This window comes from Taudactylus pleione, unplaced genomic scaffold, assembly GCF_031769625.1.
Source record: "Taudactylus pleione unplaced genomic scaffold, aTauple2 ptg000005l, whole genome shotgun sequence".
Lineage (NCBI taxonomy): Eukaryota > Metazoa > Chordata > Amphibia > Anura > Myobatrachidae > Taudactylus > Taudactylus pleione.
Window position 1 is genome coordinate 19,075,951 of NW_028284408.1, and position 288,358 is coordinate 19,364,308.

Sequence of the window (288,358 nt, forward strand, 5' to 3'; positions counted from 1 at the left end):
GTACCTGTCGGGAGGAGATAAACCGGACCACTAGTACAGCCGCGCATAGACTCCAACAAAATGGCAGATGCAACATCACTAATGCAGACACATTTGGTAAAGGATACAACGGATGTGACGTTATTATAGAGCGGAAGCGGAGCGGATAAGGGCGGAAGTCCTTGTACGATCGGGAGCCCTGTGTCACTCAACAATAAACATGAACTGATGTAATACTTATGGACAGTCCACCAGGGATGATATATATTACATCCACATGTTTCCAATACGTTTCAATTGTTTTATAAAAAGAGCGCATTTCCGGATGTGACTGACCGCAAGTGACGTCAAAGCTGGCCCTAATGAGACAATTGGAGTCCTGTCTCACAAAGGATATAAAAAGTGGCAAACCCTGTTCACTAGCACCCCTTGATGAAGTCCCCAAGTGGATGAAACGTGTTGGGATAGCTGCCATTGCCTGAAATGAACTATTACAGATAAGCTTTGCATTTTCACTCTAACTTCCTAATTTTAAAGAACAAGTTTGGAACTTTTTAATGAGTTTTTTATACTTGTTTTATTTATTGATTCCTCTGTGATACTGGTTTTTTAAATATATAAATATATGAATTCTACTCGCTTTTTAAATCGTTTTTAAATGGGTGAATTGTGTGTAGTATTTTTAGAATATTTATAAGCACTTTTTGCACATTGTGGATAATTTATTTATCAGAACACTTCGTGCTTATTTAAGCAGTATCTATTTATATGTATGTTCTATGTGTTTATTTTATTATTAAATTGTGATTATATATTTTTTCATCTATAGACACCTTGTGTATTGTGTTTTGTTGGTTGAATTGCACACTTAATTATTGCATTAATATACATCAGTCGCTCATCACCTAAAACACTTACAACATTTCACTATTAAGGGCTACCCCACAAGCCCTTTCACATTGGGCTCAGCTGACACCCTATTATACTAAGGGAGTACATATATTTTTTACATATCCTGAGTAATCCTCTGAACTAACCCCAAGTTGGCGCCGACACTTCTTTGTGTACTAATATATATATATATATATATATATATATATATGTATATATTTATATATATAGAACATATTATAGCATTGCCTGAAACTTATTATTTCTCAAACAGAATTAATTATATTTCCACCAGCCAATAACAGTTACCAACCTGATCTCTCTATCACTGTTGATACCTCGACCATCCACCCCGCCCCACAAGCTCGCTGCCTTGGTGTCATCCTTTGTTCCCCAAATTCAATCTGTCTCAAAATCATGTTACATACATTTAAAAAACATATTCAAAATTCGACCATATCTCACACAAGACACTGCAAAAACTCTAATCCATGTACTTATTATTTCCCGTATTGACTATTGCAATAGCCTCCTTACTGGTTTTCCCAAAAACAGGCTATCACCATTACAATCCATTATGAATGCAGCTGCAAGGCTTATCTTCCTTGCGAAACGTTCTTCTTCTGCTGCCCCGCTCTGTCAGTCCCTCCATTGGTTGCTGGTTTTCTACCGTATTCAATACAAAATACTTTCACTTACACATAAGGCTATTAACCAAACCACACCAACATACATCTCTTCACTCATCTCAAAATATCTCCCAACCTGACCTCTTCGCTCAGCACAAGATCTGCATCTTTCATCCCCATGCATTACTTGCTCCCGTTCATGGTTACAGGACTTTCTTCGCGCTGCACCCACTCTATGGAATGAACTACCTCGCACAATAAGACTTTCCTCTAATCTCCAATCCTTCAAGCGTTCCCTGAAAACTCACCTCTTCAGGCAAACTTATCAGATTCCAGAACCTCCTACATAACCTTCATAGCTTCCACATCTAATTACATCCCCTTTTACAGTCCACACACAATCTCACACATCGTCTTTCTCTCACATCCTCATGACATTTGGTCGACATTCCTGTGTGACTGGATCATGCAGCCAACCAAGAAACTCTCCATTCTGGCTGAACCAAAATGAAATATATAGCACCTATCCTTGTGTATCAATGCCTATTTCCCTATAGATTGTAAGCTTGCGAGCAGGGCCTTCCTACCCATATATCTGTCTGTTATTACCCAGTTTTGTTCTATTAATGCTTACAATTGTAAAGCGCAACGGAATATGCTGCGCTATATAAGAAACTGTTAATAAATAAAATAAAAAAATAATAAATAATTATATTAGTTTAGTGCAGTCGGGATTTTCAGCCATGCGGCCGGCGGTAAATCATACCGAACCCTTGGGAGTGTTAGGTTTAGGCACTAAAAGGGAGGGTTAGGGTGCAGGGGGTTGAGGGTTAGGGGATGAAGGGGGTTAGTGTACTTACAAAGCCCCCGTCGGCATGCTGACGATCGGGATGCCGTTGTTGGTCTTTTGAACGGCGGCATCCTGACCGCTGGCATGCCGTATCACACCCATTTGGGACCATATGGTTGAATGTCATTTGCTCCCAGGGTCGGCACTTCCATTAGGCAGCCACCTAAGGGAGCACCGGGCCCTGATGGGTGGCCCACTGAGGCTGCCTTCTAGAGGGGGCATGGTCTTGCCTCTCCCAGAAGCCACTTGACACCTGGTGAAGGCTACTTTCCCCAGCGACGGGCACCCATTACACCCGCCCCCCCTCCCCCCATGCAGCTAGACCCGAGAGCCGCACAAGCCATAACTGTAGCACCTTAGTCCGGTGATGTTACCGGCCAACCTACACTGCTGCCGGCGGTGGAGGCTGGACTAGCAGAATCATTCCCTCCCCGGCCGGTGCGGTGTCTCTGGCAGTGGCACCCGACCTCTTCCCTTGCTTCCTTCCCCGGCGGTGATGATGACTCGGAGCTGCGCATGCACTACAGTCACTGGGATCATGACGGCTCATGTCCCAAGAAGGCAATGAGGAGCTGCAGAGCAGGATACTGGACTGGTGCAGCCGAACAGCTGGGAGGCTGGGACTTCGGGAGTACTGAGGTAAGTGAGGGGGTTCATTTAATATAAATGGCTGGGGGTGAGGGGGGATCATTAAATATATAATGGCTGGGGGTGAGGGGGGTCATTAAATATAAATGGCTGGGGGTAAAGGCCCAGGGGGTTTATTAAATATATAATGGCTGGGGGTGAGGGGGATCATTAAATATATAAGGGCTAGGGGTGAGGGGGGGGTCATTAAATATAAATGGATGGGGATGAGGGGGATCATTAAATATATAAGAGCTGGGGGTGAGGGGGGTCATTAAATATAAATGGCTGGGAGTGAAGGGGATCATTAAATATAAATGGCTGGGGGTAAGGGCCCAGGGGGTTCATTAAATATATAATGGTTGGGGGTGAGGGGGAATCATTTAATACATAGTTGATTGGGGTGAGAAGATCATTAAATATATTGTAACAGGAGTAGGCCATTAAATATGTTATATAACGGGTGAGGGGGAGATCCTTAAATATATTATATAAGGGTGGGATCTATTCTCCCTGTCTGCAGCGCTTGGGGGCTGCCCGGCGTGTCCGTAAGTGCCGGGCTCTCCCCCAAGAGTGACGAAAAGGGGATGCGTCTTATAGACACGCTCCCTCTTCGATGGCCATGCCCCCTTTTCGGACGCGCGCTCTTTAGCTCCGGCGCCCTGTCTGCCGCGGGAGCTAGAGTGAACACTATATATATATAGAAAGGTATTAGTCACAGCGCTTAACCAAACAGACTTTTCTTTAAGATTTGAGAAGGTTCAATATAATATTCTACTATGATCCTGATGTCAACAGTGGCAGCTCAAGTCTTTCCAAATCCTTGTTGTATGGTTCCCAGAGAATATGAAAAACAAAAGGTGAAAGACAAGCGCCTCATAGCGTGATATGTTTATCAAATAAGTCACACACCATGTACGCATATTGAATATACATGGTGTGTGCCTTATTTGATAAACATATCACGCTATGAGGCGCTTGTCTTTCACCTTTTGTTTTTATATATATATATATATATATATATATATATGTTTCTCCACAAGTGTATATTTCTCTACAAGTAATCTCTTTTTGTGTATGTCCTGAAGACGGTCCCAATGTGGACTGAGACGTCGACCTTTCCATGTTGTTTTAAGGATAAGAATTAAATATGTGATTTTAATCTTTTACTACAATACCTGGTGAGTGTCCTCTCTCCTTGTTCTTTCTCTATGTTTGGATACCTATTTGGATCCTTGAGGAGCACCACACTGTTGATTGCTTTTTGGCTTGGAGTGCGGACATTAGTATTTCTATATAAATAACTAAATAACTAATTAGCTAACTATATATATACAGTCAGGTGCAGTGGCGTAACTTCATCCCAGACGCCCAGGGGCAAGTTATAATTTGGTGCCCCTCTTGTCACAGCCTCTGACACTGTAATGTAGCAACTTGCATGCAGACTTTCTATAGATAGAAGGCAGCAGTCTGACATGGAGCTCCTAGTGTATGGTGGCTTCTCTCTGGGTACATAGTTACAGCCATAAGTGGGGTGAATATGTTGTGGATAATGGAAGAGGTGCCCCCCCAGAGCTGGAGCCCTGCGGCAGGTGCCTCCATTGTCTCCCATAGTTTTGCCCCTGGTCAGGTGCATAAATATTTGTCTCATCTGTCCATAGGATGTTGTTCCAGAACTGTAATGGCTTTTTTAGATGTTATTTGGCAAACTCTAATCTGGTCTTCCTGTTTTTGTGGCTCGCCAATGGTTTACATCTTGTGGTGAACCCTCTATATTCACTCTTGTGAAGTCTTCTCTTGATTGTTGACGTTGACACATATACACCTACCTCCTGAAGAGTGTTCTTGATTTGGCCAACTGTTGTGAAGGGGTTTTTCTTCACCAGGGAAATAATTCTTCTGTCATCCACCACAGTTGTTTTCCGTGGTCTTCCGGGTATTTTGGTGTTGCTGAGCTCTCTGGTGCATTCTTTCTTTTTAAGAATGTTCCAAACAGTTGATTTGGCCACACCTAATGTTTTTGCTATCTCTCTGATTGGTTTGTTTTGATTTTTCAGCCTAATGATGGCTTGCTTCACTGATAATGATAGCTCTTTGAATCTCATATTGAGAGTCGACAGCAAGTGATTCCAAATGCAAATGTCACACCTAGAATCAACTCCAGACCATTTACCTGCTTAATTGAAAATGAAATAACGAGGGAATAGCCCACACCTGTCCATGAAATAGCTTTTGAGTTGATAGTCCAATTACTTTTGTAATTCCTACACTGTTCACCTGATTTGGATGTAATTACCCTCAAATTAAATCTGAAAGTCTGCAGTTAAAGCACATCTTGTTTGTTTCATTTCAAAGTCATTGTGGTGGTGAATAGAGGCCAAAATATGAAAATTCAGTCAATGTTCCAATATTTATGCACCTGACTGTATATACAGCTTTACATTACATTACAGCTTAGGGCCTGATTCAGACCTGCTCGCAAGCATAGAGCGCTTGCAAGTGGGTCGATGGTGGCCCAATGCGTATGAGCGAGCCCCATAGTGAGTGAGAACTTCACTCGCTCCGGGGCTCGCAGCAAAATGTAGCAAAATGTTGATTGACAGCTCACCCCGTTTTGTAGGCGGGTAGGGGGGTGACTGAACAAACGGAGGCATTCCCGAAGGAACGCCTTCCGTTTGTGGCTGGCCCTACTGACATCACTCGTGATGTCAGTAGTGGACTTCCTGCTCTATTAGCGCAGGAAGTCCACTCGGGCTTGTGAGACCTGAGACCCTACCACAGGGTCTCCTTGCAGACACAGTTGTCAAGTTTGATTCTTTAATTTCATCAGACCTGTGAGTGCTGCCTTTCCCTTTCTACATATGTAAGTGGGTGTTCTATTGAACTTCCAGGAAGGCACCAAGGCAAGTCATTTATTTTGCATTTATGTGGAGTGCCAGCCATTTGATTATATATATATATATATATATATAATATGTGCCTTTAGTGCTGGTAGAACCGGCAGTGCTGCCTCTTGGAGGTGTGGGGGGAGGAGGCGTACATGCAGTGGGCACAGCCAGAGGAGGTGGTGCAGAAGGCCCTCTGTCTTAAGTGCCCCCAGCCCTGGAAAGGCTTAATCTGGCCCTGCCACCTTGATGCCGTACAGTTCACACTTTCAAGATGATATTGGCCGCACCATTGCGATCCTATGGTTACTCAGAATGTCCGATGGTATATGGCCACCATGTCATGACCAAGACTGTGTGTCACCAGAGATCGTGGACCTTACCTCTCCGGGCACTTTGACGGGATCCTTTCAGTGGGGGTGCTGGCTTCTGGATGTAGCACTGGTACAGGTGACCTGTTAGGGAGGTAGGCAGCATAGCTGGCTGGTGGTTTGACTGGCAGCGCTCCAGTGCTGCTGACTACTGGGCGCTGGATTTGGACATGTGACCTGGTTGAGCCAATCCAGTCACAGCATCTTCCTGGGAGTCCTAGCAACCAATCCTGCACCTTCCCATGGTACTTAAGGGCTGTCTGGAGGTCCTTTAGTTGCCAGTGCAACGTTATACACAGCACAAGTTGTGTGCTAGTTCCTGTGCTCCCTTTACCTCAGTGCTTTTCTGCAGTTCTATCCATAGTCTGCCTTCAACCCAGATCAGTCTCAGTTCCAGCCTTACCACCTCGGGTTCCAGTTACTATGTGCACCATACTCCTTGCTACCCAGCTGGAGGTCCTACCGTCCCCGGGGGTTCTTGTGTTCCCTTCGGTTCTCAGTTCCAGTGTTCGATATATCCCATGTTTTCTTCAATATATTACAGTCTGAATTTCCTCCATCGTACTTCTCATTCATGAATAACACTCCCCTAAGGCCGACTTTATTTCAGTACCAGCAAATCGTTCTATGGACATCACCTGTTCCACTCCGGATTGAAGTTCAAATCAAGTTGTGACACACCGGTGTCAGTGGAACCGTATCTTTTCGACGCCGCCCCTGACACCAACATGCCCACCGATGACAGTCACTTCCCCAGTCACCGCCCAGGAACGCCTATCGGAGTTGAATGGATCGCCATGCAATTCTGATCTGTGTTCCATGGTTTTAACCATCAGAACATATGCACAGTGCATGCGCAGAGGCCCAGTGTTTTAAATGCATCCACCTCTGAATTAGGCTCTATCTATCTATCTATCTATCTATCTATCTATCTATCTATATGTCAAGCATAATGTTTTTTTACATATTTTTTTGGAGGGTCTGTTTCTCTATTCAACAGTAGCGGCTTTGGAACATTTAATACACCACCTCCACACTTTCAACCTGAGGGGCTAAAATGTGTTTGTGTGTGGGGGGGAGTAGGCAGAAGTTTTGCCTAGGGTGCCGAGAAACCTTGCACCATCCTTGTTTGCTCCTATATAGTACTAGGTTTTCATTCCAGCCAGCCAGCTTGCACAGATGTCGGATTCTCGCGGGTTTTGGATTCTATAAAAGGTCCTGGTATCGCTGCCATTTTTTATTCCGACTGTGAATTAGGAGGGAGCTGGGAGCTCAGTGTCTTAGATGGACTGTTATAAAAATAAAAAATAATAAAGTACGGCTGGCTACTGTGAAGAGGGAGGGAGGGAGCTGTTGCTGACGCTGACCATAGGGGCTGACTGGCTACTGTTTTCCATATACAATACATAGGGGCTGGCTGGCTACTGTTGTCCTTGTCCATATAGGGGCTGGCTGTTGTCCTGTCCATAGGGGCTGGCTGACTGTACTGCGGTGTTGTCGAGGGGCTGCCCTGTCTGCTGTAGGCAGGGCCGCCATCAGGGGGGGACTGCCGAGACTGGTCTGTGTCCGCTCCTGCTCCTCCCACTGCTGTATATGCATAGCTCGCAGTGAGTGCACTACCCACTCCATCTATCCACGATCACAATGGGGGCGGAGCCAACATGACAAGCCCTGCCCCCATACACCCACAAATCGCGTCATTGTGGAGGGGCGGGCCTAATGATGCGAGGTGCCCGGGGCCAGCTGCTGTTGCATCAGAGGAAGTAAGTATGTATGTGTCTCTGTATGTGTTAGTGTGTATGTATTATTATTATAATGTATATATGTGTATGAATGTTAGGGTATATAAGTGTATGTGTTAGTGTGGATATATGTGTATGTATGTTAGTGTGTATTCACTGTATGTTTGTGTATACTGTATATGTGTTAGAGTCTGTATACTGTATATTTGTGTGAATATGTATATATGTGTATGTAAGTGTTAATGTGTATATACTGTATGTGTGGTATATATATAATATATATGTTTGCTATATACTGTATATATATATATATATATATATATACTGTATATGTGTGTATTTAACAAACACACAAATATGTGTATATGTATATATATATATATATATATATATATATATATACAGTGGGGCAAAAAAGTATTTGGACAGCCACCGATTGTGCAAGTTGTTGCACTTTAAAAGATGAGAGAGGTCTGTAATTTCCATCATAGGTACACTTTAACTGTGAGAGACAGAATCAGAACAAAAAATTCCGGAATTCACATTGTATGATTTTTAAACAATTTATTTGTATATTCTTGAGAAAAATAAATATTTGGACACCTACCAACCAGCTCGTTACCTGTATTAATGGCACCTGTTTGAACTAGTTAACTGTATAAAAGACACCTGTCCACACCCTCAAACAGTCAGACTGCAACCTCTCCACCATGGCCAAGACCAGAGAGCTGTCTAAGGACACCAGGGATAAAATTGTAGACCTGCACTTGTAAAAAATAATTTTTACAAATGCTGTTCTGTTTGGTGCAGGGCTACGCTGCCCAAAAATACAAATAATTTTTACAGGTGCTGTCCTGTGTGATGCAGGGCTACGCTGCCCAAAAATATAAAATACAAATAGTTTTTACTGGTGCTGTCCTGTGTGTTGTGGTGTAGGCTGCTGCCCTTCTTCAATTTTGACAGGTGCTATCCTGTGTGGTGCAGGGCTGCGCTGCCCAAAAATTCCCAAGGTGGGTGTTATAGCCAGACACTTTGAAGGCTGTAACTTTGAACTGCTTTATAGAAAACATGTGAATGAAACCTTTCCACACTGCAGAACATGATGGAGAAATCCTTTGAAGTTCAGCACCTAGAGCATCTTTTTTCATGTTCCCTGAGGCCTCTCCTGACTGTGAATAAAGATTCTCCACACTGTAGTCTTCCATTGTGACTTTTAATAGTGATTTCAATATAGTCCACTGGCTGAGATCCATCTCATCTGAGGGTTGGGTTTTCCCCATGCAAATGAGACAATTCACATCCAGAAGGTGACTCTTATGTTTAGCCATGGTGTCAGTCTCTGTTTTGGCAGAATTTGCACAATCTTGGGGCACCATAATGGATCAGACAGATCCTCCATGGTAAACATCTGTTCTGGTGTTGTATCTATTTTTATTAAACCTTTGTGTGTGAGTTTAGTCATCTGCTGCTTGTGGTGGAGCTCTTTTTCTGCTTTCTCAGTGATCTCCAACAGGTGTATTCATTACTCAGCATCACATTTGAAAGATCCACAGGTGGAGTTAATTATTTATTACAGTTGTGATTCTGTGAGTAGACCTGGAAAACATGCACTGTTGGTAGCTCTCGAGGACCAGGGTTGGCTACCCCTTCCTTAAATCATAGATTTTACACTTGTCCACATATCTGTGCTGGTTAAGGCACTTTGAGGCCACTAACTATGTTGTTGTACAGGTTGGGAAATGCCATTAGAAGGTTTGCAAAGGATTATTTAAGTCAATTGTTTATTTGTTTTTGGAAAGCACTCTTCCTGGTCCCCTTCTGGGATGAGAAAATCAACTCCCAGCAGCAGCAGTAGCCATGCTCAAGGATTCTTCTGTGGCAAGGCAGCTGCCTGAAAAATAAATATTTAAAAAATATATATTGTTTTTGTGTGCGTGTTAGCCACACCTGTCATGAAATCTTGCCTCTGTAGAGCCAGTTTGTGCAGGGACAGATTAATTGCCAGCTAGTTTTGTGGGGGCCCAAATGAACCAATCATTTCAGCCACAGTCGTATGGCAGACCCTGCCACTGAAATGATTGGTTTGTGAAAGTGTGCATGTCCTGTTTATACAACATAAGGGTGGTTGGGAGGCCCCAAGGACAATTCCATCTTGCACCTCTTTTATTTCTTTGCATCATTTACTCTTTGGGGTCTAGTTTTTCAAACTGCCATCCTGTCTGCCACTGCAGTGCCACTCCTAGATGGGCCACATGTTTGTGCCGCCCACTTGTGCCGCTTAGCATAGTTATCCAGCTACCTCGGTGCAACCTTTTGGCCTAAAAACAATATTGTGAGGTGTTCAGTGTTCATAATAGACTGAAAATTAGTAGAAATTAATGTTATTGAGGTTAATAATAGCGTAGGGCCAAAAAAAAAACAAATTCTGTGATTTTAGCTGTTTTTATGCTCTTTTCCAAAATAAATCCAGATCCAAAACACAAAACACGGAAGGGTGGTTTTGGCAAAACCAATCTAGATCCAAAACACGAAGAAAGATCCAGATCCAAAACACAAAACACGAAAAGTGGCCAGTGCACACTCCTAATTATCATATATATAGGGGATATATATATTGTTTTAACATTTACTCTAATATAAGTTATCTTATAGAGAAATTTATATATAGAGTGCCCCATCCAAGAGTCTACTTTTCCCTTATTATTGTATTGCATGTAGCCCAAATTCACTACACACCTGGGTTTATATTTGTCACTTTGCCAGAATTTTTCTTGGACTGTGGTAGAAAACAGGAGCAGCTGCAGGACTCACCGATAAAGACAGAGAGTAGAATACAAACTTACAGATATTGCACTGGTCGCATTAGACTCACAGATATTGGATGGTCAGAATCGCAATCTTCGGTTCCAACATTGTAGTCACCACTAAACCTCCTCTGGCCACCAATCCTATATGCCACAGGCAACGGCTGAGTGTTTTTGCTGCCTTTTTGTGAATTTTGGTTTGGCCAAATGCAAAATTGAAGTCAGTCTAGCAACATATTTTTCACGCTAAGACATGCACTGCAGAGCCAAATTATTAAAGCCAGTATCTATCTATAGTTCAACTTGACGGTGTCCATCAATATAGGAGTGAGAGTTCAACTAGAAGGTGTCCATCAATGTATGAGTAAGGATACTGTTGATTATTTAGTTAATTCCTTACCAAGTCAGGGGGACTCTTTTTTATAATGTGTCTGTTGCTAGGTATGTCTGGTTTCAAATGATATGACAGGGACACCATAACTTTTTCTTGTAGGACTCCTAACTGGAAGCGGATTGTGTGTCTGTTTGGGACCAGACGAGTTGCATTTCAGTTGGTTAGCCTCTATATAATTTCTGTGCCATATTCTATTTCCTCATCCCTGCTAACAACTAGGGACGGACTGAGGCTGTAAATCGGCCCTGTCATCCCACTCTGAGGGCGTGCACATAAAAAAGGGGTGTGATCACACCTTATGGGGCGTGTTCACATCTCATGTGCTGGCACACCTCATTGGGGTATGTTGTGAGTCACAGAGCTTGGCTGCACGGCATGTCTCTACCAGCCGAGTAGAGTGCCAAGAGGCAGCACTGATCATCCAGGCTTTGGGGCTGGAATGACCCATCGGTGCACTGGCATTTGCCAGAAGTTCCAGATGGCCAGTTTGGCCCTGCTAACAATACCAGGGGTTTCAGCTGCTTAGTCATTTATAGCCTTCTATACTAGGAGTTTCAATGTTGGCACTTTTGAGAGTATGCTGTGTCTGTTAGCTTTCTCAGGGGCGCTGAGAGGGGAGGGAGTGGGTACTCTTTGCCAGGGACTGTTGGAGGGTCCAGCCAGTGGCCCAAGTCCTGCAGCCCCCGACCCTGTAACAGGATGCAGCACTTTGGGCAGGGAGTGAGAAGAGACTGCTCTGTGTGATGTGCAAGGGATTTTTTTGTAAGGAGGGGTCTGGCCACACCCCCTGAGTTGGCTTCGCCCCTCCCTCTGAGCTTGCATGCTCTGTGTGAACAAGACCTTTTATAGGTGATGATGCCTGCAGATAGGCCTCAGGAGTTCACAATAGAAGTTTATGGAACAGTCTTTTTGTAATAAACAATTTTATTTCTTGTTGTGCAAAAGTAACATATTGTGGTGTATTAAGACTACTGTTTTCCAATCTGTAATTCTTTTTCCCTTCGTAAGAAAAAGCTTTTAAAAAGAGCTAGGTCTCCCTAAACATGGAGAGATTCCTGTTGATGCCCACTTGCTTAGAGATGAATTGACAATCTTTGATACTTGAAAGACTCTTGTTTGAGGATGTGCTTTTTCCATGGTAACCATAATATTGAGCTCTTTACTGGAAAGTGTACTTGAAGAAATAATCTTCAAAAGGCAAAAAAGACACACACACAGGGTCCAACGTCTAATTGAGCTGCCACTATACGTTCACACAAATATTCTTTGCTTCCTGGTTCATTCTGCTTATCCATCTTACTTTATCAGAATGTTAATGACAAAACCCATCAGTTCCAGCCACTACATCGTCATCTGCTCTTAGGAAAAAACTAAACATGCTATTTATTGTGCCTTACAAATCAGAACTCCTCACTGTATTATAGCTTCCTGCTGTTCCTTGTCATTATCAATAAATAGAGCCATAGAAAACTCAGAAAAATGAATTACTGTTCTTCATGTCCAAATATCTAAATCAGCACATTTGCAGAACAGTAAACAACAAAACTGTTTAGTACAAATTACTGCTCTCTACTCTCCAGATATTTTCTATTTAAATAGTTTGGGCCCTATTTACTACAATCCGCATCAAAATGCAGATTGCAGTGTGATATTACTGACTGAATTCGCATTGCGAATTCAAGCAATATCACAGGGATTTATTAAAAATCCCTTGCAGGGACAGAGCTTGCGATAAAGCTCTGTCCCTGCGAATCCCCTCCACAGCCTTATCACTGTATTTTTGCCAAAAATTCAGTGACGAGGTCCCATGCATGCGCCGACCAGCCGCCACTACACCCCCCCGCGCGATCACGACCCCGCGACCCCCTGTTAGAGCAGAGCAGGAGTTCGGTAATCGGGGGAGACCCTGGTTCCCCCGATATTTTTTAACAATTTATTTTTAGTAACTACCAAACAGATCACATTTCCCATTACAATTATGGGAAATGCAATCTGATTACTAAAAATATGTGATAATTAGGGTTTGGAGTAGAATTTTACGAATTCTACTCCAATTGCCCTTTAGTAAATTTAGGTGATACTAAAATAATGTGAAATGGGTGTGAAAACACCCTTTTTCACTTTATTTTAGTAAAAATAATGTTAATAAATAGAGCCATTTTTGATTTACTTATTGAATCATGGTGAGCTGTTTCTCGGTCAGCAAAATAAGGCAATTACAAATGAGTTTGTCTAATAATAATAATAATGTTATTTATAGCACTGGGACAGTTTGCAAACTCTGGAGAGTTTGGCCATTTTTTCCCACTCGCAAATTTACTAATGTTAAACTCGGGAGAAAATCTCCTTTGCTACGGGAAAATACTGGAGAGTTAGCAAACTCTCTTCAATTCACCATCGGCAAAACTCGAGAACCTTTTCTCTAGTGAAGATAGGATTCGGGAATTTACCAAGCAGAGAGTTTCTAAACTCTCATGAGAAGGGAGAACTCTCCTGTAAAAACTTCTGAAAAAAATTTACCTGCCTGTGATCTGCGAGTTTGGCAGAAACATACACAGATCACTGTGATCCATTCATGTTTCTACCTGTAAATAGAAAAAAAAGGTTAAAAGTTTTTTTTTTTGAATGACATAGGGCCCCCCCAAAGCCTAATCAGCCCCGGACTTGCCAGCCAGTCCTGGTTCTTAAAATTACAGGGAAGAAAATGTGTAGGGTTCCACTGTAATTTAAGAACCAGCAGCAGGGCCAAACCTGCTGTTAAATATAGGGTGAACATTTTTTCCATGAGGTTCCCCTATGTTTAAAACCAGCTCTGGATCCTTAGTGCCCCTCATGCTGGTACTTGTGGTTCTCCAAGTACCAGCATGCGGGGGAGGCTTACTGGAACCTGTAGTTCACTGTAAAGACAATGTTGATAATTCTAATTGTAACACTACATACACTATCAACCCGCCACCCACCACCCAGGGGTGGAGGGGATAGCCCCGGGCTATCAGCCTAGGACAGGGGTGCCCTGGAGAGGGGAACCCCTTTATTGGGGGGGTCCCCAACTCCCCAGGGATCCCTGCCCTGGGCTGACTAGTGGTCAGGGCTGATACTGTGGCTGGGGAGCCCGGTGAAAGGGCTCCCCTGGCTGTGGCATCAATCCTCCACTAGAAAGGGTCCGTAGCTGGTTTTAAATATAGGGGGAACATTATGCAAATTTCTTTCACCCTATATTTAAAACCAGGTCTGGCCCTGCTGCCTGGTGCTGGTTCTTAAATTACAATTTTTTCCCTGTAATTTTAAGAACCAGGTCTGGCTGACAAGTCCAGGGTTGATTAGGCTTTGGGGGGGGGGGGGCTATGTCATTTTTTTTTACTTTTAACCCATTTTTTGACAGGCTAGAACACAAGCATGCTTTATCAAGGAAAAAGGGAAAAGGGGGAATAGATACCTGCACTCTATCATATAATACAAAACCCCTATATGATCTTAATATAAAATATCTTATTCATAGTCATGGTGGTGCAGCCCTAATCAACCAAATTGAATCATTTATTGGAAAAAAAGAAAAAGGAGTTGATGGTAATGGGCGCACAAATCAAATATATTACAAGATAAAATTTAACTTTTAATGGTTATTACCTTAAAACGGATATCCCCAATAGGGAGAATATACAGTGAAAAATAAGGTTAAAACATTGATATCAAAACAAAACACACATGTAAATAATAGAACGGCAGGTCCACTGTTGTGTTGTTGTGCAGTATTGACTAATGTCCAAACATATATTGTGTCAGGGGGAATCCCTTCATACAATAGAAAACTATTGTCAATTGATACCTCACCACTCAGGAAGCTATGATAGATATACAACAAAACAAATTGTCATTAACTATGGACTATTGTTGTAATGATGTGAGGCCATAGCCCTTATTTTATAAGGTAAGTATATCATCTACTGTAATAAGTGTGCCACATAGAGGGATTGTTTGTATTAATATTGTCTAAGCACCACTTCAGATTTGTCGTGGTAATTACCGATTACATCTTCATGATTTTCTTCTGATCATATGGTTTGGGTGGTAAAGTCTGATGTGCCGTCTCATGTTCCAGGTCTTCAAGTATTTGCAGAACAGCTACATCTTCTGGATCAAATGTTGCTCCTAAGGGTTCTCGGTGGTGTTGTAATTCTTTAGAAGAGTTTTGATTAGAGAAGAACTTTTTCAAAAGTAATTTCCTTGTGAACAAATGAAGGTCCTTTTCTATCTCAAATCTATCTATGTTTTGAGCTGGGGAGAAGGAGAGTCCTTTACTGAGGATAAGTTGTTGATCCTCTGTCAGGATTCTATCTGTCAGATTGATAATTTTGAGACAATCCACTGGGGTGGACCCCCCATGTGGGTATACTAAAAATATTTTCTGTTCCTCCTTTCTCTCGGTTCCTCTTGCCAATCTAGGCTTTCTCTCTTTCTTCTGCCTCCCCTGCCCTCTTCTAATCTTCCACCACTTGGTCCTGGACCGTCCCTCATATTCCTTCGAGATTTGCCTAAAAAACCCCTTTTAAGAAATTTGTTGGAATCCAGATTATAAGCAATTTCACCATCTGAGGAGTCAATTTCAGTAGAGTAGTTGGAAGAGTATGTATTTCTTGTTTTGGGTGTGACAATGTTCCATTTAAATACCCTATTCTGGGAATAGTCTGTCCTGTCCCTTTGAAATTTGCGTCGTTTTCTTTCAATGATATATCGTTTTCATACTCTTCTATCTCTTTTTTGTATTTCTCATACCGTTGTTGAAATTGACTTGTAGATTCAAAGTTTTTAAGTCTATCACCCAATACCGTAATCTCTTTTGAGAGTTGTGTCAGTATTATTTCATCGTGTTTAATGAGTACTTTGATCAAATCTCTTGAGCACTGAGAGAGCACTGGTTCCCACTCTTTTTTCAGATCCTCATTAGCCAGTTCATATGCTGGAAACAACCTTGGTCTAAGACCTCTAGGAATAAGATTACTCCTGAGGTAATTATCGAATGTAGTTTTATTCCAAATGGTCTTACTTTGTTTCATTAAAGCTGTTTTTAATGCATATAAATCATCTGTCCAATTTGGCTGGATATTGTCATATTGTTCTAATTTATCATTAAAGAGTGATTCTATGTCATTCTTAAGTTTGTCTCTCCTATCCTCTAAATCTTTGGTGAGACTAAAATGTGACATAATGCCGAGTCTGTACTACACCAGGTTCACCAATTAGCAGAGTCAAATATGGATAAACTTTATTAGTTAAATTCCTATTTAGCTGGTGCTAGGTAAATGTGAATGCTGCAAATGCAGCTACAAATTCATGCTTTATCAAGGAAAAAGGGAAAAGGGGGAATAGATACCTGCACTCTATCATATAATACAAAACCCCTATATGATCTTAATATAATATCTTATTCATAGTCATGGGGGTGCAGCCCTAATCAACCAAATTGAATCATTTATTGGAAAAAAAGAAAAAGGAGTTGATGGTAATGGGCGCACAAATCAAATATATTACAAGATAAAATTATACTTTTAATGGTTATTACCTTAAAACGGATATCCCCAATAGGGAGAATATAAAGTGAAAAATAAGGTTAAAACATTGATATCAAAACAAAACACACATGTAAATAAAAGAACGGCAGATCCACTGTTGTGTTGTGCAGTATTGACTAATGTCCAAACATATATTGTGTCGGGGGGAATCCCTTCATACAATAGAAAACTATTGTCAATTGATACCTCACCACTCAGGAAGCTATGATAGATATACAACAAAACAAATTGTCATTAACTATGGACTATTGTTGTAATGATGTGAGGCCATAGCCCTTATTTTATAAGGTAAGTATATCATCCACTGTAATAAGTGTGCCACATAGAGGGATTGTTTGTATTAATATTGTCTAAGCACCACTTCAGATTTGTCGTGGTAATTACCGATTACACCTCTTGGTAAATACCAATATTTAAGGTATTGTATTTCGCATAATGAAGGTATCTCTTATCATACAATTACTATAATCCTTCAATTGAAATGATACCTATCTTTATGTATTAAAGTGTTTGTTTCCCAAACATCAGCAGCTCACTGCGGCATATTAATATACTGTCTTATTAACTATTGTTATGGGCTGGTTATAATCCAGTCCACAATGATATGAATCGTTTACTGGTATTAGTTGTGTTTAGATTAAGACATTCACAGCCCTAGATATCATATATTGATTTTAAATCCACATAAGTTCTCAATAAATTAATTGGTGTATTCTCACAGGTCAAGAGAAGGTAGTGGATTGTTTGGCAACATTCTAACAGAATATCCGTTTGTTAACTTGTAACATAATTCATACTATGCGTATACTTAAACCCTATATAAGTTTGGTAGGGCACACTGTACTCTCCACTGTGTTAATTTCACTTTAACAGTTCTGCTATACATAAACTAATTGAGTAATGACTAATATCAAATATATATAACAGAATTATTGGTCCACTAACATCCTGGAGCAGTTGGAGGTATTTATTAGGTATTTACACAAAATACGCTACTATGTAGCATCACACATAATTATAATAGAATCATATTCTTTGCACAACAACAGACAAACATGGAGCTGCCAGTAACGCCGACGCGCGCGTTTCACTGAAAACAGCTTTGTCAAGGCTGAACCCGAGTGTACCGATCAACCGGCTAATTATAGTCAGACAAATCCCCAATCAAATTGGTATCCTAAATCACATGTCATTTCCAGCCATTAGGAGATGGTTGCCTGCGGTATTCAAATGTGGTATTACGTAGTAAGTTACATCCTCTTATTCCCGATCATGTGATCGGAGTTCCATCCTATGGATGAGGGGGTGTGTTCATTTTTTTTGTTATGCAAACATCTGAACGTCTCTGTTGCGTAGTGAGTTCCATCCTCTTGTTACCGATCATGTGATCGGAATTCCATCCTATGGATGAGGGGGTGTGTTCGTTTATCTATTATGTAAACATCTGAACAACCCCGCCGCATAGTAAGTTCGTCCACTTATAAATAGGTGTACAGATATATTTAACTCTAGTAGAATATTCATCTAGAGTAATGGTAAGTAGTTTAATTTATTATGACAGGGGCTAACGATCGTATCCATCCTGTAAATGTCAATCAATGATCAGAATGTGAGGTATAATATTCGTAATTCTACTGAATGTATGTCACAATAAACGGGACACAGTGACATATATAGCCATCTTAAATCCAATGTATGTCAAATTTGGATACATATAGACAGCAAATGAAAAAAAACCTGTATATGAAAAATAAAATTATTCTGCCCCATCAATCCATGCCACCATCAAAAATAATAATTATAAGCTGTGCGGCCGCGGGTGTTTACCGTGAATTCCGGACCACGCAGCTTCAACCCATATGCCTTAAGGTACTCTGGGGACTTACTTTAATAGGAGAGGGTTCGCCTCCCTGTACCACTCGTGCATACCTCCCAACATTTGTTGGGAGGGAGTCGGGACTTGCGCGCGCCAAAGGCGTGCCTGCCCACAAAGGGGGCGTGGCCTAACCATAAAGGGGGCATGGTCTGATGACACGCCCCCATTTACATCACTAATGGGGCATGCCCAGTATCTCCGAGATGCTGGGCAGCCCCCGGGCTTCCCCCCGTACTCTGAATAGATGCTGTGCGCATGCGCACAGCATCTATTCTAGCTCTGCATACACGCTGCTCTGCATAGCAGAGCAGCATGTATGCTTCCCCCCCACCGTGGGACACTGCGGCCCACGGGCGGGACAGTCCCAGAAAAATGGGACTGTCCCGCTAAATGCGGGACAGTTGGGAGGTATGCTCATGTGTGTGAAGATGGCCTACTGAGCTCCGGGAGGGCGCTATCTTGCCTGGCTCTGCAGCATATTTCATAGGCAAGGCACTGCCAAACAGTGTGGGCTCCATCTAGTGATGCTTTTCGATTATTGCATGCCTCCTTCATGTGCACTGAATCCTATTCATATCTGTAGCTGCTGACTTAAAACTCCGGACTACCAATTTGACAACTGGCAAGGTAGGAAGAACACCTCACAGGTGAAGATTAATATAGTTCTCCCGCTCTCTACTAAGATGCAGTTCTCTACTTAGTCAAATACGCAGGAGAACCTTTTCCATATGAGATAATTTGATTAAAATTCTGTACTTGCGTCCACTACCAGTGTCTCTTTCCTCCAATTTGTTTATTTTTCTATGTTTTACTACTTTGTCCTGAGAAATCCGCTATGTCCCAATGACATAAAATATCAGCGACGGGAGAGTCGGCAGACTTCTTTCGACCCAAAGACAAAACAAAAACAAACTCAACACCTGCTCTCTTCCCACCATCTACGGGGCGACCTTGAGCCTCACGGAAGGGTCCCCTGTGATTTCTCTCTCCTCTGAAATAACTAAAATGATTCAGACTACGATTCAAACTGAGCTAAGCTCTCTGATTTCCTCCCTCAAAACAGAAATTGACTCCCTCGAGAGTAAAGTTGATGAGATTTGTCAGTATCAGGATGTCACAAGCCAAGAACTAACCAATATGCGCTCAGAAATTGATCTTCTCAAGGAGCAGATGAAGGATGCTGAGAATAGATCCAGACGTAACAACATTCAATTTAGAAATATCCTTGAATCTATTGACACTGACGCCCTGTCTGAATACCTGGAGGCTCTATTTCGCCAGTGCCTACCAGATGCTTCTACAGAGTCCTTGCAACTGGATCGGGCTCACAGAGCACTTCGCGCCAAGCCCACGTCTGATCAACCCCCCCGTGATGGTTTGCTCCGATTTCTTTATTATAAAACCAAAGAACAGTTCCTTTTATCAGTTCATTTTATCCCTACTGTTTCATTCCGAGGGCACAACCTTCAAGTTTATCAGGACCTGGCTTCTTCGACTCTGAGGAAGCGCAGAGACCTCATAAATGTTACAAAAGCTCTTCGCAATCACAAAATTAAATATAGATGGGGATTTCCATTCCATCTCCACGTGTCTCATGAGGGCCGTCCATACAGTATTACGACCCCAAAAGAGGGTTTAGCTCTGCTTCCGAAGATGGGTATTGACCTCTCTCCGCCCTCGCAGTCAATTGGTGATGAACCCCCTCTGCGGTCTACTCCAACCCTGGAATGGTCTACCGCCTGAATCTGGCACTTCTCGTGGACTCCAGGTGTAATTCTTCCTCTCTTATCTTTTTTACTGGATGTACAGTATCGTTCTCTACTGATTGATCCTGTTTTATTTTATCAATGTCTGCCTACTTTTTATACTGTGTAATTACCTTTATATATTTTACCTACAACGTAATTTGGCTTTATCTCTACACATCACTAGATTACTGTCTTTAAATAAGGGGCCTCTAGCTGTCTCTTAGCTATTTTTTATGTTGTTATAGTTGTGGGACTTGTCTCTGGTGTTTGCGAGCGGTGGGTCCTTGTCATTTTACTTAGGTATGATTTTTTGATGTCTTTGCTCATGGTGAGACTGCCCTCGCTCTCTCCAAGAGCCAATTCATGTTTATTGACTGGTTAGGATATATCTGTATTAGTCAAGTTCCTATTATTTAAATATTCACTTTTACAAATGCATTGTCACCTGGACCATGTTTTCCTCCCTCTTTGTCTATTTCTTGCTTGTTTTTTCTTTTCTTCTCAGCTGTTCCTCCTTTTTCTTTTCTCTTTCTTTTTATTTTCGCACTGGTGTGATTGGTCGTATTGGAGCCTTTTCCTCTTTCGACATTTAATATATTTGTTTCTAATGGTTCTCCTCGATTACTTTCTCTCTCTACTACTCATTCATTTCTTCCTATCTATCTATATAATATTGAAATATTGTACTGATATGTATTTTTTGCATTGTTTCTTGTCTGTTTACGCTCTCTGGGCTACCCCCCCGAGCCCCAAGTGCACAGGATGTGCTGTTTCTATGGTGCAACTACTACATCCTGTTGATCAGACGCAGTTCCCTTTCTACCCTCTATCCTTTACTAACAACCTTCCCTTTGTTCTTTTCATTCTACTGTTTCTCCCCAGTTGGCTATGGGTGTCTCCCGAGTTTGCAATCACAATTTATGAGCGCCATCTGATACTTTCCCAATGTCCCTGAAACAAATTTCCCTTAATGTAAATGGCCTGAATTCTCCCCATAAGCGTACTATGGCCCTTCAGTATCTGAAGCGTCGACGCATCCATATAGCACTGCTACAGGAGACTCACTTTTTGAAAACCCATCCACAGTTAACGAATAAAACTTTTCCTCACGCCTATTATGCGTCTACTGACCATAAAGCCAAAGGGGTTGCTATCCTCATTCATCAGTCCTCCTGGTTCATTGTAGAAACCTTGCACATTGACCCCCAGGGTCGTTATCTCTTCCTTTTAGGTTCTATTGGTAGCGTCCCAGTGACGATTGCAAATATTTTTGCTCCCAATGTCTCCCAGGGTGCCTTTCTCTCCATTGTCTTCTCTAAGCTGTTTAAATAATAACAGTTTAACTAATAATTGGTGGCGATTTTAACGCGATCCTCTCCTCATATGGATCGAACAGGTCCCATTGGATCCTCTCCTACTCAACTTAGGGAATCCAATAAATTAGCCACGCTCCCTTAATTATACAACATGTATGACTCTTGGAGGGTTCTGTATCCGTCAGCTCGCGAACACTCGCATTACTTCCACTCACATAAGGTTTTCTCTTGAATAGATCTCTTTTTGGTGGATCATACCACAACTCCCATTCTACAAGGCTCGGAGATCTCCCCGGTCTCCTGGTCCAATCACTCGGTGGTATTGCTGGATCTAGAGTTCCCCTCCATTTGCCCCCATCGGTTTAAGTGGAGACGACTTTCTTATCCTACGCTCAGATGTTCGTACCCAAATCTTTCAGGCAATCACTGATTTTAATCAACATAATGACCCTGACCATACTTCACATGCGATTAATTGGGAAGCACTAAAAGCTTCGCTCTGGGGCCATTTCCTTCAAATCTCTTCCACACGTAGGAAAGTGGAAAAGGAAATCTATAGCTTAGAAGCTAAGATCTCGGTCTGAGAAGATAAATTCTTCCGCCAACTTCGTTCTTGTAGAGCCCAAGTGAACCAACTTCTCTCATCAAAGGCATCCCGTACTCTCAAATGTCTACAACAAAGATTCTATGAGCATGGGGATAAGGCAGATAGGATCTTAGCTCGTAAGCTCCAAACTAAGTGCACCAAGAATAGGATCCTAAAAATTCTTGACCCTGCAGGTCGCCCTCATTCCATTGCTATTTTTAGGGATTTCTACTCTTCACCTTATTCTCTTCAAAATCGAGATCTCTCCCCCTCTTCTCTCTCTACAGCCACTAGTACCTATCTTGCTTCTTGTAAATTACCTTGTTTATCCTCATCACAGTTATCTGCCCTCTTCTGCTCCTGGTCCGGATGGGTTTCCTGCGGCTTTCTATAAGAAATTTGTACCCTCCCTCTCCCCTCTGTTGTTAAACCTTTATAATTCTCTACTAACAAGTTGGAAGTTTGATGGGGCCACCTCCAGGGCTGAAATAGTGGTTATCCATAAAGAAGGTAGAGAACCCGACTCGTGCGCTAGCTACAGACCTTCTGAATGTTGATCTGAAAATGTTTGCTAAGCTCTTGGCCTCTCATCTCGCTCTTGTTATTCCCTCCCTGGCCCACCGTGATCAAGTGGGATTTATTCCCAGCCGACAGACCTTTGATAATACCCAGAAGGTCATCAACCTCATTAATTTTGCCAATACTGAGTCAGTCTCTGCACTGGTGGTGGCCTTAGATGCTGAGAAGGCCTTTGACAGGGTTGATTGGACCTTGTTTAGATCCACTCTTTATGCATTTGGTTTCAGTGGCAAATTTATAAATGGTGTCGCCTCTCTATATTTTAATCCCTCTGCTTTGGTCCTGGCCAACGGCTTTGCTTCGTCTCCTTTCAGTATTTTAAATGGCACCCGCCAGAGCTGCCCTCTGTCGCCGCTACTCTTTGCTTTGATCAGGGAGCCCCTAGCAGCAAATATTCGCAACAATCCTGCAATCATGGACAAAAGTGGATTAGTATCAACATAAAGTGGCTCTCTATGTGGACGACGTCCTTCTCACCTTGACTCATCCCGTTTTTTCCTGCGGTCTTTGAAGAAATTCACTCTTACGGTCGCCTGTCAAATTTTTAAATAAATCAAGATAAAACGGAAGTGTTACCTATACTCTTGGACCCTATGACTGTCTCCTGTTTCTTTCGATAGTGTTCCCGATCTATTAAATATCTAGGTGTCCACCTCACCAACACTTATGATAAGTTATTTGCTGTCAACTTTCCTCCTCTTTTAGACAAGATTCGCCGAGATTTGAACACTTGGGGAGCTCATTTTATTTCATGGATTGGGCAGGTTAACGCCATCAAAATGAATGTGCTCCCGAGATTTTTATATCTGTTTCAGATGCTCCCAGTTAGAGTTCCCTCAGTTTTTCTAGCTACCTTGCAGCGGCCGTAAACCTAGAGTCCGTTTTTGTATTTTATGTTACTGTGATAAAGAGGGGGGTTTGGGTCTACCAAACTTTCACAAATACTATTTGGCTGTCCACCTAACTCATGCCATCCTGGCACATGCTGCATTTCGCACTAGGGGTTGGGTAGACCTAGAAGCTCAGCTACTTTCTTTCCACTCTATCTTCTGGATGGATAACAAGCTTAGGCTGCCCTCCCTTACTATTCCTCCAACTCTCCGCTTCTCTTTGTCTATCTGGAACTACTGCGATAGAACGTTTGCCTTGATTCAGAATCGTCCTGCTATGACTCCTTTATGGAAAAATAGGGACTTTGGGCCTGGACTGGATCCTAAATCTTTCACTCCTTGGACGGCCAATAATGTTACATTTTAGAAAGGTATTGCTCCTGTTTGCCCGTTTCCTGAGTTCTCCAATCTACAAGACAGATTAGGAATTCCAACAAGATACTTTTACCATTATTTTCAACTGCATTATCTTTTTACCATGGTAATTGGTTCAAGGTTACACCCTTCTTACTCTCTTTCGGATGTCCCTCTGCTTACTCCGCTCTGGCTCTAAAGGGCTTATCTCCACTTTCTAAAATCTACTCTTAGGTCATAATCAGTCCCTAAAGGAGCCACACGAACTGGCCTGGGAAAGAGACATGGGAGTGTCCTTGGATCCTAAAGAATGGATCAAGATCTGTGAGCTGACGGCGAAGTCTTCCATATGTGTCAGCATTAAGGAAAACACATACAAGCGAATATATAGGTGGCATCTGGTCCCTACACGAATTTGGGCTATTTTCCCTCAGTCTTCGGATAGGTGCTGGAGGGGCTGTGGAGGAGAGGGGACTCTGGCTCACATTTGGTGGCATTGCCCTAAAATTAAAGGCTATTGGGAGCGAGTGCATCGGTTGAGTTCTCCAATCTACAAGACAGATTAGGAATTCCAACAAGATACTTTTACCAATATTTTCAACTGCGTTATCTTTTTACCACGGTAATTGGTTCAAGGTTACACCCTTCTTACTCTCTTTCGGATGTCCCTCTGCTTACTCCGCTCTGGCTCTAAAGGGCTTATCTCCTCTTTCTAAAATCTACTCTTAGGTCATAATCAGTCCCTAAAGGAGCCACACGAACTGGCCTGGGAAAGAGACATGGGAGTGTCCTTGGATCCTAAAGAATGGATCAAGATCTGTGAGCTGACGGCGAAGTCTTCCATATGTGTCAGCATTAAGGAAAACACATACAAGCGAATATATAGGTGGTATCTGGTCCCTACACGAATTCGGGCTATTTTCCCTCAGTCTTCGGATAGGTGCTGGAGGGGCTGTGGAGGAGAGGGGACTCTGGCTCACATTTGGTGGCATTGCCCTAAAATTAAAGGCTATTGGGAGCGAGTGCATCGGTTGATTCTACAGGTCACGAATGTCTCCATTCCCCCGTGCCTATCCTTTTCCCTCCTCCCGTGACCTGTCGGTAGCTGTGACATACTCACCCAATCTCTTGTTAGGCACATTCTCAATGCCGCTAATTGTGCGATTGCATCATCTTAGAAAAAACTGGACCCTCCATCCATGGCTGCCCTGCAGGGCTCGATTGGCATACACATAACCTAGAATATATCACTAGTCAACTCCATGAAAATGTTTCTAAGTTTTCGGAGACTTGGGCTCCTTGGCTAGCCTATCAGGAGACTCATTCCTAGCCTAATATGACCTCTCGGAGGTGACACCCCCTGCCCCTTACCCCCCTTGTTGTTCCTCACTAACACTCCCTCACTTCCCCTCTTCTTTGTTCCCCATTGTCTTTCTTTTCTCCTTTTCTTTTCTGATAGTGATATTCCTTATCACCTATAAAATAAACGGGGATTGATTTGTTTTATAATTGCAATACCTATCTGTGTTTTTGTTATTTCTCATATGGCTAGGAATATTGTTTCTTTTTGTATCATTTGACTTTTCCATGCTAATGTATATGCAGATGTGCCTTATTTGCGATACCCTGAAAAATCCAATAAAATCATTTAAAAAAAAAAAAATTATTACAATAAACAAAGATGTTTATAACTTATTAATATCTTCTTAGTAGTATTATAAGAATTTTATATCGAATCTTAAGAGAGGCTCTGCTTCCCCTGGCTACCCTGACTGCATGTCCCTGGTGTGTATGTGATAGGGAATATACAGTAGATTGTAAGCTTCACTGGGGCAAATATTCTCTGTAGAGCGCTGCGGAATATGTGTGTGCAATATAATTAACTGGTAATAAATATTTTACCTCTCTGAAATATTTGATAATTATACCCAATAGCTGCTAAGGGGCCACATCCTTAGAAAGAGCCAACTCCACCTCAAAAAGTCAGAGATTTTAATTTTGGGATTGGAGGTAGCAATCCTGGGATTTTGGGATTAGTTAACTGAAAAAATGTCTTAGACCTGACAGAAGCCGCGGTGTCCTCCGCAACCAGTACTAACTACTTGCAATAAGCTTATAGGTAATGGCCCGGGCTCTTCTGGTTGCTCAGACGGGGCCCAGGCCATGACCTATAAATGGCAATGAGGCAGCATGATATCATAGGTTCCTGCTTCTCTGCAAGTTAAAGAGAAGTAAATGTAGTCTGCATGTTTTTTTACTGTGAGACAGTGAGAGTCAGGTCAGTCTTCAGTGAATGAGTTTTATTTTTTCCTGTGGGGGTAATGTATGTGTGTGGGTTTTTCCCTGTGGCAGTCAATGTGTATGTGTTTTCTTTCCTGTGGGGGAGAAAATGTATGTTTTGAAATCAATACCGGTAATTTTGGGATTGAGATTTTTTCAATCACGAATCCCAGGATTACTAAAATGGGATGTAGTCAAAAGGTCTACAGTCAAAAGGTCGACAACAAAAAGTTGACAGTCCAAAGGTCAACATAGTCAAAATGTTGACAGCCAAAAGACCGACATGGACATAAAATTGACAGGGACATATCTTAAACAGTCAAAAGGTAGACATGGTCAAAAGGAATGCGGTCAATATCCCGACAGTAGGGATTCTGCTGCAATCCCGACACCTGTCAGAATCCTGGCACCAGCATCATGACCGCCGTAATCCCAAAGGTAAGTAGCGGGGTTTGGGGGAGGGTTAGTGTTAGGCACTAGGGGGAGGGTTAGGCACTAAGGGGCGAGAGTTAGGTTTAGTGTGCGAGGATGTTGAGGTTAGGTTTAGGCACCAAGAAGGGAGGGTTAGGTTCAGGCACCTGGGAGGGAGGGTTAGGGTAGGGAGAGGGGGAGGCTAAGGATACCTACCGACAGGTGATGGTATCCTAACCCTGTCGGGATGCCGGCGTCGAGATTCTGATGCCGAGGGATCCTGAGCACCGGCATCCTGTACCCATCCTGGTCAAAATGTTGACATTGAAAAAAATGTAGTCAAACGGTCAACAGTCAAAATGCTGATATGGTCAAAATGTCAACATGTCACATAATACAAACATTACTAAACTTAGGGTAAAATGACCCCATCCAAAATATAGATATGTCATAATGTCAACAGATATATATCATTATGTTGACAATCCCACTACTAAACATTGATAGTCCACCATCGATCAATAAAACATTGATGGACAAAATCATTAATTATTCCAATGATGATCAATTTCGACTGCTTATCGAAAAACTTTCTTATGTGTTCAGCTCTGTGGTCATAACACTGATTATCAACAACAAAAAACTTTAAAAACGTATGTAGATGGAATTTGATCATTGATAGAAAAAAGGTACTGATTTTAAGCCCTAATGATTGATATAAACGATCATCGGGGAGCATCAGGCATGGGTGGCATTGATGATTGATGCCATTAATCATCTGCTACTGCTTCACCTTCGATTTTAGTTTCATACTGGCGTATAGGGTTATCTACACATCTCCGATTTTAATGAAAGTAAATATATGTATTTTTTTTTGTCTAGTGTAGTATACTATTTACCGCCTATAAAAGTTATGTTGCGGACATTTTTTTTGCCACCAAAAGAATTACATATACTATTGGACATGTGTAGATAATCCTATAGATCATCAATGCCTACCACGCCTGATGCTCAATGATGATCGTTGCTATCAATTATTAGGGCTTAAAATTAGTACAATTTTTCTATTGCTGATCGATTTCCATCTATCAGTATTTTTTTAAGACTTTAATAATCGATCAATGTTGTGAAACAAAGAGCTAAACACATAAGAAAGTTTTTTGATAATTGATCGAAATTGGCAATCGGTGGACTAATCTATTGATTTTGATCATCAATGTTTTAATGATCAATAGTGGAACTGCTAACATAATGATATTTATTTGTCAACATTATGACCTGTCTATATTTTAGATGTTGACATTTTAACATGTCTAAATTTTGTACTGTCTATATTATGAATGTCGACATTTTGACAAGTCGACATTGAAAACTGTCGAAATATTGATCGTCTAACTTTTGACCAAGTCTACGTCATGACCATATTGAAATTTTGACTGTCATCGTATTGAATGTCGACATATCAACCGTTTGATATTTTGATTGTCGATGCTTTGGTGTCCATGCTTTGACTATCGATTTTGTGAACTTGTGACTGTTGATGTTATGTACCCCAGAAGGGGACCACTATCCCGACTGTGTCACAATATATATATATATATATATATATATATTTATATATCTGTGGTAGACAGCGTCACTCTAGTGTGACATCTTGGAGATGCCAAGACATACATCAGTTGTACTCTGACATCTTGTGGGTCAGTCTGAACGCTGGCTAGGTGGATCATGGCATGGTGATGTGAATTATCGGAATTTAAACAGGGCATGGTGGTGGGTGCCCAACGGATGGGACATTCCATTTCCGAAGCTGTGCGGACATTCAACATTCATAAATGTAAGGTGTCATATGTGTACAGGGAATACCTCATGAAAGGTGTTGCCATGCACCGTGGACAGCGCAGTGGCCGACCACGTATACTTAATGATCATGACCAGCGGCGTACATGGCCAGAATTGTCTGTAGTAATAGACAAGCGACATGGCTCAAATCACACCCACATTCAATGCAGGAGGTACCAGATGCATATCCAGCAGGTCAGTGCAGAATTCTTTAGCAGAAGACCCACCAGAGTGCCACTGTTAACACTACCACACCAGACACAGTTGATCTTGTGACATTGTTGACTGGAGGACTGGCAACATGTGGCATGGTCCGATGAGTCACAGTTCCAGTTGGGTTGGGCTTATGGTAGGGTACAGATATGGCGGAGACCCCATGAGTCCATGGACCCCAGTTGTCAACAATTGCTCCATGCCATCTGGTGGTGGTTCTAAAATGTTGTGAGGTCTGTTCACAAGGCATTGGTTGGGTCCACTGGTCCGTTTGAACATGTCATTGACTGGAAACCGCTATGTCACATTGCTTGTTAACCATTTGCAGACCATTATCATGGTCACAATGATGCAATATTCCAGCAGGATAATGCACCTTGTCCCAAGTTGTCCAGAATTGGTTTGAGGAGCATCCTAGAGAGTTCCAACGAGTGTGCCACCACCACTTTCACCCGACATGAACTCAATCAATCATTTATAGGCTGTGGTGGAGAGGTGTATTCGCACCCATGCTGGAAGAAAAAGAGAATGCAGCATGCAGCTGGCACACACTTCAGCATTGTAAGAGAGGGTGCTTGTGTGATACCCCATAAGGATCTCATTTATGTGGACTTTTATGTTCTGCCCTGTGCTGGGGAATGTTCTGGATATGCAGTGAGGAGGGGGACTCTAGGACCCAGGAGCAACCAACTGTGAGCAGCACTACAAAGCCTGGGATTAAAAGTAAAAGCCAAGGAAGAGAGAGAGGAGCGTGTCAGGAGCCGTGGTGTGTGCTGGAGAGTGCTGTGACTGAGGGTACAGAGAGCAGGGATCAGCAGCTCATTGGGGTAATTGTGAGGAGACCCCTTCCATGTAAGGTAGCAGGATAAGAGAAGCTGATAGGACACAGATCTATTGAAGCTGCTGCAGCCCAAAGGAGAGGAGAGAGTGTGCATGCTACAAAGACAAGTGCTGGCATCTGGACAGGTACCCCAAGCATTACAGCACATGTCAAGTGAAAAGCCCCACAGTAAAGACTGAGATCAGCCAGCACATAGAGTTCTGTAATTTCAGGGCAGCCAGCATACTGCTGTTCAGTGACACAAGCCTGCAGCAAGTTATACAGTAGTAGTGTACAACACAGAACTGTGCAGTGACCCCACAGGCAGAGACAGTGATGCCATTTTGGATACCTGTAGTACAGTTCAGTAACATCTATAAAGTTTGTGCACCAACAAAAGGCTGTACAGTGAATTCTGAGTACTCCCAGGGACATTGTGCTTTCTATTGAATTAATAGTTGAACCATTAGAGATTCTGCCAACTATAACTGCAACTTGTAACACATAGAGGGAGCAGGTTGGCATTCATATGTTTAGCATGAGGTTTTATTAGAAGTATACAGTATGTATAGAGTGAACCTAAGCTTATTAATGTGATATCCTGTATGTGTACCTTTTGCATTGCGACAAATTTGCACAAAATGTAACACCCTCAATTTGGTGGGATGTCACTGAGTGGATCGTACCTGCTTTTCTTCTGGAACCTACTTGGTTGTGGATCAGTGCAGTTCCTCTTTCAGGCTCCTCCTATCACAGCAGAGAGACAGGAGACCCCCCCAGAACCCAGCGCAGAAACCAGACCAAAATAAAGAAGTGGGGGTTTATTACTCTGGATCACTTTTCTATTAGAACAATTCTAAATGAACATTAGAACATGCAATATTGTCGCAATGCATATCCATAGAGTGGGGTCCCTCTGCTATAGTTGAAATCAGGCTGAGCTTGGTCAATAAGGTGCTGAATTTCCTATGGCAGAGGATCACAAACTCTGCCATTACACTCCAGGCAGTTCTGGATTAAACCCTGTGGAGGCCCCTAGGTAGACGTAATCTTGGGGGCCCCTTGCAGATGATCTTCTAATACGTTTTTCATTTTACCAACCAACAAGTTTAATAAACAATACGTAGGTTGCACCAATTTTTTTTTACATTTTTTTTTTTACAAAAGATGAGCTTTTAAGAGACAAACTGTAATGTATATCTGATGTCTATGGTTTATGTACTTTAAGTTGTTAATGGGTACATTACATTAATACAGTATTTCTCTATAGAGTCTTTAATGTAAAGTTTTTGTTTCTTTGAGTTGATTCATTTTTTCTAACTTTTGGGAACAATTTAAGAAATCTTGATTGTAATTTTCTTTCAAGATCAAATCAATATTCTTTTGATCTGTTGTCGCGGGGCACCTACTGTAAAAGGCGCGGGGCCCATAGGCCAGTGCCTACTCTGCCTATTTCGTAATAAGGCACTGACTCCAGGTTTTAAGGATATCCATGCTTGAGCCCAGATGGTTAAATCAAATTGACTGAGGTATTAAGACACCTGTGCTCAAACATGGCTATCCTTAAAACCTGGACTATAATGGCGGAGTTTGGGAACCTCTGTCCTCGGGTAGTGCCCTGCAAAAATTAATTGAGGATTCTCTTTCCAAATGGCAACCAGTCTGCACTGATAGCAGTGGGGCTAATCTTAATCTCCCTGGCACATGTCATGCATGTTCTGAAATTACCACTGAACCATAGAAATCAATGTACTTAATGAGTGCTCACGTAGAAATCCTTTATGAGTTGTCATCTTTACAGGCAGTGTTGCAATTAACGGGAAGCGAACACGTGTCAGATAGTTTGGGTGCTTACAGGCCAATTTGCTTACATTATTTTTCTGAGCCCTGGTATCAAAGAGTCAGGCTTAGTTGATGAATAATGATGAAGGACATAATACTGTTTAAAGTGCCATTTTTGCTGCCAACTGAAATATATTGTGTCAATAATTTTTTTCCTATTAATTTATATTTCAAATTGTTTGACATGTGTTTGGCCTTTTGATATATATAGTGACCTGAAAACAAGACATATTATTAAAAATAACTGCATTGATTTAATTTATAATATTGATCAAAAATATACAATGCATTTTTTACATAAATGAAACATTTCTCAATTTGTTGTTAAAAATAAAAACACCAAGAGATAAATTACCAAATGGAAAACAAATTGCTGTATGCAGATTAATGGGTACAAGTGCCACAAGTACATTCAATGATCAATTTCAGGATAATTAACATACGCTAAAATGTACAGTAAAATCCACAGTCCAGTGACATTTTTGTATGGTATTTGAAAATTATGGTCATAAAATCTACCAAAATAGTAATTTAACCAGCCACTCTTTGCTATCCATATAAATGCCACAGTAAATGAATGTATGGTGTAAAAATTTGAGTTGTTCTATATTACCAAGTTTCACCTACAAAAATTATCTGAAATGTATGATAACTTTTTACTAGAGACACAGATATTTGTAAGCCAAGTGTACTGTTTAGTAGGGTGATGCTTGCCTCTGCAGATAGTTTGAGCTCATCTGGCCAAACTTTGCCCATTTACAGTAGGTATACCTTACATGTGTGTCCACTCACATTTAAACCAAACCAATTTACCTGTCACCAGCTCAAGGTGAATTGCATCCAACATTTAATAAAAAAATCCTGCCTCCATCATTGATTATGTCATCACTTAGAGGCAAAAGAGGGGCTATTGGGAGTTGAAAGCCAAGCTTTTCAAAAATGCTTTGATATGATATTAATTTTATCTAGAGATAGGGAATAGACATCTTGGGTTTAATGTATTGAACTGCAGGTTTTAAAAACACAGATTTTCTTTGATTTTGCTAGATGTTTTTAAAATGGCAATGCTTTTGAATTTAATAACATTGCCAGTACATTAAATAACCCACAAATTAAATTGTTGAATATTCATCCTAAAAGAGGTTCTTTCAGAGAACTACAGATCCTATTTACTATGTGCAAACGTTCTCCACTTTAAAAAACGAGAACTCTACTTTTATAAATTCTTTGTAAGAATTTTCCTGTAACAACAACTAATTGCTTCTTTAGTTACTTATTTTTCATTGATTAAAATGAATTGTTTTGATGCAACTACTGTACTTATAAATAAGTCTAAAACGTTACACCTCAATAGGCACAGTAGCTATTGAACTCTCCATAAATATAATTTCCCCCATGCTAGAACATAAACCCCTTTAAAGTGCTCATTCACAGTCAGATACAGGGAGGTATTTGAGGTACAATGAGACATTTGAGGCTTGCCTCATACAATAGCCTTTTGTTACAGGTAGCTTCATTCTGCGTGAATGTCTTTTGTCCATTGCTTGCATTTTATTTTAAATAAATATATATTTATATATTGAATATTTCCATATTGTTTTATAGAAAATATCACCCTGGATTCCATTAGAAAATAAAATAAGGATTTGTATTTTTAAAATGGTCTATTTCTTCCTCATATTTCTTTCAGAACCATCATAAAATCTCATAGCTCAATATTTAATACAGACAACAAATATACAAAAATGATGTTGCAACCAAGCCACATTCACAAACAACTGACATTTTCATTTAGTGAGCAGACTGCGCTCTTAGATGCTTTATCTAAAGGGGGTAATCCTATAGTAACCAAAGCATAGTCATTGGCTTTCATTTTAGCTTCTTTCTTGAGGCTCTTCATTTGTGCCAGCTGCAGTTGACTTGAATTGTAAGCCAGTGCCGGAATGGTGTTTACCAAAATTAATTGCAAGGGTTTCTTTTCCTCTCTGTACCGACACTGGATGTAGCGTGCAAATGCAGAGCGGTAGGTTTGGTTGAAGAGTGTGTAAACCAGTGGATTAACAGCAGAAGATAGGTAACCAATCCACACAAACACTTTCAGCAGTTCTCCTATAATATGCTCATTGCATGAGTCCTTGCAGAACACTGCCATTACATTAGTGATGAAAAATGGACACCACATCACCACAAAAAGGAAAAACACAATGCCCAGGACCTTGGAGGCCTTCTGCTCATTGCTGATCGCCTGCATAGTTTTCCTCCCATATGGAGCAAGTTCCTTCTGCAAGGAGCGCTGGAAGAGCTTCTCTGAAGAAAGAGATGTTTGCGGGAGGAAGCTAAACAAAGCAAGCTTGCTTTTTGCCCCCAGGTTGCTAATACATAGGTCAGCCTCCTTCTGTAGAGATTTTATAGTTAAAAAGTATGTGATCAACATTATGATCAGAGGGATAAAAAATGCAACAAAAGAACCAACAATGATAAAGTACTCATCAGACAAAGAACAATTTTCTTGGGTGAACACTTTGCTGTCATCTTGCAGTCCAAACACAGGCACCGGCATGGAAATACCTGGGAAAGGCAATTAAAACAATGTTAGTATTAGGATCAAGGGTGTTAGTGTTAGGATCTATTTGAATATACAGTTTATAGTGACTTTTTATTATAATTGTTACATTTTTTTTTTTTTTTTAGAAAACGCTAATACCCCTTTGCCATGACATTGTTAATGACTGCTTTAGCAATAAAACAATGGTCAATTCCACATAATCAAAAAAGTAATATTTAAATTGTCATTCAAATAGCACAGGTAGCATTTAGTAACCCAAAATGCTGTAAAACATTGTATAATCTCTAATATAGGAAATCCAGTATCCAGTTTGCAAGTATAATAAGAGGGGACATCTTTCTGACAATTCTAGAAAGGCTATTGATTGAAAATTGTGCTTAGAGTAGAGGAATCAAGGGCTACTATAGTGTAAAGGGGCACATCCACTAGACGATCTACTCTCTGTCCAATCTCTAAACGATTTTCCCTTTTTTCCGTTGAAATTTTATTTCAGTCTGAACAATTTGCAAACTATCTTTAATAGATCAAGTGAAATTGACCTGCATGTTCAGTCGACTGACGAGACGGTCAAACGACCAGCGGGAGCGCGCATCGTTGATCGTTAACGACCAAACACTGCACGATTTATAAACGATTTTGAAACGATTGAACGATAACGACATCGTTATCGTTCAATCGCCTGCTGAAATCGTGTAGTGGATGCCCCCCTTAAAAATACACAATTAAAAATTTTTTCTGGTCATCACTATACCTTTTGTGGTTTCTAAATACTGCCTGTTGCAGCAGTGAAATACTGTATGAATCAATCTTTGGTTTTATATATAAATACACACACATATATATATATATATACATATACACACAGTATATATACACAATAGTACTTGCCCGGCACTCCTTTAGAATAATACACCAACATCCCAGGTGCCCGTCCAGCTGCAATATATACCAAACACAGCAGATGGCACTCCGAATAAGAATTGAAATAATACAGTCCATACAGATATAAATGGTCAACATTTCAGACTTGTTACCTCTTTTATTAAGACATCAAGATGATTTATCCGGATATCAAGATGATGTCTTGATAAAAGAGGTAAGACGTCTGAAACGTTGACCATTTATAGCTGTGTGGGCTGCATTATTAAAATTCTTATCCGGAGTGCCATCCTCTGTGTTTGGTATATATATGACAAAGGCACCTCCTAGTGCAATAAACTGCAAATATCACCAGTGTGAGCTGAGTAAAATTTATAAGTGAACCCGTATCATATGGATAAAGTAAACAGGTTTATCTCAAAGTTTCACATAGGTCCACACAAAGTCATCCACAGTAAGGTTTTTCATACGTTTAATAGAACTCCAAAAACACATGCAAGATAAAAACAAACATACATAGTGCAAGATGGTTTTTCAAAATGAGACACAATTATGTACATAAATGCAATAGATAGAGAAAAAACAGATTACTTGAAGAAGTAGGTAGAGAAAAATACAGTTTATCTGAAGAAGATTGATCAGCAAGTTTAACCAACGCGTTTCGTCTGGATGGAACTATGGACCTTAATTAAAAAAAATACGCCCCCTTCTCATACGCATTGCACGTCATCTCCGGGCATATAAGGATTAATCGAGACCATCGGGAACCATTTTAACTGGTCGTAGAGCTTAAGGTTGACCATACCCTCTCTTAAGCTCTACGATCATGTCAGTGTAAAAACCTCCCATGTCACATGTGCCATGACGCTACTTAGTTAATTATACACTCCCATAAACCGTATGCATTCCCATAAAATGCCGTTCGCATAATTAGGCACGCCTGCGTTCGGATCTCCACTCCCCCGTTTTCAAGCACCTTCCTCTGTTACCACCCACAAAAGCCTCAATCTGTCACTCAAACTACCGACCTGGCTGTGTTCAAGGAGAGAGAAATTTCTGATCATAGTGGCTAGTTTGCGCACGCGCATTGCGAACTTTACGCATGCGCAGTATAGCGAACATCGGTGGCGTACGATCGTGCGGCCGCTTCGACCGACTCTGAATGAGGTCCTATGTCTCATCTCCTAGACTTCCTCAGGGGTAATGAATAACCTCTTCCACAACAGCAGGAATATATAAGACTCCTTACTAGCATAATTGGGTATTGGAAAAACAAAAATGGCCAAAACAGGATTTTCTGTTTATAAGTAAAATCTATGACCACCCATATCTCATCCTTATATACTGTATATATACTGTATGTATGTATGTGTATGTATATATATATATATAAATAATCTCAGTGGTTGCGCATATAAAATGCACTGTATAGTAAACAATAAGTCTCACTTGAATCCAGCTATAAAACTGATAATGTCTCTATTAGAATTTATTTTGAAAACATCAGGTCCTGATTCACTTATTTAAGGACTGCAGCTCTCCTTTAAGCAAGACCGGAATCCAGGTCCACACAATCTGTCAAAATAGAATAGAATGAGAGTGCTCCATGGTGCAGGTAAAACACCAGCCCTCTGACGAAGTTCATGACGAAACACGTTAGGGCGGGGCTTTGTGATGTCTTTGGAACAGACTCCTGGCTCTCCTTGCAGCGTGTCCAGGGCTGACGCGATCCGACCAGTGGCGGCCTGTTGCCAGTGTCCAGCGGCAGGGTGTGTGAATCCGACGGATTCCTGGGAAGGTGCCTGGAGCATAGTCCAGTGGAGTATTTACAAACATACCACGTGGTAACCAGCCCACACTGTTTTTTATATGAGTGGCACTATATTGCTGACGAGTGCTTTAAGCATATTTGTGTGATATTAAAAGTGTTTTACCTGCACAATGGAGCGCTTTCCTTCTATTCTATTTTGATATATATCAGACATCCTTCTCTTTTACACCAATTAAAAATCGGATGTTCCTACATCCGAAACAGTTCCTATGCATTATAAAAAAACTCCCAAAAATGGTACACATATAAAAACTGGAAATTCCGCGGTAAACCCGGGTACCGGAAGTCACCTGCACATACAGTGCACTTCACAACAGTGCCCTCATGCAACTGACTTCAAAATGGAATGCCCCCCCTGGCGGTGCTCTGTCCACTAGAGCACCAACGTGGCCGCTGCCACCGGAAGTGCCCGGCTGGGATCCGAAACCGGAAGGACCCGGTTAAGATAATAAAACATTATTTAAAACAATATTTCAGCACCCACTATTGGTGTATTAAGCCTGAGGGATACTATGGTCACGATAATATACAAAGAAACCTACATTGATTATATGCACATAATCACATAAGACAGAAGCCATTTTAACTCAGGGCATTATGCCCTATTGTGAATTGCACAGGTAAAACATGATCCCAAGCATGTCAGTGGTGACCATTTTAAATCAGGACATTATGCCCTATTGTGAATTACACAGGTAAAACATGATCCCAAGCATGTCAGTGGGGACACAAAGTCCATACATAGGGGTAAATTTACTAAGAATCGAGTCTGATCGAGATGACAATCTCTGGTGAGTTTAGGCATGTTTTTCATCTTGCAAATTTACTAAAGGCAAACTCTGGTGAGTTTGGAAGAGAGTTCTCTCTTCTCACTCGTAAAACTCAGCTGAGATAGCAAACTCGAATCTTATCACCATCGCGCAAACTCAGAAGTACTTTTTACCTAAAATATACAGCTCGCAAATTTAACAAGAATCAAGATGACAGCAAACTGTCTGCCAAATTGAAGTTTGAAGCGCTCACCTCCGGAGCTGCGAGTTTGCAAGAAACATACACAGATCAGTGTGATTTGTGTATGTTTCTGCCTGTAAATATTAAAAATAGTGTTTTTAAAAAAGAAAATATCTATGTAGCCCCCCAAAAGCCATAACCAGCCCCGGACTTGTCAGCCAGTCATGGTTCCGAAAATTATGGGGAACAAAACAAGTAGGGTTCCACTGTAATTTATGAACCAGCACCAGGCTTGAGGGCCAGTGCTGGTTTAAAATATAGGGGGAAAAAAATTGTGTAGGGGTCCCCCTATATTTAAAACCAGCACCAGACCCAAACCAACCAGGGTGTAATGCCACAGCCAGGAGACCCTATTACTGGGGCTCCAGAGCCAAAGCATTCTCACCCCAAGCTGGTCAGGCCAAGCCAAGGATCTCAGCGGAGGTGGGGACCCCCAAAAAAGGAGTCCCCCCTCTCCCGAAACCCCAGGCTTGGACTGAAGCCCGGGGCTCTTTCCCGCACCCCTGGAGCGGTGGGTACGGGGGTAACAAAGTGTTAAATAGTAGTGAACTATTGTATTTTACAGTGGAACTACAGGTGCTTTGGCACTTGTGGAACATGTTCCAGCAGGCGGCCTGCACCTGTAACTCCACTGTAAAATATATAGTTAAATAAAGACACAACAAACACACACAGTATACAGTAAAATTTTATTACATACATACTTATCCCATTCACACATTGGCTCCGGCTCCCATCGCAATTGCAAGTTCACGCACGCACACTGCGACGCATACGCATGCGCAGAGCATAAACATCAACCGATTGCATGCGTATTAGCACCTGCGTTCCTTGCTGAATCAGGCCCACAGTTTGAAAGAGGGGACAGCCCAACCCAACCAGAGCTCTGTGGACTGCTACATGTAGTTATTTTGTCCAGGGTTCCATCAGCGGAATCGGTATGTAATGCCGGCTGTCAGGATGCCTCCTGTCAGAATACCGACAGCGGCATCCCGATGTTTGATATCCCGACAGGGGTCGGGTAAGTATATTTACCCTTCCCCTCTCCCCCCTAACCCTAACCCTCACTTTTTGTAGCCTAACCCTAACCCTTCCCACCTCGCACCCTAACCCTTACCCTACCCGTTATTGCCTAAACCTAAGGCTCCCCCCTTCGTGCCTAAACCTAACCTTCCCCCCTTAGTGCCTAACCCTAAACCCCCCTCTGTGGTGCCTAACCCTAACCCACCCCCTAGGGGTGCCTAACATTCCTCCAAAACCAGTGCTCAAAGTGCGGCGGTATGCAACGGTATGGCATACCGGCACTTCCAGCACTGAAAATTTTTTTTTTTCAACTTGCAGGGACAGGGGGAGTGCCTGCACCCACTACTGTCAGTCAGCAACACACACTGCTCACAGGCTGTCTCAGGAGGACAGCCGCTAAAGCTGTGCTCCTTTGACAGCCTGTGAGCATTCACTGTGAGCATGCACCGCCCACACAGCCTTGCCTGTCCCCCCTCCGGTGCCCGTACCTTGCTCAGGTCCGTCTCTCATATGCGCCGTCCACGCTGCCATGGCCGGTAACAGCTGCCACTCTCCGGACCAATGCAGTGTAGCCGCCTGGACTGCCGGACCCGGCGGGGGGGGGCGGGTTTGAGCGGTGGAGATATGCACCGCAAGTCAGTAAGAAACTTCGCCGCCATTGGGATGTCAAATATGGCGCTGACTGCGAGTCAACCACAACTCGCGGAACAGCAGACAATCAGAAGAGGCCACTGGCTGCCAGTCCACGAGGTGTGGTTGGCTTGTGGTCGGCACAGTATTTGATATGCAGACAGGGCTGACTGCACCTCTCCCACCCGGGTCCCCGGCTCTCTCCAGGCCTTCAGAAGAAACAAGGAAGTCAGGTACTGCTCTGTGCCCCTCCACCTATTGCAGATAGCCTTCCTTGCCCCCCCCTTCCCCAGTCCAGCCAGCCTTTCCTGCCTCTGCCTCCCCCCTATTCAAGCTAGCCTTCCCAGCCTGGCCACTGACCCCCCCCAATCCAGCCTACCACTTCCCTGCCACACCCCCCCCCCCAGTCCAGCCAACTTTCCCTGTCCCCCATTAAGGGCCAGCCTTCCATGCCACCACCCCAGTCCAGCTTTTCTAGCCCTGTGCCCCCCATGTCCATCCTTCCCTGCACTCTGTACCCCCATTAAGGTCCGGGGACCACAATTTCTGATGGCAGCCTTGGTAGCCGCGGCCGGCAACAGCCACAACCCCCTGCCGCTGGCCAGCCTCCACCATGGACTCCCACAGCGTGCATTGTGGCTACTGGCTACCAGACGCCACCCCCATGGGCCACCATGGCTTGCACTGCTGCCGCAGCCCCCCCCCTCCCCATACGCAGCTCCACTCAGCTGGGTGATGTGTTGCTCCTCCCTCTCAGTACTGACTCCTGATAGAAGCAGCGGTAAGGTGGCACTTGCCGCAGCATAATATTATTTCACAATGAACTTGTAAAAGAACATACTTTAGTATATTGCTTTATACTAGTAGAGTATACAGTAGGCCTGATTCAGCATAGATCACAACAGCAACAGCGTAGACAGACAGCCGATTATTGCGTAATGCGCATGCACAGTAGTGCACAACAGCAGCTTTGTGATAATGCAGACTACAGAAAGCCATAGCAGAGTGAGTGACAGGTAGCTAGTGTTTGGGGGTGGTGATAGGGGGGTGGTCAGAGAAACGCAGGCGTGCCTGTCCTTTTAAACACAATTGCATGGGCTTGTATAAATTGCGACAGCATACACAGCTTGTGTTCTCACTGCGTGCGACGAGGTTAGCAATTTCTGAGTTATGTCAGACATGCTGTAATTGTGCGTGAGGGTCTGATGTTCCCGATGTATAGGCAGCACTGCAAGGTATTACGGATGTGAGATAGGGGTAGTGGGCGTCTCTATGCTGGCCATTACCATATTTTTGCAGCAGACTTGCGTGTGCATTCACATTAGCGATCCATAGTGAATCAGGCCAAGTGCAGGTGCAAACGGTGAGAAATGAAAAAATGGATGCATGACATGCCCTCGTTTTGAGTTGCCACACCCCTCATGACACAGCCACGCCCCTCATTATGCATTGCCATGCCCAATTTTATTGTGCATCCCCATACCTCCACTTCAAATTTCCCACTTCGACCACTGCCCAAAACCTAACCCTAACCCCACTATGCTCCCTAAACCTAACCCTTTCCCCCTCGTGGCTAATGCTAAGGGCGCCCCGGACTTACATAATTTGGGCTGGCATCCTTCGGCACTCCAGCGTCGGGATTAAGATAGGTGTCTGTATTTTGACGCCTATCTTAAAACCCTTGTCGGGATATCCCTGTCGTTATTGAGACTGGCGGCATCGCGGCAGCCAGTCTCATCACTACATCCCCCATCAACAACTCATTATTACACAGCACTTGGTGGTGAGAGGCAGAAGGCCAATCACAAGCTGCAGTGTCCTGATTGTGGTTTGTTATTTGCTGCCCGCACTCACCCCTAAGTTCCCCCAGTTAGTGCAGCTTTAATAACAATATCATCGCTAAATTTAGATAAGTAAAAAATGTTCACTATTAGATAATAGTTGAAGAACAATGTATTGGATATGTAAATCAGTTTACAATGTATTACAGAAAGTTATAAATTCTGTAATTAAATTATTAGAACTACCATTTACATCCTTTTTTAAAGCTGAAACATAACACAAGGTATTTCTTATCTATGGTATTATAGGTGCATATTTAAATAGATCTTTGAAAATACTATGGGGGAAATGTATCAAGCCTTCTAAACAATGGAGAAGTGGACGAGTGGCAATACAGTCTGTAGCACAGGCAGCCGAGAAATTGTAGGCATCGAGCCGCATACTTCCGTAGGTCCTGCGCAGACCACGTTAGCCAGTCACAGGGGTCACTTCATGTACTACTCTCCCTTAACCACCCACTCTGTAAAGAAGACCGAGAGACACCATTCCACATCAGGATACCAACTAACACACTGGTACTGGACACTGCGGGACGCCGCAATCCAGACATTTATAACATGTAACAGGACTTTGAGCACATCATTTGGATACAATAGTTTACAGACATTTGGAAACAATTAACTTTATCCTGCTACCAAGAACTAGATGCTACAATTCTATAATACTTTTCCACACCTATATAAGTAATCAGCATACATATGTTTCTGGATCCACATACAACAGAGTTGTGAGCCAATCAGCTCACCTCCTACTTGTTGACACAGATATTGTGTTTGTCATTTATTTGTATTTTACTTACATTTGATTTTCACATATCTTGTCCATATTGACGATACTTGTTGTACCATTTATTTATTTGTTTGTTATATTTTCATTACACTTGGATAGTAAAATATCTTGAACATAACCACAAGATTAGCTTCAGGTTAATTTGTTACAATTATTATTATTATAATTTATTTATATGGCGCCACAAATGTTCCGCAGCGCCTTACAAAGTACATAAACAAGTTGTAGACAAGCGACTTACAGTACAATACAATACAGGACCAGGACATGGATATTATATATTGCTACATTAGTGACCATAACACCCAAATAAGCAACAGAACATAAGCAACCAAGTGTTAGGTACCCTAGTGGTGAGTAAGAAGAAGATGAAACTAAAGTAGGGAGAAGCACAAGAGGTTAGAGGGCCCTGCTCATAAGAGCTTACATTCTAAAAGGGAGGGGAAGACAAACAGGTTTGACACAGATGGGGTAGATGGGGAGGAAGGAGCATGCAGCAGGGAGTTAGAATGATAGCTGGAAGGCTTTGATGAAATAGTGGGTCTTGAGAGCCCGTTTGAAGGTTTGCAAAGAGGTGGAGAGTCTGATGGGGAGAGGGAGAGAGTTTCAGAGGTGGGGAGCAGTGCGGGCAAAATCTTGGAAGCGGGAGTGGGAGGAAGTAATCAGCTGGCATGAAAGGCGGCGTACATTAGTTGAACTAAGAGAGAGCGGAGAGGAGAGTGAAGGGAGATGAGATCAGAGATGTATATGGGGGTAGATTGGGTGAGGGCTTTGTAAGCGAGCGTGAGAACCTAGTGAGAACCAATTGCAGTCAATAGTCATCATACTGTAGATGGGTTGAGCTCAATCTACCTTGATTACCTTTGGTATCTCTTCCTTTTTTTTGAATATATATAGAGAGGGACAAACCTCTGCGATTTGTAGCTCACTCGATCAGCACCTCAGTGCGCTAGTGTTATTGCTCAAAATATATGAGTGGAGAAGTTTCCCATAGCAACCAATCAGCTTCTACATATCATTTTGTAGGATGAATTTGATAAATGATAGCAAGTAGATGATTGGTTGCTATGGGCAACTTCATCACTTGTTCACTTTCCCAATCTTTAAAAGATTTAATGCATTTCCCCCTAGTTCAGTAATGTAAAAAACGAATGTCCTGCTATTACATTGGAGTTTAGTGAGCAGCGACTCTGTTGAATGTTGTAGTAGTCGTTAATGTATATAAACCTTGTCCTACATTGTACTGTACTGTAAGTCACTGGTTTCTTCTTCACTTATTTATGCACTGTGTAAGGAGCTGCAGAACATTTTGTGGCACCATATCAATAAAGCATAATAATAATAATAGTAAGAAGTAACAGGTTTCTTTCCATATATGATTACTGCAATTGCTTTTAGGCCATTGTATTATGACTAAGGGTTATGATAAAAAATGTATCTAAAAAGTTCTGATCCATATTTATCTGGAGTCTATTGTTTGTCCTTGCTTTGTGTCGGTATACTCTGCTCTGGGAAATGGCCTGGGGGCTGTGCCCATTTCCCCCAAGAGTATATGAATGACAATGAGGCATATTTTCCAACTATGGGCCTGAGTCATTACCATTCGCAACTGCGAATGCAATAGCAATTACACACGCAGTTCAACTGCGATAGTATGCTAATTCATTGCGATTGCTATGCCGCAGCAGCACTACACAGGGACGCCCACCTTACCTTACCTTACATCCGTAATGTTTAGCAAGACTGCAAAACCTTCGGTAACATCGCAGCCCACACACACTTGCACAAGCTCTGACCTTACTCAGAAATTGCTAACTTCATTGCACGCTATGAGTCCTCAGGCAGCGTAAGGCATCGCAGTGGATAATTTATGCACACCCTTGCAACAGCGTTCAAACGCACTGGCACGCCTGCATTTTGGCGACCACCACCCCATCACCACCCACAAACGGCACTTCCTGTCAATCACTCTGCGATGGCTCTGCGTAGTCAGTTTTTATCGCAGTGGACGGAACACGCACTGCAATGCATATGCATTTGCAGAACGTAACAATCGTCCGATTGCGTGCGTAATCGCAGTTGCAAACAGTAATGAATCAGGCCCAATGTCTTTACCATTATGAAAAAGTGGATCCAAATGTGTTTTAAATATGTTTTTAAACAAATGAGATACATTTTATTCTTTTATTACTTACATAACAATGTGTCAACCTCTGCATGAGCCCCATAGTGTGTATAATTTAGCTCATTTACAATTCCTGTGTAAATAACACACTATGTGAATTAAATATCATGTAGTCTAATATGATTTCTATCTACAGAGACAAGAACTGTTCTGTATTGAACTTTTTCTTTATACTTATGAATTTATATAACAAAAAATTGATAAACTGCGCTCTAATGTAAATGCAGGGACATATGGTACAACTATAAGGATGCAGAATAGTTTATTAATCTGTTATAGTTTATTGCTTAACGCCGCACCTTCCACGTGGAGACGGGGACAAGTCTCTGTCCCGAAGCCGCATTCTGCCGCGACTATTTGCCGAACACTGCTGCTCTCATTTGCCCATCAGCGTTAGTCACCTTGTCACTCCATACGGGGATAGGGATCAGTCTGCTGCCCCGGAGTTGCCATCAGTTACTGCATAGAACTGGACATACCACTACTTTCACCTACTGGCTGCCCAGGAACAGAAGCTGACCGTGAGTGTTACATTCTATACAACACTCTTAGATGCTCTTCTGTTATCCTTGGATTTATTGCCCATTTACAGATAGCAGCCTTTCTGACTTATTATTTTGCATTTATTGATAACGGTTTTCCACGTTTGATATGCAACTATGAAGGATATATATATTTACTAAACACTGGACTGCATTATTTTTTGCTGGAAGTGACATTGATTATTCAGTTCTATCTCTCCATGGGGTCTATTTACTAAGCAGTGTTAGGAGACAGAGTGAAAAGTGATAAGGTGCCAGCCAATCAGCTCCCAACTGTAATTTTTCAAACACAGCCTGTGAGATGACACTTGGGAGCTGATTGGCTGGCACCTTATCACTTTCTTATCACTTTTCACTCTGTATCCTAACACTGCTTAGTAAATAGACCCCCATATATCTACATTCATTATCGTGACAGGCTTTTCACTCATTATTACAGAGGTTATTGATTTTTAACAGTTTATAAATTATTTTACCCAGGAATCTCAATTAAAAATTGTTTTAATATTTGTAATAGTCTTGATACTCACAGCTGCATTTGCTACAATTGGTTCAGCTGTTGCCAATTGTATCTGGCTTTTTAGACACATTTAGGAGTCTGATAAACTCCACTTGTGCCTGATACTTCATGTTTTTGTATTTATCCTAATATTGTATTAAATTCACCTTAATGTCTCAGTGTTGATGTGATTTTACGTTACCTTCTACGCTATATGCTTTTTTATACAGATTAATAAACTATTCTGCATCCTTATAGTTGTACCATATGTCCCTGCATTTACATTAGAGCGCAGTTTATCAATTTTTTGTTGTTTATCAGAGAGGTTGACAATACCTCGTTTTTTACTGCTGCACTGGTGTCTGATGCCCCTGGTTCATTAGCGCTAGGTATATCTTGTCGTGCTATGAATTTATATAGTTGTATTTCTGTCAAATATTAGCTCCATAAGTTTCTTTTTCTTTTCACATTTGGGAATCAACATGTTAATTCACTTGTTTTATATCAATGGTTTACTGATAAATGAGTTGCTAATTAGATATCTGTTATATAAGTCTCTGATATCTAGATCCCTATTTAACATAAGTCTGAAGAAGTTATGAATTAGCAACAAAACGTGTTAGGCAATAAACTTGTATTGGAGAATCCTCTGAATGTTGATTTCAGTGTATAATTGTGGTTTATTTTTTTTACATAAACTTGTAAGCTTTGCACAATGTGAGAACCATCGGTGGGAACAGTCCAGGACAGAGTGCAGGCTAGGAGAGTAAAAATGAATTGCAATTACTGATAGTGTAAGCATTTTAATTACTTACCAACGGTTGGAATTAAGGGGGTCATTCAGACCCAGTCGTTAGCGCCGATGCGCTCGGACCGGGTCGATGGCCCCCCACAGAGCAAGCGCACGACGGCGCCGTCGCCATCGTGCGCATGCGTGAGACCCGCTATGACCGACAGCGCCGGTCGTAGCGGGTCTCGATCCAAAGGGGGTGAGCTGTCGATGTTGATTGACAGCTCGCCCCATTTGGAAGGCGGGCCGGGGGGGTGGCAGCCCAAACGGAGGCGTTCCCATGGGAACACCTACCGTTTGGGGGCGGCCCCACTGACATCACTAGTAATGTCAGTGGAGAGCTTCCGGCTCAGACAGAGCCGAAAGCTCTCCGGGGCTTATGACAAGGGAGACCCTACCCTAGGGTCTCGTCGTAAGCCCCGATGGTCGCGATGGTCTTTACCATCGCGACCATCACGTTAGGTGGTCGTAAGGCTGTGGGTGTTAACCCACAGCCTTACCACCGCAAAGGAGGACGTCTTGAAAATTCAAGAGGTCCTCCCCCCATACAGACCGACCGCACACTCTGTGCGACCGGCTCTGAATGAGGTCCTAAATGTCTAGTGAATATTGTATTGTTTATTTGAGAACTTCACTTTGAACTGATGTGACTGTTTATGTTCCTAATTATTTGTCTTCTATTGAAAAAATATGTTATAATATTTATAGCTACCATACAAACACTACATTTCCTAGGTTTTTGAGACTCTGGTTCTCTTCATATTGATCTAAATGCTCATTTAGCCTCAGTGTTAGGCCCTCTACTGATCTCTATACATACTATTTATCTTGGAAAACTAATAAGCGCTTTTGGATTTCAGTATCATCTCTATACGACTCCCACAGTAATCTGTCTTTTCCTCATCTCCCACCATCTGTTTTGGCCGGAATAACTGAATATCTCTTTGCTATTTTATTCTGAATGCCCTTTTGCCTCCCCAAACTCATTGTTTAAAAGCTAAATAATACTGCTCCTGTTAGTAAACCACAGCTGTATATCTGGTAACAATATTTGTCCACCACATAAAAAAAAATCCAACCCCTGAAGCTCCTTATCTGCGTTTGATCCTTGTCTGTCCTTTGTTCCCCACATCCAGTCTGTATCCAAATCAAGTTACATACATCTAAGAAACAAGTCCAGAATATACACATATCTTACATAAGACACTGCAAAAACTAATACAGCTACTTTGCTCAGACATCAAATTAGAACTGTTTTTCAATTACAATGTTTGTGTTGCTTTTCTTTCGATCGCAAATACAGTAATTGAGTATACATTGCTTTTACATGCTACAGGTTTCAAACATTAGCAGAATGTTTTTGCTTGCTACTTCAAAATGTTTGGCTCCTAAATAGATTGGCATTAGTGTCCTCAGCCTTATTTGTTCAGTTTACACAATTCACTGTTTCACAAACTTGGTCCTCAAAGCATCCTAACAGTCCCAGTTTTAAGAATGGCTTGAACACAGATTGTTAAAACAAACTGGTACTAATTAAGTCACCTTTGCTTAAGTTTGAATATTCTTAGAACCTAGACTGATAGGGTGCCTTGAGGTTCCAGTATGGGAAACAAGGCTCTAACTAATTTTGATCTTCAAATTCATTGCTGTGTCCGTATTCCTAATTGTCTCTGGGTCCTATTTATTAAGCCTCTCCGGTAATTACCACTTGCGAATGCGCCAAACATGTGCAGTAACTCAGCAGGGTCCTATCCCAAAAGTAAAGTAATCACATAAGTGATCACTTTACGTTTTAGACTTTGCAGGGATTTATTCCTATAGGTGCCTATGTCCCTGCATGAACATTTTAACAAATAGCCATAAAAAAAATCCTTATTGCTGCGATATATAGTGATAAAAAATGATAATTATGAATGCTAATATGCGGACCTTCGTTAAAAAATGTCTCTAAAGGGGAAATTTAGTAAATGCTAGTTTGTCATTTGTAACATGATTGTGGCGTTTACCGGGCAGGATTGCATCCCGCTGAGTTACTAAGCTCAGAAGAATGTAGAGAATCCACACTTTAGAATACAATTCGCCATCCTGATTTTCCCCTAGTAAAAGAATACAAATACCAGCTTTACTAAGCACAGGACAAACTTGCTAATAAGTCTAAAAAAATGATGTGCCTTTGAGAGACCCTTTGGGTAAAGTGCTGCATGGATCCTTAGGATCTGTGCAGGCTTGTTTTTTTTTTAGCAAAAATATGCAAAATATTGTTTTTATAAATAAAATGGTGTGGTTCCCTCAAATTGATAACCTAAAATATAAGGTGTGTGGGGTCCACCACTTTATTACTCTTCAGATCTCTTGGAAAAGGGTCTTCGTGTTTCATGCAGACTTTGTTCCATATAGGCATCCCATAAGCTTGCCAAAATAAAAAAATATGGATCTAATTCATTACGGATCAAATTGCAATCACAGCAGAGATTACACATGCAGTTCTGCTGCGAAAATATGCTAATGTTCCAATCGCAGAGCCAGCATAGAGACGCCCACTACCGCTATCTCACATCCGTAAGACCTCGCAGACCTGCGTATACATCGGTACCATCGAGTAACATCGGCCCCTCACGCACAATTATAGAAGCCCTGACCTGTCTCAGAAATTACAACTCTCGTCGCACGCAGTGAGTACTCAAGCTGCGTATGCTGTCGCAGTGGCTAATTTATGCATGCCCAAATAATGGCGTTCAAGTGGACTGGCACACCTGCGTTTCTCTGACCACTACCCTGTCACCACCCCCTAATGCTGACGTCCCGTTATTCACTCTGCAATGACTTTCCCTTTGCATGCGTGATCGCAGGGCGATCGCAATGCTAACTCACGCACGCGCACTGCGATGCATACGCATGCCCAGTATGCACCATCGACCGATCTGCGTACACTGTTGCAGTTGTGACCCGTAATGAATCAGGCCCTAGATTGGATGATGGAACTGCCTCTTGAGGGGCCCCAACGCTATTGGCAGGTCATTCACAGACACCGCCATAGAAATGAATGGAAGGAATCTGATTGGTCAGAGGGTGAACCATGGGAATAACCGAATGTTTCGATGCAGTAGGAGACTGACACACTATGACATGTCAGGGTGACAGAAAGGAAATGTTTCGATGCAATAGGAGACTGACACACTATGACATGTCAGGGTGACAGAAAGGAAATTATCTACACCTCAAATATTTGGGAGTAAGGGAGAGAGGTTTCAAGTCTTGGAAAGAAATAAAGTGGATAAAAGTTGCCAAAACAAGTTGCCCAAAACAAGCAATCAGCTTCTAACTGTGGGGCCTATTCATCAACACATAATTATCACATGTGATAATTATGGTTTGAACTCACTACGAATTCAAACACAGCATGATGAATGCCTCCTGCCCTAAACTCTCACTTCGGAGAAACTGCTGTTTCTACAAAGCAGTTTTTCAGAAGTGAGAAACTTTTCACTGCCAATCTTCAAGCTGAAGACTTCAATGCCCCCCGCGGGTGTACGATCTGGCCCCCCTCCCCCCCGCAGGTGTCCGGACACCCCTGACACCCCTGCCTCCACCCTCGGGTTAACAATCCAGCCTCCCCTCCCTCCCGCAGGTGTCTGACCTCCCCGCGGGTGTACAAGCCGCCCCCCTCCACTTACCCGGGGGTGTATAATTCGATCCCCCTCCCTGGTGTCTAACTTGCCTCCTTTGTGCTGCCGCATCTCCTTTGCCCGGCTCACCTGTCTTCTTTTGGTGAACCGGGCCACGTGTCTGCAGCTCCGCTCCGGGGCTCTACAGTGCAGACACAGCAAGGAGAGATCTGAATAAATCCCTGTGCTGTGTGGCTGCCTTGTAAATCACGGCAGCCTGTGAAGGTTATCAGGGGCTGAACGCCACCTGAAAGTGGCGCTCAGTAACACCATCAAGTTCCAGAAAAAAAATGCTTTTTTCGGAACTTGATGAATAACGCTGACACTTATTTTTCACAAAAGTATGTTGGTTTTGTGAAAAATAAGTGATGATGAATAGGCCCTTGTGACTTATCTAGCACATTCTTTAAAATGACAGTTAGAAACTGTTTGCTTTGGGCAATTATTCTATTTTATCTCTCTCCGAATCTTCATACATCCCTCCTAAGTGTAAGAGGATAGGAATGTCAGAGCAAGGTGAGGAAGGTGACACTGAGAGATAAGAATAAAAGGATAGAGTGAACATTAAAGTGATGTAATGTTATGGAAGTCTTTTGATATTGCCAATCTGTCTTTGCAGGATCCCAAATCATTGTCAGCTGTAAATGAAGGAAGCGAATGGTTGTGGTGAAGAAGGTGAGTCGTCATCATGGATTAGATGAGAATGTGTCTTTCAAATAAATTAAAGATGGCTGTATAGCAAGATAGATCATTGCTCTATAGTGTAAATTGTTTATAGTACATAAAACAGGCTTGCCCGATTTGGCCGGGAGCCTCCCGATTTTCGGGTGCCGCTCCCGGCCCCCGGAAAGGCAGGCAAGCCTCCCAGAAGCCTCCGACCCTCCCGTCCTCCCCCCTGAAAAGATTAGAAACCCCCACAGGGGGGGAGCCGGTGACGCGATTCGCGCTGAATCGCGTCATCGCGTCCCCGCCCCCTGCTTCACACTGCCGAAAATAACGGCATTGTGAAGAGGGGCGGAGCCACGGTGACGCAATCGTGCGGCTCCGCCCCCGGCTCCACCCCCAATGTACCACCAACTGGCTGGCCTGCCCCCAATGACCGCCCCCGCCCCCCCGCTGTTAGCCGACAATCAGCTCCCTCCCGGAAGGCTGGAGCTGATTGTCGGCAAGTATGACATAAAACCACATTTGGAGCTATACTGCCTTCAGCTCGTCTACACAGGCTGTAGCTAGGGTAGTGCGGCCGGTGCCATCGCACAGGGCACCACAGGGCAGCGGGCGCAATTTGGGCCTGTCAATTTTCTGTTAATTATCATTCTCACTTGTAGCTTCCTCTTATTTCATCCCCAGCATCTCCTGGCCTCCCCTATCTCTTCCCTGGCCCTTCCCCATGAGGCCATTCCCTCTTTTTTGGGTGCATTATGTCCCTTTGAGAAATGATGGGGGCTCCAATGCTCTTTCTGGCACAGGGCACCAAAAAGTCTAGTTACGGCTCTGCATCTACGCATCAGTTTATAGTGATTTCCTGTGTTGAATGAGTGGGCTAGGGCTGTGGTTTTACTTGATAGTGATAAGTAATATAGGTTGAGTCTCCCATATCCAAATATTCTGAAATGCGGAATATTCCGAAACACAGATTTTTGTTTAGCATGACTGAGATAGTGATACCTTTGCTTTTTGATGGATCAATGTAAACAACTTTGTTTAAGGCACAAAATGATTAAAAATATTGTATAAAAGTACCTTCAAGCTGTGTGTATAAGGTGTATTTGAAACATATATGAATTTCATGTATGTACACAAACTTTGGGCCTGATTCAGAAGCGCTCGCTAGATGCGATCAATCACTCCCAGCGTATGCAAATTCAGCGCACGCCCAACAAGGCAGGCGATCGCACGGCAAGGCATTAGCACGCCCACTATGTCTTGGCGAGCGATCAGTTTGTGTATGCAGACGCCCATCCACCATTCATAAGACACCCACTTGTGCACGTCATCTCCAGGAAGTGCATGAAAACATTGGTACATCGAGCGCCATCAGATGTGCTCGCAGCGCTCGAGGTTGACTATACCTGGCCGCAAGCACTGCGATCACTTCAGTGTGAAGTACAACCAGGTGACATGTACAATGACGCTGCCTGTTAATTAAGCACACCTATGAAACGGCGTTGAAACACACAGGCACGCCTATGTTCGTACCTCCACTCCCTTATTTCTTGTGGCCTGCCCCTGTTACCACGCACAAACGGCCTCTCCTGTCACTCATTCAATTAGGCTGTCTATGCTGGGCGAGCGAGCGCTTCCTGATCTGTAGCAGTGGTTCGCGCACGCGCAATGTGATGCATGCGCAGAATGCAAATATCGACCAGCAACGAGTGATCGCATCCTAGCAAGCAGGTCTGAATCAGGTCCTTTGTTTGAGCCACAAAATTATTAAACATATTGTATAAAATTACCTGCAGGCTGTGTGTATAAGGTATATATAACACATAAATGCATTCTGGGTGTATATTGGGGTCCCATTCCCAAGATATTTCATTATGATATGCAAATATTCCAACTACGGAAAATTCCGATATCCAAAATACCCCTGGTCCCAAGCATTTTGGATATGGGAGACTCAACCTGTAATGTCAAAAGATGATGTAATATCACTCATATCTCTGGGAGAAGAGATAATAGACTTAAAGGAAAGTTGGGGACGTAGCAAAGTGGATGACTGAGAACGGACAGAAGAGCAAATTGACCTACAGTAGTATAACACTTTCAAAATCTCCACCTGTGTGTGTGTGCATATACATACACACACATATGGGAATACTGTATGCTGATTTATTAAATGATCTACAAGCTGGATCAGAAACTCTAATAGTGGTGGTGGTGTGTGTTTGTGTTGGATTGTTGAAGCAAGAGTAACATGCTTGCCACTGTTTCAGCACGATGGGTATTCCTGAAGGATATATATATATATACATATATATATATATATATATATATATTAGGGGTGTGCACTGGCCACTTTTCGTGTTTTGTGTTTTGGTTTTGGATCTGGATCTTTCTTCGTGTTTTGGATCTGGATTCGTTTTGCCAAAACCACCCTTCCGTGTTTTGGGTTCTGGGTTTTGTGTTTTGGATCTGTATTTTTTTAAAAAAAAGCATAAAAACAGCTAAAATCACAGAATTTGTGGGTTTGTATGCTCCTATTCAATTATTAACCTCAATAACCTTCATTTCCACTCATTTCCAGTCTATTCTGAACACCTCACAATATTGTTTTTATGGCCAAAAGGTTGCACCGAGGTAGCTGGATGACTATGCTAAGCGACACGAGTGGGCGGCACAAACACATGGCCCATCTAGGAGTGACACTGCAGTGGCAGACAGGATGGCAGTTTGAAAAACTAGGCCCCAAACAGTACATACTGCAAAGAAAAAAAAGAGGTGCAAGATGGAATTGTCCTTGGGCCCTTCCACCCGCCCTTATGGTTGTATAAATAGGACATGCACACTTTAACAAACCAATAATTTCAGCGCCAGGGTCTGCCACATGACTGTGGCTGAAATGATTGGTTCGTTTGGGCCCCCACAAAACAAGCTAGCAATAAATGTGTCCCTGCACAAGCTGGCTATACGGAGGCAAGATGTCGTCCTCATCCTCGTCATCCACCGATTCCTTAGATAAAACAGGAAAAAGGGATTTAGGTGTCCCTGGACTGCTTACAGTCTTACCCAAAGTTTCTGAACTTGACAGTAACTTTTTATGAATGCGCTGCAGGTGACGTATAAGGGAAGATGTTCCTAGGTGGTTAACGTCCCTACCCCTACTTATTTCACCTTTACATATGGTACATATGGCAAGACAGTTGTTGTCCGGATTTGGATAGAAATATTGCCAGACCAAAGAGGTGGAATGTTTGGTCTTCTGCCCAGGCATGACCGTGATGGGCTTTTTCATCCCACGGACAACAACTGTCTCCCCCGGAGCCTGATTTAAACAAACCACATCACCATCAGAATCCTCCTCGCCAACTTCCTCCTCAGCGCCAGCTACACCAGTATCCTCATCCTGTTGTACTTCAACAGTGACATCTTCAATTTGCATATCAGCAAGTGAACTGTGGGTGCTCCTTTCAGCACTTGCAGGGAGCGTGCAAATGGTGGAAAGAGCCACCTCTTCCCGTCCAGTGCTGGGAAGGTCAGGCATCGCAACCGCCACCACACTTGGACTCTCCTTGGGGATTTGTGATATCTTCTTAGAACGCACAGTTCTTTGCTGTGCTTTTGCCAGCTTAACTCGTTTGATTTTTTTAGCGGGAGGAGGGCTTCCATCGTCATGTGAAGCTGAACCACTAGTCATGAACAGTGCCAGATTAAGGTCCACATGGGCCTGGAGCTGAAATTGATGGAAGGCCTATTGTGTCCCGCCACGGGGGATGTGACCAGCACAGCAGGGGAGGAGGTGGGATGGCTAGTGATGTAGGAGAATATACACACACATAAATATAAAATTATATATATATATATATATATATATATATATATACATACACACACACAAACTGCAGTCGGGCGCCAATTACAGCACAACATGGATTTCAATAGCCCGATGCCTTCCGAGAAAACCCCGCCATGCAGAATCCACCATATACACCACTGTCGGTGGCACTCAGGTAATAAAACAGCACTTGACACAGCGCCCGGGAGAGAGGGTGCGTGGCCAGGTGAGAGGTGTGCGGCCGGGTGGGGGGGCCGGACAGCTACTTGTAGGCTGCTGTAGAAGGGAGAAAATAAATCCTTTCTACAGCAGCACACATACATCAGCTGTCTGTGGGCCTGTTCTGATGGTGGGCCTGGAGCTGAAGCTCCATCAGCCCCATTGTTAATCCGGCCCTGGTCATGAACATACTAGTCATACTACTATGACACACACTAGTCATAGGGAAAGACCTTAGCCGTTCCTTGCCACTCCGTGTCATAAATGGCATATTGGCAAGTTTACGTTTCTCTTCAGATGATTTAAATGTTTTTTGTAAGGTCATTTTCCTGAACTTTGTCATTTGGGATTGTATGTGGCCTCTACTATGACATTGGGCATCGGCCTTGGCAGACGACGTTGATGGCATATTATCGTCTATGTCATGACTAGTGGCAGCAGCTTCAGCACTAGGAGGAAGTGGTTCTTGATCTTCCCCTATTTTATTTTTATCGGAGAAAGTTTGATCCTCCATTTATGTTATATCGATTTGATATATACGTGCGGCTAAGGCACACACAAACACAGAAAATATTTTTTTATTTTTGCTGGAGAGTAGTGCACTTTGTGGGTTACACCACCCTTTAAGAAATGAGCCAGCCGGCTCTTTACTTATGGGACACAGGCGCACGCTTGGCGCTGCTCCTTTGTTGATGCACGTGTGGCTACTGCGCACACAATTCACAAACAGAAAATATTTTTTTATTTTGTTTGGAGTGTACTTTGGGGGTTACAGCACCCTTTAACGGTCAAGCCAGCCCGCCCTTTACTTATGACACAGGCGCACGCTTGGCACTACTTTGTTGATGCACGTGCGGCTACTGCGCACACAATTCACAAACACAATTTATTTTTATTTTGCACTTGGGGGGAGCACCCCTGATGGACAGAGCACCCCCTGGACAACACTACAGCACCCCTTTAGGACTGGGACTCTGCACAGGACTTTGGAGTGGACACAGCCCCTATGGAGAACTGACTGCACAACACAGTCCAGCCAGCCCCTATGGACTTTGGAGGAGTGGACACAGCCCCTATGGACAACAGCAGCACAGCACAACACAGCCAGCCCCTATGGACTTTGGAGGAGTGGACACAGCCCCTATGGACAACAGCAGCACAGCACAACACAGCCAGCCCCTATGGACTTTGGAGGAGTGGACACAGCCCCTATGGACAACAGCAGCACAGCACAACACAGCCAGCCCCTATGGACTTTGGAGGAGTGGACACAGCCCCTATGGACAACAGCAGCACAGCACAACACAGCCAGCCCCTATGGACTTTGGAGGAGTGGACACAGCCCCTATGGACAACAGCAGCACAGCACAACACAGCCAGCCCCTATGGACTTTGGAGGAGTGGACACAGCCCCTATGGACAACAGCAGCACAGCACAACACAGCCAGCCCCAATGGACTTTGGAGGAGTGGACAACAGCAGCACAGCGCAGCACAGCACAGCACAACACTACACTGCACTACACTACACTACACAGCCCAGCTAGCCCTAACTCCCACCCTCCCTCTTCACTGTCCACAGGCGAGTGAGAAAATGGCGCCGACGCGGGTACCTTATATAGGATCCAAAACCCGCAAGACCCGGAAGGCGGGATGATGACGTTTTGCCTCGAATCCAGATCCGAGTCAGGCGGGAAAAGTCGAGCCTGACTCGGATCGGCCTCGGATCGGGGGGGCTCGGATTTCAGAAATCCGAACCCGCTCACCCCTAATATATATATATATATATATATATATTTATATATATGTGAGTGCTCTCATGCTCCCTTACTTACATACTGAGGGGGTCATTCAGACCCGCTCGCGAGCGCAGGACGCTTGCAAGCGGGTCGATGTTGCCCCACTGCGCATGCGCACGACGGAGGGAGCTCCGTCGTGCGCATGCGCGAGACCCGGATAGCGACGGGCTCTCCATCGCTCCGGGTCTCGCACCAAAGGGGGCGTGCTGTCGATGTTGATTGACAGCACGCCCCCTTTGGTGGGCGTGCCGGGGGCGTGGCTGCCAGACGGAGGCGTTCCCATGGGAACGCCTACCGTCTGAAGCCGGCCCCACTTTGATTTTGGCTCTGATAGAGCCAAAATCACTCCAGGGCTTGCGGCAGCGAGACCCTACCGCAGGGTCTCCGTCGCAAGCCCGATGGTCGCGATGGTCTTGACCATCTCGACCATCATCATGGACGCTCGCATAAGCTGTGGGTGGTCACCCACAGCTATGCGAGCGTCCAGGAGGACGCTCCATTTTCATGGAGGAGGGCCCTGATTCAGAGCGTTCGGCTCTGAATCAGGCCCAGAGAGCGATTGTGAGTTTGACCAGATCCTTCTAATTAGGGATTGCTTATTTGTGATGAATATAAATAAAACGAGCGCTAAATTTTGTTAAAAAGATATAGGACAATAAAGTATAAATGTTTATATCTCTTGATTGATATTAGTACTTAGTATTTATATTTATATGGGATATTTGGCCCTCATTCAGAGCCGTACGCTCTGAGCAGAGCACACGCTCTGAATGAGGGCCGCCCTCCATAAAAATGGAGCGTCCTCCTGGACGCTCGTATAGCTGTGGGTCACCACCCACAGCCTATACGAGCGTGCAGTTTGATGGCCGCGATGGTCGTGACCATCGCGACCATCGAAACTGCGAGCCGGAGCCTGCGGTTGAGGTTTTCAACCGCAAGCTCCGGAGTGATTTTGGCTCTATCAGAGCCAAAATCACTCCCACTGACATCACTAGTGATGTCAGTGGGCCGGCTTCTGACGGGAGGCGTTCCCGTGGGAACGCCCCCATCAGGGAGGCACGCCCCCGGCACGCCCACCAAAGGGGGCGTGCTGTCAATCAACATCGACAGCACGCCCCCTTTGATCAGACACAACGAGCGAAGGACTTTCCTTCGCTCTTCGCGTCTGGCGCATGCGCACGATGGAGCTCCCTCTGTCGTGCGCATGCTCAGTGCAGAACATCGACCCACTTGCGAGCGGGCAGCCGCTCGCGAGTGGGTCTGAATCAGGGCCTTTATCGGAGCTGCTTGACATACACACAAACGCAGCACGCTGTTACATTCTTTTTATTTGTGATGAAGCCTAAGGCACTTTCCTGGTAATCACAAATAATTACTATCATTCCATCCCTTGCCAGGCAGATGCCCCTCACATTAATGCCCTACTACATCTGAATCCTACAGAGGTGCATTATTAGCTATCACTGTGCTTATACACAGCAGCACACACTGCCATTGTCTGAGTGTATGGGCCAGGAGCTGGGCACTAGCATGAGTGGGGAGTCCATGTAGAAGAAAAGGATACCTTGGCAGAAAATAGCTTTGTTTTGTATACTAGTTACTGGGCTTTTATTGCCAATATTATGCAGTACAGTATTTATTTATTAACAGTTTCTTATATAGCGCAGCATATTCCGTTGCGCTTTACAATTGGAGACAAATAGAACACAACTGGGTAATAATAGACAGACATGTAGGTAGGAAGGCCCTGCTCGCAAGCTTACAATCTATAGGGAAATAGGCATTGATACACAATGATAGGTGCTATATATCGCACTTTGCTCCAGCCAGACTGCAGAGTTTCTTGGTGGGCTGCATGATCCAGTCACACAATTTCGGCCAAATGTCAGGAGTATGTGAAAGAAAGACAATGGGTCTCATTCAGACCCGGTCGCAAGTATCGATGTGCTCGCAACAGGGTTGATGGGTAGCCATGCGCATGCGCAGCGGCCGCAACTGCGCGTGCGCAAGCCCCGAAGCAAGAAAGAAACTCTCTCGCTCCGGAGCTCGCTACAAAAGAGGCGGCTGTCGATGTTGATCGACAGCTCGCCCCATTTTGTAGGTGGGCCGGGGGGGTGGTTTCCAAAATGGAGGCGTTCCTTAAGGAACGCCTACCGTTTTGTGGGTGGCCGCACTGACATCATCAGTGATGTCAGTGGGGAGCTTCCTGCTCCATCGGAGCAGAAAGCTCCCTGGGGCTTGTGGTTGCCGAGACCCAACCTTAGGGTCTCATCGCAAGCCCCGATGGTCGCGATGGTGATCACCATCGTGACCATCAACCTGGTCGGTCGTTAAGCCGTTGAAGGTAACCCACAGCTTAACTAACGACCAAAAATTAAGCGGCTGCCCTCATTCAGAACGAGCGCTCGCTTCTTGCGAGCGCCTCTGAATGAGGGCCAATGTGTGAGGTTATGTGTGGAGTTTGAAAGGGTATGTAATTAGATATGGGGATGTAATTAGATATGTAATTAGATATGGGGATGTAATTAGATATACAGTATGCTTTGTATGCTAGTTATCAGAAGGTTTTATTATAGGTCTGACAGAAAGGACTCTGTAATCTTACAACTACAGTAGTATGGTCTCATACAAATCACCAGGCTAGGCATTGGGAAATTCACAATGGAACAGCCTTCAACATTACCAATATTTAAAAATCATCTTATTATTCATTAATTGTAAATATGTATTAGAAATATAAGTGAGCAGCTCCTTAATTGATGGTAGAAGAACACATAAATACAGAATACCTCCATGCTTTTGTGTTCATTTCAGTTTATGAATCATACAAATTACAATTTTGTTGAGCCTGGCTTTGTAAACCCTTTTTTTCACAGATAATTCATAGTTTATTTTTCATAATATTTCCACTGTGCTGGACGGTACTACTGTATTATACTACAGGTATTTTTCCCAGCGCTGTTTTACTGCCGCATCACAAAACAATCCTCAAAGATATTTTCACCCTTATCTCTTTCAAATCCTTTTTCCCCTTTGCTATCTTTATCAGTTTTCTCTTTCATGCAGCAACACACTAAGGCGTGAGTCACGAAGCAAGGAAGGGGGGCTGCAGAAGGCAGAAGATTTAGGTCATCTAGAGGAAATGGCAATGTGAAATCCCTGTGCAATGTACAGCATTAGTGCTTTATGAGTCCTGCTCAGAATGTATAACATTTATTACATTTGTGCTTCTTCAAAATGACGTTGCCAAATTCACCAGGTAAAAAGTAGGTCGGCTTACGCTAGACTTCATATCTTCCATATAGTAATATTATTTAATTTGCACTATTCAGTTTGAATAAACAGTCACCCAGTGATCACTTACCTGCTCCCGACGGCAGTGGCATCTTTACCAATCCCCCCCCTTCAGCTTAATCCTAACCTCCCTTTAGTGCCTAACTCTCCAATCCTGCAGCCTAACCATCATGTTGGCATTCTGAGGATGTCAGGATTTCACTTGTCAGCAGTGCTTAAAGTAGTCCTAGAGAAGTGGTGGAACTCCCCCCTCCTCCCTCCCCCCCAGTGCTTTAAAAATAAAAAAAGGACAGCGTGTTCCATAGGTGCGCGCCAAAAAAGGGGCGTGGTCTCAAAAGAAAAGGGGTGTGATCACACAATTGTATTCCCAATTCAAATTACGCCACACAGTAGCACAATTTTGAATCACCCGATTCACATTACTCAACACAGTAGTGTCCCTTATTCATGTATGACACACATCAGTGCCCCTTATACACAATGCCCACAGTAGTAGTCCCCCTAATGCTCATAATGCCCACAGTAGTAATGCCCTTATACAATGCCCACAGCAGTAGTGCTCCTTACACATAATGCCCACAGCAGTAGTGCTTCTTATGCAATGCTCATTTAGTGATGCCCCTTATGCAGTTCCCCCAGTAGTGGTGCCCCTTATGCAGTGCCCCCAGTAGTGGTAGTGCCCCTTATGTAGTGCCCACATTGGTAGTGTCCCTTATGCAGTGACCACAGTGGTAGTGCCCCTTATGCAGTGCCCGCAGTGATAGTGCCCCTTATTCAGTACACACAATAGTGGTGCCCCTTATGCAGTGCCCCCAGTAGTGGTACCCCTTATGCGGTTCCTCCTGTAGTGGTAGTGCCCCTTATGCAGTGCCACACAGTGGCAGTGCCCCTTATGCAGTACCCCAGTTGTGATGCCCCTTATTCAGTGTCCCCAGTAGTGGTGCCCCTTATTAAGTGCCCCCTAGTAGTGGTGCCCCTTATGCAGAGCCCACAGTAGTGGTAGTGCCCCCAGGAGTGGTGCCCCTTATGCAGTGCCCCCAGTAGTGGTGCACCTTATGCAGTGCCCCAGTAGTGGTAATGTTCCTTATGCAGTGCTCCAGTAGTAGTGTCCCTTATTGAGTGACCCCAGTAGTGGTGCCCCTTATGCAGTGCCCCTTATGCAGTGCCCCCAGGAGTAGTGCCCCCTGTAGTAATGTCCCCTGTAGAAGTAATGCCCACAGTAGTAATGCCCCCTGTAGCAGTGACCCCAATAATAATGCCCCCTGTATTAGTGCCCCAATAGTATTGCCCCCTGTAGTAATGCCCCTATTAGTAGTGCCCTCAATAGTAATGCCCCCAGTAGTAGTGCCCCAAGATGTTATGCCCCGTATAGTGAAGCGGCTTACACAAAAAACAAAACAATACTTACTTTAAGCCCCTGCTCCTGCTTCTGCTGCCTCCGGTCCGCCTGGCTGCTCCTCTGAACTATGGGAGAGATGTCATGACGTCATGGGGTCTCTCCCATAGTGCACTGCACACTGTGGGAGCTGGAAGCCTGAGCTCAGGAGTGAGCTCCAGCCTCCGGATGCCGCTGGCACTGCGGGGAGGGAGCCGGGCGCCCACTAGTAACAAAATCACAGTGGGAGTCTGGCAAATGGAGCCTACCTGCGGCGCCGGGCTGGTTCCGTCTCTGAATAGAAGTGCATGTCAGCATTTCACTTTGTCATTGTGAACATATCAACATTCTGAGGATGTCGACATGTTGCATGTCAACATGTTATCATAACTGTCAACCTTATGGCATCCACATATAAGCAATGGTCAAAATAATATTTACTGGTGTAAGATGGTACTTTATGCTAAAAAAAAATCGATTTATGTACATTGTTATTTGATTTTTTTAATGATATTTGTTTTTAGTAAATTTATGAACTCACAATTTAATTCAGGGCTCAGGTATACAAGTAGTGCAGTTTTGCTTGCCAGATAGGGCTCTGCGCATGTCGTGTCATTACAGCTACATCAGATTAATAGATACTGTACATACTACTAAGGTGAGTAGACATAGCCAACTAGGCAAAATCCAGATCAAATCCCTCACATTGGGCTCTATTTACTACAATCCGCATATTGAATGCAGATTGTAGTGTGAAATAACCGACTGAATTTGCATTGCGAATTCAGCCAATATCACAGGGATTTACTAAAAAACCCTTGCAGAGACAGAGCTTGCGATAAAGCTCTGTCCCTGCGAATCCCCTCCGCACACTTATCATGGTATTTTCGCCCCGCCCCCGCGATCGCGACCCCCCCCTTCCCTTAATTGCACTTACCTCCGGTGATCGGTGCTTTGGTGATATCCTCCGTGACTCCAGTCAGCTGATCTCACATCCTGCACTGGGACCCGGTCAGCTAAATCTTTTTTATTTATTTATTTTTCGGCAAGGGGGCGTGGCCACGCCTCCCAAGATTAGGCCACGCCCCCTATTACCGGGGCCCGCCTTGGCTCTTGGCGGCCCTGCAGAGAGGTTGCTGCGTTACATCACACGGGGCATTTATTTACCCAGCATTCCTCAGGAGCATTAGCGTAACACACCAATTTCGCGCTGAATGAAACTGAACACCAGACTACATGAATGAAAATTGAAATGCGTTCAGATGCAAATGCTCCTGAAAATATGCATGGCGTGACGTGCAGGAAGCACACACTAGTATTGGATTCATGGTGTTGAACACCTATACAAGCTGATGGAATCAGGATTGGGCTGACTTCTCTTCTATTTTTTTGTTGGACTTAAAGTGGGACTATAAACATGACTATAGAAAAAACTTATTAATTCTCCTTTATTGTGTTTTCCCTGATAAAAAATCGTGATGTGTATATATCCTTGAGAGTTGAGCGCTTGGATCCATTTGTTCTATTTGTATACAACCCCTAAGGGATGGTTAGGGTTAGGGGGTAGAATTAGGTTAGACAATACTTACCTTGGACGATCAGGATTTCCTCCTCTGCCGGGATGCTGCTATCGGGATTCCAATCGCCTGGCATGGGTCCGGCGGTAAATCATACCGATTCCGCGGGAAGGTGTCTCACGCCACGCATGGAGCCACTCGTTGAGCGCGCATCGGTTGAAAAAATGCACGATTTCAACAAGACTGAACGTGTGATCATCTAGAAATCGCGTAGGTGTATGGGGGCCTTATGACAGTCATTCCCTTTACACCATACAACATACAGATAAATCAGGGGAGATGCTGTGTTCCATCTAATCAGAGAGCACACACAGCATTTCCTCTGATTGGTTCACATGTTGTTATGGATTGGTAAAGTTCACTGTGGTGCCAAAGTGATAAGAGGGAGGAAGAGCCAGCTGCTCACTGACTGATAACCATCAGCCTGGAATATCTTACAGCAGAGTCATGGATGGGGTGGAGAGAAAAAGGATGAGGGCTAAAAGTGGAAGATGAGAAAAGAAACTGTGTAAATATAGGGAAAAGTTATGGGGAGATTAATAACCTGGGAGAAGAAGGCAAGAAAAGAAAGAGGGGACAGAGTGTAAGAACTCTGTGGGATGTAGATATATAGGGGCCTATTCATTATACCTAAAATATTGAGGGAGGTAATTAGGTTTAGAACTTGCATGGAGTTGTACCTAATTACCGGAGGAATTCATCATTCCTCCTCCCTATAACTATCTATTCCGAAAAGCTGTCATTTTTGCGATGACAGCTTTTCGGGAAATAGATAGTTATCCGTCTCTATTCTAACTTACCGCAGCTGGAATCCGTGCTGCGCATGCGCTATTACATTCGTAAAGCCAGCGCATGCACAGCACTGCCTACAGCTGCGCTAATGTATGGGGAATGTGGAAATTAACGCAGGGGGACTTAGCAAGGAGATATCGGTGTTATCTCCTGTGCTAAGTGGCTTCATGAATACTAAAATAACGTTATTTAAGGAAAATATCCTTAAAAACATTATTTTAGTGTTGATGAATAGGCCCCATAGTTAGGTGAGGAACACATGTGAGGAAAAAAGAAAACATTAAGTGATCTACAAGAGAAAAGGAAGAACTTGTAAAGACAGCTATGATTAGAAAATTGACCTGCGGTAGAAAAGAAGGGGCTTTGAGGAAAAAAGAGAATGTTAGTATCAGAGCCATAACTAGACATTATTGAACCCTGTGCAAGAGATTACACTGGCATCCCATACCCCTACCCATTGTATTATTGTAGAAGGGATAGGTGTTGGAACGCGTGATCACGCGTGGGAGTGGAAGATGGCGGCTCGCTCTCCCAAACATCTGAAAGGCGCCAGTGGAGCGTCGGCCGTGGATGGTCAGGGGCTGTGGTTTATAGCAATAGGCCGCGCGTCGCCTCCACTTCACGGAATAGGTGTAATGTGCGATTTTGAAATTAAAAGACCGCAAATTACGCCTCCTCCTCCGTGCAGTGCAGGGGCCGTGCAGCTTATTGCTATAAAGCATAGCCCCTGACCGTCAGCCCCAGTCCCTGCCACCTGCTGCTCCGGTGCTTATGCCAGCAACAGGTAAGTTGGAGGGAGGAAGGGAGTGAGGGATTCGCATGGAGGTAAGGGGGGCTCCAAAATTAAGTTATATATCCCCCCACCGCATAAAATCGTTCCGATGCCTCTGGTAGAAGGTGTGGCCAGACTACTGTGAGACCTCTACACTACTCTCCAACCCTGTGCCACTCTCTCTCTCTTACCTGTTCTTGCTGTTTTGACTACTATATCTGGTGTGGCTGCTTGAGTATTAAGCTCAGTCGGTTCCAGGAACATTGATGCCCTGTTTGGAAAATAGAGAGGTTCTAAACACCTCCTGGAAAATACAGAAATGAGGCCTCGCTCCTCCTGACTAGCCTAACATGAAATCAGTAGCACCTACTTTTACTCCTACTTACACCTAACCAACAACATTAAAATGAATGACTAGTTATTGCAAAAAAGATCTAATAAGTTTTAAACTATGTATAATATGTGCCCCAGTTCACAATATTCCAAATTGCTCAAGTACGCAATATGTTACACAGTAACCCTGCCAGACAGTGCCAATGCAGTATACAATATGCCACACTGTGCCAAACCAGTACGCAATATGCTGCCTAGGGAACCCTCAGTACAGAATATGCCACACAACTCAGTACAGAATATGTCACAAAGTGCTCCAAGTACAGAATATGCCACACAGTGCCCCCAGTAGAGAATATGTTGTACAGTGACATCAGTACAGAATATTTCACACAGTGCCCCCCAGTAGAGAATATGTCACACAGTATAAACCCAGTACAAAAAATGCCACCCAGTTCCCCCACTATAGAATATGACACACAGTGCCCCCAGTACGGAATATGCCACACAGTGCCCCACTACAGAATATGACTCACAGTGCCCACTCAGGGCCTGATTCAGAGCCGGACGCTATTTGCGCTCGCTTGTTCAGAAAAAAGGGGACGGCTATTTAAATTGAGCGCTCGCTCTTTGCGGTCTGTTGACGCCTCTATGTCTGAGCGAGCGAACGAAATATGCGCTCACTATTTTGTAAAGACGCCCCCTGGCCGCTCGCATCATACGTCATCTCCGCTATTTATTTGATTAATCGAGTACATCGAAAGGCATCTGAACTGCTCGCAGTGCTTGTGGTTGGATTTTCCTACCGCAATCATGCGAACAGGCTAAGAAACAACCAAGTGACGTGGTCGATGACACTGCTTTGTTAATTATGAACACCCTTAAAACGCCCGTTTTGACCTTTTGGCACGCCTGCGTTCGGATCACCACTCCCCGTTTTCAAGCACCTTCCCCTGTTACCACCCACAAACGCCTCATTCTGTCACTCAAAATAGCAGACATTCGCTACTTTGCGAGCATACAATTTCGGACCGCAATGAATGGTTCGCGCATGCGTATTACAACCCATATGCATGCGCAGTTGTGCGAACATCGCTCGGAGCGAACGAGCGGCCGCTTACGAGCGGCTCTGAATCAGGCCCTCAGTACAGAATATGTCACAATGCCTCCCCAGTACAGAAAATGCCTCACAGGGCCCCAACAGCACACAGTGTACCCCCAGTACATAATATACTACACAGGCCACTCCCAGTACAGAATATGCCACACAGTGCACCAACAGCACACATATGCCATCCAGTGCCCCCCATTACAGAATATACTACACAGGCTTCTTCCAGTACATAATATGCTACAGTACATAATGCTCCCAGTACAGAATATGACACACAGTGCCCCCAGTAGAAAATATGTTACAGTGTTAACCTTGTACAAAAAAAATGCCACAGTGTCCCCCACTACAGAGTATGACAGTATCCCCCAGTACAGAATATGACACACAGTGTCCCCAAGGACAGAATGACACTCCCGAGTACAGAATATACCACACTGTCCTCCCTCTAGTACAGAATGTGCCACAGTACCCCATTACAGAATATGCTACACAGTGCCCTGTATAGAATATGTCATGGTGTTAACCTAGCACAAAAAATGCCACAGCGTCGCCAGTACAGAATATGGCACACAATGCCCCCAGTACAAAATATGATCCGCAGTGTCCCCAGTACAGAATATAACACAGTGCCCTCCCCTTAGTACAGAATATGCCACATAGTGCTCCCCAGTACAGTATATGCCATACAGTGCCCAAAGAACATAATATGCTACACAGTGCCCCAAGTACAGAAAAAGTCACACAGTGCCCCCTAGTAGAGAATATGTTACAGTGTTAAACTAATACACAAAATGCCACAGTGTCCCCCATTACAGAATATGCCACACAGTGCCCTTCCCAGTACAGAATATGCCACAGAGCCCTCTGATACAGATTATGCCACATTGTGCCCCAGTAAAAAAATTGTCACATAATACACAAAATGCCACTGTGTCCCCAGTACAGAATATGCCACACGGTGCCCACAGTACAGAATATGCCACAGTGCCACCAAGTAGCGAATGTCACAGTGTTAACCTAGTATAAAAAAGCCAGAGTGTCCCCAGTACAGAATATGCCACACAGTGCTCCCAAGTACACAATAAGCCACACAGTGCCCTTCCCCTAATAAAGGTTATGCCACAATGCCCCCCAGTACAGAATATGGCACACAGTGCCCCTCAGTATAAAATATGTCACAGTATTGTACAGAATATGAAACAGTGTCCCCCAGTACAGAATATGCCACATGGTACCCCAGTACAGAATAATATGACACACAGTGTCCACAGTACAGAAGAATATGCTGCACAGTGCCCCCCTGTACAGAACATTATGCCACACAGTGCCTCACAGCACAGAATATGCCACACAATGCCCTTCCCCTAGTACAGAATATGCCACAGTGCCCCCAGTACAGAATATGCCACACAGTACCCCCAGTACAGAATAATATGACACAGTGTCCCCAGTACAAAAGAATATGCCACACAGTGCCTCACAGTACAGAATATACCACACAGTGGCCCTGATTCAGAGCCGGACACTCTGACAGAGCAATCGCTCTGAATCAGGGCCGGCCTTCTTGTTTTTTAGAGCGGCCTCATGGCCGCTCGCATAGCTTTGAGTAACCACCCACAGCTATAGCGAGCAGCCAGGAAGATGGTCGCGATGGTCAAGACCATCGCAACCATCGGGCTTGCGATGAGACCCTTGTGGTAGGTTCTTGTTGCCGCAAGTCCCAGAGAGATTTCGGCTCTCTCAGAGCCGAAATCTCTCCCACTGACATCACTCGTGTCAGTGGGGCCGCCCCCAAACGGAGACGTTGACATGGGAACGCCTCAGTTTGGGCAGCCACTCCCCCGGCCCGCCCACCAAAGGGGGCGTGCTGTCACTCAACATCGACAGCACGCCCCCTTTGGTACGATACCCGGAGCGACGGTTTGCCCGTCGCTATCCGGGTCTCGCGCATGCGCACTACGGAGCTGGCTCCATCGTGCACATATGCACTGGGCCACCATCGACGCGCTTGCGAGCGCATAGCACACAGTGCCCCCCTAATAAAGAATACCAAAAGTGTTAACCTAGTACAAAAAATGCCACAATGTCCCCAGTAGAATATGACACAGTGTCACTCAGTACAGAAAAATATGCCATTCAGTGTCCCAGCACATAATATGACACACAGTGACAGCCAGTAAGGAATATGCCACGCAGTGTCCCCCCATTGCAAGATGTGACACACAGTGTGCCCAAGTACAGAATATGCCACAGTGCCCCTAGCACAAAATACGCAGCACAGTGCCCCCACTACAGAATAGGTGACACAGTGTCCCACCAGTACAGAATATGCAACAGTGCTCCAGACCTCATGATGCCTCATGCTGTGACGTAAGCATAGCATAGCAGCAACATAAGAACAGCGTTACAGAGCTCTCTGCCTCTCCCCATTACCTGTGTGCCGACAGCTGGGTGCAGGCAGTTTATCGGCATTCAGGCAGCACCTGTGCCCAGCTCTCATTATCCTGGTCACAATTACCATCAGGGAGGCAGCCATGCCACCCTGGGGGCTTTGCGCCTTATGCAACGACACAGGCTGCACCACTCTCATTACAGCCTGGCTAGTAGATAGTGTAAGCAACATTTTGGAGCCTATTTATTATCTTTAAAAGTGGGTGAAAATATTAGTTGTGAGAACAGGCACCATCCTCAGACTCTTTCCCCTGTTCATCTCCCTCTGCCGGACTTCGGATCTTAATGCGCATGCTTGAATCCAAGTTCACGCATGCGCACTAGCACTGGCGAGTCAGGCTCGGCAGTGCTAATTTTCACTGCTACGGAAAATCAGCAAATACAAAGATGGACTGACTGATCCCATAATAAGGAGTTTGTGTAGCAAGGTAAGGTAGTAGATAAGAGGTTTATTTCTAAAGCAAGGATCTGTAGAATTTATTGCATAAAATGTGAGCTCATTTTTCATAGAATTTTTTTGATGAATACAGATTTTTATAAAGCTAATTATATGCCCTTTAATCTATAAAAATATGCTCTTCACATATTAAATAGCATTACATATGTTATAAAATACAGTATATAGTAGAATATAATAGTATAGTATGAATTAAACTAGGGGTGAGCGGGTTCGGATTTCTGAAATCCGAACCCCCCCGAGCCCCCCCGATCCGAGTCCGATCCGAATCAGGCTCGACTTTTCCCGCCTGACTCGGATCTGAAATCGAGGCAAAACGTCATCATCCCGCCTTCCGAGTCTCGCGGGTTTTGGATCCTATATAAGGTACCCACGTCGGCGCCATTTTCTCACTCGGCTGTGGACAGTGAAGAGGGAGGGTGGGAGTTAGGGCTGTGTAGTGTAGTGTAGTGTAGTGCTGCTGTTGTCCACTACTTCAAAGTCCATAGGGGCTGGCTGTGTTGTGCTGCTGTTGTTAATAGGGGCTGTGTCCACTACTTCAAAGTCCATAGGGGCTGGCTGGACTGTGTTGTGCAGTCAGTTCTCCATAGGGGCTGTGTCCACTCCAAAGTCCTGTGCAGTGTCCCAGTCCTAAAGAGGTGCTGTAGTGTTGTCCAGGGGGTGCTCTGTCCATCAGGGGTGCTCCCCCCAAGTGCTAAAAAAATAATATATTTTCTGTGTTTGTGAATTGTGTGCGCAGTAGCCGCACGTGCATCAACAAAGTAGTGCCAAGCGTGCGCCTGTGTCATAAGTAAAGGGCCGGCTGGCTTGACCGTTAAGGGTGCTGTAACCCCCGAAAGTACACTCCAGTCCAAACCAAAAAAAAAATTATTTTCTGTGTTTGTGAATTGTGTGCGCAGTAGCCGCACGTGCATCAACAAAGTAGTGCCAAGCGTGCGCCTGTGTCATAAGTAAAGGGCCGGCTGGCTTGACCGTTAAGGGTGCTGTAACCCCCGAAAGTACACTCCAGTCCAAACCAAAAAAAAAATTATTTTCTGTGTTTGTGAATTGTGTGCGCAGTAGCCGCACGTGCATCAACAAAGTAGTGCCAAGCGTGCGCCTGTGTCATAAGTAAAGGGCCGGCTGGCTTGACCGTTAAGGGTGCTGTAACCCCCGAAAGTACACTCCAGTCCAAACCCAAAAAAAAATTATTTTCTGTGTTTGTGAATTGTGTGCACAGTAGCCGCACGTGCATCAACAAAGTAGTGCCAAGCGTGCGCCTGTGTCATAAGTAAAGGGCCGGCTGGCTTGACCGTTAAGGGTGCTGTAACCCCCGAAAGTACACTCCAGTCCAAACCAAAAAAAAAATTATTTTCTGTGTTTGTGAATTGTGTGCGCAGTAGCCGCACGTGCATCAACAAAGTAGTGCCAAGCGTGCGCCTGTGTCATAAGTAAAGGGCCGGCTGGCTTGACCGTTAAGGGTGCTGTAACCCCCGAAAGTACACTCCAGTCCAAACCAAAAAAAAAATTATTTTCTGTGTTTGTGAATTGTGTGCGCAGTAGCCGCACGTGCATCAACAAAGTAGTGCCAAGCGTGCGCCTGTGTCATAAGTAAAGGGCCGGCTGGCTTGACCGTTAAGGGTGCTGTAACCCCCGAAAGTACACTCCAGTCCAAACCAAAAAAAAAATTATTTTCTGTGTTTGTGAATTGTGTGCGCAGTAGCCGCACGTGCATCAACAAAGTAGTGCCAAGCGTGCGCCTGTGTCATAAGTAAAGGGCCGGCTGGCTTGACCGTTAAGGGTGCTGTAACCCCCGAAAGTACACTCCAGTCCAAACCAAAAAAAAAATAATTTTCTGTGTTTGTGAATTGTGTGCGCAGTAGCCGCACGTGCATCAACAAAGTAGTGCCAAGCGTGCGCCTGTGTCATAAGTAAAGGGCCGGCTGGCTTGACCGTTAAGGGTGCTGTAACCCCCGAAAGTACACTCCAGTCCAAACCAAAAAAAAAATTATTTTCTGTGTTTGTGAATTGTGTGCGCAGTAGCCGCACGTGCATCAACAAAGTAGTGCCAAGCGTGCGCCTGTGTCATAAGTAAAGGGCCGGCTGGCTTGACCGTTAAGGGTGCTGTAACCCCCGAAAGTACACTCCAGTCCAAACCAAAAATAAAATTATTTTCTGTGTTTGTGAATTGTGTGCGCAGTAGCCGCACGTGCATCAACAAAGTAGTGCCAAGCGTGCGCCTGTGTCATAAGTAAAGGGCCGGCTGGCTTGACCGTTAAGGGTGCTGTAACCCCCGAAAGTACACTCCAGTCCAAACCAAAAAAAAAATTATTTTCTGTGTTTGTGAATTGTGTGCACTGTGGCTGCACGTGCATCAACAAAGGAGCAGCGCCAAGCGTGCGCCTGTGTCCCATAAGTAAAGAGCCGGCTGGCTCATTTCTTAAAGGGTGGTGTAACCCACAAAGTGCACTACTCTCCAGCAAAAATAAAATAATATTTTCTGTGTTTGTGTGCGCTTTAGCCGCACGTATATATATCAATATAACATAAATGGAGGACCAAACTTTCTCCGATAAAAATAAAATAGGGAAAGATCAAGAACCACTTCCTCCTAGTGCTGTTGCTGCTGCTGGGAGTTGTTCATCATCCCAGAGAGGAAGTAGGAACATCACTACTTTTACTAAACAATTGACCCTCCAACAGTCCCTAGCGATGAGGATGAAGTACGACAGCAGTCATCCTGAAGCAAAACGTATAACTGAGGCCTTGACTGCTATGTTGGTGTTAGACGTGCGTCCGGTATCCGACATTAGTGCAGTGGGATTTAGACAATTGATGGAGGTAGTGTGTCCTCGGTTCCAAATCCCGTCTAGATTCCACCTGCATCCTCAAAGCAGCAGCGACAAGCGTGCGTCTGTCTGTTAAAGGGTGGTGACACCCTCAAAGTGTGCTACACAAACAATTAAAATATTGTTCTTTTTTTTTCTGTCTTTGTGAATTGTGTGGGCTGTAGCCGCACCTGCATCCTTAAAGCAGCAGCGACAAGCGTGCGTCTGTCTGTTAAAGGGTGGTGACACCCTCAAAGTGTGCTACACAAACAATTAAAATATTGTTCTTTTTTTTTCTGTCTTTGTGAATTGTGTGGGCTGTAGCCGCACCTGCATCCTTAAAGCAGCAGCGACAAGCGTGCGTCTGTCTGTTAAAGGGTGGTGACACCCTCAAAGTGTGCTACACAAACAATTAAAATATTGTTCTTTTTTTTTTGGTCTTTGTGAAATGTGTGGGCTGTAGCCGCACCTGCATCCTTAAAGCAGCAGCGACAAGCGTGCGTCTGTCTGTTAAAGGGTGGTGACACCCTCAAAGTGTGCTACACAAACAATTAAAATATTGTTCTTTTTTTTTCTGTCTTTGTGAATTGTGTGGGCTGTAGCCGCACCTGCATCCTTAAAGCAGCAGCGACAAGCGTGCGTCTGTCTGTTAAAGGGTGGTGTAACTCTCAAAGTGCTCCAAAAAATAAAAAACTATTTTTTTAATGTGTTTGTGACTTGTGTGCGATGTAGCCGCACCTGCATCCTTAAAGCAGCAGCGACAAGCGTGCGTCTGTCTGTTAAAGGGTGGTGACACCCTCAAAGTGTGCTACACAAACAATAAAAATATTCTTCTTTTTTCTGTCTATGTGAATTGTGTGGGCTGTAGCCGCACCTGCATCCTTAAAGCAGCAGCGACAAGCGTGCGTCTGTCTGTTAAAGGGTGGTGACACCCTCAAAGTGTTCTACACAAACAATTAAAATATTGTTCTTTTTTTTTCGGTCTTTGTGAAATGTGTGGGCTGTAGCCGCACCTGCATCCTTAAAGCAGCAGCGACAAGCGTGCGTCTGTCTGTTAAAGGGTGGTGTAACTCTCAAAATGTTCCAAAAAATAAAAAACTATTTTTTAATGTGTTTGTGACTTGTGTGCGATGTAGCCACACTTGCATCCTCAAAGCAGCAGCGACAAGCGTGCGTCTGTCTGTTAAAGGGTGGTGACACCCTCAAAGTGTGCTACACAAACAATTAAAATATTGTTCTTTTTTTTTCTGTCTATGTGAATTGTGTGGGCTGTAGCCGCACCTGCATCCTTAAAGCAGCAGCGACAAGCGTGCGTCTGTCTGTTAAAGGGTGGTGACACCTCAAAGTGTTCTACACAAACAATTAAAATATTCTTCTTCTTTTTTCTGTCTTTGTGAATTGTGTGGGCTGTAGCCGCACTTGCATCCTCAAAGCAGCAGCGACAAGCGTGCGTCTGTCTGTTAAAGGGTGGTGTAACCCTCAAAGTGTGCTCCACAAACAATAAAAATATTCTTTTTTTTTTCTGTCTTTGTGAATTGTGTGGGCTGTAGCCGCACTTGAATCCTCAAAGCAGCAGCGACAAGCGTGCGTCTGTCTGTTAAAGGATTACATCGGTGACAGCATCCAAGTAGGCATGTCAGACAGTCCGTACCTGTACTGGCAGGAAAAAGAAGCAATTTGGAGGTCCCTGTACAAACTGGCTCTATTTTACCTGAGTTGCCCCCCCTCCAGTGTGTACTCCGAAAGAGTGTTTAGTGCAGCCGGGAACCTTGTCAGCGAAAGGCGTAGGAGGTTGCTTCCACAAAATGTGGAGAAGATGATGTTCATAAAATGAATTATCAACTCTTCCAGGGAGACCAGCCTCCAGAACGTACAGAGGGACCTGTGGTTCCAGCAGGGACGAATTAATACTCTGTGAGGATGAGGATGTACACACTGAAGAGGGTGAGGAATCGGTGGATGAGGAGGATGAGGATGACATCTTGCCTCCGTAGAGCCAGTTTGTGCAGGGACAGATAAATTGCCAGCTTGTTTTGTGGGGGCCCAAACGAACCAATCATTTCAGCCACAGTTGTGTGGCAGACCCTGGCGCTGAAATGATTGGTTTGTTAAAGTGTGCATGTCCTGTTTATACAACATAAGGGTGGGTGGGAGGGCCCAAGGACAATTCCATCTTGCACCTCTTTTTTTTCTTTGCATTATGTACAGTTTGGGGCCTAGTTTTTCAATGCCATCCTGTCTGCCACTGCAGTTTCACGCCTAGATGGGTCACGTGTTTGTGCCGCCCACTTGTGTCGCTTAGCATAGTCATCCAGCTACCTCGGTGCAACCTTTTGGACATAAAAACACTATTGTGAGGTGTGAGGTATTCAGAATAGACTGGAAATGAGTGGAAATTAAGGTTATTGAGGTTAATAATAGCATAGGAGCAGAAAAACCTACAAATTCTGTGATTTTAGCTGTTTTTATGCTTTTTTTCAAAAAAATACAGATCCAAAACACAAAACCCAGAACCCAAAACACGCAAGGGTGGTTTTGGCAAAACCAATCCAGATCCAAAACACGAAGAAAGATCCAGATCCAAAACCAAAACACAAAACACGAAAAGTGGCCGGTGCACACCCCTAAATTAAATATATGTATACTTTCTATAATTTGTAAACAGAATTGCAAATATATCCTAAAGGTGCGTATCCACTACACGAGGCTAGAACGACTGTACGATTACAACATTGTAATCGTTCATCATACTGTGCAGTGGATAACGTGCCCACACTGAACGATATGTCATTCAGTGCAGGCACCCTCCCTCATACCCGTACATGCACAACCTGTCAATATCGGCAGGTTGGCCTGCATGTTCAGGCGATGTGAGATGCCGGCAACGAACAGCGGGAACGCGGATCGCTGGTCGTTGCCGGCATATTTACTGCACGATTAATGAACAATTGAATGATAATGATGTCGTAATTGTTAAATCATTAATTTTTATCGTGTAGTGGATATGCACCTTAATATATAAAGTCATTTATCAAATAGCAGCCTAATGTAAATATTTACCACTAAGTGATACAACAAGGTTTATGTTGTGGCAAAATGTTTTAGTATACAAGTATGTAATGTAATTCCTGCGTTACATAATAAAATATATACATGTTTTAACTCAATACATTTGCACATTTCAAAGACCATTTTCTAACATAAACAGCATTGTTTATGATGTCTTCCTTTTGAAGTGTTTATTGTATGGAAAAGCATTGATAGCGATGTACACATGGTTTGTTTTTATTATTGTGCTCTGTGTATAAAGTACTGGTAACATAAATGCTGTAGATATTAGGTTATGCACAGGGGGAAAATAAACATCTTGAAAGAATTATTGATCAAAGCATTTTGGTGCCATTAGTATCCATTAGTTTCTCTTTCATTCAAAATAAATAAACATATTTTACATTCTGTAAGTAACAATGAATTGATTCTAGATATTCTTTATGTTATGTGTCTTACAGAGCACTGGTTCATTTAGGACCTGATCCAGAGATGTACACTAATCATATAACCGCTGCTTCTTAGTACGCTACAGCTGTGTGATAATATGCTAATGCCTCAGGAGGCGTCTTGTGTAAATAAAGGTATCCTGCTGGCTTCTCTGATCCACTGCTGCATCTAAAGACACAGCATCGGATCATCTGCATGAACATCGGTTGTCCCTCAGGTTACTCAGGATGACTGGGGAACTCATGCTGCTGAAGCCAGTGAAGTTGCGTCCAAGGATGACACACTCCTGTTTTCTGCAGCGCTGCCTGTTGCCGCCCCCAAATGGCCACCACCTGTCATTCAGGCTTCAGTGTACAGTGCACTGTGAGCAATCTTGGAGAACGAGATCTGCACATGCAATAATAGCACACCATCAGAGATGTACGGAAACCATTGGGCTTGTGTACATTTCTGAATTAGGCCCTTAGTCATGGTGTTAGTTCTAAGTTTCATTGAACATTTGTCCTCAATATCTCTTATAAAGTAAATACTACATGATACATATTTTAAGTTCATCATTCCTGTTTCTTTCTGCATTAAGCCAGAGAGTATGGAGTACAAAGGTGGTACTCTTTACTGCATGAAAGGGAGACACCATTCTTGCCTACTTTCCTGGAAGGTTTGGGAGGCTCCTGATTTTTCGGGTACTCTCCCGCACCCCCGGAAGAGTGGCCAAATCTCCCGCATTCCAACCAGGTACGTCGGACTGATTTTATGTGAGGGGCAATATATAATTTAATTTTGGCGCCCCCCCTCTGCTTCCATTCCTACCCCACTCACCCCCTCCCTCCCCCCAACTTACCTGTTGCTGGCATAGGCACCGGAGGAGCAGGAGGCAGGGACTAAAGCGTCGTCCGAGGAAGGTCAAGGGCTGTGCTTTATAACAATAGGCTGCACGGCCCCTGCACTGCATGGAGGAGATGGAGGTGTAATGTGTGGTCTTTTAACTTAAAGACAGCACATTATACCTCCTCCTCCTTCTCCTGGCAGTGCAGGGGCCATGCAGTCTATTTCAATAAAGCACAGCCCCCGGCCGCCCGCAGCCACAGCTCCACTGGCGTCTTTCAAATGATTGGGAGGACGAGCCGTCCCCTAGCCCCCCCATTCTGACGCCTATGATGCCAAGCACTTCTTAGTGAAGTGGAAAGGATAAAGCGATAATACTGGTCCGTGAGGAGGGGTGGGGCTAAAATGCAGTGAACTGCGCACCTGTCACCACAGACCCGCGATTCGGGGCACTTTGCCATGACAAAGTGGGGCCTACTGACGTAACAATCTGGTCCTCCCCCTAAAGTGGCCAGCTGCCCCTCTTCTCTCTGCTTCTCCCAGAGAGGAGTCTTTCATAGTTGGCAAGCAGGGTTGTAGCTAGGGTAGGGCGGCCGGTGCCATCGCACAGGGCACCACAGGTCAGGGGGCGCTGTTTGGGCCTGTCAAATTTCTGTTTATTATCATTCTTGCTTGTAGCTTCCTCTTATTTCATCCCAAGCATCTCCTAGCCTCCCCTATCTCTTCCCTGGCCCTTCCCCATAAAGCCATGGCCCTTTTTTGGGTGCATTATGTCCCCAATGCTCTTTCTGGCACAGTGCACCAAAAAGTCTAGTTACGGCTTTGTTGGCAAGTATGGGAGACACTTTCACTTGGCTGCTTATCCACTGGCATTTGAAAGTTTTTTTTAAATATGTTAAAATTAGGGTTGTGCACCGGCCACTTTTGGTGTTTTGTGTTTTGGTTTTGGATCTGGATCTTTCTTCGTGTTTTGGATCTGGGTTTTGGGTTCTGGGTTTTGTGTTTTGGATCTGTATTTTTTTTAAAAAAAGCATAAAAACAGCTAAAATCACAGAATTTGTGGGTTTTTCTGCTCCTATGCAATTATTAACCTCAATAACCTTAATTTCCACTCATTTCCAGTCTATACTGAACACCTCACACCTCACAATAGTGTTTTTATGTCCAAAAGGTTGCACTGAGGTAGCTGGATGACTATGCTAAGCGATACGAGTGGGCGGCACAAACACGTGGCCCATCTAGGAGTGACACTGCAGTGGCAGACAGGATGGCAGTTTGAAAAACTAGGCCCCAAACAGTACATAATGCAAAGAAAAAAAAGAGGTGCAAGATGGAATTGTCCTTGGGCCCTCCCACCCACCCTTATGTTGTATAAACAGGACATGCACACTTTAACAAACCAATCATTTCAGCGCCAGGGTCTGCCACACGACTGTGGCTGAAATGATTGGTTCGTTTGGGCCCCCACAAAACAAGCTGGCAATTAATCTGTCCCTGCACAAACTGGCTCTACGGAGGCAAGATGTCGTCCTCATCCTCCTCATCCACCGATTCCTCATCCTCTTCAGTGTTGTGTACATCCTCATCCTCACAGAGTATTAATTCGTCCCCGCTGGAATCCACCACCACAGGTCGCTCTGTACGTTCTGGAGGCTGGTCTCCCTGGAAGAGTTGATAATTCATTTTGATGAACATCATCTTCTCCACATTTTGTGGAAGCAACCTCCTACGCCTTTTCGCTGACAAGGTTCCCGGCTGCACTAAACACTCTTTCGAAGTACACACTGGAGGGGGGGCAACTCAGGTAAAATAGAGCCAGTTTGTACAGGGGCCTCCAAATTGCCTCTTTTTCCTGCCATTACAGGTATGGACTGTCTGACATGCCTACTTGGATGCTGTCACCGATGTAATCCTCCACCATTCTGTCAATGGTGACAGTATCATATGCAGTGACAGTAGACATGTCAGAAATTGTTGCCAGGTCCTTCAGTCCGGACCAGATGTCCAAACTTGGTCCTGCCTGCCCTGCATCACCGCCAGCGGGTTGCTTAGGATACCTAAGTTTTTTCCTGGCAGCCCCAGTTGCTGGAGAAAATGAAGAAGGAGCTATTGACGTGTCACGTTCCGCTTCAGCTGACAGTGTTTTCACCAGCAGGTCTTTGCACCTCTGCAAGCTTGTGTCGGCCGGAAAGAGAGACACCACATAGGCTTTAAACCTAGGATCGAGCACGGTGGGCAAAATGTAGTGGTCTGATTTCAACAGATTGACCACCCTGGAATCCTGGCAAAGCGAATGAATGGCTTCATCCACAAGTCCCACATGGCGAGTGGAATCGCTCCATCTTAGCTCCACCTTCACTTTCTCCAGCTGCTTCTGCAAAAGCCTGATGAGGGGAATGACCTGACTCAAGCTGGCAGTGTCTGAACTGACTTCACGTGTGGCAAGTTCGAAGGGCTGGAGAACCTTGCACAACACGGAAATCATTCTCCAATACGCTTGAGTCAGGTGCATACCCCCTCCTTTGCCTATGTCATAGGTGGATGTATAGGCTTGAATGGCCTTTTGCTGCTCCTCCATCCTCTGAAGCATATAGAGGGTTGAGTTCCACCGCGTCACAACCTCTTGCTTCAGGTGATGGCGGGGCAGGTTCAGGAGTGTTTGCTGGTGCTCCAGTCTTCGGCACGCAGTCGCTGAATGGCGAAAGAGGCCAGAAATTTTTCCGGCCGCCCAAAGCGTCTCCTGCACGCCCCTGTCGCTTTTCAGAAAATTCTGCACCAGCAAGTTTATTGTTCGAGCAAAACATGGGACGTGCTAGAATTTGCCCAGATGTAATGCCCGCACAATATTGGTGGCGTTGTCAGATATCACAAATCCCCAGGAGAGTCTAAGTGAGGTAAGCCACTGGGCGATGATTTCCCTCAGTTTCTCTAAGAGGTTGTCGGCGGTGTGCCTCTTACTGAAACCGGTGATACACAGCGTAGCCTGCCTTGGAACAAGCTGGCGTTTCTGAGATGCTGCTACTGGTGACGCTGCTGTTGTTGCTGCGTAAGGTGATACATCTACCCAGTGGGCTGTCACAGTCATATAGTCCTTAGTCTACTCTGTTCCACTTTTCCACATGTCTGTGGTTAAGTGGACATTGGGTACAACCGCATTTTTCAGGACACTGAGGACACTTTTTCTGACATTTCTGTACAGTCTCGGTATCGCCTGCCAAGTGAAGTGGAATCTAGACGGGATTTGGAACCGGGGACACACTACCTCCATCAATTGTCTAAATTCCACTGCACTAATGGCGGACACCGGATGCACGTCTAACACCAACATAGCAGTCAAGGCCTCAGTTATACGTTTTGCTTCAGGATGACTGCTGTCGTACTTCATCCTCGCTAAGGACTGTTGGAGGGTGAATTGTTTAGTAAAAGTAGTGGTTTTCCTACTTCCTCTCTGGGATGATGAATGACTCCCAGCAGCAACAGCAGCAGTGGCAGCAGTAGGCGTAGCAATGCAGCATCCTCCGGAGGAATCCCGGATAGGAGAGTCAGTCATGCCAGTGACATGGCCTGCAGGACTACTTCCGATCCTGACTAAGGAGGAAATTGACGAGGAGGGAGTTGACGGTGTGGTTTGCAGGTGCTTGGATACAACAGGACAAAGGGATTTAAGTGTCCCTGGACTGCTTACGGTCTTAGCCAAAGTTTCTGAACTTGACAGTAACTTTTTATGAATGCGCTGCAGGTGACGTATAAGGGAGGATGTTCCTAGGTGGTTAACGTCCCTACCCCTACTTATTTCACCTTTACATATGGTACATATGGCAAGACAGTTGTTGTCCGGATTTGGATAGAAATATTGCCAGACCAAAGAGGTGGAATGTTTGGATTTCTGCCCAGGCATGATTGTGATGGGCTTTTTCATCCCACGGACAACAACTGTCTCCCCCGGAGCCTCATTTAAACAAACCACATCACCATCAGAATCCTCCTCGCCAACTTCCTCCTCAGCGTCAGCTACACAAGTATCCTCATCCTGTTGTACTTCAACAGTGACATCTTCAATTTGCATATCAGCACTTGCAGAGGGCGTGCAAATGGTGGAAAGAGCCACCTCTTCCCGTCCAGTGCTGGGAAGGTCAGGCATCGCAACCGCCACCACACTTGGACTCTCCTTGAGGATTTGTGATATCTTCTTAGAACGCACAGTTCTTCGCTGTGGTTTTGCCAGCTTAACTCATTTGATTTTTTTAGCGCGATGAGGGCTTCCATCGTCATGTGAAGCTAAACCACTAGTCATGAACATAGGGATAGACCTTAGCCGTTCCTTGCCACTCCGTGTCGTAAATGGCATATTGGCAAGTTTACGTTTCTCCTCAGATGATTTCAATGTTTTTTTTAAGGTCATTTTCCTGAACTTTGTCATTTGGGATTGTATATGCCCTCTACTATGACATTGGGCATCGGCCTTGGTAGACGACGTTGATGGCATGTTATCGTCTATGTCATGACTAGTGGCAGCAGCTTCAACACTAGGAGGAAGTGGTTCTTGATCTTTCCCTATTTTATTTTTATCGGAGAAAGTTTGGTCCTCCATTTATGTTATATTGATATATACGTACGGCTAAGGCCAGCCGGCTCTTTACTTATGGGACACAGGCGCACGCTTGGCGCTGCTCCTTTGTTGATGCACGTGCAGCTACAGTGCACACAATTAAGAAACACAGAAAATAATTTTTTATTTTGTTTGGAGTGCACTTTGGGGGTTACAGCACCCTTTAATGGTCAAGCCAGCCGGTCCTTTACTTGTGACACAGGCGCACGCTTGGCGCTACTTTGTTGATAACCGTGCGGCCACAGTGCACACAATTCACAAACACAGAAAATAATTATTATTTTTTTGGAGTGCACTTTGGGGGTTACAGCACCCTTTAGCGGTCAATCCAGCTGGCCCTTTATTTATGGGACACAGGCGCATGCTTGGCGCTACTTTGTTGATGCACGTGCGGCTACTGCGCACACAATTCACAAACACAAAAAAATATATATTTTTATTTTTTTTGGAGTGCACTTTGGGGGTATCAGCACCCTTTAACGGACAAGCCAGCCGGCCCTTTACTTATGGGACACAGGCGAACGCTTGGCACTGCTTTGTTGATGCACGTGCGGCTACTGTGCATACAATTCACAAACACAGAAAAAATATATATATATTATTTGGAGTGCACTTTGGGGGTTACAGCACCCTTTAACGGACGAGACAGCTGGCCCTTTACTTATTACACAGGCGCACGCTTGGCGCTTCTTTGTTGATGCACGTGCAGCTACTGTGCACACAATTCACAAACACAGAAAAAATATATATATTATTTGGAGTGCACTTTGGGGGTTACAGCACCCTTTAACGGACGAGACAGCTGGCCCTTTACTTATGACACAGGCGCATGCTTGGCGCTACTTTGTTGATGCATGTGCGGCTACTGCGCACACAGGGTCTCATTCAGACCCGCTCGCGAGCGCAGGACGCTTGCAAGCGGGTCGATGTTACCCCAATGCGCATGTGCATGACGGAGGGAGCTCCATCGTACTCATGCTCGAGACCTGGACAGCGACAGCGACAGGGGCGTGCTGTCGATGGTGACTGACAGCACGCCCCCTTTGGTGGGCATGCCAGGGGTGTGGCTGCCAGACGGAGGCGTTCCCATGGGATAGAGCCAAAATCACTCCAGGGCTTGCGGCCACGAGACCCTACCGCAGGGTCTCGTCGCAAGCCCGATGGTCGCGATGGTCTTGACCATCGTGACCATCATCATGGACGCTCGCATAAGCTGTGGGTGGTAACCCACAGCTATGCAAGCGTCCAAAAGGCCGCTCCACATTTAAATAGGACGGCCCTGATTCAGAGCGAGCGCTCTGGTCAGAGCGTCCGGCTCTGAATCAGGGCCACAATTCACAAACTCAGAAAAAATATATAATATATATATATATATATATATAAAAAAAAAAATATATATATATATATATATACCACTGATGGACAGAGCACCCCCTGGACAACACTACAGCACCCCTTTAGGACTGGGACACTGCACAGGATTTTGGAGTGGACACAGCCCCTATGGACAACTGACTGCACAACACAGTCCAGCCAGCCCCTATAGACCTTTGGAGGAGTGGACGCAGCCCCTATGGACAACAGCAGCACAGCACAACACAGCCAGCCCCTATGGACTTTGGAGGAGTGGACACAGCCCCTATGGACAACAGCAGCACAGCACAACACAGCCAGCCCCTATGGACTTTGGAGGAGTGGACACAGCCCCTATGGACAACAGCAGCACAGCACAACACAGCCAGCCCCTATGGATTTTGGAGGAGTGGACACAGGGCCTGATTCAGACCCGCTCGCGAGCGCTGAGCGCTCGCAAGCGTGTCGATGTTGCCCAAGTGCATATGCGCACGACGGAGGCGGCTCCATCTTGCGCATGTGCGAGACCCGAATAACGATGGCCAAGCCGTCGTTATGGGTCTCGCACCAAAAGGGGCGTGCTGTCAATGGTGATTGACAGCACGCCCCCTTTGGTGGGCGTGCCGGGGAGGTGACTGCCCAGACGGAGGCGTTACCATGGGAACGCCTACCGTCTGGGGCCGGCCCCACTGACATCACTAGTGATGTTAGTGGGAGTGCTTTTGGCTCTGATAGAGCCATAAGCACTCCAGGGCTTGCGGCAGCGAGACCCTACCGCAAGGGTCTCGTTGCAAGCCCGATGGTCGCGATGGTCTTGACCATCGCGACCATCATTTTGGCCGCTCGCTATAGCTGTGGGTGGTCACCCACAGCTATGCGAGCGGCCAGGAGGCCGCTCCAAAAAGTAGGAGGGACGGCCTTGATTCAGAGCGAGCGCTGTCAGAGCGTCCGGCGCTGAATTAGGGCCACAGCCCCTATGGACAACAGCAGCACAGCGCAGCAGAGCAAAGCACAACACTACACTGCACTACACTACACTACACAGCCCAGCCAGCCCTAACTCCCTCCCTCTTCACTGTCCACAGCCAAGTGAGAAAATGGTGCCGACGCGGGTACCTTATATAGAATCCAAAACCCGCGAGATCCGGAAGGCGGGATGATGACGTTTTGCCTCGATTTCAGATCTGAGTCATGCGGGAAAAGTCGAGCCTGACTCGGATCGGCCTCGGATCGGGGGGGTTCGCATTTCAGAAATCCGAACCCGCTCACCCCTAGTTAAAATACTATTAATAATACACATATGAATGTATTGCAAGTATTTATACTTTCATATATGCATTAATATTGGTTCCAAATGACTGTATAATTTCAACATCAGACAAACTGAAATGGAACAAAATCTGTTCAAAATAATCCACTGCAGCGCAACACAAGTAAAACGAAAATATGTGTGACCCCATTTAGTGTAATGATTTTTATCTTCAGATATATTTTACATGCACTTACCCTGTGAAAAAAACATGTTAAAGGCGTAGTATTAACACCAGTGGGTACGGAGGATTAGATCTTTTTGGGAAGTCTTTAAATTTTAAATATTAATATGTTGGATTTATTTGGATGAGTTTTGTAATGATCCTGATGTGTTCATCATGTCTAGGAATGCGAACACCCCCCTCCCTAAAAAAACCCAGAGAATTCTCTGTCTAGTGAAATACTTATAACATTTCTATTATAACCCTATTTCTTATGCACCAAATACACATATAGCACAGAATCATTTTTAGTTTTACACATCACAAATATATGTAAACATGTGTGTTGAGCGCAGGGAATATTGATGCTAACTAACCCAGCCAGACACCCCCTCTTACCCAGTACTGCATGTGATATATGTGCATTGACTGTATTGACACTGCTATATTTTAAAGTGTGGTGCTTAGTTTCTTAAATGCCACAAGGTGGGTTTTGAAGGTACTGCTAGATTCTTTATCCTGTTCCCTAAAAGACACCCAGATCATCAGGGCACCCAGTTCTCTGGATTTTGCAGCACTTGCAGCGGTCGGCCATGATCAGCTAGAAGTGATGTTCAGCTATTTTCAGCCAAAATCATGGGTTGATCCTGGGATGGGACAATGGGCCTGATTCAGACCCGTTTGCAAGGCTGCGTTCGCACGCAGCCCGCTGATGTTTGCAATCTGTGCATGCGTACAAGATGCAGTGCGCGTGCGCAAAGTAGTCAATGCGATCGGGAAGCGTTTGCACCCTGTACACTGACGCTCCGCAATCATGAGTGACAGGACGTGCCATTTGTGAGTGGTGACAGGGGATGGTCGATAGAAACGGGTGTGTGGTGGTGCAAACCCAGGTGTGTCTGCGCATCTGAATGCCGTTTCAGAGGTGCGCATAATTAAGACGCAGCGTCAGCGTACACGTCACATGGCTGAATTACAAACAGCAGCACTCGCAGTGCTTGCGGTAGGGTAGGGTCAGCCACAAGTGCTGCGTATGGGTCCTATGTTGCTCGATGTTACCGATTGTTTAATACACTTCCTGGAGATGATGTATGTTACTAAGGGAAAGTGGGCGTCTTGTGTCAGGCTGGTGGGCGTCTAAATACATACCTTAATACTTACGGGATGTTAGCGGTCGGGATTCTGGAGCTGGCATTCTGAATGCTGTCGGGATTCCGGCTCCGGTATTCTCGGCGTAGCATTGTGACCGCCGGGTTGGTGACTGCATCCCATATAGATATATCTATTTTTTATTTATTTATTTATTAACAGTTTCTTATATAGCACAGCATATTCCGATGTGCATTACAATTTGAAACAACATTAATAGAACAAAACTGGGTTATAAGAGACAGACATAAAGGTAAGAGGGCCCTGCTCGTAAGTTTACAATCTATAGGGCCCTCTTACCTTTATGTCTGGCTCTTACAACCCAGTTTTGTTTTATTAATGTTGTTGAGACATAGACGGGGCTGCGTGCTATCACGCAGGACCCGTTCTGCACATTCATAGAATGGGTTCTGCACATACGCAGATTCCCGGTAATCGGGAATCTGCGCTCAGCATTGCGTCCAATGCTGAATTAGGCCCATAGATTGTAAGCAGGGACTGATGTGAATGGGTAAATATTCTCTGTAAAGTGCTGCGGAATTTGTGTGTGCTATATAAATAGCTGGTAATAAATAAATAATAAAGTGGACCAGGCCATTTTAGGGTATTAGAGCATATAGTACTTGCCAACTCTCACTGATTGCCAGGGAGACTCACTGAAATAGTAGCAATCTTCCTGACTCCCTGAAGAGTCTTGCAATCTCCCTGATTGCACCTTAACCCCATTATGTAGCTGTTATGTATATAAAAAACAAAGATATATTAATTCAAATGAGATCATTAGTGTAATTTCCCTGCATTGGTTATAAAGCATAATGGTCAACAATCGGGAAATGGCTGCCTCAATACCGACAGCCGGCTTCCCGACTGTCATATGCCGGCGAGGGTGAAATGCCGGGCGTCTAGATGTAGACGCTGACATTTCCCCGACGCTGGGAGACTGGCGCCTGGCATCCCGATCGAAGGGATGCCGGGCGCCGCGAGCGTACAGCCGCGGGGGGGGGGGTTAGGTGTAGGGCACCCGTGGTGGACTTAGGGTTAGGCCCCTCCCCGGGGGACTTAGGTTTAGGCAGCGGGGAAGGGGTGGGTTAGTTAGGGTTAGGCACTTAGAGGGGGGATTAGGGTTAAGCACTTGGGGGGGAGGTTAGGGTTAGGCACCCCTAAGGAGGGTTAGGGGGTTAGGTTAGTTTATACTTACTTTAGCGATGATCGGGATTTCCAGCGCTGTCGGGTTCCGCTGCCGGGATCTCTGCTTTTGTCGGCTAGTCGCTGCTGGGAATCGAACCATGCGGCTGGCGGTATTTCATACCGATTCCAGCATAATGAGCCCTATGGCTACATACATTTTCTAAAAAGGTATCAGTGTGCAGGGACGCTGAGAGGGGGGGAGCGGGTACAGATTACCCGGGTCCGGGCTTCCTGAGGGGCCCGGCGCCGCCCCCCCCTCCCTCGCAGCAGCCCAGCACATGCGTGTGCTGAGCTGCAGTGGGAGCCTGCTCGTGGCTGCTGAGCAGCAGCCACAGCAATCTCCTATGCCTGTACGGGGGGAGCGATCACACTGATCGCGCCCCCTCCCGGTTTTGCACCAGGCTGAGGGGGCTCAGAGGGCCCCCCCACCCCAGTGCGCAATGCCGCTGCAAAACTTTTTTTCCCCGGGAAGGGGGCGTGGCCATGCCTCCCGCGATTAGGCCACGCCCCCTGTTACCCGGGCCCGCCGCGGCTCTTGGTGGGCCTGTCAGTGTGTTTTCATCAAGAAGTAGATCTTACTAACTGCATTGGGGCTCATTTACATTTGGATGTTAATCAATTTTATGACACACCTCTCGGATGTACCAGTACATGTCCACTTTACCGCCGCTCTCATAGGTGCTGCTCTCACAATCTCCCTGAAATGCTTTTTGAAAAGTAGGCAAGTATGTATTAGAGGGTTGCAACACTGTTTTTGCTAGTGCAGATTATGCTGTGTGCATGGGAAGCTGGTGGTCAGAGCTCTAAAAGATCTGGGCAAATTTAAAGCCAGCACATTTACTCATTCAGGTTAGGTCTAAAAAGAAAACAAGAACAGTAGGGTGTCAGGGTGATGAGTCAAAAAACAAACAATAAACCCTAATTACTGTAACTGGGAACATTGCTTTTTAAACTGTTGATGTATTGCTTTGATTTCATATTAGATTTCTTTTAAATTGCCTTCTAAAAAGGTCTCCAGTGGCTGAATGCATCATGCTGCTGCTCTGCCATTGCCTAAAACAGTTTCTATTACGTTATTGTACGTTATAGATATGTGCTGTAACTTGTAACTAGTTTTACACTTCAAGTAGGGCATGTCAGAGTCAGACGCTATGGAGCTTATCTTTGACAACAATGGCCTGATTCTGAGTTGGATGCACCGTTGATGTCAGACGTAGTTGAGCAATTGTTTTCTAATGTTGATGCATCTAAGTCACACTGCGCATGCGTCCAGCGTCCGTGCTAACAGAATTGCAGTTACGATAGAGATGCACAGTCTCAGAAATGTCTCGAACATTTATTGGATGTTCCTTAGCGATGAATGGGAGGAAATAACTATGCGCTTGCACTGAGATGGTCAATTTTATGGGAGTGTTATGGGAATGTCACTGAAGTGGTTGCAAACTCAGACGCATGATCTTTCACGTTAGAGGTCATACTCTGACGGACAGTCTGCACCTAGCATGGGTTTCGATGGTGCAAAAAAATGCACCAAGTGGTATTTGAGCCTCTGAAGACGTTCAAAGTCGGCGTCTCTTGCACGTTCACACACACAGCTGTATACCAAACTCTTGTAGCGGCATTTGCATAAAGTCGTAGGTGTGTGACCGGTAAAAGACACAGAACCGGGTGCCACTGCGTCAGACTGAGAACCAGGCCCCAATACTCATGCATTTGCTTCATTTTTTATTTTCAAGATTGATTATTGAAGGGGTATTGATTTAAGGGTCTTGTTGTCAACTGTTGCCTGTCACAACCTGGGCTTGTTACCCCGGCCGCTGGGTCACTTACCGCTCCTGTGGCCGGCCGGCTCGCTCCCTGAGCTCAGTTCGTGCGTCCACTGTCATCTCTGTGAGATGCAGGCTTCATTGTTTCTGGTCTGCTAGGCCGCAACTCACATCCAGCCAGCTCCGGAGTACTGTTGTCCCGATCACCTGATCAATCCAGCCAATCACTAGCCAGCCTGAGTCAGCCTGGAACATCTGACGCTGCTCATCCAATCCTGGCTAACCCCGGGGTATATATTTTAGCTTCTGGCTCTCAGTCATCGCCAGTGCAATGTCTAGCTCAGTCCTTACTGAGTGAAGCTCAACTGTGCTCCGGTTACAATCAATTGTTATCCTGCTGGTGGAGTTCTGTTTATTTATGCTGCACTAACTTTATTTGCCATTCTACTCCTGTGTAATCAGCATCTCACATTGCACAGGTAAATCCAGCCTGCTCCTGTTTACTGAATTTGTTCTACACCTGTGCAAAGCATACACCAGTCTGCTCAGGTAATATCAGCCGTTCCAGCTTCCCTGGTTCCATTTCTGATTATTCTACAGCTACCATCCATTCCGGTGTTCGGTCTGTGTCAAGTCCTGTCATCATTAGAGTGGTCCCAAACTACAGAGGACACACAGCCCAAGCCTGGTAAGTACAGTACTTCTGCCAAGATCTTCCACTCAAGTGTCCTGGACTACAGACCCAAATAAGAAGAATGCTTTTATCATTATCAAGTAACAACCCAGTTCAGCCTGGTTAATCTACTGCTACACTCTTCTATGCTACATACATTATACCATCATCAACACCGACGTCCCTGGTGGTCTAGTGGGTATGATCTGGCATCTCTCTGCTGAGACCCGAGTTCGATTCCCGGTCAGGGAACCATCTATTCACATGTCAAGAGGTCTCCTCAGGTCTGCCAGCTTTGCTTACATGCCACCCATTTCTCAAACAGACATCTACCTGACCTCGGTTCTACAAACAAACACAAGCATGAGTGTCATTAAAACTCATCCGCAAACTGTTGCTATAAGTATCGCCTACAGTATGTGGTCTGATAACTAGCAGTGACTGCATATTTGCAATAGGTGGGTGGAGTACATTATGCTGAAGCAGAGGAAAGATGCATTTGAGCCATCAAGAGGCAAGCTACATACTGTAGTACAGCGGTCCTGGGGCTTGTGGTGTCACAGCCAGTTCCTGGGTTCCAACACCAAGAAGAAATGCTCCGGTGCAAGCCATGCCTACCTTCTGGCTGATAAGCTGCAACCTAAATTAGATCATCTAGTTTCATCTAATTTGGTGAGTTAACTTCCTTTATTCTTACACACAAGCACCTATTTTATGTGATAGATTTTGATTTCATTAACTTACATAACAGCACTGCAATTATTCCATTTCTCTTTGCCCCTGATCTGCAGGGCCTCCCTCAGCTCTTCAGCCTAGGGGTCCCCACAGTCCTAAATCTGGCTCTGGAAACTGACCCATACCATCCCAACCTTTAAACGTTGCATGTAGCAGAGGTTGGTGTCCTCTTGCCAGCCTATCATATCCCAGCACCGCACTTCCAGTCCATTACCAACATGGAGGAGAAGCAGGTGGCAGCTTCATAAATAAGAAGCTACTGGCTACTGCCCCATTTGAAAGTCACGGAATTGGCATCTTTTAATATTGACATCCTCTTGTTGCTGGTGGGTCTTTGACACGTCCATGTGGTTTATTTCAAGAACTGCAAATATCTTGTGTTATATACTCTGCTGAATTGGAGTTCTGTAGCTGATCAAGAAGTAGAAGTTTGAAATGTCAACCTGTTACCTCCTGATGGGTAAGTGCATAATTGAATGACAGCCGCATCAGTCCAACTGTCATTTGGATCTGGTAGAAATACTAACCATAGGATTCACCATGAATATATGTTTGGACATGTAGGCATGAGGACCCAGCTTCATAGTACTATTGCCAGGATCTTGTGATCTTTCTTGCTGCTGTTCTTATGTTGTTCATTCTAGCAGGTAATGGATTTAGGTACTTTCAACACCTCTGCAGCTGGTCCTCTAATCAATGAACTAAGGCTGAAATTATCTGCCAGATCATTTTAACTTGTCTCCCTGGAATATGCATAATCTTTGTTTTTCCCTGGCCCAGATCCTGTAATGTCCTGTCCTTCTGGTGGATTCTCTGGCCTTGTAGCTTGCTTGTCTTGGACCTCATTTCTCACATGCCAAGTGACTTCTGACTTGTTATGGAACATTTTCACTTGTCCTGGATTTACTTGTTGTCCTGTCCTGTTTCAGCAAATAGCTGTCATTCTCATTTATGTTTTTTGTAGACTTCCTTGCATGGTGTTTGTGCTTGCTTGCATTTCACTTACATTTTGTTGTTTTGTTCTGACACTAGTAATAAACTTCTTAAATTCACTCTTTCTGTCATGTCAGAGCCTATACACAAGCTTTTGACAGATTTCTTTTAAGCTGAACCTCCTTGTGTGCCATCCTTATGAGCTCCATTTTGTTACTTAGCAACAGCTGTTCCCCCGGGGCTTTTTCCAACATACAGTAGGTGAATAGCCAGACTTAGCTTCTGATCTATTTCTTGTCTCAGCTCCCTCTGAAGACCTGGAATCAGTTGGAAAGGTGCAGCATTAATAGTTCCACAAGTCCTGCTTTACTGAACCATTCAGGGTTTAATCCAGTCATTCCCAAACTATATCCTCAAGACAACCTAATAGTCCAGGTTTTAAGGATATCTATGCTTAAACACAGTTGACTTAATTATTTAGTACAGTTGAAAACAGGAGAGTAGGGTACTTTATAGATCATACTTCATTGTGACACTTCTGCTATGCAAAACTAGTCCCTTACCATATACTGTATGTAAGCCAAGCAATATAGGACTGTCAAAGGTAGTGTCAGCACTTAAGATAGCCAAACATGAAGGATGGGCAGGAATTGACAAATAAGGGACGACCCAACAAAAAAATACATAAATAATAATCAAAGGATTTATTAGTTAGATTAATGGCATCATATTACAACTCGCTATAGTCATGGATAAACAAAATTTAAAAATAACAAAATCATTTTCACTATTGTAGACAACAATGGTTAAAGGAATAATTAAAAATACAAATTATTTAAAAATAATTTAAAAACACAGAATTACAAGTTAAAAACCAGGCTTTAAAAATAAAGCATAAAAGGACAATGAAATTCTCACTTAAATTGCAAATACATTTCACAGCACCTGGCCACTTTCTCAGTCAGCGTCATTTATCACTGCCAGAGGAAGCGGACAGGTGCGTGAAATGCATTGAAATTTTAAGGGCTCTATTTATTAACATTATTTTTACTAAAATAAAGTGAAAAAGGGTGTTTTCACACCCTTTTCACATTATTTTAGTTTCACCTGTAGTTATTACAGGGCAATTGGAGTAGAATTAGTAAAATTCTACTACAACCCCCAGTATCACTTATTTTTAGTAAAGCAGATCGCATTTCCCATAATTGTAATGGGAAATGTGATCTGTGTGCAAGTTACTAAAAATAAATTGTAAAAAAATACCGGGGGAAGCCCTGTGATAATAACGCCACCTGGAGGTGGGGGGTAGCAGCGACGGTGGGTCGGCGCATGCGCGGGCTCTTAGTCGCGGTATTTTTTCCGAAAATACCACGACTAGAGTGCGGATGGGATCCGCAGGGACAGAGCTTTATCGCAAGCTCTGTCCCTGCAAGGGATTTATAGTAAATCCCTGTGATATTGCCTGAATTCGGAATGCGAATTCACTCGGTAATATCACACTACAATCCGCATTCAATATGCGGATTGTAGTAAATAGAGCCCTAAGTGAGAATTTCCTTTTATGCATTAAAGACTCCCATTTATGGAGAGTAGAAGACTAGTTTTGCATAGCAGAAGTGTCACAATAAAGTTCTGATCTATAAAGTAAATTTTTCAGCATCTTCAGTTTTATTCCCTTTGGGTTAAGTTGGGAAACCCACTAATTCTCCTTAGGTGGCAGAGTTTGGGCTCCCATTTCTGCCACTCCTACATTCATTTTTATTCAGTACAGTACCTCAATCAGTTTGACTTTACCATCTGTGCACAAGCATGGATGTCTTTAAAACCTGGACCATTACAGTGCCTTGAGGATCAAGTTTGGGAAACTCTAGTTTATGTTGGAAGGAGTGTGCTCCTGCATTGCCTCCTACCCTGTACCTTGCAAGGTAAGTTGACTCAGCAGTCATTAGGACCTGCCGAAGCTCAGCCAAACAGGCCCCGACCTCTGACATGCAATATTGTGCATGCGCAGCATCTCTGCACGTCTTCCTTCCCTGGCATTCCATGAGCACAGACGGACCCAGGACACTCACAGCCACAGAGCCATCCAGAGCCCAAACTGGACACTGTAAGTACACTGTATCACCACCGCTATAGTGAGGGGCAATAGTGCTACCATCCACAGATTTACTGTATTTAGTGCTATCACGTCCAGCGCTGTACAATGCCCAGCAACACCCTAAGCTCCAGGCTGCTCTTATACATATATATATCTGCATACGGCTGTTGCGGGATGTAGTTATGAAACCAGCAGCCACGATGCCACTGATCTAAATCTCGACAGGGGAAGCCCGACAAGGGACTTAAGATATGCGCCGAAATACCGACGCCAATCTTAATCCCTACGCCGGAATCCAGAAGGACGCCAGCCCAAACAAGGTAAGTCCGGGGGGTCCTTATCTGTTAGCCACTGGGGTTAGGTTGCATAGCAGGGTTAGCTTTAGTTTTTTTGGGGGGGGAGGTTAGACACCCCTAGGGGGGAAGGATAGGCATCACTGGAGGGGTGGGGGTTAGGGTTAGGCACTAAGGGGGAGGGTTAGGTTTAGGCACTAATGGGGAGAGTTAGGGTGTGGGGTGGGGATGGTTAGGGTTAGGCTACAAGAAGGGAGGGTTAGGGGGGGAAGGGGGGAGGGTAAGTATATCGGGATACCAACCATCAGGATACCGCTGTCGGAATTTTGACAGTAGGCATTCCGACAGCCGGCATTACATACCGATTCCGCTGTTACGCCTGTGACATCCCTGTGTCTTATGCAACTTATTGTTACACCTGATTCAATAAATCTAAGAACTGGTTAAGCTGTTCTACGTGTGGACTAACCACCACTAGCACCAACAACTGCGTTTCATATTCAACACCACATGTACAGTACTTTGGCAAAGTATATCCTGGCACAGCAATCTGTCTGAAGGACTACTGTACTCAGCATGTCCGCTCGCACTTCACACTCGTTAACAGGTCCTACTGTACGTTCAGCGCCCAGATCTCCAGCATTGTGTTAATTCTGTACTCTGCCAATAGGTTATGGGACCAGAGTGCTGTTACAGATTACTCTGCAAATAGTTGAATCTCTGGTGCCATATTGAGATGTCGGTCTTCCTACCAATGCTGCTCTGTGTCCACAGATTTTCCCACCATTTTCCACTATACCGGATGTTATGAAAAGCAATGAAAAGACTGATGCTCATATGAAATATGATGCAATTATCATCCATAGAGTGGATGTAAGAATTGATTGTGATTCTGAAGACATTATATTCCAGAATAAGACTAATCATATTCCAAATTGGAAGCCAGGCTTTGAGGCTGAGGGTGAGATGAAGTGGAGAGAGATAAAGTACCAACCTATTAGCTCCTAACTGTCACTTTGCAGGCTGTGTTTGCAAAATGACAGGAGCTTATTGGTTGGTACTTTATCTCTCTCAAGGCTTAGTACATAGACCCCTGATTCTGAGTCGGACGTAAAGCAGCTTTATTTGTGGGCAGGCGTGGAAGCCTGTTATACTACATACGCTAACGCAAGTATCCTTGCAGCTTCAAGCGGGAAACCGCTTCGCCCACTGTTTTTCTGTTCACAGCCGCAACCATCATTAGTATCAGCACCAGCCCCATGATAGGTGCGAGAGATCCCCCAGAAACAGACTTCCCTTCTCTGTATGCATGATTCAGAATAAGACAGAACTTAAGCTACACACCCACAACACTCCCATGAGACCTCCACAAGTCAGAACACCTCCGTGCGTTTGCATTGTCGCCATCCAGTTTCTGTCTCTAAACGCCAATTTCACAGAAAGATAGATAAGACATATACCTGTCTGACTCAGACTGGATGGAGATACTCCAAAATCCGTAACTGCACATACGCTGTATGCTCGAACTCGACCATTGTCTGTGCAAAAACATCCGTCCGACTTCGAATCAGCCCCTTTGTATCTACTTAACCAAATCAGTAAAATAAACATTATATACACTACAAATTAGGCAAACTCCCCGGAGACAGCTAACATTCTAATAATCAAATAAACTACACAGATCCAGTAAAATACACATATACATAATGTTCAAATTAGGGGTGTGCACCGGCCACTTTTCGTGTTTTGTGTTTTGGTTTTGGATCTGGATCTTTCTTCGTGTTTTGGATCTGGATTGGTTTTGCCAAAACCACCCTTCCGTGTTTTGGGTTCTGGGTTTTGTGTTTTGGATCTGTATTTTTTTTTAAAAAAAGCATAAAAACAGCTAAAATCACAGAATTTGTAGGTTTTTCTGCTCCTATGCTATTATTAACCTCAATAACCTTAATTTCCACTCATTTCCAGTCTATTCTGAACACCTCACACCTCACAATAGTGTTTTTATGTCCAAAAGGTTGCACCGAGGTAGCTGGATGACTATGCTAAGCGACACGAGTGGGCGGCACAAACACGTGACCCATCTAGGAGTGACACTGCAGTGGCAGACAGGATGGCAGTTAGAAAAACTAGGCCCCAAACTGTACATAATGCAAAGAAAAAAAAGAAGTGCAAGATGGAATTGTCCTTGGGCCCTCCCACCCACCCTTATGTTGTATAAACAGGACATGCACACTTTAACAAATCAATCATTTCAGCGCCAGGGTCTGCCACACAACTGTGGCTGAAATGATTGGTTCGTTTGGGCCCCCACAAAACAAGCTGGCAATTAATGGGTCCCTGCACAAACTGGCTCTACGGAGGCAAGATGTCATCCTCATCCTCCTCATCCACCGATTCCTCATCCTCTTCAGTGTGTACATCCTCATCCTCACAAAGTATTAACTCGTCCCCACTTGAATCCACCACCACAGGTCCCTCTGTACCTTCTGGAGGCTGGTCTCCCTGGAAGAGCTGATAATTCATTTTGATGAACATCATCTTCTCCACATTCTGTGGAAGCAACCTCCTACGCCTTTCACTGACAAGGTTCCCGGCTGCACTAAACACTCTTTCGGAGTACACACTGGAGGGGGGGCAACTCAGGTAAAATAGAGCCAGTTTGTACAGGGGCCTCCAAATTGCCTCTTTTTCCTGCCATTACAGGTATGGACTGTCTGACATGCCTACTTGGATGCTGTCACCGATGTAATCCTCCACCATTCTGTCAATGGTGACAGTATCATATGCAGTGACAGTAGACATGTCAGAAATTGTTGCCAGGTCCTTCAGTCCGGACCAGATGTCCAAACTTGGTCCTGCCTGCCCTGCATCACCGCCAGCGGGTTGCTTAGGATACCTAAGTTTCTTCCTGGCAGCCCCAGTTGCGGGAGAAAATGAAGAAGGAGCCGTTGACGTGTCACGTTCCGCTTCAGCTGACAGTGTGTTCACCAGCAGGTCTTTGCACCTCTGCAGGCTTGTGTCGGCCGGAAAGAGAGACACCACATAGGCTTTAAACCTAGGATCAAGCACGGTGGCCAAAATGTAGTGGTCTGATTTCAACAGATTGACCACCCTGGAATCCTGGCAAAGCGAATGAAGGGCTTCATCCACAAGTCCCACATGCCGAGCGGAATCGCTCCATCTTAGCTCCTCCTTCACTTTCTCCAGCTGCTTCTGCAAAAGCCTGATGAGGGGAATGACCTGACTCAAGCTGGCAGTGTCTGAACTGACTTCACGTGTGGCAAGTTCGAAGGGCTGGAGAACCTTGCACAACACGGAAATCATTCTCCACTGCGCCTGAGTCAGGTGCATACCCCCTCCTTTGCCTATGTCATAGGTGGATGTATAGGCTTGTATGGCCTTTTGCTGCTCCTCCATCCTCTGAAGCATATAGAGGGTTGAGTTCCACCGCGTCACAACCTCTTGCTTCAGGTGATGGCGGGGCAGGTTCAAGAGTGTTTGCTGGCGCTCCAGTCTTCGGCACGCAGTCGCTGAATGGCGAAAGTGGCCAGAAATTTTTCGGGCCACCCAAAGCGTCTCCTGCACGCCCCTGTCACTTTTCAGAAAATTCTGCACCACCAAGTTTATTGTGTGAGCAAAACATGGGACGTGCTGGAATTTGCCCAGATGTAATGCCCGCACAATATTGGTGGCGTTGTCAGATATCACAAATCCCCAGGAGAGTCTAAGTGGGGTAAGCCACTGGGCGATGATTTCCCTCAGTTTCTCTAAGAGGTTGTCGGCGGTGTGCCTCTTACTGAAACCGGTGATACACACCGTAGCCTGCCTTGGAATGAGCTGGCGTTTCTGAGATGCTGCTACTGGTGACGCTGCTGCTGTTGCTGCGTAAGGTGATACATCTACCCAGTGGGCTGTCACAGTCATATAGTCCTTAGTCTGCCCTGTTCCACTTGTCCACATGTCCGTGGTTAAGTGGACATTGTGTACAACGACATTTTTCAGGACACTGAGGACACTTTTTCTGACGTTTCTGTACAGTCTCGGTATCGCCTGCCTAGTGAAGTGGAATCTAGACGGGATTTGGAACCGGGGACACACTACCTCCATCAATTGTCTAAATCCCACTGCACTAATGGCGGATACCGGACGCACGTCTAACACCAACATAGCAGTCAAGGCCTCAGTTATACGTTTTGCTTCAGGATGACTGCTGTCGTACTTCATCCTCCTCGCTAAGGACTGTTGGAGGGTCAATTGTTTAGTAAAAGTAGTGGTGTTCCTACTTCCTCTCTGGGATGATGAACGACTCCCAGCAGCAGCAACAGCAGCAGCGGCAGCAGTAGGCGTAGCAATGCAGGATCCTCCGGAGGAATCCCGGATAGGAGAGTCAGTCATGCCAGGACTACTTCTGATCCTGACTAAGGAGGAAATTGACGAGGAGGGAGATGACGGTGTGGTTTGCAGGCGCTTGGATACAACAGGATAACGGGATTTAGGTGTCCCTGGACTGCTTACGGTCTTAGCCAAAGTTTCTGAACTTGACAGTAACTTTTTATGAACGCGCTGCAGGTGCCGTATAAGGGAGGATGTTCCTAGGTGGTTGACGTCCCTACCCCTACTTATTTCACCTTTACATATGGTACATATGGCAAGACAGTTGTTGTCCAGATTTGGATAGAAATATTGCCAGACCAAAGAGGTGGAATGTTTGGTCTTCTGCCCAGGCATGACCGTGATGGGCTTTTTCATCCCACGGACAACAACTGTCTCCCCCGGAGCCTGATTTAAACAAACCACATCACCATCAGAATCCTCCTCGCCAACTTCCTCCTCAGCGCCAGCTACACCAGTATCCTCATCCTGTTGTACTTCAACAGTGACATCTTCAATTTGCATATCAGCAAGTGGACTGTGGGTGCTCCTTTCAGCACTTGCAGGGGGCGTGCAAATGGTGGAAAGAGCCACCTCTTCCCGTCCAGTGCTGGGAAGGTCAGGCATCGCAACCACCACCACACTTGGACTCTCCTTGGGGATTTGTGATATCTTCTTAGAAAGCACAGTTCTTCGCTGTGCTTTTGCCAGCTTAACTCTTTTGATTTTTTTAGTGGGAGGAGGGCTTCCATCGTCATGTGAAGCTGAACCACTAGTCATGAACATACTAGGGATCGACCTTAGCCGTTCCTTGCCACTCTGTGTCGTAAATGGCATATTGGCAAGTTTACGTTTCTCTTCAGCTGATTTAAATGTCTTTTTCAAGGTCATTTTCCTGAACCTTGCCATTTGGGATTGTATGTGCCCTCTACTATGACATTGGGCATCGGCCTTGGCAGACGACGTTGATGGCATGTTATCGTCTATGTCATGACTAGTGGCAGCAGCTTCAGCACTAGGAGGAAGTGGTTCTTGATCTTTCTCTATTTTATTTTTATCGGAGAAAGTTTGGTCCTCCATTTATGTTATATCGATTTGATATATACGTGCGGCTAAACACAGAAAATAATTTTTTTTTTGGTTTGGACTGGAGTGTACTTTGGGGGTTACAGCACCCTTTAACGGTCAAGCCAGCCGGCCCTTTACTTATGACACAGGCGCACGCTTGGCACTACTTTGTTGATGCACGTGCGGCTACCGCGCACACAATTCACAAACACAGAAAATAATTTTTTTTTTGGTTTGGACTGGAGTGTACTTTCGGGGGTTACAGCACCCTTAACGGTCAAGCCAGCCGGCCCTTTACTTATGACACAGGCGCACGCTTGGCACTACTTTGTTGATGCACGTGCGGCTACTGCGCATACAATTCACAAACACAGAAAATAATTTTTTTTTTGGTTTGGACTGGAGTGAACTTTGGGGGTTACAGCACCCTTTAACGGTCAAGCCAGTCGGCCCTTTACTTATGACACAGGCGCACGCTTGGCACTACTTTGTTGGTTGATGCACGTGCGGCTACTGCGCACACAATTCACAAACACAGAAAATAATTTTTTTGGGGGTTTGGACTGGAGTGTACTTTGGGGGTTACAGCACCCTTTAACGGTCAAGCCAGCCGGCCCTTTACTTATGACACAGGCGCACGCTTGGCACTACTTTGTTGATGCACGTGCGGCTACTGCGCACACAATTCACAAACACAGAAAATATATTATTTTTTTAGCACTTGGGGGGAGCACCCCTGATGGACAGAGCACCCCCTGGACAACACTACAGCACCCCTTTAGGACTGGGACACTGCACAGGACTTTGGAGTGGACACAGCCCCTATGGAGAACTGACTGCACAACACAGTCCAGCCAGCCCCTATGGACTTTGAAGTAGTGGACACAGCCCCTATTAACAACAGCAGCACAGCACAACACAGCCAGCCCCTATGGACTTTGAAGTAGTGGACAACAGCAGCACTACACTACACTACACAGCCCTAACTCCCTCCCTCCCTCTTCACTGTCCACAGCCGAGTGAGAAAATGGCGCCGACGCGGGTACCTTATATAGGATCCAAAACCCGCGAGACTCGGAAGGCGGGATGATGACGTTTTGCCTCGATTTCAGATCCGAGTCAGACGGAAAAGTCGAGCCTGACTCGGATCGGACTCGGATCGGGGGGGCTCGGGGGGGGTTCGGATTTCAGAAATCCGAACCCGCTCACCCCTAGTTCAAATGAAGTTATTTTCAGAGTTCCTAAAAATTACTATAGCAATATGTTTGTCTCCCTGAATTCTTTTGCTATATGAGCCCACCACAACTGATAGGATCCCATGGATCTATCCTTTCTGTAAAGAAAAGTTCTTTATATTATATTTCAGTACATTTAAAAGTGTGTCCCCTTGTTCTCAGAGAATCCTCTTATTTATAAAATGCAGCCTTCCTGAACTCCATATTACCTTTCATATATTCAAATGTTTCACCATAAAATTTGTACATACTTTCCTATAAATTGAAGGCCTGATTCAGAGTCTTATGCTATTGCATTTGTGTGTGCAAAAATATTAATGCCTGACTCCCCGCCTGAAATAGTGTGTGACGGACGCACATTGGGCCTGATTCAGAGCCGGACGCTATTAGCGCTCGCTCGTTCAGAAAAAAGGGGTGGCTATTCAAATGAACCGTTTGCTCTTTGCGGTCTGTTCACGCCTCTAGGTCTGAACGAGCGTACAAAACATGCGGTCGTTTTTTGGAAAACTACGCCCCCTGGCCGCTCGCATCCTACGTCATGTCCGCTATTTATTAGATTAATCGAGTACATCGACCGGCGTATGAACTGCTCGCTATTCTTGTGGTTGGTTTTTCCTACCACAATCTTGCGAGCAGTTCTGACTATAAAATAACCCAGTGACGTGGTCAATGACGCTGCTGTATTAATTATGCACACCCATAAAACGCCCGTTTTGACCTTTAAGCACGCCTGCGTTCTGATCTCCACTCCCCGTTTTCAAGCACCTTCCCCTGTTACCACCCACATACGCCTCCTCCTGTCACTCAAAATAACAGGCATTCGCTATTTAGCGAACAAACGATTTTCGGCCACACTGACTGGTTTGCGCAGGCGTATTACGATCCGTACGCATGCGTAGTTGTGCAAACATCACTCGGAACGAACGAGCGGCCGCTTAAGAGCGGCTCTGAATCAGGCCCATTGTCTCCTCAAGTAATTCCTGGGCTCATTCTGGGTCAACTTTCTCTCTCAAAATGGCCTCTGAGCAGGTATCCGAAGGCCCCATATCAAAAGTTTGTATGGACCCTTATGTACAGATGTGTCCACATACATCTAGCCTCCTTGAGCGTCTTATTTGCAAAGTGACGTGAATAGGATGCACAAGCAGCTTATGCTGAATAAAGTGATATGCGGCATGTCTATATTCTGTGTGTAATTGCGGGTGTATCTGCATGTTAAATGCTACGTTACAGTCACGGCCGCTGACAGTGTAACGTAGCATTTCGCAGGCAGATACACCCGCAGTCGCACACAGAATACAGGCATGTCGCATATCACTTTATTCAGCATAAGCTGCTTGATCGTCCTATTTGCATCACTTTGTGAATAAGATGCATTCTAAGGGAGAAAATTGCTAGAAAAGATGCTTGGCGCTATCGTGAAGAATGACACTCACATTATGTGCACTGCGATTGTATTGCATGGAGTATAGATGTATGTGGACACATTTATACCACCCAATGGTGAAAAATGCATATAACACATGTAACTTTGACAAGGAAGATGGGCCCCTCTCAACTTTGAGCACCATAGCAGCTGCCCCCCTTGCACCTATGGTATTTGCGCCCATACCATTGAGATACTGATTTTGCCTTTGGAAACTCAGCCATGATCGCAGACACACACATTTTGAAAACACTTTTTGGGTACCTCCCCAACTCCACCCTAGAATGTCTATGGATCACAGTGGTCTGCTCAATACAATACAAGGGGTGTGATAAATCTGATATTAAGCTATCGAAATATAGACTCCATTTTGTCACAAGATGGATGATCTGTGCCTGTAAAGTTATTCATATTCATAGCTTTAAATGCAGAATATTACAGATAATGATTTTTGCTAACCTTTGAGTTTCAGAAACCTTGGAATGTGCAGATAGTTTCAGACTAGATAATGTTATGAATAGACTGTGTATTGTAAACTCCCTAACAGTTCACTCCCTCGTGTATAGATAATAATGTAATGAATACTGACAATGAATGTTGTATTAAGATGTAGTGTGAAAATACTGATATGTTGCAATGTGAGAGCACTATGCTTTATATTATTGAACGGCACGTAATTATACTCAGAGGAATCTTTGAACACTATACTGGTGGTTGTGTGTTGATTCACCTCTCCTGAGTACTCTGCAACATAAGGGTCTGACATACAATAAATGAGCTTTGGTCGATGATTAACCACATAAGATTTATTAATCGATCCGTCAGGTGCAACCACTTTTTTTTTTTGCATGTAGGATAAATACTGGCTAATGTTGCATGTAGCCCACAAATAGTGGACAGCTATATTTTTACACTGTAATTTAGATTTGAATTTGGAGGCAAACCTCTCACATCTAAATCACTCAGCAATATCTGCCTCATCTGCAGTGCAACATGGTTTTTACCAGGGTGCAAAGTTACTTGTTTTTTTTTGTTTTGCTCCCAACAAGCCTTCAAGGGTGGTTTGGGAACTTGAAGTGGCCCTGAAAAAGTATATAAAAGTGACTTGTTATAGGCAGGACCAAATCAATGGCAGGTGGGGCCAACATGACATTCATGTCAATCAACAGTGCCAAAGAGAAAAATAAATCAAAAAGTCTCTGCCTACTGCTAACCAAAACTGATACAATCCTGAATGACACACAGTACAGAGAGCATCCTAGTGAACAATATACAAAACAGAGAGCATCGCAATGACCTCCATACCATATAGAGAGCACTCCAGTAACTGCAATACAATACTGAGAACAACCCAGTGACTACGCTACAATACAGAGAACATCCTAGTAACTGTCATACAATACAGAGAATACTCCAGTGAACACCATACAGTACAGAGAACATCCCAGTTACTGCTATGCAATGCAGAAAACATTCTAGTGACCACCATACAATACAGGGAACATCCCAGTAACCACTATACCATGTAGAAAGCATCCTAGTGAATGCCATACCATACACAGGGTTAGGGTAGAGAGAGGGGGAGGGTTAGCATACCGAACAGCAAGTGTTGGTATGCTAGCCCTGTCAAGATGCCGGTGTCGGGATTCCAACTGCCGGCATCCCAACTGCCGGCCTCCCATACCAAATCCAATACAAACACCCTCACATCAGTAATTTACCACTTTATAAATGCAGTGGCTATCTGTTTTCTGCCATAGTTCATGACAAATGAAAATAGAATAGATATGGGAAACATGAATGCATGAGGAAATAATAAGTACTGGAGTGGTTTATATGCAAACAGCACATCAAAAGCGGCTAGGTAGGTAAGTCATCATCATCCTTATTATGTTTCTTTACATCGGGTCTCCAGAAAGATACATGATTCTACGCCTCCTAACCAGCCTATCTGGGAATTGCACCCAACTCTCCTAGGTCATATCTCCTAGAGTCTGCTACATTCATGTGTAAATGTATCTTTCTGTACTCAACTAAAGCCGGGTACACACTAGTTGATATCGGGCAGTGTGTACCCGCTATGTTGCTGACTATGCATGCTCCCGTGCATCATCAGTGACATCACCTGGTTTGATGGGCATTACCATTAGCAGGGGCCATGCTGCTGAATGCAGCATGGCCCCCGCTGTCGCACCATTGCTCTCGGCATCGGCAAGTGTGTACGCACTTGCCGATACCGGGACCTGGCGCCTATGATATCGTGCTGGGTACACATCGGCTAATGTGTACCCAGCATAACACTTTCCTACCCCTCATTCCATTTCTCCAGGTATAAAAGCCCTAAAAGTGTAAGGCCAGTACACACTAGACAATGTCCAGTGTGTACCGACCTCGTTAGAGACGGATCCGGCGTGAATGCAGGCATCGGCAAGTGCATACACACTTGCCGATACCGGCAGCTTTGGAGGGACGACAAGTGCACGCACACTTGCTGATGCTGGCAGCGATAGAGCGATGTCGGGGGGTGTAGCGGGGGCCATGCTGCATTCGGCAGCATAGCATCACTAGTGACATCCTCAGATCTTTCTCCATGCACAAAAGATCTGAGGATGCGACAGACGACTGGCGGGAGCGTGCATTGGGAGCGGGATAGAGGGTTCACACTACATGTTTTGAATGATTTGTCATTCCGTTGCGTCGGAATCGTCCAAATCGTTCAAAATATCATGTAGTGTGTACCCAGCTTAAGATATGCTCAAATCTGATTACAGAGACATTTTGATAAGCATGTAAAATATGGAAATGTACATATTTCACTTCCACAAATTGAAGCCCATAGCAATTAAAAATGTACAACTTTTCCTGCATGAGGAAGCGCACATCTAACGAAACGCAAAGCGTATACTGAGGGCATTTCTACTTAGCTTTAGAATTTTGTCTCACTCCATGGGCAGGATGCATTATGCTGCAAACTGGGATCAAACCTCGGTTTCAGAGGTTTGACCACAATTACAGTATGCGCCAAGCTCCGGAAAGCGAGGAATTAAGGGCAAGGAATGTAGTGTCAGCTATGCTGGAGGTTTTGTGTAATATAATGTATTGAAGACATATTTATTATGACAATTTCTTCCCATTCTATTAAGTATTTGGTAACTTGGAAGGTTTTATTTGTTACTTTGGAGAAACACAGATCTCTGCCAAAATCAGAGATCCATGCTTCAATGTCTGACATACAATGTCCTTTAGATTGTAAGCTTGCAAGCAGGGCCCTCTTACCTCTATGTCTGTCTGTTATTACCCTGTTTTGTTCTATCAATGTTTCCAATTGTAAAGCGCAACGGAATATGCTGCGCCATATAAGAAACTGTTAATAAATAAATAAATGTCTGTATACGGATAGGCTTAATAGGCTCCATAAATGTCTGGGTGTCTATGATTAAATGAATTCAGTTACTAATGAATAATTACTTTACCATTAGAAATAGAATGGGATCATTATTTTATAAGTTTCCTCTCTACACTTGTATAAGCCAGACGTATTAGTAAAAAGAGCTGCCATAGAAGTAGCAATCTGTCAGTTCTCCGGCGTCTGTAAGGTGTCTGTAATTCTGTCACCGTTTGTCTTTATAATTAGGCTCCTATGCCTGCAATATTACAGCACTTACCTACAGATATAGTCCACACAGCAATTATTTTGGTGAAAGCCTTGGTTCTAGAGTTGAAGCGGCTGTGATGGATAGGGTTTCGTATTGCAATATACCGATCAAGAGAAATTGCACAGAGGTGCATGATAGAAGCAGTAGAGAAGAGTACATCCAAATATATCCAGACAGGACAAAGTTTCCTATGCAAAGGCCATTCATAATCTAGGAAACAAAAACAATATTTATAAATGATTATGATGCGAGTTCGGAGTTTATTATTGTTATTTTATATTAAAAGCAGAATTGCACAGAAATTGAATGGAAAAAACACAAATTATTATTACTAGTTATTTATGTAGCACACACATATTCCGCAGCACTTTAAAGAGAATATTTAGTCACTCACATCAGTCCCTCCCCCAATGGAACTTACAATCTATATTCCATAGCTGGATGTAGTTACTGTGCAATCCCGGCGGTCGGGATGCAAGCGTTCACACTACCGGCCCCGGAATCCTGACTGCAATGAAATATGGCCCTGATTCAGAGCCGGACGCTCTGACCAGAACGCTCGCTCTGAATCAGGGCCCACCTCCATTAATATGGAGCGTCCTCCTGGACGCTCGTATAGCTGTGGGTCACCACCCACAGCATATACGAGCATGCAGGATGATGGTCGCGATGGTCATGACCATCGCGACCATCGAAACTGCGAGCAAAAGCCTGCGGTTGGGTTTTTCAACCGCAAGGCCAGGAGTGATTTTGGCTCTATCAGAGCCAAAATCACTCCCACTGACATCACTAGTGATGTCAGTGGGGCCGGCTTCAGACGGTAGGCGTTCCCTTGGGAACGCCTCCGTCTGGCAGGCACGCCCCCAGCACGCCCACCAAAGGGGGCGTGCTGTCAGTCACCATCGACAGCACGCCCCCTTTGATGAGACACTCCGAGCGAAGAAAAGTCCTTCGCTCGTCGGGTCTCGCGCATGCGCACGACGGAGCTCCCTATGTCGTGCGCATGCGCAGTGGGGACCATCGACCCACTTGCGAGCGCACAGCCGCTCGCGAGTGGGTCTGAATGAGGGCCTATGTACCATACAAGCCTTCAGTTTTATATTCTCCTGGTTATTAAATAACTATAATCTACAAATTAGAGCAAGAATAAATCCTACAAAAACAAAAATATTATTGTATTTCTACAAAAAAATGTACAGACTATTTCTATATACCAGTCTAATGGCAAGGTACAGTGTCACTTTATAGTTCATGATGGGAACTCAGCTAGATAAGCACTATTAATAGCAACTGCACATTTCCAATAACTCATCATTTTCCATATACAGCAATTGGGGATGTAGTTATTAGACCACGGGACTTAAGATAGGTGTCGAAATAGTGACACATCTTAATCCCGACGCCAGAATCCTGACAGACACCATCCCGAACGAGGTAAGTCCGGGGCGTCTTAGGAGTTAGCCACGGGGAGGGGGAGGGGGGGAGGAGTCAGGTTTAGGGACCCCCGGTGGAAACAGGGTAGGCACCCCCCAGGGAGGGTTAGGCTAGGGAAAGGGGGGGTTAGGGTTAGGCACTAGGGGGAGATTAGGGCCAGGCACCCCCCCGGGAGGGTTAGGTTTAGGGTGCAGGAAGGGGGAGTTAGGTTTAGGCACCCTCCGGGGGACTTAGGGTTAGACACCACCAAGGCAGGGTTAGGGTTAGGGGGGGGAGAGGGGAGGGTTAGGGTACTTACCAGCCGGCATCGGGATCTCCTCCTGTGAGGCTTCCACAGTCGGGATTTAAAACCACCGGTATTTCAATCCCATTCCCAGCAATTAATAAGAATTCTAACCATGTATTACTTTTTTTGCAGTGTTTTGCATCACCATTCTCAGAGGTAATTGCGGGAGCGTGCTATTGTGCATACACACTGCACAATGTCGTTCAAATTGGCCAGGAAACGTCAAATCGCACAGATATTGTTATAGTGTAGACCCGGCCTAACGGTGGGTACACACCTAAATGAATGGCAATTGTGCCATTGTTCAGGGCGATTTGCCTTCACTCTGGACATCTCATGATTGCTGGTACACACTGCATAATTTAATGAACGATGGAATGATTACTTGTTCTGTCCTTCATTAATATGTATGGTGCCGCATGCAATATCTTGTGATTGGCCGTGCAGCACAGCCAATTACACAATATCGCATACGACCGCGGGAGCGCGCAAATCGTGCATACACACTGCACAATATGGCCGGTTTGTCATTCTGATTTTGCTAAATCGGCCAAATCAGACTGATATCATGCAGGTGTGTACCCACCCTAAGTGCCTACTTATTGAGAAGGCTTTGGCCCAGACTCAGAGCTGCTGGGAAGCGCTGCGTGTTCGCAAGCGGCCTGATGTTTAGGCACTGCGTGTGCGCTCGCCCCGCCGAGCGACTGAAGTTCAGTCGCTACGGGGCTCGCAACAAGACGGGGCGGCTGTCGATGGTAAGTGACAGCTCGCCCCATTTTGTGGGCGGGTAGGGGGGGTGGGTGGACAAACGCAGGTGTTCCATTAGGAATGCCTGGCGTTTGTAGGAAGATCTTTCTGACATCACTACTGATGTTAGTAGTGGTCTTCCTGCTCTATTAGAGCAGGAAGTCCACTCAGCCTTGTGACAGCCTAGACCCACCGTAGGGTCTCGTCGCAAGGTTGTGATTATCGCAATGGTCTCCTGGCCGCTCGCACAAGCTGTGGGTGGTCTCCTACAGCTTTACGAGCGGCCGGAGATAAAAAAAGACGCCCACAATCCCAGCGCGCGGGCAGCTGCAGCGAGCAGCTCTGAAGCAGGGCCTTTGTGTACTCATTACATCTCTCCTTCAATGGTACAAAGTGAGATCAAAACACTGCCTACATACTAGGGGTGTGCACCGGACACTTTTCGTGTTTTGTGTTTTGGTTTTGGATCTGGATCTTTCTTCGTGTTTTGGATCTGGATTGGTTTTGCCAAAACCACCCTTCCGTGTTTTGGGTTCTGGGTTTTGTGTTTTGGATCTGGATTTTTTCTTAAAAAATAAAAAAAAAACGCTAAAATCACATAAATGGGCCTTTTTTTGTTCCTACGCTATTAATAACCCCAATAACATTAATTTCCACTCATTTCCACTCTATTCTGAACACCTCACACCTCACAATATTGTTTTTAGGCCAAAAGGTTGTACCGAGGAAGCTGGATGACTATGCTAAGCGACACAAGGGGGCGGCACAAACACGTGGCCCATCTAGGAGTGGCACTGCAGTGGCAGACAGGAAGCCAATCAGCGTTATGGTGCCCATTTGCATGTAGCACGAACCCGGGAGATCCGTGCTACATGCATCTGTGTGATTGGCACAGAGCAATGACAGGTCCGTGAGACCCGTCTGTGCTGCTGTGGTAAAAAAAAAAAAAAAAACCTGTGTAAAAAAAGAAAAAAATGGCGTGCACCCCCCCAAAAAAGAGCAACCAGCCCCGGGCATTAGTAACCCAGTGCTGGGTGTGCTTAAATACAGGGGACAAATGACGTAGGGGTCCCCTGTACTTAAGCACAACCAGCACCGGGCTAGTCAGAACCAGCGCTGGTTGCCAAAATACGGGGGACAAACGACGTAGGGGTCCCCTGTATTCTGCGCAACCAGCTCTGGGCTCTGATCCGGTCCTGGTTCTGGAAATATAGGGGACAAAAAATGAGTAGGGTTCCCCTGTATGTTCCAGAACCAGCACTGGACTTTTTCTAGCGGGGGGCTGATGCCACAGCCAGGGGAGCCCTTTCACCGGGCCCCCCAGCCGCAGCATCAACCCTGACCGCTAGTCAGCCCAGGCCGGGGATCCCTGGAGAGCTGGGGACCCCCCCAATAAAGGGGTCACCCTCTCCAGGGCACCCCAGGCCCAGGCTGATAGCCCGGGGCTATCCCCGCCACCCCTGGTGGCGGTGGGTGGCGGGTTGATTGTGTGGTGTGGTGTAAATAAAGAATATCAAACATTGTCTTTACAAGTAGAACTGCAAGTCCCAGCTAGCCTGCCCCGCATGCTGGTACTTGGAGAACCACAAGTACCAGCATGCAGGGCATTAAGGGCCCACTAGTACCTGTAGTTCACCTGTAAAAAAAATGTTTAAAAAAACACAGGACACACACACCGTGACAGTATAAGTTTATTAAACATACATACACACACACACATGTACACATACTCACCTATGTAACCTGTAGCATCGGTCCACTTGTCCGGTAAAGTATCCATAGGGGACCTGTGAAAAAAAACATACTCACCATCTCCTATGCGAGGTTCTGTCCTCTTCGTTCCAAAGTAGGCATCCCCGGACTTGGCAAAAAAAAAAAACGAAAACGCGATCCACGAACTTAGTACCGTTCTATAGAACGGTACTTCCCGAATGAGAGCTTAGCGGCGGGGTATCACCATGGAAACCCCGCTGCTAAGCGTTCATTGGCTGAGAGAGGTCATCTCCCGTCTCTCAGCCAATGAACGGCTCCCTCCATTGTAGTCAATGGTGGGAACCGCAGGGTAAACTTTAATAACCTTGCGGCTCCCAGCATTGACTACAATGGAGGGAGCCGTTCATTGGCTGAGAGAGACGGGAGATGGCCTCTCTCAGCCAATGAACGCTTAGCAGCGGGGTTTCCATGGTGATACCCCGCCGCTAAGCTCTCATTCGGGAAGTACCGTTCTATAGAACGGTACTAAGTTCGTGGATCGCGTTTTCGTTTTTTTTTTTTGCCAAGTCCGGGGATGCCTACTTTGGAACGAAGAGGACAGAACCTCGCATAGGAGATGGTGAGTATGTTTTTTTTCACAGGTCCCCTATGGATACTTTACCGGACAAGTGGACCGATGCTACAGGTTACATAGGTGAGTATGTGTACATGTGTGTGTGTGTGTGTGTGTGTGTATGTATGTTTAATAAACTTATACTGTCACGGTGTGTGTGTCCTGTGTTTTTTTTAAACATTTTTTTACAGGTGAACTACAGGTACTAGTGGGCCCTTAATGCCCTGCATGCTGGTACTTGTGGTTCTCCAAGTACCAGCATGCGGGGCAGGCTTGCTGGGACTTGCAGTTCTACTTGTAAAGACAATATTTGATATTCTTTATTTACACCACACCACACAATCAACCCGCCACCCACCGCCACCAGGGGTGGCGGGGATAGCCCCGGGCTATCAGCCTGGGCCTGGGGTGCCCTGGAGAGGGTGACCCCTTTATTGGGGGGGTCCCCAGCTCTCCAGGGATCCCCGGCCTGGGCTGACTAGCGGTCAGGGCTGATGCTGCGGCTGGGGGGCCCGGTGAAAGGGCTCCCCTGGCTGTGGCATCAGCCCCCCGCTAGAAAAAGTCCAGTGCTGGTTCTGGAACATACAGGGGAACCCTACTCATTTTTTTCCCCTGTATTTCCAGAACCAGGACCGGATCAGAGCCCAGAGCTGGTTGCGCAGAATACGGGGGACCCCTACGTCGTTTGTCCCCCGTATTTTGGCAACCAGCTCTGGTTCTGACTAGCCCGGTGCTGGTTGTGTTTAAGTACAGGGGACCCCTATGTCGTTTGTCCCCTGTATTTAAGCACACCCAGCACTGGGTCACTAATGCCCGGGGCTGGTTGCTCTTTTTTGGGGGGGGGGGCACGCCATTTTTTTCTCTTTTTACACAGGTTTTTTTTTTTTTATTTACCACAGCAGCACAGACGGGTCTCACGGACCCGTTAGTGCTCAGTGTCAATGACACAGATGCAAGTAGCACGGATCTCCTGGTCCGTGCGTGCATCTGTGTCATTGAAATACACAGCAGCACAGACGGGTCTCACTGACCCATCTGTGCTCTGTGTCACTGTCAATCACACAGATGCATGTAGCACGGATCTCACGAGTCCGTGCTACATGCAAATGAGCACCATAATGCTGATTGGCTGAGAGCCGTGACAGACGGCTCTGTCAGCCAATCAGCACTTTGCCCATTAAAGGCAAAGGCATTTTTTTTTAAATGGCCGCTCGAGGCAAAACCTCGAGATCCGACAGCAGATCTCGAGGTTTTGCCTCGGGAGAGGGATCCGGGGCAGACAGGGAGATCCGAGCTTGGGCTCGGATCGCCCCGGATCCCCGAAGTTCGGGTGGGTTCGGTTCTCAGGGAACCGAACCCGCTCATCCCTACTACATACATATGTGGTTCTGCACCCTCATCAAATTGAATGTTTCTTTATTCCAATATCTTACTTGATCATCATTTATACCTTCAAGGCTTGAGTTTATTTTAAAAAAATATTGCTGATCAGTCAATATCATATGGAATATGTAATACAGTGGCGGGCTGGGCCGGGGGGCAGGGTGCTATGTGCCCCCCGGGTCGCAGCATCATGCGGGCCACGGGCCACGGTGCAGACTGTGTCTCTGTGACACAGACTGCACCGCGTGTGTAGCGCTGACCGGACGGAGTTCGGTCAGCGCTACACAAGTGACAAACACACAGCCGCCGGCTCCGGCAGCTGTGTGTTTGTTGTAAGCAGCAGCCAATGAGAGTCTGCCAATGAGAGTCTGCTGCTGCTGCGCCCACTGCAGGAGCCGCTCCATCTTCCGGCTCTCGCAGTGGGCAATGGGAGAGGCGTCATCACGTCATATGACGTCTTTCCCATAATGCAGAGCGGCCCGGCCCGGGAAGGACAGACGGAGGACCGGATGGTGACGGCGGGAGCGGGGATTCAGGTAAGTGTTTTTTTTTTTTAACTACGTGTGTCTACTGGGGGGGAGGCTGGCACTACAAGGGGGGAACCACTATTGGAGGCACTGCAAGGGGGGACTATTACTAATGGGGGCAATACAAGTGGGGGACTACTACTACTGGGGGCACTACAAGGGGGGGAACTACTGGTGGCACTACAAAGGGGGAACCACTACTGGACTGGGGGCACTACAAGAGGGAGGGACTACTACTGGGGGCACTACAAGAGAGAGATCACTACTGGGGGCACTACAGGGGGGGCACTACAAGGGGGGACCACTACTGAGGATTTTAACTGGGGGCACTTCAAGGGGGGGACTACTACTGGGGGCACTACAAGGGGGGGACTACTATTACAATGGGGGACTACTACTACTAGGGACACTACAACGGAGGGGACAACTACTAGGGGCACTGCATAGGGGGGAGGGGACTACTACTAGGGGCACTACACAGGGGGGAGGGGACTACCACTGGGGGCACTGCATCGAGGGACCACTGCTGGGGGCTCTATAAAAGGCAATACTGGGGGTACTGCATAGGGGGAAGACTACAACTGGGGCCACTATTTAAGGGGCACTGCATAAGGGTTACCACTATTGGGGGCACTGCATGGGGTGTGGACTGCTACTGGGGGCACTATATAAGGAGCACTGCATAGGGGGTACCACTAATGGGGGCACTATATAAGGGGCTTACTACTGGGGGCACAAGGGGCACTGCACAGCGGGGACCACTACTGGGGGCACTGTATAAGGGGCGCTGCATAGGGGGATCACTACTGAGGGCACTACTGGAGGCCTGCATAAGGGGATCCTCTCCTGGGGCACAGGGGGGGCACTACATATGGGCTCCACGACGGGGCTGTTCCTAATCTTTATTTTTACTTTACATTAATCCCATATGGACCCACCTCCTCCCTGGAACACTTGAGGGGGGGGCGCCGTAGCACGCATGTTCTTCGGGCACCCTGGCTACACGCTACCCCTCTGCCAGGGCCGCCTGAATGCATTTGCCCCCCAGGCTAAAAGTTGCCAGCCAGCCCCTGATGTAATACATATGTAATACATTTATGTTGTATGTAGAATAAAGTATAGGTATTATGTTTATTCATTTGAAATTAATACTTTATTTTTTAATCACAAAACAACAGAAATGACGCGTCAGACACTGATAGATACTAAGGGGGGTATTCAATTAGGCTGCAAAAAGTCGGAATCGGCGATAATTTATGACGTCATTTTCGCCTATTTCAATTATCCCCGTATTCAATTTCAAAGACTTTTCGCAGGTTCGAAAAGTCTTTGAAAAAAAACAGGGATAGCTTTTCACCATGTTTTACATGGCAAAAAAAAGTGCAGAATTGGGGTTTAGGGGCGCAGGCTTAAAAAAAATAGCCTACACCCCTGGGAATGTCAAAAATAAACTGTCAAAAAAAGTAAAAAAAAAAAAATAGGGACACCCCAAAAAAATGAATAAAAAATTTGGGGTAAAAAAAAAAAGGGGAAACAGTGATTAAAAATAGGGAAATAGGTTCAGGGGTATTCTGTAAGTATGCGGCAGGTGATTTCTAGAATAGACTATTAGCGGTAGGTGCATTTATGCAGAATTTAAAAAAATATGCTGGTACCCATTTTCATGTACCCCAAATTTGATGGGACCACTTAAAAAAATAAAGAAAAAACCTAAGTGCTCTTCTGCATTACTTCTTCAGTGTCGGGAAAAAAACACCTGCCGCGGCTATGTAAAAACCCCACTTTCTTCTGCAGGCAAAAACAGGGGTACCCATAGTGATACCCCATGTCTGGACATCTTTAGGGGGGTCGAACAATTATTTACAGAAGATTCCCGTTTTTTTCGTAGATCCCAATTCGCCGGGTCCCATTTTCACTCATTTTAAATTGAATACGGGGATAAAGCGGGCACGCGCCCGATACTTTATCCCCTGAAAAGCTCTGATGTGGAGCGAAAAGTCCAGCATGGACTTTTCACTCCCTAATTGAATACGGGTTTAAGGGGTAAATTTACTAAAGTGAGAGTTTTTAGAAGTGAGTATTAGAAGAGATGTTGCCCATAGCAACCATTCAGATTCTACTTAACATTTAACTAGCACCTTCTAGAAGATAATAGCTAGAATCTGATTGGTTGATATGGGCAACATCTCTTCTAAAACTCATTTCTAAAAACTCTCACTTTAGTAAATTTACCCCTATGATAGTTTACGACAACTGGATTGTTATAAACCCTTTAGACATGCTACAGGAACATGTGTTTATATAGTAGTTTTTATAGCGGAGGATGTGGGAACATATTGCACATTGGGCCTGATTCAGCGCTTACAAGCAGCTCGATGTTTGGCCACTGCGCATGCGCCACGTCCGGCGTGCGCATGCGCGAGCCCCGCCGAGCTACGGGGCTCGCTACAAGACGGGGCGGCTGTCAATGGTGAGTGACAGCTTGCCCCGTTTTGTAGGCGGGTAGGGGGGGGTGGCTGCACAAACGCCTGGCATTTGTGGGTGGACCTACTGACATCACTACTGATGTCAGTAGTGGACTTAGAGCCTGATTCAGAGGCGCTCGCAAAAAGCGAGCACTCGCTCTGAATCAAGGCGGACGCTGTTTTTTTTTTGTTGCAGCCTCTTGGCCGCTCGCATAGCTGTGGGTGACCACCCACAGCTATTGCGAGCGGCCAGGATGATGGTGACCATCGGGCTTGCGACAAGACCCTTGTGGTAGGGTCTCGTGGCCACAAACAAGCCCCAGAGAGCTTCTGGCTCTAATAGAGCCGGGACCTCTCTCACTGACATCACTGGTGATGTCAGTGGGGCCGCCCACAAACGGCAGGCGTTCGCTTGGGAACGCCTCCATTTGTGAAGCCACCCCCTGGCCACGCCTACAAAACGGGGTGAGCTGTCGATCAACATCGACAGCCGCCCCTTTTGTAATGAGCCACGGAGCGAGTGCTTTATGCGCTCGCTCCGGGGCTCGCGCTTGCGCAGTGCGCACACCGCGTGTGTGCACTGGGCCACCATTGAATCCCTACCGAGCGCTAAGTGCTTGCGAGCGGGTCTGAATCAGGCCCACAATGCTCTATTAGAGCAGGTAGTCCACTCGGCCTCGCGGCAGCCTAGACCCTGCCACATGTTCTTGTCGCAAGGCCGATGGTTGCGATAATTGCGACGGTCTCCATGGCGCTCGCGCAAGCTGTGGGAGGTCTCCCACAGCTTTGCGAGCAGCAGGAGGAAAAAAAACGCCCACAGACCCTGCAAGCTGCCTGCGGCAGCGAGCGTGTCTGAATCAGGACCATTATTCCATACCACCCATCTGATGTGCAGGAAGCAATTTACTTCCATTCTGCAGAACTGGTGGTGGTTTCTTGATATATTTCTAATTTTGTTGCTAATTAAGCCATTAAGGCCCGTATTCAATTAGGGAGCAAAAACTCCATGCTGGACTTTTCCCTCCACATCGGAGCTTATCTGGGGATAAAGTATCGGGCGCGTGCCCGCTTTATCCCCGTATTCAATTTGGAGCCGGCGAAAACATTGTTCACATAGTCGTGTAATGGATAACCGGCAAGGACCCAGCGTGCACGCGCATCGACTATCTACTGAACATGCCCGTCAACCTGACGAGGCCCGTCAGGTTCGGCATGTTAAGAGATAGGAGGTCAGATTCCTGCACTGAATGACGTTCAGTAAACGCCGTTCAGTGCGGGAACCGCACCTCGGTGACCTGAAGGTCTGAACGCTAGACGTTCAGTCTTTCAGGTTGCCTAGTGGATAGGCGACCTAAAACAGTGCTCCACACACCTAACCATCTTTTTCATCATACCAGCCAACCAGCCAACTTTTTCATCAGACTAACCAACTTCTGTCCAACTTGTGATGTCACAGAATTAGACGGACAGTGTCTACCTACTTCTGCATGTTTTGAATAAATAAGGTTGTCTGCAGATCTCTGGTCTAGAGACTGTGGAAACTATACACGGGTGGAATGAAGAGTAGGTAAAAGGTTACTGCACCATCCTCAGCACCTACTGCAGACAATAAAATGAAGGTGATCAGGAAGTATGTAAGAAATCAGGTGGCAGGCAGCAAAGGTATCCAAGAGCTAGCAAGTTCACAGGCACAGAATGGCAAAAGGTATCCAAGTGCTAGTAACTTTACAGGCACAGAATGGCAATAATTTTTATAGAAAACATACTGTCATATTAAAACTGAAAGCATGACTCAACAACCCCCCTTCCTCAAGCACACCATATTGCCATAGCAGCTCCAACACCAGATATAAAAGAGTGCGTTGAGGAGGCTGGTACAGCGGGCATTGTACATACTAAGGTAACAGGAGAAACCCAAAGTAAAGTACTCAACAGCACAGGATGACATAGGCATCATCACCCACAGACTTCTGCACCCCCATCCTCCCCAAAACCTGCTGAAGAACATGCAGGCACAATACATCCATGTACTGCACACAATAATCACCCAGCTAACATAAAGCCCCAGCCACCCATACCCCTCTCACTTGAGTCCTGTGTTGAGCCCTTGGTCCATGGCCGCCAGGAGAGTGCAGGAGTTGCTGCTGTAGAGGGTGGAGGCTTCCTGACGCAGATTATCTGCAGTTAGTTCTGCCCCCTCCCCAGTGCCAGCTGCAGGATAACAGAATAAGAGAGATCTGTTAGGCGGAGAGAGAGGGCTCTGGGACACACGGCTCCCCTGACACCTGCTGCTGCTCCCAGGAGTGGAGGTGCAGCCCCGGTGAGTGGGGGACAAAAAGGTGCTGGTAGGACGGGGGATGGGGGGTCACGACCGGGATGGCAGCCAGGTTACCACCGGGAAATCACGAGAGCGGACTGCAGCCAAAAGCTGCATATGTCAATAGTACAGTAGGTGAACACTGGGCCTGATTCAGAGCCGCTCGTAAGCGGCCGCTCGTTCGCTCCGAGCGATGTTCACACAACTGCGCATGCATATGGGTTGTAATACGCATGCGCAAACCAGTCATTGCGGTCGGAAATTGTGTGCTCGCAAAATAGCGAATGCCTGCTAATTTGAGTGACAGAATGAGGCGTTTGTGGGTGGTAACAGGGGAAGGTGCTTGAAAACGGGGAGTGGAGATCCGAACGCAGGCGTGCCAAACGGTCAAAACGGGCGTTTTAAGGGTGTGCATAATTAACAAAGCAGCGTCATCGACCACGTCACTTGGTTGTCTTTTAGCCTGAACTGCTCGCATGATTGCGGTAGGAAAATGCTACCACAAGCACTGCGAGCAGTTCATACGCCTTTTGATGTACTCGATTAATCTAATAAATAGCGGAGATGACGTAGGATGCGAGCGGCCAGGGGGCGTTTTTAAAAAAATAGCGAGCGCATGTTTTGTTCGATTGTTCAGACATAGAGGCGTCAACAGACCGCAAAGAGCGAGCGCTCTATTAAAATAACCGGCCCCTTTTTCTGAATGAGCGAGCGCAAATAGCGTCCGGCTCTGAATCAGGCCACTGTCCGCCTACTTATCGGTCAGTTGAGGGGAAAAACACTGTCCGCCTGCTTATCGGTCAGTTGAGGGGAAGGTTGGAAACTTTAGCTAGGTACACACTATCCAATTATTGGGCTGATTTGCCAATAATCGAGTGACCGGCCTAATTTATTGTGTGTATGAGCGATCATTTCAGTGTTTCACTGATAAAATGGTTAGATAACAGCCACAAACGCATTCCTTTGATAATCTGATCTGTCGGTCAAGACCAAAAATCTCCTGATATTGAGCAGTGTGTGTGCATTCTCAATATGCCCATATTTACTATGTTTTCCTGTTACTATGTCATCCTCCTTGTGGGCGGACATATGCAAAATGAGTGTGGTGTGGTAACTTCTACCGTATATACTCGAGTGTAAGCCGAGTTTTTCAGCACAAAAAATGTGCTGAAAAAGTACCCCCTCGGCTTATACTCGAGTCAAGTGTAGCGCTGACCGGACGGAGTTCGGTCAGCGCTACACACTGCCAAACACACAGCCGCCGGAGCCAGCAGCTGCGTGTTTGGTGTAATCAGCAGCCGCTGTGAGTCTGTCAGACTCTCAGCGGCTGCTGCTGCTCCCACTGCGGGAGCCATCTTCCGGCTCCCGCAGTGGGTGATGGGAGACACGTCGTCATGACGACGTCTCTCCCATGCAAAGCGGCTGGAGGAGCGGACAGCGGCGGGACCAGGAGCGGGAGTTACAGGTAAGTGATTTTTTTTTTTATTCTTGTCACGTCTCTCTCTACTGGGGGGTGGGGACTACAGGGGGCACTACCAGGGGGCGTTTACTACAGGGGGCACTACCAGGGGGCAATTACTGCAGGGGGCACTAAAAGGGGTATTACCACTGGGTGAACTACCAGGGGGGGATTACTACAGGGGGCACTACCAGGGGGGAATTACTACAGGGCGGGATTACTACAGGGGGCACTAAAAGGGGGGATTACCACTGGGGGAACTACCAGGGGGGGATTACTACAGGGGCACTACCAGGGGGGGATTACTACAGGGGGGGATTACCACTGGGGGAACTACCAGGGAAGGATTACTACAGGGGGCACTACCAGTGGGGGATTACTGCAGGGGGCACTGAAAGGGGGGATTACCACTGGGGGCACTACCAGGAGGGATTACTACTGGGGGCACAAACAGGGGGAATTACTACTGGGGTCACTACCAGCTCCTGCCATTTCCCACACTAGGCTTATACTCGAGTCAACAAGTTTTCCCAGTTTTTTGGGGTAAAAGTAGGTACCTCGGCTTATATTCGGGTCGGCTTATACTCGAGTATATATGGTAATTAAAAATTGTATAATGTGTAGCACAAATATTGTGGCTTTAAAATTGCTGAAAAATCGCCCATCTGTCGTCCCGAACAAAAAAATCAGACAGTGTGTACTAGGGGCGGATTGGGATGCAGAACCAGCCTGGAAATTTCTGAAGCAGCCCTAAATGGGAGAAGGGGGACGACGACTCTGTGGAGGGTCTGAAGTCTGAAGACATATTAATTAGGGATGTGCAGGCTCGGTTCTACTCGGTTCCGTTCGGTTCTTTTTACCGAATCTTATTGGGTTTCAGGTGTCACGAGTTTTGGATAGCCAATAAGATTCGGTAAAAAGAACCGAACGGAACCGAGTAGAACCGAGCCTGCACATCCCTAATATTAATTACTCACAATGACACTTTCACTCAATGTTACTCTGGCCCCCCTTGCCTACTATATAATTTTTAATCATAACAAAGATAAGCGTGCATCACTGTTACATTATCTCCTGCTATTAGTTGCTAGCATAATGAGAAGCATAAATGTCCCTTCTCCTAACAATACAATGAACCATATAGCCCCACAACACACATACCCCTCCCCCACTCCAGTCTACCCCAAAACAATAGCTCTCAAAACCAATACAGTATCAAACTTATTATTATTCGTATTACTACTTAACTTCAAACACTATCCTATGCGTCCTGCTTCTTCTTTAAAGTCCTGGAGACTGCTCTTTTCCAGCTCCTCTACACTGACATATGCCAATACCGCAGTGTTGTGATGCTGAAAGTACTGGGAGGAGCTGGCTGTATCTCAAAGTTGTCCAAGATTGCTCAGGTTATGCCCACCCAAGCCCTGCTAAATAGAAGCCCTGGCATCCTAGGCTGCAGTCTGATCTGTCTATTGGTTGATCAGTTACTGATCGGCCTCCTTTCCTCACACCCAGCTCCATCCTCTCCTCCATCACCCTGCTCATTCCCTCCCAACCAGCCACATCCTCTCCTCCATCACCCTTGCTCCTTTCCTCACACTCCGACCCCTCCTCTCCTTCATCACCCTTGCTCCTTTCCTCACACTCCGACCACTCCTCTCATCAAATCTCCTTGTTCCTTCCCTCACATTCCAATTTCATCCCATTGGGCCACCAAGACATCTTGAAACTGGGACCACATTATGCCAAAGAGTAGTCCCCACAATTCACATGATTCCATATAGTAATGTCCACAGTTCATATTATGCCAAACCATAGTCTCCACCTTTAATTATTATTATTAAAACTTAGGCCCTCATTCAGAGCCGTACACTCTGAGCAGAGCGCACGCTCTGAATGAGGGCAGGGCTCCATTTTCATGGAGCGTCCTCCTGGACGCTCGTATAGCTGTGGGTCACCACCCACAGGCTATACGAGCGTGCATTGTGATGGTCGCGATGGTCGAGACCATCGCGACCATCGAATTTGCGAGCCGGAGCCTGCGGTTGAGGTTTTCAACCGCAAGCTCCGGAGTGATTTTGGCTCTATCAGAGCCAAAATCACTCCCACTGACATCACTAGTGATGTCAGTGGGCCGGCTTTTGACGGGAGGCGTTCCCGTGGGAACGCCCCCATCAGGGAGGCACGCCCCTGGCACGCCCACCAAAGGGGGCGTGCTGTCAATCAACATTGACAGCACGCCCCCTTTGATCGGACACAACGAGCGAAGGACTTTCCTACGCTCGTCACGTCTGGCGCATGCGCACGACGGAGCTCCCTCCGTCATTGGCATGCTCAGTCCATAACATCGACCCACTTGCGAGCGGACAGCCGCTCGCGAGTGGGTCTGAATCAGGCCCTTAATTTATAGGGCACCACAAGTAGTCCGCAGCACCGTACAGAGGGCAAAACAATAAAACAGTACAGTACAATACAGTAGACAAGTAACCAATAGCACTACAAATCTCAATTCGGCCACTGATGCAAGAAGTGCAATGGAAACACTGCATAAGTTGAAACCTGTACCTATTAGCATTGGCGCAGCTAATGTGTCTAGATCATCTGAAGAGACGTAAAAAACAAAGTACTGGAGTCCGGAGGCAGCGGAAGCCCAAGAAGGAAGTGTACAGTGTAGCTGGTATGTAAGAGAAATAGGTGATGAGAACAGGAGGAAGAAGGGCCCTGCTCATGGAGTTTACAGTCTAAAGGGAAAAGGGAGAGAAATGCAAGACATAAGGAGTGAGCAAGTGGACAGGGGTGCTAAGGGCAGGAGTGGGTGAGTTGGAGGGTTCAAGTAGGTCAGGTAGACTACGTGGTGACATAGGGCCTGATTCAGAGCTGAACGCTCTGACCAGAGCGCTCGCTCTGAATCAGGGCCCTCCTACCTGTTTTAGGAGCGTCCTCATGGACGCTCGCATAGCTGTGGGTTACCACCCACAGCTTATGCGAGCGTCCATGATGATGGTCGCGATGGTCTTGACCATCGCAACCATCAGGCTTGTGACGGAGACCCTGCGGTAGGGTCTCGCTGCCGCAAGCCCTGGAGTGATTTTGGCTCTATCAGAGCCAAAATCACTCCCACTGACATCACTAGCTGGCTGGACCCAGACGGTAGGCGTCCCCATGGGAACGCCTCCATCTGGCAGGCACGCCCCTGGCACGCCCACCAAAGGGGGCGTGCTGTCAATCAACATCGACAGCACGCCCCCTTTGGTGCGAGACCTGGAGCGATGGAGAGCCCGTTGCTCGCCGGGTCTCGCGCATGCGCACGACGGAGCGCCCTCCGTCGTGCGCATGCGCAGTGGGGGAACATTGACCCGCTTGCGAGCGTACTGCCGCTCACGAGCGGGTCTGAATGACCCCCATAGTTAAGTGGTGGATGGATATGCCTTTATGAACAAGTGGGTTTGCAGCGCCCAATTGAAGCACTGCAGGCTGGGGGATAGTCTGATGGAATGAGGAATATCGTTCCAATAGCTGGAGGCAGCACGGGAGAAATCTGGAGTTAGATGTGGTAACTAGGGGAGAGGAAAGGCGGTGGTCATTGGCTGACCAGAAAGGGTGGGAGGGAGTGTGTATGGAGATGACTTTGGAAATGTAGGGAGCTGTGGAGTAGGAGAGGGTATTGTACAGTACGTAACAGTGAGGAGGAATTTATGCCGAATCCACTACTTTCCTCCGGAAGAGAGAAGGTCCCAAGCCGACACAACACCCACCCACAGCTGTTGGGGTGGTAATGCCACACAGCTGTCTGCGCAGTACACACAACATTCCTCACATTAACTCACCACAATAGTCTTAAAATGTGGTGGAGAGAGATGTGGTGGAGAAAGAGTGTTATTCCTCCTCATATACATGCAAACCAAGCTACATCTCTAAGCCAAAATACAAAATGACAAACCATCACTATTACAGACAAATCAAACCAATAAAACATGGACAATATAAAGTTACATAGAAGGCATCAGCGGCCACTGGCGATAATTTCTAAGTTAATGCGACCAAGCTGGATTGTTTATTTTTATATATATATATATATATATATATATATATATATATTCTTTATTTATATATAGCATCATATAAACATAATAGAATCATTCTGTATTACAGCAGGTATGTGCTAAATAGAAGCACAATATAAACTTGCATAAGTAGGATTGTTTTATACTGTATACAGTATACCGCAAACTGAAATACTGTTACATATCTACAGTACTTGTATTTAAGCAGTAAATTATTTGCCTACACCTACCTACTGTGAAGTCCTGGAAATGCCCAGACCTGCATAACTTGTAATCTGAAATCTCGTGTGTTAGTTTGAACATCGGCTAGGCTGCTCATGGCAAAGCAATATGAATTATCAGAGTTCGAAAGGGGCATGATAGTGGGTGCCGACGGATGGGACATTCCATTTCTAAAATTGTGCGTACATTCAACATTCCTCGATCTATGGTGTCACATATGTATTGGGAATACCTCATAAAGGCATTAACACCCACAGTGGACAGTGCAGTGGCCGACCACGGGTGCTTATTGATCGTGACCAGTGGCGTCTGCCCAGAATTGTCTGTTGTAACAGACCAGCAACACTGGCTCAAATTACATCCACATTCAATGCTGGAGGTACCAGACGCATATCCAGCAGGTCAGTGCAGCATTCTTTAGCTTCCATGGGATATGGGAGCAGAAGATCCACAAGAGTGGCCCTGATAACACTACAATATCGGACACAGCGCCTCACCTGGGCTTGTGGCATTGCTAATTGGGCCCTGGAGGACTGGCAACATGTGTCGTGGTCCGATGAGTAATGGATTCTGTTGTTTCTGACTGAAGGTAGAGTTCGGGTATGGCGCAGACCCCATAAGGCCATGGATCCCAGTTGTCAACAAAGGACCGTGCAGGCTGGTGGTGGTTCCATAATGGTGTGGGGGTGTTCAAATCACATGGGTTGGGTCTGCCGGTTCATCTGAACACGTCATTGACTGGTATCCGCTACATTGCATTGCTTGCTGACCATTTGCAGTCCTTTATGTAAAGGTGCAATAATCCAGCAGGATAATGCACCATGTCATCGGTCTCAAGTTGTCCAGACTTGGTTCAAAAAATGTCGTGGCCACCACGTTCGCCTAACATGAACCCAATCAAGCATTTAGGGGATGTGGGGGAGAGGACCATTCGCATCCTCGATCCTGCACCTACAAATATCAGGGAGCTGTGGGAAGCTATACAGACGGCATGGGTCAACATCGATGCCACGTCAAGTTGCTGCACTTCGCCAGTCTAGAGGGATTCCTACACGATACTAGGCATCTATCCTATGGCTTTTGGCACTTCAGTGTAGATCCTGCACACAAATTCTTGTTTCATACCAAGTACTGTGACAAAAGCAGCCCCAGACCATTATGAATAACACCATATAAATGTGATAATTCTTCAGAGCAGAATGCAGATTGTCACATATAACACATGGTCTTAAAGTTAATTATGCTTATCGGCAGTCAGTTGTTGGCAAAATTTAGCTTGGGCAGTAAAAGTTTATCACATATTGATATTATAAAAAGTAATAATAATAAGGACCAGTATCTCGGTCATTAAGCAACAGGTGATCAGGATGTGGAAGTAAATGACAGCAGGTCATTTATCATCTGTGCCTGCCATGTTCTATCTCAGACCCGGTCCCAAGTTCTAACAATGAACATATTTAACAGTTTTGGAGTAAGGTGGGGCCAATAGAATTTTCTACCTGCTTTATTTTTTGTTCCAACCTGCCTGAACCCAGTACTACTCATAAATATGCTATTAAAGTTATGGGGGATCACACATTTTCTGTTAACTATCTGTTACCACTAAATTTGTAGAAGGAATATCCACCATGTCCTACTACTGGGGAAAAGAAGTATGAAAGAGTAGATATTTTGTCTATATCCTTCATAGCGCAATTTAGCATGATTATTCATATGACCTAAATTGCTGCAAAACCCTGTTTTTATTGCTAAAAGAAGGGCCAAAGGCACAGACCTGCAAAGAACAGGGGATGCAATCGGGAAGCCGGCTGACATTATATTGACACCCGGCTTCCCGACTGTCATATCCCGGCGAGGGTGAAATACCCGGCGTCTAGATGTAGAAGCCGAACATTTCACCCGATCGAAGGGACAGCCGCGAGGGGGGGAGGATTAGGTTTAGGGCTCCTGGGGGGGACTTAGGGTTAGGCACCCCCCCGGGAGGTTAGAGTTAGGCTAGGGGGAGAGAGGGTTAGGGATCCTGGGGGGAAGTTAGGGTTAGGCACCCCCCCGGGGGACTTAGGTTTAGGCAGCTGGGAAGGGGGGGTTAGGTTTAGGCACTTAGAGGGGGGGTTAGAGTTAGGCACTTGGGGGGAGGTTAGGGTTAGGCACCCCTAAGGGAGGGTTAGGGGGGTAGGTTAGGTTAGTTAATACTTACCTAGGGACGATCGGGATTTCCAGCGCTGTCGGGCTGCCGCTGCCGGATCTGTTCCAGTGTCGGGCTGCTGCTGCTGGGAATGCGGCCGGCGGTATTTCATACCGATTCCATATTAATAATACCAATGTCTCTTGTAACCAGCTAGCACACATACTGCTGTGTCACAATAGTAAGACTAGTACAAAGACGACAAACAGTGTCAGTTGATTCTAGTAAACCTTTAACATAAATATTTAAATTTGTAAAAGACTGCGTGGGGGTAATTCAATTGGGTATGCGTTCGTAATCCAGGCGGTCGGGATGCCGATGCTTACATTACCGACGCCAGAATACCAACGCCGCTTTTCCCATCTAAAGTGACGGGGAGCAAATCCATTGTTTGTGCCGATAGGCATGAGTACCCATTATTTTTGCTCACACCCTCCTCAGATGGCGAGCAGAAATCCTCCTAAATTCAGGCTTTTGGCACCCAAACTCATTGCACCCAATAGTTTGCACAGGTTTAGCCGCTTTACGCGGCTAATCTGGGTGCATTTGGGCGCAATAAATAATGGGCGCCCGCGGCACTTGAATTCATCACCAAAACGACTGAATATTGCTTGTCGGGCACCCATGACTTACTGCGCCAAAAAACACTATTGAATTCCCCTCTATGATTTCACAAATGACTGCATATGATTATAGAAAAGCTTACAATCGGTTCCTAATGAAAATTTGGCACAGATGGCTCTGGGAATTTTTATTTTTTTTTCAATAAATTTTTATTGATTTTTCAACAAGAAAAAAACACAAATACAGTAGTAGTAAAATAAAGGTAAACACACATTACTTACAATTATAATAGTTGCAAATAAGTAACATAAAATAAGTAACATAAAAATAAAATAAAACAAGGGGAGAAAATAAATATAAAACCGAAATGAAAAAGAGAAGGTACCACAGTTCACAAAAATATACAATACATATAAATTGTATCATATTCAAAATGCCTAAATCCCAGTAAAGTCTAATACTCAAAATATTTTCATACAGAAGGCATATCTCTAAGCAGAAGGTCTGCACCTTCACCAACAGTTACAAATTCCTGCCATTTAAACCATAACCTCAATGGCGAAACAGCAGAAGTGGAGTATGCAACATCCACAGTTTCCATCAAAAATGCAAATTGTACCTTGTGGATAATTTTATGAATAGAAGGAAGAGTAGATGATTTCTATAGTTGTGCTATTGCTGTCTTGGCTGCTAAAAGAACATGACCCACTAAATAACAGTCAGTTTTGGGCATACCTAAAGGGTAAACGTGTAGTAGCGCCAAAGAGGGGGATGGCTGGATATTCACTTTCAATACCTTGGAAATCAAATAAAATAAATCTTTCCAGAAAGCCTGAATATGAGAGCAACTCCAAAAAATATGAAATATGTCTCCAACACTCATATTGCATCTCCAACAGTATTTTGATTGCGTTGGCCATATTACGTGTAATTTAGCTGTAGTGAAATATAGCCTATGGAGTATTTTATACTGTAATTCTAAATGGTTATAACATTTGGACAATTTGTGGGCAGTAGTGAAAATAGATTCCCATTGCTGGGGAGTATAAGCCTCCTGAAGATCAGACTCCCATTGCTCTTGGGACTTAGATTTAACTGGAGGGCAAGCCTCGAGACACATGGAGTACCAAAAACCAATAGTACCTTTAGAATTACCTCTTTTTAATTTATCCAAGATATCAGCCGAAGGTAATTCCAAGGAACCACATACTTTTATTATATTAACCACCCAATGCTGAATTCGAAGATAGGAGAAAAGCTCTCCAGGAGGCAACTGAAATTGGGATTGAATTTGAGAAAACTGGATTAGAGAGGAAGAACTCGAAATGTCAGCGATGGTTTCAATCCCACATGAACGCCAAATCGCCACAGATAGATCGGGGATTAAGTGTGCTATAGCGGCTAAAGATAAGGATTTAGCCGGCAGTTTGATACATTTAGATTGAAGTATCATGTCGTCCCACCTTTTAAGAGAGTCGATTATGGCCCTAGGGGTATTATTCGATAAAGGGCGCATTTGTTTGGGTGTCCAAATTAAATCCACTAAGGGATACTTTTTCATTAATGCCCTTTCTAAGTCAACCCAGGGTTTAGTGTTAGGGGGAAGAAACCAGTCACTAATTTGTGAAACTAAACACGCTGACTGATATAACTCTAGGTCTGGGATTTGTAACCCCTCCTGGATTTTAGGTTTAGTCAAATGCTGGTAAGATAGCCGTGGTGTTTTACCTTTCCATATATAAGACACAATTAGTTTACGAGCCTTAATGAGAAAATGTTTCGGGACCGAAAAGGGAATGGTGCGAAATAAATACATTAACTTTGGCAAAATCATCATTTTAAATGCAGCAAGACGACCCAGCCAGGAAACCTCAAAACCCAACCAATTATGTAACAGTTCGGCTATATGTTTTATCGTTGGATCAAAATTTATCTTAGCGAAGTCATCTAGTCTGTTCGGTATGTTAATACCAAGATAGAGAAGATAATCCGTTTTCCAATTATACCTGTATTGGACTTGTAGACGTGACAAAACAAGATCAGGTATGTTAAAAGGTAGGGCCTCAGTCTTGGTAGTGCTAAGTTTGTATAGGGAAGCTGCACTAAATTTGTCTAGTATTCCAAGGAGGGTTGGTAATGAAGCAACAGGGTTAGTTACAAACAAAAGAATATCGTCTACGAACAAACATAATTTATGTGAAGTTGAACCAACTGTCACTCCAGGAAATAAAGGGGAATTTCTAATTGCTGAAGCTAATGGTTCAATGGCTAAAACGTACATAAGTGGGGATAGAGGACACCCCTGTCTTGTACCGTTCCTAATGTTAAATGGGGATGAAAGAAAGCCATTACTTTACACTCTAGCTGTGGGATTACTGTAGAGTGCCTTGATAGACTTCAAAATAGCACCCTGAAAACCAAAATGACTGTCAGTATGGAGATTATACAGTCCCGCGTTATACTCAGCAAAGGCGTTTGCAATCTCAGCAGGGTTAAGTAGTTTCTTATTATTGGGTGTAATTAAATATTCAATCCTATTTCTGGCCTGACGTTTGCGCAATTTACGAGCTAGGAACTTGCCTGCCTTATTCCCTGAATTGTAGAACTTTTGCTGAAGTTTAATTAGAGATGATCTCATACGAGCCAAAAATAATTTCTGAAGTTGATTTCGGATAGATACTAGTTCTCTTAAGAATACGGGAAGGACGGGCCCTATTAAGAGATTCAACCTGAGCTAAGTGTAATTCCAATTCACACTGATTGAGTAAATATTGTCTCTTACGTCGAGAACTTGTTTGAATGGCTACTCCTCTAAGGACAGCTTTGAGGGCGCACCAGTGTGTTGTTCTAGAAGTGTCTTGTGGGTCATTAGTTGCCAAATAGGATTCCAGGGCATCTGCTAACGGTTTAACAGCTTCAGGGGTAGATAATAAGTGATCTGGTAAACGCCAAGGTCTAGGGGGAAATCTTGTATTATGACAATCCCAAGTCCACGTTACCGCAGCATGGTCAGACCAAACTATAGGTTTGATACTGGATTGGCGAGTATGTTGGAGTAAATGTTTGTCTAAAAGAATCAGATCAATACGTGAATAAGTATTATGTACATGTGAGAAAAACGTATAGTCTTTCACATTAGGCGAGTGAACCCGCCACACGTCGTATAAATCAAATTCCGCAAAGAGCTTCCACAGCAGAGCTGATGTATCGGTAATGCCACTGTTCATTCCCGGAAACATTAGCTGATGATTTATCTATTCGACTATCAGGGACTAAATTAAAATCACCCATTATAATCGCATGACCACGTCTAATCTGGTGGACTTCCTCAAAGACTCGTCTGAGAAACGGGATTTGAAGCGTATTAGGGGCGTAGAGAGAGACTAGTGTAACCTCTCTATCGTCCAGCTGACCTACTAATATCAAATACCGGCCGTTCTTATCTTCTACATTTTTAGATAAAGTGAAAGACACTGAATTATGGAACAGCACAGCTACACCATTCCTTTTGAGAGGACCGTTCGCATAATATGCAACATTCAGTGGCAAACGCAGGATTTCCAGAGGGGGGTTTCCAAATGCTTCATTATAGACCGAGTGTGGCCTGTCCATGAAGAGGGCAGATTTAGTACTTAACCAGCTTTAATAAGCGTCATACAAACTGTATTGCGTGTATTAATTCCAAGCATATACAGGACCAGTGATCACAGTAAGCCATTAGATGCGTAAGTAGGGCCATCCTGCCTAAGGTGAACGTATTTATTTTAGATGTGGGCACCATTCCAGACTATTGGAGCAAGTTCGGGAGCCTGGAGGAACAGCGGAAGAACCTAGCACTGCCCTGGACATATATGTACATATTGGGCTCTATAGCAGTGCATCTCTAACAGTGCATGTTTTCCAGATCTTCTAGTTGGTGCACAGGTTATTTATTACTGGCTGATACATGTTAAAAGATCCACAGTTGGTGCTAATTATTTCATTTGTGATACTGAGAAGAACATGCAGCACTAGTAACAATCTATTATATTACTATTTCTATTGTGGTCACGGTGTTCACTGAGGAGGGGGGTTTCCAGGCAGATGGAAACCCCCCCTGCGTTTGCCTATGACATTATATCTCGCATCTCTCAAAATCGGTGGGGCCAAAGATGAAAAATGAGTCTCTTGTAGCGCTACAACTTTAGCTCTATGTCTATGGAAGGTGGACAAAGCAAGCCTGCGTTTGTTAGGGGAGTTTAGACCATGAACATTTAAAGAAAAAAACTGAACCATAATCTATAATCCATAAATAAGAGACGATAGTTTGACATAAATACCCAAGATTCTAGCGGAGATAGAATAATCCGGACTGTAGTACCCATAATACAAATTAAACCAGAAAAAAAACAAAAAAGACACATATAACATTATAAATAATAAAAAGAGGAACACATAGGGGAAACTGAGATAACCCAAAAAATTAGGGTTAAAATGTTTGCCGTATAGGAAAAAAAACGGCAAAACCAAGAACATGGAGGAACGTGGCCTGAGACAAAAGCCACCCATGCAGTATATTGGTAACAAAATACAAAGACAAGTGGACAACATAGATATGGGAGTATAGCAAAAATGATTCACTCAACAAGGCAAGGTACATAAGAACTATTCAAGTCTCTCTAGATGTCTGAAACGCACATTAGCTGATTCCAAGAACGAACTAACATAAACTCATCCACTTTGTGAACAATATAAACGTGGAGTCGCTAAACCCACAAAACAACACAAATAATAGTAATACTATGAAAATTTTCGGAATCTGAATTACACAAGATAACATAATCAATATGCATTAAACGTGCTTATTTAACTACAGATGTAATAGAAAGGGGGCTCAAATTAAGACTTTTTGCAATAGTAAGAAGGAGGAAAACTCTTAAGGGTTCCCTCCCCTAATTTCTTAATAGTAAATAAGGCCCTTAAATTGACAGAAATACTAGTAAACAGATTATTGCTATCCAATTTGGTGCAAACAGACAAGAAAACACATGGTAAAACATACATAAGAAATGACTATCTCATGTACAATATGTAATCTAATATCTCTGGTCCTATAGAGGAAACAGGACTGACAAGAATATAACATATTTAACACAGTAGCTGTATGTATATAGTATTCTCACGTAGCTTTAGACCAGTCTTGATTTACTTGAACGCTGGGGCCAGAAGCTCGAGTAGACACTGGGATGTCCCACTCCACCAGAAGCTTAATTCCAGCTTCCACAGTAGAGATTACGTATGAGGAAGCCTCGTAGCTGACCAGAAGCTTTACGGGGAACCCCCATCAATAAGTGATGTCATTATCTCTTAGAGCTGTAGTAATGGACTGGAAAGAGCGCCTTTTGGACAGAGTAGCAGCAGACAGATCAGGAAAGATTTGAAGACCCCCTAAGATGTCTCGCGGGTAATTTCCAGATCCTGATCTCGGTTTGGGAAGACGATGTACCCGATCAATTAAGAAGTCTTGTTGAGAAGCCGTAGGCACCAATTTAAGAAACAACTTTGAAACGTAATCTGGTAACTCTGCGTTAGCTCAGAATCTGGGATACCGTGAATCTTCAGATTGTTTCTTCATGAGCGGTCTTCCATATCCGCCATTTTATCTCTCATAGATGAAACCTACGATTGGAGTTCTGCATGGGCTGAGAGAAGTTCGTTATGAGATGAGACCAATTCCTGCATCTTCACCTCTAGATGGTCTGTATGATCTCCCAGCCCCAGAATATCAGCTTGGATAGATTGTATAGGAGTATCCACACCCTTTAACACGTCAGACCGAAACGCAGCAAAAACCTGGAACATTGCCTGTGTGGTAAGCGGTGCGTTAACATCCAGGTCTAGTCCCAGGTCAGCTGGTGAAATTCAATCACGTAAAGTGGACATAGATGATGCTCCAGATGTTGGGGAAGGCATCTGTCCGACTTTAGATATAGGGGCAGTAGGAAATCGGATTGGTGCTGGAAGTTTTTGTTGTCTTGTTTTCTTTGACGGCATAGTCGGAGGAATGAGTAGAAATCCCAATTTGAAATGAACCAGAGGAATGTTTTGGGGAAAGCGACTCAGGAAATTACTGCATGGGTAGGTAAGGCATTACCCGGGAAGGGACAACATTCTTTAGATAGGGATCTTCACATCGTCGACACAGTTGACTCTGGTAAGTATCTATTAGAATATTATCCACTTGCAAGGATGGTATAACACGCAGGTACTGGGCTCCGTCTTCTGCTGAACGACCCCTATAGAGGAGGTGACCAAGCAAGTGAGGAGGGTCCCCTATGTGACCACCAGACTCCAGAAAAACAAGATGGCTGGGTTGTTGTTACAGCCACTGTCTGGGGCAAGCAAAGGGCATGTCAGGCTAGGAGACAAAGGGGCACAAGGACTCACCAATCCAGCCGCCCAGGCCCCAGAGATGGGATTTTTACAACCAGGAGAGCCGCTCTGGATGTCTGGCAACCAAACTGCGCTGTACACTGTCCCTCGGCAAAGACAGAGACCGCGACCCCTGAGTGTGCGGCAGCCAACACAGTCACCAGCAGTCCTGTAGGGTCAGGGGCGCTTCGGCTGAGTCAACAGAGGCTGTGGTATCTCAAGAGGAGCAGTCTGCTAAGGATGTGGTAACTGTTCAGGCCACTCACCCACGGCCGCGGGGTCCAGGCGCTAGACCGGCCCCACGTGCAAAGGCACCCCAGCGGGGTCTGTCTGTTTCCCCAAGGTACCCCCTTCAGTGCATAAGCCGCTGCATCAGCATGCGGGTGTGGCAGCAGAGGGAGAGGATCCACGCGCAGCAGCTGTCGCGTCCGTCGGCCCCACCGATCCCCGGCAGTTAGCCACGTATGCCAGCAGGTACACAGGGTCTCCAGGGGGCCGAGATGTTAGCGGAGACTGTGGAGAAATATTATCCAAGTGTTCAAAACTTCTCATTTAGGGCTCTATTTACTACAGTCCACATTGGTAATGCAGATTGTAGTGTGATATTACCGAGTGAATTCGCATTGCGAATTCAGGCAATATCACAGGGATTTACTACAAATCCCTTGCAGGGACAGAGCTTGCGATAAAGCTCTGGGGGTCATTCAGACCCACTCGCGAGCGGCAGTACGCTCGCAAGTTTGTCGATGTTCCCCACTGCGCATGCGCACGATGGAGGGAGCTCCGTCGTGCGCATGCGCGAGACCCGGGGAGCGACGGGCTTTCCATCGCTCCGGGTCTTGCACCAAAGGGGGCGTGATGTCGATGTTGATTGACAGCACGCCCCCTTTGGTGGGCGTGGCGTCCAGACGGAGGCGTTCCCATGGGAACGCCTAACGTCTGAAGCCGGCCCCACTGACATCACTAGTGATGTCAGTGGGAGTGATTTTGGCTCTGATAGACGGACCCCCCCCGCGACCCCCCCTCCCTTACTTACACTTACCTGCATGCTCCAGGCCTCCGGTGATGTTTTCCTTTCCTCCGGTCAGGTGATCTCCCATACTGCACTGGGGCCCGATCACCTGATGACCGGGCAGCAGTGCACTGTGGGAGACCAGCTGACTGGAGGGGAGTCATCACCGGAGGCCGATCAACGGTCCCTGGAGTCAGGTAAGTAATTTTTTTACTATTTTTTTTTTCTTTTTTTTTTACAGTAAGCAGCTTGCGGTCTGTTTAGACCACACAGCTGATTACTGGGACCGACTCCCGGCTCTGCTCTCCCCGTTAGAGCAGGGCAGGAGACCGGTAACCGGGGGAGACCCTGGATAACGCCACCTCCAGGTGGCATTATTATCACAGGGCTTTCCCCGGTATTTTTTTCACATTTATTTTTAGTAACTATGGTCAGATCACATTTCCCATTACAGTTATGGGAAATGTGATCTGCTTACTAAAAATAAGTGATACTTAGGGGTTGGAGTAGAATTTTACGAATTCTACTCCAATTGCCCTGTAATAACTATAGGTGATACTAAAATAATGTGAAAAGGGTGTGAAAACACCCTTTTTCACATTATTTTAGTAAAAATAATGTTGATAAATAGAGCCCTCTGTGACTGTTCAGTATTCAAAAATGAAAGAAAATTATAGTGTAAGCTACTAGTACTAGAATTACTAGATGGACCATTAGAAAAAGCACTCAGGTTACAGGATGCAATGGAAAGTGTTTTTCATTTTCTGTAACAAGTTGTTAAATAAAACATTAATTACAGTGTAAAAGTGTACATATGTACATAATGAGAAGCGTGTGTGAAATTACTCATTGAATAAAATCATTGACACATCATAAATCTTTCTGTCATCAGTGTCATTTTCTCAGTAATCACTATCAGCAGTTTCCGATTATTGTTTATCATTACCATAATGAATTACTGAAAACTAGGGGTATGCCAGACTGACACAAGTATGTCTGCTATTTCACATGCTGGTTTATTTCTTGATTTGGACACTTCCAAACATAGGGCCTGATTAATTACCGGTCGCAACTGCAACAGCATACGCAGTTGGCCGATTGTTGCACATTGCACAAGCATCGCAGTGCGTGTGCGCCAATGCTACACTGCGATCGCAGAGTGAGTGACAGGTAGTCAGCGTTTGGGGGTGGTGACATGGGAGGTCAGAGAAACGCAGGCGTGCCTGTCCGTTTGAATGTCGTTACATGGTTGTGCATAAATTAGCCATTGCGATTGCATACGCAGCTTGAGTACTCACTGTGTGCAATGAGGTTAGCAATTTCTAAGTAAGGTCAGGGCTGCTGTAATTGTGTGTGAGGGGCCGATGGTACTCGATGTTTCCAATGTGTATGCAGGACTGCAAGGTATTATGGGATGTGAGATAGCGGTAGGTAGTGGGAGACAGTGGGCGTCTCTATGCTGGCAGTGTAACAGCATTGCTATAGCATTCATTAGCATATTTTCGCAGCAAACCTGTGTGCGCTTACGGAGCTGCGATCGCAATAGCTATCGGTAGTGAATCAAGCCCCTAGACCAGTTTCACCTCCGTGCTGCAGAAGATGGAGGAATCTGAAGCAGATGGGGAACAAGAGGTGTCAGAGGCTGCTTTATACAATGGCCATATCACTATGTTGCAGGAGCAATATGCTTGGCTGAGTTCCAGACTGCATTCCTGGCAGAGGTGTAGCATGTGGCCAGGGCGCCCGGAGCACGAGCGTGCTACGGCGCCCCCCCCCCCAAAAAAAGTGTGTGCTATATAATATAATCGCTATTTATTTATATATATATGTATATAATTTTATATATATATATATATATATACATACATACATGGCAGGGTCACACATACATACATACAGGCAGGCAGCGTCACACATACATATATACACACATACATACACATACAGGCAGGATCACACATACTGTACATACATACATACATACATCATACCTCCCAACATTTGGTTTTCACAGCCCGGGATGCTCCCGAAAAGGGTGTGTGGCCTATCTGCAAAGGGGGCGTGGCCTAGTGGCACACCCCATTTACATCACTAATGGGCGTGTCCAGCATCTCCGAGATGCAGGGCTGCCCATGGGCTTCCTCACTGCACTGTGAATAGATGCCATGCGCATGCGCACGGCATCTATTATCGCTCTGCTTACCCACTGCTCTACTATGCAGAGCAGTAGTGCTTGCTCCCCCCAAATTCCCTCCCTGCGGCCCGCGGGTGGGACAGTGGGAGAGTCCCCAAAAAACGGGACTGTCCCGCTGAATGCGGGACAGTTGGGAGGTATGCATACACAAACAGGTAGGGTCACATGCATACATTCAGGCATGAAGGGTTACACATACACACATACAGGCAGGGAGGGTGATAGACATAACTGGGGTATAAACCTCTCTCACCTTAATGTGGACCCTGCAGCTTCTTCCTCGTCGACATGCTGCTGTAGCCCCGCCCTCTGCTGGGGTCAGATGAACATGTGCTGAGCTCCACCAATCAGGGCTCAGCACAAGCTCCTCTGACCACAGAGTCTCTCACTAGAGCAGCAGGAAGGCAGGACAGGACTCTGCTGCTCTGTATCACAGCACCTGGCAGGCTGGACACGGAGCCGGCGGGCTGCCAGCTACTTGACAGCTGCTTCCGGAGTCCGACTACAGGGCGCCCTCTGGAAACTAAGGAGCCTGGAGCCTGCGCTCCAGAGGAATGGCCCTCCCTACGCCCCTGGTTCTTGGATCATTTACTTGAAGATGTTCTGTATTCTGCAACATTTGAAAGCTCATTTCTAACATAGGCCCGTATTCAATTAGAAGCGAAAAGTCCGTTGCCGTACTTTCAATGTCATCGCTTGTTTTGGGTGCAAAAAAGTATAGCACTCGTCCCCTCTTATCCCCAGATTCAATTCCAAATCAGCCTGACACCCCTCAAAAGATGCACTGACATGGGGATCACTCTGGATACCCCTGAATAGCCCTGCTGAAGGTATTTGGCCACTTTAAATGGTCTCAATGGGTGTTATTTTGCGTGTTTTAAAAAGTGGTGAAGAATAGCATTTTGGAGGTTGTTTTTGAGAAAACAACTAATCCCATCACATTTGGGGTACATAAAAATGGGTCCTAGCAAGTTGCTAATGTGACGTTTTAAAAAATGTGAAAAATCCACCTGCCGCAACCACTTGCAATCATAAAAACACCTGGGGCATACTTGGGGACCCCCCCTGGAGTCTATTTAGCTAGTTTTTAACTTTGTACCCCAACTTTTGTTTTTTTCGCCCCAAAAAGAAAGTTCTTTTTTTGGGGTGTTAATTATTTTTTTTATATTTTTTGACACAGTTTACCTTTGGGGAGCTGTCCAAAGGGTGCTGGGTGGTTTTCCCACATTTGCACCCCAATTCTGCACTTTTTTCCGCCTGCTATTCATAGGCGAAACTTTTTCGCCTGGTCCATTGCATTGACTTTCTTCCTAGGCGAAAAGTATTTGGAATTAAATACGGGGATAAGTTGAAAACGGCAAAAATGACATAATCGGCGAAAAAGTATCACCAAAACGGACTTTTCGCTGTAATTGAATACGGCCCATAAAGTCAGGTGTTGCTGGTTTTGCAGTAAAGTCAAATGTACTAGCACTGCACTTACAGCACATACTGGGTCTCATTCAGACCCGCTCGTGAGCGCTGTACGCTCGCAAGCGGGTCGATGTTACCCAAATGCGCATGCGTACGACGGAGACGCCTCCGTCGTGCACATGCGCGAGACCCGGCAAGCGACGGGGAAGCCGTCGCTCGGGGTCTCGCACCAAAGGGGGCATGCTGTCGATGGTGAGTGACAGCACGACCCCTTTGGTGGGCGAGCCCTGGGCGTGGCTGCCGAGACGGAGGCGTTCCCATGGGAACGCCTACCGTCTGGGTCCGGCCCCACTGACATCACTAGTGATGTCAGTGGGAGTGTTTATGGCTCTGATAGAGCCAAAAGCACTCCGGGCTTGCGGCAGACGAGACCCTACCACAAGGGTCTCGTCGCAAGCCCGATGTCGCAAGCCCATCTTTTTGGCCGCTCGCATAAGCTGTGGGTGGTCACCCACAGCTATGCGAGCGGCCAGGAGGCCGCTCCATTTTAAGCTAGGCCGGCCTTGATTCAGAGCGAGCGCTCTGGTCAGAGCGTCCGGCTCTGAATCAGGCCCTCTGCTTGGAGAACAAATTTTGCATCTGTTAACAGTATGGAAGGATGGTGCACATAAATTCTTAATATCAGCTAATTTTGTTTGGGGCATATGGAAATGGATGTGTGATAGAATTGCACTGTCTGGTCAGGTGCAGTGATGAAGTAATGGACGTTATAACAGCAGTTCCCAATATTATTGGAATCCTGGCGTCATCATCAGCTTGTTTTTTCATCTCTAGGCCAAAAGGTTCTTATTGAGAACATTGTACACTGCTTATACTGGTTGTCATCCTTAGGTTCAGTTACAGTATGTGGTGTTGCACAGGGTTGTGCTACTATTTGTCCACATATTTTATGATTGGCAGCCACCAGTTCTCCTTTTTACTATCATAGGGACCATAAATAATTTGATTTGGTCCTGGACTAACAACCAATGACCCCCCTCAAGTGCCCTGGCTGCTGCGGCACCCAGTTAGGGAACCACTGCGCTAAAATATTTTGTCAGTTCTGCAGTTGAACCCCAGAAGACATCCCCTTCAACTAATGTGGGTACTTTAATGTCCTCAATCATTACTGTTTCATGCAGAGCTTTGTTTTTCTCACTAGGCATTCAAAAGAGACCATCATCACCATTGCACCCATATATATCTCATCCCAAGATTTGTACGGCTCAGCATATGAGCAGAAATGTGTTATTATTTGCATGCAGTTTTCTTTACTGTAATTACACATGGTTTGCAAACAACTGCAGCAGCTCCTTAGTTTAAGGCCCAGTAATCTTCTATATTGAAATTTTAAGGTATTAATCATGAAGAAGAAAATATATTATTCAGGTTCAAACTGATACTTAACTGGGGGTTTATCTACAAAGCTCCGGTTTTGTAAAACCTGAAGCGTCTGATCGTGTTTATGGCCGATATTTAAAGGGCAGTGCTTCTACCAGCCGTCCGTGTCTTGCTAGTTAAAGCATTAACCTTTCAAAATTCGGACATGAACTTGATCAGAAGAGCAGGTTTTTCAACCCGACGCTATATAAATAAACCCCTATATCCATTACAATATATTAGCGTCTCAGGTCCTGATTCAGCAAGGAACGCAGTTGCTAATACACACACAATCAGCCGATTGTTTCGTACTGCGCATGTGTATGCATCGCAGTGCTTGTGCGCGAACTAGCCACTGTGATCGGGACTGCGATCACAGTGACTATGCAGATCCATGCAGAATGATTGATAGGAAGGGCCGTTTGTGGGTGGTAATGGGGGGGGGGGTGGTCGGGCAAACACAGGTGTGCCAGTGCGTTTCAATGGCGTTGCAGGGGCATGCATAAATTATTCACTGCAATGCCCTACACAGCCTGAAAGCGTGCGATGAGGTTACCAATTCTGACTAAGGCCAGGGCTTGTGCAAGTGTGCATGAGGCTGCGATGGTACTCGATTGTACCGATGGTTTTGCAGTCTTGCTAAACATTACGGATGTGCGCTAAGTAAAGTGGGCGCCCTTATGTAGTTCAGCAATGGCATTAGAATACTATCGCAGTTGAACTGTCTACCCCATGTGTGTCACACCTGTTTTTTCTGCCCCTCCCCTTTAGAATGCCCTCTACCCTCTTGTGCTTCCCCTTACTTTACTTTCATCTACTTCTTACTCCCCACTAGGGCACCTAACACTTGGTTGCTTATGCTCTGTTGCTTATCTGGGTGTTATGGTCGCTAATGTAGCAATGTATATTATCCTAGTCCACGTCCTGTATTGTATTGTACTTTAAGTCACTGGTCAACCTATTTGTCTTTGTAAGGCGCTGCGGAACACTTGTGGTGCCATATAAATATATGATAATAAATTATAATAACTGCGTACATTATCGCTATTGCATTCACAGTTGCGTTCCTTGCTGTATCAGGCCCTCAGTTCATCACAGTTACAATGGCTCTCACATCTTTAGGGCAGTTTCCTGGTGAAAATGGATATACTGTAAATCACAAAGCTGTGAGCTGAGAATGAGGGGCTGTGATATTGCTTGCTTTGTCTGTGTGTATGATTAAACCTATCCACACTGTGCATTACTGCAAAACAAGTGGATTAGCTGTCAGTCACTTTACAAAGCACAAATAAAAGCAGTTTTGGAACAGACAGCCATTCATCTCGCTAGTGTGCCTTGATTTATCTTGAGGCACCTGAATTTATGTACAATACATATACACAAGTTAACAGAAAGAAATGTCTGATACTCTATAACAATAGACAGAGCAATAGATATGAATTATACAGGTTGGGTATGAAAAACCGCCAGTCGGGATGCCTCCTGCCAAAATGCCGACAGTGGCAGCGGCATCCCAATGCTCGGTATCCCGACAAGGGTCAGGTAAGTATAATAACCCTCCCTTCTTGCACCCTAACCCTCCCCACCCTGCACCCTAACCCTCGCACTTAGCGCCTAAACCTAACCCTCCCCCGTTGGTGCCTAAACCTAACCATCCCCCTTAGTGCTTAACCCTTACCCGCCCCAGTGGTGCCTAACCCTAACCCCCCCAGTGGTGCCTAAACCTAACCATCTCCCCTTAGTGCTTAACCCTTACCCACCCCAGTGGTGCCTAATCCTAACCCCCCCCAGTGGTGACTAACATCCCCCCCCAAAGCCTAACCCCCTGTGATGCCTAAACCTAACCACCCCCCCCCCCCCGTAGCTAACAGCTAAGATGCCCTGGTGTACCTTCGAACGGGATGGCGGCTGTCGTGATTTTGGCGTCAGGATCTAGACTGGCGTCGGGATTTTGCCTATCTTTAGTCCTTGGTCGGGCTTCTGACTCTGGGATTTCAATGGCCGGCATCCTGTCCGCCGGCATACTAACTACATCCCGAATTATACAGCTAAATAAATGTACAGTAGCTATTTTTTAAACCTGATTACACACCCTTATTCTGTAGAGCAGTTCAGAAATTAAATTTCATTTTGTACAACATTGTTAGAATATTTGTAGAGGAAATTATACAGGCTACATTTTAAAGGTTATTCATTACTTTGTAAAGTGATGAATGGCTGGGGAATCGGTATGAAATACCGACAGTCGTGATCCTGGCCCCAGGTAATGTAAGCATCGGCATCCCGAACGCCAGAATGCCGACTGCATACCCTTGCTGGATTCCAACAAACTATTCCAACAATTTCAGTGTGATGTTGAATACAGTAGACCCGGGCAGAGCTGGATTAAGGTTTTGGGAGGCCGGGGCACTTGCACCTTTTAGGACACGGGGATCATGTTCTCATGCGCAAGTTTTTGGTGTGCACATGAAAAGGGGGCATGGCCACACATCACACATCTGGAGGGGTGTAAATCACTTCCCTAGCCTTGAAAACCACCCTACCTTACCCCCCCGGAATGCAGGACAGTCCCGCCAAAATTGGGGTGGTTGAGGGGGTATGCACCCGACCTTCAGCATGTGCAATGCAATAGGAACACTCCACAGTCAACCTGTTCACTACAGCCCACCACACCTGATCATTCAACCTGCCCATTAACCTCCCCTAAGCCCCTCTACCATCCATCCCCAGCCCACAGTGGATGTGCCACAGGGTCAGGATGGGGTACAGGCATGACTTGTGGGGTGGACACATGAAGGGTGCTGGGTGGGGGATATTTAGGAATTAGAGCAGGAATACTCACGCACCCATCCCAACATGGTGGTGCTAGATGTAGCCTGGCTGGTCAGCTCTGTAAAGTCACCATATGGGGTATTTGCAGGATACAGGATGCAGGTAGGGAGGGGTGGGGGGGGGGGTGGAATGCTCCTGGCAGACAGTGGGAGGTGCGCTTGTGGTAAGCTAGGGCAGAGCATAGTTGACTGTGTTATGGATGGTACTGTAGTGTGGCTGTGTATGGTGGGTAGTGGGCAGGCTGAGGTTTCAGGTGTGGTGGGCTCATTCAGTGGGTATAGCAGTGGCTAATAAGACCCGGCTGACATCCCCCCCCCCTTCCTCCCAGGGGCAATAACAACTACAGATGATAGATTGTTGTGCACCTTCAACAATGACAACTGCACATTCTTTTTCACGTTTTGCAATTTGCACTTTTCTAAAGGTCAAGTCAATCAAGATTAAGGGGCATATTGAATTAGCTGCAAGATTTTTATGGTAATAATGAATGCTGCTACCCAATGTCGGATTAATGTGGCTATGCGCGCTTCCGATTCTCGTGCTATCCAATTGAAGAAAATTGGGGAAAAACCTTGTGGTGTATAAGTCACTCAACTACTAATCTTTGTCTGTTTATCGATTTTGGTTTCATTCCTCACAATTCTACCTTCTTCAAACTTAACGACTTCAAACTTGTCTCTACAACCCTTATTCTCAACTAAGCAATTTCAAAATGGAATATGCTGGTACTACATAACTAAATGTTAATAAATATTATTTACTTAGCCATTTGTGTTATGTCTCTGATAGCTACTGCAACCAAGTGGTTCTCTCCTGGGAGTAACTAGCACCATGATATTTAGCTCTTGCCTCAACATGGACCATGCTAGTGGCATGTCAGCAGTGGCTGTTGCAAGGTGGGGAGGCAGAACTTACCAAAACTGCCAGGGGGGTGCTGTTTAAACATTAAAATTAAGTCTGTTCCAAATGCTGCAGTCGGAGAACAATCATTAAACTCACCGGGGAAGGATCAGGTGGGTCTCTTTGTGATTGACAGGCACCCCGGATTAGCTCGCTCCCAGAATCCTATGTCAGCTAGCTCCCATTGGCTAGTTTTCGCAGTTCGGTGTGCGTAGGCAAGTATGCACCAGTTCACATTATGCCACACAGAAACTCCAGTATATATATGTCACAGTGCCCACTATACTGGTGATGTAGCTACAGTATGTGTAGGTGCCCACTTGTGTGTGAGGGCTCATGGACGACTGCCACGGCCACCCTGTTGTTAATACGGCACTGTTTGTGGCTGATGAGGAAAACATTTATGAACATCAATGTTGTTTTTTGATGTCTCATCCCTAACATGGATTCCTGAGGTACAACAAGGTTTTGATACTTTGAAATGTTTCTTCACCTCTGCCACCCAATTGGGCCTATACACTCAGAGCTAACACATCCATACTCTCTCAGACTGACAACCTGGATGTCCTTCAGATATTTGCCTCCATTGAGTGCAGCAAAAGAACTGATTTTTTAAAGCTAAATACGCTCATTGGGGATGAAGCTATACCGATTATACTGCAATCACACCCCATGTCTTGATTCAATACCACCAAAACTTGGGAGATATGTTATTTGAGGGGTACTCATTAATGCTGGTATGGTAGGGGTATAAGCTATACGTTTATTTGCATGCACTATTATCAAATACTGGGGGTATTACTTGACTGTGGGTCTGAGTTGGGATAATAAAGCCTATTCATTTATTGGTGGGATGAGCTGGAGGGAGCTTATTTATTAAATGTAATGCTATTTAATACCTGTGCAGTTGGGGAAGAAATTGGTTTATTTAAAATATGAGAATGCAATTACTTTAATGCCATTGTTGGGAGAGAATCGGTATGTAATGCCGGCTGTCAGGATGCCTACTGTCAAAATACCGACAGCAGCATCCCGATGGTAGGTATCCCGATAGTGGTCGGGTAAGTATACTTATCCTCCCCTCTGCTCCCCCTAACTCTAACGCTCTTGTCTTGTAGCCTAACCCTAACCATACCCACCCCGCACCCTAACCCTCCCCTTTAGTGCCTAAACCTAAGTCTCCCCCCTTGTGCCTGAACCTAACCCTCCCCCTTAGTGCCTTAACCTAACCCCCCCCGGTGGTGCCTAACCCCCCCCCAGGGGTGCCTAACCCTAACCCCCCCAAAACCTAACGCTAACCCTGCTATGCTACCTAAACCTATTCCCTCCCCGCGGCTATCGCTAAGAGCGCCCCGGACTTACCTTGTTCGGGCAGCCGTCCTTCTGGATTCCGGCATCAGGATTAAGATTGGTGTTGGTATTTTGACACCTTTCTTAAGTCCCTTGTCAGGCTTCTCCTGTCGGGATTTATACCGGCAGCATCGCGGGCGCTGGTCTCATAAAAACATCCAGTTGGGAGAACACCCTAGAGTAATGACTCAATGAATTTGCTTTCCATGTATTTATCTTGTTTTCAAACATAGGGCCTGATTCAGACCCGCTCGCGAGCGCCTCTGAATCAGGCCCATAGCCCCAACAATTAAGCTTAAAATACCAGTAGGTCAAGGCCACAAACACGGGTAGGAGAGAACAACGGTTGGCCAACTGTCGCAACAGTTGCAACAGTTCCCAGTGAGTATTACATTTTTCCCATACTAGCCTCATGTGCTTTTACACATATACTGCTAATGTGGCTGCAAAAGCAATTGGTTTGCGCTTATGCTCACACAGAGGATTCACTCGTTAAGTGAGTGACAAGTAGTCAGCGTTTGGAGGAGATACAGAGGGGTGGCTACGAAAATGCAAGTGTGTCTGACCGTTCAAATGCCGTTTCATGGGTGTACAAAAATTAGCTATTGCAATTGCCTTTGCAGCATGAGAATTCTCAGCGTGTCAGGAGAGACGCAGTGTTTGAGATAGTCAGACTTCATTCAGAAGCTGCGTGGCTGCCTGATCTGCGTCAATGTTACCGAAGTTTACGCTGTAGTACATTGCCAGATGAATACGAGAAGGCAGTAGTGGGTGTCCCTATGCAGGGCCGAAACTAGGATATCTGTCACCCGGTGCAAGGCAGCAATTTTCCATGCTTGTTGTCGAGGGTTTCATGCTCGTTTGCCAGGGGGTCTCATGCTCATTGCAAGGGGGTTTCATGCTCGTTGCCAGGGGGTCTCTGCTCGTTGCCATGGGGTTTATGCTCGTTGCCAAGGGGTTTCATGCTCGTTGCCAGGGAGTTTCATGCTCGTTGCCAGGGAGTTTCATGCTCGTTGCCAGGGGTTTCATGCTCATTGCCAGGAGGTTTCATGCTTGTTGCCAGGGGGTTTATGCTCGTTTCCAGGGGTTTCATGCTCGTTGCCAGGGGTTTCATGCTCGTTGCGAGGGGGTTTCATGCTCGTTGCCATGAGGTTTCATGCTCTTTGCCATGGGTTTTCAAGCTTGTTGCCATGGGGTTTATGCTCATTGCCATGGGGTTTATGCTCGTTGCCATGGAGTTTATGCTCATTGCCAGGGGATTTAAAAAGGCCCCTTAAAAAGTGGGAGGCATATATAGAAACCGGCTTCCTGATCTGCGTCAATGTTACAGAAGTTTACGCTGTAGTACATTGCCAGATGAATATGAGAAGGCAGTAGTGGGTGTCCCTATGCAGGGCCGAAACTAGGATATCTGTCACCCGGTGCAAGGCAGCAATTTTCCATGCTTGTTGTCGGGGGTTTCATGCTCGTTTGCCAGGGGGTCTCATGCTCATTGCAAGGGGGTTTCATGCTCGTTGCCAGGGGGTCTCTGCTCGTTGCCATGGGGTTTATGCTCATTGCCAAGGGGTTTCATGCTCGTTGCCAGGGAGTTTCATGCTCGTTGCCAGGGGTTTCATGCTCATTGCCAGGAGGTTTCATGCTTGTTGCCAGGGGGTTTATGCTCGTTTCCAGGGGTTTCATGCTCGTTGCCAGGGGTTTCATGCTCGTTGCGAGGGGGTTTCATGCTCGTTGCCATGAGGTTTCATGCTCTTTGCCATGGGTTTTCAAGCTTGTTGCCATGGGGTTTATGCTCGTTGCCATGGGGTTTATGCTCGTTGCCATGGAGTTTATGCTCATTGCCAGGGGATTTAAAAAGGCCCCTTAAAAAGTGGGAGGCATATATAGAAACCGTTGTAATTCTTACACCGTTCACCTGATTTGGATGTAATTACCCTCAAATTAAATCTGAAAGTCTGCAGTTAAAGCACATCTTGTTTGTTTCATTTCAAAGCCATTGTGGTGGTGAATAGAGGCCAAAATATGAAAATTCTGTCAATGTCCCAATATTTATGCACCTGACTTTATATAAGGGACGCGGCGGGCACCATTTCACTCCGGCTGTGGAGACTGAACAGGGAGGGTGGGTAGTGTATAGGGCTAGGGAGAGGTGATGTGCTGTTCTGTCTGCTGTGTCCTGTTCTGTCTGCTGTGTCCTGGGCTGGTGCTGATCCATTCTGGGCTGGTGTTGTTGTGCTGCCTGCTGTGTCCATCTGGGCTAATGCTGATCCATCTGGGCTGGTACTATCTGCTGTGCTGTCTGCTGCGTCCATCTGGGCCCAAGTTCTGGACCCCCCCAAAATATAAAAATATATATTTTTTTGTGTAATATATATTTGTCTGTGTGCGTGTTAGGCTTAATCGCACAAGATCTAGCACGTCGGCAACGCAACCTAGTGCTGCCTGACTCCAGTCGTCATCAATCTGTGCTCTGGGCTCAAGTTGTGGACCAGCAAAAAAAAAAAACATAGTGTATTTTTTTGTCAATTTTTTTAACCGCACCTTGGCTACACTATTGGTGCTTGTGACACTGCTTCAAGACAGCAGAAAATATGGAGGGCTGTCACATGACAGGAGAGCAAGGCCAAGAACCACATGTTGTAGCTGCCGCCAGCAGTGCAAGGCCATCAACTTCCTCATCCTCTATGAAGGCCCATGCCCCAGGGCTTAAGTCACGCCATCGATATGGTAAAGCTACTTTTACTGAAGTTAAGAAACAAAAATTTAAAAGAAATTTGCCTTTAGATAAACAAAAAATTGGCAATATGCCATTCACTACACGAAGTGGCAAGGAAAGGATAAGGCCTTGGCCTTTCTTTATGAAGACTGCTGGTTCTAATTCTGATAGCCCTTTGAAAAACCGACTGTGTGCCCTGAGAAATCCAAATCACAAATCCCCGAGGAGAGTGCAAGTGTGTCCGCGGTTGCCATGTGTGAGCCAGACATAAATACTAGTGTACTGTAGGATCCTCCAAGTTCCAACATTTGTGTGCCCTCTGTAAATGGTGGGAAGGGCAGTCAACATCTTGCAGACATAGTCAGTGAGGATGTTTCTGTGGAATTGCATATGGAGGAGGAGGATATTTTGGTAGTTGAAGGTGCTAAGGATGATGAGGATGTTGATGATGAAGATGTTGGTAATGAGAATGTTGATGCCGAGGATGTCCTTTGTGTACGTAAGGCAACAGCTGTTGCCCATGGATTGAAAAAGCCAAAGTCCATTGTTGTCATGCCGGGGCAAAAGACAAAAAAAATCCACTTCTCATGTGTGGAATTATTTCCACCCCAATCCGGACAACAGTTGTCAAGCCATATGCATCCATTGCAAAGCAAGAGTGAGTAGAGGTAGGGACCTAAGCCACCTGGGAACCTCCTCCTAGTTACGTCACTTGGAGCGCATTCATCAAATATCAAAGTGTATGTCGCCAAGTTCCAAAACTCAAAATGTAACAAGTCCAGTGTCACCTACCTGCTCCCTCTCTGTGGGATCCATGCGCCTTCGATCTCCAACACCAACACCTGCATCATCATCAACATCCTCATTCGTGATTGGAAGTAATTTAAAAAAAACAATTGACTATTAAACAGTCCTTTGATAGAGGAAGTAAGTATAACAGCTGTTACCCAGTTTCACAGTGGATCACTGATGCCATGACGGCTGTGCTAGTATTAGATGGTGAAATAATAAAAAATGAGGATGATAGTGTGGAGGAAGTGCAAAAGGAGGACGAGGGGGAAATTTGTGTCCTATTTAACGCTAATGTGGATGTTAATGATAAGGATGTGGTTTGCATAAATCAGCCACCAGTGGCAGCTGTTATTGCTAATGATAAAAAGATAGCCAGAAAAGCAACGTCTTGGGTGTGGAATTATTTTGTGAAGGCATTTGTTCCATTTGTAAAGCCAAAGTTAGCAGAGGAAGGGACGTTAACCATCTAGGCACCTCCTCTCTGTTACATCATTAGCAGCAAGTTCATGCAATTTGTTTAACAAAATTATAATGTGTAAGTTAATAACAAGCAGTCCAGTATCATCTACCAGCAGTTTGGACCAGCACATGCAATCTCCACCACCAACACCCTCATCATCAACCTCCTCCTTAATAATTGAAGGTAGTCCTTTCATAAAATGTTTTGTGGGGGCCCAAACAAACCAAGGAGTTCAGCCACGAAAGTGTCAGTCCTAGTGGCTAAAGTGCTTGGTTTGTTAAACTGTGCATGCCCTTTTTAATAGTAATATAACAATTCCATCTTTTTCCATCTATTTCAGAAATCCGAACCCCCCCGAGCCCCCCCGATCCGAGTCCGATCCGAGTCAGGCTCGACTTTTCCCGCCTAACTCGGATCTGAAATCGAGGCAAAACGTCATCATCCCGCCTTCCGGGTCTCGCGGGTTTTGGATCCTATATAAGGTACCCGCGTCGGCGCCATTTTCTCACTCGGCTGTGGACAGTGAAGAGGGAGGGTGGGAGTTAGGGCTGGCTGGGCTGTGTAGTGTAGTGTAGTGCAGAGTAGTGTTGTGCTGTGCTGTGCTGCTGTTGTCCATAGGGGCTGTGTCCACTACTTCAAAGTCCATAGGGGCTGGCTGTGTTGTGCTGTGCTGCTGTTGTTAATAGGGGCTGTGTCCACTACTTCAAAGTCCACAGGGGCTGGCTGGACTGTGTTGTGCAGTCAGTTCTCCATAGGGGCTGTGTCCACTCCAAAGTCCTGTGCAGTGTCCCAGTCCTAAAGGTGTGCTGTAGTGTTGTCCAGGGGGTGCTCTGTCCATCAGGGGTGCTCCCCCCAAGTGCTAAAAAATAATATCTTTTCTGTGTTTGTGAATTGCGTGTGCAGTAGCCGCACGTGCATCAACAAAGTAGTGCCAAGCGTGCGCCTGTGTCATAAGTAAAGGGCCGGCTGGCTTGACCGTTAAAGGGTGCTGTAACCCCCAAAGTACACTCCAGTCCAAACCAAAAAAAAAAATATTTTCTGTGTTTGTGAATTGTGTGCGCAGTAGCCACACGTGCATCAACAAAGTAGTGCCAAGCGTGCGCCTGTGTCATAAGTAAAGGGCCGGCTGGCTTGACCGTTAAAGGGTGCTGTAACCCCCAAAGTACACTCCAAACCAAATAACAAAATATTTTTTCTGTGTTTGTGAATTGTGTGCGCAGTAGCCGCACGTGCATCAACAAAGTAGTGCCAAGCGTGCGCCTGTGTCATAAGTAAAGGGCCGGCTGGCTTGACCGTTAAAGGGTGCTGTAACCCCCAAAGTACACTCCAAACCAAATAACAAAATATTTTTTCTGTGTTTGTGAATTGTGTGCGCAGTAGCCGCACGTGCATCAACAAAGTAGTGCCAAGCGTGCGCCTGTGTCATAAGTAAAGGGCCGGCTGGCTTGACCGTTAAAGGGTGCTGTAATCCCCAAAGTACACTCCAGTCCAAACCAAAAAAATTTTTTTTTTCTGTGTTTGTGAATTGTGTGCGCAGTAGCCGCACGTGCATCAACAAAGTAGTGCCAAGCATGCGCCTGTGTCATAAGTAAAGGGTCGGCTGGCTTGACCGTTAAAGGATGCTGTAACCCCCAAAGTACTCTCCAAACCAAATAACAAAATATTTTTTCTGTGTTTGTGAATTGTGTGCGCAGTAGCCGCACGTGCATCAACAAAGTAGTGCCAAGCGTGCGCCTGTGTCATAAGTAAAGGGCCGGCTGGCTTGACCGTTAAAGGGTGCTGTAACCCCCAAAGTACACTCCAAACCAAATAACCAAATATTTTTTCTGTTTGTGAATTGTGTGCGCAGTAGCCGCACGTGCATCAACAAAGTATTGCCAAGCGTGCGCCTGTGTCATAAGTAAAGGGCCGGCTGGCTTGACCGTTAAAGGGTGCTGTAACCCCCAAAGTACACTCCAAACCAAATAACAAAATATTTTTTCTGTGTTTGTGAATTGTGTGCGCAGTAGCCGCACGTGCATCAACAAAGTAGTGCCAAGCGTGCGCCTGTGTAATAAGTAAAGGGCCGGCTGGCTTGACCATTAAAGGGTGCTGTAACCCCCAAAGTACACTCCAAACCAAATAACCAAATATTTTTTCTGTGTTTGTGAATTGTGTGCGCAGTAGCCGCACGTGCATCAACAAAGTATTGCCAAGCGTGCGCCTGTGTCATAAGTAAAGGGCCGGCTGGCTTGACCGTTAAAGGGTGCTGTAACCCCCAAAGTACACTCCAAACCAAATAACAAAATATTTTTTCTGTGTTTGTGAATTGTGTGCGCAGTAGCCGCACGTGCATCAACAAAGTAGTGCCAAGCGTGCGCCTGTGTCATAAGTAAAGGGCCAGCTGGCTTGACCGTTAATGGGTGCTGTAACCCCCAAAGTACACTCCAAACCAAAAAAATAAATATTTTCTGTGTTTGTGAATTGTGTGCGCAGTAGCCGCACGTGCATCAACAAAGTAGTGCCAAGCGTGCGCCTGTGTCATAAGTAAAGGGCCGGCTGGCTTGACAATTAAAGGGTGCTGTAACCCCCAAAGTACACTCCAAACCAAATAAAAAAATATTTTCTGTGTTTGTGAATTGTGTGCGCAGTAGCCGCACGTGCATCAACAAAGGAGCAGCGCCAAGCGTGCGCCTGTGTCCCATAAGTAAAGAGCCGGCTGGCTCATTTCTTAAAGGGTGGTGTAACCCACAAAGTGCACTACTCTCCAGCAAAAATAAAAAAATATTTTCTTTGTTTGTGTGCGCCTTAGCCGCACGTATATATCAAATCGATATAACATAAATGGAGGACCAAACTTTCTCCGATAAAAATAAAATAGAGAAAGATCAAGAACCACTTCCTCTTAGTGCTGAAGCTGCTGCCACTAGTCATGACATAGACGATAACATGCCATCAACGTCGTCTGCCAAGGCCGATGCCCAATGTCATAGTAGAAGCCACATACAATCCCAAATGACAAAGTTCAGGAAAATGACCTTAAAAAAAACATTTAAATCATCTGAAGAGAAACGTAAACTTGCCAATATGCCATTTATGACACAGAGTGGCAAGGAATGGCTAAGGTCTTTCCCTATGTTCATGACTAGTGGTTCAGCTTCACATGACGATGGAAGCCCTCCTCCCACTAAAAAAATCAAACGAGTTAAGCTGTCAAAAGCACAGCGAAGAACTGTGCGTTCTAAGAAGATATCACAAATCCCCAAGGAGAGTCCAAGTGTGGTGGCGGTTGCGATGCCTGACCTTCCCAGCACTGGACGGGAAGAGGTGGCTTTTTCCACCATTTGCACGCCCCCTGCAAGTGCTGAAAGGAGCACCCACAGTCCACTTGCTGATATGCAAATTGAAGATGTCACTGTTGAAGTACAACAGGATGAGGATACTGGTGTAGCTGGCGCTGAGGAGGAAGTTGGCGAGGAGGATTCTGATGGTGATGTGGTTTGTTTAAATCAGGCTCCGGGGGAGACAGTTGTTGTCCGTGGGAAGAAAAAGCTCATCACGGTCATGCCTGGGCAGAAGACCAAACATTCCACCTCTTTGGTCTGGCAATATTTCTATCCAAATCCGGACAACAACTGTCTTGCCATATGTACCTTATGTAAAGGTGGAATAAGTAGGGGTAGGGGCGTTAACCACCTAGGAACATCCTCCCTTATACGGCACCTGCAGCGCGTTCATAATAAGTTACTGTCAAGTTCAGAAACTTTGGCTAAGACCGTAAGCAGTCCAGGGACACCTAAATCCCGTTGTCCTGTTGTATCCAAGCGCCTGCAAACCACACCGTCAACTCCCTCCTCGTCAATTTCCTCCTTAGTCAGGATCGGAAGTAGTCCTGCAGGCCATGTCACTGGCATGACTGACTCTCCTATCCGGGATTCCTCTGGAGGATCCTGCATTGCTACGCCTACTGCTGCCGCTGCTGCTGTTGCTGCTGCTGGGAGTCGTTCATCATCCCAGAGAGGAAGTAGGAACACCACTACTTTTACTAAACAATTGACCCTCCAACAGTCCTTAGCGAGGAGGATGAAGTACGACAGCAGTCATCCTGAAGCAAAATGTATAACTGAGGCCTTGACTGCTATGTTGGTGTTAGACGTGCGTCCGGTATCCGCCATTAGTGCAGTGGGATTTAGACAATTGATGGAGGTAGTGTGTCCCCGGTTCCAAATCCCGTCTAGATTCCACTTCACTAGGCAGGCGATACCGAGACTGTACAGAAACATCAGAAAAAGTGTCCTCAGTATCCTGAAAAATGCCGTTGTACCCAATGTCCACTTAACCACGGACATGTGGACAAGTGGAACAGGGCAGACTAAGGACTATATGACTGTGACAGCCCACTGGGTAGATGTATTACCTTACGCAGCAACAGCGGCAGCATCACCAGTCGCAGCATCTCAGAAACGCCAGCTCGTTCCAAGGCAGGCTACGGTGTGTATCACCGGTTTCAGTAAGAGGCACACCACCGACAACCTCTTAGAGAAACTGAGGGAAATCATTGCCCAGTGGCTTACCCCACTTAGACTCTCCTGGGGATTTGTGATATCTGACAACGCCACCAATATTGTGCGGGCATTACATCTGGGCAAATTCCAGCACGTCCCATGTTTTGCTCACACAATAAACTTGGTGGTGCAGAATTTTCTGAAAAGCGACAGGGGCGTGCAGGAGACGCTTTGGGTGGCCCGAAAAATTTCTGGCCACTTTTGCCATTCAGCGACTGCGTGCCGAAGACTGGAGCGCCAGCAAACACTCTTGAACCTGCCCCGCCATCACCTGAAGCAAGAGGTTGTGACGCGGTGGAACTCAACCCTCTATATGCTTCAGAGGATGGAGGAGCAGCAAATGGCCATTCAAGCCTATACATCCACCTATGACATAGGCAAAGGAGGGGGTATGCACCTGACTCAAGCGCAGTGGAGAATGATTTCCGTGTTGTGCAAAGTTCTCCAGCCCTTCGAACTTGCCACACGTGAAGTCAGTTCAGACACTGCCAGCTTGAGTCAGGTCATTCCCCTCATCAGGCTTTTGCAGAAGCAGCTGGAGAAAGTGAAGGAGGAGCTAAGACGGAGCGATTCCGCTCGGCATGTGGGACTTGTGGATGAAGCCCTTCATTCGCTTTGCCAGGATTCCAGGGTGGTCAATCTGTTGAAATGAGACCACTACATTTTGGCCACCGTGCTCGATCCTAGGTTTAAAGCCTATGTGGTGTGTCTCTTTCCGGCCGACACAAGCCTGCAGAGGTGCAAAGACCTGCTGGTGAACACACTGTCAGCTGAAGCGGAACGTGACACGTCAACAGCTCCTTCTTCATTTTCTCCCGCAACTGGGGCTGCCAGGAAAAAACTTAGGTATCCTAAGCAACCCGCTGGCGGTGATGCAGGGCAGGCAGGACCAAGTTTGGACATCTGGTCCGGACTGAAGGACCTGGCAACAATTTCTAACATGTCTACTGTCACTGCATATGATACTGTCACCATTGGCAGAATGGTGGAGGATTACATCGGTGACAGCATCCAAGTAGGCATGTCAGACAGTCCATACCTGTACTAGCAGGAAAAAGAGGCAATTTGGAGGCCCCTGTACAAACTGGCTCTATTTTACCTAAGTTGCCCCCCCTCCAGTGTGTAGTCCGAAAGAGTGTTTAGTGCAGCCGGGAACCTTGTCAGCGAAAGGCGTAGGAGGTTGCTTCCACAGAATGTGGAGAAGATGATGTTCATCAAAATGAATTATCAGCTCTTCCAGGGAGACCAGCCTCCAGAACGTACAGAGGGACCTGTGGTGGTGGATTCAAGTGGGGACGAGTTAATACTTTGTGAGGATGAGGATGTACACACTGAAGAGGGTGAGGAATCGGTGGATGAGGAGGATGAGGATGACATCTTGCCTCCGTAGAGCCAGTTTGTGCAGGGACAGATTAATTGCCAGCTTGTTTTGTGGGGGCCCAAACGAACCAATCATTTCAGCCACAGTTGTGTGGCAGACCCTGGCGCTGAAATGATTGGTTTGTTAAAGTGTGCATGTCCTGTTTATACAACATAAGGGTGGGTGGGAGGGCCCAAGGACAATTCCATCTTGCACCTCTTTTTTTTCTTTGCATTATGTACAGTTTGGGGCCTAGTTTTTCAAACTGCCATCCTGTCTGCCACTGCAGTATCACGCCTAGATGGGTCATGTGTTTGTGCCTCCCACTCGTGTCGCTTAGCATACTACCTCGGTGCAACCTTTTGGACATAAAAACACTGTTGTGAGGTGTGAGGTGTTCAGAATAGACTGGAAATGAGTGGAAATTAAGGTTATTGAGGTTAATAATAGCATAGGAGCAGAAAAACCTACAAATTCTGTGATTTTAGCTGTTTTTATGCTTTTTTTCAAAAAAATACAGATCCAAAACACAAAACCCAGAACCCAAAACACGGAAGGGTGGTTTTGGCAAAACCAATCCAGATCCAAAACACGAAGAAAGATCCAGATCCAAAACCAAAACACAAAACACGAAAAGTGGCCGGTGCACACCCCTATTTACATGGCATCATCAGATTACTGAGACCCCTCACCCCAGGTCATAACTTCCAGGGGACACATGTCCCCAGCTTCCCACTTTTGTAGTTTCCTCTCCTGGAGAAGCCCAGAGAGGAGATGCAGGTGGGCGGTGATGGTGGCAGCACTGGACTATTTTTGTCATTTGAATAGGGGGCAGGGCCGAATAACATGATTATCACAGAATTGCAACACTAGGCCACACCCCCTCCTCACAGACCTCAAATTCCCGGTAATATCCTCCCCATTCTGTTCATTTAACTAGGAAGAGGGTGGGATGCAGGAGGAGTACCCACTTCCATAGTTTCAGAGAGAGTATTCCAGTATGTTCCTGCCCTCACGTTACAACACTTATTTCTCCAAGGTAACTAACACCAGTCTCCCTGCACCCCATCACCCAATTCTCCAACATATTAATTGCTTCTTTATTCCTGCTGCCACCATTTGGGCTGGCATTACAACAGTATGCTCTTACCTGAATAGTTGGACAGCACTTTGCAGTACTCTATCTGGCAGTAGACTGATACAGGTGGATAGTGAAGTCAGTGTGCAGCAGTCCCAGAGTGAGTTAATGTCCTAACACCCAGAAGTCCCTCTGGTGTCCTTCTGCACATTCGCAGGAGGATGCTCGCTCCGCGGGGGGAGCTGGGAGGGATCCGATTGCATTATCGGTGGTTTTACTGCATTTCCGCCCTTAGCACATCCCACACCCTATCTCTCTCAGCTCTCACAGGATCAGTGCTGCACGTGGGATTGAGTCTCTGAGTGACATCTGATTGGTCCAATCATCTCATGTGTCTTTGATCACTGGGGAGAGCTGACTATGCCCTTAGTGTGATGTCATGCACTCAGGGGGTGGGGCCGACACTGGGCACACTGTCACCATGAGTGCCACTAGGGGGGTGCGGGCCACACAGGGTGACACCATCTGAGGGAGTGACACCAAAGTGACACCAAAATAGCAAAGTCTGCTGTTTTGGTGTCACCCGGTCGGATGGTGTTACTGAGCAGCCGCAACTCAGAGGGAGGCAGGGGAGAGGCTGTGGGCTGCCCCTGCAGCTGCCGGAGCACTGGGTAAGCCCACAGTGTGCTGAGAATGGGGGAGTGACTTGCGGTAACTCCCCCAAGATCGGCACACATAAGGGGGCATGGCTATGTAGAGCAAGACCACACCCCCTTGGCCGCACGCAATAGAAGTACTATCAGCTGCCCCACATGTCACCCAAGTAAGTGATGCTGCTTACTGCCACCCTGTTACAGCGCATGCTGTATATGCAACACTGACACTCTAGCTACACGCCAATTATGACACTCCCATAACAGTCCCACGAGAGGATCTCTTGCATGTGACCGCAATATTGTCACCCACTTGCTGCCCAGAAATGCCCATATCAGGCAAGGAGAGATCCGACGAATATATGTCTAACCCAGAATTGGCCAGAGAGATACAAAAATGCCTATATACTGTATGCTTCTGTGCATGCACAGTTTGCTACAACTCAATATTTGTGGCTGTATACAGAGCTGTATTCAACTTACAATCAGGCCCTCAGGTCACACATGCACAGAAACCGGCCACAGGGGAGGTAAGAAATGCTGCTACTGAGGTAGCAATGTTACTGATCGCGGTGAAAGCTGCTTTTGGAGCAGCTGTCCCCGCATCGGAGCAATGCTGAATTGCTCCGGTGATAGGTATCCACCGCCGACCCCGATGATGAATAGACCCCTATGTCTCATAAATAAATATGCCACTTAGATATTGAAATAATTTTGACGAGCCTATTTATAGATACCTAGTTGTCCTGTACATGAATAACATAAAGAACATCAATAAACTAACCTTAATTTTTTAACATTTCCTCTTAAATAGGAACATTGAGACAGTAAAAGTGGTCAAATCACAGTAACTCATCATTAATGTTACAGCTATACTAAACAATTAAATAAATCATGAATTAAAAACAAATGAAACCGCTTTGCAAGTTTACCAGTTTTAAGAGTCATGACTGTCACAACACTGAAATGTTCATCATAACAATTTTAGACCTTGTAAAATAGGGGTTATGTAATCATTTATTGCTCTAGCACAGTACAGACTATACATGCCCTGACACTGTCAAGTAATTCCTGTGATAAATCAAATAAATTCAGGAAGTTTCAGCACTTTCCCTTGGTGCAATTATTTGTCTTCTTGACACTTTCTCTGCACTTGGCACAAGATTGTATAAAGTACATTTTCTTCATAGTCGTATACAGTAATGCAGTGTACACACTGGCTGATATACTGGGTGATCAATGGAATGGCCAATACATCGTTGGCGCGTCTGCCAGTGTGTACAGCGAGATATGTCTGTGATCGACGTCGTTCACAGACATAGCACATCAGCTGTGCAGCACAGCCGATCTGCAAATATATCTGCTCATCAAGCTGTGTGTACGGGTTGTCTGCCGCCCGCCCGTAAACTTGCTTCAGAATCCGCAGGGAAGGGGCGCGACCCCAGCCCAGAGGGACCCGCAGCCAGATGGCAGATGATGGTTGTTCAGTGTGTATGAACAACCATCATCTGCAGATATATTTGCAGATTAGTTGATCTGGCCTTAATGGGAAAAATGGTTGCAAGGACAATGGATTCATTTCCAAAATGCAAATTACGCATGTACAAAAGTACATACAAAATCTGTTATTTCTCTGCCTATTTTTTGCTCTTGCTCCTGTTTTTAACTTACTGCAGGTATTCATGTCACAGCCCGTACTGATGTTTCTCATGGGATATAGCTGTACTACTGTGCCCCAATTGTGGATGTTATCTAGACCCCCAGTGATCCCCAAGTAAGTGCAGGGGCTTCACATTGGAAGTGCTGTCTGCTAATAATATGCCCGGACTGGTCATCCCAAGGGAAGGTGTTTTCTCCCCCTGGGGCTGCCAGTCTGACTGTGATTAGCAGACAGAGCTTCCAAAGGGAACCCACTCCTCTTCTATTTCACCACACCAACCTTAATTTGTTTCTAGGGGCTGCAGCCAATGCAGTCCCTAGGCACTTGGGGGTCTTTATTTATTTATTTACTTTTCTTTTCTTTACACGTAACAGAATTAGCCAGACAGCCCCTCCTGCAGCATAGGAAATGTATGCTTGAAGCACCAAATAGACAAAGCACTGCAAGCATTTACAAAGGACTACAGGTTACTGCCAAATATAAACAACTTTAATTTACTATCTTTGATTATTGATGGGCTCTGTAGACCCAATAAACACCACTGGATGGTCACAGCAACTTGGGAGCTTGTCTATGTCTCCCTAGCAGGCCCAGGCCTAGGTCAGTTCTTGATTAACAACAGGATGGCGAGGGAGACTGGCCAGTGGCTTCCATTTATGTGGGGCCCCCCACACATAACTGCATTACCAGCATGGATGAGGTGCACTGTGGCATAATATGAACTGGGGGTTCCTAAGTGTCAAAATATGAACTGGGGGCACATTTGTGGTGCTGGGGGTATTTATAAACTAAGGTTTTTAATAACATCACCAGTATATAATTTTATCCATTTTATTGTCAGGGGCTCCCACAAGTTATTTTCTCTGGGGCTCCCAGAAACCTTATTGTCCCATGGCCGCGATTCAATTCAAAGCGATGATGAATAGTCCCGGGAGGGAGCTCCTGGAGCTATTCAATTCAGCACAATGTTTGGTCCGACTAAAGGATTTCTTCTTGCACCCCAAGGGGTGTGAGGATCTGACAAAAGTGCCAGCTGCGTGGCTGTTTGCCGGCTTAGTGCGGCACTAACAGCCTTGCGTCCGGGACTTTAGTCGGAGCATGACGGTTCTCTCGACTTAAACACCTTGGTTAAGACGCGAGAACTGGCATTCTCCGACTTAACAGCGCGCGGAATTGAAAAGCCCTGGGAGCTCCCTCCCGGGGCTTTTCGCCATTGTGCTGAATTGAATCACGGCCCATATGTTGGTTACCTTTAGAATACCCTTTCATTACTATTCAACATACTGTATATACAGTGGCAAAAACTGTTATATCCAGTTTTTCTGTACAACTGTGAATTAAGTCTTAGATAGCAAGAAACGTATTCCTGCCTCTCTTGGAGCTCTATTTACTACAATCCGCATTTGTAATGCAGAATGTAGTGTGATATTACCGACTGAATTCGCATTGTGAATTCAGGCAATATCACAGGGATTTACTACAAATCCCTTGCAGGGACAGAGGTTGCGAGAAAGCTCTGTCCCTGAGAATCCCCTCCGCACTCTAGTCACGATATTGTCGCAAAAAAATACAGTGACTAGTGCCCCGCGCATGAGCCGACCGGCCACCGCTGCTAACCCCCCGGCGCTAAGCCCCACCCCTGACACTAAGCCTCGCCCCCCACGATTGCGGACCCCCCCGTAACCCAGCCCGCGATCCCCCCCTCCCTTAATAGCTCTTATCTGCAGTCATCGGTGCTCCGGTGATGTCTTCCATGCCTCCGGTCAGCTAATATCCCATACTGCACTGGGACCGGATCACCTGATGACCGGGCCGCAGTGCAGCATGGGAGACCAGCTGACCAGAGGGGAGTCCTCACCGGAGCCCCGACCACCGGTCCATGGAGTCAGGTAAGTTAATTTTTCTTGGACTATTTTTTTTTTTGCAGTGTATCAGCTTGTGGTCTGTTTAGACCATACAGCTGATCACTGGGACCGGCTCCGGGCTCTGCTCTGCCTTTTAGAGCAGAGTAGGAGTCCGGTAACCGGGGGAGACACTGGATAATGCCACCTCCAGATGGCGTTATTATCACAGGGCTTTCCCCTGTATTTTTTTACAATTTATGTTTAGTAACTTTGGCCAGATCACATTTCCTATTACAGTTATGGGAAATGCAATCTGCTTACTAAAAATAAGTGATACTTAGGGGTTGGAGTAGAATTTTACGAATTCTACTCCAATTGCCCTGTAATAACTATAGGTGATACTAAAATAATGTGAAAAGGGTGTGAAAACACCCCTTTTCACTTTATTTTAGTAAAACTAATGTTAATAAATAGAGCCCTTGGCCCATTAAAGTGTTAATCCTGTTATGACCACTAGGTCAACCAGCCAACCACAGAAATGCTGAGTACAGTATGTGAATATAATTGGGATTTTACATTAGATTCCTTATTGCACACAAAAGCAATAAAGACAGTATTGCATGTAGGTCATTTTTCTTATTTATTTTAGATAACTTGGAAATAACATGGATAGATAAAGTGGAAGATTAAAGAATAACTATTGATAACATTTGAACTGGGTATACAGTAGGAAGTAACATTTGTTTTTGTTAGAGGTTTGACATTCTGCATTGTAGTATAGAGAATCTATTGGTGGTTTCATCTTACAGTATTTGTCATGCAAAATGTAACTTGCCATATCAAAGCAGGGATGGACTAACTACAGTACTCAGTACAGCAAGTAACACAACTTTGTGTCTTTTGACCATATTTGTGAATGCTAAAATAGCCCTTTCCCAAGTGAAATAATAAAGAACAATGATCATGTAGCTATTGCCATTATATATACTGTATTGTGTGAGATGGAACCCCTATTTCATACATGGAATATCCTTGGTCAGGTCAGGTACATCTTAACAATAGTCCAGAAGTTAATACTGATATACAGTATAAATGTACAGTAGATGCATACTGTACAATACATGTTAAATTATAGATTATTTTGGACAAGTCCTAGCCATTCTGCCAGGTTATGTATAACTTTACCTGGTATAAGTCACCTTTAGAAATCTCAGAATCCTGACAGCCTGTTTAACAAGACATCTTGCTGCCCTACCTCATGTTCCTGGTGACTATAATACAGTCCCTTGTAGTGGCTAATATACAAGGCAGAGCCATTCTAGTGAAAACTACAGTTGTGCCCTCATACACACAGCATCTATATGCCATAGGGCACGAGACACCAAGTGGCTGAGCCGCTCCAAGATGTGTAGCATACAATCTTTTTCTTTACATTTTGTGTCTTATGGAGCATACACACGGTCAGATTTGTCAGACTTGTCAGATGTGTCAGATGAACGATTGAACGATTTGAACGATTTTACCAAAGTTTTGAACGATTTGAACGATTGAACGATTTTTGACTGCAGTAAAATGAATGGAATCGTCCAAGTCTGACAGCAAACACATCAGATGTCAGATATCGTTATCTGACAAACGGGAACGCGCATCGTTGATCGTCCATCGTTCAGGTATGTCAGATATGTCAGATTTTCCTTCAGATATGAACGACTGAACGATTTTTAAATCGTTATCGTTCATATCTGAAGGAAAAATCTGACCGTGTGTATGCACCTTTATTTGTATTGCATACAGTGGCGTAACTAGGGCAGGGCGAGCGGGGTGCTTGCCCTGGGCGCCGTGGGCCCGGAGGCGGGGGGGTGCCTCCAGCCACTGTCCGGCCCGCCCTAGTTAGCCACCAGTGTAGCGCCGACCGCAATGAGTGTGGTCAGCGCTACACATTTACACAGGACCGGCGCTAGGCTTCCAGGGGGCACTTAATCGGGAGGGGGAACCTCAACTGGGGACCACTACTTGGGGGGGACTACTACTGGGGGCATTATAAAAGGGGCCTACTACTAGGGGCACTGCACTGGGGGGACCACAATTGGGGGCAATAACAGGAAGGACCACTACAGGGACCACTGGATAGGGGGGGTCACTACTGGGAGCCTGCATCAGGGGGACCACTACTGGGGGGCACTGCATGGGAGGGGGGAGTCTACTGCTGGGGGCACTATATAAGGGGCTTACTGCTAGGGGCACTGCGGGGACCACTACAGGGGGCACTAGATAAGGGGGATCACTACTGGGTGCCTGCATAAGGGGGACCACTACTGGGAAACCTGCATGGGGGGGACTACTTGCGGGGGGACACTATATAAAGGGCACTGCATAGGGGGGGACTACTACTGGGGGCACTATATAAAGGGCACTGCATAAGGGGATACCACTACTGGGTGCACTGCATTGTGGGGACTGCTACTGGGGGCACTGCATAAGGGGGAACACTACATAGGGGACTGCATTTGGGGGGATCACTACTGGGGGCACTGAGTAAGGGGAACTAATTGGGGGTTGTATAAGGGGGACCACTACTGGGGATACTGTATAAGTGGCACTACTATGGGCCTGCATAAGAGGGACCACAATTGCATACTGGGGGTACTGTATAAAGGGTACTACTGGGGTTAAGGTGCATATGGATAGGAATGTGCAGCGTGAAAATAAAGGGGTGTGTCATGCTGACACGCCCCATTTTTAAGTGACCATGTACATTTTTTTCCGCGCGCGCCTTCGGCACGCGCACATATCAGTGTGCTGGGGGGGGCTCCCTTTTCACATTTGCCCTGGGCTCCAAATACCCTAGTTATGCCACTGATTGCATACACAGCAAACCACCACTCACAGTGTACTAGAAATGATGGGCTATGACTTTAACCACACAGTAATTCGTTTTAAGCATGTACAAAGTCGCAGATAAAGCACAACGAAACTAGGAATGCATAAAAGCAGTGGCAGCTGCATTGGCAGACTTTGTATACAGCTTCAGACTCATTTGCACACAGATGTACAAATGTCGCACATCAAGTTGATCAGTGTAATCCAGCAAAGTTGTTTTGTCACTTCCAGTTGTTTTATTTATGCAAATAAGACGCGCATTTTGAGTGGGAATGTCGCTCAGCGTGACTGAGATGTTCAGGGCCTGGTGCACCAAGAGGTGGTGTTTGCCAAGACAACTATAGTAGCCCTTAGGGGATGTAGTTAAATTGCCGACGAACAGGATACCGGCTGCCGAAATACCAATGCCGGAATCCAGCCGCCCGGCAAGATGCATATGCCGATATCCCTAAGGAGATCAGGATACTGTCATCGGCATCCCGAACATCGGAATCCCAAATGTCCGGACCCCGGTAAGTATTGCACTGGGTACAGGTTAGGGTTAAGCACTACTTGGGGGAGTTTAGGGTTAGGCACCAAAGAGGGAGGGATAGTGTTAGGGGGGGAGAGGGGTAGGGATAGTATACTTACCATCCTTGTCGGGATCTTCAGCGTTCGGGCTTCCGGCGTCGGGATTTCATACCAATTCCGCCCTAAGTGTCCCAGGTGCTACTAAGAGGAGAGGGCACTTACCGTCGGGTGTCTTCCCCAGCACTGATATCGCCTCCTGTAGCTGCCATTATCTGCTTCTCCTCACTGGAGAAGCTGGACGTGAGCTCTGTAACTTTGCCCATGTGTCAATAAATTTTGTTGAATAAAAAAAACCAAAAAACCTCTCTGCTTCCTATGCACAGTATGGGACTCCAGAGACCTGGTGAGTCCAAGTTCTGCTCTAGTGCCTACACTGCAGAGGGGGTGACTCAACGTTCACCCTCCTTGGCAGGTCTGTTAATAGTAGACCGCCCTAAAGTGCCCCTTAGTACATAGACCCCCAAATAGCATATAATTCCAGTCTAGTGGCTAATGTATAGCAGATCATCACTCTAGTGGCTGAAGTATATTAAATGATTATTATTATTATTATTATTATTATTATTATTATTATTATTGTTTTGTATACTGTGCAAAACAGCTAGGGTTCCTATTAGATTATAGGGTCCATTCATTATGGACCCTATAATTATCGGGGTCTGGACTGCTGCAAGTAGCAGCAGTGGACACAAATTCACCGGAGCAATTCAACATTGCACCAGTGTGGAGACAGCTGATCTGAAAATCAGCTGTCTCTGCGATCTCCTTTACTATTACCTTCGTAGTAATGACGTTTTCACTGCTGAGTTTGACTTAGCAGTGGTAGTGTGCCTGCATGACCTGGGCTTCATGCAGATGCACAAAGCCCCGGCCTCAGGTGGAAGGAGCCGGATAGGGGTGGAGGGATCCAAAAGGATCCCTCTTCACAATCCAGGACTCCTGCCCATAGGGAAGTAGCGGGGGTGCAGGAGCAAACGCCATCTGAAGATGGCAAATGTTCTCGCAGTCAAGCTCCGAAAATATTATATAGATTTATTTATGTGCCCATACTAGTGTATGGTGACTAATGGACAGATGGAGGCTGAATGGTGAGCAGGAGATATCAGTGATATCTCCTGCATTACCTTTATAATAAATATCTCAAATCCTTAATTTCTACTAAAGTGGGTGAAAATGTTAATTAGAAATTAAGAGATGATGAATGGACCCCTATGGAAGGTAAAAATCTTGTTTGCAGATCAACCCCACTAGACTTGTAAATTCTTAAATGTGTGCATGGCCAGTGCTATATCCAATAGGCAACGTATGTGGGGAGTTTTCTGATCCTATATTATTTGCACATATACCCTGAGACTGGGCCAGAGAAATGGTAATTTAACCCATACCAATTTTAATAAGTATTGTCAAGACATTTGAATATAGGCCCTGATTCAGAGCCGGATGCTCTGACCAGAGTGCTCGCTCTGAATCAGGGCCGTCCTATTTAAATGTGGAGCGGCCTTTTGGACGCTCGCATAGCTGTGGGTTACCACCCACAGCTTATGCGAGCGTCCATGATGACCATCGGGCTTGCGACGAGACCCTGCGGTAGGGTCTCGCTGCCGCAAGCCCTGGAGTGATTTTGGCTCTATCAGAGCCAAAATCACTCCCACTGACATCACTAGTGATGTCAGTGGGGCCGGACCCAGACGGTAGGCGTTCCCATGGGAACGCCTCCGTCTGGCAGCCACGCCTCCGGTATGCCCACCAAAGGGGGCGTGCTGTCAGTCACCATCGACAGCACGCCCCCTTTGGTGCGAGACCCGGAGTGACAGCTTGGCTGTCGCTGTCCGGGTCTCGCGCATGCGCACGACGGAGCTCCCTCTGTCGTGCGCATGCGCATTGGGGTAACATCGACCCGCTTGCGAGCGTCCTGCGCTCACGAGCGGGTCTGAATGAGACCCATAGATCGGCTGCCTTGGTTGGAGATTTTATTGCTAAATTGTGTCGATATATGATTTTTTAATCATTTTAATAAACAGCTGCAGAAAACTCATTGTTAAAGCCACTTGCTAATAAATACTCCATGGTCTTAACTCTAGGACTTTTCAAGTCTCCTTTATTGCTAGTTTAAAATATCAATTGCTCAGGAGTAAAGGTAATGAAATGGAATTTAATCCATACTGTGATAAAATGGAATAAAGTTTTCTAGGTTACTGTATTTCCACTAAAACTAAAACAATTAAAATAAAATAAAAAATCATTGGAGATCGGGGTAGGTTAAAACATCCTAATTTAACATACCAAAGATCCATGGATCCAGTGGATCACCTATCACTATTATCAACCCAAAGTGGTGGGTGTGTTGGTCCTTGTTTGGGACTGCCAAATCTCCTCCCATGAACTTCTGAGAGTCTGGCTCAAGAGGAGCTAGGGCAAGTTAAGCCTCTCATTGTGAACTTGTCTACAGACGAAGGACAAGTTTGATAGCAGTCTGACAATCAGATCAATATAGGCTATTACATTATTTTTAATTTCGGGCCTCATATATTTAAATGTCATATTAACATATGTCAAAGTTAATAGTTATCATAGACACGGGCATTGATCACCAGGAACATCACCTCATTAATTTGTGTTTTTTGATGTGTCAGTAATGATAAATTTAAATCATGTTATTTTTATTATTTTTTTCACGTCCATCTATGATACAGATATATAGATCTAAAAAATTATGGTCGGAACCACTATCAATAGTTTATTGCACAATTGCCCATCTGAAATGGCCCTAAGATTCCTGAATCCTGTGTATAAAACACTTGTTTCAGGGATGGAAATAAATGTAAATGATCACCAGCAGGGGAAGCTGTAGTGCTGCAAAACAACCCAATGATAACAACAAACAGCTGCCTGCTAATATTAATATGACTCATAGCTCTATGTATGTATGAACGTACGTACGTATATATATATATATATATATATATATATACACACACACACATGCACTCCACAGCAAGAAGCAGGGCACTGCTTTCCTTAGGTATTTCACGGGTCTTCATTTTTTACATACATCTCCTCTGTCCTGATGACGGGGTCCAGTGGGTCTGGAATCGTTGACACATTTGAGTGAGGATTATGATGTATAATTGATTATGATTTTCTATACATAAATTATTAACTGATATAAAGAAATTCCTGTAGTGCCCTGTTTCTTGCTGGACTGTGTCAGTGGGGTGCATGTATATCAGTTTAGCAGTGGCACGCAGGTGGGTGTACAAACTGTATATATAAGGTTACGAGAGTGCCGGAATCTTGAATAAAAAAATATATTATACATCACATGGAGCTGAGAAAATATATCAACAGATCATCAGGGACAGTCTATATTGTTGATAACACTGTATGGTATTAGAATAAAAAATAATAAATAAACTTTCCCACTTGTTAATGCACAGTTTTCATCTATATATTAAGCCTATGTTATGTTAGTCTATTCGCAATAAAATATTTATTTTGTCATTGAAAATTACTATTCATATTATGGATTTCTAAGTGGAACTCTTAAATGAAGCCCCACACTAAGCTCAGACACTGTGTAATCTGCTAGACCTGACATATGTGATATGTATAATTTATGAATTTGGTGCACAGTAATTATTTTAGTCTGATGCATATATTTAGTAAAGCTCGGGAAAACAAACGGCAACTAAGCAGGTTTCCCACTAAGACAATATAAAACCAAATACAGTATATTGCAAAAACTCTGTGTTGTATATTTACAGTACTGTAGGTGCTAAAAACAGTACTTTGTATTAGATGGTACTTACCATAGAGTATGTTTAGCATGGAGATGGGCATCACAAGGAAGCCTATTAGCATGTCAGCTATGGCTAGGGACATAAGAAAATAATTAGTGGCATTCTGAAGCTTTTTCTCCAGAGAGACTGCCATAATCACTAGTATGTTTCCAGCTATGGTTATCACAATGACTGTGACTGTCAGAAGGGCCGGCCAGTTCTTCTCTAAAGAAAAGGAACTTCCTTCTGTAGTGAGATGTGTTAAGTTTTCCGAACCCAAGGTCCAGTTAAAAATGTCAGATGCATTAGCTCCTCCTGCTCCCAGATTGCTGCTGTAGAGTCTCCTGTCTGGGTTGAGTTGAAAGATAGAGCTTCTGGTGACATTCACAAACTGCTCCTTGTCAAGAATATCCATATTTAATCCTGAGTTCTGTAGAGAAATGATCTGAAAGAACAGAAGGGAATAACTTTTCTCCAGCATTGGTCTGATTTTAATCCACAGTGGAGAGATTCATAATAGCTGATCCTGAGTTTTCCTGATGACCCCCCTTGTTGTATGTCCACTTCCAGCCTGTATGCTGTAAAATCCATATAGGTACCTTACCATGATTGCAGGAGGCTAGCACAATTTTCTGCGGCTCCTTTTAAACTCGGGCATCAGATAGCAGATTATTTCAATCCGCTAAAATAGATGTCAACCTAATGTTAAATATTAAAATATTGAAGGTTTAAACTTGACCCAATCATTGTAAACGATGATCTATCTTCCTTTGTGTATGTCGGGCACCTCCTGGAGTATCTGAGAAAACAAATGTAATAGTAACACATAAGCACAAGTCATCCCAGAGCAAAAACATCACTTAAACTGAGAACCTTTCACTTCTATTGTGGTTATCTTAATGTGGATCTTTAGTTCTGACATCTGATCAATAATAAGAGACATTGCTGCCTGTTGTAGTAATAGTATTCACAGCTTTCCAGCCATGTGAAAGACTCAGATTGACTTTTGATAAATGATCGTGTCTAAGAACTGTTTAAACATCTGTAAAAAAAAAATGTACATTTGCTGAAAAGAACAGAACAGTAATATAATAAAAAAGAAAACAGCATAACAACACTGCATACACAAAAACTCCAGCACAAAAACAAAGGACACACTTAACAAAGTCACTTACAGGTGTTGCATAATGTGAATTCCATGCCAGGCTGGGCTTTCTCCTTTTCTATCCCTTACTTTACACTCTGACAGTATCTCAGTTCTGAAAAGGTGATAAAATTTGAACACAGTTTCCTGGACCTCACAGTCTTCTGCCAGATTGAAAACAGTCCTTGTAATAGAAATCTTGTTTCAATCTGAAACATCTGCCCAGCTTGTTGACTTTCCCACTATGCATTGTAGTGAAAAGCTACAGATGATGATCCAAAAAAATTCTAACCAAAAAATAAATAAATTAATCTTGTTTTGTTTTTAATTACAATTTACGTGGCAGCGGCTCTCTAACTAGAAAGAGCAGTCTGCACAATGAGATTACATAGTGATTTAACCAGGAATGTCATTTCTTTCAGAGTGCCTCGTTCAGTCTCTCAGACCTCCCACTACAAACCATGTCATAAACTGCTAGGTAGCAACAGCGTACAGCAAACCGACAACAGTGGTCTGTGTGCTTCCCAAATCTATGCTCTTCTCTCATCATTTTACGCAGCATGATTTAAGAATGGATTGTGTAGTATTTGAAAAAAAAAATCTAAAAATAAGCACATACTTAGAGACATCGGAAATATTATGTACAGGGGTTAATTCTATATATTGCAGTAAGGCACAGATGTTTTTGTTATAGTTTATTTAGGATAAATTGGTTCCTATTTAAAGTTCCTATTTGCAAAGAATATGTGACAGATTCAACGAAAATTATTCTGATTGTGGCAATCTAATATGTATGCAGGTTTTCTTCCAAGTATAATGATATAAGATCTTGGAACAATCTATCCACTCCAGGCATGTTGTGTGATTTATTGTGTCTGTCTTTAGCAATCTGTTTAGCTGTAGTATACCATAGTAATATCACTACAATCCTCATAAACTACTTATGTACCATAGAGGAGGTTTAGTATAAAGTAGTTAGATAAAGGCCTTCTCTCATTTTTTGGACATGACTTTCATGAATAATCTGCTGTGGTATTAGTGGGCATAAGCAAATATCTAAGCAGTGCAGCAGTCTTTACAACTTTATAAAAACATAAATGTATCATAATTACCGATGCTAATAATATTAGTGTAATTTTAGTATAAGCAATTGTGAGTTATATTTTGACTCATTTAAAAGTATGAGAAGTGTCAAGGGAGAATGCACTTAGTACATCATTTTTTTACTGGTTGTGTTGGAAACGTTAAAATGAAATAAATATTTGGTGTCCAAATCCTTTTAAGGAAATTAAATAAAAAATTAGATACCAGCTGCATGGCAGTATTCATGCCATACATGTATACAAAACAGAAAGACTTTTGCTATCGACACTAACAATAATATGCTGCAAATCTGTGTGAATATAGCAAATAAAAGCATGGGGATTTTGTCCGTATTTTGATCAAAATATTTAAGCTTGCAGCCCGTTGTCAAGGGCCTCCAATTCTCTGCAAGTTCCGACACTAGCATATTGCCTAACACACCAATAAATTGCAGTGACATGCATTCACCTCTCAGATACAGGGGATAATATCCAGACAAGGATTGTGCTTGTGACTCACACACCACTAGGCCTTTTATAGCCATGATTGGAAGCAGCCATGATAGCACAAGGCAAAATTTTGACACAAAACGGAAAATAAATATGTCTGCATAACTGAACTGATTGGTAGTGTCATAGACGCCGAGGTTACATGCTTATTTTAAATGGTCATTTTTACAAGGGACGTGCCACGTATATTTTACTAAACTGAAACAGATGTGTTTAACTTATGCAATAAAGTTTGCACAGTCTAAGCTCCAAGCAGTCAGATCTCTGGGCCTGAATAGGACAGATCGCAATTATGATCGCAGCTGCAAAATCGCATGCAACTCAAGTGTGAAATCGCACGGAACGCAAATATGCTAATACTAGCCAAAGCTCAGTCGGCATAAAGACGCCCACTGCTGCTTTCTCATATCCGTCCACTTTCGCTCTTCTGCATAAACATCGGTCTCATCGACACACATCGACCAGTCACACAGCATTTACACCAGGTCTGACCTGCCGTAGACACTGCAAGTCTCTTCACACGGAGTGAACTCTCAAGCTACGTATGCAATCGCAGTGGCTAATTTATGCACGCCCAAGCAACGGTGTTCAAATGGACAGACACACCTGCGTTTTTCCGAACACTCCCCCGTTACTACCCCAAATGCTCACAGCCTGTCACTCATTCTGAGATAGATTCCTCTGCGCGTGCATAATCGCAGTGCAAATGCAGCACACACAGAGTGTGGCTTATACGCATGCGCAATGGAGAACAATCTCGAGATCTGCGTACGTAGTTGCAACTACGATCACTGCTGAATCAGGTCGTCTGTCTGATTTGGCCATGCAGCTGCCAAATTGGACAGATTTATTTGTGTGATACTGTGGATGAATGGCTGATTTCTATGGTACCCAATTGGTATGATTGACTGGTGGCTGTCATTGCTCATTGATATTTTCTAAAAGTCCTGATTGAACTGATCTGTACGGTCCCTATTAAAGGTTATGTAGGATTGCTGTGCATTTTGGGAATCAGTGCACAGTAATTTGGTCGCAGTTTGGTTTAAAACTACCAAACTGGTCATCAGAATTTCCGTGTATATATATATATATGGTGAGCTTACATTTTTTTTCATGTTAAGAGTATTATATTTTTAACTGGTATTAGAAATAGTTGCAGGTATAGTAGTTGCAATTAGCTAAACTTTATTCTTTACATCTATTGTTTCCTGGTGAACCCATCAAAATTGACTCTGACCTGGGTAGACATTTAGCATTTATAAGTTCTACTGTCTACAAGTTGACTTTGTGTATAGTTTTATTTAACTACAATTGTATTGCTATTTTCAATTTATCATTAATATATGCAAATGCTTTGTTATTACAGAACACATCAGTGTAGATAAACATACAGTATAACAAAAGCATGTAATTATTTGGGTTGTTGAGAATCAGTTGGTCGCCTGAAGGTGTCTACCAGCTGATCTGGGAAAATAATTAATTTGACGACTATTGAGTTTATGCCAGTAGAGAGAGAGAGAGATAGCATTGAACCCATGTATTTTTTCTATGTACCCAATATTTACATAAAGTTTACCTGTCATTCAGTTTTTGAAATCTTAATTGTGTAGTTATTTTTTTTATCCATGTCTATGTACCATGGCCTCAGTCCATGAACACTTGGGGGTTAATTTATCAAAGGTCGACTTGACTTTTGTTTTGAAGTTCGATTTAGCTCACCTCAAACCGACTCAAATCGAAAGTTCAAATCCCTCCTAAATCCCCTCATTTATGAAGATTCGATTTGAGAAGCATTTCTCAAATCGAATTCAGTTTGGTTCAGTTTGGTTCGGTTTGGAACAGTGATTTTCTGTTCGATTTGACATGTTCATGTACAAATCGTGCAGCAAATCACACTTCAAATCGAACTGCAAATCCCCAACTGAACATGAACTGTTACATGCGTTCACTTTCAGCATGAGCAGTTCGTTCTCACACAGATACATGCAGACATCAGTGAGGTGCCTGCATGTATCTGACTGTAAACAGCTTATAAATAGATACATTTTGAAAAAAAATGACATGTGGTGTCCCCCCAAAACAGAACCAGCCCCGGACTTTTCATAGCCAGTCCTGGTTGACTAAGTACATGGGGGGTCATTCAGACCCGGTCGTTAGCGCCGTTGCGCTCGGACCGGGTCGATGGCCCCCCACAGAGCATGCGCACGACGGTGCCGTCGCCGTCGTGCGCATGCGTGAGACCCGCTATGACCGACAGCGCCGGTCGTAGCGGGTCTCGATCCAAAGGGGGCGAGCTGTCGATGTTGATTGACAGCTCGCCCCGTTTGGAAGGTGGGCCGGGGGGGTGGCAGCCCAAACGCGGGCGTTCCCATGGGAACGCCTACCGTTTGGGGGCGGCCCCACTAGTGATGTCAGTGGAGAGCTTCCAGCTCAGACAGAGCTGAAAGCTCTCCGGGGCTTACGACAAGGGAGACCCTACCCTAGTGTCTCGTCGTAAGCCCCGATGGTCGCGATGGTCTTGACCATCGCGACCATCACCTTAGGCGGTCGTAAGGCTGTGGGTGTTAACCCACAGCCTTACCACCACAAAGGAGGACGTCTTGAAAATTCAAGATGTCCTCCCCTCTTTCAGACCGACCGCACGCTCTGTGCGACCGGCTCTGAATGAGGTCCATGGTTCCCCTGTACTTAGTACAACCAGCACTGGGCTCTTGGAGCCAGTCCTGGTTCTGGAATTACAGGAAAAAAATTGTGTAGGGTCTCCCTGTAATTCCCAGTACCAGCACTTGGCCCTTTCTAGCGGGGGACTGATGCCACAGCCAGGGGAGCCCTATCACTGGGCCCCCCCAGCCGCAGCATCAGCCCTGACCGCTACTCAGCCCAGGCCAGGGATCCCTGGGGAGTTGGGGACACCCCAATAAAGGGGCCCCCCTCTCCAGGGCACCCCTAGCCTAGGCTGATAGCCCGGGGCTATCCCCGCCAGCCCTGGGCGTTGGGTGGCGGGTTGATTGTGTAAATGTAGTGTAAAAATAGAAGAATCAAAACATTGTCTTTACAGTAGAACTGCAGGTCCCAGCAAGCCTCTCCCACATACTGGTACTTGGAGAACCACAAGTACCAGAATGCGGGCACATTAAGGGCCCACTGACGCTATGAGTCCTCAGGCTGCAGAAGGCATCGCAGTGGATAATTTATGCCCTCCCCTGCAACGACGTTCAAATGTCTATGCACGCCTGCGTTTCGCAGACCACCCCTGTCACCACCCACAGACGGCACTTCCTGTCAATCACTCTGCGATGGGTCTGTGTAGTCACTGCGATCGCTGTTCTGATTGCAGTGGCTGGTTCGTGCAGGCACTTTGCGATGCATACACATGCACAGAACGCAATAACTGGCCGATTGCGTGCATAATCGCAGTTGTGATAGGTAATGAATCAGGCCCTCAGTACTGCTGCTCTAGGAAACCACCTTGTGTGTGCAATGATGGCACTGGCATTGGTCATAGGATGTTTCTGAGGACCACAATGAGCATGTTTCTGCTTGTACATGATCTGTCCTCAATCATAAGTATCTGTAGCTGCGTAGATTCATAAAGGCATGTATACTGTTAAATCCAGAAAACAAAATATACAGCTGTAATAATCACTTAATTTAAACATAAGTGATATTGCGCAGCAAGTGCTGAGGAGGTAAAGGTGATTTATCTGTGGTGGCGGGTGATGGAGGCGGAGCCGCGAGTTGTGACTCATGACTCAGCTCTGCAAAGGCAACGTGCCCTCCCACGGCTACTTTACTTGTAGCCGAAATGAGGTTCTGCGCACGTGTATCAGCTCATTATGACTACTGCCCGATTGGAGCTCAGCGGTAGCGGCAAGTAGCAGGTTGTCGCCGCGCCCGGCCGGTACTGTCACTATGCTGCAGCTGCCGAGCTATGGGATGCCCCTAAGGCATTCCAGATGCTCTAGGCATTTGCCTAGAATGCCTATGCCTGTGGCCAGTTCTGGGTATGTCATATAAATAGCCTGAAAGAGGATCTATTTTCCTCTTTCCAGTTTGTGATCCCCTCCCACCTACCCAACTTGTTTGGTTTTGTTGCGATCCGCTGCCGGGATTTCTGACAGTCTTAGCAGTTTCCAGTCCTGGCTGCTGCTAGGCAGCAAGGAAGCTGTCAGTATTGTGGAAGCATTCAACTGCAGCCAGTCTGTAATCAAGCTCTCAATGTGTGTGCAGCTTAGCTGCAAATTAGTCTCCAATCAAAAAAGCTAGCTTGTATTTGTTCCTCTTCCTGTTAATGTGCAGTCAGTCCCAGCATTCCCTGCCGGTGATAGTCTGTTACTAGTGTCCAGGCTGTATGGTTCTGTCCTGCTCCCGGTCTCCTGTCTCCTAAGAGCCATGTTCCTGTGGTTGTTCATCTGTGTTCCTAGTCGAGTATTTCCCAGTCTGCTGTGATCATGTTACCAGCCTGCGGCCCAGCCACGTTACCAGCCTGCGGTACAACCATGTCACCAGCCTGTGGCATAGCCGCGTTATCAATAATCCACATCAGTCTACAGTTCAGCTGCACCATCTGTAGCCTGCCACTGTTCCTTCCTGCGGCGCAGCATATCTCCACCACTACCTGCGGTCCACTCGCACTCTGGTGTGCGATCATATCTGCAGAATTACCATCTCCGCTGGCAAAAGGGAACTGCCGTACCTGTTGTCTACCTGCTGGGGTATCAATCATCGCCAAGTCCATCGCTGGGTATTCAGATTCAGCCTCTGCCCAGATCGAGATTGCCAGCTCAGGTACTTCCCAACTGTGTATCATGTACAGGTGTTAGTAAGATAAGCTCACACTGTGCCGAGAGTAAGTCCTGGTGCCAGCCTAAGTACCGGTGTGCAAATTTAGTCTCTAAAGGAACAACGGGATGGTGTTATAGGCAGAAGATCTCACTTAGCGACTCTGTGGGTTTATCTGGCATCACACTGTAGTGTCATGACAGGTTTGTATATCTTTTTAATTTTCATTAGTTACTATTTTTTTTAGGCGAGTTGCGGCTATGTGGAAAGCAGTACAGCCTATGTGTAAAGCCTAATTGGTCATAAAAGATTATTGAGAAAATTTGCCCCACCATTTTCTCACTATAAAAGTTGAATGATGTCAGCATAAGTTTACCAGGAGCACAGTGACAGTTTGTATGTCTGCTATTGTGCTGGATATTAGATATATTAATCTCCTCACACAGTGCATTATGTATGGTATTAATAAATAGATCATCTATAGTTTTATTGTTGACTGGGGGCACTACAAGATGGCATAATGTGAACTGGGGACACTACAAGATGGCATGTGTTCTGGGGAACTACATTGTGGCATAACGTGAACTGGGGCCACTACAATGTAGCATAATGTGAAATGGCAGCACTGTGTGGCATAATTTATTCGTTTATTACCAGTATTTATACAATGCACATATATTGCACAGCGTTTTACAGAGAATATTTTGGCCATGCAAAAAGCGAGCGCTCGCTCTGAATCAGGGCAGGCGCTGTTTTTTTTAGTTGCGGCCTCCTGGCCGCTCGCATAGCTGTGGGTGACCACCCACAGCTACTGCGAGCGGCCAGGATGATGGTTGCGACGGTCGAGACCATCGCGACCATCGGGCTTGCGACGAGACCCTTGTGGTAGGGTCTCGTGGCCGCAAGCCCCAGAAAGCTTCTGGCTCTAATAGAGCCGGAAGCTCTCTCACTGACATCACTGGTGATGTCAGTGGGGCCGCCCACAAATGGCAGGCGTTTGCTTGGGAACGCCTCTGTTTGTAAAACCAACCCCCGGCCACGCCTACAAAGCGGGGCGAGCTGTCGATCAACATCGACAGCCGCCCCTTTTGTAGTGAGCCATGGAGCGAGTGCTTTTTGTGCTCGCTCCGGGGCTCGCACCCGCACAGTGCGCACGCCACGCATGCGCACTGGGGCACCATCGACCCGCTTGTGAGCGCTATGCGCTTGCGAGCGGGTCTGAATCAGGCCCTATATTCCCTACCACATGTAACGCACACACATACACACTAGGGTTAATTTTGTTGGGAGCCAATTAACCTACCAGTATATTTTTGGAGTGTGGGAGGAAACCAGAATACCCGGAGGAAACCCACTCAAGCACAGGGGGAATTTACAAACTTAACACAGCTAGGGCATTAGTGGGAATCGAACCCATGTCCTCAGTGCTGTTCGGAGGAAATGCTAACTATGGGGCACAAAATAAACAACTGCTGCATAGAGATCTCTCTGTAGAAAAATTTGAGGCCCCTTAAAATGTTTGCTATGGGGCTCCCTAGGTTCTAGTTATTACCCTAATCAATATACTGTATACATGTATAGCATTATTTATTAGTATTGCATTAAATACACTATCAACTGTGTAAGAGGATACCTATAGTATGGTGTGTAGGAGGATGGCTATCACTTGTTAAGTGCTATGCAGACTTGCTCTAAAATCATGCATTTGGAAACCCCCCCTTTGTTTTTACCCCTGACCCCATACACTCATATTACAGATTTACAATATAAAGAACTTTATACTTTCTGGACATTTATAGCCATCCCAGATGGGGACAAGGTGACACTGAAAATTAAATGCATACAAATGAAAGTTTTTCCACATTGGATGAAAAACTGGTTATACTTTTATCTTAGGTTATTTTAGCCTACAGCTTATATTAAACTAAGAGTTAAAGAATTAACAAAAGGTATTCTGTGAAATATGAACTATTATGGGAATAGCAACAAAGGAATTAGACCTAAGAGATAAGAAAAGCTGAAGTGCTACGTAATAGCTTAAATACACATACTTTTTTCTCCACAGTAATTCCTCTATCAAATGATTCTAAATATAGAACTACAGACAATTCAATTAATGTATAGAATAAAATGAATGTGAAAGGATGTAGAGGTTAGAAGGAGTTTTTGGTTATCAGAAGACTTGCAGGAAGATGAACTCACAGCATGAGCCGGATAGGTGCAGTTCCATTTCAGGAGGCAGAAATTGCTTTAGGAGAAGCTGTGTGTCCCGATAATACAATATAAGCTGATATAGCTTGATCTTTTGAGATAACATTGCTTCAAGGACGTCTTATAATAAACAAGGCGAACTCAGCCGCCCACAATTACAATTAATAATTTATCAATCAATCTAACCCTAATGTGAGGGAATATGTCCGCTTCCAGCAACCTGTAATTTTAGTTAGAAAATAAGGCTGGTTGTGGCATTAGAGAACAAGATCACGTATGATATACTGTGGTAACTTACACTCGCGGTCAGAGGGAGGCTTTTGTTAATTGTATTGAATGCAAGTAATTAGAGCAGGCACCACTGAAAGGCACCACGGAATCATCATTGGTCCCAACCACAAGAGCGAGGATATACTGTATTTATCAAAGAGAGCTTATTGTTATTTTGCTGCTGGACGGGAATAACACAATAAAAGCATAAAAAAAAAATATTCAAAATAAATAAATAAAGTAAAGCATTCTCTGACAAAAGCTTCCTCACGCTTGCACACAACTGAATAGACGGAATAGAAGACAATTTCTTTGCAAAATGTGGCTGGCAAGAATGGCATTCCTCTGCAATATATTGCTGACTGGTCATCTCTTTGCAGTATAGACTTAATGGCAGAACATAATTGCAGGCTCCGGGAGGCATGGTTTCAACCGTTGGACCCCCCTCCCTTGTTACTTACCACTTGGATAACAGTGAAGCCTGCAGCTGAACTGCAGGAATGGGTGGGGATATGTAATTTGTAATGACTCGCTTACTATTATTTTATACTAGCTGTAGCCTGTGGTTTCACCCATGATGAAATCGCTTCTGCCAACATTTGTTTTATTTGAGGTGTTCTAGTTGTATAACTTTGGCATAGAGACTCTGTTGTGGGAGTGGCCCACGTGACCATCAGTGCTCTCCAGACTGTTGGCAGCAGCGCCTTTACCCACCACTCACACTAATAACACTGTGTGCCCTGTGCACAGACTGCTATGTAGCCTATCCTATTCACCCACCACTTACACCAATGTCACTGTGTGCCCTGTCTACAGACTGCTATGTATCCTATTCTATTCACCCACCTCTCACACCAATGTCACTGTGTGCCCTGTGCACAGACTGCTATGTATCCTATCCTATTCACCCACCTCTCACACCAATGTCACTGTGTGCCCTGTGCACAGACTGCTATGTATCCTATCCTATTCACCTACCACTCACACCAATGTCACTGTGTGCCCTGTGCACAGACTGCTATGTAGCCTATCCTATTCACCCACCACTCACACCAATGTCACTGTGTGCCCTGTGCACAGACTGCTATGTAGCCTATCCTATTCACCCACCACTCACACCAATGTCACTGTGTGCCCTGTGCACAGACTGCTATGTAGCCTATCCTATTCACCCACCGCTCACACCAATGTCACTGTGTGCCCTGTGCACAGACTGCTATGTAGCCTATCCTATTCACCCACCACTCACACCAATGTCACTGTGTGCCCTGTGCACAGACTGCTATGTAGCCTATCCTATTCACCCACCACTCACACCAATGTCACTGTGTGCCCTGTGCACAGACTGCTATGTAGTCTATCCTATTCATCCACCACTCACACCAATGTCACTGTGTGCTCTGTGCACAGACTGCTATGTAGCCTATCCTATTCATCCACCACTCACACCAATGTCACTGTGTGCTCTGTGCACAGACTGCTATGTAGCCTATCCTATTCACCCACCACTCACACCAATGTCACTGTGTGCCCTGTGCACAGACTGCTATGTAGCCTATCCTATTCATCCACCACTCACACCAATGTCACTGTGTGCCCTGTGTACAGACTGCTATGTAGCCTATCCTATTCACCCACCACTCACACCAATGTCACTGTGTGCCCTGTGCACAGACTGCTATGTAGCCTATCCTATTCACCCACCACTCACACCAATGTCACTGTGTGCCCTGTGTACAGACTGCTATGTAGCCTATCCTATTCATCCACCACTCACACCAATGTCACTGTGTGCCCTGTGTACAGACTATGTAGACTATCCTATTCACCCACCGCTCACACCAATGTCACTGTGTGCCCTGTGCACAGACTGCTATGTAGCCTATCCTATTCAATTGTACGTGGGTCCAAAGCACCTCTCCCCCATCCCTTACCGGCCACGAGGATGGTGCCACACCTATCTCTTGCATTGATAATGTCAATAAATGTAGTTTCCATGATTGCTCAGCTTTAACTTGACGCATCGAGATGAAACAAAGTGCAGGTTATTTCTAGGAGTGTCCACTACAAAATGATACAGTTTTCATGAAAATCGGTTCAGTAGTTATTGCGCCAACTTGGAACAAACAGACAGACACGACATTCTTATTATATTAGTGTAAATATAGATATTTGTTCCTTCTCACTGGATATACTTTTCTTGCACTTTAGCTTCTTGTACTGAGGTGGATTACCTGATGTTTTGGCTTGTTGTCACTTTTATTCTCTGTTATTATTACATACACCATGACAGAGAAACCGGACCCTTTTTCCCAATAATTGGTAATTTAAGTGAAAGAAAGGAACCAAATTTATTAGACTTGAATAGCTGAGAAACGACAAGAAGATTTGTATAAACAACAAAAGGACAATTTATATACACTTTAGATAAAGATGAAATAACATACCTATAGACATTTTTTGTAACAATTGACTTATTAAATCAATGCTACAATATGGTTTTGTTATTAAAAGTCTTTCAGTATCATTGTTTGATGAAACACACCACTATATTTCGATCCTGACACCGCTGTTTGACTCTTTAGCTACCATATGGAAGATCAAACTAAATCAGTGATAAGTATTAACACATATTCATTATAGCTATACTTAAATCAGAACCAGTAGCTACCTTGGTTGTTTCATTAAACTGATGTTGAATATCATTACTCAAAAGTTCAACATTCATATAGTTTAAGAAATAACAATTACATTTCAAAAAAACTTATCTGTTAAAACAAAATTAGTTAACTATTATATGACTTTTTCTCATGAGGACTGATAAACAACTAAAGTAATTCACCAAATGCACTATTTAAATTTGGAACTATTAACACTTTTAGGTCCTGTCAGGCTTAATTACTACACTTTCTGTGTGATACACTTAAGTTCACTGAACAATTTCTCCTCTTGCTAAATTTTTTTAGTGTTCAGTCTAGTTAAATATATAACTTTCTGGTGTAAGATTCCGGACGGCAGACAAATTACCCTTGCATGCACACCTAATACGACCGCTAGTATTGCAACTACTCCAAGTTGTTCCTTTTGGTAGTTCTATTCAGATATGATTAATTACAGATTTTTACTTCAAATATTTAGGGTTATATTTACTAATGTTCGATTTTGATTTTATTGTGATTTGACATTTGATTTGCATTCACTTTTCATTCGATTTTGCATTTGGAGATTTACTAAAGGCAAAATTGAAAGTCAAATCGAAGATAAAACCGAATTTCACTCAAGTCCCATTTGAAATTGAACATTGGAAAAACATCGGTACTTTTACATAGACCAACACACAAATCCCTTATTTACTAATTTTTCAAATTCAAATCGAACACAAAATCCAACTTCAAATCGAACTTCAAATCCCCAAATGAATAGAACTGCTTCATGCTTTCGATTTTAGTCTGAGCAGGTCTGATTGACACAGATGCATGTACAGATCAGTGAGTTTTGTGCATGCATTTGTATGTAAAAAGCTTCAAAAGTGTAAACATTTTTTAAAAAAGTGACGTGGGGTCCCCCGCTAAGAGCACAACCAGCCCCAGACTTTTCAGAGCCAGTCCTGGTTGTGTAAATACGGGGGACAAAAGACGTATGGGTCCCCTATATTTACCACAACCAGCACTGGGCTAAGTGAGCCGGTCCTGTTTTTGGAAAACAGGGGACAAAATGAGTAGGGGTCCCTTGTATTTACCATAACCAGCACCGGACTGGGCTGACTAGCGCTCAAACTATGCAGTTGCAATCCTATCCCAAACTCGCATTGCTTTTCCAGAGGAAATTTGTGTTTTTTTTGTGCGCAGCCCCCTGAGCAGGTAAAAGGGTAGGGTAAATCTTTATAATAAGATAAAAATGTCGGGAATTGCTTCAGAACCCCTTGGACACCCACCTCCCTAATGACTAATTAGGCACCTGTTAGCTTTTAATTAGTTTAATTTGGCTGGGAGGGGTGCGCCCTCTATAGGGTGGCGCTCCTGTTTGACCGCACTGGTTGAACAAGCCTTTCGACTTCACTTGGCATCTCATTCGAACAGGTTCAGCATATTGTGACAAAGTAACTGAAAATGGCGTGTGTGCCAGGTGGGTACCTAGAAATCTCACAGAAGAGCAGATACGATGACGAGTTGAATCACGCAAGAACACTGTTTGAATGTCGGAGAGGATACACGATTCCTGACATCGATTGTGATGTGTGATGAATCGTGAATTCGCCTACGCCCACAAAATTCTCTGTGTGATTCCTTTGGCGTGTAAAGTCATGCTTCTGCTGTTCATTGATGCGCACGGTATGTTTATGATGTGTCCGGCAGCGATGCCTGATCTGATGGTGTTTATTGTTTATAGTGTGTAACCATGGACCCGTGGCCTGACTGAATGACGTCACTTCCGGCGCGACGCTGTTGCCGTGACCAGAAGCGTGCTAACCAGAGGAATGGTTAACCGGACTGGGACACATGCACTGGGGGATGGGGGTAAGTTTGTTTTATGTTATATACACATGTTATTTGGTTACAGTGTGTTATGTTTTGTCCTGAGGAAGACGATACTATCCCCAAAACGTAGACTTCAATAAGCACCCTGTGCAGACGGTTCATCGGTTGTAAGTCTCTAAGTAGCACTTGTTTTGCTTGGTTTATATATATATATATATATATATATATAAAATCCAGAAAAAATGGCACTCAGGAGACAGCTTCAATGGCAAATAATTCGTGTATTCACATCAAACGTTTTCAGGGTCTCAGCCCCGTCATCAGGACAATACACACATACAAACACAAAACACTTACCACACCTCTATATACCCCACAAAAGCCATCAGCTGTGCACCTGTTGCTTTGGACGCTAGGGCCTCCCACCGGAGCCGGCTACTGACGCACAGTTGTTCTGTTATTTACAGAGTGCCGGCAGACTGTGTTAGTATTTGTATTTGTGCTGTTTGGGGACTGGTGTGCTCATCAGCACCTGTTGCAAGGCACCTAACTTGGATTTCATCCTATAAGACTTTTTTCTGAGACTTTATCTACACTAAAGACATTACTCCACTGCTGTGTATATGGTTCTATGAATCATATAGTTCACCCATCTATACACAATGGACCCGGTCAGAGGTACAGGCCACGGCCAGGACCCGGCGGGAAGCTTTGGTATACTAACAACACCAATGGGTGAAACATTTAGTTTCTCTCAAGCAGAAATTGAAAAGATATTATCAAAAGAGAGTGTAGCGACTTCTGACCCTATATTAAATACAGAGGACCTTTTTTTCCAGTTGTGGAAATTAAAACGCAGAGAAATTGATTTTATACTCCATAGTGTGTCGTTATCTGATTATTTTCGGGAGCATAAAATCCCTAGAGGGTTCAGGGTACATAATGTCCCTACGATCGGACGTAATAACCCTGATTTTGTACGCAAATGGATTGCGATTTTAAACAAATGTGCCTTTGATCTTATGATCCTTGTGATTGAAGAAGCTAATAAAGAACTAGCTGTTACAAGGACAAAAATTGCGTTATTTGAAAAGGATTACGCTACTACGCTTGGAGGGGATACCAGACAGAACTGATTAACTAAACTGGAATCACAATGTGAACAGTATCGCAAAGAATTACTTAAATTCAAGCGACGGAAAAAGATGGCAGTTGATGCAGACTATGACGAAAATAAGGTGTACAAATGGCTATATGGTGGTGACATGTATCACTCTAATAAAACTACAACTAGGAGAAGACGACCATGGCAGAAAAAGGGCCCGGGCTCTCAGAGTGACTATTATAAATCTAGTAGCGACAGCGATTTCAGGATGTCTGAGACGGAGGAGGCTGGGACAACAGTAGTCCCTTTAGATGTGGCACCTACAAATACCCTAGACCCCAGAGACGATCTCCCACCCGCCGGGGGGGGCAGGGGAAGAGGGGGAAGAAAAGTGACCAGCAGGAAGAAATAGCTATCTTTAATTTATCAGACCGTATCCTTACATCGTATGAATACAGTGTGTTAAATAAGGGTCTGAGTTTTATACCTACCAACAGGCATGATGAATTTAGCTGGAAGTTTAATTTACACAAATTCTCCAGAAAGCTTAGACTGAAGGAACATTATCGTGATACTAATTTATCGGACAATGTATCTGTTCAAGACACCTTCCTGAGAAAAGCCGCCAGGTCTAACTTTGATCCGGCATCATCTAATGCATCGTTAAAAACCTTTAGTAGGTTATTGGATAATTCTGTCAGTAGATATGTATCTACTCCCTGTAAAACACAACCTAATCTCTCTAAAATGGAATTCCGGGCATTGAAAGATCTGGAATCCTATAAGGATATTACTATCAGGCCAGCCAATAAGGGTGGGGCGATTGTAATTCAGGGAATCGATGATTACAGAAAGGAGATCTACGGTCAATTAGCAGATGTGGCAGTTTATTCTAAACTACAAGGTGATCCTACTACGAAATTCCAGAAAGAACTGTCGGGAGTTCTATCAACAGCTAAAGAGAATAATTTAATCAATCTAAGAGTGTATAAAACTCTGGAAGTTCAATACCCGAAAGTCCCTGTTCTATATACCCTGCCAAAATTACACAAGGACCCAGTTTGCCCTCCGGGCAGGCCAATAATATCTGCCCGTGGATCCTTGCTACAGCCGGTGTCTCAGTTATTGGACTGCATCTTGCAACCACTCCTATACCAACAGTCGACTTTTTTAAAAGACACCACGATGTTCCTTAAAAAATTAATTGATATTGATATACTACCAGATGGGGCACTACTGTGCTGCCTAGATGTATGCAGTTTGTATACCTGCATACCCCATGATGGGGGTATGGAAGCTATGCAAAAATTCCTCACAGATAATTTATCTACTTCAGTGTTTGACCATCAACTTTTTCTGAATCTTTTGGAGTTAACATTGCGCCGTAATTATTTCTTATTTGATGGGTTTTTCTTTCTGCAGCTACGAGGGTGTGCCATGGGTTCAGCCGTGGCCCCCTCGTATGCTAATGTATATATGTTTTCCCAAGAGGCACGTATGTTTTTCCAGGATTCAGATATTAGCAAATATATATTGATGTACACCAGATATATAGATGATGTGTTTCTTATCTGGTTGGGAGGTGAATAACGTTTTGAAACACTCATGCAAAACATCAATCAGTCAAACTCACCTGTTAAATTTACATTCTCCTACAGTGCCCATAGCGCCAATTTTTTGGATGTTAATATATCTGTGGTGGATGGTAAGATTCATACAGCTGTACATCGTAAGTCCACCGATAGGAACACGTTTTTGATGGCATCGAGCCATCACCCTCCGGCCCTTAAGAAAGGGTTGCCACGGTCTCAGATGATGCGGGTTGCCCGCATCACTAGTAACGCTGCTGGGGTAGAATATGAGCTGGATTTATTGATCAATAAATTTGTTTCTAGAGGATATAACATCGATTTGCTTAATGAGCAGAAAAGAGAGGTTCTTAAAATGCAGAGAGGCGCATTGTTGAATCCAACAAAGCGGGACTCTAGTAATATTATTCCCTGGACCAGTGAATTCTCCGTGGCAAGCCCTATTATTAGGAGAGCAACTAAGGCGTTGTGGCCTATTGTCAGCACTGATAAAGATTTGCCCATGTTCAGTAACAAGAGACCTTTAGCAGCTTTCCAAAGGGGCCGCAATTTAAGGGACAGATTGGTCCACTCTGATATCTCTAATTTTAATACTAGACCTTTACCTAATGTGAGTTACAAACAGCCAGGATGCTATAAATGTAGTGGGTGCACAACTTGCAAATTTTTAACACCTTGCAAGACGTTTAAACACCCACATAATAATACCGTATATGACATCAGGTTTGTGCTTACGTGTCTGACGGCCTACGTGGTATATGTTATTATATGTCCATGTGGACTGTACTATGTGGGTCAGACCACAAGGAAATTCAGAGAAAGGATGTCTGCTCATCGTTCAGCCATTCGTTTGTTTTTGAATGGTAAATATATAGATCAACCGGTGGCTAAACATTTTGGTGAAGCTGGTCATCCACTTGATTCGCTTAAATATTTCATTATCGATCATGTCCCGCCATCTTTACGTGGGGGGGACCGGGCTAAGTGTCTCTTATTTAAAGAATCTAGGTGGATCATTCGCTTGGGTACCACTAAACCTTGTGGACTCAACGACAAAATTAACTGGAACAGCCTTCTGTAGCCATTCTGTAACCCAGTTTTCTAATGGTTTAATTTTATAGGATATATTTATGTCTTCTGTATCTGTGCCTCTCTATTATATCATCTCGAGTCCGTACTCTGTTTTTTCTTAGGGACTTCTATTTAGAATACAGCAATTATATTTATTATATGTTAGATGCTTGATGTTTATTCATAGACATGTGTACATTGTTTGTTTGTTTTTTGTTTTTTATTTTTGTTTTTTATTTATGTATTTATTGGTGTATAAAATTGTATTTTTTTGGCCTCTAGGTGCTCTGATGTTTGGGCTGTCTGTGGTGAGCCTCGGTCCCAGGGTAGTGATCGCATGCCGCTGGAACGCAGATGGCCGACTGGTGGAACGCAAGCTTGTTGTTCCCGTAGTGATGGCTGTAGCAGTTTCCGGAAGTGCGTCAATAGCCGGCTCCGGAGGGAGGCCCTGGCGAGTGAAGTGACAGTGGATCTGTTGCTGGCCTCGACTATGGCGACCCCCGGTTTCAGGAGATTGGCTGCAGGGTGATGGAATGCAGATGGTCGGCTGGTGGAACGCAAGCGGGTCGTTCCCATAGTGACGGCTGAAGCAGGTTCCGGAAGTGCGTCAGTAGCCGGCTCCGGTGGGAGGCCCTAGCGTCCAAAGCAACAGGTGCACAGCTGATGGCTTTTTGTGGGGTATATAGAGGTGTGGTAAGTGTTTTGTGTTTGTATGTGTGTATTGTCCTGATGACGGGGCTGAGACCCTGAAAACGTTTGATGTGAATACACGAATTATTTGCCATTGAAGCTGTCTCCTGAGTGCCATTTTTTCTGGATTTTGGATAGTGATCGTTCATGTGCACCGGAGCAAGTTGTTCTGTTATTTACAGAGTGCCGGCAGACTGTGTTAGTATATATATATATATATATATATATATATATATGTATATATATATACATACAGGGTTCTTGATAAATTTCACTTATACATTGGTAATTTGCACAATTGGACTTTTTTCTTTTCTTTCATTACTGTTGCTGGCCCTGCTCTCCTCAGTAGCTTGCCACAGCTCCTCCAGGCACTATGAGGAGGGAGTATCCTGCCCTCCTCCACAGTTACCGCCCCCTCAACAGACCCGCCCCTATTAGGGCTGCTTCCAAACATTGTCAAGGCTAGTTATTAATCTCAATCCGCCCCTGAACAAGAGTTTTCACTCTGTCAGCCATTGACACAAGGAATCAGCAGCAGCACACAGTGGCAGCAGTAGTAGCCAACGAGGCAGGGACAAAAGCAGCTGAGACGAGACAAGCCCACAGCCCAGCCCAGCCCAGGTGCCCTAGTCCCGACACAATCCTCCAACAGTGATAGTGACTGTACTGACTCAGTCTCAGACTCTGATTCACTGTCAGTAATAGTACTGTGACAGGCCAGCCGGCAACCAGAACACCACAGTGCAGCTGAAAGACAGCGCACAGAGCACATGGCAGTACTGCATGTCACATATAGCCATTGCCCCCAGGACTAGTCACAGTGGGTGACTAAATGAGCCTTGTGCCAAGGAAATCCCACTGGGATGTAGTTATAATACCGACATCCGGGAAGCCGTTTGTCTAAATCCAGACACCTATCTTTAGCCCGACGATGGAATCCCAACAGATGGCTCCCCAAACAAAGGTAAGCGGGGACAGGGTTTGCGTTAGCCGTGTGGGGGGGGGTCAGGTTTAGGTACCCCCGGGGGGACTTAGGTTTAGGCACACCTCCTGGGAGGGTTAGGCTAGAGAAAGGGGGGGGTTAGGGTTAGGCATCCCTGGGGAGAAGTTAGAGTTAGGCACCCCCAGGGGGAGGATAGGGTTAGGCACCCCCCCGGGAGGGTTAGGTTTATGGGGTGCAGGCAGGGGGGGTTAGGTTTATGCACACCCCCGGGGAGGGGTAGGCTAGGGAAAGGGGGGGAATAGGGTTAGGCACCCCGGGGGGGAGGTTAGAGTTAGGCACCCCTGGGGGGAGGATAGGGTTAGGCACCCCCCCGGGAGGGTTAGGTTTAGGGTGCGGGCAGGGAATAGTTAGGTGTAAGCACCCCTGGGGTGACTTAGGGTTAGGCACCACCCCGGGAGTATCAGGGTTAGGCACCCCTAAGATAGGTTTACGGTTAGGGGGGGAGAGTGGTAGGAATAGGGATAGGCAGCGCCGGATTAAGGTCTGTGGGGGCCCCTGGGCAACAAACATGTGGGGGCCCCTATTAAATGTGACAAACTGGGGGTATGCACAATGGGGACCCCAGTAGTGTCAGTGCCTACTGTGGTAGTGCCCCGTATGCAGAGCCCACAGTAGTGGTGCCCTTTATGCAGTGCACCCAGTAGTAGTGCCCCCAAGGAGTGTTGCCCCTTATGCAGTGCCCCCTATGCAATGCCCCCAATAGTTATGCCACCAGTAGTAGTGTCCCTAATAGTAATGCCCCTGTATAGCCCTTAGTAGTAATACCCCTGTAGTTGTGCCCCTAGTAGTCATGCCCCCTGTGGTAGTGGCACCAGTAGTAATGCCCCCTGTAGTAGTACCCTCTGTATAAATGCCCCTGTATTAGTGCCCCTAATAGTAATGCTCCCTCTGTACTAGTGCCCCAGTAGTAATGCCCTACCTTCAAGTAGTCCCCAATAGTAATGCCTCCAGAAATGGTGCCCCCAATAGTAATGCCCCTAGTTGTAATGCCCCCTGTAGTTATGCCCCTTCCCGAGTAATGCCCCCTGTAGTAATGCCGACTAATGCTCCCCCCAGTAATGCCCCCCAGTAGTAATGCCCCCCCGAGCAATGCCCTCAGTAGTAATGCTCCCCCAGTAATGCCCACTGTAGTAATGCCCCCCCGAGCAATGCCCTCAGTAGTAATGCCCCCCAGTAATGCCCCCTGTAGTAATGCCCCCCAGTAGTAATGCCCCCCTGAGCAATGCCATCAGTGGAAAAGCCGCTTGCGCTAAAAAGAAAAAAAAGTCATACTTATCTTAAGCCCGGCTCCCGCTGCCTTCTGGTCCAACCGGCTGCTCCTCTGCACTATGGGAGATTCATGACATATCTCCCATAGTGCACTGCATGAGCCGGAAGCCGGAGCTCACGAATGAGCTCTAGCCTCCGGCTCTGGCTGCCGTTGCGGGGAGGGAGCCGGGCGCCCGCTGGTTACAATCTCAGTGGGCGCCTGGTCAATGGTGCCTCCCTGCGGCGCCGGGGTTAGGTGTCCGGAGGAGGTGGAACTGGTTCTGTCTCCTCCGGTTCACTTTAACCCCGATGGCTGGGTGTGGGGGCCCTTCAGTTGTGGGGGCCCAGGGACAATCGCCCCTGTCGCCCCCCCTCTTTAATCCGGCCCTGGGGATAGGGTACTTACCATAGATGTCGGGATTATGACCCTTCAGTCTTCCGGTGTCTGCATTTCACCCGGCGGGATTACATACCCAACCCATCCCCACCTACTGCTATCTGGCACAACACTAGAAATGAGGTATGTGATGCGACTCATGATGTACCATTGGCATGTATTCATCAGGTCATCATAATCTACCGCTGTCAAACACCACAATTCTAATAGCTACAGAAGCATTTTTTTTAAATAAAGTTACACCTACAGCAGTGAATTTATTACTAAATTTTATTTGTATTGTACATTTAAACTATTAAGTTCTATGATAATGTATGTGTAATTTAGTGTCTGGCAAACTATCTGAATTACCAAAAACAATCATGTTGCCAGAAAATCAATTCTCATGGTTAATTTGTGACATTGCATTACCATTGAATTTGAACAGAACCTGAACAAACCCCCACAGCTCAAAGGTTCAGATTAATTTCATCATATCCTGCATAAATAGGTTAGTTTCCAAAGATGGTGTCCCATTAGGCTGCAAACTAGAATTATACAGTATGTACTGTATCTGCAGTTATTCATGAATTGGAGCATTTCTACATTCATCCTAAGGATAGATGCTGGTAATCACTTGCTCTCATTAGTACGGAATAAGAAGATGGTAAGTAATGTATTGGACATTATCTCCATAACAGCATCCATCTTAATCAGAATTAAATCCATTTTGTGCACTAAGGACTAGATTTACTTACAATCTCTCCTCTTCAATAAGCATAAATAAAGCCATATGCTTTAGTTTACTGGTGCTCAGGGACAGATTTGTGCTTGTTCGTTAAAGGTATGATAAAAGCGTATCCTGCTGTATTACAAATTCAATCTCATCCCTAATCCCATCTCCCACCCTCTCTTTTCCTAAAAAGAAGATGTTTGGAAAATGAGTTTGAAAAAGAAACATTATCAAATAAAATAGAGCATGAATTGGTGGGAGTCAGGGCCAGATTAACAATGGGGCAGATGGAGCTACAGCTCCGGGCGTCCACATGAAAATAGGTCCATTATCATGACAGCATGATAGTGATCAGCTACCTAGCTGGTCACAGTCAGCCATAAATCATAAGTATTAACATTGTATTTCTATTTTTTTTCCATAAAATTCTGCCTTTTTTCTATTTTTATGTATTTAGGTAGACAGTGGGGTGTACATACCCATGTGGCTCTGGCCACACCCACACAGCACTGGTCACAGCTCCTCCCCTACTCAAAATAGGCACTTGATCATTTTCAGCCCAAGCCCCACATGGCCCTTAATCTGGTCCTGTGAGCAGTGCTGTGTAGTATAAATAAGATATAATATAAACTCCATATTAAGGCTTGTTTATCTGATTAATCTATATATATATATATATATATATATATATATATATATATATATATTAGGGGAGTGCACCGGCCACTTTTCGTATTTGGGGTTTTGGTTTTGGATCTGGATCTTTCTTCGTGTTTTGGATCTGGATTGGTTTTGCCAAAACCGCCCTTCCGTGTTTTGGGTTTTGGGTTCTGTGGTTTGGATCTGTATTTTTTTTTAAAAAAAAGCATAAAAACAGCTAAAATCACAGAATTTGTGTTTTTTCTGCTCCTATGCTATTATTAACCTCAATAACATTAATTTCCACTCATTTCCAGTCTATTCTGAACACCTCTCACCTCACAATATTGTTTTTAGTCCAAAAGGTTGCACCAAGCTAGCTGGATGACTATGTTAAGCGACACGAGTGGGCGGCACAAACACGTGGCCCATCTACAGGTAGGAGTGACACTGCAGTGGCAGACAGGATGGCAGTTTGAAAAACTAGGCCCCAAACAGTACATAATGCAAAGAAAAAAAATAGGTGCAAGATGGAATTGTCCTTGGGCCCTCCTACCTACCCTTATGTTGTATAAACAGGACATACACACTTTAACAAACCAATCATTTCAGCGCCAGGGTCTGCCACACGACTGTGGCTGAAATGATTGGTTCGTTTGGGCCCCCACAAAACAAGCTGGCAATTAATCTGTCCCTGCACAAACTGGCTCTACGGAGGCAAGATGTCGTCCACATCCTCCTCATCCACCGATTCCTCACTCTCTTCAGTGTTGTGTACATCCTCATCCTCACAGAGTATTAATTTGTCCCCGCTGGAATCCACCACCACAGGTCCCTCTGTACGTCCTGGAGGCTGGTCTCCCTGGAAGAGTTGATAATTCATTTTTATGAAAATCATCTTCTCTACATTTTGTGGAAGCAACCTCCTACGCCTTTCGCTGACAAGGTTCCCGGCTGCACTAAACACTCTTTCGGAGTACACACTGGAGGGGGGGCAACTCAGGTAAAATAGAGCCAGTTTGTACAGGGGCCTCCAAATTGCCTCTTTTTCCTGCCAGTACAGGTACGGACTGTCTGACATCCCTACTTGGATGCTGTCACCAATGTAATCCTCCACCATTCTGTCAGTGGTGACAGTATCATATGCAGTAACAGTAGACATGTCAGAAATTGTTGGCCAGACCTTCAGTCCGGACCAGATGTCCAAACCGGCCCTTGATTTATGACACAGGCGCATGCTTGGCGCTGCTACTGTGTTGATGCACGTGCAGCTACAGCGCACACAAGTCACAAGCACAGAAAAAAAATAGTTTTTTATTTTTTGGAGCACTTTGGGGTTACACCACCCACAACAGACGAGCCCGCTGGCCCTTGATTTATGACACAGGCGCACGCTTGGCGCTGCTACTTAGTTGATGCACGTGCGGCTACTGCGCATACATTTCACACACAAACACAGAAAAAAGAAGAATTGTTTATTTTTTGTGGAGCGCACTTTGGGGGTTACAGCACCCTTTAACAGACTTATGGGACACAGGCGCACGCTTGGCGCTGCTCCTTTGTTGATGCACGTGCGGCTACTGTGCATACATTTCGCACACAAACACAGAAAAAAGAAGAATTGTTTATTTTTGTGGAGCGCACTTTGGGGGTTACACCACCCTTTAAGAAATAAGCCAGCCGGCTCTTTACTTATGGGACACAGGCGCACGCTTGGCGCTGCATCTTTGTTGATGCACGTGCAGCCTCAGTGCACACAATTCACAAACACAGAAAATTATTTTTTATTTTTGTTGGAGTGCACTTTGGTGGTTACACCACCCTTTAAGAGATGAGCCAGCCGGCCCTTTACTTATGGGACACAGATGCACGCTTGGCGCTGCTCCTTTGTTGATGCACGTGCAACCACAATTCACAAACACAGAAAATTTTTTTTTATTTTATTTGGAGTGCACTTTGGGGGTTACAGTACCCTTTAACGGTCAAGCCAGCTGGCCTTTGATTTAGGACACAGGCGCAGGCTTGGCGCTACTTGTTGATGCACGTGCGGCTACAGCGCACAAAATTCACAAACACAGAAAAAATATTTTTTTTATTTGTTTGGAGTGCACTTTTGGGGTTACACAACCCTTTAACAGATGAGCCAGCCGGCCCTTTACTTATGACACAGGCGCATGCTTGGCGCTACTTTGTTGATGCATGTGCTGCTACTGCGTACACAATTCACAAACACAGAAAATGTTTATTTTTTATTTTTTTTGGAGTGCACTTTGGGGGAGCACCCCTGATGGACAGATCACCTCCTGGACAACACTACAGCACCCCTTTAGGACTACAGCCTTTATGGAACACTGCACAACACAGTCCAGCCAGCCCTTATAGACTTTGGAGTGGACACAGCCCCTATGGACAACTGACTGCACAACACGGCCCAGCCAGCCCCTATGGACAACAGCAGCACACAACCCAGCCCAGTCAGCCCCTATGGACTGAGTGGACACAGCCCCTATGGACAACAGCAGCACAACACAACCCAGCCAGCCCTAGCTACCACCCTCCCTCTTCACTGTCCACAGCCGGAGTGAGAAATGGCGCCGTCGCGGGGAACTTTTATAGAATCCAAAACCCGCGAGATCCGGAAGGCGGGATGATGACGTTTTGCCTCGATTTCAGTTCCGAGTCAGGCGGGAAAACGGACTTGGTTCCCGTCTCGGATCGGGTGGGCTCGGGGGGGTTCAGACTTCAGAAATCCGAACCCGCTCATCCCTAATATATATACATATATATATATATAAACAAATGTCCTGACTCACTCACTCACTCACCGACTCATCAACATCTAGCCTAAACCTCTGGACCTAGAAATATGAAATACCGGGAGTATATTTCTTCCATGACGTAAGCACCCACTAAGCAGGGCTAAAATTTCTCCTCCATCTGTACAATGTCCTGACTGACTGACTGACTCATCAATGCCCAGCCTAAACCTCTTGACTTAGAAATATGAAATTCGGTGAGTATATTCCTTCCAAAACGTAAGCATCCATTAGGCAGGGATTTTTCAAAATTCGATCCCTTAAGGGGGTGAAAAAGTGGTAAAATGTTTCCTCTCGGCCGAGATGATTGGGTGACAAAGCAACATGTCCCAAGTGCTGTGGGACTGTTAGCTCAGTCTGGGTTTAGTGGCGGCCTTAGAGGTGGGGCTGCAGTGAAGTCCAATATTCAAATAGTGGAGCCACACCAACTGCCAGTGATGTGTGGCAGCATTTAGAGTGACAGTTGGTGTTAGCTCAGTCTGGGTTTAGTGGCGGCCTTAGAGGTGGGGTGGCAGTGAAGTCCAATATTCAAATAGGAGAGCCACACCAACTGCCAGTGATGTGTGGCAGCATTTAGAGTGACAGTTGGTGTGGCTTCCCTATTTGACAATTGGACTACGCTGCAGCCCCACCTCTGGAGTCGCCACTGCTTAAAACACAAATTGGATACTTCACTTGCTTTGTATTTGGGTTTTTCATCTTCTCAAACATGGCAATTGAGTTTTTGAATGTTAAAGGGGAGATTGTCTCCATCACAGGAGACAGAGCCTGCCTGTTTTGGTCCCTGTCCTGTCTCATGTATGATATTCAGCTAATGGCTAGGGACATGCATGTACTAATTGTGAGGCACGTGGTGGACAACTGGGAGGAGATCTCCATCATGTCCCATTACAGGAAGCGGGACAACTATACCAGCTCCACTGAGTACCTCCTTGACATGTCCCAACCCTTTATTTCGTGGTTTATGCAAACTGGTGGCAGCTGGGCAACTGTTTGTCTTCAAGGTTTGCCACAATGGTGAGATGCAGTCCATTTCCCCATAGAGCTCATCTATACCCTCAACCTTCCTGGCTTCCCAGCCCACAAACTTGTCCTCAAAGTGGGTGTTCCAGTGATGTTGTAGCAGAACCTCAACCCACCCAAACTCTGCATTTGCACCAGACTGTGAATGAAGGCCATCCACGGCAACGTTATTGAGGCTACATTGTTCACCAGCTGGGCTCGGGGGGGAGTCAGTGTTCATACTATGCATACCACTTATACCATCAGAGTATCCCTTTGAGTTCAAGAGGCTGCAGTTACCCCTCAAGGTCTTCTTTACATTGACCATTAACAAGTTCCAGGGGCGGTCGCAGATGGTGACAGAGATTGACTTTAGGGAGGACTGCTTCTCACATTAGCAGTTCTACGTTGCCTGCTCCAGAGTGAGCTCACCCAGGAGCCTGGTGATCCTAGTATTGTCTGCTCCAGAGTGAGCTCACCCAGCCGCCTGGTGATCCCAGCTACTGAGGGAAGAACCACCAATGTGGTTTACAAAGAGATCTTTACGTAGAGAAAAAAGGTTTACTTACATCTTATAACCCACATTTAATTCATTCATATTATAAAAATGTTTAATTTTTTTTGTAGTTTAGGGATGTTTATATATACTTACTGTACGCTTGGAGTATTTTCAGAAATGTCTTTTTGTATTATGTGTGTTTTACTTATGATGGAAATGAAAATAATTAAGGTCTGCCCGGGTGAAACCTGGTACAGCTAGTGGACATATAAAGGTAGGACTCTGATGCGGTATAACTGACTGTAGCCTGATAGCAGGACCTATGCTTAGGGATGGATTAAGGATTGGTGGTACCGAAAGCTGAAAAACTGCATGAGCCCCCATACCTTTGCCAATAAGAGTTAACTGACCCCATAAATGATAATGTTATCACTATGGAGGCCAACTCATTACACATTGGGAATATATATATATATATTGTCACCCAGATAGAATTAAGAAAAGGAGAAATTACTGGTTTTGATCACATTTTTTCTTCTTTTGAATGTGCACTCATATGTAGGCATTACTTATTCACTGGCCATCAAATCTGTCTAATAGTACTGTAGGTTGCAAATGTACAGTTGGGGTGCTTTAGATTTGTAATAATCAGGCCCGGCGACAGGGGTGTCTAGGGGAATACCTGTACCAGGCCCTGAGGTCTCAAGGGACCCAAAGTTCAGAATGGTCCCCAATCATTCAAGGTCACACCAACCAAGGATTAAAGTGGGCAGGAACAGGCCGGAACTGCCTTCCATCAGTTGTATTTTGAGGGGGAATGAGTTCCGCCTCTGCCGCGACCCTGCACACAGTTTTTGCCAACCAGTGCTGCAGCCTGCCTATCAGGTAACTTCTCCCCAGGGAGGAGTCCTAGTGTGCTTACCTGGCTGTCCGCTGCGCAGTCCATTTCAGTAAGTGATGCAGGTGACACCGATGCTAAACACAGTTGGCCGGAATGTTCCCCCTGTTACAGGCAGGGAAGGGGGGGATTTTGAGGAAAGAGGCCCCAAAGGCATCAATGTACCGGGAACGAAATATTTCTGTTGCTGTTATCAGTTACCTCTACAATTCCCCCCCCATGGTTTTCTCCAAAATGCTACTATATATTAGGGGTGTGCACCGGCCACTTTTCGTGTTTTGTGTTTTGGTTTTGGATCTGGATCTTTCTTCGTGTTTTGGATCTGGATTGGTTTTGCCAAAACCACCCTTGCGTGTTTTGGGTTCTGGGTTTTGTGTTTTGGATCTGTATTGTTTTGAAAAAAAGCATAAAAACAGCTAAAATCACAGAATTAGTAGGTTTTTCTGCTCCTATGCTATTATTAACCTCAATAACCTTAATTTCCACTCATTTCCAGTCTATTCTGAATACCTCACACCTCACAATAGTGTTTTTATGTCCAAAAGGTTGCACCGAGGTAGCTGGATGACTATGCTAAGCGACACAAGTGGGTGGCACAAACACGTGACCCATCTAGGCGTGAAACTGCAGTGGCAGACAGGATGGCATTGAAAAACTAGGCCCCAAACTGTACATAATGCAAAGAAAAAAAAGAGGTGCAAGATGGAATTGTCCTTGGGCCCTCCCACCCACCCTTATGTTGTATAAACAGGACATGCACACTTTAACAAACCAATCATTTCAGCGCCAGGGTCTGCCACGCAACTGTGGCTGAAATGATTGGTTCGTTTGGGTCCCCACAAAACAAGCTGGCAATTTATCTGTCCCTGCACAAACTGGCTCTACGGAGGCAAGATGTCATCCTCATCCTCCTCATCCACCGATTCCTCACCCTCTTCAGTGTGTACATCCTCATCCTCACAGAGTATTAATTCGTCCCTGCTGGAACCACAGGTCCCTCTGTACGTTCTGGAGGCTGGTCTCCCTGGAAGAGTTGATAATTCATTTTATGAACATCATCTTCTCCACATTTTGTGGAAGCAACCTCCTACGCCTTTCGCTGACAAGGTTCCCGGCTGCACTAAACACTCTTTCGGAGTACACACTGGAGGGGGGGAAACTCAGGTAAAATAGAGCCAGTTTGTACAGGGACCTCCAAATTGCTTCTTTTTCCTGCCAGTACAGGTACGGACTGTCTGACATGCCTACTTGGATGCTGTCACCGATGTAATCCTTTAACAGACAGACGCACGCTTGTCGCTGCTGCTTTGAGGATTCAAGTGCGGCTACAGCCCACACAATTCACAAAGACAGAAAAAAAAAAGAATATTTTTATTGTTTGTGGAGCACACTTTGAGGGTTACACCACCCTTTAACAGACAGACGCACGCTTGTCGCTGCTGCTTTGAGGATGCAAGTGCGGCTACAGCCCACACAATTCACATAGACAGAAAAAAAAGAACAATATTTTAATTGTTTGTGTAGCACACTTTGAGGGTGTCACCACCCTTTAACAGACAGACGCACGCTTGTCGCTGCTGCTTTGAGGATGCAAGTGTGGCTACATCGCACACAAGTCACAAACACATTAAAAAAATAGTTTTTTATTTTTTGGAACACTTTGAGAGTTACACCACCCTTTAACAGACAGACGCACGCTTGTCGCTGCTGCTTTAAGGATGCAGGTGCGGCTACAGCCCACACATTTCACAAAGACCGAAAAAAAAAGAACAATATTTTAATTGTTTGTGTAGAACACTTTGAGGGTGTCACCACCCTTTAACAGACAGACGCATGCTTGTCGCTGCTGCTTTAAGGATGCAGGTGCGGCTACAGCCCACACAATTCACATAGACAGAAAAAAGAAGAATATTTTTATTGTTTGTGTAGCACACTTTGAGGGTGTCACCACCCTTTAACAGACAGACGCACGCTTGTCGCTGCTGCTTTAAGGATGCAGGTGCGGCTACATCGCACACAAGTCACAAACACATTAAAAAAATAGTTTTTTATTTTTTGGAGCACTTTGAGAGTTACACCACCCTTTAACAGACAGACGCACGCTTGTCGCTGCTGCTTTAAGGATGCAGGTGCGGCTACAGCCCACACATTTCACAAAGACCGAAAAAAAAAGAACAATATTTGAATTGTTTGTGTAGAACACTTTGAGGGTGTCACCACCCTTTAACAGACAGACGCACGCTTGTCGCTGCTGCTTTAAGGATGCAGGTGCGGCTACAGCCCACACATTTCACAAAGACCAAAAAAAAAAGAACAATATTTTAATTGTTTGTGTAGCACACTTTGAGGGTGTCACCACCCTTTAACAGACAGACGCACGCTTGTCGCTGCTGCTTTAAGGATGCAGGTGCGGCTACAGCCCACACAATTCACAAAGACAGAAAAAAAAAGAACAATATTTTAATTGTTTGTGTAGCACACTTTGAGGGTGTCACCACCCTTTAACAGACAGACGCACGCTTGTCGCTGCTGCTTTAAGGATGCAGGTGCGGCTACAGCCCACACATTTCACAAAGACCAAAAAAAAAAGAACAATATTTTAATTGTTTGTGTAGCACACTTTGAGGGTGTCACCACCCTTTAACAGACAGATGCACGCTTGTCGCTGCTGCTTTAAGGATGCAGGTGCGGCTACAGCCCACACAATTCACAAAGACAGAAAAAAAAAGAACAATATTTTAATTGTTTGTGTAGCACACTTTGAGGGTGTCACCACCCTTTAACAGACAGACGCACGCTTGTCGCTGCTGCTTTGAGGATGCAGGTGGAATCTAGACGGGATTTGGAACTGAGGACACACTACCTCCATCAATTGTCTAAATCCCACTGCACTAATGTCGGATACCGGACGCACGTCTAACACCAACATAGCAGTCAAGGCCTCAGTTATACGTTTTGCTTCAGGATGACTGCTGTCGTACTTCATCCTCATCGCTAGGGACTGTTGGAGGGTCAATTGTTTAGTAAAAGTAGTGATGTTCCTACTTCCTCTCTGGGATGATGAACAACTCCCAGCAGCAGCAACAGCACTAGGAGGAAGTGGTTCTTGATCTTTCCCTATTTTATTTTTATCGGAGAAAGTTTGGTCCTCCATTTATGTTATATTGATATATATACGTGCGGCTAAAGCGCACACAAACACAGAAAATATTATTTTATTTTTGCTGGAGAGTAGTGCACTTTGTGGGTTACACCACCCTTTAAGAAATGAGCCAGCCGGCTCTTTACTTATGGGACACAGGCGCACGCTTGGCGCTGCTCCTTTGTTGATGCACGTGCAGCCACAGTGCACACAATTCACAAACACAGAAAATAATTTTTTTTTTGGTTTGGACTGGAGTGTACTTTCGGGGGTTACAGCACCCTTAACGGTCAAGCCAGCCGGCCCTTTACTTATGACACAGGCGCACGCTTGGCACTACTTTGTTGATGCACGTGCGGCTACTGCGCACACAATTCACAAACACAGAAAATAATTTTTTTTTTGGTTTGGACTGGAGTGTACTTTCGGGGGTTACAGCACCCTTAACGGTCAAGCCAGCCGGCCCTTTACTTATGACACAGGCGCACGCTTGGCACTACTTTGTTGATGCACGTGCAGCTACTGCGCACACAATTCACAAACACAGAAAATATTTTTTTTTTTGGTTTGGACTGGAGTGTACTTTCGGGGGTTACAGCACCCTTAACGGTCAAGCCAGCCGGCCCTTTACTTATGACACAGGCGCACGCTTGGCACTACTTTGTTGATGCACGTGCGGCTACTGCGCACACAATTCACAAACACAGAAAATAATTTTTTTTTTGGTTTGGACTGGAGTGTACTTTCGGGGGTTACAGCACCCTTAACGGTCAAGCCAGCCGGCCCTTTACTTATGACACAGGCGCACGCTTGGCACTACTTTGTTGATGCACGTGCGGCTACTGCGCACACAATTCACAAACACAGAAAATAATTTTTTTTTTGGTTTGGACTGGAGTGTACTTTCGGGGGTTACAGCACCCTTAACGGTCAAGCCAGCCGGCCCTTTACTTATGACACAGGCGCACGCTTGGCACTACTTTGTTGATGCACGTGCGGCTACTGCGCACACAATTCACAAACACAGAAAATAATTTTTTTTTTGGTTTGGACTGAAGTGTACTTTCGGGGGTTACAGCACTCTTAACGGTCAAGCCAGCCGGCCCTTTACTTATGACACAGGCGCACGCTTGGCACTACTTTGTTGATGCACGTGCGGCTACTGCGCACACAATTCACAAACACAGAAAATAATTTTTTTTTTGGTTTGGACTGGAGTGTACTTTCGGGGGTTACAGCACCCTTAACGGTCAAGCCAGCCGGCCCTTTACTTATGACACAGGCGCACGCTTGGCACTACTTTGTTGATGCACGTGCGGCTACTGCGCACACAATTCACAAACACAGAAAATAATTTTTTTTTTGGTTTGGACTGGAGTGTACTTTCGGGGGTTACAGCACCCTTAACGGTCAAGCCAGCCGGCCCTTTACTTATGACACAGGCGCACGCTTGGCACTACTTTGTTGATGCACGTGCGGCTACTGCGCACACAATTCACAAACACAGAAAATAATTTTTTTTTTGGTTTGGACTGGATTGTACTTTCGGGGGTTACAGCACCCTTAACGGTCAAGCCAGCCGGCCCTTTACTTATGACACAGGCGCACGCTTGGCACTACTTTGTTGATGCACGTGCGGCTACTGCGCACACAATTCACAAACACAGAAAATAATCTTTTTTTTGGTTTGGACTGGAGTGTACTTTCGGGGGTTACAGCACCCTTAACGGTCAAGCCAGCCAGCCCTTTACTTATGACACAGGCGCACGCTTGGCACTACTTTGTTGATGCACGTGCGGCTACTGCGCACACAATTCACAAACACAGAAAATAAATTTTTTTTTGGTTTGGACTGGAGTGTACTTTCGGGGGTTACAGCACCCTTAACGGTCAAGCCAGCCGGCCCTTTACTTATGACACAGGCGCACGCTTGGCACTACTTTGTTGATGCACGTGCGGCTACTGCGCACACAATTCACAAACACAGAAAATAATTTTTTTTTTGGTTTGGACTGGAGTGTACTTTCGGGGGTTACAGCACCCTTAACGGTCAAGCCAGCCGGCCCTTTACTTATGACACAGGCGCACGCTTGGCACTACTTTGTTGATGCACGTGCGGCTACTGCGCACACAATTCACAAACACAGAAAATAATTTTTTTTTTGGTTTGGACTGGAGTGTACTTTCGGGGGTTACAGCACCCTTAACGGTCAAGCCAGCCGGCCCTTTACTTATGACACAGGCGCACGCTTGGCACTACTTTGTTGATGCACGTGCGGCTACTGCGCACACAATTCACAAACACAGAAAATATATTATTTTTTTAGCACTTGGGGGGAGCACCCCTGATGGACAGAGCACCCCCTGGACAACACTGCAGCACTCCTTTAGGACTGGGACACTGCACAGGACTTTGGAGTGGACACAGCCCCTATGGAGAACTGACTGCACAACACAGTCCAGCCAGCCCCTATGGACTTTGAAGTAGTGGACACAGCCCCTATTAACAACAGCAGCACAGCACAACACAGCCAGCCCCTATGGACTTTGAAGTAGTGGACAACAGCAGCACTACACTACACTACACTACACAGCCCTAACTCCCACCCTCCCTCTTCACTGTCCACAGCCGAGTGAGAAAATGGCGCCGACGTGGGTACCTTATATAGGATCCAAAACCCGCGAGACTCGGAAGGCGGGATGATGACGTTTTGCCTCGATTTCAGATCCGAGTCAGGCGGGAAAAGTCGAGCCTGATTCGGATCGGACTCGGATCGGGGGGGCTCGGGGGGGTTCGGATTTCAGAAATCCGAACCCGCTCACCCCTACTATATATATTTCTATAAAAAAAGCAAATGGGTTTGGCTCTCCAAATACAAATTTAACTGTGTGAGGTGCCCTCACAAAGTTGCAAGACACAAGTCAGAATAGTGCCATATGGTTAATCTTATTCGAAAACATGGTGGAGTCAAATAGAAAATGTGGATGTTGTTGGATAAGTGGTTGTAAAACAGTATCCATATAAATTAGGGGTGTGCACCGGCCACTTTTCGTGTTTTGTGTTTTGGTTTTGCATCTGGATCTTTCTTCGTGTTTTGGATCTGGATTGGTTTTGCCAAAACCACCCTTGCGTGTTTTGGGTTCTGGGTTTTGTGTTTTGGATCTGTATTTTTTTGAAAGAAAGCATAGAAACAGCTAAAATCACAGAATTTGTAGGTTTTTCTGCTCCTATGCTATTATTAACCTCAATAACCTTAATTTCCACTCATTTCCAGTCTATTCTGAATACCTCACACCTCACAATAGTGTTTTTATGTCCAAAAGGTTGCACCGAGGTAGCTGGATGACTATGCTAAGTGACACAAGTGGGCGGCACAAACACGTGACCCATCTAGGCGTGAAACTGCAGTGGCAGACAGGATGGCATTGAAAAACTAGGCCCCAAACTGTACATAATGCAAAGAAAAAAAAGAGGTGCAAGATGGAATTGTCCTTGGGCCCTCCCACCCACCCTTATGTTGTATAAACAGGACATGCACACTTTAACAAACCAATCATTTCAGCGCCAGGGTCTGCCACACAACTGTGGCTGAAATGATTGGTTCGTTTGGGCCCCCACAAAACAAGCTGGCAATTTATCTGTCCCTGCACAAACTGGCTCTACGGAGGCAAGATGTCATCCTCATCCTCCTCATCCACCGATTCCTCACCCTCTTCAGTGTGTACATCCTCATCCTCACAGAGTATTAATTCGTCCCTGCTGGAACCACAGGTCCCTCTGTACGTTCTGGAGGCTGGTCTCCCTGGAAGAGTTGATAATTCATTTTATGAACATCATCTTCTCCACATTTTGTGGAAGCAACCTCCTACGCCTTCGCTGACAAGGTTCCCGGCTGCACTAAACACTCTTTCGGAGTACACACTGGAGGGGGGGCAACTCAGGTAAAATAGAGCCAGTTTATACAGGGACCTCCAAATTGCTTCTTTTTCCTGCCAGTACAGGTACGGACTGTCTGACATGCCTACTTGGATGCTGTCACCGATGTAATCCTTTAACAGACAGACGCACGCTTGTCGCTGCTGCTTTGAGGATTCAAGTGCGGCTACAGCCCACACAATTCACAAAGACAGAAAAAAAAAAGAATATTTTTATTGTTTGTGGAGCACACTTTGAGGGTTACACCACCCTTTAACAGACAGACGCACGCTTGTCGCTGCTGCTTTGAGGATGCAAGTGCGGCTACAGCCCACACAATTCACAAAGACAGAAAAAAGAAGAAGAATATTTTAATTGTTTGTGTAGAACACTTTGAGGTGTCACCACCCTTTAACAGACAGACGCACGCTTGTCGCTGCTGCTTTAAGGATGCAGGTGCGGCTACAGCCCACACATTTCACAAAGACCAAAAAAAAAAGAACAATATTTTAATTGTTTGTGTAGAACACTTTGAGGTGTCACCACCCTTTAACAGACAGACGCACGCTTGTCGCTGCTGCTTTAAGGATGCAGGTGCGGCTACAGCCCACACAATTCACATAGACAGAAAAAAAAAGAACAATATTTTAATTGTTTGTGTAGCACACTTTGAGGGTGTCACCACCCTTTAACAGACAGACGCACGCTTGTCGCTGCTGCTTTGAGGATGCAAGTGTGGCTACATCGCACACAAGTCACAAACACATTAAAAAAATAGTTTTTTATTTTTTGGATTACTTTGAGAGTTACACCACCCTTTAACAGACAGACGCACGCTTGTCGCTGCTGCTTTAAGGATGCAGGTGCGGCTACAGCCCACACATTTCACAAAGACCGAAAAAAAAGAACAATATTTTAATTGTTTGTGTAGCACACTTTGAGGGTGTCACCACCCTTTAACAGACAGACGCACGCTTGTCGCTGCTGCTTTAAGGATGCAGGTGCGGCTACAGCCCACACAATTCACATAGACAGAAAAAAGAAGAATATTTTTATTGTTTGTGTAGCACACTTTGAGGGTGTCACCACCCTTTAACAGACAGACGCACGCTTGTCGCTGCTGCTTTAAGGATGCAGGTGCGGCTACATCGCACACAAGTCACAAACACATTAAAAAAATAGTTTTTTATTTTTTGGAGCACTTTGAGAGTTACACCACCCTTTAACAGACAGACGCACGCTTGTCGCTGCTGCTTTAAGGATGCAGGTGCGGCTACAGCCCACACATTTCACAAAGACCGAAAAAAAAAGAACAATATTTTAATTGTTTGTGTAGAACACTTTGAGGGTGTCACCACCCTTTAACAGACAGACGCACGCTTGTCGCTGCTGCTTTAAGGATGCAGGTGCGGCTACAGCCCACACATTTCACAAAGACCAAAAAAAAAGAACAATATTTTAATTGTTTGTGTAGCACACTTTGAGGGTGTCACCACCGTTTAACAGACAGACGCACGCTTGTCGCTGCTGCTTTAAGGATGCAGGTGCGGCTACAGCCCACACAATTCACAAAGACAGAAAAAAAAAGAACAATATTTTAATTGTTTGTGTAGCACACTTTGAGGGTGTCACCACCCTTTAACAGACAGACGCACGCTTGTCGCTGCTGCTTTAAGGATGCAGGTGCGGCTACAGCCCACACATTTCACAAAGACCAAAAAAAAAAGAACAATATTTTAATTGTTTGTGTAGCACACTTTGAGGGTGTCACCACCCTTTAACAGACAGACGCACGCTTGTCGCTGCTGCTTTAAGGATGCAGGTGCGGCTACAGCCCACACAATTCACAAAGACAGAAAAAAAAAGAACAATATTTTAATTGTTTGTGTAGCACACTTTGAGGGTGTCACCACCCTTTAACAGACAGACGCACGCTTGTCGCTGCTGCTTTGAGGATGCAGGTGGAATCTAGACGGGATTTGGAACCGAGGACACACTACCTCCATCAATTGTCTAAATCCCACTGCACTAATGTCGGATACCGGACGCACGTCTAACACCAACATAGCAGTCAAGGCCTCAGTTATACGTTTTGCTTCAGGATGACTGCTGTCGTACTTCATCCTCATCGCTAGGGACTGTTGGAGGGTCAATTGTTTAGTAAAAGTAGTGATGTTCCTACTTCCTCTCTGGGATGATGAACAACTCCCAGCAGCAGCAACAGCACTAGGAGGAAGTGGTTCTTGGTCTTTCCCTATTTTATTTTTATCGGAGAAAGTTTGGTCCTCCATTTATGTTATATTGATATATATACGTGTGGCTAAAGCGCACACAAACACAGAAAATATTATTTTATTTTTGCTGGAGAGTAGTGCACTTTGTGGGTTACACCACCCTTTAAGAAATGAGCCAGCCGGCTCTTTACTTATGGGACACAGGCGCACGCTTGGCGCTGCTCCTTTGTTGATGCACGTGCAGCCACAGTGCACACAATTCACAAACACAGAAAATAATTTTTTTTTTGGTTTGGACTGGAGTGTACTTTCGGGGGTTACAGCACCCTTAACGGTCAAGCCAGCCGGCCCTTTACTTATGACACAGGCGCACGCTTGGCACTACTTTGTTGATGCACGTGCGGCTACTGCGCACACAATTCACAAACACAGAAAATAATTTTTTTTTTGGTTTGGACTGGAGTGTACTTTCGGGGGTTACAGCACCCTTAACGGTCAAGCCAGCCGGCCCTTTACTTATGACACAGGCGCACGCTTGGCACTACTTTGTTGATGCACGTGCGGCTACTGCGCACACAATTCACAAACACAGAAAATAATTTTTTTTTTGGTTTGGACTGGAGTGTACTTTCGGGGGTTACAGCACCCTTAACGGTCAAGCCAGCCGGCCCTTTACTTATGACACAGGCGCACGCTTGGCACTACTTTGTTGATGCACGTGCGGCTACTGCGCACACAATTCACAAACACAGAAAATAATTTTTTTTTTGGTTTGGACTGGAGTGTACTTTCGGGGGTTACAGCACCCTTAACGGTCAAGCCAGCCGGCCCTTTACTTATGACACAGGCGCACGCTTGGCACTACTTTGTTGATGCACGTGCGGCTACTGCGCACACAATTCACAAACACAGAAAATAATTTTTTTTTTGGTTTGGACTGGAGTGTACTTTCGGGGGTTACAGCACCCTTAACGGTCAAGCCAGCCGGCCCTTTACTTATGACACAGGCGCACGCTTGGCACTACTTTGTTGATGCACGTGCGGCTACTGCGCACACAATTCACAAACACAGAAAATAATTTTTTTTTTGGTTTGGACTGGAGTGTACTTTCGGGGGTTACAGCACCCTTAACGGTCAAGCCAGCCGGCCCTTTACTTATGACACAGGCGCACGCTTGGCACTACTTTGTTGATGCACGTGCGGCTACTGCGCACACAATTCACAAACACAGAAAATAATTTTTTTTTTGGTTTGGACTGGAGTGTACTTTCGGGGGTTACAGCACCCTTAACGGTCAAGCCAGCTGGCCCTTTACTTATGACACAGGCGCACGCTTGGCACTACTTTGTTGATGCACGTGCGGCTACTGCGCACACAATTCACAAACACAGAAAATATTTTTTTTTTTGGTTTGGACTGGAGTGTACTTTCGGGGGTTACAGCACCCTTCACGGTCAAGCCAGCCGGCCCTTTACTTATGACACAGGCGCACGCTTGGCACTACTTTGTTGATGCACGTGCGGCTACTGCGCACACAATTCACAAACACAGAAAATAATTTTTTTTTTGGTTTGGACTGGAGTGTACTTTCGGGGGTTACAGCACCCTTAACGGTCAAGCCAGCCGGCCCTTTACTTATGACACAGGCGCACGCTTGGCACTACTTTGTTGATGCACGTGCGGCTACTGCGCACACAATTCACAAACACAGAAAATAATTTTTTTTTTGGTTTGGACTGGAGTGTACTTTCGGGGGTTACAGCACCCTTAACGGTCAAGCCAGCCGGCCCTTTACTTATGACACAGGCGCACGCTTGGCACTACTTTGTTGATGCACGTGCGGCTACTGCGCACACAATTCACAAACACAGAAAATATATTATTTTTTTAGCACTTGGGGGGAGCACCCCTGATGGACAGAGCACCCCCTGGACAACACTGCAGCACTCCTTTAGGACTGGGACACTGCACAGGACTTTGGAGTGGACACAGCCCCTATGGAGAACTGACTGCACAACACAGTCCAGCCAGCCCCTATGGACTTTGAAGTAGTGGACACAGCCCCTATTAACAACAGCAGCACAGCACAACACAGCCAGCCCCTATGGACTTTGAAGTAGTGGACAACAGCAGCACTACACTACACTACACAGCCCTAACTCCCACCCTCCCTCTTCACTGTCCACAGCCGAGTGAGAAAATGGCGCCGACGTGGGTACCTTATATAGGATCCAAAACCCGCGAGACTCGGAAGGCGGGATGATGACGTTTTGCCTCGATTTCAGATCCGAGTCAGGTGGGAAAAGTCGAGCCTGATTCGGATCGGACTCGGATCGGGGGGGCTCGGGGGGGTTCGGATTTCAGAAATCCGAACCCGCTCACCCCTAATATAAATGGATGATGGTTGGAACAGCGAACCTAGAGCTGCAATTATAGGATGACCTGGTGGAGGATACAATCCCTTGTGGACTTTATGGAGAGGGTACAGTAATGGTATTGCAGGTTGATCAGGTATAAGTGCTAGGCTGAGTTCCTCATTGATACTCTTCATGTCTTTAGCTCTTATGAGACATTCTCTAAATTCCTCATAAATATATGAGTGGGATCGCTCTGTAATTTACATTAAACTTCACTATCATCGAGCTGGTGCATGGTTTCAGCCTTGCAAGCCACCAAATCATGTAACACAATGCCACTTTCTTTATCAGAATGTTGTACAATCAGATTAAAATTGTTAGAAAGTGATTTGAGGGCATTGCTCTCAAGCAGTGTTAGATTAGGATGAATACTGTGTTTTGATTTACTAATAATGTCGCCTACCTCCTGGTCGAAAACACGCATAAGGGATTTCACCGTAGCATTAGTGGAGCATAGTTCAAACGTAGAACGTTTCTGTAATTTCCGAATTTACTTTGGAACCATATAAGGAGTAGGCTCAGCTTCCTTGTTTTTATTACCAAAATGTGCCTTCAATTTCAATTGTCTTTGTAACTGATGTTTTTCAATTTGCCATTGCAGATCATCAAAAGGGACAGTAGATACAAAGGTGAGGCCTTTACAAAGTAAACTACCAATGTATAGATCATGCAAAGAGAGATTAAAAATGATCTCTTCCTTGGTAGGAAGAGGATCTTTTCCATGTACCCCGGCCTCCTGTTTTGCCCACCACGTCTTGTAAATCCACCACTAGACCAGTGACTTTGGTATGAGTTGACATTCCTAAAGGGCCAGCTTTGCTGGATTTACATGAAACTATTGTAAGTTCTGTATTACTGGCATTACTATTAATATCCTGTGAGGACTCTGTATCACACAAGGTTTTAGGGTTTCTGTGCCGAAAAAATGGTTGTCTCGGTTCAGTGGCTCTGAACCCAGTGGCTTCAGTGGTACCCAGACAGCCATTGGTAGACTTTATGATGTTCTTAATCCATATCCACCTTGTGGAGCTTCTCTATTTAAAATGTAATGAGGTCACCTTTGCATCTGGTTGTTCAGCTTACCCAGTCAGTCAGTGATAGAGTCTGGTGAAATGTTAGGCTTGGCTGGATTAAGGGGGGGGGGGGCGACAGTGGTGGGGCGACAGTGGCAAAACATGTGGTTTCTTCAAATGAAGCAATTTTTTCTTTAATAGAAATCAGTTCTTCACTCAATTGTTCTATGACAAATAAAATTAGGAGCATTTGTTAGGTATTGCTATCCGTCTTTTGCAGAATTGCAGATCATAACGCCCAATAGTTGGACAATTTTTTATCTGAAAACCTCTTGGTATGTTTTTCGATTTATAATAGTCACTAAGGGAGATGGCACGATATTGAAAGTCCACTTCACATTTTTTATATGGAGTAGATCCCTGTAAATGATATTAATTGAAACTGACTCAGCTTGATCTTGTAAGCATTCATTAAACAGAACTGATTCTGCCTCAGGGTCTGAATAGTTGAACGTTTTACCAATCAGGAATAGTAGGGGAAAAATAGTAAATCATTGTCTGCAATATTATGTTCAGTCATAATATACTTTTGCTGATACAGCCACAAAAGCACAAAAATGTATAAAATTCAACTTGCTGCAGTGCCGCACCACAGCCCATGCAAGTATAGCAGTCTGTATCCAAATATTAAATGAAAGTTTCCACTTGATTTAAAACCATTACCATAATAATTATGGAAAAAATGAGTAAAATCCTGTGGGTAGTAGAAGAAACAAACAGATACTGGGGGGTATATTTACTAAAGTGAGAGTTTTTAGAAGTGGAGATGTTGCCCATAGCAAACAATCAGATTCTACTTAACGTTTAAATAGCATCTTCTAGAAGATAATAGCTAGAATTTGATTGGATGCTATGGGCAACATGTCAATTTCTAAATTTCTTTGTCAGGTGCCCTAACAAAGTTGAAAGATAAAAGTCCAATGGTGCGGCACTCTGAACAAAGATAGGCACTGAGAGCAACAGCCTTATATCAAAATTTCAGTGTACTGTATTTAAACACTATCTCCAGGATTACAAGACAGAAATATAAAACCAGCTTACCTTATATGTGACTAACACCACCACATGTAACACTGAACTGCCAGAAACGGGGCCGTGCACCTAGCCGGCATCATCAGGTTATGGCATCATCATGCTCATGCACACTCAACATAAGACGTATGTGATCCATCACCATGGGAACCAGTTACAATAATACATTACATTTCAGGACCATTTCTGGGGTCCATGTTTCTGGTGGTGGTGGATGCCTGTTCCAAAAGGCCTGAAGTTTTTACAGTCACTTCTACTACAGCTGCACACATGGTGGAAGTGTTGCCAGAACATGGGGAACCTGAGCAGTTGGTCAGTGATAACGAGCCTCAGTTTACCACTGAAGAGTTTCAGACCTTCATGAAGAAAAATGGAATTCGACATATTACCTCCGTCCTGTATCACCTGGCTACAAATGGACTGGCTGAACATTTCATACAAACTTTAAAGCAAGCTTGCCGTGCCATGCGCACAAACTAGAGAACATTATAGCTTTCCAATTTCTTGTTTGCATATAGGAATGCTGTTCATACCACAACCAACCAAACCCCAGCTATACTGTTCCTGGGCTGGAACCTCTGGTCTAGACTGGATTTGATCAAGCCATGTATTCATGAACTGATTTGTGATTGGCAACTGAAATAGTCTCACGTTACCGGTGGCACTACAATTCAGGTTTTGTCAGTAGGACAGTGGGCACTTAACTACTGTGGAGAGCAGAAGTGGGTAATCACAAAGGTTAAACAATGTAGAGGGCCATTGTCATACATAGTGGAAATTGATTCCGGTGTACTGTGGCATAGACACCTGGATCAACTACGGGAGCATAACGGATTGCCTGTGCTGGAAGGAGAAAAATCTGCTACAGAAACTTTGGTGTCATTGCCTGCCCAAGTATATACATAGGATTGTGCGGATGACTTGTCTAGGGTAGCGCAATTGTTCAACCGTATGACACTGTCGGCGTGGACACTAATCCGGTTGAGTCCGCAGACACCGTAAGAGGAAATTATCTACATGGGGAGGAAATTGTTATAAATTGGAATCTGGCTTTGCCAGATTCACATTGTTGTTTAACGCCTGCAGTACCATGTCTCACCACTGTGTTATTTTACAGTATTGCTTTACAGCTGCTGCAAAATGTGTTGCTTGATGTTTGTTCTCAGTACAGTAAAAATGTTGAAAGCATGCTGACTACAGCTCCTGATCTCCATGTTTTTTTTTTCTTCTGTTGAATGTGTACTCATATGTAGGTATTACTCATTTGCATAATATTTTTAGATTGTTATTATTTTATAGCATAATATATATTATATACTGAAAAGGACCCTTCCCTTTCTTTCTAACCTTCTAACTCCAGCTCCTCTAATTATACAACATTGTGTATTGTAAAGGTATTTATGTTTCTTAGTTTGTATCCTTTTTATTTGCTTTTTAAGTGTAATTATACATTTGGGAAAATCATTTGCAGTCTCTAAAGAACTGGCCATCAATTCTGTTTAATAGTATTGCATGTTGCAAGTGTGCAATTTGTATGTAATGCCTAACCCCCCCCCCAAATCTAACGCTGACACCGCTAACTGACCTAAACCTGGAGTGTGAGTGGACCGCAGGTAGTGATGGAGTTATGCTGTGGTAGGGCTACACTTGATGGTATGAATGGAAACCGCTGACTTGTACACAACTTGGCCGCAGGAAGGAACAGCGGCTGGCTACAGATGGTGCAGCTGTACACAGGCTGGTAACACGACTGGACCACAGGCTGATAACGTGGCTAAGCTGCAGGCTGGTAACACGGCTGAACCGCAGGCTGAGAACGTGGCTAGGATGCAGGCTGGTAACACAATTACAGCATACTGGGAGATAATCAACCAGAAACACAGATGAATTAGCACAGGTAAATGGCTTTGACGAGACAGGAGACCGGGAGCAGGACAGAACCAAAACAAACTGGACCCTAGGAATAGGCTATCACCGGCAGGGTAACTCGAATAACCAATACGAGTTAAATTTTATGAAGGATCACATTGATGTTATCACTTTTTCTCCCAATTCATCCATGTGGTGTAAATTTTTCTCCCAATTCATCCATGTGGTGTAAATTTTTCTCCCAATTCATCCATGTGGTGTAAATTTTTCTCGCAGTTCATCCCAGTGAGTAGCAGCTGGTTTGTCAAAGATTGAAAGAGTTTGTACAGTGACACAATCCTTTTAGAAGATTGTTTCAGCAGATGTAGATCTGAGATCTGCTGCTGTGTAGGCATATATTGGGTGTTAAATCTGCGACCAGGTGTCCAGAAGAATTGTGTCAACAGTCTGGTCTGGAGTTGGATCCCCAGAGGATTGGACAAGTGTGTACCATCTTAGTATGCAGCATCACATCATATGAATAATTTGCTTTATCCATTGTTTCTAAATGAAAAACTGCAGATAAAATGGCTGGAGGTCTCTGATGGGGTAAAGGTAACAGGCCAAAGGTTGTTATATAGTCCTTACCTGAAGATGCTATTTAGATTCTTTTTCTGAAGATGTTGTTCTGGTCCTTATTGGAAGATGTAATCTATAGTCATTATTGATCGTCATTATCCGAAGTCGCTTAAATAAAGCAGGAACTACTCAGAGAATATTAATAATAATATGTCACCACAAAATAGCTGCCAGTAGCTGGGCCTCTTCATATAGGGCTATGAACTCTCATTGTGACATCACAATGCATGCAGGCAGCTGCTAGAGATGGCTGTAGCTTAGATCAGCTCTGGGCCCTACCTGCCACATTATATAACATCAGTAAATATTTGTGTCTGTGACAGCTGGTGCTTCCTAGGTGACTGCAGTTGCTGCTGCTCATAGGACATATAATCCCAGCTCTGTATCCCACAATATTATAAATGCAAAAGACAGTTACGACTATTTTAAGGCTTTTACAAGGGCTGGTTGTGTCTTATAGTGTCATCCATGTTGCACCATCTGCAGTAACAGAAATATGACATTTACCAAGGATAAAGCTACTGCCTTATAATAACAACACACTTTCACGTCCATCTGAAAGTGTGTGTTTCATCTAGGTGGGTCACACCATCCCAGAGCTTTTTACCTGTCTGCGTGCTCACTCACCAATGTGTATGTGCTACAGTACCTCTGATCTGCTGCCGGAACCTGTGCTACTATCTGCTGGATTTCTGCAAGCCGCTGCTGCTTCATCTACTCTGCAGTCCTGTGCTGTGACCAGACTCCAGTCTGAACCTTACCAGAATGTGTTCAAGCAACTGCTTTCACCGGCCCTAGCCCAGTTCAAGCCTCCTGTCCCTTTCCAGTTCAGTTACTGCTATCACTAGCCCCAGCTTGGTTTAAGGCTTCTGGTCCAGTGGCGTTCCTCCCCGCGGTGTCAAACAAGCGTAAAATATGCATAGATGGTAATGCATTATACAATATACATTATATAATTTGCCTTTTGTATATTTGTGAGCATGTCTGTGATGTGTCCTAGCATACTGCCTATTGTGTGTGTATTTATGTCCTACTATGTGACTATAGAGTGTGTTTCGCAAACTCCAATACAAGCATGTTGACCACACAGACTGTACTTTTCTTATATGCTATCTCATAACCACAAATTTAAATGTGCTATAAACACAGCACAAACATCTCATTACTTCACTGTCAGTAATTAGCTCGGACTGTAATATCAACACCACAGATCTGACTTGTTTTGCCTCATCAAACGGAGGCTTTTTCAAAGACTGTGCCAATTACTGCTGGACCCCTTTTTTGATTGCTGTTACTTGTTGCTTACTGAGCATGTTTTTTCATAAGTAAATGAGGTTAAGTGCACTGCATCACTTGTGCAGATCCCATCAGATGGCCACCTGTCCAATGCCAGACCTGTTTGGGCCTGGGTCTGACACCCGGTGCGCGTGACAAAGGGAAGTGATCTAACAAAAAGGGGCGTGGTCTCACGGGAAAATCCCTCATGGGGCGTGCCCAGCATCCCCGGGCAGCTTATCAGAAGTGTGAGACTTTCTCCTGCTGCTCTGGTCTTCCAAGACTCTTCGCAGCCTATCTTCAGATTTAGGGGTATATTTACTAAACAATGGATTTTCAAAACCCACGATTTTTGGCAATTTTGTCTGCCATATTTAAAAAAGCATTATTAGTAAATGCAAAATCAGGCTTGTTTTGCGTTAAATATTATTGCCCTTTTAAATGTGGCAGTTAAAATCTGCAACAATTGATGGTTTTGATAATCCACTGCTTAGTAAATATACCCCATAATCTATCTATACAATGAGTCTAATATCATTGAAAGGGGTATGGAAAAATTCTTCATCAGCCATACTGTATTTACTCTTTACCGATGGGCGTAATTACCACAGGTGCAAGGGGTGCGGCTGCTATGGGGCCCAGAGTTTCAGGGAGCCCGTCTTCCTTGTCAAAGTTACATGTGTTATATACATTTTTCACCATGGGGTTGTACATAGGGGCCCTTACAAACTTTTTTATGGGGCCTTCAAATACCTAAATTATGCCCCTGCCTTTACCAATAATGCCTACATTGATTTAGTGTTTAACAAACTATTTAATGCTTCTTTTGGAATTGTCCATAATGTTAAATACATTGGGGTATTTTTGCAGGCTGTAAGAGTGCTTACTATGAAGTTACTTCTATACCCTTCCACTGTGCCTCAAGGACCAAAACTAACCTGGGAGTCACACCCTCCTCCAGAAACATAAAAACATACAGTGTAAGTACATCAGATAGGTGCCACAACATAACTAAAATAAACAATGCTTATATCCCAATAATTCCTAAGAAGCTTAATCAGGCGATGACTCTGATGAAACAACAGAAGAAAAGGAAGCTAATAGTGCAGTATTTTCATGCAATTTGGTTTGACACCCAGTTGCACTGCAACAAAAAAATCTTTAATTCACCTCCTGATAAAATTTGGGCATGTATCCAAACCCTTTTTTAAATGCACTCACACAACAGATGTAAAATGGAGCATATCATACAACATTAGCTGGTTATCGCCAGCTTTCCTCCTTCTTGGTACCAGGAATCTCCAAAGTAGGATTGAATGAGAAAAAATAATACATAGCGTAATTCCGTAAATTGATTAAATCCATAAAAGCATAAGACATAAAAGCAAGAACATAACAAAGTAAAATGGAGCAAGATGACCTCCTATCCTAGAAAAGTTATTGCACAAGCCTCTAAAGGCTGGGAGGACATGTAACATCGGCTGATTAAGCTTCTCAGGAAACACTGGGAGTGGCACTTTATTTCTGATATAAGTATTGTTTATTGTATTTAAGTTATGGCACCAGGATCACCTCTTCTATTTATTGTACTTACACTGTAAAAGAGTGCTGTCTGGGCAGCAAGTGTTTCGCCTCCCTAGCCTTGCGTCAGGACCCTGGTCATGCAAGATATATTTTTAGTTAACAATGTATATACTTGTGACATGCTTTCATTTTGCACAACATATGAAACTTACATGCTAAGAATATATTTTCTACATGTTTAAATCCCATTATTTCATGCACCATACTCTATAGTTAAATTCATTAATATTATCTTCTTATCTTGAATAAGAAGCATAAATATTTTCTATACTTAATTTCAGTTAGACTGATTTCATCTCTTTATGTAATATGCATCTCCAGGGCATTTCACAGAAAAAACTGATTTAAACAAACATAAATCCGTCCTTCTGACAGCAGACATGTCTAAATATATCCCTCCTGCCTGCGTTCCCCACTTCTGGGTGCCTACATGCCGCTGAGTCATTCCATATAATAAAGTATGCAAATAATGTTCATCTTCCCAGGAAGACTTAGGAAATCTGCTTTTCAAATCACTTTCTTAGATATGTAGGAAAGTCCATGTAAATATTTTCTGTGCTTCACATAGAAAAATCTTGGTAATATATTTCATTTGTAATTCTAATTTACTGGACTGATCGGATCTATATTGCAAAACAATACTCCCTTCAGAAATGGACAACAATTGGGTCTATTGAGAAAGAATTTATATCAGCAACGCCAATTCTTCTCTAGTGATGTTTTATGCTGTATAACAGAGAAATATTTCCTTTGTAATCTATCCAAATGTCAATAATGTTTTCAGTGCACTATTTCTAAAATGCAAAAGCAGCTTTACACCTAATGCAAATATGAAACGTTACACGTCCTGTCACAATAAAAAAAATTCAACGCATCTGGAATGTTCATAATCAAAGAGTTTTTAAAATGATCTATAAACTGTTCTCTTTCTGGCTATGCTTACAGCATTTTATGTATATTGAGAATGTTTGATTGATTTGCTGTTAATTAGTATAGTAAATAAGAAAATATTGTTCATTTTCAGTGTTTACAGAAGGAATTAAAAATGCTGGGATTCCCTCTATATGCTTCATGGATGCGCTCAATGTAACTTATGCCATGAGAGAGTTACTGACTGGCTAACAGTGGGGATCACAGAAATGGTAGCATTACTCACTAATCTATTGTAAGTGTGGCAGCCGAGATAGTGGGATGAGTATTAAAGTATAAATAAGGTTTGTGCTTTTTGGGGTATGATAGGTGAATGTAAAATAAATTGTCATATATAGATATATATATATATATATATATCACAGAAAAATCCTAGCCTGCGCTATTATAATTAGACACAGCAGCACCCTTCAGTAAGTTCTCTGTTAGCAGGTCTGATCTAAAAATTTAACACGTTGATTACTGATGGGGCGCTTTTATTAGACCCAATTATCCAAGTACAAATAGAAACATATATTCCTTTTGTAATGCAATAAAGTCCCTCAGAGGCTTATATGTTCCGATTCTTTTCTTTTGAAGAGGCAAAATTGCTGTTGTTCCTGCTTGTTTTCAATATTGATCAATTAATCCATAAAATTGAACTTGTAAATCCTTCTCGAGGCTCTAGAAAAGATACCCTCGTACCAAAAAACACCGGAGAAATAGGCCCAAGGCCAATATTAATAGAAATTAAAAATTAAAATATACCTTTATTAAAATATGACAATGTATCAGATGGACAATTATCTTACACAGTTTTGGTAATATGTTAACATCCACTCTCTGGAGAAATGTTTAATTCTCTACACCTTTCAATTAAGGGAATGCTCAAGTGTAGTGTCCACCTTTCACATAAACCCTATGCGTTCGTCTCAAGTCAGAGGGTTTGGATATTTGCTTGGATAGAGTCGACACAGGGACATTAAAATAATGAATTACAACTTCAATATTTCACAGTGCGAGGTTTTTAAACTTTTTGATCATTGAATCGACTGTTAACTACGAATATTGCTATGTACACATCAGTTAAGAGGTTTTACATTACCTGATTTAGAGAATCATCTAGATTGTGGTCAGATATTAACTTCACATGTACACACCAATTTTGAGATTTACCCCTGAAGAAGTCTCGTAATAAGACGAAAACCCGTAGGGTTTATGTGAAAGGTGGACACTACACTTGAGCATTCCCTTGATTGGAAGAATTGGTGTAGAGAATTCAATACTTGGTCTAAATGAGGAATTCAATTTAACAAGTTTTCTATGAGCATTAGTTCTTTAAATGAACTGATATTACTTTGGTTATTGTATCTTTGTAAATATTATAATGTGTATTTTTTTCTATTTTTGTTACTTGTCACACTCTTCCATATTCACCGCACCCTCTGATACTCTTTTATTCTTTATGTGCAATTAGGTTCTGAGCATCATTCTCCGAGTCTTTTGGTGTCAATTATACATTATTGGGGCTATGTATCATTGTGCAGGATTTGTGGTATCATCCTGGAACATTAGCTTAGTTTTGTGATTATTTTGTGCTCCACCTCGCGAGCTTGTCTGCTATGAGTGGAACGCACAGATGACACGCATGCACTCCATCTCGGGAGGATGTTTCCCATAGATGGAATGCACATGTGACCCACAGGCGAGCATCATTTCTGGTTTTACTTAGTGGTGAGCCGGGGGAAGCAGTATGTGAGAAAGATACGATGCCTGAGCCAGGTGGTGGTTACTCCCAGGTGAGTGCATGGGGATTGCCGGGTGAGGATGGGGGGAGGTGTCAGGTGACTGGACAGGTATTTGAATCCAAACTGGATTCAGTAAAGGAGCGCTGCCCCTAGAAGAAGGTGCTTGTTAGCATCAAAATGGCTGTCGGGCGTCCTGCTGCCTGTCCACTACCACAGATCCACTTATCTCGATAAGTATTCTGATTCTCTCAATATGCACTTTTTTGCACTATGGCACTTTTTTGACTGTATCGATCTGATGGCAAAAAGGATTAAATGTTGGCTATAAAGAAAATTCTTTTTATATAATCATGGAGCGCAGATGGTCTTTTTTGACTATGGATTTATTGAATACATTTAATCAAGCACCCAAACTCTGTCTGATATTTGGGAGTGCAGACTTGTGGCATTGTGAATTTTATATATAGCCTGAACCTGGGATCAGAGTACATCACACCTTCAGAATTGTCCTCAGTTGAATAGGACAACAATTCGCCAGCTTTCTATTGGATCATAGACAATTTTGGTCCTTCTTAGGGACATTATTTCGCCAGTTTTCTATTGGATCACATACAATTTTGATGTGTATACCCCTGATGAAGTCCTAGCAGATGAAACGCGTTGGTAAGAAGTGAGAAACTTGCCTATCAAAAACCTGACCCTATAACGGGAAACAGCAGGATAATTATTGTCATCTTCCACTGCTAAAACCAATGGAAAATTAATTGTGTAAGCAATTTTTATATACAAATCGTTTTATGTCAATATGACAAAAAAACTTTTTTTTAATAAATATATTGTCTACTACAATACCATTGGGCCATTTCTTGGGTGTTCTTTTTTGGTGAGTGGGTCTTTTTTAGATATTTATTTTTGGAGCCTATGGAATCTACCACCAACTTCATTGGAGCCTTTATCAAAGAGAAGAGATCTATTTAGAAGGACTTATATTGGACATCATGCCAGCACTTAGTGCAAATTATTGAATATCTGAAATTGTTTGATATGTAAAAAAACATATATCATTGCGCCCTCTAAGTATTTTTTGTGTATTTAAATTTGTTGGGTTCCTACTAACAGGGGTTCCAGAGGTGCAGCAAACCTTTTTACATCACAGCGCAAAATAAGGGCATTCTTCTATTTGTGTTGATATATATATATAGATATATATATATATATATAAACAGACAAAGTAGATGCGGAACTCTGGGGTTTCAATAAATCACGCAATACCAATTTTCCCGGGGTCAACATTTCAATGACTGTGCATTTTTGTCCTGACAAAAATGCACAGTCATTGAAACGTTGACTCCAGGAAAATTGGTATTGCGTGATTTATTGAAACCCTTGAGTGCCGCATCTACTTTGCCTGTTTATTAAAGCATTTTACTATGCTGATGCTGGCAACGGGGTAAATTTATTCTTATTAACAGGGAGTGCCGGATCTGTGAACTATATATATATATATATATATATATATAATAATTCCAATTGTGGTACCAGGGTACCTTGGAGGGCACAATCTGCTTGGATCTTATATATATATATATATATATATATATATATAGATAAAATAAGTGAAGCAAAATGTGCAAATCTCTAATTATTTTAAAAAAGTGGGGTGAATCATTTCACTTATTTCCGTTGCTACCTTTGATTATATTTAACATTTTGTGGTTCATAATAGTACTGTAACCATATTTTTCCCTTTAATTTTATTTTACTAAGGGCACTCTTTGATAAACACCCTGTTGGTTTTAGCTCTTTCTTCTCTCCCACTCATTACAGTGTCCTGCCAGCATTTATCTACAAAGAGATGTGAGTAAGAGAAATGGAGATGGAATAGTATAGTTTTTTGAATAGACATAGGAAAAGAAAGCATCTTATCTAATTAAAAAATACATGAAGTATGGGAACTTGTTCAAAGAGAATATTATGAACAATATATAGGGTAGATAAAAAATAATATAGTTAAAGGACAACTAATCCCTGAGTATTACAATTTCAGATATAAACAATAAAGTTAAAAAACATTGTTAAAAACATTGTTCAATATAAGCTTGAGCAGGATGAACAACACGTGAATCTATTCATTTATTGCATATCATATTACAAAGTTTCAGTCACCTGTATATGTCATAGTTTATTGTATGGCTTATCCCACACATTGTAACCTTTGTAGTGTGCCCAAGATGGCTGCCTCGACTGGTTCACCCGTGGGTGGGATGAAAAATACTTTGAACTAATGGTCATGTAAGGGCTCTGCTCCTACCTTTAGTACACTGCAAATTCCAAATATTGTCTCATCTCTCCTAGACGTTACTTAGTCCACCCAGGGTAACCTATGTAGCGCGCCCAAAATGGCTGCCTCATCTAGTACCTTTCATGGGTGGGTTATGTAACCTGTGGAATTTATTACCCAAAATGGCTGCACTAACCCTGCATTAGGTTCATTTTCCCCTTCCACTATGTTCATTGTTTATTTGGTTTGTTTTCTTCTTACTGTAATGCTAAACCTCTGCGCTACGCTTTTGATGCTTGTAAAGTGACTTTAAGTCCTGCTGAAGAAAAGCCTATATAAATAAAATATTAATATAATAACAATAATAATTATTAAACTACATCTTTACTGTCCGGATGGGAATTGATACAGAAAAATCTGATGAGAGGTTCTGTTACATCACTGTGTTTAAATAAACCAATACGCATAGAGTAATTCTAGGATGCAAGTCTACCTAGCTGCCAGTTACTGCTTGTTTAAGAAAAAGAAGCATCACCTCTCCTAACATGGTAACCTGCTGCATCAGCGTAAAGTCCTACACTAGCCTTGTGTGATGTGCAGCTGCTGCACACTACCAGGTCTTACAGTAAGTAAAACATCACTTATATTTTTTGGCACCTATATGCCTATATATATATACAGGGTTTGCTGTTAACATACACTGCTTGGTGTCTGTGAAAAAAGTTTTTGCAACTTGCTTCTATAAAGTGCTGCTGATATATACTCTCACTGTTAGTGCTTTGATAAACGTTATTGACTTGCTGCTATAAAGTGCTGCTATCCCACAGATGGAAAAAAAAAACACTTTTCCTAGGAAAGAATTACATTTAGATTCCCAGTGCTCTTCATAAAAACATCATCATCGGTTTAAGAGATATACTGTAATAAGCATGCAAAGAATATTAATATCCTGTGGCCACAGGGTGTAAATGTAATATATTTTGATGTATATGTGATTGCTGGCATTCTCTTTTACTTTTTATTATTTATTATTTTTTATTAACACAATATACTTTTTAATTCATTGTTACTGATTGGGGAAATAAATAATTTTTTTAAATATACACAGCTGGTTTGGCACTTTTTTTTGCACTTTTGATATCAATTACAGGGTTCCAGGCAATGTTGTATAAGTGTAGCAGCCTCTGCTGTGAGTACACACCAGCGCCAGATATATTGTCTTTTAATACCGATATGGGGTGTAAAGAAATCTAAGTGATTTTTCTTACCTGTAACATTTAGCAAGTGTAATCGATCATAAAGGACCTCACATTGGGCTTGATTCAGAGCCGCTCGTAAGCGGCCGCTCGTTCGTTCCGAGCGATGTTCGCACATCTGCGCATGTGTACGGTTTGTAATACGAATGCGCAAACCAGTCAGTGCGGCCGAAAATCGTTAGTTCGCTAAATAGCGAATGCCTGCTATTTTGAGTGACAGGATAAGGCGTATGTGGGTGGTAACAGGGGAAGGTGTTTGAAAACGGGGAGTGGAATTCAGAACGCAGGCGTGCTTAAAGGTCAAAACGGGCATTTTAAGGGTGTGCATAATTAATACAGCAGCGTCATCGACCACGTCACCTGGTTGTTTTATAGTCAGAACTGCTCGCAATATAGTGGTAGGAAAAACCAACCACAAGAATAGCGAGCAGTTCATACGCTGTTCGATGTACTCGATTAATCAAATAAATAGCGGACATGACGTATGGTGTGAGCGGCAAGGGGGCGTTTTTTTCAAAATTTCGAACGCAAGTTTTGCTTGCTCGTTCAGACCCAGAGGCGTGAACAGACCGCAAAGAGCGAACGGTTCATTTGAATAGCCACCCCTTTTTTTGAACGAACGACCGCAAATAGCGAGCGGCTCTGAATGAGGTCCATTGATTGGAATCACAACACAACACCTAAAACCACACTTCAAATTAAAATGGTCTTCGCTTAACCTCTTCATTTTAGAAGCCTCTGCATCTCCACTTTGTATTTTATATACAAAGCTTAAGAAAATAAAATTATGATATGGAAGCATACAGTAATTGAGATTTTACAAACTATTAATATAATGTGCTCATACACAGGCAACCAAAGATAAAAAAAACCAAAACCTTTTCCCCATTGTCCCTGGTTTCTTGCGGTTCCTCTTGCTTGCACAGTTGTGTTGCATTTGAATGAGTCTGGAGGATTCAGTTTGCTTTTTTATAGCACAAGGTCTAACTGCAAACAAAGAGCTCTCTCCATTGAGAACAAAATATGCAGAATGTTTTCCCCTTAATTCAAATTTTGATTTATTTCTGCTAACTACATCAGACATATTATACAGAGATACTCCTGCTCATACAGATCCTCAGAGGTAGAAATGTTTTTTTATAGGCATCATACTGAAATGACAATATGAGCAATCTCACCTCTTTGACCAAAGGGCCTGATTCAGACCCACTCGTGAGCGCTGTGCGCTCATGAGCGGGTCGCTGAGCGCTCGCAAGCGGGTCGATGGTGCCCTAGTGCGCATGCACACGATGGAGGAACTCCGTCGTGCGCATGCGCGAGACCCGAATAGCGCCGGCTAAGCCGTCGCTATGGGTCTCGCACCAAAGGGGGCGTGCTGTCGATGGTGAGTGACAGCACGCCCCCTTTGGTGGGCGTGCCGGGGGCGTTGCTGCCTGGGGCCGGCCCACTGACATCACTAGTGATGTCAGTGGGAGTGCTTTTGGCTCTGATAGAGCCAAAAGCACTCCTGGGCTTGCGGCAGCGAGACCCTACCGCAGGGTCTCGTCGCAAGCCCGATGGTCGCGATGGTCTTGACCATCACGACCATCTTTTTGGCCGCTCGCATAAGCTGTGGTTGGTCACCCACAGCTATTCGAGTGGCCAGGAGGCTGCTCCAATAACAGGTAGGAGGGTCCTGATTCAGAGTCAGCGCTCTTGTCAGAGCGTCCGGCTCTGAATCAGGCCCAAAGTCCAAAATCTCTGCCTTTTTTCTCCCGGCTTGACATGAGATCTACAAACCATAGCTCAGGATTTGTACAATTTCTGTATTTTCCATGTGTAAAAATTGTGATGGCGGTTTCATTTGGGCTGGTTTGAAGTACATGTTTCCAAAGGTAAGTCTTTCTCGCTTTCTGTTGACAACATCTCCCTCCTGCTGTCCCCCAATCTGCTGCCTGGGCGCCATATATGACTCCTCCCTGTCCTTTACCACACACATATGATATATCTCCCACTCATGCCGTTTCCACTTCCGCAACATCTCTAAGATCAGACCCTTTCTCACCCCTGTTGCCACCTGCCTACGCACTCATCATCTCCCTCCTTGCCTATTGTAACCTCTTTTTCTCTATTCTCCCACTCACTCGCCTTTCCCCACTGCAGCACGTCCCACCTGAATAAAGTGAGTCACCAACCGTCGCTCCATCCTTGTCCTACCTTGTTTTTCAGATTCTTGCTTTTTGTGTTATTAAATTGTTCTGTCAGATTACAGTTACTGTACATTTTAATGTCTGTTTGCATATTACCTGTACACATATATATTGCCTATAGAGTGCTGTGGAAATTGTGTGGCACCTTAAAAATAAATGATAATAGTAATAATGCTGTTTGATGAGCAATTTTGCCTGTAGTAAACCACACTGGTTACAGCCTGCACATAAAAACATGGTTAATGATACCGCACTTTAGAAAATGTCCAAAACCTTTGGACCTGCAATACATACTGTATTTCAGTGCATAAGTGATCCTAATTTTTCACCACAATTCAAGGTATACAACTATCTCATAGTCTTGGAAACACACACGCAACCTGCACCTAGTTTTGGGGGCGACTGGAAACTCAGGGCCTGATTCAGACCCGCTCACGAGCGCTGAGCACTCGCAAGCGGGTCGATGGTGCCATAGTGCGCATGCGCACGACGGAGGGAGATCCGTCGTGCGCATGCGCGAGAGCCGCATAGCGACGGCCAAGCCGTCGCTTTGGGTCTTGCCCCAAAGGGGGCGTGCTGTCGATGGTGAGTGACAGCACGCCCCCTTTGGTGGGCGTGCCAGGGGCGTTGCTGCCCAGACGGAGGCGTTCCTATGAGAATGCCTACGGTCTGGGGCCGGCCCCACTGACATCACAAGTGATGATAGATAGAGCCAAAAGCAATCCTGGGCTTGCGGCAGCGAAACCCTACCACAGGGTCTCATCGCAAGCCCGTAGTCGCGATGGTCTTGACCATTGCAACCATCTTTTTGGCCGCTCTCATAAGCTGTGGGTGGTCACCCACAGCTATGCGAGCGGCCAGGAGACCGCTCCAATTTTAGGTAGGAGGGTCCTGATTCAGAGCGAGCGCTCTTGTCAGAGGGTCTGGCTCTGAATCAGGCCCTCAGTCCAACCTACTGCCATTTTTGTCCACCCTCATTGTACATTTATCATTTTATGTTTCTCCCTGCTATGAACTCTTTCATTGTAATAATCTTAATAAAGATTATTATTATTTTAATCAACTGCTGTTAATTGGATGCGACCGTAGCAAACACTAAACAATTGCTGGCATACTAAGACATGAATTCCCTTCTTTGTTTACCAGTCTGTATGTTGACTCTATGATTTAGTGGTTTAGATGGATTTGTGACTCGCCATCTGTATGGATATAGCACTTAGCGGGTCTGTTTTTTTTTTAGACCAGCTTTTAGTAGCTTTAGGGATTTATGAGAGGAAACATGTATGCATAAGCCATGTGTTTATAATATTATGCTCTTCTTAAAGATTGCATGGTTATTTCATTTATGCCTCTATCAGACTCAGAATGTCTCAGCTTATTTAAAGGAATATTATATCCCTAAATTGCCTCCATACTTACCTTACAAGTTACAAGACCTCTATAGCTGTATCAGTGGAGCATCATGTTACAGCTAATGTGCAGGGTACTTTAGCTATGTTACCTTATTTGTCAAGAGAAGGCATACACATTTAATACAGGCAAAGCAGAATATATCAGGATATAAAGCAAAATAAATATGTTGCACAATTAATAAACAATTATGCATATAACATCACTATAACCACAAAATCAGCACTGATTGAATTTGTACTCTTGTTGAAGGATGCACCGTGCAGCAGAAGTTCATAACCACTGTAAGCAAGAGGAATATAATGGCATAAGTAAGGAAAGTAAGAGTCCATGAGGGACGAGGGCCTTGCTCATGAGAACTTACAATCTATAGGAGATTTGGACATATATAGCAAACTGTATAATCGATAATGAGCAAAAACTGAAGAGTCAGGGAAGTGGAAACGTACATAATTGATAGTATATTTTTTAGTTCATTAAACCACAGACTTTGTTATTAATGTACTGTAGTTATTGTGTAACTCCCTCTCCACCTTGGGATGTAGATATGAGACCGGCGGCCGCAATGTGGGAGTGTAGCGGGGTTAGGTTTTGGGGGGGAAGGTTAGGCACACAGTTCTTCTAATGGGCCCAGCAGTCTCACGTTAATAAGCTCTATACACCTACTGTTACTCTGCTAATAGGTTGAGAATACTATGGAGCATATTCAAGTGAGGGTGAAGTTTAGCGAGGTAAAAATCCTCTCGCCCAATTTAGGATTACCGGGGGTATGTACACTCCCAATACCTGCAGTATTCAATTAAAAAAATAATACTCACCTGTCCGGGAGTCTCTGATGGTCTTTGTGGCTCCTGGTGGCCTCCCCTCCATCTTGTCACTGGGGAGAGGGCTGCTGGAAGGCACAAGGGCAGCTGAGAGGCACAAGGGCTGCTGTGAGATGTAGTTCTCCCAGCGCCGCTATACACTCACACGGGGGGATCACTCACATTGGGGGTCACCCCCACACACTCATGCACACACGCACTCACTCATACACACTAACAAACACTAACATATACTCACCCTGCTGCAGAAGACCCAGCTCCCGACACTGGATGCAGGAGACACAGCTTCGGAAGCTGAGTAATTAAGGACTAATTAAGCTAATTAGAAACTTCCAATTGCTTAATTAGTCATCAGGGAGGGTGCAGCCGGGGTCCCAGAGCAAGTCCCGCTGATTTTTCCTAAAATTTACGATTTTAGGAAAAATCAAACTTGCTTTGGAGGGGTGAGAAAAATTCAATAGAAATCACTACATCCACATTTTCAGTCGTCTAACTGAATAGCAAAACCCAGCAGCTGCGGGAAAAATCCCTCGCCACAACAGGATTCCCCCCTATGTATATGAATAGCCTTTAGTTGGTAGATTCCAGGCAGGTACACATTGCTACTGTTAAGATACAGAGGTATTTTAGTGATAAGTCCAGCAACAGCCTTGAGGGCTGGTACACTTGGCAAGCTGTAGCATTTAAACAGTCTTGAGGGCTGGTGAGGTGTAGCAAAAGGTGCCCTTTGGGCTGTGTAGCAAGGTGCGGCCTTTGGGCCATGTATCAGCCTTGAGGGCTGGTAGCCTTAGCAAGATGTGGCCTTTGGGCCGTGAAGCAAGATGCGGCTTTTGGGTCGTGAAGCAGCCATGAGGACTGAGAACCCTTGGCAGGATGTAGCCTTTGGGCCGTGAAGTAAGATGCGGCCTTTGGGCCATGTAACAGCCTTGAGGGCTGAGAACCCTTGACAGGATGACGCTGTCGTGCGACTTGTGCCGCCAGGTTGACACAAGCTTCAATACACTTGATTGTGGACACTGAACGCTGATGTGCGACTTGTGCCGCTGGTTTGACACCAGCGGCAGTACGCTAGATTGCGTATACTGGATGCTGGAGTGCGGTCCATGCTGTCTGGATGACACAAAAGGCAGGAAGCTGGAATGCGGACCGTGCCGCCTAGATGACACAAATGGCAGGAAGCTGGACCGTGCCGTCTAGATGACACAAATGGCAGGAAGCTGGACCGTGCCGCCTAGGTGACACAAACGGCAGGAGGCTGGACAAAGCAGGCAGGAACACTGGATACTCGACTGAAACAGGAGACTCACACCAGAACCGGAAACACGTAAATACGCTATCAGCAGCATCTGAGCAGCCATCGCACCAGAAGGAAATAGCCGCAGGGGACAATCCAGATCAGACCAGGGATGACAGACAGCTGATAGGAGATGTTCAGCGAACGGTCGCCTGGCGTTCGCATCAGCGGCTTGTGACAGCTACTAACGAACAAGCCTAAAGCGATTCTGGGTTCCAAGAGAAAGTGAATAACCAAAGAAACGGCAATTGAGTACTAGTAGAACCAGAGACTGTGAGACCTTCAAGGTTAACAAATATCAAATAAATACTCCCACAGATTACCTAAAGGAGGAGTCCGCAGGTGTATTGAAAAGGAATAACCCTTTCTGGGGGCACAACTTAAAAAAACTGATATGGTCTCTATAGATAAATTTAAATAAAACATAACTTTTAATATTGTCTATATTAAACCACAAATCACAAAGTGCAAAGAGCTAAGTGAATAAAATTCTCAACAGAAGAACACACTCTTTTGTCTCAGCAATGTGGTGGCAAAGTGTGATGCTTTAACTGCAGGAAGCAAAGCATTAACACTTTTTATAAAAACTGGTTGATGTTTAAGGGCTGTTGAGACACAAGTACCCAATAATGGTGAAATTTATGGTTACAATGTTGAAAGTAAAGTACACTGAATATGAATTGTTACAATGTCAGTACAATGTCAGTGGTAGGATATTATAGATAAAGGTTGTTATTGTATTAATAGCGAATTGTTCTCTCAGTTACAGTATGGTACAATATCGAGCCAACATATGTCTATATGCATCTAAGTCAAGTATACATTTAGCAATAGTTCTACTAAAAATGATTATGGTTATGAATTTGTTACGTTAGCAATATAGAAACAGTAATGCATATAGAATGTAGGGATGTGCAGGCTCGGATAGGTTCGAGTTTGCACGTGGAGTTCGGATTTTTCCCTCCAAAAAAACGGAACTCAGAACGAGGCAAAACGTCATCTTACATGGACGAACATCATCATTCCTGGTCTTTTGTCCAGGAATGATGATGTTCGTCCATGTAAGATGACGTTTTGCCTCGTTCTGAGTTCCGTTTTTTTGGAGGGAAAAATCCGAACTCCACGTGCAAACTCGAACCTATCCGAGCCTGCACATCCCTAATAGAATGTCAATGATAGCATTAATAAATAACCTTTGTTCAGTTATAGTATATATTTTGTAATGCCAATCATCCTTAACTTTATCTACCAGGGTGACAGGTCTATCAATTCACAAACAAATAGATAGAAACAGTAAATAAGTTGCAAATCACTTACAATAGGGGTCGGGAGTGAGAGCCACCTATGTTTGGATATTTGAGGGCATATCGTTAAGCCCAAACAATATCAGCATTACTGTTCAACATTGCATATGATAAAAATATATTAGGTATACCATGTCATGAGCCGGCATTAGTTTGAGAAGAAAAAGAGCATATATCTACCATACTCTTATTCAAGGTGTGTATCAATAGTGCAAAGAAAAGAAAGTTATTCGCCCCTAGTTTAAAAGTGTGCCTTTAGGCAGTGAACATACAGTGAAGAGGCCTTCAAGGTTGTAAGCAACCGCGGCCCTATTCAAACTCTCCCACACAGAGACTGTATTAATCTTCAATAAGAACTTTCAGTATATACGGTATAGTGATTAGCAAAGCAGAAATCCATTCTGTATTGTAAGCTTCCAGTCACTGGGAAAGGACTGTTACATTTATTTTATGTATTGACTAGATACAGCCAGGTACTGTAGTTTTTCTACAAGTGCACTAACAAAAAAATGGATGCAAAGGTTTCAGCCGCTTCATTGTTTAATTTGCACACTATTGTTTTTATGTCTTAACTCAGATTATACCCAACCTTGCATTCCCACATCATTCCTCTACCTCACCTTTCTTTACAAATAAGTGCACCATACTGATTTGTCCATCAGTAATATATTTGTGGTCTATTTTTATCTGGTAACTCACACTGCAGTTTTTTCGGTTAAGTCCTCATGAACTACTCAGCATGAGGCAACAGAGAAGGATCGGGTAGGAGAACTATAATCAATATAATAAACCTCTCGGGAAGGGGCATTATCATCTCACAGAGCTAGGGTAATGGGTTTTAATCCAAATAGGGCCCCAAATGCATGGAGTTGTATGTTAACCCAGTGTTCTCATAGGTTTCCACTGGGTGCTGGTATGGCAAAGACATGTTAGTAGGTTAATCATATTCTGACTAAATTAAACCTAGTATATGTGTGTCTGTGTGGTAGGGATATAAGCTCCACTGGGATAGGGACTGATATAAATGATTATATATTCTCTGTAAAGTGCTGTGTAATATGTAGACACTATATAAATACCTTTATACATAATTGCATTTTTATTCGTTTAGCTACAACTACTTGATTCTAATTGTATCATTATCCTGTTATGGATCCAAAAACTAAATTCGAAAAATGACTTAGGCCATGTTGCCACTAGCGGTTCTGAATGCACAGACACATTATAATCTTACACACATTCAATATGTATTTGATGTGCTTTTTCTGACTTCAATGTATTGAATGATTAAGATAACACAACCAAAAGGCTGAAAAATGCAACACAATTATATACCATCTGTTTTAGCATTTTCTTTTTCTTTCGTTTATTGACCAATATGTTCTTAGGGCCTGATTCAGACCCGGACGCAAGTGGCCGTTCGCTCGTTCGGCGTACGAGCGGAAAAATGTAAATTCAAGCGCACGCTCGTATGTTCGCTCACAGCTAATCTTCCGCCCCATAGTCTCCCAACCCCTCCTCTGGCTAGCGAACGTTCAAAATAGCGACCGTCCGTCTCCTCTTTAGTTGCAGGGAACGCTCGCACAAGTCAAATCCGGAAGTGGCCCTGTCAGTTTTCGATTGCCTGCTATTTCATTCAGGAAACATACTTGAATCGATTAATAGCAATCACTATATTTATTAGCTTAATTGTTATTCACATGTTTGCAATCCTTTTTTTTTTTTCAATGTCAATAAACTTTATTATTGTTAGTGTGTGTCATTGATTCCACAGAATACGTACGGTTGGACCAAGGGGATGGTTTTTCAAAATTGAAAGTTTGTTTGAATGCTACTCTTGTTTAGCGTTTTTTTTCTAGCCCGATTTTTCATTTTTTCTATTAATATTTAAATTAGCTTACGCATGTCACTGCATCAATCCTATCATAACTCACATTATATTTGTGAGGGTGTAGGTCACATGACTCATACAATAACCAATAGAATGCTTTTTGTTCATTTACAAAGTACATTAGCCAATCAAAATTTTTCTATGCCCTTTATTAAAACTGTTTTGTGTAAAAAAAATCATTGCCATCATGAGAGTCGCAGCATTTTGTAGACGTGAGCTCCTGGTCCTCACTGATGTGATGGACCGGAGAATCACACACCAGCCGCACCCCATCACTAACCTCCGCAAGCGGCTGGCCTACGCGGAGGTGCGGCGCTGCCTGCGTAGGATCGGCTACAGCAGGAATATCGGCCAACTGGAGAGGAGGTGGTCCGATCTGGGGCGCAGATCCCCACGTCTGTTGGCCAATTTGCGTCAGCAAATCAAGGAAAGTAAGTCTTTTTTTAAATTATATTTAAAATGTAAGCATACCTGCGCGTGCATGTTTCCCGTATAGCCCTGTTTCTTTATTTTGGACATACCTGCGTGTGCATGTTTCCCGTATAGCCCTGTTTCTTTATTTTGGACATACCTGCGTGTGCATGTTTCCCGTATAGCCCTGTTTTTTGTTTGTTTTTTTTGGTGTGTACATTTTGGCTTCTAAATATTAAATATGTAATAATATAAATTTTTCAACATCATTTAGGGGCTGAGCGCAGACTACGACGTCTCCAACGTCACCGACGTCGGGCTCGTCCCCTATCCCCCACTCCCACCCAAACATCCTCTCCCCACTCTTCCCCAAATTCCCCCTCCACTCCAGACCTGGCAGACCATGAGGCCCCTCCCTCTCCTCACATTCCCATTCCTCCAACTTCACCCTCCCCTCCACCGCCCCCTCTCTTTTCCTCACCCTCCCCTCCACCCCCCCTCTCTTTTCCTCACCCTCCACTTCCTCACAAATCACCCCTCCTCCATCCGTGCAGCACTGGCCCACCTCTGAGGAGGATGATTTCGGGGCTCCTGGCCCAGTCAGCATTATGCCTGGTATGTTTCCCTTTTAAACTATGGTTGCTTTTGCATTTTTTGGTTTTTTGGTGATGTTGTCCTTTTGCCTGTGCAGTTCCAAATTGTAAAGTAGTTCTAATGTTTTGGATATATATCTTTGTGAAACAATGTCTAGGATGTTTTCCCCTTACACATATGACACATGTCCAAACACTCATACTTGTGTCTTTCTTGTTTACGGTATCAACAAATGTAGTATTTTTACGTAGTTGTCCCTATTTTTTGTCGAATTTTGTTGTAAAATGTGTTTTTTTTTTTACAACAATCTTTGCGTTTGGCGTTACTTTTGTTTTGTTGATGTTTTTTTTCTCGTTTTTTTGTTTAGTCTGATTTTTAAGTTGTTTGTTAACATATAAATTAAGGTGTCATTTTAGTAATCCCCAAATTTTTTAAACCCACAGAGGACCAGAGGCATAACGAACAACTGTATGCAGGCTTGCAGAGCTTGAGGGGCCATGTAGTTGGCATGCTAGTGGTCTTGGATCATCTGTTGGCGCTCCTGCGCCACTAATTTTTGTTTTTGCACCCAAAAAATGTTTAAAAAAATAAAAGATATTTTGATTTATTTAAGTCTCATTCCTTGTCTGTAAATCTTAGATTGTTGAACCTTACATAAGTCTACTATTTTACCATGAGGTTTGAAGTAATGTAAATTGGATTGTAGAAAGCTCAAGTAAGTATGTAAGCTGGCACATTAAACACCTAACAATACCAATAGGTTTGTAGAATTAACGGCAACAATAGTTTGTTCTTTTGTGGGGGTAACGTAAAAATTAAACCAAACCTGCTTAGGCCTACATTGGCAAACACACTGATTCACCATAATACCTTTGGTGTTTGTTTTTAGCCACAAAGCAGGTTCAAAAAGATTACAATTTAACACATTACAGGATTAGCCATTAAGCAAGTTTGCCTTTTTTTGGACCAGGTTATACTTGCTTGTAATTTACCCAGGAAATGTTTGTTTAACGGTAAAAAAAAGTTTAATGCACACAAAAAAAACACCAAGTAATTTGTCACAATCAATTCACACAATGAAAACACACAAAAAATTCCAAAACACACCCAAAACAACAAAAGTAAAACAACAATCAGGAACTGTTTGAAGAAGTAGGATGTCAACATGATTCCACAAATGAGGCGAAGAAATCATTGTTCCCGAAGTTATATCCAATGTGTCCACATGAAGTAATTTTTTGGGATCAGGTAGTAGGCATCGTTTTTTATGGTAATTTTATGGAATAAAATAAAATAAGAATAAAAAAAAAAATTTAAAATTGTACATTAAAATCTTACATGTCTACATTGTGTCAATTAACTTAATTTTGGAAAATAATTACCTAAAAAATCTGGCCACAATGTCATCGCGTATGGCCCCCCCACATACTGACCTCCGACCAACCTCGGGGAGGCCATCCTCAGGCAAGGCATCCTCTGGCTGCATTGGGACACCACTCCTTATGGCGATGTTGTGAAATATCCCCCACAGGACCACAATTTTTGAAACCATAGCCGGAAAATACATGAGCTCGCCACCAGAGTGGTGGAGGCATCTGAATTGGCCTTTTAAAAGGCCGATACAGCGCTCCACCACCTGCCTGGTGGCTGTAAGTGCGAAATTATACTCACTTTGTGGCCCTGGTGTGGGAACCAAATAAGGAGTGAGCAGCCAGGACGTGCAAGGGTAACCACTGTCTCTTGTGAAAATATAAAAAAAAATCAGAACCATTGTGTAACAAGCTTTGCATTGGTTTCAACAGAAGGTTTCAACTTACCCAGAAGCCACGCATCACCAGCTTGTAGGTTGTTTAATTTGTGCCAAATCCCTGATTCCCGGATGACGAAGGAATCATGTGCACTGCCGGGGAATTTGGCATTCAGGGACAGGATCTGGAGAGAGGCATCACATACCACCATTACATTCAGTGAATGAAAGTGCTTGCGGTTCCTAAATATAGCCTCCAGCCTTGCTGGAGGCTGAAGTGGTATGTGAGTGCCATCCACAACCCCTATGATGTGTGGGAAGCCAGCTATTTGGTAAAAATTCGCCTTCGCCACATTAAGGGTACCCATTTCCAATGGCATTTTAATAAAATGATGGAGGTGTTTAAAAAGTGCCTCCATCACTGCCCTCAGGATCCTTGAAAAGGAGGATTGGGATATTCCCGCAACTATTCCCACAGTGCTTTGAAAGGATCCTGAGGCACAAAAATGTAACACCGACATTAATTGAGTAAGTGGTGGTATTGCTGTAGGACTGTCAATTTGCCGTTCAAGATCACTGTCTATTAATGAGAGAGTGTCTATGATGATTTGGGGCGGCAGACGGTATCGCCTTAACACCTCATCATCTGGCATTCCAAAAAGGGTTACACGTGTTCTATATATCTGGGGCCTTGCACGCCTACGAGGCCTATGCCTGGGACGAAGTTGAGGTTGGTCGGGTTCTGGAACCATGGCCAATATAATACGACCAACATCAACCTGAAATGGTAAGCCAGGTAGTTATTGTTTTAGACAAATATGTAAAGAAAAATATACTTATCTTTTCTCAGAAATCCAAAGATGCTTACAGGCCTGGGACGTGTCATGTGCAGAACAACCTACATTTCAAAAGTAGAAAATATGTTTAAGATTAATTAAATAAAATATGATTGGAAACAAATTGTTTTTGTGAAAAAATAGAGAAGGGAGCACACATTAGTTCAGAAAATAGTACGCTACATTTAGTGTTAAGACATGATTTTACACTGAAAATTTCTAAAAACATTAGTTCGCAAAATAGTACGCTACTTTTACAGTTAAATCAAGACACATTAGTTCGCAAAATAGTACGCTACTTTTACAGTTAAATCAAGGCACATTAGTTCGCAAAATAGTACGCTACTTTTACAGTTAAATCAAGACACATTAGTTCGCAAAATAGTACGTAAATTTTACAATTAAAACCACTCAAACATTAGTTAGCAAAATAGTACGCTACATTAGTGGTAAGACATGATTGTTCCCAGAAAACAAACAACATTCTTTAGCGAAACATATGCTAAGACCAACACATTGAATTTGTAAATTCATGAAACCAAAAACACTTACCAAAAACAGACAAATATCCCAAAGTTCAAAAACGTCACTGGGGCAATGCCAAACTAACTGTAAGACAAACAAACAAAAAATTACAAACATTTGTAAACTATTTACTATTATTTTTTACGGTGGTTTTTTAAAATACTTACTCAAAAATGAAAAAAAAAATAGCCAAACAATAAAAAAAAAGCGAACGGAAAAGAAAGAAGTTAGAAAAAAAACAAAATATCGCAGCAAAAAAGTCCTCCTTCTACTCAATAAGCCAACAATCCACTCCAACACAAAACCTCCAACAATCAACATGCCACATCGACTCGAGTCACACCAAGCCATAAATAGTCTTTATTTTCCCGCTCAAATTAAGGACGGACAATAGGAGCGCACAGTCAATGATGCGGCCGAATAATGCTGACGCATGTATAAAAACATCACTGAAAACCCAAATCAGTCTGCTGTAGTGAGAACTGAAAGTCCCAAATGACTACAGAGCAGCAAAGCACTGGTAAGTATTTCTCTTTTTTGGGCTAAAGGATTATGTTTAACAATAATTTTGGGAACATTTTACATTATAAATTTTAATCCCATTTTAAAAAAAGGTGTTGAGGATGCCATGGAAGAAGCTGCTGGGCCTAGTAGGCCAACTAAACAAAAAAAAAAAGGCAGCCACAATTCACAAGAAAGGAGATGGAGGTTTTGGTGCAAATGTGCAATGACAACCTGCCACAGGCAGCAAGGAATATGGGTGCAAGCCAGAAATGGAAAATGTGGGATGACATAGCCAGTGGTGTCAATAGGGTGGGTGATTTTGAACGTTCAACCCGGGAGGTCAAACGCCGGTACGTAAAAACTACATTATAGTAAAAAGTGTTTACAGGTCCAAATACTGCAGGAATAATGCCAACTTTTTACCCCACAGATGGATCGTCTTAAGCAAAAACTGGCTGATAGGGCTAGGCATGCTGGGGGGACAGGTGGGGGTCCCACCCCTGTATCACTGGAGCTCACAGATTTGGAGGAGATGGCCCAGGGGTGTGTGCAGGATGAGGAGGTGTTTGGCGTGTCGAACATGGATACTGACATGCCAGACTTTGCGGCTCCTCATGTTGCCCCAGGTAAATGTTGTAATGTTAACAACTCAGAAATGTGTTTGGGACAATATCTAGATTATAATGTTACTCTTTTCTCTATTTTCTCACAGAGACACAGGCAGATGAGTCTGCTCCAGAGGGGAGCTTTAGATGCAGAATTTCTGCTGGCTCTGCAGGGGAGGAAGCAGTAGATCCGGCTGGGGACCCTGTGGCAGACAGTCCAGGGCATTCCCCCTCGCAGGCAGTGGGCCTCCTCACTGATCTCAATATTAAAACGGATCAGCAGACCGTGATTCTGCAGAGGCTGGACGCCAGTCTGCTACGGTTGGCGGACGCCCTGGAGCAAAGTGCTGCGGCCAACGTGACCATTGCTAAGGCCCTGGTGGAAAATACTGGGGCCAACGTGCGAATAGCAAATGCCCTGGAGCAGCTCGTTCGCCAGCACATGTTGGAGCCGGCCTCCCTTCCTGCCGGAACATCAGGACCCTCCACCTCTGGCACAACAACAGCCATCCCTCCAAATGTGCCTAGCCCTATGCCTAGTCCAGAGGCCACAACATCTGCCTCTGGCCAGGCCAGCAGAAGGACATCCCGGACCCATTCAGGCTCCCTCCCTACCCCGGCCAAACGGCGATGACAGCACTGGCTAATTTTCCCACAATCCTTCTCTGTGTTTGTCCCATATTCCTTAATGCCCAAAACCTCCCTCTCCTTTCTTGTGAATTTTTTAATAATTTTGTTTGTTTGTGGATTTCAAATGCCACTTATTTTGTTTGTGTGTTTCTAAAATCATTTGTATTTACGTTATCAAGTTTTTATTATTTCCTAATTTTTTTAAAAAAAAAACAGCAAAAAATTAAATACTGTTGAAAATCTGAACAATTCTATTGTTAATTTATTCAAAAACTGGTTAAAAGGTAATCCCGCAAACAAAATTACAAACAATACAACGGAAAACTATACATTATTTTTGAATAAAAAAACCAAGGGTTAAAAACAATTTATGAGTTTTAATTAACACTTAGCAAAAAACAAAAGGACGATTGTTTTCTTGGCCCCTACAAAATGAAGAAAAAAAACAAACATGCGTACAATATTGTTGCCCTAAAAAAAGAAAGAATCAAATTTGGAAAAAACACGCAAATTTAAAATAAATTTGTAAGCTAATTGATTGTCTAACCCAGAAATTAGCAGCTGAGTAGTTCACCTGCGTACGGTTTTTTGCTACTAAAAAAAGGCTATTTGCTAAACACCTTACAAGCATTTTTGCAATTCAAAACTGATTGTTTTTGAGGCCTCAATTGATAAATCGGAATACCATCGATGTGCCTCGGGAAGGATGAAGAGACCATCGTCATTGCGGTAGAGTATACCAGACCACAAGCTGAGCGAGCAGTTTTAATGGAAAGTGGATCAGACAGTGACGTAACACTTGTTCCGTTCACATTGGCCGTTCGCATCAGATAATTTATGTACGCCCAAAAAACGCCTCAACATGCCTGCGTTTTACCATCTCCACCCCCGTCACCGCCCCAAAATGGACAGTTCTGTCAATCACATCTGACATGACACTTCCTGTTCGCTATTCGACGAACGACTGAAAAAATTATCGCAATCAGCCGTACGCACATGCGCACTGTTACACCAACGCATGCATGGTTTTACAACATCGGATGACTACGAGCCTACGGCCGCTTACGAGCGGCTCTGAATGAGGGCCTTAGTTCTCAATCAGGCTTCTCAGATGACCATTTGAAAAAAAAGATTTGTTATTTATGAAAATAGTTTTTTTATGATTCAGTTATGTTGCTTGTAGCCTTAGTACAATCTTCTGCAATATATTATATATATATAATATATATAAGTGGTGCAAATACTTTTCTTCTAGATTCATGGTTGCTCATTTGAGTACTACTGGGTACTGTAGCTTCCATGGCACAGGACATCTATAGAATTTGCTATTTACATAACATTGCAGCACTGGAAATACGTCTTTGATATTGTGCCATTGAATTCTCCATAAATGGCAAACCTTGTATTTTATTTTTTTTATTTAATTAAACTAAATATGTAATTTGCTTTTATTTATGATCATATATTAATCCATTGCAAATGATTGTACAGTTATATAATGGATTCTGTTTCATTATTTACTAAACTACAATTTTAGATTATGTTTCCTACATGGAGAGTAGCAAAATGCTGATGGTTTGGTTCGTGGGACACATTCAATTTCAACACTTAGAGCCGTATTCAATTAGATTCGCCCGGCAATACTATTTTGCCTTTCGGACTTTCCGCCTACTTCACCTGTTTTGTAGGTGGAAAAGTATCGCGCACGTCCCCGCTTATCCCCGTATTCAAATTGAAAGTAGGCGAAAACGGCACCCGGCGAAACTGAAACAGGCGGAAAGTACTGTCAGATTTGGGGAAATCAGCCTGACACCCCCCAAAAGATGCACGGACATGGGGGATCACTGCTGAAGGTATTTGGGTTTTTAAACGGGCTCAATAGGTGCCGTTTTGCATTTTTCTGTAAGTGGTGAAGAATAGTATTTAGCAAGGTTTTTTTTTATAAAATAATTATTCCCAGCAAATTTGGGGTACTTGAAAATGGAGGCCAGCATATTTAAAAGTTGCTAAAGTAAAGTTGAAAAAAACGTGAACAATCCACCTGCCGTAAGCACCTGCAATCAAAAAAACACTTGGGGCATACTTGGGGACCCCCCCAAAGTCAAGTTTGCTAGTATTTAACTTTGTCCCCCTCTAATTATTTTTCACCCCCTTTTTCAAACTAATTTTTTGGGGTGTTCTTAAGTCTTTTTTTATTTTTTGACACAGTTTACCTTTGGGGGACTGTCTGAAGGCTGCACGGGGGTTTGGCAGCATTGCACCCCAAAACCCCATTCTGCACTTTTTTCCGCCTCCTATTTATAGGCGAAACTTTTCCGCTTATTACATTGCATTGACTTTCCGCCTAGGCAGACGGTCTTTCAAATTGAATACGGGGTAAAGTCAAAACAGGCGAAAATGACATCATCGGCGAAAAAGTATCCCGGATACGGACTTTTCGCCTCAAATTGAATACGGGCCTTAAATGTTTAAATTTCTAGTTTAGACAAAAGTTATCTAAAAAGGCATCTTATACTGTAGTTATAATTAGTCATTTATAATATACAAAGTAATTAATTTTGAAAATCTCTGTGTACATGCACTATCTTCCCGAATATTACTGGGAAGATGACACAGCATAGGAGGGGGAACCCAGTTTCCGGCACAAGGTAGAATGTGTAAAGGCGGGGGGATGCTGCTGCACAAAGGCCCCCTTAGGCATTAATGCGTCACTGCACAAGGGGGAAGCCCACACCGAAAATGCACACGGGCCACCTCTTCTGATAAAATGCCCCTGTTTGCAACCATTCGATAGACCCTCAGAGTAGCTTAAAAAAATGTAATCTGCCTGGAGTCCCCATAACCCTCATTTATCTATCATTCTGGCCAGACATACAGTAATGCAGCTTAGAAAGAGTGGTTTTTAATGATATGCTAATGGAAAAAAAATAATCTTGTAATAAGATATCACAACTCCGTGATGAGGTACCAAATACTAATATTGTATTGAACTGTATAAAATAGTAACTTGTGACATCGATCACGAGTTGTGATACCTTATCACAAGTTGTCTGGCATGTCAATGGCCACCATCAGGGGGGGACTGCCGGGACTGGAGACTCGGGCACAGACAGAGATGGGGGTCTGACCTCACCACCAGACGCCAGCCCTGAAGGAGGCACCTCTGCTTCATTGTCCCAGCTTCCACCGTCCCCTTTAGCACCTGAAGCTGGACCCCAGCTAACTTCATGCATGGCAGTGTCCATACGGCAGCGTGGTGGGTGGGTACTGGGTGGAGATGTGCTGCGTGCCAATCATCTCATGAATTATATTAACGCTGCAGTGATTGGTGCCTGCATGTGGGGGCGTGCTATGGGTGGAGCGGGAGCCGTGAGTGCCGACAGAGAGTGGAGAAGGGCACGGCAGTGATGGATTGCCCTGCTCGCCCCTCATCTTTCTCCCCAACCCAACAGTGGGACAGCTCAGGACTGAGGGGGAGCGCCAATGGCTATTGATGTTAAGCAAAGGCCTGGCTGACTTTGACAGTGACACTCTCTCACTCCCTGGACTCTGTCTGAGCCTGAGTTAAGTGGTGTCAGTGCGGCCTGAGAGGGGGAGGACTGGAGGAGAGGACTGACTGGCTGGTGTGGGAGTCTGTGCCACTGCCTGCTGCTGCCTGCCTGGGACTGAGATTTTTTCAATACCGAATCCTAGGATTGAAAAAATGAGGTGGGATTGGCTTCCCTACTTACAAAAATTAAATACACAAGAGCCTTCTTGCTCTGGATTGCATGTGCTAGCTAGTGTCTGACAAACAAACATACACAGTGACAAAGATGCCTGCAGTCTTTTACATGCTTTCCGCACACTCCATCTACCTACAACTCTCTCTAATGGTGACTAGTATGTAGTATTGAGCAAGAACCACAACCCACACTTACTCCATACACTCTCCTTACATGCAATCCAAAACAATCGAGATCTGGTTTTTAGATCAGAGTTCCGAACTTGGTGAGAAGACCTCAGCTGGGTCTCAGTTCAACTCTGAATGCCAAAGTTTGGGTTTGTTCAGCTTTCAGCAAAACGAAACTATCATCTCTAGGGGGTAAATTTACTAAGAATTGAGTTTTGTAGAGTTTTTTAAAAAATATTCTTTACTTCACCGAAACTCGGGTGAGTTTTCCATTTTTCAACTGGCAAATTTACTAAGAAGTGAGTTTAGCTGAAAGTGATTTTTCCGATGGTGAAGTAGATCAATATTTCGTCCTCTAGTTGCGAGTTTAGATGAGACTACTCACCCAAGATTGCAGTGTTTTCTCTCTGCCAAACTCACCTGAACAAGCAACCTGCACATATCAGTGAGATATGTGAAGGCTGCTTGTGTTGTACCTGTAAAAAAACGGTTAAAATATATTTAAAAAATTACGTAGGGTCACCTCCCAAATGCATAACCAGCCACAAACTTGTCAGCCAGTCCTGGTTCCTAAAATTATGGGAAACAAAACGAGTAGGGTTCCACCGTAATTTAGGAACCAGCACCAGGCTGCAGGGTCAGTCCTGGTTTTAAATATAGGGGAAAAATGCATAGGGGTCCCCCTATATTTAAAACCAGCACTGGACCCAAACCAACCGGGGTGTAATGCCACAGCCAGGAGACCCTATTACCGGGTCTCCAGGGCCAAAGCATTCTCACCCCAAGCCAGTCAGGCCAAGCCGGGAATCTCAGGGGAGGTGGGGACCCCTGCAAGAAAGTATCCCCCCTCTCCCAAAACCCCAGGCTTGGTCTGAAGCCCCGGGCTCTTCCCCGCACTCCTGGGCTGTGAGTACGGGAATAATAAAGGGTAAAATCAAAGTAAACTATTGTATTTTACAGTGGAACTACAGGTGCCAGCATGCTTGCCCTTTGGTACTTGTGGAACTAAAAGTGCTAGCAGGTGGCCGGCACCCGTACCTCCTCTGTAAAATAAATAGTTAAATAAATACATAAGACTCACTCCTTAGATAGTACAAGTTTATTACACACATACATCAATCACACATACTTACCTGTTCCAGCCAATAAGTGGCCCCTACAAGTAAAGTGGCCGCTGATTGGCTAGCGGCCCACGAGAAATTACAGATGATTTTGGTCATCTGTTATTTCGCGAGGTGTAAGTATATGTAACAGCATATACTTACACCTCTTCGGCTTGATTCAGATAAGTCATTTTATTGTTTTGCCAAGACCCTGGATGCTGTGGAGAGTAGCGCCAGGATGGAAGTGAGTATACGATCTTTTTTGCAGGGCCATGCACACAGATTTCTACTTGGGACTAGTGGACCAACCGACTGGTACAGGTAAGTATATGTGATTGAAATATGTGTGTAATAAACTTGTACTGTATAAGGTGTGTTGTTATATCTTTATTTAACTATTTATTTTACAGTGGAAGTACGGGTGCTGGCTGCCTGCTGACACTTGTATTTCCACAAGTGCCAAAGGGCAGGCATGCTGGCACCTGCTTCAGACTAAGGGTTTTGGGAGAGAGAGGACCCCTTTTTTGGGTGGTCCCCACCTCCCCTGAGATCCACAGCTTGGGGTGAGAATGCTTTGGCCATGGAGACCCGGTAATAGGATCTCCTGGCTGTGACATTACACTCCGATCGGTTTGGGTCCAGAGCTGGTTTTAAATATAGGGGGACCCCTACGCACCCCCCCTTATATTTAAAATCAGGACTTGCCCTGCAGCCTGGTGCTGGTTCCTAAATTATGGTGGAACCCTACTCGTTTTGTTCTCCATCATTTTTGGAATCAGGACTGGCTGACAAGTTTGTGGCTGGTTATGGCTTTTGGGAGGGGACCTTACGTCATTTAAAAAAAAAAAAAAAACTCTTTACATTAGGTATACAGGCAGAAACATACACAAATCACACTGATCTGTATATGTTTCTGGCAAACTCTCAGCTCAGGACGTGGTCTATTTGAAACTTCAATTTATCAGAGAGTTTGCTACAATCTCACTCGAGATTGTAAACTCGAATTTTAGTAAGTTCCCGAGTTGCAAATTTTTCATGAAAAGTACTACCTAGTTTGGCTGATGGTGAGTTTATTTGAGTTTGCTATCTCACACGAGTTTTAACAGTGAAAAGAGAAAACTCTCTTCCAAACAAACTCGAGTTTGTCTTTAGTAAATTTGCGAGTTGAAAAACATGCCTAAATTCACGTGAGGTTGCAATCTCACCCAAACTTGATTCGGTGTCAGCCTTAATGATCGGAATTTCATTGCTTTTTTGAAGTTTGAGTGGCAAAAATTCAGTAGGTTTTGTGAAATTTCAGATCATGTTTAAGAAGTCTTAATGGAACATGTGAAACCAAAAAGTTTTTGTCTATGGAGTTTCATTGTTTATTTTACAATTTATTAACCATAAGGGATGGGAGGAGCAAACCGGGCCACCTGCAGAGGAGAAGGGTTCAGTGAGATCCGTGATGCAGGAATCTGTGTAAAAAATGATTCAGAGATGCACGCACGTGCGGCATGCATCTTAGATAAAATATAAATAAGTAACAGATGCATGGATGGATCAGCGAGATACATCCATGTATCTGTGTTAAAAAAATGAAAACAAGTGAAAATTTTTAACAAAAATGGCATGTCCCCCCCTACTGTACAACCAGCCCCGGGCTTTTCAAAGCCGATCCTGGTTGTAAAAATACAGGGGACAAATGTGATAGGGTTGTCCTGTATTTAGCAAAACCATCACAGGGCTCAGGTGAGCCGGTTTTGGTTTTGGAAATATAGGGGACAAAAAGCATAGGGGTCCCCTGTATTATCCTTAACCAGCACTGGATCCTTTCTAGCAGGGGAGTAATGTCACATCCAGGGGAACCCTTTCACCGGTTGACCGGGCCAAAGCATTACCCCTTACCACTAGTCAACCCAGGCCGGGGATCCCTGGGGAGGTGGGGACCTCGAAATAAAAAGGTCCCCCTCTCCAGGGCACCCCAGGCTTAGGCTGATAGCATGGGGCTATCCTCGGCACCCCTAGGCGGTGGGTGCCGGGGTGATTGTGAAAGAAAAATAAATAGTGTGCCCCCTTCCCAAGACACAACCAGCCCAGGGGAGTAATGCCACAGCCCAGGGAACAATTTCACTATGTCTTCAGCCAAAGCATTACCCCTGACCACTAGTCAACCCAGGCCCAATAAAGGGGTCCCCCTCTCCAGGCTATTCCCAGCACCCCTGGGTGGTGGATGCTGGGTTGATTGTGTATAAATGTGGTGCAAATAAAAGTGTTAAAATGTTGTCTTTTGCAGTAAAACTACAAGTCCCAGAAAGCCTCCCCCATCTGCTAGTACTTGAAGAACCACAAGTACCAGCAAGCGGGGCATTAAGGGCCCTCTGATAACTATAGTACCCCTGTAAAAGAAATATTAAAATAAAAATATGAAACCGATTCTTTTAATAATTTATTTTGCTGCACCTTCACCTGGGGGCGGCAGCCTTTAAGCTCTTTTTCCTGGCCACCACCTCCCCAGGGCTACCAGCATCTTTTTCCTGGCACCCACCCGCCAGTGCTTCTGGTGTCTTCACCTGGCGGGCGCCAACCCGCAAGGCTTCAAACGTCTTTACCTGAAGGGCGCCAGCATTTAAGCTCTTTTTCATGACCGCTGCCTCCCCAGGGCTTCCGGTATCTTCTCTTGGTGGGCGCTGACCCCCATGGCTTCCAGCATCTCCACCTTGCAGGTACCAACCTGCCAGGGCTTCCGTTGTCTTTTACATGGCCGCCGCCCACTAGAACTTTCAGCGTCTTCTTTCTTCAGGAGCTCTTCACGCTCCCTCCCCGCCGTTGGACTGCTATGCTGCTGCCTTGCACTGGCTTTTATATAAGCCAGCTGATTGGCTCATGGCACCCATCTTTTGAATTTCAGCAAAAGGCTTCCCAACAAAGTACTAATAGATATTGTGCGAAACTAAGAAATTTACTTATCCACAGTTCAGTATGTATAACTGTTTTCAAAATGTAAAATGTTGTTATGAAGTTCATTATATTATGTTGTATTATGTTCTAAATGAAATTGCCATTGTAATGATGTATGTTTTTTGGTATAATACTAAAGTATATTAGTGCTATAAGCTGTTAAACTTCAAAAATACAAATTTTCCAAAAGGTTTCCACAAGTTTTGCCACTAGTGTACATCGATGTGTCTGAACCTGTGGTTGGACTGCTGTAGTCTTCTTTGTTTGGTCACAACATGCTGCAGTATTTCAGTGGTGGAAGTACTTCAAAGAGGGTAATACGCAAGTGACTGATGAAGTGCATTCTAGGAGACCATCCACTGCGGTTACAGAAGGTTAACTTTACGCAAACTTTCGGCTTCACTTGGCATCTCATTCAAGCGGGTTCAGCATAATGTAACAACGGAACTGAAAATGCATCGTGTGTATGCCAGGTGGGTACTCAGAAAAGTCACAGAAGAGCAGATGCCATGATGAGTTGAATCGTACAAGAACACCGTTCGAAAATCGGAGAGAATACTCAATTTCCTGACATCGATCGTGACGTGTGATGAATTGTAGATTTGTCATTATGATCCGGAATCCAAACAACAGTCTAGTGTATGGTGTAGAGGAATTGTTTCTATATTTTATATTTATACCATAGGTGCCAATTATTGAAGATAGAGTCTCCAATAATAATATTTCTGTACTATATTTATAAAGATATTATAAATATAGATACAGGTCAATTAACATATGTTTTATATATTATATATATATATATATATATGCGCAAATACATGCATATGTAATGTATGAATTAATGATATGATTCCAGTGAGTTCAGACATGAAGTTCAAGCTATGATTTCTGATATTTATTTACAGGCAATTAAATTATACAGAATGAGATATACACAGTAGTGACATATATACTAGTATATTTATGCTTCCTAAGACATAAAACTTAATAAACAATTAACAATCTTAGACAATTAATAACAACACAGATTATATACTTGCAAGTATTATTAGTTACCATACTTCCTCCTGCACAAACTTTATGTTTTCTGGACTCTGTGTTACATTGTGCTGACCTCTCTCCAGACTGAGCTCCTATACTCACCACACCTGACCTCTTCTCACATCTCCTCTGTTCTCCTTCAACTTCTCTCTTTGTCTTTTATCCCAAAATCTTTCAATGTAATTTTGCCATGTCCCATTCTGTCCAATGTGGCAGATAATTACGGGTTTCCCTAAAACCAGATTCTGAAGTGTTGTAAAAGTGTCAGCTGGACCAAGTTGGCTTTTTCTGCTCAAACAACCATGGAGTCATAAAATGTGGTATTTGTTTATTCATCAAAAGATTTACCTTTGATTATATGTAGTGCAAACAGGACTGTTTTGCCTAAGGTGCTAGCATCAATAGATGTGACCTCTTGATGATATAATAGATAAATTGCCCTGGCCTGGACAAAGATGAGCTGGTTTATAATTGTCCAAGGTATGCAATACTTTGATCCTGATCTTAATTGTATGTGTGTGTCACCTACGCACCTGTGCATACCATTGTTTTATGATATAAGCAGGAAAACTTGTTCAAACAGTCCTAACAACAGTGCTACATTTGATGTACATCAGCCATATAAATTTGATTATTTAAATCATTCCCTACAGTATTTGATACATGTATACATACTTGTATAACATTTTTACTGAACTTCTCACTACAAAATATATATATATATATCTACAATAACCATTAATGACATTTTGATTTAAACAATTTCCTTTTTAATCCTAATATTCCAAAATTATGAATAATTACCTAAATATGTAAATGTCAACAGTTGGCCCCTTGTGGCCATGAGAAATTAATTTGATTGGCCACACATTAATCTAACATAATTATTCCCAATACATTTTTAAATATTTCTTCAAACCATACTTTTCCTTCCCTAATCAATTTTTTAAACCATAAATATAACAGTAATAACCATTGTGATGGTTGCATATATTTTTAAAGTCTTTAACATAGCTAAACTACTCGATTTACCCTATTGTAATTAAATATGACCATTACTGCGGTTTTATTCAGTATTCATGAGGAAAATATTTAATCAGTCTCAAAATACCATAGCATAGCTTGATTGTAGATACAATATCCTGTTCTCTATCTGTGCTGGTGTCTTTAAGATACATCTTCTGTCCTATGCCAACAACAATTTTGCTCCTGTTTGGACTGTCATCTGTGTGTCTTGCGTGCCATTGGAGACACGTTACCTTTGCAGTATGAGGCAGTAGAATTCTTTGTGGAAGCTGCCATTTTGTTGGCTGCACAGAGGGCTGTGTACTTTGAGTGCTGTGGTCTTTATTCATTATTTCCTCTTCACCACAATGCTGTAACACTCAGTACCTTCAGTGTCACCTCGGTAATAGTCTTTCGCAGATGTGCATTGTGCATCCTTTATGATTATACAATTATTCAGTTATGACAAGTGTCTATATAATAGTCTTTTAAGGTTTTGGTGTTGAATAGAGAGCAGGTATATATATGAAACAAAGTCTCTTCTCCTTACTTGGTTGTAAATAATCCATCTCAATTTTCTTTGGCCAATGGCATTCCAAAAGACTGGGGTAGATAATGTCTAGCATATTGTATTTATTCTATATTATTTTCCTCACTTAATAAACTTCCATACCGTAAGGTCAATTCTTTCCATGTTCCTATATAGGATCTATTTTGTAACTGAAAACTAAAATAAGGTGTGACTACTTTTATTCTTGTTTATTTTAAAACTAAAATAACCCTACACCAGAAAAACCCTATTCAATGGCTTTATATATTTAACCTACAATAAAATTAGCAATACTATTTGGAATGCTTTGACGTGTTTATCACAACATCCTATCAATAAAATAAATGACTACACATATATGCTCCATACAGGCATTACATATCTTGGCTTTGAGATATGTGTAACCCCATTCAGCATTATGCCATTTGCCACAATGTGCATATAATTACAATTACCTTTTTGTGCTAAAATTAAATTCTCTTAGACTCCATGCGGTCTGTATTAAGAGAATAATAATTTCTCCCAATTAATAAATTTGTCCTAATGGGGTATACCATCTTCACTAGATACTTAATTTATGTGTGAAGCCTTTAAGACAGAAGCATAAATATCCTACTGTGTGATACTCAAAACAAAATAAACTATTTACAAAGTATGTTCTGATATAAAATGTACATCGGACATGTATACGGTCATGTGATTTCAAAGGTATATGTAAAAATAAAACAATTTTGTATAATTGAAGTGAAGAAATGTACACTGTAATTGGTGTGTACATGTTTGAATTTAAAACAATTTGACATAGACAATTTCAAACGATTGTAGTTATGAAAGGGTTAACAGAAACTTCCCCTTCCTGGATCAGAAAACTGCTTTTGGGATTTGTCCATGTGTCAGTATTTATGGCAGGTATCGACTGCTGTGCTAATGATCTTCTGTTGTGTCGCCAATCACCGACATCATGGGTTCTGCAGCAAAGCTGAATTTGTAAACTAAAATTCAAACAAACAAAGAAATACAATGAATGTAATGGCTATTTATAAAGCGATTTAGCATTGCTTGCTATGCATTGTGTCCTGTCTCCTGCATGTTATATGAGGTACAGAATTTACATATCTGGGTCTTTAGTATGCAAATTCAATAACAACAACTGTTTCTGGCCCATGCAGAACTTTTTTCTCTGCAATATTGTATGTTATCGACAACACAAATTAAGCTGCAGGTTGGATTCAATCAAGGAATAAAGGATTATTTTACCATGTGGAATTTCTATCTCTAATTTCAAACCCCATGGTGGCTGCATTTGATCTAAAAGGTAAGCCAAGTAACGAAGTGATACTACCGTCTTTCCTTGTGGACATACTCTCCCTTGTGGTTTAGTCAGGATCCAGCCATTCTAAAATCGTGGATTTTTCTTGTCAGTGGGACTTCTTAGCCATGAAAAATTTTGGATGCCCTGGAAAATATTCTCATGCAGAGAAAAACTTGTTAGACTGGGCCATATATCGTTTGATGGTTCCAGGGCTCTGTCCAGAACTGCAATAAAATGGTTGTGGCCCCAAGGCACAAAAATAATTTCCGACTGATTGTTTTTGTAATTGTTGCAGTTTAGTGTGGGGTTTTCAGAATGACACTCTGCATGTGGTCTCTCTGAGAGACTGCAAACATTTGCTCCACCACTAGATGGCTCTGAGTGCTGTGTGGGGTTTCCATAGGAGTTGGAGCTGTGTGTTTGACTAGATGTCTGCACTTCTGAATTAATTTCATAGTTCAGCTCCGTCAACATGTTTGTGGCTGAACTCATTTCAGGGATCTGCTCTTTAGAAAATGTATCTACCCCTGTGTGCACTTCATTGCTGCTGTCTGTGTTTAAGACTGCCTGTTTCATTTTTCCTAATGGTGCAACTAATTCTTCCATCACATTGGGGCCTGTGAGTGTGTATTCAGTAGAATCACTCTCCGTCTCATAATCTGAGCTCCATTGATCACTCACTTCAGCAAAAATTGTATAGGAGACATTTGACATTGCTCCTACCTTCTTTGCATCAATTTGCTCCTTTTGGATTAATACATCCTGCACCATGATTCTCTCTTTCTCAATTACAGGAACCTGATTGATTATATTAATCCTGACTCCAGTAGACTCCGTGTACAATGTCATGATAAGTGTCTGCGAGTTACCTGTCTCAGGTGGTAATCGGGTTTCAACGGAGGCCAGCATGACTGGAACCACAGATAATGTAGATAGCTTTATTTATAAGACTGGTGTAGCAGTGAAAACTGCCTTTGATGATAAATGACAGGAACTGGAGGGACCGGACTGGGACCGGCAGGAAGACTTGTTGAATTGAACTGATGAACTAAGAACTTGACTCTGGACTGGAACAACGTGGACTGAACTGATGAGCTTGAAACTTGACTCTGGACTGGAATGTGACAATGGCTGAAGGGAAGTCAGGTAATGCTGAGATGAGGGCTAAACAGGGTAATCTGGAAATGCTGTGACAAGGTTGGAATTCAGGTGCAGGCTGGATAGGATAATTGGGAATAACAGGTTTCAGGAAGGAATGGGTAGGTTTGGGAATTTTAGGTTCAGGGAGGGAGTAGGTAGGTAAAAGGGGCAGGAGTTGATACACAGCAGGAAGCAAGGCAGGGTGACACGATGCAGGTTTACAGAGTGCCAGGGACCAACCAGGAGTAGGACTAGCAGCAGAGCACAGGCCAGGTATTGCTGTAACAGGACGTCTGGATGCCAGGTATTACTGTAGCAGGTTTTCGGGATGCACCAGGGGTTGCTGTCAGCAGGCTTACTGGATTGCCAGGTTAGGCAGTAACAGGTTTTCTGGAAGCACCGGAGGTTGCTGCCAGCAGATTTACTGGATTGCCAGGTACAGCTGAAACAGGTTTTCTGGATAGCGCCAGAGATTGCTGTAGCAGGTTTCAGGGATATACTAGAACACAGAAACAGCATGAACCATACACCACAGGAAGACGAGATGTTCAGGCCCAGAATGCTATCAGGAGAGGATATATATATCATGGGTCTGGCAGCAATTGGTGGATACGGACAGGTGGTCTGGTAGTAGCATTCTGAGTGGTGGAAGGCACAACATGCAGAGGGAGTATTCATCACTGCAGCTCTGAGAATCAGAACCACACCTGCGATTCCAATCAGGGCTAGCAGTGCTCACAGACAGAGGAGAGGCCAGGTGCAATAATCAGAGCAAATCCTCCAGGCAAATTACACACACAGATCCATGGGGAAGCTGACAGGGGTAAGTCCCAAGGCAAAAGGTGACAACTAGACAGGGTCATGACAGTACCCCCCTCTTTATGGGTGGACTCCGGACACCAAAACAAAAACTTTCTTCAGACATCTTCCCAATTCTCAATTTCTTGGGATACTTTGAGTGGAAAGTCTACAAAGGAGATAGTTCAAGATCTTCGCCGATTCTTCTTTTTGCTGCGAGAACATTTTGTGCCAACCAACGGACCAGGAATCTTTGGTAACTCCTGTGGAAATATGTGGCTGGGAAGGACAGGATCAGAATTTTCGGAGGAACAGTAGCAGAAAGGGGACAAGGAGGTGTGTGCACAAGTCATGTTCTGGGTTACAGATTCAAAAGTGCTGCTCTCTTGGGATGCCTGGAATTCGGCACGCTGGCCCTTGAAAACTTGACCTTGTTCGGATTTCAGAGGAGTGGAGGACGAATTCTTGGTAGCACAAACAGAGTGCTTGGACAATATTTTGGAACTGAGAACTTCGCTAGAATTTTGGTTTACAGGGTAAGGACCAAATTCTTTGACAACAGCTTCACAATATTAGTAGACTTGACTCCACATGGCAGGGAAGAAATCATCATACCGAAGAATTGTTTCAATAAAGCATAGTATTGAGTTAAGTCCCCATCAAAATAAATGCATGGTGAAGTATCTGACGAATCCTGTGTGTTCAAGGATTGTGGAGCACTTTCAGGTGCCTGGCAGGAGGAAATTTGAGGATGGTCCGATTGATGAGGAGTCGAAATAACTGAAGCTGACCGATGTTCGGAATTCGGACCAATTGATGGAACTGGAAGGAATCCTGGGGAGCTAGAGACAGTAGCATCAACAATCAAAGCTGAGAACAGGCTACAGAGATTATCATCTTCTGAAACGATATTTGCAGGAGACGCTGAACAGGAATCATGATCAGATTTTGTAGCACAAGACACTTCTCCCTGATAACAGGAACTTGAAACCCCCTCCTGAGGCATGAGACTTGAGACCCCCTCCTGGGGTGCGAGACTTGAGACCCCCTCCTGGGGTGCAAGACTTGAGACTCCCTCCTGGGGCGCGAGACTTGAGACCCCCTCCTGGGGCGCGAGACTTGAGACCCCCTCCTGGGGCGCGAGACTTGAAACCCCTCCTGGGGTACGAGACTTGAAACCCCCTCCTGGGGTTCAAGACTTGAAACCCCTTGCAGGGGTGCCAGACTTGAGATCCCCTTCTGGGGAATGGGACTTGAAACCCCCTCCTGGGGTGCAAGACTCGAGACCCCTGCTGGTGCTGCTATCTGGAGTCCCCTGCTGGGACAAGCAGAATCCGGGCTGGGACCGGAACGGGCAGAATCCGGGCTGGGACCGGAACGGGCAGAATCCGGGCTTTGACCGGAACGGGCAGAATCCAGGCTGGGACCGGAACGGGCAGAATCCGGGCTGTGACCGGAACGGGCAGAATCCGGGCTGTGACCGGAACGGGCAGAATCCGGGCTGTGACCGGAACGGGCACAATCCGGGCTGGAGCCGGAACGGGCACAATCCGGGCCGGAGCCGGAACGGACAGAATCCGGGCCGGAGCCGGAACGGGCAGAACCCGGGCCGGAGCCGGAACGGGCAGAATCCGGGCTGGAGCCGGAACGGGCACTGAGACGTTGACACTTGGAACCACTGCTGGAGTTGCAAAGGAAACAGTCTTTAATGAAGTGGTCAGAACTCCCACAATAGAGACAGAGCTGTAAATCTTTGCGCCGCTGGCGTTTGGCCACAGAAAGCTTGGGGCGTGGGTAACTACGATGTCTGACTTTACTTGGTTCGGAAGAATCCTTGTTTCTTAGGGATTCCAAGGCAGAGGTTTTAGTCGAGACAGAGGCAGCTCTAAGAAATTCAGGAATGATCTGAAAAATTTTGGTGAGTAGAGCCTGAAGCTGTTCCAACAGCCGATGGAAGGTAGTTAGGGGTTCAGGTAAGGTTTGGGTAACATCTAGCCGGTTATTCAGGATTTTCAAAAGCTGTAGCACTTGATGCTGTACGGCTTCCTGTGAATCCAAGCGGGTGACCAGGTTACGGAAAGCATCTAGTCCCCTAATAGGTGCTTGATCTGCCACCATCGTTGGGCCTGAACATTCTGTCACGATTGGTGTCTGCGAGTTACCTGTCTCAGGTGGTAATCGGGTTTCAACGGAGGCCGGCATGACTGGAATCACAGATAATGTAGATAGCTCTATTTATAAGACTTGTGTAGCAGTGAAAACTGCCTTTGATGATAAATGACAGGAACTGGAGGGACCGGACTGGGACCGGCAGGAAGACTTGTTGAATTGAACTGATGAACTAAGAACTGGATTGCCAGGTTTGGCAGTAACAGGTTTTCTGGAAGCACCGGAGGTTGCTGCCAGCAGATTTACTGGATTGCCAGGTACAGCTGAAACAGGTTTTCTGGATAGCGCCAGGGATTGCTGTAGCAGGTTTCAGGGATATACTAGAACACAGAAACAGCATGAACCATACACCACGGGAAGATGAGATGTTCAGGCCCAGAATGCTATCAGGAGAGGATATATATATCATGGGTCTGGCAGCAATTGGTGGATACGGACAGGTGGTCTGGTAGTAGCATTCTGAGTGGTGGAAGGCACAACATGCAGAGGGAGTATTCATCACTGCAGCTCTGAGAATCAGAACCACACCTGCGATTCCAATCAGGGCTAGCAGTGCTCACAGACAGAGGAGAGGCCAGGTGCAATAATCAGAGCAAATCCTCCAGGCAAATTACCCACACAGATCCATGGGGAAGCTGACAGGGGTAAGTCCCAAGGCAAAAGGTGACAACTAGACAGGATCGTGACGTACAAAATCTCAAATAAATCTACAATATTTTCTTTTGTAGTTTTGGGTGTTTCTATAATCTCCTTCTCAGAGGTCTTGACAGTTTGAGTACAAACTGACAGGCTTTTTGATTCCTAATTTTCTGTTTATTTCTCTTCCCTTTGCCCTTGAGGCATTTTAACAATGAACGCATTTTTGCATTAATAGTCAGGCATACTTTATAAAGACTTGAGCCTGATTTCTCATTACATTTCTGTTTAGCCTCTTTGGCTGATTTAGCACTTCGGTGCATTTTAGTATATGCCACAATAATTTTGTGCATATTTGAATTAGCATTAATTTTACAATGCTATATTTATTTATTCCCTTTGTTTTACACACATATCCTCCCCATAAGATTGCTGGTGTCTTAGTGGTTACCACTTATATGGTAATTACAATCATTTATTTGGGAATATTTAATTTCAATATTTTTAATAATTTTCAAGCGTGATATCCTCCCTCATCTGTTCGCTAGCCTGATTAGTTAAACTCTAATATCCGCTAATCATGTTTATTTTAGGCCATTCTTTTCTAGTCATTACAACTTATTCCAAAGTGATCTTGGTTTTGTCAGCAGGGTTAACACCCATTATGCTGCTCCTAATAAATATATTGTATTTAGTTAAACAGAATATAGAATATTTCCATGTTTGGTGCCAAATATTGATAAGGTATCATATAGTTTTATAACCAGCTCTATTTCACTAATACATCTATTCTAGGTATACAAAATACAAGATAAGATAAACACAATGATAAGTCTTATAATTATTTATGCATAACTATATCCCCACTGTGATTCTGTGAATTTGGTAGCTAGCTTACAGCATGTGCTACTGCTTAATATAAATATTACAATCAGATACGGGAATCTAACACGTCCCTTCGTGGTCGCCAATTTGTAGAGGAATCGTTTCTATATTTTATATTTATACCATGGATGCCAATTATTGAAGATAGAGTCTCCAATAATAATATTTCTTTACTATATTTATAAAGACATTATAAATATAGATACAGTTCAATTAACATACGTTATATATATATGCAAATACATGTATATGTACTGTATGAATTAATGATATGATTCCAGTGAGTTCAGATGTGAAGTTTAAGCTCTGATTTCTGATATTTATTTACAGGCAAATCAAATTATACAGAATGAGATATACACAGTAGTGGCATATATACTAGTATATTTATGCTTCCTAAGACATAAAACTTAATAAACAATTAACAAACTTAGACAATTAATAACAACATAGATTATATACTTGCAAGTATTATTAGTTACCGTACTCCCTCCTGCACAAACTTTATGCTTTCTGGTCTCTGTATTACCTTGTGCTGACCTCTCTCCAGACTGAGCTCCTATACTCCCCACACCTGACCTCTTCTCACATCTCCTCTGTTCTCCCCCTGTCCTCCTTCAACTTCTCACTTAATTGTCTCTTATCCCAAAATCTTTCAATGTAAATTTGCCATGTCCCATTCTGTCCAATGTGGCAGATAATTACGGGTTTCCCTAAAACCAGATTCTGAAGTGTTGTAAAAGTGTCAGCTCGACCAAGTTGGCTATTTCTGCTCAAACAACCATGGTGTCATAAAATGTGGTATTTGTTTATTCATCAAAATATTTAACTTTGATTATTTGATGTGCAAACAGAACTGTTTTGCCTAAGGTGCTAGCATCAATAGATGTGACCTCTTGATGATATGATAGATAAATTGCCCTGGCCTGGACAAAGATGAGCTGGTTTATAATTGTCTGCAATTAAAGGTATGCAATACTTTGATCCTGTTCTTAATTGTATGTGTTTGTCACCTACGCACCTGTGCATACCATTGTTTTATGATATAAGCAGGAAAACTTGTTCAAACAGTCCTAACAACAGTGCTACATTTGATGTACATCAGACATATACATTTGATTATTTAAACCATTCCCTACAGTATATGATACAAGTATACATACTTATATAACATTTTTACTTCTCAATACAAAATATATATTTATCTACAATAACCATTAATGACGTTTTGATTTAAACAATTTCCTTTTTAATCCTAATATTCCAAAATTAAGAATAATTACCTAAATATCTAAATATCTAAATGTCAACAATGGAAACACACAAATTCTGTGTGATTCCTTTGGTGTGTAAAGTCATGCTTCTGCTGTTCTTTGATATGTACGGTATGATCCTACAGCACTGGATTCCCCGTGGACAGACAATTAATGATGACTACTATGCAAATGTCCTGAAAACCCATTTGTGTGGAGCCATGAGGAAGAAAAGACCACATGCAGTATGCTGAAGAAACAGTGGTTTTTGCGCCAAGATAATTCCCGACCACATGTTGCTGCTGTTCCAATGGCAGCACTGACTGAAATTAATGGGACAGCACTGGAATACCCTCCATATAGCCCAGACTAAGCACCCTGTGATTTCTGGCCATTCCCCCAAAAAAACAACTGCGTGGAAAGACGTTCTCAACAGATAATGAAGTGAAAAATGCCACAGCTGCAACACTAAAAGTGATGTCACAAAACAGACTACTGAACACCTTTGAATCGTTGAAATGCTGCAAAAATTGTATTGAATGTGAAGGACGCTACTGTGAAAGAGAAAAAATTTCAGATTTTGTGGAGTCACCCGATTCTGAATAAAAAAATCAGTCTCATTACTTTTCAATCAGCCCTCATATACTATATATATATACAAGGGCAAATTAGCCATAGACTACACCGGGAAGGTTCCCAGTGGGCCAACACGCATGTGGGGCCGCCCGGGTTTTTTTTTTTTTTCCTGTCATGTAGCCCCGCCCCCACTTCTTTCATGGCAGCTAGTCCGCCGGTAATGTGGTATGGTGGTGTGGGTTCTTACGGATACCTGCCAGTCACTGGAACTGGCTGTCTCCCAGTTGCGCTGCTGCTGTAGAGATCAACTTTTACTGGCTGTAGCGGCGGCAATAGTGTATCCAAATCGTGCAACAATCACCCTAACACAACACTGCCACATCCAGGCAATGTACTGATGCTGCAGACTGCAGCGTCGGGCAGGGGGGTGACTGAGCATACACAGCCCGAGACAGCCACCAGAGCAGGGGCTGGCAACACTCCCTGTCACAGCTCCTCTCTCCAGCACCCTCCAGGGGCTCCTGCAAGGACTCTAGATTGCCGACATGCGATAGAGGGGGACAGGCGTCCGAGCTTCTAGTGTCATTCAAGTTACTTACTGGAAAGGAGTGGCAGCAGGATGTGCGCTGGGCTGGTCCTACCTGGCAGCGAAGCCTGTGACAAGTGACAGACCGGACACCTCAGCAGCCCCCATTCCTGCCAGTCACTCTGTATTTCCCACAAACCCAGGAAAGTTACATGACATAATTTCCTATACAGATACTCTGCAGCATAATATACATTACTTTTAACCATAAACCAACAAATAAGCAGCCCCAGCTTGTGCTGTAGAGATACAGTATGTGGCTTGGAATGGGGAACTTTGATGTGCCTTGTCTGATAACCTTTATCTTACAGTTCTGTAGTACGCTAACATGCCATTTCCAAGAAAGTTACTTATATCCCTTTTACACCAAAATCCTGGGTCTGACCCAGGATTTGGAACATGTTTCGTACCCGTATCAGTCCCGGGACAGGCACTTTTTCCACTGTGGTTCCAACCCGGGGTATGCCCGGTTCAGCACCGTTCACACCAGACCCAGGTCTGCAGTGACCCAGGTCTTCCAGAGCAGGTAATCAGCACTTCTTCTGATCGCCCCCCTCCCTTTCACATCACTCCGCAGTGGTCCAGAGGCAGAGAGGATGGGTGGGGGAATAAAAATTCTGCGCTGTTCCGTGCTGGTCGGGCCATCATCTCCAAGCATTGGATGCTTGGAGATGATGTAATCTCCAAGTGTCACTGAAGCTGGCCAATCAGGTAGCATATGGCACTAATCGGGTCATCATGATCCGGATTGTGCCGTTTACACTGCAGGGTGACATGGGAACGACTCGTGGCCAATTCTGCAAGCTACGTGGGTTGGATCCCCAGGTCCCTGGACCCAGGTGGATACATTTACACTGACAAAAATCCTGGATTTTCATATCGGTGTAAAAGTGGTATAATGTACCTTGACAAATATTGCTCAAAGTAATGATTTACATGAATTGGTGTATGTAACCATACTGAAAGCTATGCCTATCTAATATCTAATTTCCTCGCTTGCCATGTTGGTGTTCAAATAACAAGATCTAAGATTCTAGAAGATGATAGATTACATTGTGCAGTAACATAAATATTTCTATGGCACATAGTGGCTCTGGATGTCACAGTCATGGGAATAGGTGGCAGACTCTCTGGCTGGGGAGCCCATATTGCATTTGCCAGGCGAGAGAAGATTTATGTAGGTACATATAAAGTATGGAGGCTCCCCCTCTTCTAACAGGTCTCCCCCTCTTCTAACTCTGCATGCACCCTGCTGTCCGCTCCACCCCAGCGATACCTGCGGCCTTCAGCCCCAGCCAGTCTGTCAGTAGCAGTGAGGGGATAGAGGAGTAGGAAAGTGCGCATTGGTAGAAAAGGGAGAGGAACAAGCATCATCGTCTACCCATTTGGTTCAACACTAAATAAGCAGCTTGCCTAAATGACCTGGAGCCGGAGGCAGCAAAAGGTAAAAATATTCAAGAAAATGTATAAAATATATATACAAGAATAGAAACTGTACAATTGCAAGAAAATATTGAGGTGATTGATTTGTTAAGTCCTCGTGGGGCCGCCGTACCCAGGCAGTGAATCCATATTGCTGCACTTTTTAGTACTGCTAGTCTGCAATTCCCACAACTATCTAATGGTGGTACACAGTCAATAATCATATACCTTAGCCTTAACACTTGGTGGCCAAGATTTAAGAAATATTGTGCAATTTGTTTGTCAGAACCTCCATTATCATTAGCTAGATGTACAGTATAGATGGCTGGTTTCATTATTCCGCGAAATGTACGAGCGATCTTACTGACATACATTAGCTTGCATGGACAAATCAAAAAGTAGATATTATCTTAGAAGGCAGGTCCGCCTATGTCCAAAATATATTATCACTTTGTGGATGTGAGAAATAGTGTCCATTCAAAAAGTTCCGTCCAATGGCGGCTGCTGCTTTGGGTGGCTGGTTGTCTGTAATTGTGCGCATGCGTAGGATCGCGATCCTGCACATGCGCACAAATTAGCAAGCCATCCAACTTCTTGGGACTGTATTGGCTGCAGCCCCTGGAATCAGGCTAGGGCTGCCGTGATAGCAGGGGAAGCGCCTTCTGTTATCGCAGTTCCTCCATTTTATTCATCTGTTTATAGTCCTACAGCTGGTGTGACATCGCATGTAATTAAGGTGTGACAGGAGCTGCGCTGAATCACATTCTGGAGTAACCTCTGAAGTGCTGGCTGGCTCTTCACACCTTATGGGGATTTGCAGCAAGATCCCTGATAAAGACTGACCTATGCATTCATGTGTAGGTAATACAGATTGTAAGTTCCACTGAGGCAGGGACTGATGCGAAGGGCCAAATATGCTCTGTAAAACGCTGTGGAATATGTGTGCTCTATCTAATTAACTGGTAATAATCAAATAATAAATGTAGTTGAGATCAAAATACTTCCAAATCAAACCTACCATGGTGGATGTGACAGGGAATATATAGTTATTTAAAGCTGTAATGTTCTATATAATGATGTAGCTATTGCAATATGCAGAACTGCCATCCCTTGTTTCTAATAGACTATGGCTTGAAGTAGCTAAAATTGCTATAACAATCTGTTTGGTGAGTGCAGAAGATCGAATGTCACCCCACTTTTCACTTCTTAACTACCTGTGGTAATGCACAATACATCCTAGCCTTTTTGTGTGTTAGGTCTGGCTACTGTGACATGCCCCACCTTTTGTTGGTGTAACATCGTCCGCCATTACATGTTGCGTTAGCCTTGCCTACCACCAATGTCTCCAGGTATAGTGTTATACTAATCCCGCCTACTTTGCTGTTGGTTCCGCCTACAGTTTATTTGATGCCACCCAGTCTGCCCAGTACCAGTCAAAAGTTAGGACACACCTTCTCATTCAATGGTTTTTGTTTATTTAAATTATATTCAACATAGTAGAGAATGCCAAAAGTGTGCAAAGCTGTCATCTCAAAGTAAAAGGGGGCTATTTTGAGGAATCTAATATATAAAACATATTTTGTTTTAACACTTTTTTGTTTACAACATAATTCCATATGTACTGGTACTGTATAAATATATATATATATATATATATATATCATTGTTTTAAAAAAGAAGCATCTGAATAGAGAGTGGACAGGTTTATTTACCTTTCTACAAAGCTAGTGTGTTTTGTAACAATTAGAATTTGAACTATTCTAGCACGCGCTCTCACATTTATATACTTTCATTTCCTAGTTGACAGAATGAAGGAAATGTAACATGTAGGCCATTTTTCCCACAGTGTATCTCTTCTCTGGTATTCTAGTAATTATCTTGTTATCATATAACATTAGCAAAATTGTGACATATTGGTGTTAAACTAAATAATTAAATAAATGAAGTTTATCATTTCCCTGATTAGGTAAATCATGAACATATCTAACTGCATATAACATGTCATCTTGAGGCAAACTTTATTTTATAGAATATTTAATAAAAGACCACACAGACTTCCAGATGCCATATGACCATAAATATTCTCAGAACCCATGTTAAAGGCTTACACCAGGGACAGTCAAAGGAATACACATCAAAGTGCAAAGAAAAGTATGTATAAGAAAAATCACTAAAGATTAACTCAAATTTAGAGCAGTTTAGAACGGATCTTAAAAGCTTTGCACTAGAAGCAGTCAGAAGGATATAGATCATATTATAAACTAAACGTATGATGCAAAATAAAATCTAAAAACTAAAGATTTGGAGAACTTCTGCTTAGTGCAGCTCAGAGAAAACATCGACACATACAAAAAGTCCTGCCAAAAATGAAACAGATACACTAGTGGCCAAACTGTGGAAACCTACTACATTATTCATAAAGAAAATCTTATGAAGGTATACATCACTGGATTTAACACCACAGGTGGCAGAACGCTCATGTAGTCTATTGAAAATAGCAAAAGGACAACTAGCAGCTAGTGTAAGAAGTGCAGTGCAAAACTTCAGCAAAGACAAACTGTAAAACCTAAATAGATATACACTGCGCTTGGTCTCCTGCTAAATAAGGTGCCAATACGGTATACAATCGGGAAGCCGGCTGCCTTAATACCAGCAACCGGCTTCCCGACTGTCATATCCCGGAGAGGGTGAAATGCCGGGTGTCGAGATGTAGACGCCTGACATTTTCCCGACGCCAGGAGACAGGCGCCCGGCATCCCGATCGAAGGGATGCCAGGCACCGCGAGCGGACAGCCGCGGGGGGCGGGTTAGGTTTAGGGCACCCGGGGGGGACTTAGGGTTAGGCACCCCCCCGGGAGGGTTAGGGTTAGGCTAAGGGGAGGGAGGGTTAGGCACCCCCCCTGGGGGACTTAGGTTTAGGCAGCGGGGAAGGGGGGTTTAGGGTTAGGCACTTAGAGGGAGGATTGGGGTTAGGCACTTGGGGGAGGGGGGTTAGGGTTAGGCACCCCTAAGGAGGGTTAGGCACTTGGGGGGGAGGTTAGGGTTAGGCACCCCTAAGGAGGGTTAGGGGGTTAGGTTAGTAAGTACTTACCTATCGACGATCGGATTTCCAGCGCTGTCGGGCTTCCGCTGATGGGAACTCTGCTTTTGTCGGACGATTCCGCCAATATATGAAGCAAATGAAAGTGTGAACTGCACATAGAAACCATAAGCAATGATTTTTATAAGGCAAATGCTTTTATTAGTAAGACTGGGATAAAATATCTAAAACTTGAAAAAGTTTCTGTGGTTCAGAGATGAAACGCGTTGCCATCATTACCCACTGTTCTACCCTATTAACAGTCCGACACCTGTTTGCTTGGAGATCACCGGGAGAGTTCATGCCGCTGCCTCTAGAGAGTGGAGCTTGAGACGCATGGAATTGAACTTATTTGCAGCAGCACCGCTAGCTCCGAATTACTCCGGAAAACTCCTGCTACACCAGCCGTTTGATCTAGCGTTGGGCCGCTGAACCTATACCCCTACGGAAGAGATAACACCTGAGGTCCCAGGACCCATCAAGTGCTGCTATATGAGACAGCAGATCTCTGTACTGGGATGCCAGCACAGACACCAGGTCTTACTCCAAACACAGGTACCATTATCTAAAGACTGCTACTATTACCGATTTAAAAAAATATTTTTATGTGAAGGCATTTATACATAGTGCTAATACACCTAAAGCGCACTTGGAAGTCCACACAGGAAACTATCTAATATCCATTTGCAATTGGAGATCCACATGTAGTGCTCATTAGCACATTTAAGAACTTATTTTTTTCTTCCACTAACTATATTGTATTTCATGTCTACTTTAGATTTTTTTACATTATATTGTGAGCTTTATATTATTGTATATTATTGTCTATTATTGTTAGTACTTGGTATATTTTATATGTTTTATCCCAGTCTTTATAGTAAAAGCATTTACATTATAAAAATCATTTATTATGGTTTCTGGGCCTTATTCAGACCCGGTCGCAAGCTGAGCGCTCGCAACAGGGTTGATGTTTGCCCACTGGGAATGCGCACGTCGGAGCCGGCTCCCGACGTGCGCATGCGCGAGACCCGGCTAGCAACGGGAGCACCGTTGCTACGGGTTTCGCACCAAAGGGGGCGAGCTGTCGATGGTGATTGATAGCTCGCCCGTTTGGGAGGCGGGCAGGGGGGGTGGCTGGCCAAACGGAGGCATTCCAGACGGAACGCTTGCCATTTGGGGGCGGCCCCACTGACATCAGCAATGATGTCAGTGGGGAGCTTCCTGCTCGATCAGAGCAGGAAGCTCCCTGGGGCTTGCGCTTGCCGAGACCCAACTTTAGAGTCTAGTCGCAAGCCCCGATTGTTGCGATGATCCTGACTAGCGCGACCATCAACCTGGTGGCTCGCTAGAGCTGTGGGTGGCAACCCACAGCTTAGCTAGCGACCAGGAGGCCGCACTTCACACCACAAGCAGCCGCCCTCATTCAGAGCGACCGCTTGTATCTAGCAATCGACTCTGAATGAGGGCCTCTATGTGCAGTTCACGCTTTCATTCACTTCATGTATTGACACCCTTATATAGCAAGTGACCAAGCTCAGTGTATATCTTTTTTGGTTATACATCACTGGAAAGATAATTTTATACACGATATAATGCAGTTCACCGTGATGACTTATCTTTATTACATAAAAAGTTATAGCTAAATAAAGAAAGGGAGGAAACAGGACTGTCTTATGTAAAGAGAGGGGATTTCTTCAACTCAAAACTGTCCAATAGGAGTGAATGTTCTGTGAGGCAATCGGGTGCGATGCCACAAAATAAGGTGTTAGCATAAGTAAGCTCACATTTGTTGCTACCAGAATTGATAGTAAAACATCTTATCTAGTTGTTTGATTATCACTAATTTGGTCGCTGTTTTTATGCATTTTTCTTGAAGTAACTTATTGAGGATGACAAGCAAAGTAAAAAGAGTTGACTGGTCACTTAGAAAGATATTCAAAATAATTATTACGTGAAGAAGGTAACACTCACAATGAAATTATAAGAAAAGTAGGTGGCAACATAATCAAAGGATGAATTTCGAAACTGTGGAATAAATATCAACAGACTTAGGGCTGTATTAGGGGTCTCATTCAGACCCGGTCGCAAGCGCCGACGCACTCGCAACCGGGTTGTTGGTCCCCACAGAGCATGTGCACGATGGAGCCAGCTCCGTCATGCGCATGCGCGAGACCCGGCTAGCGATGGGCGCTCCATCGCTAGGGGTCTCGTAGCAGATGGGGCGAGCTGTCTATGTTGAGTGACAGCTCGCCCCGTTTGCTGGGTGGGCCGGGGGCGGAACGCTTGCCATTTGGGGGCGGCCCCACTGACATCATTGATGATGTCAGTGGGGAACTTCCTGCTCAAACAGAGCAGGAAGTTCCCTGGGGCTTACGAATGCCCAGACCCAACCTTAGAGTCTGGTCATAAGGCCCGATGGTCGCGATGGTGATGACCATCGCGACCATCACCCTGATCGCAAGCTAAGCTGTAGGTGGTAACCCACAGCTTAGCTTGCGACCTGGAGGCAGCACTTCAAAACAAGAAGTGCCCGCCCTCATTCAGAGAGAGCGATCGCTTCTTGCGAATGAGGGCCTAGGTGTGAAAAGTGTTTCTGCAGAAAAGTATCGCAGATGACGGCATTTCACCATGCGAAACGTATTCGATTCTGGAGATTTTTCGCCAGTGCGGAAAGTCAATGCATTGTATTCGGATAAGGTATCGAAAAAAGTGCAGAATTGGGGTTTTGGGGTGCAAACTTCGGAAACCCCCTCTGCACCCTTGGCACAGTCCTCCAAAGGTAAACTGCGTCAAAAAAAGTTTAAAAAATACTTTAGATCACCCCAAAAAAGTACTTTCATTATGGGGGTGAAAAAGTCCAAAGTTGGGGGACAAACGTGGAATAGACTCCAAGGGGGCCCCCTAAGTATGTCCCAGGTGTTTTTAAGTTTGCACGTGGTTGCGGAAGGTGGATTTTTTATGTTTTTTAAAACTTCACTTTAGCAACTTTAAAATATGCTTGCACCCATTTTCATGTACCCCAAATTTACTGGGCCTACTTATTTTCACCCAAAAAAACTGCTAAATGCTATTCTTCACTACATGCATTGAAAACCAGCGATGCCGGCAAAAAGTCCGGCATGTGAAAAGTACGGGACTTTTCATGGCTAATTGAATATGCGCCTTAGGGCCTGATTCAGCAGTGTGCGCTAATGCACTGCCGAATGCAGATTCCCAATGATCGGGAATCTGCACAGGCACTGACCCGTTCTGCGCATGTTCAGAACGGGTCTGCGATCCTTCATGCTGACTGACAGCAGACTGTCATTGATTGACAGTCTGCTGCCGTTTGGGGGCGGGACGATGCGGCGATGGCCTCTGTTTCCCGAAACAGAGGCTTGTCACCGCTGTTGGGGGGGAGGAAAGAGACCAGGATCTCCGTCGGCTGACAGAAATTTCCTGGTGTCATCCTCTCATCTGCGGCGGCCGGCTTGCATAACCATATGGGTCACCTTAGCAGGCCGATGTTCTCGCAGAGTATCCGATGCTGCGTTGGACAATGCATCTTGGATAAGTAATGCAGCAGGAGGTTTGATGCCTCCTGTGCATTACCATATCTACAAGGATTGCAATTGCAAAGCTGTCTTTCCCGCTGGGCCGGACCCCTCTCTTACTGGGTTAAAGGGGAGAAACCTCTCTGACGGGGCTGCCTGCCGCCGATTGGACTGTCAGTGACTGCAGAGATCCGAACAGCGGTGGCCCTCTCTGTCAGAGCCATGGCCGCGCTGAGTGCAGCGTGAGACTAGCTGTGCATGCCTGCGCCGCAGTCAGTGACACCATGCACTCTGCTGCTGCGCCTGGTGCACCAGTGTTACTACCTCACACACACTGACCGGCTGTGTAGGCTGCAGGGAAATATGGGGCGGAGCAGCAGCTGGAACACTGTGGGGACAAGCTGAAGTGGATGTCCCTACATTATTGACTCCTCCTCCGCCTGCCTCTTACACACACAAGGCAGAAGTCAGGAACTACTTCCTTTACCCTGAACGGAGAGGTGGGAGGCTGGGAGCTGTGACCAGTGAGCACCTTGAAGCAGCCTAGCAGTGCACTGTAGTCAGAAGACCACAATTCAGCAACAGGCAGTTAGTGGGAGTTCAAGGGGCTGGATGTCTGGACATTGTTGTGTGAGGTGGGTGTCTGGGTGTTCATAGTGTAGGAGTGGGGTGCCAGGATGTTGGGGTATCATGGTGTTAATAGTGTAGTAGGGGTTTTCCTGGGGGTGTCTGGGTGCTTCTAGTGTATGGGGTTGGGTGTTTGAGTGCTGCTAGTGTGGGGGGGTGCCTGGGAGCTGGTAGTGTGGGTGGGGGGTGCCTGGGTGCTGGTAGTGTAGGAGGGTGTGTCTGGGTGCTGGTAGTGTAGAAGGGGGGTGTCTGGGTGCTGGTAGTGTAGGAGGGGGTGTCTGGGACCTGGCAGTCTAGGAGGGGGTGTCGGTGTTGATAATGTAGGAGGGGGGTGCCTGGGTGTTGATAGTGTAGGAGGGGGGTGCCTGGGTGTTGATCGTGTAGGAGGGGGGTGCCTGGGTGTTGATCGTGTAGGAGGGGGTGTCTGGGTGCTGGTAGTGTAGGAGGGGGGTGTCTGGGTGCTGGTAGTGTAGGAAGGGGGTGTCTGGCTGCTGGTAGTGTAGGAGGGGGTGTCTGGCTGCTGGTAGTGTAGGAGGGGGTGTCTGGGTGCTGGTAGTGTAGGAGGGGGTGTCTGGGTCCTGGCAGTCTAGGAGGGGGTGTCGGTGTTGATAGTGTAGGAGGGAGGTGCCTGGGTGTTGATAATGTTAGAGGGGGAACCTGGGTGTTGATAGTGTGGGAGGGGGGTGCCTGGGTGTACATAGTGTAGGAGTGGGTGCCTGTGTATTGGTAGTGTGGGAGGGAGTGTCTGGATGTTGATTGTGTAGGAGGGGGGTATTTGGGTGCTGGTAGTGTAGGAGGGGGTGTCTGGGAGCTGGTAGTCTAGGAGGGGGTGTCGGTGTTGATAGTGTAGGCGGGGGGTGCCTGGGTGTTGATAGTGCTGGAGGGGGTGTCTGTGTGCTGTTAGTGTAGGAGGGGGGTGTCTGGGTGCTGGTTGTGTAAGAGGGGGGTGTCTGAGTGCTGGTAGTGTAGGAGGGGGTGTCTGGGTGCTGGTAGTGTAAGAGGGGGGTGTCTGGGTGCTGGTAGTGTAAGAGGGGGGTGTCTGGGTGCTGGTAGTGTAGGAGGGGGTGTCTGGGTGCTGGTAGTGTAGGAGGGGGTGTCTGGGTTCTGGTAGTCTAGGAGGGGGTGTCAGTGTTGATAGTGTAGGAGGGGGGTGCCTGGGTGTTGATAGTGTTAGAGGGGGGTACCTGAGTGTTGATAGTGTGGGAGGTGGGTGCCTGGGTGTACATAGTATAGGAGTGGGTGCATGTGTGTTGGTAGTGTAGGAGGGAGTGTCAGGGTGCTGGTAGTGTAGGAGGGGGGTGTCTGGTTGTTGTCAGTGTAGGAGAGAGGCCTCTGGGTGTTGGCAGTGTAGGAGGGGGTGTATGGGTGCTCGTAGTGTAGGAGGGGGTGTCTGGATGTTGTCATTGTAGAAGAGAGGTGTCTGGGTGTGGAAGTGTAGGAGGGGGGTGTTGGGTTGTCGGTAGTGTAGGAGTGGAGTTTCTGGGTGTTGGTAATGTAGGAGGGCATGTCTGGGTGCTGGTAGTGTAGGTGGGAGGTGTCAAAGTGTTGGTAGTGCAGGAAGGGGGGGTGTCTTGGTATTGATAATGTAGAAGGGGGGTGTCTGGGTATTGGTAGTGTAGTAGGGGGTGTCTGGGTGTTTGTAGTGTAGGAGGGGGGTGTCTGGGTGCTGCTGGGGTGTTGATAGTGAATAAAGGGGGTTGTCTGGGTGCAGTATAGCTATTAATAGTGTAAGATGGTGGATGCTGCAGGAGTGTTGGTAGCGAATGAGGAAGGGGGTGTCTGGGCTGTGCATTGGTGGTGAATGTGGGAAGGTAATTGGGTGCCATTGGGGTGTTGTTGGTGAATGAGGGAGAAGGGGAGTCATTGGTGAATGAGGGGAGTGTCTGGGTGCTGCTGGGGTGTTGGTAATGAATGAAAGTGCATGCTGGATGAGGGGCACCAGACACTATTTCGCCTCCATGAGCCTCTTATGAACTTATGCCTCTGATACTAGTCATCTCTTATTCAATCAGGAACAGAATGTCACCTCAAGCCAGTGCATTTGTTGCCTCTCTTCTCTGACAACTGTGCTCTGCTACATCTGACCTATAGATTACTATGTAAGTACAGGCCCTATTTATACTTTGTGACAATCACAAATATATTGCGTGTTACACCTTTTGGTGTTGCAATATGCTAATATTCAGCAATAAAATGTGCATATGATTAACACGTTGAAGGTGACTGTGAGGCTTCCCAGCCATTGTTTCACACTCATATAGTAGAAACATATGTGTTACTTTGCAAGGTAATAAAAATGGCATTTGTGCTGAATTTGGCACTATGTCCATGTTATATACAGTAAAGTATACACTATAAGAGAGGCTGTTCATGCATTTGTCTGGCAAGCTACCAAACAATCAGCCACATCAACATACATATACTGAGTAGTGTGACTGCAGAAGCGCTCTCTGACACTGACTGAGCCACCACTGTGAAGGAAGGAGGATGATGGAGAAGAGAATGTGGTGTGGGTGTGAGGGAAGGAGGATGATGGAGGAGAGAATGTGGTGGGGGTGTGAGGGAAGGTGGATGATAGAGGAAAGGATGTGGCCAGGATATGAGGGAAAATGGAGGAGAGGATGTGGCCAGTGTACAAGGGAAGGATGATAGAGGAAAGGATGTGGCTGGGGTATGAGGGAAGGAGGATGTGGCCAGGATATGAGGGAAGATGGAGGAGAGGATGTGGCCAGTGTACAAGGGAAGGATGATAGAGGAAAGGATGTGGCTGGGGTATGAGGGAAGGAGGATGATGGAGGAGAGGTTGTGGCTGGCCCATGAGTGAAGGAGGATGATGGAGGAGGGGATGTGGTGGGGGTATGAGGGAAGGTGGATGATGGAGGAGAGTTATGAAGGACGGAGGAAGATAGAGAGGATGTGGTTGGGCTATGAGGGAAGGAGGATGATGGAGGAGAGATATGATGGAAGGATGATGAAGAAGAGGATGTGGCTGGGGTTTGAGGGAAGGAGGAAGATAGAGGAGAGGATGTGGCAGGGGTGTGATGGAGGAGAGGATGTGGCCGGGATAATAGGGAATGTGGATGATGAAGGAGAGGATATGGCTGGGATATGAGGGTAGGAGGATGATAGAGGAGAGTTGTGGCTGGAGTATGTGGGAATGTGGCTGATAGAGAAGAGGATGTGACTGGGGTATGAGAGAAGGAGGATGATGGACCTCGCCTCTTCCACAGACTCCAGCCCCCATTTAGGGATGCTGCAAAAATTTCCCGGGCTGGTTTTCCATCCCTCTGCCCCTGGTTGTCTGTGTAAAGGTAGGAAAAGATCCACAATACCATGCTGTGATAGAAGAATGAAAAAACTGTGCTTGATTGACAGAATAAAATCATCTGAGACAATTCATAATGATTTACGTGAATGTGGTGTAAACATCAGTGCCAGGACTCTTCGACACAAACTTCAATACTTTGGATTAATCACCAGAATTCCAAGGAAAAAGACGCTTTTATCTCTCCAACAAAGACAGAAAAGATTAGAATGGGCTAAAAAGCATATTAATTGGTCAAAAGAACAATGGAACAGTGTCATCTGGAGTGACAAAACCAGAATATCCATATTTGGAAGTGATGGAATGAAATATGTCCACAGAAGAATTGGAGAAGATTTGCTACCCGAGTGCACAACACCTACTGTGAAGCATCCAGTTAGTGTTATGCTATGGGGATGTATGACAGAAAAAGGTGTGGGATGAATTAGTGTCATCAATGGCACTTTAAATAGCAGCAAATACATCAGTGATATATTACAGTAAAACTTAATACCATCAGCACATGACCTCTTCCGTGATAATGATACTTTCATATTTCAGCAGGACTCAGCAGCAAAAAGTGGTTTCAGGAAAATTATATTGCATTGCTAGAATGGCCAGGCAATAGACCTGCGATCGAAAACCTTATGAGCCTATTAAAGAAGCTAGTTAGTCAGAAGCAATCACAGACTAAAGTACAACTAATAGAAGCAATTATACGATCATGGTATCATATTATAACGCCTGATGAACTAAAATCATTGGTTCACTCCATGGGACGTCATTGTCACGCTGTAATTACAGCAAAAGGCTTCCCAACAAAGTACTAATGGATATTGTGCGAAACTAAGAAATGTACTTTCCCACAGTTCAGTACGTATAACTGTTTTCAAAATGTAAACTGTTGTTATAAAGTTCATTGTATTATGTTGTATTATGTTCTATATTAAATTGCCATTGTATCGGGATCCTGGCAGTGACAATATGGAACGCCGGGATCCTGACAGGGTTAACATACCGACACTTGTTAGTCGGTATGCTAACCCCCCCCCTCTCCCTACCCTAACCATCCCTCCCTGGTGCCTGAACTTGACCTCCCCCCCAGTGCCTAAACCTAACGTCCCCCTCCCCTCCCCGCACCCAACCCTCACCACCAGTGCCTAACCCTAGCCCTCCCCATAGTGCCTAACCATCCCCTCAACCCCGTTACTTACCTTCGGCTTCCCGACGGTCAGCATGCCTGCACCGGGATTCTGACTGGCGTCGCTATTCAGGTGCTGGTAACGTAAGCGTCGGCATCCCGACTGCCGGGATGCCTAAGGCATACCTTGTAAGAATGTATGCTTTTTGGTATAATACTAAAATATATTAGTGCTATAAGCTGTTAACTTCACAAATGCACATTTAGTGTACTTCTCCCTGATGAAGTAGATTTCTACAATACACTGGATATTCAGTAACATAAAACAGACCTTTCCCATCATTGGCCTCTAGCCAAGGGAATGAAATATGTCAGTTCCACCACATACATGGGCAAAGGTTTATATGAGCATTGCCAAAAGCCCTATCAAAACAATCCTTTAACATCTTACCACATTCTTAGTACATTCCATCCATGCTTAAAAGCTGTGGAAATAAGGTGAATTTACTGTGCTACGTTAAGACATTTCTATCTCAAACTCCTTCTGTTATTAAACTGGGTCTTTGATATTTAGATTACACTCATACCATTACATAGACTAGATCACAGTCACTTAGCCAGCACAAAAACTCTGAAGGTCTGTCTGGTGTTTAGAATTCTCCAGCAAAATAGACCTGGGCTACCTTTTATTATTATTATTATTATTATTATTATTAATAATAATAATAAGCTTTATTTATAGGGTGCCAGAGCCATACAGAGGGTAAATGACAAGAAAATACATGGTAACATAATACAATACAATAAACAATACAGTATTCAAATAACAAATGACACTACAAATCTCAACATAGCTACTGATGCCAGTGGGGCAAGTGGAATATATGCTACAAACTGAAACCTGTACACACATGCTAGGGCACAACTAACAGGTTTAGAGACACTGCAAGAGGATACGAAGAAAAGACAAAGATGATGTTGACTCTTAAGGCCCCCACACATCAGAGCGATATCGTTCCAACCAGCCAACTAGCTGGCTGGTTGGAACGATAATCTTCCTGTGTGTGGGAGCAAACGATAGTCAGCCGTTTGCTCCCACACGCTGAAAAACTTCCAAAAACGGTCGTTCCAACTAGTTGGTGAAAATCAAACTTGTTTGATTTTCACCAACTATCGTTCTAGTGTAGGGGGAAACTTCCCCCCAACTGAACGATAAGTAGGTGGACACTGGCCGTAGTGTCCGCCTTCTTCACCACTTGCCGGCTGTACTGCCCCTGTCAGCTGGCGGCTGAGCGGGGGAGAGGATCTGTACAGCTGCTACGCAGACTAGGTCCTCATAACAAGCTGCACCCCACAATCACAGGTTAACACCCCCCTGCGATCACAGCTGCAGCACCCGCGGGTACAAACTCCCCCTCTCCCCGCAATCATCGCAGCACCCCCCGCGGGTACAAACTCCCCATCCCCCCTACGATCACAGCTGCACCCCCCGCGGCTACAACCCCCCCTCGCCCCGCGATCATAGCTGCAGTACCCACGGGTACAAACCCCCCCTTCCCCCCGCGATCACAGCTGCAGCCCCCCGCGGGTACAACCCTCCCCCCCACGATCACAGCTGCAGCACCCGCGGGTGCAAACCCTCCTCCCCCCATGATCATAGCTGCACCCCCCCATGGGTACAAACCCCCACCGCGATTACAGCTGCACCCCCCCGCAGTTGCCCCCCCTCCCGCAGGTGTACCCCCGCAATCACAAAGGCACCCCCTCCCTGTAGGGGACAGGGGCAGTCCAGCCAGTTGCCCCCCCTCCTGCGGCTGTACCCCCGCAATTACAAAGGCACCCCCTCCCTGAGGTTGCCGACCACCCTCCCTCCCAGAACCCGATACTCACCTGGTCTATCTCCGGTGCATTGATGAAGCCGGAGTGCTCCAGACCTTCCTCCTGTCACTGTGACACCTGCCGGGATGCTGCCTACTGACCTCCGATCCCTGGGGTACTGTGGATGGCCTCCCTCTTCAGGTTGTTGGACGGTCCTGATGCCCGTTGGTACCATACTCTGTGTGTGTGTGTGTGTGTGTGTGTATATATATATACACACACACACACACACACACACACGCACACACACACACATATCTATATTTATATATATATTGTGACACAGTTAGGTTAGGGGGTCCCTCTCCTGGGTAGAGGACTCCTTCCTTTCACACACAGCAGCTGGGAAACAGTACGCCAGACTGGATGCAAGTACAAGCTGGTCGGCGCCTGTCTTTATTGTACAATGTCAGAAACAAACATAAAGAAAACATAAACATAAATCCTAGCCCTGTCGGGGCACTAACTTCACAGGTAGTTCCCTCACTACCAGAACCTGGCAGGGCCTAATGCCCTCACCAGCAACAAGGGCACAGCACAACACTTACAGTTAGGTTTTCAAGTGTCTCTGAGCAAACTCCCTGTCTGCTCTCCCAGGTGAGACAATCAGCCCTCAACAAACTAGGCTTATATTGGCCACTCTCAGGTGGAAACCCTAACAAGCCTGTTACCAGGCTAAGAGAACTAAAACCTGGAGTGGCCGAGACTCAAGCCTGCTACACTGCAGACTTTCTCCTGGAGGTTTAAAACACATAAGACAGGAATCTGGGACAAATGTACCTGCCACAGACCACTTTACCAATGATCCTATCACATATCCCCCCCTTTGTTTCGACCTGTGGGACGGAACAACTGAAGCCCCCAAACAATGAACGTGTGACAACGCGTCAGCATTGGCCAGCTGGCTTCCTGGCCTGTGTTCCACTGAAAATTTAAAAGTTTGTAACGCCAAGAACCATCTCGTAATTCTCGCATTACTGTCTTTATTTTCGGACATCCACTTCAAAGGGGCATGGTCAGTGATCAATTTGAACTTTCTTCCAACCAAGTAGTACCTGAGAGCCTCTAACGCCCACTTTATGGCCAACGCCTCCTTCTCCATTGTGGCATAGTTTCTCTCATGTACATTCAACTTTCTGCTTAGATAGAAAATAGGGTGTTCCTCACCCTCCTTGTTCTGGGACAGGACCGCTCCTATACCTACTTCTGATGCATCGGTTTGTACTATGAATTACCTGTCAAAATTAGGAGTCATCAGGACTGGTTGGGAACACAACGCTACTTTCAACTCCTGAAAAGCTTTCTCCGCCTCAGGACTCCATTCTACCATGACTTTTTGTTTGCCTTTGGTCAGGTCAGTCAGTGTGACTGCCATGGTGGCAAAGTTGGGTATAAACCTCCTGTAGTACCCCGTAATTCCCAAGAAGGCTCTCACCTGCTTCTTATTCAGAGGCCGTGGCCAGTTTTGTATGGCATCAACTTTATTGAGCTGAGGCTTTATCAGGCCTCTGCCGATGGTGTATCCCAGATATTTTACTTCCTCCATGCCTAGACAACACTTTTTTGGGTTGGCTGTCAAACCTGCCTTATAGATGGAGTTCAAAACTGCTTGTACCCTGGGTAAGTGAGACTGCCATTCAGGACTATGAATGACCACGTCATCCAGATAAGCAGCCGCATACCGTCTATGGGGCCTTAGAATCCTGTCCATCAATCTTTGGAAGGTAGCAGGTGCCCCATGTAGCCCGAAGGGCAACATCTTGTACTGAAACAAGCCCTCTGGCGCTGAAAAAGCTGTCTTTTGTTTGGCACTCTCGGTTAACGGTACTTGCCAATACCCTTTGGTTAGGTCAAGAGTGGTTAAATACCTTGCCGTCCCTAGTCTCTCAATCAATTCATCCACTCTTGGCATCGGGTAGGCATCGAATGTTGAAACACTGTTCAACTTTCGGAAGTCATTGCAGAAACGCACACTCCCGTCGGGCTTTGGAATCAACACAATGGGACTTGACCATTCACTATGTGATTCTTCAATAACCCCTAACTCTAGCATATTTTTAATTTCTTTCGACACCGATTCTCTTTGTGCTTCTGGCAACCTATAGGGCTTTAGATTAACTTTAACCCCTGGGTCAGTGATGATGTCATGTTTAATGACCGAGGTTTTCCCAGGTACGTCAGAGAACAGCACCCTATTTCTGATCAGAAACTCCTTGACCTCTTGTTGTTGAATTGCCGACAGGGTTTTTGCCACTGTCACTTTGGGAACTAAGGGCCCTGGATTTACTGGAGGGGCTCGGACGGCCGACAGTGCCGTTCTATCTTTCCAGGGCTTTAACAGATTTATATGGTATATCTCTTCCGGCTTTCTTTTCCCAGGCTGGTAAACTTTGTAATTGACCTGCCCCACTCTTTCTAAGATTTCAAAGGGCCCTTGCCATTTAGCCAAAAGTTTATTTTCCACAGTGGGAACCAATACTAACACTGTCCCCAGGAGCAAAGCTGCGTAACCGAGCATTGCGGTTGTATACCCTCTGCTGTGCCTGTTGAGCCTGTTCCAGGTGCTCTCTCACTATCGGCACTACCGCAGCAATTCTCTCCTGCATTTGAGAAACATACTCAATCACGGTTTTGTAAGGACTAGACTGCCCCTCCCATGTCTCTTTGGCAATGTCTAGTAACCCCTTGGGTGTCTCCCATACAACAAGTCGAAGGGTGAAAACCCGGTGGAGGACTGGGGAACTTCTCTTATGGCCAGCAATAAATACGGCAATAAGTAATCCCAATCCCTACCATCCTTGTCGACCACTTTCCTAAGCATGTGTTTTAACGTCTTGTTAAACCTCTCGACCAGCCCATCGGTTTGGGGGTGATAAACCGAAGTTCTTAACTGTTCAATTTTGAACAGGCGACATAACTCTTTCATGACTTTTGACATAAACGGTGTACCCTGGTCAGTTAGTATCTCCTTGGGTATACCCAGCCTGCTAAAGACATGAACTAGCTCTCTGGCAATGGTCTTGGTTGACGTATTGCGCAACGGGATCGCTTCCGGGTACCTGGTAGCGTAATCCATTATGACCAGAATATGCTGGTGTCCCCTGGCAGACTTCATTAAGGGTCCAACCAAATCCATCGCTATTCTTTCAAACGGCACCTCTATAATAGGCAATGGAACTAGTGGACCCTTAAAATGTGGCCTGGGAGCATGATACTGACACTCAGGGCAGGATGAGCAAAAGTCAGACACCTCTCTTATGAAGCCCGGGCCAGAAAAACCTCTGCATTATTCGCTCAGTGGTTTTCTCTACCTCTAGATGGCCTGCCGTTATATGACCATGGGCCAGATCCAACACTGTTCTTCTGTAGGCTTTGGGAACTATTAGTTGTTCCACAATATCTTCCCCCTTCTTAGTCACCTGATATAACAAATCATGACACATTGCCATGTGGGGATAGGACAAAGGACTATCAGGGTCTACGGGTTTACCATCAACTACTTTTACATTCTCCCTGGCTTTTACCAAAGTAGGGTCATTCAACTGCTCCACGGCAAAGACCTCTCTTCTGACCTCTAAATCAGGCAGATGATCACCTGGCCCAACAACACTTCCCACCTCAATGGGAGGCACATCAGTTGGCGGGCCACCGTCACGTTCCGCATTCTCTAGTTCGCCAACCATAGTAGAAAAAGGGAATAACTCTGACTCAGAAGAAACTCCCTCCTCCACTACATCGACAACCTTCTCAAATGGATCGGGGTTGTTCACCTCTGGAACAAACGGCTTTCCCACAACTTCCAGAAGTGAGCAAAGTCTCTCCCCAATATTGCATCGTACACCAGACCATGCACCAAACCCACAGAAACTATAGCAGAGCCACATGGTGTCTCGATGTTCACCTCGGCTGTAACATAATATCGAGTATCCCCATGTATGCAGGTCACACCAACAGTTTTCCCTGTATGCCTCAAGGGGTTCACCAGCTCAGCTTTTATAAGTGTCACCAAGCTACCAGAGTCTAACAGTGCCTCTACTCGGTTGCCATCTACAGTGAGTACACACATGTGCTTATCAGTCTCAGCCTGCCGGTCAGCCGTACAGGCTGTCTGTGCAAAGAAAGACCCCCTGCGGTAGACATGAGCAGTATCACATTGCATAGGTTCAGTTGTAAGTGAACAATTAGCGGCAATATGGCCGAAGCCACCACATCGGAAACACTGAGTCATATTAATGTCTAGTCGTTTATGGGGCAAGAACCTTCCTGGCCTGGCAGGCCTGTCTCCAGGTTCTACACCCTCAGTCTTAGGTACATCCCACCGCCCAGCACCCTTCTCCCCTGGAACAGTCTTACCAGTGTCTGTGGGAGTTCGCCGGTGCGCCATCGGGGCTCGGTGGGGCATACTTATCAGCTCCTCAGCCGCCACGTACCTCTCCACCAGCTCGACCAACTGGTCCGCGGACTTAGGGTCTGCATGGCTCACCCACTTGCTCAGAGTCACAGGTAATGATCGCAGGTACCGGTCCATCACAACCCTTTCCACGATCTGTGGTCCCATCAGCGTCTCGGTCTGTAGCCATTTTGAGGACAGATAGACGAGGTCATGCATCTGTGAACGTGGAGGCTTGTCCCTATGGAACTCCCAGCGGTGGACCCGTTGGGCACGAACAAAGGTGGTGACTCCCAAGCGAGTTAGGATCTCCTGTTTTAGTTTTTTATAGTCCTTGGCATCAGCCAGGCATAAGTCGAAATATGCTTTTGTGGCTCCCCAGACAAAAAAGGTGCCACCAGACTTGCCCACTGCTCCTTGGGCCAACTCTCCCTTTCGGCCGTTCTTTCCAATGCAGCGAGATAGGCCTCCACATCATTGCCCGAAGTCATCTTTTGAAGGAAGTGACTCGCTCGTACGGACTGAGCGGGGGTGGCAGGACCAGTAGCAACATCTCTGGGCCAGGCGACCAGGTGCTGTGGCACCTCTTTTATGGCCTGGCAGGTTTCCTCGTTGGTGACCTGTTGTTGCCTCTGGGCTGTCTCCAAGGCCAACAGTTGCACCCTGGTGGATTCCTGCTGAGCCCAGGTAGATTCCTGCTGAAGTTTGTTCATCTCCTGCTGAGCTCTGGTAGATTCCTGCTGAGCTGCTGTAGCTTGGAGCAAGGCCTTAATCATGTCCTCCATTTTGTCCTGGGGTGTAGGTTGGAAGCTGAACCTTGCCTCTCTGAGCATTGGCTGACGCCTCCTCTATGGGACTCCAAGGACACAGTGTTATTTCCACACTCACAAACTGGGTGTCTGTCCCTTTAATTTTTAAACAGAAAGTTTTCCTCTTGCTGCAACTTCAGTGTGTGTGGTTGCCCGCATTCTCCACCATATTGTGACACAGTTAGGTTAGGGGGTCCCTCTCCTGGGTAGAGGACTCCTTCCTTTCACACACAGCAGCTGGGAAACAGTACGCCAGACTGGATGCAAGTACAAGCTGGTCGGCGCCAGTCTTTATTGTACAATGTCAGAAACAAACATAAAGACAACATAAACATAAATCCTAGCCCTGTCGGGGCACTAACTTCACAGGTAGTTCCCTCACTACCAGAACCTGGCAGGGCCAAATGCCCTCACCAGCAACAAGGGCACAGCACAACACTTACAGTTAGGTTTTCAAGTGTCTCTGAGCAAACTACCTGTCTGCTCTCCCAGGTGAGACAATCAGCCCTCAACACACTAGGCTTATATTGGCCACTCTCAGGTGGAAACCCTAACAAGCCTGTTACCAGGCTAAGAGAACCAAAACCTGGAGTGGCCGTGGGTGGAGCACTCCCTCTCCTCTCACCCACAACCCCCAGGTCCCAAACCGGCTTTTCAAAAAGCCGAGACTCAAGCCTGCTACACTGCAGACTTTCTCCTGGAGGTTTAAAACACATAAGACAGGAATCTGGGACAAATGTACCTGCCACAGACCACTTTACCAATGATCCTATCACAATATACACACACATATATCTATATATAGATATATATATATCTATATATATATATAGATATATATATATATAGATATATATATATATATATATATAGATATAGATATAGGTATAGAGGTTAGGGTTAGGAATGATTGAAATGCCGGCAGCTGAAATCCCGACAGCAGATGCCGAAGAAGATCCCGACTGAGGTAAGTATACTAATCCTCCCCTCCCCTCTCCTCCCCCTAACCCTAACCAACCCTCCCTTAGGGTTGCCTAACCTCCCCCCATGGGTGCGTAAAGCTAACCCACCCTCGCCGCACCCTAAACCTAACCCTCCCGGGGGGTGCCTAACCCTAACCTCCCCCCTAGTGCCTAACCATAACCCCCCTTACCCTTGCCTAACCCTAACCTTTTTTTTTGCCCCTAGATTCCTACTTTGGAACGGAGAGGACCCTACTTCGCATAGGAGACGGTGAGTAAGGTTTCTTATCACAGGTCCACTATGGACAATCTACTGGACAAGTGGACCGATGCTACAGGGATACATAGGTGAGTATGAGTACATGTGTGTGCGCATGTATGTTTAATAAACTTATACTTTGTACGGTGTGTTTGTCCTGTGTTTATTTTAATTTGCAGTGGAACTACAGGTACCAGTGGGCCCGTAATTCCCCGAATGCTGGTACTTGTAGTTCTCTAAGTACCAGCATGCGGGGGAGGCTTGCTGGGACCTGCAGTTCCACAGCAAAAGACAATATTAGTTCATCTATTTTTTACACACACTATATACAATCAACCCGGCACCCACCGCCCAAGGGTGCCGGGGATAGCCCCGGGCTATCAGCCTGGGCCTGGAGTGCCCTGGAGAGAGGGACCCCTTTATTGGGGGGAGTCCCCAGCTCCCCAGGGATCCCCAGCCTGGGCTGACTAGCGGTCAGGGATAATGCTTCGGCTGGGGGGCCCAATGAAAGGGCTCCCCTGGCTGTGGCATTAGCCCCCCGCTAGAAAAAGTCTGGTGCTGTTCTGGATTATACAGGGGAACCCTACATATTTTTCCCCCCTGTATTTCCAGAACCAGGACTGGATCAGTGTCCAGTGCTGGTTGCGCAAAATACGGGTGACCCCTACGTCGTTTGTCCCCCGTATTTTGGCAACCACAGCTGGTTCTGACTAGCCTGGTGCTGGTTGTGCTTAAGTACGGGGGACCCCTATGTCGTTTGTTCCCCGTATTTTGCTCACTACAAAAGGGGCAGCTGTTGATGGTGATCGACAGCTCGCCCCATTTTGTAGGCGTGGCAGGGGAGTGGTTTCACAAACGGAGGCGTTCCTGTAGGAACGCTTGCCGTTTTGTGGGCGCCTGCACTGACATCGGCAGTGATGTCAGTGGGGAGCTTCCTGGTCGATCAGAGCAGGAAGCTCCCTGGGGCTTGTGTTTGCCGAGACCCAACCTTAGGGTTTAGTCGCAAGCCCCGATGGTTGCAATGGTCTTGGCCATCGCGACCATCAACCTGGTCAGTTGCTAAAGCTGTGGGTGGTAACCCACAGTTTAGCTAGCGTCCAGTAGGCCGCACTTCAAAAGAGAAGCGGCCGCCCACATTCAGAATGAGCCAATGTCCTGGAGTGCCGGGGAAAGTTCAAGGGAAATCGGACACGATATCGGATCGTGACCACATTGCCTAGTGTGTAGGCAGCTTAAATTCCCCCGGTGGTTCTTAATCCTAATCCCCCCATTCCCGGGCTAAGTGTTGTACTTACTTTGCAGGAGGACGTTCAGTTCGGCGTTCCTGCGTCGGGATTAACATAGGCGTCGGTATTTCGACGCCTCTATTAAATCCCTTGTCGGGATTCCGCAGTTGGAATGGAGACCGCCGGTCTCATAACTACATCCCTATGAATCATATGTATGTATATATATGTGTGTGGCCCATTTAGTAATGATTGCATTTGCAATGCGATCTGGGCGCCATATTAGCTCTCATGATCGCATTGCAGGATGTGATCATACCACCCGGATGTATGAAGTTCCACCTGCAGAGACAGCGGTCACTTCACTCCTGTGCTTGGATCCTGCGCATGTGCGGTCTGCAGACCACGCATGCGCTGCGGCCATTGCCAAGGGAGAGTTCCTGTGGAACCCTCTCATGGACAGATTTGTGATGTGTAGCCCATAGGCTACAGCGGCTTACGCCATGTTCAGATGGCTTATGCTGTGCGCATCAAGGTCCAGAATGTTTCGCATTCCGGAACTTAATAAATCTGTCAGCATTGCATCCCCAATATAAACTAATGAGGGTTGCATTACCGACGGAAATGGAGGGATAGCAACAGATATTGGAGAATACTTAATATTTGCGGCTATCCCCCAAAAACGGGTGTTTTCGGGGAATACAGCGCAAATATTGAATGATAAATGGGCCCCTACATATTTTATGACCATCTGACCTACTGCATCTGGCCACCGTCCTCCCGACCATCACGGCTCCATATCCGCCGATCCATCCCAACTCTCCTCCCCTCATTCGGCACTGTCCAGTGTCATATATATATATATATATATATATATATATATTTATATATATATACACATACACACACATACAGTATATATACATATACAAATATATACTGTATATGTGTGTGTTCAATATATTTATTCAAAACATGCAGAAGTAGGCAGGCAGTCTCCGCCTACTTCTGTGAAATCAGAAGTTGGACAGAAGTTGGCTGGCCTGATAAAAAAAGTTGTCAGGTTGGCTGGTTGGATGAAAAGTTGGTTAGATGTGTGGGGAAGCGTTTTAGTTGGACAGACAAGTTGGACGGTTGGTTAGTTGCTTGGTTGGATGTAAGTTGGTCTAGTGTGTGGCCAGCTTTAGGCAGAGGGTCCAAGGAGGAGCTAAACGAGTAGTAGATGATGAGACAGGAGGGAGGAGGCCCCTGCATATAGGAGCTTACATACTAAAGGGTCAGAAAGACAAACAAATGACACAGGGAGCTGAGGGCAGATAGCAAGTGTGGACGAGATGGAGGACGAAAGAAGGTGAGGTGGATTTTGTGGCTAAATGGATAAGCAGTGGGCTGGTATGCTTTTATGAACAGGTGGGTTGTCAGCACCAGTTCGAAGCTATGCAGGTTAGGGGATAGTCTTTTAGAATTAAAGATTACATTCCAGTAATGGGAGCAGCATGCAAGAAATCTTGATTTCGGGAGTGAGAAGTAGTATTCAGAGAGGAGGAAAGGCGCCAGTCAATTGCCAACTGGAGTGGGTTGGAAGGAGTATGTAGGGAGATGCAGTTAAAGCTGTAAGGAGCAGTGGAGCTGGAGAGGACCTTATATGTGAGAGTGACAAGTTTGAACAGGGTTCTGTAGGGAAGAGGGAGTCAGTGTAGGGCTTGGCAGAGAGTGAAGACAGATGTGGATATGCAGCATTAATTACAGATAGGAGAGGTAAGAGACAGAAAAGGAAGAGGCAAGTAAGGAGAAAGTTGCAGTAGTTGAGATAAGAAATGTTAAGTGAGTGGATGATAGTCTTGGTGGCATCCTGGGAGAGGTAGGGTCTTATGTGATAGATGTTGTAGAGCTGGACATGACAGGATTGGGCAAGACATTGAATGTGGAGCATAATGGAGAGGAAGGGGTTAAGAATGTCCCCCAGGCAGCCGACTTGGTGAACAGAGGAGATAGTGGTGTTGTCAATAGTGATAGAGATGTTGGGGAGGGGGAACTCTTAAGGGAGGGAAGACAATGAGTTCAGTTTTGGCCATGTTGAGTTTGAGAAAGCACACAGACATTCATGAGGAGGATGGACACACAAGAAAGGAGGGAGGGGGAGAGATCAGGAGAGGAGAGGTAGAGCTGAATGTAATCGGCCTAGAGGTGATACTGGAGGCCGAAGAAACTGATTTCACCCAGAGAGGAGGTACACAAAGAGCAGAGAGGCGAGGACAGAGCCCTGCAGGATGCCCACAGGATGGATGAATGGGGGAGATGGAATCAGAGGCAGAGACCGAGAAGGAGCGGTTAGCGAAGTTGGAGGTGATTGAGGAGAGAACAGTGTCAGAGAGGCCAGCAGTCTGTAGGGTGCACAGCAGGAGAGAGTGATCCACAGTGTCAGTGGCCACAGATAGGTCCAGGACGATGAGCATGGAGAAGTGGCTTTTGGATTTGGCAGAGATAAAATCGTTGGTGACTTTGCTCAGGACAGTTGCAGTGGAATGTAGGGGGTGAAAACCAGATTATTGAGGATCAAAGATGGAGTTGTCAGAGAGGTACCTGTAGCAGTTGTGATGGTTGTAGACAATCCGCTTCAGTTAGAGAGTGAAGAGGAGTCAAGGTTGTTTTTTTTAGAATGGATGAGACAAGATCATGTTTGAAGAAATAAGGGAAGAAGCCAGAGTAAAGTAATAGAATGAAGAGGTGAGCAAGGTGGGAGCAGGCAGAGACAGAGAGGGAGCAAAGGATGTGAGAGGGGATGGGATCCAAGTGGCAGATAGAGGGTCACTGGTGAGTAATCACTTGCAGAACTGGACAAACCATCCACACACTGTAGTAAGTTCTCTTATGAAGTTGTCCTTAAGCCTCTAGATTTTCGTTCAAAGCACGCAATAGCCCTAGATTCATCCTCACTTGCACTATTACCCAAGTCTCTAGAAGCACGTGCAACACTGCGCATGTGCAATTTTCCCCACAGTGTCACTGGAGTTAACCATGACGTATTACAATATCGGAGGCATTGTTTAATTATAACAAGGGAAATCTTTTTTTTTTCTTACTGGGCAACACATACAGTTCACACTTGTGGCACTAAAAGTGATACTATGCACTGGCATCCATGTGTATGAATGTATTTTACAAGCGCCATCATGCAGGAACATTCATGGGATGTCATAGCTTGCTAAGACATAAAGTGCCACAATTGCTTGCACTATATTTATACAGTATAACCCTTATACCTACCAGCCAGGATGGACCCAGAGCTACTCATTATTGGGACAATGCTCTTTAGGAACAGCGGCCAGATCATTTGTAAGGCCCTTCCTGGAGCACCAGGCACGATGTTGAGAAGGTTGGGATTTTACAGAGATAAAAACGCATATGGTTTCCAAACCGCCAGAGAAGAAATCAAGTGATTTAACCCTGGAAACTGCAAGGTAGGCAAAAAGCATACACCCTTATTCTACATATGTGAAAACTTAATCAAGGCAGTTTCGAGTCCACATTAGGCAAATTGAAATATACCATAAATTTAACCTCACGTATCATTGATATATCAATGATTTTATAATCAAAGTTCTCACATTGGCCTGATGGTCTGTAATTTGTTCTTATGTGTAATAAAAATTGTCACCTTTATAAAATTGCTTATAATTGTATATGCTTTTTTTTCTATATATATATATATATATATATATATATCTGTGAATCACTATGTCCCAGTTATCATTCTCATTGTACCATAACTCAGTAATAGCTATGAGATCTTACGATTCCTTGTCATGATTAAAATCACTTTCTGGGCTTCCTTCATAACTTGCGTGCACTTACTGCATACACATAGCAACCTACCACTTTTACAGTGTATGCACTATGCAGAGCATCATGGTTTGTAGACTATTCAACAGCAGGATTTATGTAACTACTTTCTTGTCAAAGTTCAGAACATGAGACCCCCCTGAATTAGAATAACTAAACTGCTTCAGAACATTAAGTAAACTAATTTAACACTTAATGCTACTTCTTTCTAATGTAATGCTTTTTAACACTTATGGGGGGCACCTCTTAACGATTTTCCCTTGAAGTTTCCCTTGAAATATGATCTTCCACTCTGAACAATTTGCAAAAGATTTGCAAACGATTTGCAAACGATTTGCAAAAGATCTAACAATAAACTATGTTGTTTTAATCTGTGATTGAGAGCTTTCAGCTATAGTGGGCAGACAGTGGTTCATCGTTTGATCGTTCAGCGTGAACGATGTGTAAACGATGTATAAATGTTTTGTAAGCAATCAAGTGAAACATGTGTAAATGTTTTGTAAGCAATCAAGTGAAATTGACCTGCATGTTCAGTCGATGGAGGAGACGATCAAACGACCAGCGCATCGTACATCGTTAGAAACAATTACTGCACGATTTGCAAACGATGTTCAAACGATGTTTGAACGATTATCAAACAATTATCGAACAATTTTATCATTATCGTTCAATCGTTCAACTTTATCGTCTAGTGGATACCCCCCTTTAGGGCCGGAGTCAATTAGCGGCGAAAAGCTGAGATCGTCGATAAGAGCGATATTTGAAGTTTTTGCCTACTTACACAATGCGCGCTCCCGCTTTTCGCCCTATTCAATTGCAAATCAGGTGAAAACGCATATCGGCGAATAGCGAAACTAGCGAAAAGGACAGGTTTCTTTGGGGAAATCTGTCCGTACCCCCTAAAAAGCCTAACTGACCCAGGGAATAAATATAAAAGTGTATTAATAGACCTAATAAATGTATTTTAGCTTCTTAAAATGAGTCATAGGGCCGTAATTTGCATATTTGCATAAGTGTGGAAAAATGCTAAAAAGCCATTTATTTTGGGTAAAATAATTGTTGTAGTTAATTTTGGGGTTCATTTAAATGGGTACTAATATACTGTATGTTTGAGTCTATAAAGTGCATATTTAAAAAGTTTTAAAAATACACCAGCTGCAGCTTCCTGCAATCCTAAAAACACCATTCAGCCCCCCCAACCATACAGCCCCCCAAAATACTTGACCCAGTACTTTATGCACATTTTCCAACACTTTTTAAATTTTCACCCCAAAATTGACATGTGTTATTTAGGGTGTATTTAGATATTTTAAAATATTTTTGGCCTAATTAGTCATTATGGGGAGTGTCCAAAGGGTTCCGAACCAAGGGCCCGATACACGCAGACTGCCGATTTTAGCATTGTGCGCATGAGTACGCATCACAGGGAGCGTGCGCGAACCAGTCCGAGCGAACGGGAAACGCACGCTCGCTGGGCATAGGCTGCCCAGCTGAGTGAGCGACAGGAGAAGCCGTTTGTCCGTGGTGACAGGGGTTGGTCTATGAAAACAGGGGAGTGGAGGTGCGAACGCAGGCGTGTCTGAGCATCTCAACGCCGTTTCAGAGGCGTGCATAATTAAGACGCAGCATCATAGTACACGTCACCTGGCTGAATTTTACACTGAAGTGATCGCAGTGCTTGCGGTAGGGTATGGTCAACCACAAGCGCTGTGTTCGCTTCCGATGTTACCCGATGGTACCGATGGTTGCATACACATCCTGGAGATGACATGCGCAAGTGGACATCTTAAGACAGGCTGGTGGGAGTCTGCATATACAGAGCGATCGCATGCCAAGACATAGTGGGCGTGCTAATGCCTTGCTGTGCGATCGCTTGCCATTCCAAAATGTGTGTACGCATCTAGCGTGCGAACGCATCCAGTGAGCGTGTCTGAATTGAACCCAAAGTCCCCACTTTTTTAGGCAAAAATAGGAATTTTGCACATCTTTTCTCCTGCTTTTGAGTGGAGAAACTTCTTCGCCTGTTTTAGCCTATGGACTTTTCGCACATGCAAAAACGTTCCAGAATTGAAGAGTGCGATAAGCGGAAATGTGGCAAAAACATTGCATCAGCGAAACTTTTTAGCTGATCGCGGCTTTTTGCTTCTTATTAAATACGGGCCTTAAACTGCTACTTTTTACTAAGGTAATGCTTTAGTAAACGTTTACTTACTACTGGAACACGTTTCTGTATCTTCTCAGTCCTTCCTAATGTAACACATATCAGTGTCCTCAGTGTCTGGAGGATAGAGAGGACTTCCATCAGGGCCGGGTCGAGGCATGTTTGACCAGTGCGGTCATACTGAGGCAACACCCCATAGAGTGCGCAACCCTCCCAACATCCCGATTTCAATGGGACAGCACTGTCCCGCTGTTCCACCCGTGGGCCGAAGTGTCCCGCGGGTGGTATGGTTGGGAGGTTGGGCGCCACCACCTGCCGCACCCCGGAATAGCTGAATGGATGCTGCACACAGAATTGAGTGTATAAAAAGCTTCCCCGTGTCCATGGTTATATACACACATACAGAAAAGCCAAACCTCGTCACATAAAGGAAAGTCCTCAATAGCAATCAAATATATGCAATTATTCATTATCAAGCCCCAATCACCAACTACTCCATGTACACTGGAGCTGCACTGAGCTGGACAACTTATGGATCTCTTGTATGTCTATAGGATATGTAACACCACAACAGCTTCTAAGCAGTCTTCAGGTGTATTTATGGATAAGTCCTTTGCTGGACAGTACATAAAGACACATGTAAGGAAACATTTTCCTTGCCACACAGACCTGACCCACCAGCAACAATCAGTAAGATTTCCATGAAGAAATAAGTGTAAGGCTTTTCAGTTCAGCTCTGAAACATATGAGAGCAGTCTATGGGGTTGATGAAGAGATTAGTGTATGACTATTTCTGTACTGTAGTGGTTCTCAAACTCGGTCCTCAGGACCCCACACAGGTCACGTTTCCCAGGTCACCCAGCAGGTGCACAGGTGTAATCATTACTCACTGATACATTTTAAAAGATCCACAGGTGGTTATAATTATTTCACTTTTGATTCTGTGAAGAGACCTGGAAAACATGCACTGTGTGCAGAGCCGGCCCTAGGCATAGGCATTCTAAGCAAATGCCTAGGGGCGACTTGAATGCCTAGGGGCATTCGGCTCTGCAGCTCCCCCGCCCCCCCACTGCAACGATCGGAGCTCAGCTCCGATCCGGCAGTGCAGCCTGTCAGGTGACTCTGTGGTCACGGTGAGGGCCGGCCCGACCATTGTGTGCACCCCCCACGGTCACAAGAGCGCCAACTCGGGTACACCCCCTGCGCTACCACAACAGCCCTCCCCCCGCGATCACAACAGCCCCCTGCGGGTACCCCCTCTACAATTACAACAGCCCCGCGTGGTCACCCCCTCCCGCGATTACAACATCCCCCCCGCCCACGATCATAAAAGCGCCTCCCCACGTTATCACAGGAGCACCCTGACCGATGATCACAGCTGCACGGACCTGCAGGTAGGTGCTGATGTTAGAACCCCAGTGCAGTGCAGTGCTTAGTTGATTGAACATGTATATTTGTGTATATACAGGTGTAATATATATGTATATATATTAGGGGTGAGCGGGTTCGGATTTCTGAAATCCGAACCCCCCCGAGCCCCCCCGATCCGAGTCCGATCCGAGTCAGGCTTGACTTTTCCCGCCTGACTCGGATCTGAAATCGAGGCAAAACGTCAGCATCCCGCCTTCCGAGTCTCGCAGGTTTTGGATCCTATATAAGGTATCCGCGTCGGCGCCATTTTCTCACTCGGCTGTGGACAGTGAAGAGGGAGGGTGGGAGTTAGGGCTGGCTGGGCTGTGTAGTGTAGTGTAGTGTAGTGCTGCTGTTGTCCACTACTTCAAAGTCCATAGGGGCTGGCTGTGTTGTGCTGTGCTGCTGTTGTTAATAGGGGCTGTGTCCACTACTTCCAAGTCCATAGGGGCTGGCTGGACTGTGTTGTGCAGTCAGTTCTCCATAGGGGCTGTGTCCACTCCAAAGTCCTGTGCAGTGTCCCAGTCCTAAAGGGGTGCTGTAGTGTTGTCTAGGGGGTGCTCTGTCCATCAGGGGTGCTCCCCCCAAGTGCTAAAAAAATAATATATTTTCTGTGTTTGTGAATTGTGTGCGCAGTAGCCGCACGTGCATCAACAAAGTAGTGCCAAGCGTGCGCCTGTGTCATAAGTAAAGGGCCGGCTGGCTTGACCGTTAAAGGGTGCTGTAACCCCCAAAGTACACTCCAGTCCAAACCAAAAAAAAATATATTTTCTGTGTTTGTGAATTGTGTGTGCAGTAGCCGCACGTGCATCAACAAAGTAGTGCCAAGCGTGCGCCTGTGTCATAAGTAAAGGGCCGGCTGGCTTGACCGTTAAAGGGTGCTGTAACCCCCAAAGTACACTCCAGTCCAAACCAAAAAAATATATATTTTCTGTGTTTGTGAATTGTGTGCGCAGTAGCCGCACGTGCATCAACAAAGTAGTGCCAAGCGTGCGCCTGTGTCATAAGTAAAGGGCCGGCTGGCTTGACCATTAAAGGGTGCTGTAACCCCCAAAGTACACTCCAGTCCAAACCAAAAAAAAAATTATTTTCTGTGTTTGTGAATTGTGTGCGCAGTAGCCGCACGTGCATCAACAAAGTAGTGCCAAGCGTGCGCCTGTGTCATAAGTAAAGGGCCGGCTGGCTTGACCGTTAAAGGGTGCTGTAACCCCCAAAGTACACTCCAAACCAAAAAAAAAAATATTTTCTGTGTTTGTGACTTGTGTGCACTGTGGCTGCACGTGCATCAACAAAGGAGCAGCGCCAAGCGTGCGCCTGTGTCCCATAAGTAAAGAGCCGGCTGCTCATTTCTTAAAGGGTGGTGTAACCCACAAAGTGCATTACTCTCCAGCAAAAATAAAAAAATATTTTCTGTGTTTGTGTGCGCTTTAGCCGCACGTATATATCAATATAACATAAATGGAGGACCAAACTTTCTCCGATAAAAATAAAATAGGGAAAGATCAAGAACCACTTCCTCCTAGTGCTATTGCTGCTGCTGGGAGTTGTTCATCATCCCAGAGAGGAAGTAGGAACATCACTACTCTTACTAAACAATTGACCCTCCAACAGTTCTTAGCGATGAGGATGAAGTACGACAGCAGTCATCCTGAAGCAAAACGTATAACTGAGGCCTTGACTGCTATGTTGGTGTTAGACGTGCGTCCGGTATCTGCCATTAGTGCAGTGGAATTTAGACAATTGATGGAGGTAGTGTGTCCCCGGTTCCAAATCATGTCTAGATTCCACCTGCATCCTCAAAGCAGCAGCGACAAGCGTGCGTCTGTCTGTTAAAGGGTGGTGACACCCTCAAAGTGCGCTACACAAACAATTAAAATATTCTTCTTTTTTTTTTTGGTCTTTGTGAAATGTGTGGGCTGTAGCCGCACCTGCATCCTTAAAGCAGCAGCGACAAGCGTGCGTCTGTCTGTTAAAGGGTGGTGACACCCTCAAAGTGTGCTACACAAACAATTAAAATATTGTTCTTTTTTTTTCTGTCTTTGTGAAATGTGTGGGCTGTAGCCGCACCTGCATCCTTAAAGCAGCAGCGACAAGCGTGCGTCTGTCTGTTAAAGGGTGGTGACACCCTCAAAGTGTGCTACACGAACAATAAAAATATTGTTCTTTTTTTTTCTGTCTTTGTGAATTGTGTCGGCTGTAGCCGCACTTGCATCCTCAAAGCAGCAGCGACAAGCGTGCGTCTGTCTGTTAAAGGGTGGTGTAACCCTCAAAGTGCTCCAAAAAATAAAAAACTATTTTTTTAATGTGTTTGTGACTTGTGTGCGATGTAGCCGCACGTGCATCAACATAGTAGCAGCGCCAAGCGTGCGCCTGTGTCATAAGTCAAGGGCTGGTTTGGACATCTGGTCTGGACTGAAGGATGTGCCAACAATTTCTGACAAGTCTACTGTCACTGCATATGATACTGTCCTCAAAGCAGCAACGACAAGCGTGCGTCTGTCTGTTAAAGTGTGGTGACACCCTCAAAGTGTGCTACACAAACAATAAAAATATTGTTCTTTTTTTTTCGGTCTTTGTGAAATGTGTCGGCTGTAGCTGCACTTGCATCCTCAAAGCAGCAGCGACAAGCGTGCGTCTGTCTGTTAAAGGGTGGTGCAACTCTCAAAGTGCTCCAAAAAATAAACAACTATTTTTTTAATGTGTTTGTGACTTGTGTGCGATGTAGCCGCACTTGCATCCTCAAAGCAGCAGCGACAAGCGTGCATCTGTCTGTTAAAGGGTGGTGACACACTCAAAGTGTGCTACACAAACAATAAAAATATTCTTCTTCTTTTTTCTGTCTTTGTGAATTGTGTGGGCTGTAGCCGCACCTGCATCCTTAAAGCAGCAGCGACAAGCGTGCGTCTGTCTGTTAAAGGGTGGTGACACCCTCAAAGTGTGCTCCACAAACAATTAAAATATTGTTCTTTTTTTTTCGGTCTTTGTGAAATGTGTGGGCTGTAGCCGCACCTGCATCCTTAAAGCAGCAGCGACAAGCGTGCGTCTGTCTGTTAAAGGGTGGTGTAACCCTCAGAGTGCGCTCCACAAACAATAAAAATATATATATTTTTTTTCTGTCTTTATGAATTGTGTGGGCTGTAGCCGCACTTGCATCCTCAAAGCAGCAGTGACAAGCGTGCGTCTGTCTGTTAAAGGATTACATCGGTGACAGCATCCAAGTAGGCATGTCAGACAGTCCGTACCTGTACTGGCAGGAAAAAGAAGCAATTTGGAGGTCCCTGTACAAACTGGCTCTATTTTACCTGAGTTGCCCCCCCTCCAGTGTGTACTCCGAAAGAGTGTTTAGTGCAGCCGGGAACCTTGTCAGCGAAAGGCGTAGGAGGTTGCTTCCACAAAATGTGGAGAAGATGATGTTCATAAAATGAATTATCAACTCTTCCAGGGAGACCAGCCTCCAGAACGCACAGAGGGACCTGTGGTTCCAGGGGGGACGAATTAATACTCTGTGAGGATGAGGATGTACACACTGAAGAGGGTGAGGAATCGGTGGATGAGGAGGATGAGGATGACATCTTGTCTCCGTAGAGCCAGTTTGTGCAGGGACAGATTAATTGCCAGCTTGTTTTGTGGGGGCCCAAACGAACCAATCATTTCAGCCACAGTTGTGTGGCAGACCCTGGCGCTGAAATGATTGGTTTGTTAAAGTGTGCATGTCCTGTTTATACAACATAAGGGTGGGTGGGAGGGCCCAAGGACAATTCCATCTTGCACCTCTTTTTTTTCTTTGCATTATGTACTGTTTGGGGCCTAGTTTTTCAAACTGCCATCCTGTCTGCCACTGCAGTTTCACGCCTAGATGGGTCACGTGTTTGTGCCGCCCACTCGTGTCGCTTAGCATAGTCATCCAGCTACCTCGGTGCAACCTTTTGGACATAAAAACACTATTGTGAGGTGTGAGGTGTTCAGAATAGACTGGAAATTAGTGGAATTTAAGGTTATTGAGGTTAATAATAGCATAGGAGCAGAAAAACCTACAAATTCTGTGATTTTAGCTGTTTTTATGCTTTTTTAAAAAAAAATACAGAACCAAAACACAAAACCCAGAACCCAAAACACGGAAGGGTGGTTTTGGCAAAACCAATCCAGATCCAAAACACGAAGAAAGATCCAGATCCAAAACCAAAACACAAAAACACGAAAAGTGGCCGGTGCACACCCCTAATATATATATATATATTTGTGTATATATATATAAATATATGTGTGTGTGTATATACATATATATGTTTAGTTGATTGAACATGTATATTTGTGTACATACAGGTGTAATATATATATATCTAGTTTGTATATATATATATATATATATATATATATGTGTGTGTATGTGTATATACTAGGGGTGTGCACCGGCCACTTTTCGTGTTTTGTGTTTTGGTTTTGGATCTGGATCTTTCTTCGTGTTTTGGATCTGGATTGGTTTTGCCAAAACCACCCTTCCGTGTTTTAGGTTCTGGGTTTTGTGTTTTGGATCTGTATTTTTTTGAAAAAAAGCATAAAAACAGCTAAAATCACAGAATTTGTAGGTTTTTCTGCTCCTATGCTATTATTAACCTCAATAACCTTAATTTCCACTCATTTCCAGTCTATTCTGAACACCTCACACCTCACAATAGTGTTTTTATGTCCAAAAGGTTGCACCGAGGTAGCTGGATGACTATGCTAAGCGACACGAGTGGGCGGCACAAACACGTGACCCATCTAGGAGTGACACTGCAGTGGCAGACAGGATGGCAGTTTGAAAAACTAGGCCCCAAACTGTACATAATGCAAAGAAAAAAAAGAGGTGCAAGATGGAATTGTCCTTGGGCCCTCCCACCCACCCTTATGTTGTATAAACAGGACATGCACACTTTAACAAATCAATCATTTCAGCGCCAGGGTCTGCCACACAACTGTGGCTGAAATGATTGGTTCGTTTGGGCCCCCACAAAACAAGCTGGCAATTAATGTGTCCCTGCACAAACTGGCTCTACGGAGACAAGATGTCATCCTCATCCTCCTCATCCACCGATTCCTCACCCTCTTCAGTGTGTACATCCTCATCCTCACAAAGTATTAACTCGTCCCCACTTGAATCCACCACCACAGGTCCCTCTGTACCTTCTGGAGGCTGGTCTCCCTGGAAGAGCTGATAATTCATTGTGATGAACATCATCTTCTCCACATTCTGTGGAAGCAACCTCCTACGCCTTTCGCTGACAAGGTTCCCGGCTGCACTAAACACTCTATCGGAGTACACACTGGAGGGGGGGCAACTCAGGTAAAATAGAGCCAGTTTGTACAGGGGCCTCCAAATTGCCTCTTTTTCCTGCCAGTACAGGTATGGACTGTCTGACATGCCTACTTGGATGCTGTCACCGATGTAATCCTCCACCATTCTGTCAATGGTGACAGTATCATATGCAGTGACAGTAGACATGTCAGAAATTGTTGCCAGGTCCTTCAGTCCGGACCAGATGTCCAAACTTGGTCCTGCCTGCCCTGCATCACCGCCAGCGGGTTGCTTAGGATACCTAAGTTTTTTCCTGGCAGCCCCAGTTTTGGGAGAAAATGAAGAAGGAGCCGTTGACGTGTCACGTTCCGCTTCAGCTGACAGTGTGTTCACCAGCAGGTCTTTGCACCTCTGCAGGCTTGTGTCGGCCGGAAAGAGAGACACCACATAGGCTTTAAACCTAGGATCGAGCACGGTGGCCAAAATGTAGTGGTCTGATTTCAACAGATTGACCACCCTGGAATCCTGGCAAAGTGAATGAAGGGCTTCATCCACAAGTCCCACATGCCGAGCGGAATCACTCCGTCTTAGCTCCTCCTTCACTTTCTCCAGCTGCTTCTGCAAAAGCCTGATGAGGGGAATGACCTGACTCAAGCTGGCAGTGTCTGAACTGACTTCACGTGTGGCAAGTTCGAAGGGCTGGAGAACCTTGCACAACACGGAAATCATTCTCCACTGCGCTTGAGTCAGGTGCATACCCCCTCCTTTGCCTATGTCATAGGTGGATGTATAGGCTTGTATGGCCTTTTGCTGCTCCTCCATCCTCTGAAGCATATAGAGGGTTGAGTTCCACCGCATCACAACCTCTTGCTTCAGGTGATGGCGGGGCAGGTTCAAGAGTGTTTGCTGGCGCTCCAGTCTTCGGCACGCAGTCGCTGAATGGCGAAAGTGGCCAGAAATTTTTCGGGCCACCCAAAGCGTCTCCTGCACGCCCCTGTCGCTTTTCAGAAAATTCTGCACCACCAAGTTTATTGTGTGAGCAAAACATGGGACGTGCTGGAATTTGCCCAGATGTAATGCCTGCACAATATTGGTGGCGTTGTCAGATATCACAAATCCCCAGGAGAGTCTAAGTGGGGTAAGCCACTGGGCAATGATTTCCCTCAGTTTCTCTAAGAGGTTGTCGGCGGTGTGCCTCTTACTGAAACCGGTGATACACAGCGTAGCCTGCCTTGTAACGAGCTGGCGTTTCTGAGATGCTGCTACTGGTGACGCTGCTGCTGTTGCTGCGTAAGGTGATACATCTACCCAGTGGGCTGTCACAGTCATATAGTCCTTAGTCTGCCCTGTTCCACTTGTCCACATGTCCGTGGTTAAGTGGACATTGTGGACAACGGCATTTTTCAGGACACTGAGGACACTTTTTCTGACGTTTCTGTACAGTCTCGGTATC

General features: G+C 44.8%; 1 protein-coding gene across 1 annotated transcript; it reads right to left on the minus strand.

Annotated features, from left to right (window-relative positions):
* Nucleotides 1-31,828: 31,828 nt before the first annotated feature.
* On the minus strand, nt 31,829-164,950 carry HTR2A (5-hydroxytryptamine receptor 2A). The gene is made up of 4 exons (XM_088478243.1): nt 164,602-164,950; nt 163,457-164,225; nt 103,593-103,793; nt 31,829-34,067 (listed from the first exon to the last, which is right to left on the minus strand). Exons 2-4 carry the CDS (start codon nt 163,905-163,907, stop codon nt 33,268-33,270), a joined length of 1,452 nt encoding a protein of 483 aa, XP_088334369.1. The 5' UTR covers nt 163,908-164,225; nt 164,602-164,950; the 3' UTR covers nt 31,829-33,267.
* Nucleotides 164,951-288,358: the final 123,408 nt, after the last annotated feature.

Coding starts and splice junctions, on each gene's coding strand:
- HTR2A (XM_088478243.1), bottom strand. CDS start 163,907: ATGCTGGAGAAAAGTTATTCCCTTCTGTTCTTTCAGATCATTTCTCTA. Junction 103,794..163,456: donor CATGCTAAACATACTCTATG/GTAAGTACCATC, acceptor TTTGTTTCCTAG/ATTATGAATGGCCTTTGCAT. Junction 34,068..103,592: donor TGTGTGGACTATATCTGTAG/GTAAGTGCTGTA, acceptor TGCCTTTCCCAG/GTATTTCCATGCCGGTGCCT.